We start from the raw sequence: 275,973 nt of genomic DNA on the forward strand, positions 1-275,973 counted from the left end.
ATTTGATATTTCGAAGAATTTTTTCTTCTGAATCCGTTTTTGCAATCAGTTCCTCTCTAGGAGTCACCAAAATTGAGTTATTCCGAATTTTGTGGGAAAATTTAAAAGGAGTATGGTCTGCCCTCTGGTGGCATAAATATGAGGCTTGTAAAATGAGTATGCCTGCCCCACAACTGAGACTTTCCAGTTGTGTAAAAACTGTGCTTTTAAGGTGTAGAAAAAATTTCCTGTTAAGAATCAATGACAAATTTGGAATCTATGACCTTGAAATCCTCTAAAGATATCATAATATCACCTTGGATAGTTTTTCGTCAAAAAAAGATTTTGATTCAGATCAACTCCAAAATTTGATATCAAGAAGAATTTTTCACGCTGAATTTCCATTTGTAATCGGTTCATCCAAAGAATTCCTCACAACTGAGTTAATTGGAGTTTTGTGGGAGGGATTTTTTCAAGGGAGTTTGGTCTTTTCTCTGATGGCCAAAATCAGTAGATTTTAAACAGGGCAAGCATATATTTACATGTCCCAAACTGCGATATTCCCTTGAATAAATTTCGAAAAAAAAAATTTTTTTATGAATTTTGCTTGAAAAATGTTGGCGGATCATTTTCAAAATATGACATCTTGAAGAATTTTCCATACTGAATACTAACCCGCAATCAGTTTTTTTAACATAGTCCAAAACTGAAATATTCCCAATTTCGCAAGAAAATTGTAATTAAATAATGTAAAAACACTATTCTGCTAAGAATATCTGAAAACCCCTCAAGTAACGCGGAAAACATGTTTCTGGCCTAATACAGAACTAGTAACAATCGAATTGTCAGTTTTTCCTAAAAAAATCAAAAATTTGAATCAGTGAGCAATTTGGCTATACCTAGGCCATCTACCCCCATTTTACTGAACTAATTATTCCCGCGGCCAAATACGTATAGATTCCTGTGATACTTTCCCCCTCACCAATAACGGGTTCGAGCTACTCTTCCTAGATGACACCAGTGAATTCTAGAAGAAAATGCAATTTGAAAAATTCCACTAAGAGAGTTTATGACCGGATCTGCTTCAAAATTTAATATAAAGAGGAGATCTCTCTGGAACTATAATGAAATGTTTGAATTGAATAGGAAAATTTTTCGAATAGCGAGAGAGAGAAACTAAATTTATTGATCATGTTAATCAAATGGCTATCGACCGCAGTCTTCCAGCCAATACGTTCAAAATGATAATTCATTTGATCTAGAACATTAAGATTGAGTTTCATTGGTAAAAATATTCTACAATCAAACCCCCTTGAAAATTTTAGTATAATGCGGCACCTTAGAAGGTTTTTCATGTTAAATTTCTCCGCATTCCTTTCTGACTGAATTATATTCTCATTCGGTACTTTGAATTTTTACACCGTGATTTTTGTTGATCAACCTTGAAATGCCGCCTGTTAATTTTGGCGTCCTAGGCGACCGCTTACCCCATAACAACGGCCCTGCATTCGACAATTAAAAATCGTATATTTGCCTTAAATCAAAAAGTTAACTTTCTCACCTTTTAACAAATTGAAGGTTTATGGTATAGAGAATAAAAAAACCAAACATAGGTAATAATGTTGTATTAAAAAGATTATAAAATTTCGGTACAAGGGTTTGCTCTTGTTACTACAGAAATATAAACCTTGAGGAATTTATGTTACGTTTAGGGTTGTTGTCACGAAAGTTACAATTCACATCTATAAAGCGAAAGGGTTCATCCTTTACATCAGAAGATTCGAAATCTCATCATTTTCCATGTAACTTCCCAATATTCGAAATATGATTTTCTTATAAATTAAGTGGCAGTGGAAACTTGGTTGATATTCCGAAGACACTTATAGACCCACGAGGGAGTCAGGTCAATCATATTTTACTCAAAATTGATGATGAACTGAGTTCAATGAGATTCATAAAGGTATCAAGCTTTCAACATTTTTTCATTGGAATAACGATATTAATGATATTCAAAATAAATGTTCGTAAATACACAAAATTGGTAGTCTTTACTCTTAGAAAATTAGACTGAATTGAAATTTTCATAGAACTGATCCATTTAAAAATACGTATTATCAACAATTAGTTTGCAGGACCTCTGCCGATACTATTTTGCAATCAAAAACTAAAAGAGTACAGCCTTCTAATTTCACATGTTGGAAGTTTTGATACCTTATTGATTACAGAAAATGATCCAGGTAAAAAAAAGGTAATATCGAACCTAACACATTATAAAAATGAGTAATGAACGTTTTCAAAATAAATGTTGAGAAATCTTTTCCATTACATCCTTTTTGTCTACTATAAATTGATATATTTGTGCAAAACATACGAATGTATGATGTTATTATGTGAACATTAATATAAGTTGATGGGTATGTCTTAAAGTGGAAAAATTCATAGTAAAACATTTTGAGAGATGACAAGTTTCCCTAATTATCACCTAAAAAATTTACACTAAAAAATCAGTCATTTGCATTATGTTCCTATGTCTAATAATGCATCATTTTTGAACGGCTCCTGTCCCATAATTCAGTCGAGTTATTATACTTGGCATATTTGGCTCTTAACCGGTTTGTTTTGATCTTCGTAAGACATTCAAAACATTTTGATTACACTGGTAAAAGTGTTATTTTTCTTCATTATAGCCTTCGAAATGTAAGCTTCAATAAAAGATCTATAAAAACTTCATATCAAACTTTGCTAGATGCACTATTTCTAGGTAGATAGACAATCAAATGGCTATTCTAGAGATGTGATAAGTTCTGTTTAAAGTCATAAAAACTTGATATTGACTGTTTTACTTTCTGCATCCGATTATTACTTATCACCTTATCAAGTTTATGTTTGTACAAAATTGGGTTACCCAAAATTGAATGCTTCATTGAAAGGAAACTCATTTGTAAGTAATAACTTAATAGGCATTTTGTTAAAAGGAAATTGCAATGCTAGTATAAAAGTAACATTATTGATGGTGTCAATTCCTAAGTTTTCAACTTATACTTTTAATTTATGGGTTTTCCTCAAGTAATGAATAAAACTGAATGACAAATTACCATTACTTGGTTCTTCACTTAAGAACCTCATTCAAATGACAAATGCCAGTTTTCCAATAAGAAATAATAGTAGGTAGTATTTTTTTCATACTGGAGGTTCTATCAGTGAATAACAAAATTATCAACTGATCAATAACTTAAAGAGGGGTCATTAACCTTCATATTTCAAACTTCATCTTATCCAGTTTCTCCATGCTTCTCATTGTATAGCCTTAGCAGATCCATGGCATCTTTAGCTTGTCTTTTTTCTGATAAAAACCTACCAGACGCCTCTTTCAGTTGTTCGAGAAATATTTTATCAGGGAAAGTAATATCAGTGATTGAATCTGGATCCATATCAGACAGCATTTCTAATTCTGCACCTCCAAGTAGAGAAACATTGCATAGGTTATGCTTCAATTTGCCAACTAGACCAACCAGCTCATTGCCTCCTTTAGCATTATCCAGTTGATCGACGCTTATATTAAACGGAATGGAAACAGGAGACCATTTTTCGTCCTTTGTCAAAATCATAAGACTTGTATGCGGCTCTAATGTAGCAAAATATTCTTCATCGTCAATCTCTGTACCGTCCGACTCCAATACAATAGTAATTTCACCCTCAACATTGAGCTTTTCATTTACTTTTGAGCAAAGATCTTCCAGTGACAAGGCAACAACACCCTTTCTTGGGTCTCTGGAGCTGTTCGTGATTTTGAATGGTTTACCGCCTTGATTGTTAGTATCCATAGTTTTCAAATACGAGAAATCGATTTGGGGTTAAATTGACACTTACTCGAACGAGTTGCTTTGATGAAAATGCTATAGTATTGTTGTTATTGTCTTTCTTATAAAACCATCCACCCACCAGCATTCACACCCTGTTTTGAGGTTAAGATTAAATATTTCGAAATGGGCGTAATTCCAGTGCTGCCAATCTAATGAAGCAAATCAGTACGTTTTCTAAAAGGAGAAATTTTGGTGTCTACTGCATTAGAAACTTCAAAAGAAACATTTTCAAACTTGATTTCTCTACTAATTCTTTTCAATAATAGTTACCAAGCATCATGCAAACTTTTCAAAGGAGAATATCAATTATTTTAAAGTAGAGTGAGTTTGGTCAGTTCAGTAGTTACCTATTTCATTGCTAAAGATCTGACTTGATTTCCACCCACATAGTTTTCTTATAGCGCTCACATCGAATTCCTCTCTTAATATGTATAGCGCTACCTACGGAAGAAGAGGGAAGTTTGGCCAATCTCCACTTCGTTTGGTTTTCGTTTGATATAATCCAAACAATGAATGAGCTTTGCCTTAAATGGGAACTATGAAGTATTAATCCTGACAAGAAAGATTATCTGTAGCTGTCAACTCAAGATTCATTTGCAGTAAGGGCAATTTGGGAGCTATTGTTATGTATTCATGATATTATGTAAGTTCATACAATTCAGATATAGGCAAGTGTTTTTGTTGCCCTATTGTTCGTTCGTCTTATTCATGATAATTGTCTATTGTTAATTATTGGGCGCAGACAATAAAGCACTGTAAAATACGTGTGAAATGATGAAAGCAAGATTCACAATGATAAATATCTAAATAGAATGAATTAATGCAAGATTGCAGAGTTGAATGGGGACAAATATTGGTGATATTTAGGCACAAAATCGATAATGAATGCATTCATATTAGTGTAGTGTTTCCTGAAGCTGGAATGATATTAAATTTTGCCAAAAATCATGTTAATAAAAACCTCATATATTATTGAGTGCATCAAGATATGTTATTTTCATCATAAAAATAGTTTCTGTGATACATTTTCATTGATAAATAAAAAACACATAAGTGACACTTATGGTTACTTTACGCTGAACCTGAAAATACTGATGTATTGATAAAATAATATTGGGATTGATAATTAGGGTAATTTTTAAAAGCGTTTCTCTCTATTTTCAAATATAAAATCAATATATTTCATGTTTTGAGAAGGAAAAATATTGCTGATTATTTACGGGTACATACTATTTTATAACTTTATCCACATATTTACTGTACAAATCTTGGTATAGTTCAATTCTCCTGCTCTCAACGGACATTCAAAAAAAATATTTACAGATCACTAGGAATAATGTGAAATATTACAGGAATTTAATTCAAATACATTAATATTGTTACTTGTTTAGAAATCCAATGAGAAATCATTGTCAACATTTCAATGAAAATCTAGACACCATCACTCAAGAAAAACTCGTATAATAAATTAAAAACATTTACAGATCCATCAATCACGCTCTGATCCATCCAGAATCAGCTCCAAACGGAAAAATGTCGTCATTTCCCGAAGTCTTAAGTTTGGCACATAACACATTCCTGAACCCACCCTCAGAATCATTCTATACGACATTCAATACAACCGTGACGAACCACAGAATCGAATCACCTCACCTGCGAACCCGACGGCCTCGGTTGAAACGAACTACGATCGCTCTCGTACGAAGCCCTCTTAACCTCAGAATCTAGGGGAAAATCAAAATCCGGGACGGCAAGACGCCGTCGCAACGCATTCCAATCGTCGATTTTAGGCGCCAACACGTGATCAGAGTTGGTTTTGTAGCTGGCTAAAGCTCCGTTCGGGTCTACGTAGCCTGTTTCGAAGAGTGGTGGCTCGTAGTAGGTCGAAGGTTGATTGGGTTCTTCTTCTTGGTTTTGGTCTTGGTAGTTTGCTTCGTTGGGTGGTTGGAAGCTAAGGTACCTACCAGACAAGTTGTTCTTACCGGGAGGCAAAAGACCTACTTCGTCTGGCAAGGGGGAGGTAGATTCAACGGACGTAGGGTAGTTTGGGATGGTTGCAGCGAAGTTTGACTCGAAATTGACGGATCTTCTGGTCGTGGCTTGTTCCAACTCCTTGTATTGGTTCCGTAAATCTTCCAAAGGAGGCAGCAGACCTACTCCGTCCGGTATAGGTGAAGTAGCCTCAACTGACAGTGGGTACACAGGGGTGGTAGCCTTGAAATTCGACACGAAATTAACCTTAGCAATTTCTTCTTCTCCCACCACTGACGAAGGTGCCGACAGCTCCAAGTTGTCCAACTTAAGGGATTCGTCTACGAACGGAGGATACACTGGAGTCGTAGCCTTAAACTTCGACTCAAAATTCACCACAACCGGGGATTCCCCTGTTCTGTTATTCACAACAGCATTGTCGCTCTGCGCTTGCAGAGCAGGCGGTGACAGCTCCAAGTTATTCAGCTTAAGGGTCTCGTCGACGAAGGTAGGATAGACGGGTGTTGTAGCCTTGAACTTAGATTCGAAATTCACTACAACCGGAGATCCCCCAGTTTTATCTTCTATGACGACGTTGTCGCTCTGTGACTGCAGGATGGGCGGTGACAGTTCCAGGTTGCTCAACTTTAGGGACTCATCGACGAACGTTGGATACACTGGAGTCGTAGCCTTGAACTTAGACTCGAAATTGACAGGTACTGAAGTGTCTTCTTCTTGCGCGTATTCTGTGCTCTGCAGGTTGTTAATGTCTTCTATCCTTACTCCGGGAGGCTGGTTTTTGGGCGGAACCAGAGCCAGATCGTTCAGTTTCAAGGCTTCGTCTACAACTTTCGGATAAACTGGAGTTGTCGCCTTGAAGTTCGATTGGTAGTTAACCTGCTGGTTGTTGCCGAGTCTATTCACAAGCTGTTGATCTTGACGTCTGGAAAATTGCGTTTTGGCATCTTGCACGCTGTACTCCGTGGACCAACTGCTCGGCACCCTGTTCTGCTCCTCGGAGTTGGCTGGGATGGCGTTGGAGTCTTCAGGGGGTCTCTGGAACACATTCTCAGTCTTGTCGAGGTCGATGGCAGTGTAGTCTGGTCTGGGAGTCCTCTGAAATGAGCTCAGACCACTCTCTCCTACGAAAGGCGTTTCCTTCTGGCCTATGAGGAGGTTGGTGTTGTATTGGCTCTCCGATCTGCTGCAGTTCACCATGAACCAGTGATCGCAGATCAGCATTCTCTGTTGGAAGAGTGTAGCGTTGGGGCAGGTGAAGCTGAACCTCCGGCCTAGGCCATCGCACATGTGGTACACCTGGAAACACAGCGATAAGTCCAATTTTCGGATAATATGGCATAGAGAAATAATTGATAGAAAAATTAGAGAGGACGATGAAAAGAAAACATTCCAGCATTTTTGGATGAATAGTGCTCGTTATCCATGCGTAGATCAAAATAATTCGTAAGATAGTAATATTACAAGAATAATCTACTGGGGAGGACTGAGAGGACTACAATTGGTAGTTTTTTCTGGTTGATATAATCAATAATTTTTTTCTTGAAAAAGCAGTAGTATTTCCGGACAAAGAAATGTTATTAAAATATATTATAATGGGTGTTTTTTTTAGAGCTATAGAACTTTAAATTGCAATAAAACAACGATGAATTATTCGATTGACACGAATTTTATTTAGCCGCAAGATAATCTTGTGGCATTACATTTTAAATATGATTTCTGGCATATGACCGACACGGCTGACTCGGATGTAGTCCAATCAATCTGGACGTCCAATTTACGATGACTTTTTCCAACATTTGTGGCCGTATATCGGCAATAACACGGAGAATGTTGTCTTCCAAATGATCTGGAGTTTGTGGCTTATCCGCATAGACCAATGACTTTACTTAGCTCACAGAAAGTAGTCTAGCGGTGTTAAATCACAAGATCTTTTAGGACAATTCACAGGTCCAAAACGTGAAATTAGGCGGTCACCAAACGTGTCTTTCAATAAATCGATTGTGGCACGAGCTGTGTGACATGTTGCGCCATCTTGTTGGAACCACAGCTCCTGGACATCATGGTTGTTCAATTCAGGAATGAAAAAGTTAGTAATCATGGCTCTATACCGATCACCATTGACTGTTACGTTCTGGCCATCATCGTTTTTGAAGAAGTACGGACCAATGATTCCACCAGCCCAAAAAGCGCACCAAACAGTCAGTTTTTCTGGATGTAACGGTGTTTCGACATACACTTGGGGATTAGCTTCACTCCAAACGCGGCAGTTTTGTTTGTTGACGTAGCCATTCAACCAGAAGTGCGCTTCATCGCTAAACAAAATAAAATGGACGCAGTGCGCGATACGTATTCCGCACAGAACCATTATTTTCGAAATAAAATTGCACTATTTGCAAGCGTTGTTCAGGCGTGAGCCTATTCATGATGAATTGCCAAACCAAACTGAGAATAAATCACTTGACAGCTGTTAAATCGGTCGCCATCTTGAACAGTAATGCCAACTTATATACCGCGAAAAAAACACCCGTTAGTTATCTATCAACGTTGCGTTGCAGCGGTGATCTGCAATAATTGTTCTAATACTTTCTAGGGTTACTTTGATCGACTTCTGTATAATTGAACTTCTCCGTTACAGTCAATCATAATACCTACCAATAAAATAAAATACTCGCTAAATTCCGAGATAGATGACGCGATGATACAGTCGAGAGGAACATTCTTTCGGGTTATAAAACAAAGTTGATCAATAGCCCGTATAAAAACTTCAAGGTTGGAGGTCAACATTTTAGTTGTTTAGCCGGTGGAATCTTCAAAATGAATGCATGAATAATAAAACCGTTGTTTCGATAATGGAGAATAAGAATTTCATATCATATTCATATGTAAAGTATCCAATAAAAATCGAGGACAATGAAACAAATATCCGAATTTATGGTTGAAATTCAGAGTCAACACCACATTTGGCAACATATCTCATTGCATGCAATCGGAATAATTTTGTTAATTGAACCTCCAGACATTCCATCGAAATTCTTTCAAAATATTCTGGCTATACGCTCTATTAGTGATGACGTCACACACCGCCATTTTTGGTTCTCCTGTCAGTGTTCGGAATCCAAACAAACGAATTGTCATTCAAATTAGTACGTTGTCGTTGAAGAAATTGGCTTATTTTGATAAATAAGATTATTTAAGGAACGATTTTACTATTAATTGATAGACAGAAGGCAAGAGATTAATGCCAGTAAGTTCGAACTTGAAGTTCAACTAATAAACACGGCTTTATACAAAATCTGGGGAATGATACAGGATTCAAACTTACTGGTATTAACCTCGTTCCTTCTGTCTATCAATTAATACTGAAATCGTTTCTCAAATACTCTTATTTGTGAAAATAAGCAAATTTCTTCAACGACACCGTACTAATTTGAATGACAATTTATTTGTTTGGATTCCGAACACTGACAGGAGAACCAAAAATGGCGGTGTGAGACGTCACACTAATAGAGCGTATTCTTGTGGTTTATACTTTTCTATGAATCTATAAATTAAATGAAATGGATCCTTACCTGACAACCTGTACCAACATCGGCATAGTAACCAGAAACTCTTCCTTCACATGAAAATGATGACCTTATCTGTAAAACATAAATAATATTGCATTCACAACTCTCAATAATGATATAATTATCTACATATAAAACAACCAAGATGAAATAATCAGACAAAATTCGAATTTGAATACAAGTCAATACGATTATTACATCATTCTTTTTTTTTTCGATCGACAATACCTGTGACTAAATGAGATAACCAGCCTGTATATTAAACGAACTTTGAGGAGATATAAATAACAACCATCAGGTAGTCAAGTTCACATATTATCCCTCATCTTGGTGATCATCAGCTAAATAATTAATTGAAATTTGTCGTTATTATCCACAGCATCCGATAATAATAAGCATCGGTTGAGGTGCTGTCGACCTTGAGTGTCATAATAGGACGATCGTACTGCTATTATCGACTGCGATTGTTCGACATGCCAATTAATAAATCACGTAGTAGTAAAAAGTTCAATCACTTCATTTCCAGTTCTACAAAGAACATCGCGCACTCTATGTTCTCGGTAGAGACATCTGTGATCTTCAAAGTACGACTTTGTGGACGGTAATTTTCGCACTTTCCCAACGTTCATTGAGTCGTCGGCAATTTAAAGATTAAGGTCAGCCTAGCAATGGATCTCGGCCATTACTACTCCTCTTATCTTGATGATCGACTTTTGCATGTCTTTTGTAAGTTGTTACGACTGACACTTGTTTTCAAACACTCAATTCGGCTCAAATCATATAACGGTTCGTTGAACAATAACAGTGATTAGTTTGCGAAATAGCAACTCTTCCAGAAGTCATAGAATTCAATCTGATCAATGAAATACCGATTTTTCTTTGCGGTAGGAACCTGAAAAGAACGTTATCTTCATCTTTGAGGAAAAAGCTTTGACTGTAATACGAATCAATTGAATATTCTCGCTCTATTCAAAGCCATCATTTAATTTGTTTAACCATTTAGATAAAAGCGATTGTAGATAAATGAAAAAGTTGATTAATACCGGCGTAATTCTATATTTGAACGTTTTTATTCACCTTGATTGGGAAGGTGTGCTTCCATGATGCATACAGAATGATCAACATCACGTTTCAGTAATTTTCCCATAAGTAGCTTAATGAATAGCGGAGAAATTGATCAATTATGATTTTTCTATGGTCAATAATGTAAGGAGAATGTCAGACATTTGTAACCCGCAAATGTCAATTTCCGTTAAACCAACCTAGAGATCATTTCACAGAACACAATAGCAAGTTACATTAAGTATTCGAAGATATCGATGGAACAGAAAAAAAAAGGTCAAATTTTGACTCATGAATATTTATCATTCTCATGCATTTCAAAGAGGATAATTATATAATCTGGGTTCCCACCCAATTGCGAGGAATGTTATAATGGATTTTAAGACGAGGAAATACAGAATGTAACTCCATATTAATCACGATTCTATGTCAGGAGAAGAGATTGGGATCTGAATAACAGAAACAGGCGTAACAGCGTCGAAAATCACGAAGTGGCAAAAATGTGAACTGAAATAAGACCACAGATTTTATCGGGGTACAGATGAAATCGGCCATAGATGGGATGTGAAAGATATGATGAGATCATTTTACGGACTCGCCAAATAACGAAGGTATTCGCCTCGTTGCATAACCAAAGATGGCATTTCAGTATCATCCCACATAGCAGCATTTCTCACCTTGAAATCATCACGTGCTGGTCTTGTTTCAACATTTTTGTCTCGGACGGGGGTTCTCTGTGGTGACAATGTCGTAAACGGATTTTCGATGGTTGTTAAAAAGTGTCAACGTCAATGGCTATGAAAAAGTGTCAAATATCCGTTTAGATTATAGAGTAATGTTTATATTCTGAGGTTTTGATGAAGATGTACCTATGCAAAGTCTGGCATTGGCTCTTATTTGATTTTGTATTTATATTATTTTCTGTTAGAAATCTTTGAAAGATTTTTCAAAAATAGAGACTAGATATTTTAATCTGAAATGATCATGAAATTTTATATTATTCTCAAATAAACTTTTACGTCGTATACTCACTTCCAAGAATAATACTTCACAAGATATTGTCAACAGAGTGAATCATAAAATTGCGTGGGGTTTTCTTGTAAAATTTTTTGAATTCTTCGAAAATGACTATCGTAAAATACCGATTTACAATTCATAAGTGAAAGTGTATTCTTGATGTTTTATCAATACAAACCCACACAAAACAGTATAAGACACATTGTTGCATGTGCATAATAACTTAGCTACCAATAAGATCTATAAAATGTTCTATGAGTATTTTTTTAGTATGATGACAGTTGGTGACATTTCAGCTATTTTAAAGTTGAATTTGGCTAGAAACCTGAAACACACTGGGTCATTTTCATCTGAATGAGACAACCTGTTCAAAACTGTGAAAAGAAGAAGAAAAAGAAGACACTGATCTCTGTTGAACATAGAGTTTTATTTATAGCGTGAATTCGGCCTTCACCCGTTGTAAAATAAAACCGTGTAACCTGAAACCATAAATTTCCATCAGGTCCAAGCCCCTTCTTCTCACGATGTCCAAGCCTAATACAATAAACAACGCAACAATTTGTTACATCTTCATCTGTACGGCATCCTAACGACTCAATTTCCATAAACCAGGCATGAAGAATCCGTAAAATTTCTAGTTCAGTGTTAAACGCATCCGTGACTTCAGGGTGGCACGAAGGTCTGCATAACAAAGGCATCGAAGGCAATCTTTTGACTTTTAAAGCACAATAGGTGGCTGTGGAGAACGCAGCAATAGAAGAATCGAACACACTTATGTCAGACAATAATTCCAATTCGCACTTTGCATGTTTCGCAACGAAGATAAAGAAATTTTCGACAGCCAATGTCACGGCAAGAAGATAGTAGGCGCCAATCATGGAACGCACCTCCAACGGACCATAGATGAGATAATTCATTAGTATCCGAATGAGAGAATCTATGGTTCACCACTGATTTCAAAGAAGGGGGGAAAATCACTGAAAAGGTTTCATAGAATTTAAAGGGTAGGTTCCGTTTAAGATAATGATTTTGTTAAAATTTCATTTCAAGTTTTGATTAAAAAAAACAGAAATGTTGTTTTTATTTTCATTTGAAATGAATTTCCATCGGGTAAAATTATTTTCCAATTAACACCCACCTTGAAAAAATAATCATTGATAGAATTATTTCATAAAGAAAATAAATGAAGTCATCAAATTTCGTTAGACTACTTCCGTTTCGTTATTTGAGAATAGGAGATTCGGAAATATAAATTCTATTGATACTTAATGATCGTTTGTAGAAATTATCGCGTACAAGAAACACGCGTGAGTAGGTACCTCACATTTATTATCTATGTTCGACGTCCTTTGAAATATTTGATTATACCTCATCATATCCCCAGTTATCATAATTGAAGCATTTGACACTTGCACACAGAAGATTTTCTATGCTCGAGAAAAAATCACAGTAATCACCTCAATCACCGCATAGTTAGTTCGTTCGTTAGGTAATATGAGTATAATTTGAATTATTACCTGACTTTCCATTCGAAATATCACAAATGAATTATGTGGTGAATTTTTGAGGGCAATCAGTTATGCTAATGTAATTCCCCATTTGACGAAATCGATATAATACACCGTTATTTGCGAAAAATCACAATTTAGAATTACGTTATCACGGGATTCCTTTCTATGCTCCAGCCTCATTTTTTGACATTCCTCAACTTTTGACGTAATATTCTGAGAGGATAATGATATGTGATTAGTCTAGAAAGAATCCAAGATGCTTTGTGAAATATGAAAAATTGGAAAATCAAGTCATCGTTAAATATGATGCATAATAAGGTTTTTTCTTGAATATTGGTAGTTCCTCGACCTTCACTCTTTGATCTTAATTTTAATTCTATGGTTGATCCAAAAACGAACTGTAATCGAACACAGAAATGTGATAGCCCAACAATTAAAGTCTTGCGAAACACGGTATAAGAATGATTCAAACGTTCTCGCAAAATTTCCTATCCGGTTCCTTTTCTTAATCATCGTCGATGGCCGAGTCCAATTCTTAGAACGGACCGGAATCTCCAAAACCGGCAGATCTCGAGAAAAACCCACGTTGCCAATCTGGAACCCGGTCCAATTCCGTGACTATACCGAATGTGACCCGCGGTTCACAGAAAAGCGAACGCTACGTGACGAAAATAGATCCTATATATATCGTAGATCGTTCTGTGAATCACATTCCTGGCGTTCATTAACTTCTGTGGCGGCGTGTTGAAATTATTTAAATCATGTGACGAGGATGATCTCATGGCATTTTGATCCGAACTCGCTAAACGACTAAGATGAGGATGCTAGGCCGATAGGCAAAAACTCCTAATTTGAATATAGGATGTTTTTTATGGATGTTATCAGATATAAAACGATAAGCAAATATTGGGAGCCGCGTGTTTGGGTTTTATTAAAATTTATGGCGTAATCTTGATGGATGACAAGGATGCCAGGTATTTGCAGTTTGCATACAGCGCCTTTTAGCAATACAGTTCTTCTTCTTCTTCCATTCTCAGTCTCGTTTGACATTGCATCGACAACTAGGGTTCTTCTCTTCGTATAAGAATATGAACCTAAAGCTACCTTTAGAAACCATATTTTCACCTTCCTATTATAAAAATTTGATTAGAAGAAGTTTCATGGATATTCTTTGAATATAAACCATAAACAAATATCCTCGTAACGTTTTTAACTAAGATTTATGGCGTATCCATAATCTTGATGGCTCACAAGGATGCCAGATTTGGAGTTTGCACAGCACCTTTTAGCTATACGGTGGTACGTTCCACTATCTATAAAAGTTCTTCTTCTTCCTTTGTGAGATTGTAGTCTTCTATATAAAAACATTTCAATCTTTTAGACAAACAAAAAATTTGGCCAATTAGCAGCAAAATTGGACATTCGTTTATGATCCTATACCTAAATATTACTCATACTGTGCTATTCATAGAAGTTCTTCTTCTTCTTTTTCCGTTCTTGTCCGCGTTTAGAAATTTATCGACAATTCATTTCCTCTCAGATTTATATGGCGAGGAAAACATGTGTGGATGTTCTTCCCATCTTTGTTTCAAATGCCACGACAGGTGTTTTTTAACCACGTCACCATTGCCTTCAATTGAGCTGTGTATCACCGTGAATAATTGACATTTACCATTTTGATCGTCACACTGTGTCGTCTTCATTTAGAATTTAGATCATCCAAGTGTGCTACCCGTGACACACTGCTGAAGCCAAGGTTTTTGCTAGGATTAACTCGTTTGTAAGACACCGAAATCGGAATATCTTATTCCGAATGTGTCATAGAAGATGATTAAGTTGGTTCTCCTGTCACCAGATAACCAGTAATCATAGAGTTATGATTATACAAAACTGGTGGAATACGCATAAGTTGTCCTGTCAAAAATTTTGCACAGTTGATTTGGGAAATATGAAAAGCATCTAATCTAATCGATTCCATAATAATATTTTTATTTTCAACCAAATTTTCGTACATTAGGTCTAATGTCAATGGCTTCTCTCCACCATAGAATCAAAACTAAACTTCATCAGGGTTCCCACCCTGCTAATCATAGAACCATTCAAATTTTTCTCTTGAGAAGGTTCACAGATGCGGGCAAAACCTGTTAGCCGTGATGCGAACCACAGAACCGTATCAAATAAGTGGGCGAGGATTAAAATGGCTACATAATTGGTACTTAGCAGCTATGCGGATCTAGAAATTAAATTAGCTCGATGTTCTCGACCTTTGCATCTCGAGGAAGAATCCATAAAAAATTCATATCTAATAATAATATGCTCGTGTATAAGATCAGAATTTAGTGATGACACTGTCGTTTTTGAGCCTGTTATTAATGTTGAAATTTCGGCATAATCACCTAGCATTTACATCTGATTTGTCGCCTAGATTATTCTAAACATATACGAGGGAGGACAGTAATTAGAATGACTGAATTGGACATAAAATACCTTATTTTAACGGATCGTTTACATCATTGTGTAATATTTAAATGCCGAACAATAAATTTCAATCCTAATGCAATCTTATTGCAATCGTTAAATTTTCTTTAATGTTTATAAAATAATTGAACTTGTTTCGAGAGTAATTGAAGAAATGGTATTTTGTAGTGAGAAGATGAGAATTATGGTTTTCGAATGATGTTAAGGATCATTGATAGATAGATCCTATCTCTGTGATTAAGTCAGATAGATTATCTATCTCTGTGATTAAGTTTATTTGTAACAGAGCGTTCTCAAATAAACATTATTATTATTATTGTATAATAGGTTATTTGAAAGATTTTTAAATCTTCTGAGATTACTCAGTCATTATTGAGCACAGAAAAAGTGGATGTTTCATTTTGAATAGGCCGCAACCTATAAGCGGCTGTCATTTTTGAAGCTTTCATATTTTGACATTTGACAAGTAAGAACTACGCCATTACTAATAATGGAATATACACGATTCAACAACGCATTGAAATTGTTGAAATTTACTAAAGAAATCGTGAAAAATTTGCAATCACAGTTAGCAAATCTAAAGCACTTTTGGGTCGTCATGAAGCACCTTATCGGCCGGCAATAGAGAATCAGGTGGACAAATTTGAGCTGTTGGAACAAGTTAGTGATATGAAGAATCGAAACCTTGTGTGTCGCTCAAGAGTTGCACATTTTCAAATTTCAAATTGGACTGAGAATATTGCTGCTGTAGTTCGTAGTGTTGACGAAAACCCTGATTTTTATTCCTCGTCTATCTTGTGATCTAGGTTAGTCCATTTTCAAGTTGGTCTTGAGATTAAGGCATTCCACAATACCAGGATCGTCTATTCAACTTGGAAATTGATAATATTTTATGGCCGGAATTTATGTGGACGACGTTTATTTTCAACAAAACGGCGATACATGCCACACAAGCAGGAAAATTGAATTTGGACTCATAAAACCACAATTTTTATCTTCAAATTAACGATCTCATGATAGTTATTGAAATTTTAAAGCTCAAATCCAGATTTTTAGCCTTCAGAGTGATAGGATCTTATTTTGGAATTGGGAGAATAAGTGAAATAAAGCTTCAAAATTTTCACAGCAAATGTCGTGTAGGTAGGTATATGAAAATATTGGTTGCTATACTGTGTAATCAAGAAAATGTTGCAAGGCTTAAAATTTTCCGAAATCTATACATAACGATAAATTTCAAGTAATGTATCGATAGGATAACAATAAGAATTTTTACCATAATCAACAGATTAGCAATTAGGAACTCGAAACAAATTACCATCACGTTTTTCAAACTGTTTATTATGAGGTTCTCAATAAAAACTGAGAAAGAAAGAAATGGTGAACTGTCCTGTTGAATTTTCCACTCAATTTTCATATCCTTTATTTCACAAAATGCAGATTATTAGAGGATTCGAATTGAACATAATTAATTTTTTATTAGACAAACAAGACTTCCTCGATGTCAGTTTAAAGCAACACAAAAAAGAGAGCCCACGAAGAGAACCCTGCAGAACCCCATCCATACATAAACTCCGTATTTCTACTTCTAGTTCCAGTCTATCATTTTCAAACGAGTCTTCTTGGATGTCAGTTTAAAACCACATAAAAGGAAGCCACAACGAGAACCCTGAGTAACCCCATCAGTACCCCCTGTTTAACACTTGAAAACCTCGAATCCTGACTACAAAACGAGACCATAAAAGAAGATGTTAACTAAACCTTGACTCCTTTACATAACTAACAACCAATCCCATCTCCTTTCCAGTCACTCAAAAAAAAAAAATCGACACTCACCTGTGCCTCGACCAAAACCAAGCACAGCACAAATCCAACGAAAATCAATCGTCCCGTCATGATGGGAACACCCCGTATACACCAGCAGGCAACACTACACTCGGAGAAGGTGCACTTGCACTACCTGTGAGATATCTGGCGTCGTTCGCGACGAGAAGAACAGAAGAAGCTGGGAAGCGGTGCCGTGGGTCACCAGGTCACGAGGTTCGCGCGACGGAGAAGGGATTCGCAGATCTGGCCCGAGCGTCTGCCGCGGACAATGACAGGATAGCTGATGATGGGGCTTTTCCTATACTCTATGGTGGAAAGGGGTTTTCGTCACCTCCTGGTGTTACGCAGAAGACGTCGAAACCGCTCGTTTGTGATTGTGATACCAGGACGTTTAACAGTTTCCTGTGGTGGTTGGAGACTTCAACGATCGCTTGGAACAGTAACCATTTCAGGAATAAGTGTATGTCTCTATCAGTTCTTTGGAGAATCATGGCCATTCTACTACCATACCTTTTAGAACAAAATTGTGTGGGAAAATCTCAGGATGACGAAGATTTCATGGTTATAAAGGGTGTTTTTTTAGAGCTATAGAACTTTAAATTGCAATAAAACAACGATGGATTATTCGATTGACATGAATTTTATTTATCCACAAGATAATCTTGTGGCATTACATTTTAAATATGATTTCTGGCATATGACCGCCACGGCTGGCTCGGATGTTGTCCAATCTGGACATCCAATTTTCGATTACTTTTTCCAACATTTGTGGCCGTATATCGGCAATAACACGGTGAATGTTGTCTTCCAAATGGTCAAGGGTTTGTGGCTTATCCGCATAGACCAATGACTTTACATAGCCCCACAGAAAGTAGTCTAGCGGTGTTAAATCACAAGATCTTGGAGGCCAATTCACAGGTCCAAAACGTGAAATTAGGCGGTCACCAAACGTGTCTTTCAATAAATCGATTATGACACGAGCTGTGTGACATGTTGCGCCGTCTTGTTGGAACCACAGCTCCTGGACATCATGGTTGTTCGATTCTGGAATGAAAAAGTTAGTAATCATGGCTCAATACCGATCACCATTGACTGTAACGTTCTGGCCATCATCGTTTTTGAAGGAGTACGGACCAATGATTCCACCAGCCCATAAAGCGCACCAAACAGTCAGTTTTTCTGGATATAACGGTGTTTCGACCAGAAGTGCGCTTCATCGCTAAAGGACGTAGTGTGCGATACATATTCCGCACAGAACCATTATTTTCGAAATGAAATTGCACTATTTGCAAGCGTTGTTCAGGCGTGAGTCTATTCATGATGAATTGCCAAACCAAACTGTGAATAAATCACTTAACAGCTGTTAAATCGGTCACCATCTTGAACAGTAATGCCAACTTAAAGTTATATAGCTCAAAAAAAAAACCCTATATTTATTACATAGGCGTACAACTTTGCTTCCGCCGTTTTTTTCCGAAAATCTAGGCTTTATTGTAAAAAATTGGTTCGACACTTATGATTCAAAATATTGTCCATCGCTGGCCACTACTTTCTACCATCTTTCTACCATGGCCGGGATATCCCCATGCTTTTCTGCGCTTGGGATTATCGTAATGAAGCCATTTTTCGTCTCAAATCACAATGCGATGCAGAAATCCCTTTCGTCTTTGCATGGCAAGCAGCTGTTCACAAACAAACGCCGTTCAACATATTTCGGCTTCAACTCGTATGGAACCCAATTTTCTTGTTTCTGAATCATTCCCATGACTTTCAGGCGTTTTGAACTGACTTGTTGCGTCACTCCTAATGATCCTGCCAATTATTGTTGCGTTTGACACGAGTCTTAATTAAGTAATGCCCCCAATTCTGCATCTTCGAAAACCATCTCTCTTCCACCGCCATGCTGGTTTTCGACGTCAAAATCACCGTTCTTGAAGCGTTGGAATCACTCTCGGCACGTTTCTTCACTAATAGTGGTCTCACCATAGGTATTTGAGAGTATTCGATGAGCCTCAGCCGAAGAATTCGTCATATTAAATCTGAAAATTAAAACTTTCCGCAAATGAAGAGAATATGGCTCGTAAGTTGACATGTTTAATGGATAATAACTTTATGATTCAGACACAAATCGACCAATATTTCGATGGCGTTATTTTTACGAATTCCTAAGCTTATTGTGTATTATCAACGATCTTTTTATTTCGACTATCACTTACCGTTACAGCCATGTATTGCGAAATGGCGGAAGCAAAGTTGTATATAATAGTTTTTATTATAACTTCAAAACTAATTGCAATGAAAAACAAATGATGACACCAATGGATTCTAGTGAAAAAAGTGCCTATAGAATGTGTTTGTTTCATGTTTATAGCACCATTAAATAATAAGTTATGAGACTTTTCTCTTCACGCTATTTTCTCTTAAAGCTTGAAAACAGTCGAATTGATAAGAAAGTAGTTTTTACCAAATTAATTCTCTCAAAAATCGAGACCTAAAATGTGCTAGATATTAAATTTTTTCTAGCTAAAATGGAACGCTCAAAAATGACATTCTCTTAAATGAAAGATCCAAATTTGATCCCGTTAAAGAACTGTACCATCGCTGTAGGTCTTCCTCTATCAAATCACAATAATTACTTCATTACGATGTCGCAATATCTGAGATAGAACCTTCAAGGCGACCAGACCAACCCAAAAAATTATCCACGATACATAATTTTACAATATCGGCCAGCAATTTTGCCATAGCTTGGATTATTATCCATCTATAGACCTTCGACGGTAGTCGGGGAGGATTCTAATGATGACCAATCATCGTTTCCTGTTTATCTTAGTAGTTATAGCTATGTTGAACACTCGCAATTTTTTTCCTCTGTTTGAATATTCATTTGACGTTTATTATGGACTTTTTCTGAGATGTATTGGAATATTCGCTGATGCCAGAGTTATGTATGGTAAGAACGTAATATTTTTCGATTCTGCATTTCGTGTATATTTCGATTAGTTAATTTCAACTGAAGGTCAAGGTTTCTCGCTTTATCTGGCGTTGAAGTCTCCAAAAAATTCAAAGTGAAAATTTTCGTTTATGAAACGTACTCCTAATTAAATTTCTATTTATCACATGAATATGTAAATTTTCTTTCACAAAACGGGAGATATCTTCATTCATCGATTCGATTGTGCATTTTCTACATAGGGACCTCATTTTCGTCCTTGAAACGAATATTGCAGTAACTTTAATGTTAGATCGTGCATCTTGATCTTCAGCACATTTGAATACTGAGCACATACCTTAGTCTCAACAATATAATTTCATTATCTATTAACAAGTTTACAGTCATAGCTGCAGGAGATATTTCAATAAAAATTAACTATTCAGATCTGTTCCAGACCACACCAGATAAAATCTAATAAATGCAAAGTAATGGCTTGGATGAGAACTTTCTTATTTGATCTATTTGAATTTCATGATTAATTTCTTGGCACGTTTGTTTTTATCCTAGAGTAATAAACAAATATAGAGAGAGTAGATATACGCAATTTTTAGTATTTTTACATGTTCACAACATGGTTAGATTACGTTGTCGGATTATGATATATTTTCAAATCAAAATTTTTTCTGGATGTAACGGTGTTTCGACATACACTTGAGGATTAGCTTCACTCCAAATGCGGCAGTTTTGTTTGTTGGCGTAGCCATTCAACCAGAAGTGCGCTTCATCGCTAAATAAAATAAAATGGACGTAGTGCGCGATACGTATTCCGCACAGAACCATTATTTTCGAATTAAAATTGCACTATTTGCAAGCGTTGTTCAGGCGCGAGTCTATTTATGATGAATTGCCAAACCAAACTGAGAATAAATCACTTAACAGCTGTTAAATCGGTCGCCATCTCGAACAGTAATGCCAACTTAAAGTTATATACCTCGAAAAAAAACACCCGTTACAAGGCCTCTGACCAACAGTTGCATTTGCACTGTGTTTGTGGTCTCGATCATACTGATGATATCTTAATGAAAAACCAAGCAACAACAAAACCTGTGAATTTCTACCTAATTAGTCTTTCGAATAATATTAAATGTCAACAGTCATTTACACTCATAATGATTGACAGTTCCCGAATTTGAATAGACAGAAGCTGGCTGTTCTCAGCATTAGCGCTGAGTGGTCAAGGGAGCTATTAAGTTTCTCCTCATCAGATTTGGTAATCGAAGATGAAGTGCAGATCCTTCTAAAATGACGAACATATACGTGGAAAAAATCTCCAACGAGTGTAAATACATGGAAGTCTTGTGTTTCATCTCCTATCATGGTCACTCTGACTGATATAGAAGTACGTATTAGGTTCGATGTTAATTGATTATGATTGTTTATTGGAATTATTCGATAATTATTACCACTGGAGGTGTTTATTGATGTTACGGACTGTTGTCTACTCAAACGGAATTGAGATAATCTTTATTTGTTTGTCAGTTTGCATCCGGTAAGGGGAACCTACGTCTTATGTAAATTTCGGAGATTTTTTCGCGCTATAATATTTTGAGATGAAAAGAAGTAATTGTTGCCAAAATTAGACTCGAACGATCGAATTAGGTTTTTGAGCGCTTTTGTACAAAGTTTCATGCTGATAGCTCAACCAGAACCATAAAAATTCAAGAAGGATATCGAAAAAAAATTATCTACACGAAGTTTTTGTTATCACAAAACCGATAAAGATTATATTGTGAGTGTTCATTTAAAGTAACAATTTCAAGCTCCGTGTAGAATTTCAAGCTGATCTCAGTATCAGAAATGCTTCATTTTTTTTTTTACGAAATCCTGATAAAATATACGTCTCCTGTGATTCAGTTTTTTTTGTTATAACTTCCTAACGACTCTACCGATTTTGTTAATTTTTTGAATTTGATTCAATGCAAATATCTGGAATGATTTTTTTCTAATATCTTCCTCATGAGTTCTCAAGATCGCCAGGAACGGACTGATCTTGGCACTTAATGGTCAGAAACTTTTTTTGGTTGAAATATAGACGAAATTTCTCGATTTATATATTTTATTATATAGGGTGTTTTATTTCGAGGTATAAAACTTTAAGTTGGCATTACTGTTCAAGATGGCGACCGATTTAACAGCTGCAAGTGATTTATTCTCAGTTTGGTTTGGCAATTCATCATGAATAGACTCACGCCTGAACAACGCTTGCAAATAGTGCAATTTTATTTCGAAAATAATGGTTCTGTGCGGAATACTTATCGCGCACTACGTCCATTAGCGATGAAGCGCACTTCTGGTTGAATGGATACGTCAACAAACAGAACTGCCGCATTTGGAGTGAAGCTAATCCTCAAGTGTATATCGAAACACCATTACATCCAGAAAAACTGACTGTTTGGTGCGCTTTATGGGCTGGTGGAATCATTGGTCCGTACTTCTTCAAAAACGATGATGGCCAGAACATTACAGTCAATGGTGATCGGTATAGAGCCATGATTACTAACTTTTTCATTCCTGAATTGAACAACCATGATGTCCAGGAGCTGTGGTTCCAACAAGACGGCGCAACATGTCACACAGCTCGTGCCACAATCGATTTATTGAAAGACACGTTTGGTGACCGCCTAATTTCACGTTTTGGACCTGTGAATTGGCCTCCAAGATCTTGTGATTTAACACCGCTAAACTACTTTCTGTGGGGCCATGTAAAGTCATTGGTCTATGCGGATAATCCACAAACCCTTGACCATTTGGAAGACAACATTCGCCGTGTTATTGCCGATATACGGCCACAAATGTTGGAAAAAGTCATGGAAAATTGGACGTCCAGATTGGACTACATCCGAGCCAGCCGTGGCGGTCATATGCCAGAAATCATATTTAAAATGTAATGCCACAAGATTATCTTGCGGATAAATAAAAGTCATGTCAATCGAATAATCCATCGTTGTTTTATTGCAATTTAAAGTTCTACAGCTCTAAAAAAACACCCTTTAGAACAACGTATCCGAAATATTTTGTATTTGACGTTCTATCTGCAACTTTTCTATGACCAAAAACCTTATCGTTCGCAGACTCCTCAACCAATTTGTGCTTTCAGTTTATTCCTCACTCAAACCTCGAATTCTTCGGTTCAAGTGAGCGGTTATCCTTCAGAAATCAATAATGTGGGTTGGCTCTGAAAATTTCGACTGTTCAATTCCTCGGATCCTCAAGATTAGCCGTGACGTTTGGGGTCACAGAGATTCCTTCTGACGGCCTGACGAATGTTTCTAATTACATCTAAATCGTAGTCACATTCTTGATTTATTATCTACGCTATTATAACACCTCTATTCTATTCGGAAGATTATATTTTTTTCTGGTTGTTGCGAAACCGATGGAAGGCTTGTTTTTATTCAAATACGGGCTGGGGGGTGACCCATGGGGGCGGTCAAGGTCCGAGACAGTTGTAAAGATGGATTTAAGACGAGATTCGTTGGTGTTAAAACACTAGGTACAGGAAGATAACAAAATGTTGGAGATCTTAACACAGCAAAAGCTTAGGGACGCCAAATTTACCTCATTATAACGGGTGTTTTTTTCGAGGTATATAACTTTAAGTTGGCATTACTGTTCAAGATGACGACCGATTTAACAGCTGTTAGGTGATTTATTCTCAGTTTGGTTTGGCAATTCATCATGAATAGATTCACGCCTGAACAACGCTTGCAAATAGTGCAATTTTATTTCGAAAATAATGGTTCTGTGCGGAATACGTATCGCGCACTACGTCCATTTTATTTTGTTTAGCGATAAAGCGCACTTCTGGTTGAATGGCTACGTCAACAAACAAAACTGCCGCATTTGGAGTGAAGCTAATCCCCAAATGTATGTCGAAACACCGTTACATCCAGAAAAACTGACTGTTTGGTGCGCTTTATGAGCTGGTGGAATCATTGGTCCGTACTTCTTCAAAAACGATGATGGCCAGAACGTTACAGTCAATGGTGATCGGTATAGAGCCATGATTACTAACTTTTTCATTCCTGAATTGAACAACCATGACGTCCAGGAGCTGTGGTTCCAACAAGACGGCGCAACATGTCACACAGCTCGTGCCACAATCGATTTTTGTATTGGTGACCGCCTAATTTCACGTTTTGGACCTGAGAATTGGCCTCCAAGATCTTGTTATTTAACACCGCTAGACTACTTTCTGTGGGGCTATGTAAAGTCATTGCTCTATGCGGATAAGCCACAAACCCTTGACCATTTGGAAGACAACATTCGCCGTGTAATTGCCGATATACGGCCACAAATGTTGGAAAAAGTCATCGAAAATTGGACGTCCAGATTGGACTACATCCGAGCCAGCCGTGGCGCTCATATGCCAGAAATCACATTTGAAATATAATGCCACAAGATTATCTTGCGGATAAATAAAATTTATGTCAATCGAATAATCCATCGTTGTTTTATTGCAATTTAAACTTCTATAGCTCTAAAAAAAACACCCTTTACATAAATAATTTCAGCTTTTATACTTATGCTAATGGGTTCCAATTTGAAGCACCTTCAACACCCTGTATCAGTTCCTTTCAGAATTATGTACCTATTTAAATCAGTCATGTAACTCCTTTTGTTTTATATAACAACTCGATCTGTCTCAACACCAAATCTATCGACCAATTCATTGTTATCTTAAACAGACAGTTATCATCGTCTTATTACGATCTCCGTATATTTTTTTTCGTGTCTTTCTCTGAGCAATTTGATCCATTTCGACATCATTATCACTATCAAATTCGTTATTATTAAGATGTAATTTGATAGAACAGACTTATACCTCGGGTAATCATGCAATGATTTCATCGAAATGGATTGTACCTCCTATTTCCTTGTTGGTAGAAAGGTCTAATTGACTCGAAAAAAACTTCGTTATCTCACGATTTTTTCTATGTTGCAAAAATAAATTTATTGGCTAACCGATCGTTGAGGTTTCCAAAGATAGGGACATCTATCCTAACTGATCGTTGAAGTCTCCGTATATAAAGTGTTTTATCTTCGATTTTAATCGATTATTCACTAATTTACTTGTTGTACATCAGTTGGTGGTTCATGATTTGTTTGAGTATGTTTGAGACACAGTGTTGCCAAGCAAAAGTAAAAAGAAGTCTAGGTATTGAAGATTTGAGTGAAATGTTTAGTTTGGAGACCATTCATTCTAACACCGCTCATCGATTGTTCGTAGACCTCCTAGTTTAAGAAAATTTAGAACTCGAAATTTGGAAAAAAACCGTAAAAATTGTATTTATACACAATAATAGTGTTAAGGATTTTTAGGATAGGTTGTAGCTCAAAGTTAAATAGTAGGTTATAGGTTTTTTTTTTTGAATTTGTTGTTGTAACGTGATTCACATCTGTAAGATATAATGGATCAAATAAAGTTAATCTATCTATCTATCTATCTAATCGTTATATCTCCTGAAATATTGGTCACAGCCCTATCAAATAAAAACGTTTTTTATAGATCTGACTGTGATCTATGACATGTTGAAGTTTCAAGTCCCTACCTTGTCTTATGAAGAATTGGCAGCCTCCAGAATATTATCCAAACATTTTTTGAAAATTCCAGTTTATCAAATCAAATTTTCCTGAAATTTCGTGTTTTCATCAAATCTATTGATAAAACAACAATGTTGATTTCTATGAACCAAACCACAGTTGAGGCAACATCCGGGCAGACATACACAGATTCCTTTTTAACGTAAATTCCGGAAAGATGAATTCACGGAATGATTTATTGCCAATGTCAGGAGTTAAGAACTCGACGTTCAATTGAGACAAATCTTTAATTAGTCAGCATTCACCGGCAATAATCGATTGGAATAATGATACCTTATTTTTTTTACTGACAATTCAATCGTTCTAGCGAGCCATGCTTTTCAATATTGATTAACACATGATGCTTTAATAGAAATTCACAATAATCCATCATCTTTACAGCTCATATTTATTTCGAGTTTCGAATTTGTATTGAAGGATGATTGTAATCTATGTGAAAATAGAAGAGAACACATTCGATGCCAGGTGATTATGAAATTTGCTTAATTATCTGAAAAGTCCAAAAATTCGTTACGTTTACAACTTGGCCAACTCGTAATTAAGGGTTTTCCAATAAGAAGTTTAATTCTGATATTAAAAAAACGAGCATATTTTAAAGTAAATCTATGAATGGCTGCCACGGCTACGGTTGCAGCACCATATTGCAAAATTTTCACCATTTCGTGGCGAATTTTAACAATTTAAATGTGTTATTGAAGCGTGTATCGTTCCATTTTAAGCAATGGAATATGCAGCATTAGTGTGACGTCACACACCGTCATTTTTGGTTCTCCTGTAAGTGTTCGGAATCCAAACAAATAAATTGTCATTCAAATTAGTACGGTGTCGTTGAAGGAATTGGATTATTTTCATAAATAAGAGTATTTGGGGAACGATTCCAATATTAATTGATAGACAGAAGGAACGAGGTTAATACCGGTAAGTTTGAATCAAGTATCATTCCCCAGATTTTGTAAAAAGCCGTGTTTATTAGTTGAACTTCAAGTTCGAACTTACTAGCATTAATCTCGTGCCTTCTATCTATCAATTAATACTAAAATCGTTCCTTAAATAATCTTATTTATTAAAACAAACCAATTTCTTCAAAGACAACGTACTAATTTGAATGACAATTTGTTTGTTTGGATTCCGAACACTGACAGGAGAACCAAAAATGGCGGTGTGTGACGTCATCACTAATAGAGCGTATTCAAAATGAATCCTCTTATTGGAAAACTCTTTGTATTTGCCTTGTTTCTGGTAGAAAAACGACACTAGTGTAAATAAAATGATTTTTACACAAAAATTATTTTTAGTCGTTGAATTCTGTTATACATCCTCTCTTCTGTTTCGTCTCTATGATAGGAAAAAAAATCACCTAAATTACATCGTGGAAACATCTTTTCAGGGTCGAATAAGTGATAAAAAGCATCTTCGTTGTTACCTCGAACAAATTTATAATGCAGAATGAATATTTATAAACCCTGTAGTTTGTTTATCGACTCCTCTGCTAGATTAATGAATAATTCGATTCAATTTCGTTGGAACAACGTAGAAAATCCACTAGAAACACGAAAATCTAAATTTTTGGTCGATTTGTACATTCCGCTAACCTTCATGACCTAATCTTCTATGGTCACGTGTGAAGAGGTGCGAGATCTGTGACGTATTCAGTCATAGAAACTCATCGATTTGTATGGTTGGTGTAACAGCTTCGTTTATTTCTGTTGTGGAATGCACCTTGGATATTTCGAATTGATGATGAGACATCGAATTAATATTTATTGTGACTTCATTCAGCACTATAACTATTACCTATGTATCGATTTAATTAATTGCGTCAGTATTTCAGATGAATATTTACTAGGACAAAACAAATGAAGAAGAAGAACTGATAACTCAGAATTGGGTATTGTTATTTATAATATGAGTACAGGAAGCATTGATATTCTTCCTCGAGCTCAAAAGTCAAAAACGAGCCAAGAAGTGGCTAGTTTATAAGTTTTCATTCATAAATTGTGTTGAAGTTGGCCTAATTTTGTTAATATATTCAAATTTTCTTCTCAGCAGAAGAAAACCCACGTTCTATGTTACTTGCATAAACCAAAGAAGAATAGATTAGTACAAGAATGGGCATATCTTGTCTATAATGCCAATTTTGTGATTAATTATCAAATGTCGAATTAGGGAACAATAGTTAATAGTTCTCTTGTGAAATATAGAAAGTCAACGGTGCTAATAAATCATCTGATGGATATCAATTATTAAGATCAATCCTACCCTGAAGTTAATTTGAAAACAGAAGAGAATTGAGCACCAACAGTTAATGTAGGATGGACAATTGTAAACACCTTCAGACAATTCATATTTTTCGCACATAGATCATTTCAACCTTCGCACTGAAAGTTGTGAATCTTTGAAGGAACAAACCTTGCGTCTAGTCTTTAGACCGGTACACCAAAAAAGCTTTTTTCGCGTGTTCACTATCTTTTGGAGATATGTTGTCACCAAAATATAAGTTTTTTTCGATATCCTTCTTGAATTTCTATGGTTATATTATATTTCGATGGTTGAGACCATTTCTGACGTAAAATTCAAAAATTCCAACTCCTCTCTGCTCCTAAATCTTGACGTTTCCAGAGATTAGATAGATTCCAAACTGTTCTACCACAGAATGGCGTGAAGAAACACCCAAACCTACCCTTCCCGATCTCTATGGTTCCATTCGAACCGGATTTCAACGATTGGGTGAAGGGTCTAAAAGTCGAGTCTTGCATCTCTCTTCCTCAAATGTACCAGTCAGAAAACAATGGAAAACAAGTGAATGTTTGGTCCGCCTTACATCGATATTGCCCCAGGACGTGCACAAGATTTTTCTATGACACCGCGAGGTGCGCTGTGATAAAATGTGGAGCGTCGATGGTTCCAAGGCCATCGAGTGTCAGGAAAGGGTCACAGAAAAACGGGTTCAATCCGAGAGGCGATGTCTAATCGTTTGTTCTTACGTGCAACGATTTGTCTTCTGAAGTAGATGTTAAATAATAGGTGAATACGAGCGTGTTTAAGTACATCCTTATGGCTATTTGCAAATCACTTTTTTTTCGAATGGATCGTGGGAGTATTGTTGATTTGAATGAAAGTAGGGCGCACTAAAAATGGGAGCTAAACTTGTTTACTCGTGGTGCATGAGGTTTGTGAATAGTATCGATATATACTGCTCTGCAAAATAACGAATAATATCACACTAGATCGGATCTGTAAACACGGAACTATTGGATAATTTTTTCCTCTTGGTCGTTCATATGTGACGTCATACGTGACATCACTGAAACCTCGTTCGAAAAATTGAATTTTGGCGCCCTCTATGAATTTTACCTCTTTGATTGCTATGTTTTTCGATAAATATTCAAATGGATATCCACTTTTTTTGTGCCCAATAAATATAATTGAAGTTTTCCTACATTTTTTTCAACCTACCATTAAAATCTCTGACGGTTTTGGATGTTCGAACTTGCGGAGATTCCTTATTCAAGTTTGATCATTCGTATAAAATGAAAGTATCCACATATAAATAAGAAAAGGGCAAATTTTTGTTGTTATTTTTAGTTGCAGTATAGGTATTAAATTCAATCTTAAAATAAATTAATTTCAAAGACAATGTAGGAGTAGATAATGTCAACTAGTAGCGACTACCACATTTTAAATGAGAATTTTCAGTTAGAATCTGAAGTGTAGCAGAAAGTAATTATGCCTACTTGACGCCTACTTTTCAACAGCCAAGGTAAACTTATCAAAACGATTTAGATTGTTTTCAACCTACCTAAAAATCTTAAAATTGAAACAGTGAATCACCTCAATTACATCTCATTTAAAATCTGATAAGGTATATTTTTAATAATTTCAGCTTCAGTTACAATCTACGAATTTTAAAGGCTGAAAATCAACGTATCAATTAAAATCGTAAAACGTTATACAACAAAATCCGAAAATTAAAAATTCGTGATATTTCAATGATTCTAATGGAATAATTAACTTTCGTTGAAGGAAAAAAAATAAAATTCTTCCTTCTTATGATAAATAACTTCCTACTTCATTCGGTATGATATTAATGGTAATTCAGGCTCTCAATCATTCCAGTTTCAAGTACAACACCTGATATTTAGATGAAGATAAAGATTTATCATGTAAGACAATAGTTATAACATCAACTTGAAGGTTCAAGAAACCGATTAAGATACCAGCTTTGCGTGTACGAATTCAGAAACATCTTCAATAATTAGTTTAACATTTCAATTTATTGCTACGTAACCTTTGTTGTTGATGAGACAATAATAGACTTCATCCCATTTTACGCGAAAGATTTCACGGTCCTTCGACTGAAAATGATAATAATTGCAAGATTTCAAGGAAATTTGTTCATGAACAGGAAAAACTATACACCGTTTAAAATTGTACCAAACCGCTGCAACTATAAATACACCATTAAATCATATTAGGTTGCCGTTGAGGTTGACGTGTACTATTTTACTCTTTGATTCTTATCATTCTATGATCACTAAACGTCAAGAAAGGATGACGTCGACTGAATGATTGAAATGTTTAGGTTGTGAGAACCGAACAATCTGTCAACCAAAAAGTAGATAGTATACGGGAAAATGGGCTGGATATATCCAAATATACTCTTCGGTACGGTTGTTCTATTAGGTTTGCTAAATTGCTGCAACGCTCTTTATTTCCATATAGGCGAAACGGAACGAAAATGTTTTATCGAAGATATACCAGATGAAACCAACGTAATAGGTATGGTGACGAAAATAGTAATCCAGACCAATCCTGACTTTTAAATTCATTTCAGTTAACTATAAAGTGGAACTTTATGACCCTAGAAGCGGAGGATATATGCCCTCTTCCCCAGGAATTGGTATGCATGTAGAAGTAAGAGATGCTGACGATAAGATCCTTTTATCTAGGGTGTACAGTTCGGAGGGTAAGATCTCCTTCACGTCCCATTCTCATGGTGAACACGTCATCTGTATGTACTCCAACAGCACAGCCTGGTTCAGTGGCTCCCAGTTAAGAGTACATCTCGATATCCAAGTTGGTGAACATGCTGTTAACTATGGTGAAGTTGTACAAAAAGAAAAACTATCTGAGCTACAGTTAAGGATCAGACAGCTCCTAGATCAGATTGAACAAATCACAAAAGAACAGAACTATCAGAGAGTAAGGGGTTATATCGACATCTATGTTGACTTATTCATAATTTAACCTTTTTTTCAGTATCGTGAAGAACGATTCAGACAAACTAGTGAAAGTACAAACTCTCGTGTATTATGGTGGTCTCTTATCCAAACTGCTGTCTTATTAGTGATGGGTGCCTGGCAAATGAGACATCTCAAGAGTTTCTTCGAAGCCAAGAAATTAGTTTGATTTGTTATTTATGATTATTTTTTTATTAGATCTTTACAATTTTAATCAGGATCTTATTCAATTCCATTATTCAAAACCCCTGTATCTACTTACTTAATTGATAAAAATTCATAGTAAAAATCACTGTAAGTTCTCATTATTCTTGAAATTTTCGTAATAATTTTTAAAAAATATTAATATTGGGACAGTATTAATTTCCAAAGTGGAGTCTGGTTGAGAGAAGTGTTACAATTTTCTTTAATTAATTGAATTCAATAATTTACTACTGTGTGATATACTAATGTAAAATTAAATCAATGAAATAAACATTTATCGTCATAATATATGAGCGTTTTATAAATCTTATAAGTAAAATCAAAATTTTGCCTATTATCTGAACTGGTTATTAACAAAAGCAATGGACAATAAAAGATCAATTTTCGAATTATAGGTTATATCTCCTATCAAAATTTCTATGGACACGTAGATGATTTGTATATTCTATGCTATTGTTCATAATTTATTAAAGTAAACCCCAATTTTTCTATTTGTTTATACAATTTTTAATTTAACAAAACCGCTTATTGTTAGTTGGAAACTTGATTAATCGATACCTAACATGGTAAGTCGATTTTCTATTGAAATAACACCCCAAAAATTGATAAATCTGCAAGGGGCGTTAATTACTCCCAAATAAGATCTAATAAGAAACTATTAACTCAATTTTAGGCGGACAAACAATTATCCGAAGAAGGAAATAACGTTCCTTTAACAGATAACAGTTTACTGGTCGATATATCCGATGCCCTTAGTGAAAAAGATAAAGTAAAATTCACAGTTCACACAAGAACAACAATGAAAGCTTTCCAAAAAAACGAGTTCTTAGTAGTGCGTCAACATGAAGAGTTCATTTGGCTCCATGATAGATATGAGGAACAACAAACATATGCAGGATATATTGTAAGAACCCTGCTATGGGAATATATACGGTGTAATCAATTTTTTCCTCTAGATACCACCTCCACCACCCCGTCCAAATTTTGACGCTTCCAGGGAAAAATTACAGCGTCTTGGTGAAGGTGAGGGTACAATGACAAAGGAAGAGTTTACCAAAATGAAACAAGAGCTAGAAGCGTTAGTCTGTTCTTTCATTTTTTATCCCTTGACTAATTTAAAGCTTTTCAGAGAGTATCTGGCAACATTTAAAAAGACTGTAGCCATGCATGAAGTATTTCTAACTCGTTTGGCTAGTCATTCTGTGTTCAGAGAAGATCGTCATCTACATGTTTTTCTTGAGTATGACCAAGACCTTTGTGCAAGACCTAAGGGAAAACTTCAGCAACTTGGAGGTTTAGTTAAATCAATTGGTACTACTACAGATCAATATTACCTCAATGCGACTGTAAGGGATGTAAATGACTTTTTTGAACAACAGATGAATTCATTGACAGAGTATTATAATCAGCTCAAAGAAGCTACAACTCGTACTGATAGAATGACTGAAAAACATAAGGGTGAGAAATATTCAATGTCTTCCATTCTTTATTTTGACGGCTTGATTTTTTTTTTTAGAATTAGCTGATAGTTTCATCAAAATTTCTGGAGGATTAATGCAATTAGCCAATGTTGATCCTGGTCCTCTAGATAAACAACTTGCAAAATCAGCTGATACTTTTGAAAAAGTCAGAGTAAGTGAACTAATCCATTTGATTATTTGCTCTAAAAATGATAATTCAGTAACTATAAAAGAATTTAATGATATAGGCAACCTGTTTAAAGATCTATGAGATTCAATGGTGAAGTTCAACACCGCTCATTTCCAACACACCCAAAAATTTTCTCAGTTTTTAGAATCTGAAAATTCACACTCACCTCGATCATATCTCATTTAAAATCTTTTGAGGTATAATCCTTTCAGCTTTTGTAATCCATGAATTTTAAAAACTAAAAACAAGAACATTAATTAAAATACGAAAAACATGAATTAGAAAAGAAAGTTAGGAAAATATGAAAAACATATACAACAAAATGAGGAAACTAAAAATTATAATGATTCTAATAATAATAATAACTTTTGGCGAAGGGTGAAAAAGTAAACCAAATATTACATTGTCGGAAGCGTAAATCATATATTGTAAAGAATTTTTTTTCCACTCCACAGAAATTAGAGAGCAGGGTAGCATGTGATCAGGATCTCAAACTTGCCGACACTCTTAGGTATTATATGAGAGACAGTCAAGCTGCAAGAGCCTTGCTTGTTAGGAGACTGAAATGTTTAGCAAACTACGAGAATGCTAACAGAACTTTGGAAAAAGCAAGGCATAAAAATAAAGATATACATGCTGTAAGTTAAGGAATTTTCTCTCTGTATATTCAACACACTTCTGTACTTTTTTTTAAATTTATTTTTTTTTTTAATTTTTTAAATATTTTTTTTAATGCTTACATAAGGCACCGGAAGTTCAAGAGGTTTGTAATAAAAACATAGCACTTTCAGCACTAATTATCTATATTAAATGTTTCTCTGTGTGCTGCTAAAGTATACATCTTATTGTTTTTGTGCTTTTTTAGGCTGAGACGGCCCAATCTGCTGCATGTGAACAGTTTGAAGCTATTTCTGCCCAAGCCAAAGAAGAATTGCTTGATTTTAAAACCAGAAGGCTCCATGCTTTCAGGAAAAGGTTTGTATTCGACAATCATTTCATTTTGCCTATTGCACTGAGTATCTTTAGTCCTTTGCTCTGCTTGAGAAGTTGACTAAGTAATATTTTTAGTGAGCCAACTAATGAGAAAATATTTGTTCATTATTTTTTTCAGCCTTATTGAATTAGCCGAGCTAGAAATAAAGCATGCTAGGACGCAGCAAGATCAGCTGAGGAAGTCTGTGGCCTACCTGAAGGAATTATCATAAATTTAAAAGATTATCATTTTACTATTTGTATTCAAATATTATTTTATACCATTATATATACATTCCGGATCATATTGAAACTCTTAATTGGCTATTATTTTCTTGTTTCGATTATACAAAATTGATATATATTATGTAAATATTATATGAGCCCTATATTATATTGTATGTTGTTTACATTTGATTAAAAGATATTTTCAAGTTATTTTTGTCTATTTTTCATGTTGTCTGGAAGTGACATGCTGGTATCTACCCTTTAATGGCTTGTTCTCGCGATTATAACGATAATTTGAGGTCTTTAACACCATTTGTAGAGTCAAAGGTCGTTTGAATAGTGTGTTATCAAAGGAGAGTCGATACTTTGTACTTCTATTGAAAGTGCGACATAATTTTTTCAATTCGGTATCTCTTTATCTAATATGAGAAAATGTAAATACGTGTTAAAAAATTATAAGATAGAACTTATTGGGAATGTTAAGCGTTTCGTTTTCGATAGTCCTAGAGCATATAACCATCGAAATTGTGTCAATGTTTGAACGTTTTCCTGAAATGAGATGTACATACATCCCATTGAATGAATAATACTTTATTCAATGCTAAAAAAAATCGATATTTCACGAAACCCCTAAAAATACCCAGACAAAGAATCCCCTTCACCAACATTTCCTGATAAAGAAATCTTCATTATCATTCTAATCTCAAATTGTAGATGGCATTGATGGCATACAAAATTCGAAACTCGTGAAAGATCGTTGGTAGAGAAATATTTCAAATTTTAATCAATTTTCAAAGCGAAAAATTCAAGTGGGCTAGAAAATGTCGCATCCAAATTGTCAATTTTGTCATTTCAACTATGGAAGATATTAAGAAAATATTGAAATCCGGCTCGAAGGACCAAAATCTTGCAATGATAAGTATTGTGCGTTTTCAGTTCTTCAATCCGTGCAAATACTCTTTGTTGCAAGTAAATTGGTATTTAACAGACATGCTTGGGTCATAGCACAATGACCAATTTCTTTAACCGATAACAACCAAATGGTATAAATTGTTTAATGAAATTGTAATTGTACCTTTTTATGCTCCAGTTCCTGCCTTTGCTGCTAATTAAAATGATTCATGGTCCTACTTTTGTCGTCTCACATGATTCAGATCCCACAATTTGTTAATTGAAGGAATTCTGAAGAAGAGAGAACAATTTTTATGTTGGGATAGTTTCTATATACATTTCATTTGAATCTGTTCTATTTTTTGTCGTGAAATTATAAAAAAATAAGCAATAATTAAATTTAGGTTTAATAAGAAGAGGATTTTCGAATCTTACGAAAAATTCAAAATTGCAACTGAAATTTTTGGTTTGCATTTGATTTTACAAAATTTCAGGCCAACAGTTTTCACAATTTTCTGGAAGGCTGACGCAGAAATTTTTCTTATGATCTAATTTAAATATAAGATTGAATTCTGTCAGTAGTCTTGCGAAACAACCTGTAAGTGACGGCTCCTGAAAGTCTAACAGTTGAAAGCACACATAGGTATACGTCCAACATTGCGGACATTAAATACAGATCGAATCAAAAAAAAAATTTATCGTTACGAAATACAATTAAAAGGGACCTTGAGAATGGATAATAAAGTGTAGTATTCTCAATGTCAGCATCGTTCGTTCAGATATCCGGAAATCTATTGTTTCGTTCTTTTATTCATTTTGAAAACAGAGATAGAATCGAGTGCAGTTTTTGATTGGTTTTGCGTATGGTGACCAATTTTGTAACATGCATTTCTAATTGGCTATTATGTTCGGTTATTAATTCGTTGTCCTTCAAATTACTCGAAATTTGCATGAAAGTTTGTAAAGGAATTACAGAAAAACGGAATAACTGAACTTCGAGATTCAAAAATTATTAGGAATATGGTAGGAATTTCATCATTTTATGTTGTTAAGTTGTCGTTGATTGGACAAATCCGCCCAATAGTTTTGGAGTTTAGGTGTCTATCAATGAATTATCTCATTTATTTCAGCATCCATTAGAGTCCGCAATTATGATCTTATGAAGCTTCGAAAAAACTTTGATTCATTCATTTCATGCAATCAGAAAATTTAAAAAACATATGTTTGGCTATTTAAATGTTTTTGGTACACGCTGTAACATTTTTATGAAAATTTTATTTGAGTTCTGTGCCCAAGTAACGAATGAATATTTCGCCTTTTTCTATGGATGTACGAGACGTCACTTTTAAATATAACCTAAAAAGTAGTGAACATAGATACCCATAGAAATATGTTCGAATCAGATGTCAGTTTGACATTGAAATAGAATTAAAGGCGAAAGGAAAAATGGAAAGGATCTGGTTCAGATTTTCCTATTTTTCAAATTTCCATTTCGTTTTTACTTTGTTAGATGATACTGATTCATCATAACGATGTGAATCCTTAATCTCTTTATTCTGAGCTTAAGGATGTTGAACTTTCAATAAAAAACTTCCTCATTTTGAACTCGATTCCGATCAAATTTCCAGTAAATTTTCAACGAGTGAAAATCACAAATTATATCTAACAAATTCGAAGGCCAAAAGGAAACCATTATCACTGCGAAAAAGCAGATTATTCCCACAACTCGCGGAAACTTATACACTTCCCCTGTTGCAGGAAAACATCGTTTTTCCTTATAAGCAATACATTTTTTTAATTTCAAACACCTGAACCGATAAAACAAATAACAATTCCAATCGACCGGTTATTGTGCAGGTCAGTACCTCCGATCCGGAGCAATTGTCACTTCCTGCTGATCGAGATCTAAACAGCTTGAGGCTTTTTCCGGACTCGCACAAAAACAAACGAAATCCGCGGGTATCTCGATCAAAATACTTCGGGATTTACCTTGAAGATCGCAGTCGATATGATATGTGCAAGTTTGTTTATACAAAGCCTACGATGTTAGTTTTGAGAATTCGCCGGCTTTCACATTCTTTCAAACAAGTTGTCGTACCATTGGAAATACCCGTGGCGGAGATTATGGAAAAAAAAAATTACCGACTTCGTTTTGACCCTACACACGTTCTCCATATACCGATCGAGTGAGTTTAAGTGGCCTGGGGTGGGGTGGTAGAAAAGTAATAATTTTTTTGACGTGTCAATTACGTGATTCACATTTTTACGCTTCGAAATTAGAAAGGATTTTGCGTAACAGGAAATTTGTTTCGAAGGTTGGGGTGACGAGGGTACGATTTCTTAGGAATTGTTGAAAAAAAAGCTGGGACAGAATCTTTTGTGATTCCGTCTTTTACCTATGAGTCGAATAAATTCAATTGATTGAGTTTATAAGAAAACGATAATCTTTTGAATTATGTTTCCACTAAACCATAGAGTAATAAACATAGATAGAGGGAGTATACGCAATTTTTACATGTCCCCAACATGATTAGATTACGTTGTCGGATTGTGATATACTTTCAAATCCACAATTTTACTATATCGTCATGAGGGCATATTATTTTGAATAAAATATAATGGGTGTTTTTTTTCGAGGTGTATAACTTTGAGTTGGCATTACTGTTCAAGATGGCGACCGATTTGACAGCTGGGTGATTTATTCTCAGTTTGGTTTGGCAATTCATTATGAATATACTCACGCCTAAACAACGCTTGCAAATAGTGCAACTTTATTTCGAAAATAATTGTTTGTGCGGAATACATTTTATTTTGTTTAGCGATGAAGCGCACTTCTGGTTGAATGGCTACGTCAACAAACAAATCTACCGCATTTGGAGTGAATCTAATCCTCAAGTGTATGTCGAAACACCGTTACATCCAGAAAAACTGACTGTTTGGTGCGCTCTATGGGCTGGTGGAATCATTGGTCCGTACTTCTTCAAAAACGATGATGGCCAGAACGTTACAGTCAATGATCGGTATGGAGCCATGACAACATTCGCCGTGTTATTGCCGATATTCGGCCACAAATGTTGGAAAGTCATCGAAAATTGGACGTCCAGATTGGACTACATCCGAGCCAGCCGTGGCGGTCATATGCCAGAAATCATATTTAAAATGTAATGCCACAAGATTATCTTGCGGATAAATAAAATTCATGTCAATCGAATAATCCATCGTTGTTTGATTGCAATTTAAAGTTCTATAGCTCTAAAAAACACCCTTTATTTGCCTTGTTTTTGGTAGAAAAACGCCTGCTGCTGCCATTGGTATAAATTAAATGTTTTTTATGCAAAAATTATCAAGAGTTTTTAATCGTTCTGTTATGCATCGTCGCTATTCAAAATGAAACCTCTTATTGACGGAAAACCCTGTTTCACGTGATTTCTATTTTCAAGACATGTCGCACTTCTCAGATTTATTAACTATCAGTTATTTTCTGAGGTAATTGTATGAATATGAATTTGACCAAACGCGCAAAATGATATGAATTGAAGTCATTTTTTTCAGTTATATTATTGCCAACTAATATTTTATTGAAAATGCCAAAAACGAAGCACTGCAGGATTGCCATATTTCAGTAATTTCTCTGAAAACTATGAAGAATTATCCCAAAGATCACTTCGAGGCCTTCTAGCTTGCTGCATCAAATTGAGACAAATCACAAATCTTGCGCAACGACCGACGACAGGGCTTAGGGCTTTCGGGTATTTTTACCCACGACAACGGTCAATATTTTTAGTCGTTTTCGACGCCCACGTGCCTCAGTCGACCCCAATAGTTCTTTTGGGGAATTTCCATCGACGTACAACCAAACCATAAATTAAAAAGACGCCTAACATTCAATTATTTGCCCGCACATCGTTTTCCCGAAGAATTCGTCGAATCTCATCTTTTTTTTTTCTGATGCAACATTCCATCGAGTTGCGTCTTTGAATCGTCTTATCGGTTTTTCATTGTTGGCTTTCTTCGCGTATCTACCTACCTACCAGACACGCTGGCCGACCTGAGGCATGGACTTGTCTGCGCTGTTATCGCTGATATGGTTGTTTAATCTCTTTGATCTATTCCGAAAACAAAAGAAACCCAATTAGAGAGTTATCGGAAAACTGGCGATATAATTGGATTTCGATAAACGTGTTTTGATTCGAATTATATTAAAAAACGATAGATATACGTGAAACCAAAACAATGGTTGTTGATGTCATCAATTTTGTATTTTGGCTCTCCTGAAAGGCCATTGTTGGACAGGTTCAGTATCTGGATGGGTGACCGCTACATAAATTATGGAATCAATTATTTGGTTTTCCTAATAACATATTTACTATGTCACTAAAAATCGCTTCTGGTACAAAAAAACTATGTAAAGGGTGTTGTTTTTGAAGCTATAGAATTTTAAATTGCAATAAAACAACGATGTATTATTCGATTGACATGAATTTTATTTATCCGCAAGATAATCTTGTGGCATTACATTTTGAATATGATTTCTGGCATATGACCGCCACGGCTGGCTCGGATGTAGTCCAATCTGGACGTCCAATTTTCGATGACTTTTTCCAACATTTGTGGCCGTATATCGACAATAACACGGCGAATGTTTGTGGCTTATCCGCATACACCAATGACTTTACATAGCCCCACAGAAAGTAGTCTAGCGGTGTTAAATCACAAGATCTTGGAGGCCAATACACAGGTCCAAAACGTGATATTAGGCGGTCACCAAACGTGTCTTTCAATAAATCGATTGTGGCACGAGCTGTGTGACATTTTGCGCCGTCTTGTTGGAACCACAGCTTCTGGACATCATGGTTGTTCAATTCAGGAATGAAAAAGTTAGTAATCATGGTTCTATACCGATCACCATTCACCATTGACTGTAACGTTCTGGCCATCATGGTTCTTGAAGTACGGACCAATGATTCCACCAGTCCATAAAGCGCACCAAACAGTTTTTCTGGATGTAACGGTGTTTCGACATACACTTGAGGATTAGCTTCACTCCAAATGCGGCAGTTTTGTTTGTTGACGTAGCCATTCAACCAGAAGTGCGCTTCATCGCTAAACAAAATGAAATGGACGTAGTGCGCGATACTTATTCCGCACAGAACCATTATTTTCGAAATGAAATTGCACTATTTGCAAGCGTTGTTCAGGCGTGAGTCTATTCATGATGAATTGCCAAACCAAACTGAGAATAAATCATTCGACAGCTGTTGAATGGGTCGCCATTTTGAACAGTAATGCCAACTTAAAGTTATATACCTCAAAAAAAAACACTCGTTATGTACACCAATTATATATTTTTTAATCAATTCGCATTTGTCGTAGATCAGATAATCAGTATAGCCCTAAGGAATCCTGGCTACGAACCAGGACACTAACAAATGTCAATATAGTTTCTGTACAAAAAGAAATAGGTAAATTCCAAAAAATTCTGAAAACTCCAGATTTTTCGGTAGACGTGGCAACATTGTATTGTTCGTGCGAATAACCTACTTTGTTCATGAATTGAACTGGTTCAAAGTTGTCTCGTAGATGTGCAAAAAATTTCGAATTTGGAAAACAAAATTTCAGGAAATCTCGATCTGCAGTTAATTCATAACAAAAATACCAAAATAAGATGGGAAACACGGAAATATTTGATCTGATATCTAAATTTTCACCAAGTTCGAGCTCGAAATCTTTAAAATTACGACTTTAATCATCTTAACACCTTCGAATAATCTCATTAGAACTGCCTCAGATACAAAAAAGAATGTGAGTTCTTCAACCTCAAGTAGAGCACAGAGTGAATTTCAAATAATTTCATAATCAAGAAGAACAAATGTCCAAGTGTCATAATCAAGTGTTGAACTACAATGAAAATTCAAGGTGAGAGAATGCATTATGCATTAATGGTTTTTTTAGATGTGTTTAATTTGGATGTGCTATAAAAATCATATGAAAATACTGATATTGATATGGCGTTTCCTTGCTTTATACCGGGTATGTTCTGAAATCGAGAGAATATAATTTTAAATTATTTTTTACATTTAGAATTACCTTTTTAAAGATTTAAAATGGGGATAATGAAATCTATGAGAGAGAAAAATATGGAACAATGGAAAAGACGAAAAAACTAGTTAGATAAAAAATCATTTTAGATAGAACATTAATAATATGCTTTGAATGGCCCAAAAAGTCTATATTATTCTTATGTATCAACTTTTTACTCTTCTGATAGTTTTGAGTTTAGGAATGAAATATTTGCTGTATTAGTGCTATTGTCATGAATGTAAAAATACCTTTGTGCGAAGATTGCAGCTTTTACAATAATTTCAATGTTAGTCACAATTATAAGAGTTAATTTGAATTCAATCCTTAGGCTTGTTATCTTTGTTTGAAATCAACCTGGATTTAATTAAACAACTTAATTCAGATTCAAGTGACGTAAATATAATCTGTAACATGGAAATCACAACATCAAGGATGCATTGAAATATTTTTACCAAACTTGGCAGGAATGCTCAACTAATAGCATCTGATTTGAATTTTTTCCATCTACATCAAACGATAATAATTCATCTGACGATTCTTCCAGTTATTGTATACAGATTTCAGATTTTTTAATGGCAGAATAGAATTTTCTTTAAACAAATGAAAAAAACAATCAATATTGATTACACTCATCATCTGAAATTAATAGTTGATGATATATTTCGAATAGATCCCACATTCTTTCAGAAACCATTTTAAAAAACGTTGATGGGCGATTTTTTAAATCTCATGACATCAGATTTCTTTTATCATTGAAGCGATGTTAAATATAGGTTTATCTCTTGTCGAAATATGGAAATATCTCATCATTTTTATTGAATTTCCGGAAACAATACACAGCAGTTCATTCCAATAATTATTAATTAAATATAAATCACAATATTCTTTAAACTCTCAGTTGCTGATAAGTGTCACACCCTGTATATTCAACCAGCAACAAGATGTAACACCTCTTAGAATAGGCTCATAAAGTACCTTCTAATACCTTCCTGAACTTTAAAAATTGAACCAAAAAAGAACAAATAAACAAAACCGATAAAAACAAACCGCAAAAATAACAAAAAGTTCACAGATTTCAGAATCAATGAAACAGTTCCATTGCATCCTCGACCACAGATGTCTGACCTAGACCATAAGAATTTGTGACCAGCTTATCGCAGATGGTTCCATTCCTCAGTTGAGCGCATCAAGCGGCAAGGTTTTTTTTTATTTATTTTACCCGCTAAGAGGCTGACGCAACAATATCTCTTGTTGGATCATTTCCACTTTGACGTCAAATTATTCAACAGTAATTCGTCAATTACCTGCAAGTGTTGGGGAAAATGCTCAATGGAGTTGAACTCTCAAGGTTAGCGATATACGGTTTTCTAGGAATGTAGATCGACAATGGCCTTCCAAATGTCCAGATTCGATGCCTATGGACCCGAATATGTATGAGAAGTAAACGTCAGGATAAGTAATTTTCATCATTGCACAAGTGCATCAAAATTACCGATAATTTTGCATGACAGCGTGTTGTCGTAAGTAATTGCACAAGTGCATCAAAATTACCGATAATTTTGCATGACAGCGTGTTGTCATAAAAACTGCATGAGTTCATTTTCATTTTTGGAGAAAGAGCCCGACACCGAAGGTGGAGGGCTCTTTCTCCAAAAATGAAAATGACCGAATGCAGTTTTTCAAAGAAAACACGCTGGAATGCGAAATTATCCGGTCATTTTGATGCACGAGTGTAATTCGGGGGAATATTTCCCGAATAAACTGTTACATTACTTGTCAAACTGATTTAGAATGGAATTGCCATAGATTCGAACTGTGTAAGATGCATAGAAACTATGCATCTATGAACAGAACAATTATCGCAGTGCAGTTTCGCTTCCTACAATGCAATTATCGCTGTAATTTTCGATAATTGTTCTCCATATACATAGAATTTTTGACAAGAGGGAAATATTCATAAAAACTGCATGAGTTAAAAAAAAACTGCAAGAGCCCTCCACCTTCGGTGTCGGGCTCTTTCTCCAAAAATGAAAATGACCGAATGCAGTTTTTCAAAGAAAACACGCTGGAATGCGAAATTATCCGGTCATTTTGATGCACGAGTGTAATTCGGGGGAATATTTCCCGAATAAACTGTTACATCACTTGTCAAACTGATGTAGAATGGAATTGCCATAGATTTGATCTGTGTAAGATGCATAGACACTATGCATCTATGAACAGAACAATTATCGCAGTGCAGTTTCGCTTCCTACAATGCAATTATCGCTGTAATTTTCGATAATTGTTCTCCAGATACATAGAATTTTTGACAGGAGGGAAATATTCAATGTTATGGGACTTTGACAATCGATGTCAAGTGGCAGGTTAATGTCAATTTGACAGATATTATGTCAGCTAGAGATTATAGAACCGGTTGCGATTATAATTGGCGACAAAGAATCATCTGCATTCGAAATAAGGTGAAAATTTTGAGTTTTATATGACGTTCTTCGAATGTCCTCTCAATATTCAGTCTTTTGGAATAACTCAAACGTCAAACAACAGGTGGTAAGAGATTTTGTTGTCACGTACAAAATATGAACTTTCGGAATCATTCAAAGAAAAATAATAACTCCACCTAAAGTTCTATAGAAAGGTGTATTATTCCACATCAATGGAACTAATAATTATTTACTTCGAATCTATTAGGATTAAAACCTTGAATGAGAAGCATTCTAATTCAAAATTTTGTTGCTAATCATCGAAATATCAAACAAAAACAACAATGCATTGCACCTCACACGTGCTGTATCCTTTATTGAGGTTATACTGTTTAATTTACGGACTCATACGGACGAAAACTCATTTCAATTAGAATAAATTTGATTTGAATTATCTAAGGACTTTGACATTTGGACCGACTCCACTGCGAGGAAATTCCACAAACTTGGCAACGTCCAACCACCATCAAACTAAAGAAAATACCCAGAAGTCTGCTTTAAACTTCGTACGAGTAAACACCATGAACAAATTAGAATAACGAAAAGGTCAAAATTTCGAAATACCCCACGGGTCACGGTCATACCTCATTTTCAGTTTCCAAACAGGGTTGCCGCGGTCCCAAAAATTTCCCTCGATCTCCCGAAAACTACCGGACGATAATAATCGCATTCTTGGCTAATTTTGACAACGTAATTCACGTCCTTTTGTCCGTTAAATCGATACCCACGTACGTACGTGGGTGATAGAGTACGGGTGCATCTGCCCTAAATCAGTTCATTGGTACTTCCGACAGCTCGACTTTATAGGGCAATAGATCAGCGGGCCCTAAGCCACTTCAAAAGGCCAGCTGATCTAATCATGCTCGAGATTTAAGCAATGAAGATAAATGTAGATGGGTGGCGTTTGAATTGAAGATTTGCCAGATTTAGTATGTTGGACCGATGACCAATTTTGTTCTCCCTTTGATTTTGATCTGTAAATTAGGGCAGTTGGTCAGGTTCGATCGGAACTGATTTGGAAAAGAGCTTTTCAATCTCGGCAGCTGTCGTCTTTTACATTTGACAAGTAAAAACTAAGTCATCACTGAAAAGGAACAACACTGCGCAAAAAAAATTAACGCACATTATGGAAATCTCAAATTTATTCTACAACTGAAGGTGTTCTCAATGATAATAATTTTCATCAGAATTATGCATGCATATGTTATCCACTTTCAACGTTTTTCTTCAATACAGATGTTTTTTCCCAGCAGGAATAAAAAAAAATGAGATTATCAGATTTTGAATGTATTGGCTCCATTCTGAAATCAGTTGTTCTCGATCAATTCTAGTGATCAATAGTTTTTCTTTCGTTTGATTTTCTACACTCGATCGTTATGCAACGCGAAACACGCAATTTGACCCAAGAGGAATGTGCCCAAGCGGTAGTTTTGCGAGAAGAAGGGTGGACATACACAAGAATTGCAGAAAGGTTTGAAGTTTCCCATACAAGGGTTACACTTGTATGGGAGGCTGATTTCCCAATCAGCCTCTTCCCTATGGATATGCTCTCTCGCAAAATATAAACGCGCCCTTCGATGGGCTGGGGTAAGAGCTGGGCCTCTTGCCGCGGCACGAGACCTTAAATCACCCCATGAGTTTGCTCAAGGTGATTTTGAAGGAGGCGAGCGGTTGCAAACCGTTGTCTCAACGAAGAAACTCTCAAGTAACGTTCTTGAATGGCAGTTTTTACCCGTGGTCTACCCTGTCCTGGTCTTCGGACATTCATACCTGTCTTCCTGAATCGCTGCAACATTCTGGACACACTTGTATGGGAAACTTCAAACCTTTCTGCAATTCTTGTGTATGTCCACCCTTCTTCTCGCAAAACTACCGCTTGGGCACATTCCTCTTGGGTCAAATTGCGTGTTTCGCGTTGCATAACGGTCGAGTGTAGAAAATCAAACGAAAGAAAAACTATTGATCACTAGAATTGATCGAGAACAACTGATTTCAGAATGGAGCCAATACATTCAAAATCTGATAATCTCATATTTTTTTTATTCCTGCTGGGAAAAGAAATCTGTATTGAAGAAAAACGTTGAAAGTGGATAACATATGCATGCATAATTCTGATAAAAATAATTATTATTAAGAACACCTTCAGTTGTAGAATAAATTTGAGATTTCCATAATTCGCGTTAATTCATTTGCGCAGTGTATTTCAAAAAAATATCATCTGTAATTAAAACTTGAAGTACACTTGGCTTTTAAACCTATTCTGCACTTGTTAAAAGTCGTTGAGTGTACCTTAAAACAGCCTCAATCCTCAAATCATCGCATTTTGCAGAATCACGCATATAATTGAAAAAAATAAATGTAATTGTAAAATCCGTGCAAAAAATGCACGTACCAACAACGCCCAGGTTATGTTGGTCAGTATCTTTGAGCGAAACGCAATTAGTTAATAATGACAGTGATCAATTTTTTTAATTTTGCCGCAAACGGCGAAGGTTGTAAAATTCACCTATTGTAAAGCATGATGCAACAACGATAGGAATTGAGGAAGATTGCCGGGATCCGGTTGAGTGAAGATTTATAAAAAAAAGAGCATGATTTGGGAAGTTTGAGGTTAGATAGGGAAAACCGCGGTTTCTATCCGAGAGGAAGGACCAACAGGCAGAGGCGGAGCTACTGCAATCGGGATTCGGGTTTCGTCAGAAAACAATGCGGAATGAATGAAAAATGCTGCAAATTTTACAAATTTCTCGACATGTTATATACATGCAAATAAGAATTTAAAAGAACGATATCAGCCAAATGGCCGCCACGTGAACATCGGGATCATTTTTATGCATTTCAAGGACTCAATCACCGAAGATACGACGTTTCTGGTGATCAAAATACCTTTTGTGAAATGCCTAATTTCCTATATCGACGATAAATCGACAAATTTGGGTTTTCTTCAATAATGCAAGCTAGCAATATCCTCAGCTTTTCTTTGAACGGTTTCGGTTCTTCATAACGGGTGTTTTTTTTTTCGAGGTATATAACTTTAAGTTGGCATTACTGTTCAAGATGGCGACCGATTTAACAGCTGTCAAGTGATTTATTCTCAGTTTGGTTTGGCAATTCATCATGAATAGACTCACGCCTGAACAACGCTTGCAAATAGTGCAATTTCATTTCGAAAATAATGGTTCTGTGCGGAATCCTAATCCTCAAGTGTATTTCGAAACACCGTAACATCCAGAAAAACAGACTGTTTGGTGCGCTTTATGGGCTGGTGGAATCATTGATCCGTACTTCTTCAAAAACGATGATGGCCAGAACGTTACAGTCAATGGTGATCGGTATAGAGCCATGATTACGAACCTTTTTCATTCCTGAATTGAACAACCATGATGTCCAGGAGCTGTGGTTCCAATAAGACGTCGCAACATGTCACACATCTCGTGCCACAATTGATTTATTGAAAGACACGTTTGGTGACCGCCTAATTTCACGTTTTGGACCTGTGAATTGGCCTCCAAGATCTTGTGATTTAACACCGCTAGACTACTTTCTGTGGGGCTATGTAAAGTCATTGGTCTATGCGGATAAGCCACAACCCTTGACCATTTGGAAGACAACATTCGCCGTGTTATTGCCGATATACGGCCACAAATGTTGGAAAAAGTCATCGAAAATTGGACGTCCAGATTGGATTACATCCGAGCCAGCCGTGGCGGTCATATGCCAGAAATCATATTTACAATGTAATGCCACAAGATTATCTTGCGGATAAATAAAATTCATGTCAATCGAATAATCCATCGTTGTTTTATTGCAATTTAAAGTTCTATAGCTCTAAAAAAACATCCTTTATAACTAACTTGTTCCAACAACGCATATTTCTTCACCAGTTTCACTATTGCCGGCCGAGAATTATTATTTTGATTTTGATGAAATCACGCATTCAGATTGTTCATCGCGTCAACAAAACCATACAAGTAGGCTGCGGTATTGAAAAAAACAAACTCAATATTTATGTGGCCCAATTGAATTTTATGTATGGCAGTAAAATAACAATTCTCAGTGCTTTTCATTCATTTTTCTATTCCATTGCGAATTCCATCCATTCCAAAAACCTAATAAGTAATTTCAAGACCACAGAACTGCATCCACCTCCTGTCAATAACCACCGAACATCCTTAAACCACAGAAAGCTTCTTCTTAATCATGCTCAAAGTGCATCTTCAACAATTAGCAATTCTAATGCATCCTTGCAGATAGCAAGGAAGGGTGCGTCTGACAGAGACAGAGCTAGGGTTCCGGATCTTGCCTTTCGAACTTGGTGTAATCACATGGCTTTCGTTGAATGAACGTTTTTATCACGCTGAAACATCTCGCCGCTACTACACACACAGTGGGAGACCGTCGAAAGCGTCGCCAGTTGGGTACGTTCATAATCACACAATCGCTCCACGACTAGAAGCCTGAAGAAGCCCAGCAACTTCAGTCAAAGCAACGCGTTCAGACCTCGTAAACGTGCACACATAAGCTCCGAACACACACACTACGTGCCTTACCGTGCTGTTCCTTTAGCCCTTCCCCTTTCATTCATTTCACCCAGGTAAGTTCGATTTTTTTTTAATTTTTTTGATCTTAATTTTTTCTAATTTTTATTTTAATTTTTTTTCAATTATTTTTATGTTTATTATTGGTTTTTTTTGCTTACGGTGTAGACCCTTTCTGAATAGTAAATTCCACCCTATTTCTTTCCCTCTTTAATATTTTCAATTGGTAATAATTTATATAAAATGATTTTTTTTCCACTTCGCATATTGTCCCCAATTAAAAATTCTTGATCGCTCCACTGGTTTCTAGATCCACATTATTTACATTCCTCATGACATTCTCGAGCTCAGTGTCAGTCCAAAATTGATTATTTAAGTTATGATTCAATGATTACAGAACTATGAGTTTCGTTGGAAAAAAAAAACTGTTAGATGTTTACTCGATTAGATTTATGTTTTTGAGTTGGAACACGTGTTGACTTCAACCCAATTTTTTTCGTGGATTCTCTCGAAATTTTCCATCGCCTAAATTTGAATCGCAATCAATAATTTCTTTTGATAGTGACTAGTTTTGTGGTCTGCAATCAATAACACTATCAGAAAGTGATTATTGTGAATTTTCATAGCCAGATTTGAGCAATTTTGCACCAGAATTCAAATTAGACGGAAAAAACTTGTAATAAATTCAAAATTTATAATTCTTATAAGAAAATCGCTCATCGTTCAAAAAATAAAATACAAAACAAGGAAAAAATCCAAAACTAATCAAGTCAAGAAGAAAAGCCTAGAAAACCGAAATCTTAAAAAACCGAATGACTCATCTCAAAATTTTCCACTGCATCGACTAAAACCGTACGTGTGCAACACGAGCGTGCCTAAGGGGCGTAAGGAATCGGTGCCAGTGGCGCGTTACCGGGGATACCGTAAGCAATACGCTCGGGCGTATGCCACTGTTGTCTGTAAATATATGACGATCTTCAGAGTTCATATTGCTCAACCATGTTGGTAAACAATAATCTTAGCAAGATCTTTCGACACACAGTTACAAATAAAAATAGAAATGCTTTCGTTGAAATTTCGAAAACAAACGAAATACAAAATAAAGTTGAATTGAATTATTTAGTCGTTGTTATTGCAGAATATTCCTGAAAAACAAAAATCGTTTATCCATTCCAATCAAAATTTAGAATTAGATTAGATTTTATAACCTCAAACCATTTTGAGAATAACTTAGCGATCACAAATATTCTATTTGAAATAATACTACACTTACGCATCAAAATTATATGTTAAGCAATCTGTTATTTACATTTTTCAATTTGCTCTCCAGATTTACAAAAATTCATCGATCTCAGCTATGAGAATTATTTCTAGGTGAATCAATGACAGATATCAACAGATTCTTAAACCGAATTATGCAATTTAAACAGTGTAAAAAATTAACCGAAAAATAAAAAGTTGAAATTGATTAAGTGCCATGTTGAATCACATTCATTTAAAATAATTTAATAAGCGTAACATACCAATTGCTTATTTCATTTGATACAAAGTTACATCAAGTAACAAAGTTGTAATGCAGCCTTTATTGATCTTGATGATATTACCCAATATCATTGTATAAATCGAAAAATTCTAAGAAGAACAAACAATCTTTCGATAACGATAACTTCCCCCAATTTGTAGATATCAAAATGTACAAGGTCCGTCCATAAGAAAAGCATATTTTGCCATTATTGATCTTATTTATATCATCCCAACAGAATATTTTGTTATAAAATAACCCTTTTAAAGGGATTACCAGAATTATTTTTGTTGCTTTGTTGTTACATTAGACCAGTTGACATTTTTTCAAATCAATGACGTCAGTTGGAAGTATAAATAATCAAGTCATATACGAAAGTGTTTATGTTTTGTCAAATTATTGCATATCATTCTTGGATCGTCTCTGTTGGATGTCGATAAATAGTACCATATTTTTCAATTGTGTATTATCCTCTATACCCACGTCATTTTTTTTGTTTACCGTGCCCCATTTTAGCAGTACATCTCAGCGATCTTTTTGACTAAGAATTTATCTTAAATTTTCCATATTCAAATGGAATTTCGAGTGCCAAAAACTACGATCTCAGAATTGATTCAGAGCTGCGGCTTAAAACTGAGCCGAAACCTATAAAAAGAGGTTTCATTGTAAAGATGATCTTGTCACATTTTTATTGAGGCTTTGTGCACTCGTAAATAATAAACAATAAATAAAGAATATTATCTCGCGTTATGAGGCGTTTTTGGAAACAAAGCAGCCGATAATCCTCCCTATTCATAGACCCCAAAACGTACAAGGCCCGTCCGAAAAATTACAACACCGAAAGGCCTAACCCTCGCATACGGGGGTCGTCCAAAAATGACCAAATCCTAACCTCTCTCCACTAGGTAGCAAAATGACCTGTTTCCTCAGTGCGAATCGAGTTTAAATCAATTGGCTGCAGATTTAGTCTGTTCCTCACGTCCAATCAGTCGAATTAACTCGAGAAATCGTACGAAGAAGTTCAACGAAACCGGCAAACGTGAAAATTGTGAATTGAGACGCTCTAAGGTGGATTATTCAAAATCGAGAGGGATTGCATCATTTTTAAACGCTGGAAACTGACCCTTACCGACCGTGGTTTAAAATACCGATTGTATTCGAGTCTCCGTTATTTTATTTGTTGCTCGTTTGGCGCAAAATCTACACGGCGAGTAGCTCTAAGCGAAACCGATGTCAGTGCTGTCGAACAGACGTGTCTTCTCTTGGTGAGTTCGTTAAATTTTTTAAATTGTTTCAAATCACGAAATTTAGTATTCATCTATGTTCAACCTTTCGGTTCTCTATGGTTTTGTCCATTAAACATAGAATTTTCGGGTATCTTGCCAACGCTTCACATTGTATGTAATTATTTCGAAACTTGCTATAAGTAGAACTGAAAAGTGAAAGAATTAATTTGGGGACAACAAGCGCTCAAAAGCTCCTAACCTGTCGGTGCTGTTCTCTTAATTTTTTATCAATATTATGCTTCAATTTTTATAATTCTGAAACTGTTTAGTATTTTTCTTCTTATTTTCTTCTTCAATTTTTTTACGGTTTGCATGATATGATCACCTTATCGTATGATACCATTCCCGGTTCAAAATTCCAAAATTAAAGACATTGTGATAAAACGACAGAGCTACGCCCCTTCAACTTAAAATGTTCACAATTCTGAGTTTGCATTGTGTGGAATCTATAAATAAATTTGAAAGAAATGCATACTTCCTCTGTCCAAAGCATTTCTTGGAAATTTTAAGAGCTATTCACATTAAATTCGTTACAAAATCGCTCCATAAAATTGAAATAGTAAAGTAGTAGAATTATTCTTAGTGGAATATTATTCATTATTATAGTTTTTTAGTCCTTAATAATAATAATTTAGGAATTATGGAAATAATTTTGAAATATTCGATTTGATTCGGAATAACTATACGAAATGTTCGAAATTAAAATTTATCATTGATTTCTACTATTAACTAATTGCTTTATGAAATTTTCATAGGTTTTGGTTTCGAGTATTCGATTGTTGGCCTATGCAATTAATTTATCGAATTCTCATGGGAATTAGATATCTTTTCTAATAGAAGCTTCGGATAACTGATTGGAACTTTTGATTTCACAGATAATAAAGCAAACAGTTACCCATTAATGAGGTGAACTAATATTCAATTCAAAATTTCATATCTTCTCAACAAATAGAAGTGAGTCAATTTTATTTATTTTCACTTGGGGCAGTCAACTTTTGCAAATATTCCATATAGGAGTATAAAACTATCACGTAATTCAAATTTCGTTATTTTTTCTCTTGTATAATTTTTAAAATGCGTGTCTATTCAATATATTTCCTCAAATTCTTTTTACCATTAAATCATTATATCCATTTTATTTCTAAACGAAATTTTATCAGTTGGCTCCAATATCACTGAACTATGAAACTTGAGAAGAATAATGGTAAACCGAACTTTTAAGCGTTTGCAGCGCATGCTCAGCTGCATCATGATTATTTCCAATTTAATAACTCTGTTGTTTGCATCATCCAAAAAGAGCTGTTTCAGTAGTATATCACTAGTGAGAGTTTAAAAAATCAATGTTTTTCCTTGATTCAATTCAGACTTACTACTTATATGTCATTTTGAAGGTTTTGAAAGTAGGATACTTTAGATTTACATCCTATAAGACTTTCATTCGGCTTATCTGCGTTTTAATTAATATTAATACTGCCATCTTTGCGTGACAATATCCGTGTTCTTAGGTTTGCAACCTTGGCTACCTATCATTACTGTCAGTTTTTATTCATTTAGAATCTTCGTCAAAAATTTCCTTTGTGTTTGATATTTTTTACAATTATACATGGTTGTAAATGACTGGGAAATGAAATGAATTAGTAAACACTCCAAAAATCAACACAGTCAATTCGAATGTATCATACAAATGACACTAATGACAGATTTTCAAGGTTGTCAATGCAATAAAAAACCATAGACGTTAGATCATCTATTGGACCAGTTCCAACTTGAAAAGATGTCTGCGATACCGATTGCATTTCCAGTGTCGGCTATTGTAGAAGCGCAGGTGCAATGTTAATGGCATTAAAATCGCTGGGCAAGATCACGGCAAACCCGTATTCAAACTAGACGCCATACGTCAAATTAAATTGAATCGAGCGCGTGTCCAACATCGGTTTTGAGCATTCTAATTCGTTGAAATCTGCGGTGGTATTTAAAAGACAGGAAACTTGATGAAAAAAAAAAATTGGTATACGAGATCCTGTCGTGGGGTTCAGCCTTTCTAACCGCTTCTTGTCACTTCCTAGTGGCCTACGTACGTATTTAATTAGCCCTCTGGTGAGTTCTGGCTCTATGAATATCATTGTTGTTAGTTTTGGCGATTTAAAAATAGGACAGGCGGTATTGTTTGAAAAGAGTGACTAATAAAAATATCCTAAATCTTACGAGCAGGAAGAAAAAAGATGGAAATTTATGGTGGAACCAAAAATGGACACAAATAATTCGAACTAGATAATAACAGCAATGAAAGTTTTGTAAAAACCGCAATCAAAATATTTGTTTGCTTAATTTGGAAATTGTAAAATTTTGAAATTTATCTTCAACGATATTATTATATCATCCATCTAATTTTTCTTGTATATGTTTTTCAATATATTATTTACGAACACTGAATTCAAAATGTACAGGTTTATTTTTAGTAAGGAATTCCCTATAGCTATTTGTAACATATTTATCTGTAGCCAATTTATTCAATGAATAATTTAATCGAAAAATAGGAATTTATTACAACTGGAATTCCACATGTATAGGTACTATGGAAAATTTCCTAAGATTATTTAACACTCAAACACAAAAGTAAGGTCAGATTGACACTTATCAATATGGTAAATGTACCGCTGAAGCGAGCATAGAAATTATAGTTTGCATAAAATCAAGACACCATCAATATTGCTAATTATTTTTTCATTGAACAGCATCTGTTTGATACACTTACACTTATTTATGAGAATTGTCTTCTGTTATTACGTGCGACTTCATCAGTCAACATAACAGTGAATTATTTTCAAGCGCTTGTTCCAGGTAAACAGCAGTAACATTATATTGCGCAAATATATCTGTAATTTTGAAATTTTGAGTAATTTTGCGAAATTTTGTGAGGATCGTAATATTGGAAGATCAAATTTTTTTTTTATATCTGGTAAACCTCTGAACCATAGAAGAGATATAGGTATGAATTTCATTATAATATGAGTAGAACCTCCCGTCATTCACATTATCAGAGAAAAACAAATCCCAATATTTCAATTGAACTACAGAAATCGATATACCAACATTTCCCCTACAAAAATGTGTATCAGGTCAAATAAAAGAGCGGATTGTCCCAGAAGTGACCTAAATGACACAAGGTAAAACCGATATATTTAGGAGTTCAACAAACCCAAGAAAAACAGATAATTAAAACGCTGAAAAGCAGGTCAGCAAATGAAAACAAAAATAGTGCAAGTGTCCCCCCAATTGAACGTAAAGGATGAAGATCGGTGGTCTAGTCGATATGCTTACCTTGGCAACCTTGAATACCAGCCTAAGTGTCAGTTTTCATTCAAAGATCCCTCAATTAGGACACTGCCATATTGCTTGAATATCTTAAATTTGCCAACGATCAGCAGGAAATGATATCAAATGATTTGAATTCCGTATGCGATGCCAAATTAAAGGTATACAAATACAGTTATGCCAACCTAGGGACAAAAACTATAATCCTCTTATCGACTTGTTACTCATGGCTTACGTATTTACAAAAAAATGTTTCTTTCAAGTTTGAATCTGAATTGAGGAAGTTACTGATTAAAGTAATTTTTGTATTTGATTAGAACCTCTAGGTAAACGGTTCGACACAGTTCTTGCTGTTCATACGTAATAGTTATCAAAGTTCCATAAATAATGTTAAAGGTTCTTTCTTGCCATCAAGCAAATGAATATGAAAATGTATTTCTGAAAACTTATAAAGGGTGTTTTTTTTAGAGCTATAGAACTTTGAATTGCAATAAAACAACGATGGATTATTCGATTGGCATGAATTTTATTTGTCCGCAAGATAATCTTGTGGCATTACATTTTAAATATGATTTCTGGATTATGACCGCCACGGCTGGCTCGGATGTAGTCCAATCTGGACGTCCAATTTTCGATGACTTTTTCCAACATTTGTGGCCGTAAATCGGCAATAACACGGCGAATGTTGTCTTCCAAATGGTCAAGGGTTTGTGGCTTATCCGCATAGACCAATGACTTTACATAGCCCCACAGAAAGTAGTCTAGCGGTGTTAAATCACAAGATCTTGGAGGCCAATTCACAGGTCCAAAACGTGAAATTAGGCGGTCACCAAACGTGTCTTTCAATAAATCGATTGTGGCACGAGCTGTGTGACATGTTGCGCCGTTTTGTTGGAACCACAGCTCCTGGACATCATGGTTGTTCAATTCAAAAATGAAAAAGTTAGTAATCATGGCTCTATACCGATCACCGTTGACTGTTACGTTCTGGCCATCATCGTTTTTGAAGAAGTACGGACCAATGATTCCACCAGCCCATAAAGCGCACCAAACAGTCAGTATTTCTGGATGTAACGGTGTTTCGACATACACTTGAGGATTAGCTTCACTTCAAATGCGGCAGTTTTGTTTGTTGACGTAGCCATTCAACCAGAAGTGCGCTTCATCGCTAAACAAAATAAAATGGACGTAGTGCGCGATACGTATTCCGCACAGAACCATTATTTTCGAAATGAAATAGCACTGTTTGCAAGCGTTGTTTAGGCGTGAGTCTATTCATGATGAATTGCCAAACCAAACTGAGAATAAATCACTTAACAGCTGTTGAATCGGTCGCCATCTTGAATAGTAATGCCAACTTGAAGTTATATACCTCGAAAAAAAACACCCGTTATCTTTACTTCTCTAAACTTGTGTAGTTCTGTCCAGAATAGTTTGAAAGTCGATTAGGGAAACCAAAACGTTCACACAGTTCTGTGACTAGTTCCCAACCGTTCTGCGAATAACGTTAACAGTTTTTTCTCCTTATCTAACTTCTTCACTCCTTTCCAGATCAAACACCAGGTGATGAGTCCTCCAACGAACATAAACCAGAGGTGTGACCTTCTGCCCAAAGATGACCCCGTCAAAATTGAAATCCTGCCAAAACGGCTCAAAGAAGACACCAAAGACATCTCCGACAGTTCTAGCGGGACTTCTTCGGACGTCGAGGCCGTCGTGGTGCCTCCAGACGGTGGCTGGGGCTGGGTAATCGTCTTCGCCTCTTTCATGAGCAACATGATAGTGGATGGGATCATCTTCTCCTTCGGCATGTTCCTTTCAGAGATAGCTGCCAGCTTCAACACAAGCAGGTCTCAGGTCACCCTGGTGGGGTCCCTCATGTCCGGGTTCTATCTAATTGTGGGCCCCTTCGCAAGTGCCTTAGCCAATAGGTATGGATTCAGGCTGGTGGCCATCATAGGCAGTGTTTTGGGATCTGTGGCTTTTGTGATATCGTATTTTGCGACTAGTGTTACGTTTTTGTGCATATCCTATGGAGTGTTGGGAGGTGAGTACAAACAATTTTGTTGCTTAATGTAGAATAGTTGCTATAGCCGTGAAGATGCCTTCTGTATTTGTGAACGAAACCTGTGATTGAATCTTGAAGACTATATTTGATAGGTTTAGGGGAGGTGAGGCTTTGGCGAGAAAAATATACTCTGTAACAAGAAATACCAAGAAAGGTTTGGCATTTATTGGCCATACTTCGCAGAAATGTTTAACTAGTTGAAGATTGTAATTGATTAAAATTTCCTTTTCTTTCGTTTAATTCCTTCTAAATTTTCATCAGTTACTAAATTCGACACGTTGGTGGAAAAACTTTCTTGGTGTTATGAATTGTCTCTCCTCTATTGGTAAAATTGATTTCCAAAATAAGAAGAGCATATAATTTTCTAAAATTCAGTTGCAATGCACATTCTCCTCAGTTGAAATCTCAAAGTTATACTGAATTCTGAGCAGAATTTCAAATCAACATCCATAACATTGCTGCTGCCATTTTTTAGTAAAACTTCGTCGATAAGTGTTGCCAATGTCTATAAGCAGTGAACAATCCCCAGAATTACCTGTTTTTATTTGACGATCGAAATATTGATGACTACATCTATGACACAATCGAAGACGCCCAGTTTGAATTTGTATCTTCCATAAGCAGCCATTGCAAAATTACCATAGAGCATCTTAATTGCACGTTGTTATGACAAATGTTAATAAAGATTATGTCGATAGTTCATATTTTTATGGATAACGAAGTCTAGCACTTATGAAGACTGAAAAATGAATAATTAAGCTGATATCCATTCACTTTTACCGTTCAAACATGCTATTCGCAATGATTTATTGAGGTATTACGAAGGGGTCTTGGGCAGGTGCTCAACAGACCACAGAAGATTCAATATCAATTTCCATTGGCAACTTTTTCTTCTTGATATTATCCCACTAATTGGATTGATATCACACCGTCGATTTCAATGTTTATTTTACATGTATTATAAGAAATCTTGCCATCTGGATTCAATTTGTACTATCTTTAATCAACGGATGTGATATTGCTTCCTCTGAGGTTAGTTATTATCTACATGAAAAAAAGTTACTAATTAGTACCTATACCGACCAAAAAATCGCCCTGTATTCCGAGAAACATCAGGGGGAAGGGTGTCAAAGCCATAAATATAGGATATGACCTGAAACGAGCCCAAATTCTTAGAAGGACCCCTCAATACAAGATATTTACACTCATGAAACAAACTCAACAAGAATTCCTTTGTTACTGTAACCTATTCATTCAAGTATTGTTCGTACAAATCGTATATTCACTATTCAATGTTGAACAAGAGGCATATTATTATCTTCTTCTATCAATTTTGATTTATTTGAAAAATTCTGAACGCAACTGCCGTGTGCAGTTGAAATTCTTCTGCGGTTTTAGTAGATTTTTTTCAATGATGGCATTGTTCAACTTGTTCCACATGGGATGAAGAAAATAACGAACCAAAATGTAATATTTTGCATTGTTTTGATTGATGTTGTGTGTATCTCAGAATTATTCATAAATTTGCATCTTCAAAACTCCGTAATGTCGTTTTCTCGACATTGACCCAAAAATGGGAATTTATCGAAATCTCCTTGATCGATATCTAGTGACAGTGAAATTTTTCTGTATTTATATTTATATATTTTATTCATTAACGGAAATTACACCGAAGGTTTCAACGAATCCCATGTTTACAATAAACTGACCTAGTACACCCAACAACAGGACCTATATTTCTTAGTTATCAATGGCGCAAATGTTGTTTTCATAAGAATTAAGAACGCACAATACCAAATAAACCATTCAGATCGATAGTCATACGGCCATTATCCTTGGGCGATGATTAGCGAACGACTCATTCAATCATAAAGTCATGAATAAATCACGTTGCGATCGCAAGACTTTTCATACGGCCCCTGTACATCAAAAACGGGAACGTCTATGCGGAAAAACTGATTTTGTGAAAATGTTTTGCAACCACTTTGTAAGAAGGTCAACTCCAAATGTGACCGAACGCCAATTAGCACATTTTCTTCCGCGCTTTCGCATTTTTCTAGACGGCAGTATTAGGTACGAGGGGCGTACGACAAGTACCAAAACCGAAATATCGCTTTTTCGGTTTGTTTTTTCCGGTTTATCCTGAAACTGCATAAAGAAAGGAGAACAATTACCGAACGAGTATCTTGACCGGCCACAACCTTTAAAAATCGAATATTTAACGCGCTCTACCGGTTGCAACCTTCAATCTATCCGCCACATTTAATTTGATGCAAATGTATTTGAATGTCTTGAGTCGAGAATATTTATGTTAATATTTCTAGGAAACTTTTAAATGGAAGAAGGTGGTATATTCCATAAATGATTCGAATTACCTCCAGTCCTTTTTCGAAAATCATATTGTTCGATATACATATACGAGGTTTTTCGGAAAAGTATTTTTTTAACATTTTCTTTTCTTTGTAGGAATTGGTTTTGGCTTCATATACGTCCCAGCTGTGATAACTGTAGGTTACTACTTTGAAAAATGGAGGGCGCTGGCTACTGGCATAGGCGTTTGTGGTTCAGGTATAGGAACCTTTTTGTTCGCACCGCTGAGCGCCTATTTCATTGACAAAATGGGCTGGAGGAATGCTCTTCTATGTCAAGGAGCCATTGTTGCCAGCTGCCTATTTTTTGGACTCTTATACAGGTAATTTCAACTTCAAATTGTAAATCGCGAATTTTTCAGTTATCATTTACTAGCCATAAATTGTTTATTCAACATCGGTTTTTTGATTGGAATCATTATTTCACTTCTAATTGAAATAATTTGTCAAGATGACCAAATTAATTATGCAACAAATTCAGTACACGAAAGGTTATCTGCTCGTTTTTTCGAAATTACTGTGTTATTTGTGTTTCTGTTGACGAGACAGTAAAATTCGAAATGAAGTCCTGCTTCAATTCTTGGAACAGAATGTGTATCAAGGAGAAGTGGATTTGTTTTTCTCAGTCGTCTCAATTTTTAAAAACCCTTATCTTGCTGTTATTCTTAGAATTAAATAGACTTATTATCAATTACGACGTCTGAAAATAACATGAAAGTAGAAAGATTGATACAAAATAAGAAGAAATGCATATTTGGTGAATTTTAAGTTGAAGATTCGCCATCCGTTTCTCCAAATTTTGTGTCCATCGTCAAAAAATATTACCGCAAGGTATACTTGCGAAGGTACATAGTTTCCCAGACAAGAATCGATAGATCATCAATAAGATCGCTCTATGCGATACATGTAGCGATATTTTTTTGATGCAACATCCAATTTTGATGATGTTTCGGTTGACCTTAACCTTAAAATTCAAATAACTCGACAGCTTCATGGCTAATTCTTGTAATTGAACAGGCATATGACGACCAAGAAAGCAGTGACAAATAGCGTCATCCTGCTCAAATCATTTGTCTTTGAAAATCGTTCCGCCCTCAGCAAATCGAAAGTTTCAAATATGCCAAAACCATAAACTATCAGAAATATTACAAGCCATTCAATCCAACTTAAAACTAACCCTGCTATTCTCGTATTTTCAGGCCCCTTAAACCTCTGAAACTCAAGGACATAAGCAAACTAGATGACACCGAAGAAGGCGAAGAAGAACTGAGCGCCGACATCGAGAAATTACCAACGTCCACCAGGATCAAGATGGAGGAGGTGCTGAAGGTCATGAAATCCAACGGGTGCGAAGGCAACATCCACTCAATCCCAAAACTTCTTGGGGTTATCAACCATTCCGACTATCCCACATTGGCCGACGTATACCACACCATTGGCGCCCCCCAGGTGCCCAAGAAACCCGTGGAGATGAAGAACATAAGCTTCGAAAAACGGTCCAGTGTACCACATCTCTATGACAACATGAAGATGCAGTTCGAGAGCAAGAAACCGCTGTTGAAGCCTATGGGTGAGAGGCATTTCAGAAGAAGGACGCGATCTGATGCTCAAAGGCCTAGCTACGAGATAAACAGACCTCTGTACCGAGACGACATCTTCTTCAGCGGCAGTTTGAAAAGGCTGCCAGAGTACACATCCAAAAGCTCCTTAGCCTACAACTTGGCAGTTACCAGGATGTCCACCAAGAATGACATTGACGAGGAGAAAAAACACATATGCAAGTTGTTCCCAGAGGCTGTCAAGAGGACTTTGGCCACCATGTTGGATTACACCCTTCTCAAGTCACCATCCTTCTTACTCTTAGCTTTCGGAGGATTCATGACCATGATGGGATTCTATGTTCCTTTCATGTATCTGGCCGATAGAGCTAAGGAGACGATGGCCCCAGAGATGACAGTGTGGTTGGTGTCTTCCATTGGTATCGCTAATACTATCGGCAGGGTGTTGTGTGGACTCTTGAGTTCCTTCCCGGGTGTAAACGCCTTGTTTGTGACCAACGTTGCCTTGACCATCGGCGGTATTGCCACGATGTTCAGTGGGTTGTCCATGAGCGAGGAGTATCAGTTTACCTACAGCGTTGTGTTTGGATTATCCATCGGTGAGTAGTCTTTATTTTGAATTGTAATAAAGTAATAAAGCTAAAGCAAACGAAGGAGTGTCGTAACATAACCTCTAACGAAATTTACGTTGAACCTAGCCCGAAGGTTTAATCATAGAGCAAGCAATCAGTTTTTAAACATAACCTAACCAGCAAATTTACGTCAAATTCAGCCTAAAGATTTGGTCAGAGAATATACAAAAAGTTTCGCTTTGTCAAATTAGTAGTGATATCTTCATCAAATTTTATTTGACCTTACAATGACTTCCCCAGCGATTGATAAATAAGATAGGTAAACGTTCTATTAGTCAATACGATTGTTGATGAGTCAAGGTCATAGGATAATGAAGTGTCTTGAAAGCGAAGTTATACGTTTTATAGCATAAACTTTTAGTTGTTTTAGTTTACATAATGAGGATGCGTCATTCTATATCTGCTAATTGAAGCAGTGCAGATGCTATCAAAGATATTATCACAACCTTTTATAGGTAAAAAACTCCTTCAAACCGTCATAGAATCGAGTAGTAATCAGTGCGATGGCCTTTCAATTTGTTTTGTCTCCAACCTTTCCCAACGAACCACTATCTTAGCGAATGCTTCGATAATATTCGACTAATCCAACCTAAAAAAACGGATTTTATTGGCGTCGGCCTTCATGTTAACCTTTAGAAACTCCCGCCTTATCAACGGTCAAAGTACTATCAAAAGAATGCGTAACAAATTGGTTATCCAAGTCCAAAAAGATGAAAATTTTAAAATCGTACTGACTATCTATGTTAATCTCAAACTGTCATAAAAGAACAGAATTTAATTGGAATGCCGATAATTTGAGTCGGCAATTAAAATTGTGAATCAAATATGCTAACCTAACCTAACAATTTAATTGAAGGGTTTTTCAAATTAATTTTTTTTTTCAGCTTGTTTCGCCTCACTAAGATCGATCATCGTAGTGGACCTTTTAGGACTCGAAAATCTCACGAATGCCTTTGGTCTTCTCCTCCTCTTCCAAGGTGTGGCTGCCTGTATAGGATCCCCATTAGCTGGAGCATTCATGGAATGGATGGGTAGCTACGACGATGCCTTCTACTTATCTGGGGCCCTTCTGGTGGCTTCAGCTGTTATGTGTTATCCCCTGAACTGGGTGAACAAAATGGAGAAAAAAAGAAAAGGACAACAAAATAAAAATGTAGTTCCAGCGTAGTCCAAACGTAAACAGGGTCAATAACAAAGTATTTATTGAAGGTTCTTGTTCCTCATTATGAAAGAACGAAAAAAAACAAGGATAAAATGACAAACTACGTATACGATATACTCCGTTGATTTTAAAGATGTTTATGCACGCTCTAAGCGTAAGGAGTTCAGTGCCGAAGCTGTAATCGCAAACGCAGTCAACGAAGGAACGTAAACTGAGTCACCTCTGAAGCCTTCCAAGACAATAATGCTACTCTATGAGCATGACATGCCATAGATTGCCAACACCACAGAGATGAGAGTTCTCTATGGTGTGTACGGTCTTTTTTGAGACCGATAATGCCTTATTGCCAAACCACCGTAAAGTCTGAATCGATGGTGCCTTCATAAGAAGATATATTTATCTTTCCTTGTGTAGTATTATATGATTGAGATTACATTTTGAAACTGTTCGAATTACCCTTTTGTTGTTTTAATTTATTGAAAATTTATCGCCATTTTTGTATGACAGTAGCGAAAATTGTGTTTTATCCGATTTAAATTTATGTAGTTGGTCGAAAGACGCACTCCGCTTTTTCAAGACTAAAAAATACCGAAAACTTGTTTCAAGGACGTTGAGAAAACCAATTAACTTCCAGAGTTTATGTAAATTTGCCAATGAAAAAATCGACTTTTTTACCCATGATATTTTAATATTTATGAGAGAAAAAAATGGAAGTTATTATTTCGCTTCAGAGATTTGAATAGAGAAAATAGTGGAGTGTAGTCGATCTTCCATATTATAAGACTGATTTTCGATGTTTTATTCTGTATTATATATTTTATAGAAGTTCGAGCAATTTCCTATAGATATTTACATTTATGGAAATGGTTCGAACAAAAACATACGCCTCATTAGCTTATGTAAATTATTTATAATTTATTTGTCTTGCGTGACAACATTCCACAAGTTGTTAATGCGATTCAATTTGATTAATTATATTCCTAATTCATGATAGAGAATTAGCTGACTACCAAAAGCAATAATTTCACTAGATAATTTTCTATTTTAACTAAATAAAATTGTAGTTAGAAATATGACTTTCATTACATAATCCCTTTTTCACCAATATAATAACAAAGAAAAATTCACTGATTTCCTAAATAATGTTTTCCCCCCGAAATATCTCAATAATTCAATGAATTATGCAAATCTCAAGACCAAGAATAGTAACGAAAGAAATGGTTCTCTATGGGCGACCATAAGCCTGGTCAAAGTCACATAGACCAATATGATATAGCAGAAATTCTATACCCTTGATCAAAATCATAGAACCAATAATCAGCACCCAAAGATTATTCTGTCAAAATTCAAACAAATCCATCATAAAAAACTGACACCTTCTATAAACCCTTCAAATCTGACAGCGTAAAATGGGTTAGTCAAGAAAATCGAAACCCTGTCCAGAGATCAAACCTCTACAGATGTCTACGACGCCCTTAGAGGTCAGTCAAAGCGTGTACTCAAGAAAGAGCCAGCCCTTGCACCTCAAAAATTCCAACCAAGACGACATAGTGTACACCCTTGTGGTAATACCACCAGATGGCGGCTGGGGTTGGGTTGTACTCGCTGCCTCTTTCCTCATCAACTTCATCATGGATGGCACCATATACTCCATTGGGATATTCCTGGAGGAGATCGCCAAATACATGGGGACCTATCCCACCAGGGTGGCTTATGCAAGTTCTATCCTGGTGGGGGTGAATTTACTTACAGGTAAATAGGGGAAAGAGAGATTTGAGGTTATTAATACTACTCCTATATTGTAGCTCCGATAATATGTGGTCTAACCAATAAATACGGATTCCGCATAGTGACCTTTATTGGTGGTATATTGGCAGCCATGGTCCTTTTGGTCTCTTCGTTCCTGGACGACCTGAATTCATTTCTCCTGGTATTTGGAGTGTTTGGAGGCCTAGCCTGTGCCCTCATCTACGTCCCTTCAGTCGTAATCGTTGGTTTTTACTTCGAAAGATGGAGAGCCTTGGCTTCCGCTGTAAGCGTTTGTGGATCCTCCTGCGGTATAATATTCTTCCCCTTGATCCTGAACAACCTCCTAGCTGGTTACCAATGGACCATCAAGTTCCGCATCTTAGCCATATCGTTCTTGTTCGTCTCAATCTTCAGCCTGACCTTCAGACCCTTACCACCAGTGTCAGTCCAACCCAACCCAGAACAAGAGGATTCCATGCTATCAGTTTACCTTGGAGGAGACCACGGACCTATCATATCTCAGATGATTAATCTACCGACAACTGCAGAGGTCCAAGAAGGGAACCCTCAAACATTTCAGAACATCAAAAAGGATTTCAGTTCATCGTCCACGCTGGTTGCTGCGTCTGGTTATCCTGGAGGGTCCAGCACTGTTGTCAGCAAGATGTCCACGGTTTTAGAAGACGAAATCAACCCTTCTCTTTGTGAAAGATGCCTGGAGTTTTGGAAAAGGCTGTGCTGTTGTCACTTTTGGGGAATACACGATGCTGTAAGCACAATCAGTAGGCCGATGTATAGAGACGACATATTTTTCACCGGTTCCATCTACACCCTTGCAGAATACCCCAAGAAGCCTTCGATTAAAATGACGGTATCTTCGGTCAAAGGAACTGTTTCCAAGGTAAGTTGAAATGAGGAGAAGGAAGAATTCCTGTTTAATTTAGGTTTACTACTGGCTACTTTTGTAACACTTTCTATTTTGCTATTAGTAAACACCTCCTACAAGATAATATTTTCAGTAAACCAAAGTTCAACTGGATCTTCTTTCTTTTTGATGGTTTAGCAATAGTTGACGAGGCGTTTGTTCGCAGAAATCTGCAGTCGACTATCACCTGTCAGTAACCAGAGTAGCCACCAAACGAGACTTGGACGAAGAAGCCAAGACCTTCGTATGCTGTCCAGAGGCCTTGAAAAGAATTCTGGCTACAATGTTGGACGTAACTCTGCTGAAATCGCCCTCTTTTCTATGCCTATCGATCAGTGGTTTTCTGGTATCGCTAGGGATGTATGTGCCCTTCATTTATATCGTGCAGAAGGCCATAGAAAATGGCATAGAGCAGAAGGTCGCCGGTATGATGGTGACAGGTCTTGGTATAGCCAACCTGTTTGGTCGAATACTAAGTGGCATTTTAGCTTCTATTCCTCAAGTTAATGCTTTGGTAGTCACTTACGTTGGGCTGTTCATTGCTGGCATCCCTTCAGTAGTATTTGCTTTTGCTGAGAGCAACTGGATGTTTTATTTGTACATAGCCCTTTATGGTTCATCGATAGGTAAGAAAAACCTTTGAGGGGTGATCAAAAAACCTATTATCTATTCTTTTCCAGCCACCGTGCCATCGATGAAGACTATGATCTTAGTAGATCTTCTCGGCTTGGACAAATTGACGAACGCTTTTGGGATAACCCTGATGTTTCAAGGTGTCTCCAGCTTCATAGGTCTGCCGTTGGCTGGCTACTTCATTGAATGCACCAATTCCTACAGCGCCAGTTTCATTTATTGCGGCTGTACCATAATTTTGAGCGGGGTGATGCTCATCCCCATTAGATTCATCAAAAGATGGGAGAAAGAAAAAGGCATGGTTTGAAATAAACGAATTCAAAAATGAGTTTTTTTTTCTAGTTATCTAAAAATAATCTCTCTTGAAGAATTATTCAATGTAGTATTTGGCTCTAACTTGATAGAAATTCATTATAAATAAAATAAAACAAAGTTATTTCCATAAATATGCAATTTATAAAGGGTGTAATTTTTAGAGCTATAGAACTTTAAATTGCAATAAAACAACGATGGATTATTCGATTGACATGAATGTCATTTATCCGCAAGATAATCTTGTGGCTCGGATGTAGTCCAATTGTCGATGACTTTTTCCAACATTTGTGGCCGTATATCGGCAATAACACGGCGAATGTTGTCTTCTAAATGGTCAAGGGCTTGTGGCTTATCCGCATAGACCAATGACTTTACATAGCCCCATAGAAAGTAGTCTAGCGGTGTTAAATCACAAGATCTTGGAGGCCAATTCACAGGTCCAAAACGTGAAATTAGGCGGTCACCAAACGTGTCTTTCAATAAATCGATTGTGGTACGAGATGTGTGACATATTGCGCCGTCTTGTTAGAACCACAGCTCCTGGACATCGTGGTTGTTCAATTCAGGAATGAAAAATTTAGTAATCATGGATCTATACCGATCACCATTGACTATAACGTTCTGGCCATCATCGTTTTTGAAGAAGTACGGACCAATGATTCCACCAGCCCATAAAGCGCACCAAACAGTCCTTTTTCTGGATGTAACGGTGTTTCGACATACACTTGAGGATTAGCTTCACTCCAAATGCGGCAGTTTCTGTTTGTTCAACCAGAAGTGCACTTCATCGCTAATGGACGTAGTGCGCGATACGTATTCCGCACAGAACCATTATTTTCGAAATAAAATTGCACTATTTGCAAGCGTTGTTCAGGCTTGAGTCTATTCATGATGAATTGCCAAACCAAACTGAGAATAAATCACTTGACAGCTGTTAAATCAGTCGCCATCTTGAACAGTAATGCCAACTTAAAGTTATATACCTCGAAAAAAACACCCTGTAGAAATTACTTTGCTTTATTTTATCTCTAAAAAGATTTTCACACATTTCTCCTTCGAAACATTATCCACAAATATGCTAAAATCTTTCAAGCTCAACAACAGTGGTCTAGTTGGTTTTTCACATGACGTGAGGAACATCTAAATGACAATACAACTTTCAGTTCATCTTGAAAATTAACCGAGATGGCGCTATCCTGTTTCTGGACGTTATTACCCAAACAATTTTTGCATCAATTCAGAAACAGTCGAGGTTGCAAATCGCGCCCTTCCACCCCCAAATCTACGCCCCTGGCGCCGTTGTAATCTACTGCGCCACCTCGGTATCGATCCGAACTTCCACTTTCAGCTAGCAGAGTCCCATCGATTTTGGTAGTGGCTGTGGTGTTTGTCTGGTGATCCCAATGGAAGGCAGGGATAACCAATATTCGGGGGCTCCACTGCCCCAACCAGGGGTCCGGCCCATGGTCGACCCAGAGGCCCTCGGAGAAGTCGATCCCTCCATGTAAGAAAGATGTCTTGCCAGCCGTTGTTTCAGAAAAAAAAAATTGATGCTTGATTATGGACCACCATAGTTTAATTTTTTATGAGAAAGATCCATCGTAGATAATTTCACTGCTTGTCGAAATTGAACGAAAATGATTTTGTCACAAATACTTTGAGTAAAACGGACAGCACATTCGAAAATGATTGAGATTCATCCAGATTGTAATTTCTTTGTGGAAATGCCAGTTCTTTAATTTTTTTTTTCATTTTGCTGTTTGGTATCATCTGGCAATTTATTTTAAAATTAATAGTTGAAATTTAGACTTTGCGCTACTTGCTGAATTCTTAAAAAACAGGAGAGTAAAAATTACTTTTTGACCAGTATCATTACCATATCATCTTCAAACTCTTCTTTAATTTGTAGAGCTCTTTCTTCGTAACAATATGTTTTAATTGTTCAATTTTTATATAATAATATGACAGTTTTAGCGGATTTTATATAATATTGTGAATTCTAAATCGATACCTAGTTTATCACCAGATGAATCATTATTTATTGCTCATGTGCTGGGCAACATGCTGGTGAGAAGTGATACAGCATAAAGATAGGTCTAAAATCACTAAAACCAACTTTGGATTTTCCTAAGCCTAGGTTACAAGTATTTTCTAAATCCCTATTTACATTTTCGTTTTGTCCGATTATTTTTCTGAATTTATAATAAGAATTTATCGAAAAAATTATCCATGTAGGAATATCCTATTCCTAAAAAAATTGAGAAATGTACTGCGTGAAGTTCAAAGTAGTATTTATGTAGTTTCTCCAGAAAATTTCACATAAACTATTATTTTAGAATTAAATAATAGATTTATGATTGCTCATGTCTAAAATTAAAGAATATTTATGGCATAAAAGCAGAATTTGGAACAACTTTTTCAAAAAACAAAAAGGCATACAAAACTAATAAATTCAATATTAGAAGGTTCGATTTTTCCTCTTTCAATATATGTAATATCACCAAATGAACGAAAGAACAACATTCTGCATTCAAAGTAGTCTATTTCGAATTGAATGTTTTTTTTATAGGAAGTTTTTAAATTTTCAACATACTTATACTGGGCCTTATCATAAACTCGATCAGATCAGAACTACTTTTTTCTGTTTAGGAACTACACATCTGAACCTTTGGATAACTCAATTTATCGATTAACTTTAACGAGTATATTTAATTTCTTCAATAAAGTATCTATTATAAGATGGTTCTTAATAATGTATTAAAGTTGTTTTTTTTTATGGAATTTTTCCAAAAAACCGGTGACCCATACGAAAAAAAAGCATGAATACCCTGTATATCAAACAAAGAATCTCCTTTCACAGGTACCCCCAACCAAAAGAAGCAACGCACAAGATCCGAGGCAGGTCAGACGTAGTAGAGGCCCTGATTGGTCCCGTGGACCAGGAACTGTTAACCATAAAGAGTTTCTACTTCTTCTTTTTCGCCGCCTTCGGTTCCCTGTTTCCCCTCATGGGAGTCTACTTCAAACAGATGGGGATGAACGCCACTCAATGTGGATTCCTCATAGGCATAAGACCCTTTGTGGAATTCCTTTCTGCTCCTTTCTGGGGCAGTCTGGCCGACAGATGGAAGAAAGGAAAGATCCTCCTGATGGCTTCATTGGGTGCCTGGGTGTTCTTCACCCTGCCCTTAGGGTCTATACAACCACCTGCTACCTCTTGCATGGAAATTAAGAATAGGACGGCTATATTGACCACACCTATAGACAGGTCTACTAGGATGAGGTTCAACGAGTTGGATGGGAATGAGGAACCGTAAGTTACCATAAGGAAGATAAAATAACTATAATAACACCATAGTAACTTTTTAATTGTAATAATACACCTTTCTTAGGTAAAACAATGTCTTGTATATACTCAGTGTTTTTAACAAAAATTTCTTCTATCCAAGAAAAAAGTCAAAAATTACTCTATGCAAAAGCAACAATAAGAGGCTGATGTCAGTCACCTTTTCCTGGAGAATGTACTCTCCAATATTAACCCTCCAAAAATGCTTTACTTAACTTTATTTTCTCTCTCACTTTAAAGTACCCATTTCATCGTTTCAGTTTAAGAAGAGTCATCAGATCTACCATGCCTATACTAAGCGCTGGACAATCACCAATAGGCGTCGAATATGCCCAAAACTACGAGCCCAAAGAACACCAGACCTGGGTCCAACCGATCATATCTTCGATAGTCTACAGAATGCAAGACATACAAAAAACCTTCTTCCTTCTTTTACTACTAGTAGCTATAGGAGAATTTTTCAGCGCTCCAGCTATCACCTTAGCCGACTCTGCCGTTTTGACTATACTGGGAGAAGATGCAGACAGGTGAGAGAGAAACCTTTTAATCTGATATCTAATTAAGCTAAAGCCGTGTAACTTACTTGTTGCAATAAAATCAGCAACCAATAAAAACGTCGAGCATTTTTTTCTCTTTTAGATACGGCCAACAAAGAATGTTCGGCTCTCTCGGCTGGGGCCTTGCCATGTTCTTCGTTGGGATAGCCCTGGATCATTCCACAGCCTTCCCAAACCACCCGTGCGGGCCTGACAAGAAGGAGAAGAACTACACCATCTGCTTTGCCATCTTCTCAGTCCTGATGGGCGCAGCGATGATCTGCGCATCCCAGATCACCTTCAGATACGTGGAGGAAAAAGAAGTGCAACAAGATCACCAGGGGTCACCGCCTCCAATGACCCACGAGGACCAGCTGCAAGCGCAGCTGGCAGAGCAGCTCCATCTGCCTTCCTTGGCAGACACCAGAGCTTCCGCAGTTCCTCCAATGGAAGACAAGGTAAGCAGATGATTTTCAACAGTTACTAGGATGTTGAATATCAACACGTCTTCAGTTGGCGAAGAAGGACATCACGTGGTGAAACTGTGTATATGATATCTGATTTGGGAAAAGCTCTTCCAGAATTCTGGAGAAGATATTTGACGTCTTATTTAACTCTAATAGGTTTCTAAGGTTCACTAGATCTACTCTGACTAAATATATCTTGTTTGTAATCCTTCCTTGGAAAAAAATCTATATGAAGCAATTTCTTTTAGCTATAAAATAAAATAACATTTCTTTATTCTCTCCCAGACCAAAGTCTTCGCTCAAACCACCAGAGAGATGCCTGAATGGGTCACCGTACTAGAACAGTTCAAGAATCCCAAATGCGCTTCCTTCCTGTTTGTTGCATGGTTCATGGGCTTCGGAATAGGCCTGATTTTCACATTCCTCTTCTGGCACCTTCAGGACTACGAAGGGACACCGACACTCTTCGGTGTGGCCTCAGTGATCAACCACATATCGGAAATATTCGCCTACTTCTTCAGTTTCAGACTCATCCGGCAGATGGGGCACGTCAAGGTTCTGTGCTTGGGCCTTATCGGTAACACCCTCAGGTTCTTGTACATCTCCTGGCTGACTAATCCCTGGTGGGTGTTGCCCTTCGAGTTCATGCAGGTAACATCGTTTTAATACAATGAAATAGCATGATCAAGATTAATAAATATTTCGTCAAAATTGTATATGTCCTTGGAGACCACAGAATTGTAAATATGAAGTCTCCAATGGATCAATTAGCACATGAATTAACGAGCGCTCAAATGCTCCTGACTTCACGTCAGGGCTTTTCTCATTTACTTCATTGTAAGTGTAAGTATATTTATGGATTATTTAGGGAATCACACATGCTGCAGTTTGGGCCGCTTGTTGTTCTTACATAGCCCACAACAGCCCTCCACATCTTCGGTCATCTGCTCAGGGTGTTCTACAGGGCATCCATCATGGCCTCGGAAGAGGATGCGGAGCTGTCATTGGTGGAATTTTTGTTAGTAACTTCGGATCGACAGCTACATTCAGGGGTTACGGAATCTGTTGCTTAGTCGTTTTTGGAGTATTCGTTTTCATCAACTTCTATCGGGTAGACCAGGTATGTACTAACTTTTGTCCATAACATTCATGGCTTTTGTTTTATTCACATTAATTTGAAATAAGTGGTTCATCTATAATATTTGTCATTTTATATAGTATTTTCATCAGCCAACAGTTGTACTTTTATACGTTTGTACTTATTTGTAGAATGAAAAATGAGGTACCCAACACAGTTCCTTGTGGTACTCCATAGAAAATGAACATTTTGTTGTTTTCCTCAGGGCTTTGTTTCTGATCTACCTCAAACAGAAGATCCAAGACAAGTAGCTGAAGAAACTTCCCATTTGGCACCACACGGTGTACCAAGTAACCCTATACCAAGAGCCTTATCCAGCACCAAACTCCACGAAATGGCCCAACAAGACGGTTATGGTGCTACCTATCAAATGGGGCAAGGGGGAACTTTAGATATTCCCGGGGCGAATCCCTTCACACAAAACAACGTAACCAACCAACAACAACATTATGCGTATCAGGTAAGAGATTATAATATCATGATAAAAAATTGTAAACATTTTTATTGTTGAATTTTAGCAACCAGCACAGCAACAGCCGTCATATCCTTCAGCTTATACAACACTGCAACAGCAACAACCCTCCAACAACATGAACAATTCCAGTTACGCTTGGTAATGAGGTTGTTTAAACACTTTTTAACGAAGACATACAAAATGATATTAACATGAAAAAGTAAAAAGAAAAAATAGGTATATCGGACTTAATATTGTACACAGCATATTCAATGTATATAATCGACTGGGAGAAGTAACTAAAATATCAAAAAAAGCGTTCTACCATATCCATAACTAATCAAAGAAATCAACAGTGGAACAATCGTAATATAAATATCATTTTACAAAAATATCGAATGGATTATATTTATAAGTGATTTATTTTTAGATATGCATAGTAACACTTTTCGCATGACTTGATTTTCATGAATATTAACGAACGATTCGCAATAAAAGACCAGCTTATATTCGAAAGCTGTTCGTATAAATGTATAACTCAAAATAAAAAGCTCAGATGTAACAACTGATTTAGTATTTTTTTGACTGTGATTTAATTCATTTAAGCATTGCTTCAAGTAAAATAGTCTGCTAGAACCGAACCAGGTTGTTATGAGGGTATTCGAAATAGTTAGTTTTTAATAAGAAATTTTAAGTGTTTTATTTTCTAATATAATCGTATATATATAAGAAAAATTTAGGAAAATCAAAGTGACATCCTTAGCCCATACATATCTTATAAAAGACAACTGTTGTATTTTATGTTAAATAACTGCACATTATTAAATAGTTTTGAACTTTTGTGATTGTTCAACAATCATTTCAAAGTTTAAAAACATTGTATATTTATATGTATAGAAGCACCATACTAAACTGTTATGTAAAATGAAATAAATATTTTTCTTCGAAGAGATCAGATAATTATTATACAATTTCCCCAAGTTTATTCTAAACAATTTAATTGGACAAAAATACCTGAAGGTATGGAAATTATTTGGAGAGGATTCAATTTGGCCAATAACGCATCTAATATTTTGATGGTAGTTTAATATCAAGCCAAATAACAGTATGTAAAAAATTTGATTAAAAGACTCAGTTTACAAATTTCAAGAAAAATAAATTAAACCTCCCCAAAATTGGCATGACCCGTACCTTTGGCATGTTGTTGCGCTTCCACTTGTCCCCTTAATAATATTCCACAAACCATGCATTTCAATGTAAAATTATCAACATCTGTGAATTGTCTACTTGATTTAGCATCTTTAGCCAATTGTTCAGCATGTTTCAAAGTTGTTTCATCTTCACTTTGGAACATAGTTTTGATGTCACCATCCTGAAAAAATAAATAATTTAAAATTACATAATGAGATAGATATTACTTTGAGGTTATAACTCAAAAATATTGTTAAATCATTAAATAAAATTTGAAGCCCTAAATTTGTTGCAAGTGATTTAGAGTATTTACAACCTAACATAGCAATAATAATTTAGTTTTATCATTAAGCTCTGTTCAGTAACAAACGAATATTACAGTCAAACAAAAAAACAGAAGCTTACCTTAAAATTCTCCATATAGAGTGGATCATAATGTATACCATCAAACATCAAATAGACCCTGACAGGGTATTTTTGATCTTCTCCAAATCTATTAATGATGCCATTCATTGTATCTACAACAGCAATTTCAATACCATAATGATTGGCCAAGACTGAAAGTTCTATAGCTCCTCCCCATGATGTAGGTTCTTTAATCCATGAACAATATTCGGGGACAGGCTTGCCCAAAATAGCCTCCGAGAAATTTTCGGTATCTTTTGATATTGTTTCAGCCACTAGTTCTCTGAACCATTTGACTGCTTCACCCGAATCGTCAATTTTTCTATTGAGTACAAAAAATAAGCTACTAAAAAGGCAAGAATTGTCGGCAGGCACTACATGCTTTATAAGTATTCCCTGGCAGTTTTCTTGTTCATTTATTGCCTGCAACAATTCGGACGATGACGCTCTCATCTTAAATTCCTCTTCTTGTTTACTCTGAGATTTCTCTTCAATTATGAGAGTCTCGCCAGAGGTAAGGCCACTGGCAGTTAATGTTTGGTTTTCATTGGTAATATCGAATAACTTGGGAGGGAAACCACTAAGAACTTGTAATGAGTGTGCAGTAATATTTGTCAGTGAAGCCAATTCACTCTTCAGTTCTTTAATTGTGCTACCAGGCAGTAAATTGTTAATGATATGATGACCACTTTTGGATTTTACCCTTAAGGCGAAACTTGACATTTTGATAGCATTACAACCTTTGTGAAGGGGAAGTTTGTAATTTTTTTTGACGGATCCATTTATAACCTAGCATTTTCCCAGGAAAACGATAGTTGCGAAAAAACTACGCGAATTTCTATGTTGCAAAAAAGTAGAAATAAAATTACATCCACAATTTGAACTTTGAATATTGTTATGTTTGGTGAATCAAAATTACTTCATATTTCTTGCTAAATAATAGAAAAAAATGAAAGAATTAATTATATTTCCTACAAATGATGGTAGACCAAAAGTCCTTATTTTCCTTTCAAATAACCCACTGACACACTTACAATAATAAAGTATAATACATAATTTCAAACTTTGACCTCTGAGTAATTGAACAAACATCAAAATTTCCCAAGTGATAATGAATACTCCAATAAATCATACGATTTTCCTCTGAAGTAATGGCTGTGAAAACAAGTATTAATCACAAAAACCGTTTGATTTTCCGACAATTGTTGGATAGTGTTAGCTGTACTTATACATATTTACTAGGAGATTTCGAAAAGAAAGAATGTATACTTATAGATCCCGTGCTGGAGCATGCAAAAAGAGATTTCAATTTAGTGAAGGAACTCGGTTTGAAGCTATCTTATGCACTCAACACTCATATGCATGCAGATCACATAACAGGAACTGGATACTTGAAAAAATTATCAGGTTGCAAATCGGTGATCTCCAAAGCTAGTGGGGCACAAGCCGATATTCATTTAGAAGACGAAGAATTATTTTCATTAGGAAATATATGTCTAAAAGTACTCTCTACACCTGGTCATACAAATGGATGTGTTTCTTATTACTGTGAAGAACAACAAATGGTTTTCACTGGTGATGCTCTACTAATAAGAGGCTGTGGTAGAACGGATTTCCAAGAAGGGAACCCCGCAACTCTTTATAAATCAGTTCACTCTAAACTATTCACTTTACCACACGAAACTGTGGTTTACCCTGCGCATGATTACAGGGGAGTTATGTCTTCCACCATTGCTGAAGAGATCAAATATAATTCTAGATTAACAAAAAATATGGAAGAATTTATTGATATTATGAACAATTTGAATTTAGGATATCCAAAACAGATTGATAAAGCTTTACCTGCAAACAAAGTATGTGGATTACATGATATTCCTGAGGATATTTCTCAAAATATTGTACAATAGAGAAGTGATAAAAATTATATAAGCATATTTTTCAAACAATTGTTGAAAGATCGTTTACTAAAACGTAATTCTAAGAACAAATAATATATAATTGTAATTATAACAATAAAATTTTATATTGTTTTCATTAAAATGAATTACCTTTAATATTGAAGGGAAAAAATATATACTATCCATGGATTTCATTGACATGGATATATTTTGAAAACTGTCCCTAAATTGGGTTTTACTTACTCTAGTATATTGTTAGTGCTCAAATTCATCAATAGGGAAGGTATACATACCTGTTTCTATCGATTTTCAAGTTTTACAAACTCAAAAAAAAATTATTATTGCAATATAACTTGTTATGAAAATAATATTGGAAAATTCAAACCAAACCATAGAAAACATTAACTTGATTCCGCTTATCATCAGAACTACCACATTTGAACTATAATTTTCCAGAAGTGTAATAAATGTTTGAGATCATTGACTTCTACAGGGTTGACTGCTTTGCTTACGGCAGAATAGAACTTTGGTTTTTGAGAATGGAAAAGAATTTTTCGTGTTGATCAACCCATTTTTTTTTAAATATTTTGTTAGCGAACTGAAAAATTTGGGATATCTAGAATATTATGCTAAAAACATACCTTACATAGTAAGGTTTATCATTGTAAAGCCTGCAATGATATTACTTTGATCATTTTGTGTGGGTTTTGTGCCTTGTTCTCAATTTTTAAAATCGTTTAGTGTCTTATTCCAGCCTAAGTATTCATTAAACACATAGTAAATATGTGGAAATGTCATAAGTGTGGAAAACCTGTCTATTTTGGTATGTTGAATGTTTCTTTGTCCTTATAATAATTTTAAAATTTTGCTGGGAATTTATAAATAGTATGGTTCAAGTTTAGCTCTAATTTTGTACCTTTAACTCTTTTTTAAAATAGTTGAAAAATATTTTTTCTCTTCAAATTGATATGAAAATTGACCTAATGAATACTTTGAAGCTGAGCGAAAGCAGTCCTTGGGCTACAATTGGCATCCAGAATGTCTAAGATGTGAAGAATGCGGAAAAAGATTAAACCCTGGTCAGCATGCAGAACATAAAGGCGTACCTTATTGCCATGTCCCTTGCTATGGTGCCCTTTTTGGGCCCCAACTTTTTGGACATGGAACAAGGGTGGAATCCCATAAAAGCTTTGGACCAATAAAAGATGTTTCTAAACTTGGCAATGGTCCATCAAATCCGCCCAGATCTGTCATGAACTCTAAATTAAAGGTAATATAGACCATTTTTTTTTCATAAGTATTTCATAAAATTTTTGTTCAGAGCTACAATCAGTTCCATGAAGGAAAAAGTGGAGAAATAAGAAGTAGAGAAGTAAATGGTCGATTGATACTTGAAGGACCCTTAAGAATATATTGGGGAGTACAGGGTGTTATTCATTTGAAGGAAAACGATGATCAACGAACAGTTGTTACTGTTAGAAAGAGAAATTCATGCAGGTAAATACCAAGATTCATTATTTTTCAGTACACTTAATATTTTTTGTAAAACAACCTTTTTTAATCTTGTTTAGATATTCATCATCCATAAATTCAGATTCTGAAAATGATGTTGAAAATATCTCAAGAGATACTAGCTACAACGATTTATCTACTGCATCAGACACGTCTACCGTGGACTCTTTCGATACTAGCAGATGTGACACAGGTATAGAAAGTGGTAGTGATTCAACAGACAGTAGCACTGTTGAAAACAGTCCTACAACCCCACCGCACAATTCATTCCACAAAAGTGTTACCTTACCTTCGAAACTAGACGTGAAACAGATGGAATGGGACGAACTGGATGACCTTCTGCAGGTTGAACGAAGGGTCAGTGAAACCGAGAAGCTGTATCAAACGATGCCTTTGCCTTTACCCTCTCAGTTGAGCGGAGAGAATGGTAGTAAAGAAAATCACAGGTGAGGACTGAAAAGATTGCTGGTTTAAAAAAATTTCCCAAAGGCAATTATCTCTTCAATAGGCTATTTGACACTGAAAAATTATTGACCTTTTGGTAAAATTAATAAATTATTTGAAAAATCTCACTCTGTAAATTTTATGAAACCAAAATGTTTCAGTCCAACTGATACCGAGTGTTCGAGCAAAAGCATCGCAGCTCCGAAAATCCAAACTCCCTCCGACAACCCCAAACATGTAACGAAAGACGACAGTTGGATTCTGAACAGCAACCACTTGAACCGTTCTAGATCAGGTCCGGACTGCATTGGTAGGGCCAGAGACTCTCAGTCTCCAGAATTTGACAGGTCTTCAGTGGCCAGTTTTGACATTTCAACCATGTCCGAATCCCCAGAAGAGGTTATCCGTAGACCCAAAGGATCAACAGCTATCAGACGTAGACCTGGAAAGCGTTTATCTAGAAGCAAGGTGAAACGAAGGTGCTCCATTAATGGGCATTTTTACGATAGAGAAACCAGCTTTTTCACCCCTCCACACGGTAGTCAGATGAGCGTTTGGATAACATCTCTGGTGAACACTCAAGAGGTTATTAATCTCATCCTAGAAAAGTATAAGGTCGAGAGCGATCCAAGCAATTTTGCTCTGTTTATGATCAGAGATAATGGAGGTGAGTTCTGAGTGCTGGGACTTGAAAAATGTCACTAAGTGAGTGCCTTTGGCATTATATCATTGGAATAATTTTTCTCGTAGAACAACGAAGACTGAAAGATGATGAATCTCCATTGTGCGCTAGGGTGATCAGTGGACCTCACGAAGATATAGCGAAATTATTTTTGATGGACGGTCATACAACCCCTGAAGTCAGTAACGAAGTGGCTCAGTTCTTGAACCTTTCTCTGGCAGAATGTAGAGCTATTTTGAATCAGTACTATTCTCAAGAAGAAAGAGAAGTTGCACAGTTAAAAGAGAAGTAAGTTTTGGAAATTTTTCATGAGGCTCTCATTTTACTGTCTAATTTTCAGGTATAAAGAGGAGAAAAGAAGAATCTTACTAAGGATGCAAGACTTTAAAACTAGCACAGGACTCTAAATTTTCTGTAGGTCTTGGTGGAAGGGCTCGCCTAATTACCTATGCTTGAAATCAAAATTTGGTTTTACCATATACCAACTTTATTTTAAAGTTATTTGAAATTTTCTAAATTATATTTTAGTTTAATTCAGTAACTGAACTCCTTTTTATTTGGAGCTCACTACTTTAATTTACTATAAGTGCTTTTAAATAGTCATTTAATGAATTTTTTCACTATACTTAGCTTCTATATCTAACTAAAGAAAAAATCTGTATTAATAATGTCCAGTTGAAATCTGATTTTAAAATTGATAAATTTTATTATTTTTAATCTTTGTTATTATATATTAATTTTGTTTATTATAGAATTTACAGAATCTCACCGTATTGTATAAACGGTATATTATTTGTTGGAGAATATTTAATCAATCTCTCATCCTGCAGTTTCCTTCTACTTAAATTAAATTTATGGAAATACATTAAACAATTGTTGAATGTTTATTACTCTTTTTTTTAAAAATCCTTGAACAATTAATTCAAACAACATGTTAGACCACCACGAATCAACGATCTTGTCGTAACTATCTCATCTACAAATTTGACTACTCCACTTACTTCAACAAAAGAGAAGGACATAATAAGAAATATTATTACCATTCGTATAATGGATTACTCAAATTACAACTAATTATGTTCTAACTAACATACACATTTACAAGTCTTTATAGTTTTTGATGACTGCTGGTTCTTCAGGAATATCGTCGTAAAATTCGAGGTAACCTGCAGCTTTGCCAAAAACTAAGGTACCAGCAAAGACACCGACACCTAATAGCAAATGAAGTGTATACCGTCTGTTCATTGCATCATAATTGGTCTTCCAATCACCCTTAGGTGTTGGCAGTTCATTCATTGATGGGATATCGAAATTTGCTTTTGAGGAATATTTTCTGGTAGCTAAAATTCGAGAAGAAATAGTTTGAACCATTTTTTTAACCTGCTGCAAATGTCACTCACCTTGCCTCACCAGCAAACGAGATAAAAGTCTGGAAGATTGCATTTTCAAAATTTCCAATCTAGATTATGACACAACCCAATTTATATGTGAAAGAAAAATACTTTTTCCCACGTTATGCAACTACCGATATTTAAAATGTCATAATACAATGTCGAATTAAAGTACAGAATTCAATAGCATCATAGAACTTTGAATTTGACGTACATGTATTGATTGATATTTGTTGGGTTCCATGAAAAATAGAATACGTTTTTATTTATGAAAATATATTTAAAACTTTAATATATAATAACAAATGGATAATCTATATTGCTAAACGAGATCGACATACTATACATTTGGTTTATATTTGATTCTTAAAAATCTAACGAATGTATTTTTTGAAATTTTGTGCATATATGCGAATATCGAAAGAAAGACCTCGACAAAACTGCGAATGCATTTCTATTATTGCGTAATAATGTCCCACACCACCCTCAACTATTCTAGCACTGCCTCCTGTTCCATCTCTCCAAGTATTTACCACTTTTATACAAGTTATAACCGTGTCTCCGTAATATTCAATCTGAAATACCCAAGTAAGGAAGAATGATGTAAAAAATAAATAGAATCAACTTACTTTTGAGTAGGCAGTCCAAAATATAATTCCACCTTTTTTCACTCTTTTATGGAAAAGCTCGTTCAAACTTTCTGTATTATTACACTGACCGTCTATTATATCGTAGGAAAAGCCAAAAACATTTTCAATGCCAAGGAGGCAAAGGACTATAGTTATAGTCGACGAAAATTTCATTTTCTGAAAAAAAAACTTCAGAGAAGGGAGAACTAAGCTCACTCTATGTAATTCTTGGAATGGCTTTTTAATATTACTACCTCACTTTTATGCTAAAACTCTATCTAAAAAAATTCGATTGCTTTCAATACCTTAGAAGTACTTTGAACTTTTATTTCACATAAATCATTTATTCTTATCCAAACTACTAATGAATTATGATGATATCATTCGGTTCTTTGTCTAATTGTTAAAAAACCTTCGTTTGATTATCAAATGAATATTGTTATAATCATTCATATTGTTGAAAATTTCAACTATCTCAAATTCGATTTATAATATCCTTTTCATTATAACATGAAACGTCAGCTATAGTTTTATTTCACTCTGAACTTCAGAAAGGGAAGATTAATTTACAAAGTGATTTTCTTCTATTGAACACAAGACAGGTGCAAAGGATTTTTTTTTATTTGGTTTATATGGTGGATGCGCTACATTATAACATTTGAAAAATATGTTTCGCAGAAAATCTGAATATCGATTTCTTATGCGATGGTTCGGTAAGAATTTTTCTTGCCTTATAGGTAGTTTTAGATTAATTATTTATAGAAGTGACAATTTTTTCATCTTACTATTGTAATAATTTGGTGAATACATCCATAATTTCAGAATTAAGATGTAATTTTACGAATATTAAACTAGAATAGGTATAAGGAACCTTCTTATACTTGCTTTGCAATTGATCGATATTGATATTTTCATACATTTTTCGCATTGAGAGAAATCACAAATTATTTTCGCAAACAATTGTGCTTCTCAGTTATCAATGATATCGAACTACCCCATTTCAAAAGAATGGACAATTTTCAACTCTCCTTGACAAGGCTGCGATAGTAATCGATGAAATAACTCAATGAGTCATGAACAACCTCATTTATGTCCATTACCATCATACGAAATTAAAGCAATTTCTCCTTTCACCTATCAGCGGTACCTGTATGAAAACAAGAGATGAGAGTAGATCCCGCTCAACGTTGCCAAGCATATAACAAATTCAGGAGATTTCCCCAAACCATACGATTATAATATGTGTGAGACTTTTAACATTCATGTGCTACAAGACAAGACAGTTCAATGGAATGCATTATGGATCTCAAGTATGGAAATTTAATGAATAAAATGTTAAATGCCCAGGAAAACAACGACAATTTTGCATATATTATGTAGAAGAAAACAAAAATCCCATTCACGTTTTGCACCTATCTTTTATATTCATATTTATTCAAAAGCTATTTGAAAATTATATTATAATGATTACTATTTCATTTCAATCCTTTTTTTATTATTGTCCAGGAGGCTTCATATCAGTTATTTAGTTAATAAAAGTCATTTTAGTACTTTTAGACATTGATTATGCTCCAGTTTTAGAGATTTAGATATTATTTTATTCAATACCTTATTCGTAAATAATTAAGTTATTTGTTACAAAATAGTTCCATGTAAATTTATTCATAATTTGGTACCTGCCCTTTTTTATTAAGAAGTATCGATTATTCTGATTGAAGATTGAACAACATCATTCATAATTTCGAGAATTTTTTTGGTTGAATATTCAGAGATGCGATAGGAATTAATTTGTCATTATGTTGATTTCCAGTAAATGAATATCAATAAATAAATCAGAATTATTCTTCCGATTCGACCAGTCGAACCGACAACGTCGCGCACGTCACGATGTTCCGTGGACACTTGCGCGTTACATCACCCGAGATATTTATCTACCTACTCGATAGTTTTTTGCATTTTTATATCACATCACATCAATCTACGGATCTCCGTCAATCCGATGTGGAAGAGTCGCGTAAAACGGTGGCTGATCTAGTCGAAATCGCGTTGTTTAAACGCCATATTCCAATAGAAATAATCATTCCAAAACATCTGTGATAACCTAACCTAAATGTGAATGTTGTTGTGAGTCTGTGTATGTGCGTTATTCGTTTCCGACAAGAAATAGGAAAGTGAGTGCGACAGGATTATGTTGTAGATGTGCAGGGTGGGTTGTTGACCGATTTCCGAGATGAAAAGCACCTCGGCCGACATCCCCGTGTGGAAGAAAGACCTGGTGGCCCGACTCCGTGCACAGAACAACAGAAGCGCCGGCAACCAGGCGGTAACGGTTCACGGCGGGCAGCTGTCTCCCCCCTATCGAGGCAGTCCCTCCGCCGGTCGAGCACCTAGCAGCAGACAACTTCGTCAAACCAGTGCTGGAATCCGGCCATGCAGCCACGAACGGGCCAGTAATGAGACCAGTGCCGTCGTTGACAAGTGCTCATCCCTGCTGAAGCGCCCCAAACCGTCGAAGATGGTGCAGGAACGCGTGTGGTCCGGCGACTACAATTCCTGGGAGTCCGAGGACGAGCAGAACAGGACGACTTCGGAGAGCGATTCCTCGGAGGAGCTGCACTACGGTCCCGGCATCGTCAACCGGCTGAAGAACAAATACCTGAGCCTGACGTTGAACGGAGATGACCGCAAGAAAAACGGTAGGAACCTGCGGAAAGCGGCGTCTTTGGAGGACATTTTGGACGGGGACGACGTCAAGACAGAGTCGGAGGAACCGCGACGTCAGTTTTACACCGACTCCGGACGTCCGACTAGTAGATACAGCCGGCCCAAGAGGGACATGAAGAGGGCCAGGTCGATGGAGGCTATATCCAGGTTCGAGAGCCTTATTTCCCCACCGCCACCGCCGTCCATGCAACCGGACAGTGGCAGGCCTAAGTCTATGCACGAATACCTCCTTATCGCAGACCTGGAGGAAGGAAGTGACAAATGCAGGAAACCGGGAGATAACGCGGAAAATGTAGAGAAGAACGTAGGAATGTTCGCGATCAGTTACGCTCCTCGTCTCAACCGTCCTAAGAGGATAGCGCCCGTTATGAACGAACGTGAAAAACCCCCTGCTGACGTGGTGAAGCAGGCCAAGATGATTTTCGAAAAACGGCCGGAGCAGAGGACCAAACCTCCGGCCAGTACGGGCGAGGTTGCGGCCAAAGTGGCCTCCTACAAGAGCATCATCGTCCAGTCGAAGCAGGCCAAGAAGCCTCCGGTGAAGACCAAGCCTCCTGCCAGTTTTCTAGCCAAGAACGGTGATGCCCCAAAGCTACCCACCGAAAACGGCGACGCTGTCAAGCCTCCGGCCACTTTTATCGCAAAAAAAGGCGACGCCGTGAAACCAATCGTCGCCAGCAAACCATCTGCAACTAAAAACGGTGAAATCGAGAAGCCTTCAGCTGTCTTTTCTACCAAGAGGGGCGACGCCTGCAAGCCTCCACCTGTCAAATCGAAAATCCTCGTCGAAAACGGCGACGCCACCAAACTTGAAGACATCAAGCCTCTACCGACCGAGAATGGCGACGCCCCGGATGGCGCCAAACAGGAGTCGCCCAAAGGGGCGACGCCCGAAAACGTCGACCCGCCGAAAATAGCCCCCAGGATCAGGGCGACGTCCAGGAAGGTTCAGACGCCTCCAACGTCGCCAACCGAGGAAATCAAGACCATCGAAGGCGACGCCTCCATGTTGGCGGCGCCCAAACCCGACGTTTCCCTGGTCAAGACCGTGGATCAGCTGGACCGTTTGTGCCACACCCCCGACCTCATCATGACCGTCGGTCCTGCCGCCGTATCGACGCCCAGCGATAACGACGCCGTCTCCAACGAGTGTTTAAGTGCGAAAAACAAAGACGAAGTGACCGTGCCCATTACGGAACCCCTAGAACTGATCATAAACAATCGGTCTTCGCCTCCCTTGGTCGAATCCCCCAGGATAAGTCAGATATCGCCGATACCGGCGGTGTCGAAGAGGAAAGTGGTGAGTCCACCCATCAGGGTGCAACAAAAGGACCCGGTGGTGTTGGAGAAGAATCTCATCAACGCCGCGAAGAGTTTGGACGCGACCAGGACTGATCCGTTCGCGGGTAAGAAGGTGAGACGGCCGCCTAGGGAGCCGGAGACGAATTCGATAGTTTTTAAATTCACGGATCGCAAGGACGTGCCGGATTATGTGCAGAACGACAGGAGTAGGACCGCCGTTAGGCTGGAGAGACCAAAGGTGAGTTTTTTTTGTGATTAGAAGGGTTTACAGGGTGTTGCGTTGAGAAGAAACAGAAAGTCAATAGCACTTTGAATTTGAGTGTCTCGAAGAGGTTCCTTTTGTACTCAAGAAAGAATTTTATCCTTGAATTATGATTTTACCTCTTGAATATCAAAATATTGATGATTCTTTTCTGAATATAATATGCAGAGAAAAGAGTATAACTGAAATAACAATAATCAAATTTCTAAATATTTCATCTTTCAAAATCAATAATGTTGTAGCAAAACTACTGTTGAACGGCCACTTGGTTTTCCAGATCCTTCCTCCATAGTTTTTTTTTTTTTTATCGAATGTTTATGTCTTAGGATAAGAGGTTAGGTTATTTGATTGTTTTTATATTAGTGGAAGTTTGTAGCACTCGACATTGAAGTACATAATGGCCTTCTTTCTCTTTTTCATTGATAATATACCTTTCTTCATTATTTCAAAGACCTTTGTAAATAAGGAAAAAAGCCATTATAAATACGCAAATTTTTGAAACCTGCTTGGCAATAATGAATATCATTAAGTGAATGTCTCTTCCAATTCAAGAACCAAAAGCAGTATAATTAAGTTAAGATGGCCAACACCTTTCATATTCAATCGGATTCAAGGCTATTAAAATTCAAAATCTTGTGCAATATTTATTTGACGATTTCCGACTAATCACTGTGCCTAAAATGAGTTTCAACTTCTAATTGAAAAAACTCATATTTCGTTTGAATCCCGATCAATTCCAATTTATCTCTTCAGTTCACTTATGACAAATTGCTGAATAGTGTTCATTTCAGTCGATAAAGTTTATCAATTATCCAAGTTACGATAGCCAACGTTACTTTGAATTGAGTATAATAAACGCAATCAAATTGGACTTTAATTTGTCTGGGCAACAGTAATGAATGGTACTTTGAACAATGTAAATAAACAAAGGCTAATAAGAATGTGAAAGGAAGCAAATATTACACTGGGCTTTATTATTTTCTTTATCTTGTAGAATATTTCTGCTTGAGAGAAACAAACATTGCAAAAAGTTTTACTCTATGGAATTCTCGATGAAATATTACTTCCTTTCAAAGCCTTCTTTTTCAAGACTTCGCGGTAAAAATATTGTATTCATAATTATTATATCAATAAATGTACGCAATTTTATAATAATGTATTTCCAAGTTCTTCTACTTTGATATTTGTTTTGATTTTTGCCCTCAAAATTCATGAATCGTGATCTGGAGCTATTTTATAATAATTTTATAATCTAGCAACCGATTTTGTACTGAACATGTAAATTTTCTAAAATTTCTGGGTTTTGTACATTCCAAAACGTAAACTACTCGTAATGTATGAAAATTTTAGATTAATTAAAAAAAATGTTTTTTCAAAAGGGTATTCTTGTAAGTAATTAGAACACAATTACAACACCTTGAAATTAAAAGTTATAAAATATGCTGATGAAAGTTCGATTGAAGTCGTCAAAAAATTGTAGTTCTTAGATTTCGTATGCGAAACAAAAAGTTTCCTACTTTTCATATTAAAGGGACTAGAATTTTTCTAAGACTTATCAAAATGCAATCTAATTGTAGATAACTCTAAATATAACAAATATTTCACAATGTGCCGATGGTGAAAGCACATAGTCGTCCAGCCCTATTCAAATATTTGATCTTGTGATCCAAGTTTCTACAAATTCCATAAAGAAAAGTCACCGTAAGATAAACTAATTACACAATAACGTGTTAAAATCTTCTTCAGTCAATTCGACTGACTAAATACGTGACAAAATATGGATAAATCGGTCATAGATATTGCACGTAAAACTGAAGTTGCCCATTTCATAGAAATGCGTTTATTCTGCAAGATATCGAACACAAAACAATCCTTGATGGTCACGGTATAATTATGTGCTGCAAGGAAGGTCTCAAGAATGCCAAATTGAAGCGAAGGTCGAAGGAGATTAATTAAAAATAAGATAAAAAAATTATCTTCTAACCATTTAATAAAATAATGAGTTATAATGGAATTCTAATGTACCTGAATGAAAATCGAGGTTACTTTTTCTTTCGTTTTATCTTCCGATAGGACTCTGAATCCCCTAGCCATATCAATTCCAATAGAAAATTCCTACTAGACGGAATATCCGATTTATTATTTACCCTTGAACACGTACGTCCTCCTTCGATCTGAATGTTATCTGACGAAAATCAATAGTTTCATCTAAACTGAGTCGTCGTCTTATTTATCAATGATTTCGTAAATCTACATTTACACAATGAGGATTAGGATGCGATTAAAAGTAGATATGGGAAAGGCTGGATATCCAACATTTTTTATTGATAAGCTTGATAAAATGTCAATTTAGACATTTGGAGAGATTGGGTTGAAGATGAGATGCATAGAAAACCATTGGGTTGAAGAGAATTGGGCTTTATACAGGGCGTTCCACTATTGAAGCGACGCTCTATTACGGTTAAGCGATGAAACTATCGAATTTTTTTGGGCACAGTATCATTAGGCTCCATTAGAATTACATTCTCAAATTGTTTGAAAGTACTTAGCTTCAAAATGAATGATTTTATTTGAATGAGATTCTGAAAATTCAATAAAAAACAGGTGTTCCATAAGAAAAACGGTCATTTAGACTTTTTCGGTACACCCTGTATATGTCCAAACAATTTGACAATGCTAATGATACTGTGTCGAAAAAAAAAAGAAAATTACATCGCTCAACCGTAAGAGTCGCGTCTATGGTGGAATACCCTGTATCCATGTGACGGTGGAAATTACTGATGTATATTACTGTATTTTCGATTATTTGGGATTTTTATTAATTTTGATTCGTGAAACATCTTATCCGTATCTATGTTTGTCATTTTGAAGGAATTTCATCTAAAATTTCCCAATAAAATTATTGACACATACTGACATTACTAATGTAAAACCACATAAACGTCAATCAGTTCAAAATGGATCTGTCAAACTTCTTGTCAACATTTGAACACAACATCTCGGAGTACAGAACCCATTCAAATTTTTTTTCTATGATACAATCAAGGGGTGTGCTAAATTGAAAACTGTCGTTTTTCAAATGCTCCGCACTTTGTATGCCATCAGGTTCTTGATCGATTCCTAAACACTTTCGCTGTTGCATTGTGAGCAATAACTTTCTTTCACATATTTCCCGACGGGTTAGGAAGTGACCTGCATAGCATAAGTAATGGTACGTCGACTCCTCATGCAAATTTCCGTGTGGTCGATGGTAATTATTCATGAGCTCGGTGCAACATGTAATACTTGAACATTATTAGATCACAACCAGATTAGATCGAGCGAGTCTGGAATCGATCGGATCGGAACGCACCCTCGTAGTTTTCTGTGACCGATCGGGTCACAGATGAATTCGATCAAATGCGTAATACGCTCTATTAGTGTGACGTCACACACCGCCATTTTTGGTTCTCCTGTCAGGGTTCGGAATCCAAACAAACAAATTGTCTTTCAAATTAGTACGTTGTCGTTGAAGGAATTGGCTTATTTTGATAAATAAGATTATTTAAGGAACGATTTCACTATTAATTGTTAGGTAGAAGGCACGAGATTAATGCCAGTAAGTTCGAACTTGAAGTTCAACTAATAAACACGGCTTTTTACAAAATCTGGGAAATGATACAGGATTTAAACTTACTGGTATTAACCTCGTTACTTCCGTCTATCAATTAATACCGAAATCGTTCCTCAAATACTCTTATTTATGAAAATAAACCAATTCCTTCAACGACACCGTACTAATTTGAATGACAATTTATTTGTTTGGATTCCGAACACTGACAGGAGAACCAAAAATGGCGGTGTGTGACGTCACATTAATAGAGCGTATAGGCCTTTGATTCATTACAACCATTGACAACCGCTTCTAAACAATGTAACCTGTCTAAAAATAAATCCTTTTATTTCACCATTGTCGCACTATACTTATCATAAACATCTTTGACATTTCTGTAATAATATCAACCATGGCCGCCGTGACTTATTGAAATCATAACATCATCTAGAAAATCACGTATAAGTTCTGGTACCTTCCCAAAAACGTTTCAATTTATCGTGCAAGACTAATGCCATCGGTCACACTTTCTGAACATTCCTCTCATATGACTAATTTTTACCGTAACTCCCAGGTCCCATCGCAACGCGAATTCTGCCATCCTCCTCTCTGGTCTCGGAGCACCACAGATGTGTGACCCAAATCGAACAATCAGCCAGCTTCTGTGCGTGATCCGCGGCTACGTTCCGAGATGATGCCTCTAGGCGTCTCAAGTTTCCGGGAAACTCAACATAATTATAATTGCGACCTGAATTGTTTTGTACCGCACAAACGTATTATTTCATAAAATGTTGGGAGATGTAAATGTTTTACTAGGTAGCCAGACCTTTCACGGTTGCTGGGACGTAATGATGATTATTACGTTTTTACCTCTAACCCGTTCTACGATTAGAGAAGTTGTTCGTCGGATGGGACGAGAGTGAACTGTTTGAACAGACTAATTAGCGGAAGAAGAATATTTATGTATAGGGTGTTGGCTTAGAATATTCTATGTTCTAAGGGTGTTGGTTAATCAGTACTACCATAGAGTAATAATAAAGATAGAGGGAGTATACGCAAATTTTACATGACCTCAACATGGTTAGATTACGTTGTCGGATTGTGATTTTCGAATCCACAATTTTACTATATCGTTATGAATGTATATTATATTCAATGAAATATATTTATTTGAGTGATTCCCGATTAAATAATCAAATTTGATTATTTGGAATCCGATATTTTTCCTTATTGTTGAATTTATAATAAGCAGAATATTTATTATTTTCTGTACCTACCAGCTGAAATCCAAGGTTTGGCAACTTTTGCTCTCCTAGTGTCATCGATTATTTCACGTCGTTTGGCGCGCTTGAAGTTTCTTTTCTGAATTTCTGATATGTTTAATTATTTATTTCAATATATTTTGAGTTGATTTGAAACGTTGATTTACTATGGGACATAAAAAGTGCGTTCTTTGTGGAGAAACTCGCAAATTGAGTGAAATATCGTATCACTGATATGTTTTCATTTCCGCGCGCTTCATGTCAAATTTGATAGTTCATGTTGGGGACAAAATTTGCTTACTGAAAATGACATATGCTTCCTCTATCTATGTTTATTACTCTGAGAAGATTCCTGATGTCAAAGGAAACACTTTTTTTTAACATTTTTTTCCGATTCGACTTGGTTGAAAATATAAGATGTAAAACCACATAAAACGTCAATTTGTTCAAAATGGACCTGTCAAACTTGAAATCCAGGCTGTTGTGAATCCCTAAAAAATATAATTTTTAGTTATATCTCGCAAATGGAATGGAATCGAAAATTCCACGAAAAAAAGTGACTGTTTCCAAGTCGAACGTATATATTTTTGCTGGGAACGAGTTCTGAATTCACGCTTCCTCTAAACTGAAGAGAGAAAACGTTGACTGACTAGAAATGCGATAAATGATCATCAGACACTAGCAGTGGAATACATTAATAATTACAGTTTCCTCTTATAAATTATACATTTGCCTTCCCGTTGAAAGAAATTATAACAAGACTTTATTTATGGATCCCGCTTAAGACCTGTTTGGATTTTATTAATTTGCTTTGTAATTTTCTTTGGAATCAATCTATTACCGTAAGTAACTATTGAGAAGATTTAATCGATATTTTATGTAGTTGAAATAACTTTCCTTTCGAGGTAGCAGTTTTTGAAAAGTCGAATAGGATTGAATTGTTGCCCTTGGAGACCATGACACTTTATAGGTATTCGCGAAATACAATTTATCGTGTGACATTGTTGTCGGTTAGTTCAGCAAATTGTGGGTTCTGATAATACGATTCGGCATGAACGTTTGAATGGTTTTTGATATAAACAAACCAAATTTCAATGAACTCCGTTCTGATCAGGCCAAAGAGTAATAAAAATATATGTTTATTACTCTGAGGTTCAGGCAAATTGGGCATTTTTTATCGATGTTTTGCTTGGATTTTCTACGGTTCTGAAGATGCAATTTTGCAACAAACTTGAAATTATTATTGTACATCTTTACGCTAAATTTGCAATCTATTGGATCTGTTATCGGTAGTAATACCCCAAGGACATTTATAATTATTCAAAAAAATGTATGAAAAACAGACAGGTTGTAACAAGCTTGAGAAAGTTGTTAAAAATTTTTTGATCATTTTTCAATGTTCAAGGGTGTCTAACTTTTTCTGAAGTTAACAATTCAACTAACATTTTTTTGAGGACATCCTTCGATGTTTAATCGCAGGAATTTATTGTCACTCTATGATGACTTCCACTGAGAAATAATCTCATTGACATGTTAACGTCTAGAGTCATCATACAATTAAAATAGCAATTCCATCTAGCGGTATCGCAAACGGAACTAATTATGATTGTGTTTATAACAGTGGCTGAAGAATTTGCTCCAAATGAAAACTCTTGCTCTGACGGCATCAAGAAGTTCATCTTCAAAGTACAGTAATAAAGTGTTCCTACGTAATAACCTCAATAATTAAATAAATTCCCCGAATATCTTCTATGCGTATAACGCATAGACATAGATGTCAAGATCTCATAAGATAAAATCATAGAATAGGTCTAATTTGTTGACATCCTCATATCAATGACAGACCCGTTTCGAAATATTCGTATGTGATAAATACGGATGTGCCTAATTGAGATTTAATAACGGTTCCACACTGGCCACTCGAAATCGTTGGATTTTTTCCATGTTATCACAGGGAAAATGGGTGAATCACTTTAAAGTATGAATAACGACGATATCCTGTACGAAAGTTCAATTACGATGGGGGAAAGCAGCCTACCGCTGTTGCCAAACGGAGCGAATATTCCTGAAACCGGTGATTTCTCAATTCCAGACGTTTATTGACAGAAAATGGACGTTTTGTTGCATCCTTTGCGGTACAATGGAACAATATCGCTTTGCAATAATTCCGATAAAACCGCGGATGTGCGTATCGAAAAATAAACCAAAGACTTTCACTTTTCGAAACAGTCCATCGTTGAGGCAATTTGACAGTGTTCCTCTGGTTCACGCTCCAACAAATCCATACTTCTTCGCCAAATAGACCGAATAAAGCATAATTGCTGACTATTCTTATTTTTCCCGATTAAAATCGATGACTTTCTATGATCTGTCAAGGGTTTATGCATCGAAAAGCGTACCTAATTTTTTCACGACCTTGCTCGCTTCATACCTGGGGTATATTTATTTTCCAGTTGCTAAATGACTTCGAGTTTTTATACTATTTAATTATATACTTGCGGAGTAACACACGCAATGTCTGATTAAATACACAGCTTCGGCATAGCAACGTATTCGTATAATCGGGAGCACAGAAAAATAATTGCGTACGACTTTAACAACATAAGACAGAGCGTGATGAGACCATAGAAAAAAATTCAATTATAACTGGTTAATTTGCTGAAGTAAAAACTCTTCAATTTATTCCGGTATCTTACGGTTTTGATTCTCTTTTAATTTATTGGTGAAATGGGTCTAGAGATCGAATGTTAATCGCATGAGAACGAGGCACAATTCTCCATACACCGATATGAATAAATAATCGAATAAATAATGGAATAAACTCATTTGTAATGACAGACAAAGAGTCGGCCTCGAAGGTTAATGACATAAACATTCCTGACCACGATAAACAATCGGATGCGACCCAATTAGTGAGCATAATCTGCGAATTGCCAAGTTTCGGTTTTTACCGTTTTTTTTCCGAAATGTTTACGTCTCAAAAACTCGGTCATCAGTAATTCAACATTGTTATTATACATGACTTATGAATTCCCCGTTTGAAACGTTTTATTTCTATGACCTGTATTCAGGGCTGTGCAAAAATTCTGTCGATGTTGCGCCTCGAGGATATTCTATGATATTAGGGGTATACATCAACCACAGATTTAATAATTGGGCTGGGTATATTTGTTTGTCGATATTGGGTCTATAATTTGAGGAATGTACACCAACCAAAGATATATTTCATGAAATTTTCTTTTGTAGGTTGGCGAAGGTGGCATTATACTTCTACCAGGAGCGTCCATTGATGAATCTTTCACGGATGAGGATGAAGAAATTAGGAAGTATCTTGAGGCTCCTCCTAGTCCGTGCGATGTTACTTTCATCAATGATAATGTTTTGATAGATGGAAAATCTAGCATCAATCAGAAGACGAAAAAGAATCGAGTAAGAATTATTATATGTTATTATTTTAACTTAATAATATTTTCATGATATGAGAACGTGTTGAAAAAATCGAACTTTAATTACATAGTTGTGGTCTTAATGAGAACAAAATTGTAAATAGTCTGATTATTTGGTACTTTCATTTAAAGATGCTGATATAATTAGACTGATGTTTAGAAAGTTGCGTCTATTTTGAAGGACTTGTAAACTTTAATTGGTTCGATGTTTTTTAAGTAAAAAATGGAAATATTTTCGATCGCATATGTATGTATTGTCTGTTCCTACTTATCTTCATTGATTTACGGTAAGAAAGCACCTACTAACGAATGAAAGTAACTCTCAGAGCACTCCGAATGAGATTTATAGAAACTGTATCAGTAACGAAAGTAGCAATTTTTAACAATATCGCGGAATTATCTGATTAATGCGAACTAGTTTATATAACTCTCACCTACTTTGAGTCATAGAACTACCACTTAACGGCTAACTGGGTTATTTGCAGGAATTCATAAATTCACTGCTTGTCGTTTCAGAACCTCAGGGGTTCCGGCTTCATTTCGTATACGACGCAAGTTTTTGCTTGCATTTTCCAATTAGATATCCAAAAAATATTTTCAAATACGTCAATGTTGCGAAAAAACGCCTCGTGTCAAATACGCACAGACATGCATCAACGATTCTATGATTCTACCCAATTCTATGTATCGAATGGCAATAATGCGTTACATTAATTATTCAATTGTCAACCGTGAGACTGAATCATTTCTATGATTGTTCAATCAAAGGTCAATTTCTCGCTGAATATTCCACTTTCCAATCAGAATTTTACGCATTTGAATGAATTCACAACTTTCCTTATTATTCAAATCGAATCTAATCTACAATTTTCCTCACCAGTTGTCTTGCGTAATTTTTCGATATAGTTATATATAATTAATAAATGTTTTTCAGTTATTTACGTTACGTTATGAGATAACAGGTGCTTTCCCAATATTTCCTCCCAATCTAGGAGGAAACGCCAATCAGTCGAATTTAGTTCGCTAACTACTGTTTAAAATTAACCGCGTCCTCTTGTTCTGTAGGAGAGTGAAACACATGTCCATTGTTTCAGATGAGGATATCGTTCGTAGAATCTGGACCGGATGTATTCGAGTACCCCTCGGAATCATCTCTTATGGTAGATGGGTCCCCTACAGCGATACCATCCGCTCCGCCAATGACAGGTCACACAGTTCCTAATCTTTCTGGTGAGTAAAATTTGGTTTCGACCAATTCACATTACAAAAAAAAAAACTTACGATGATATCTATGGTTTACGGATATCTGTCAATATGAGTTTATGGTTGAACACAGAATAACATGACTTTTTGGTTCTCTCATTTTTGGCCTTCGCGAATTAGTTCAATTTTAGTCAGGATGCGATCATTATTCTAATATTATCGTTTTTCCTATCGATATTGAAACGGCTTTTGCGTAGGTTGTGAGCTCTTCAACATATGTTGTTTGTACATCTTGATATCTGTTGCTTTTTCGATTATTCCACTTGTAACCAACTGCTGATTATGCGTTGGATTTTATCGACATCATCGTTAAACAAGTGTAAAAGCAAGAACATTACCTTCCACATAAAATGTTCTTAGCGACTTTGAAATGTGAAGGGGCAAATGAAAACCAATTTTATTACAGGTGCTGGTAGACTCTAAAATAATTGGATTTTTCTTGAGGTCCGCTAAATAATGAATTTATTTGTCGCCTAATTATAGATAAGGTCAATTTTAAAATTAGATAGGTCGTAGCTTAGCTTTGGTTCGAGTTTAGACAAGGTACAGAAAATTTTATCATCACTTTTTGGATGAAAAAAATGTTTGGTTCCTGATTGGCGAATTTGAGTTGAGATTTTGTTGATCTAATTAGATAAATATAACCTTCAAGATTGACATGATATAATTTCTCAAAAAAAAAAAAAAAAAAACTGAAAAGAATATGTGCTTTTAGTTGTATTCAAACAAAATATACAAAATAGTTTTTATACACTAATAATTAGAATTTGTTGAAATATAACTCCATTAATAAAAAACTACAGTAAAAATATCGATCAGTTTGTATGATTATCATACTCGTTTGGCACTGTTAGAAATTGGAATCAATCAAGGGTCTATTCTTGTCACCCATAACTTATCACAATTGAATGCTCCACCAATGGTAGCTGCCCACTTTGGTCATCTTATAGGCCTATCTTTATCCAAATAATTCCTTTCTGTAGGTCTCTTAAAGTTTCTTGGAGGAACAGGTGGTGCGTTCTGTAGTCCTATATTTTCGTAATCGAAGAATTTAATTAGGTCCTCCGGGGAGTTTGGTGAAAAGGTTGTCCAACTAGCTCTGTTGTTAGCTGATGTAACTGACGGTATTGTAGGTAGATTACTCAGCGTCATTCTTCTATTGGCAACTGAAGAATTTGTGTTGCCGTAAAGGTTAGTGTAGTTCCTCCCGATTTGCAGAGACTTCTGGTTGGCCCTCCTCCTTTCTGTGGTCGTTTCTATGTAATGCTTGACTGCCAAGTAGACAAATTTATACTGGGCCTCTGTTTGGACCATTCCAGACCTCTGGGACCTCACCATCTGAACAGTCTTCTGTATGTCTATCTCGCTGTTGAGTCCATGCGTCTTCAAGTAGTCCAAGATCATGTCTATCACGATGAAGGTGCCAGTTCGACCAATTCCAGCGGAGCAATGGACCAGCACAGGTCCTGGGCCATTGCCTTCCAGATATTCCAACTTGATATTTTCATACCGTTTGTTCACTTCCTGTAGAAAGTTCAAGACACTACCTGGATCGGAGGGGACTCCATGATCTGGCCAAGCTTGAAAATGGTAATGAAAGACTGTCCGTTTGTTCTCCCCAATGGTTATAGAGAATCTCCGTAAGGTATAGTGAAGATATATGACCTCTTCTATGCTTTCTACAATGATTTCCCCATAAGTTTCTGTTTTGTCTTGGTCTGGCCAATATTTTTCACATTTTTTCTTTCCTCTTTCTGTTTCCTTGGTGGTCATCACTATAACCCGACATTTTTCTTGCCAAACCATGTACCAAAAATCTCTCAAGGTATCCGGAAGACATCCTTGAGTAGCTATGTAGGTTTTCCCAGTGAATTCTAAATTTTCATATATTTTGTTACTACTTGTAATGCTAGTGGTGTCGTTGCTCCAATTTATGTAATTTGCATTTATATAGTCCGATTCAAAAAAGTTTTTAAGTTTCACTCTTGTATGGTCGAAAGGCAGTATGTTCTTATATTTGTTTTTGTGTTTATTTTCCAATTTTGAACCTTCTTCTCTGGAATACAGCAGTTTAGATTCTTGCTGTTGAAGAGACTCGAATTCTTCTCTGAAACCAACTTCTTTGGTGTTATTCTCCCTTTGGAGTTCCCTGACTCTAGAGCAAATACCTGAAGCATTTATTTTAGTCGCATTGAATGGGTGCTTCAGATGTACAACAAGACCTGTTGTCTCTACCATTGGGTTATTTCTGTAATAGTCTATAAGTTCAGTCAATGTGCTGAATTTCTCTCCTCCACCCACATCGTAATAGTTGTCTTCAGTTGATCTTATTTTGATATGTGTCACTTTATCATTTATTCTCACAGATAAAACGAAATCTCCAATTTTCGATTGGCTTTCCCTTACCAAAAAACTCCCACTCTTGCCTCTTTCTCCAAGAAGGGCTTCTGCATTTTTACCTGTCAGGTTGCCGTGAAACCATCTTTGGGTTGTGGGGTCTCTGCTTAGAAGGGGGTACTTAAGTTCTATCACATCCCCGTTTTTCTCCTTGAGTTGTCCGCGGTTTTCCATATAGTGCTCGACAAGCTCAGAAAGGGTGGCAAATTTCTCACCACCGTAAAGATCAAGAAAGTCCCCAGAATTCTGTATTCTTATGTGTGTTATTTGGTCGTGTCGTCTTACAGAAAGAGTGAAATCTCCGGGATTGTTTAAACTAGGCCTTGCTAAAAAGCTGCAGTCTACTCCTCTTTCCATAAGTAATTTCTCAGCTTCAGGGCCTGATAAGTGTGGCCAAAACCATCTTCTAGAGTGCATTTTTTACTAGAGAAAAATTTCGTTTTTTTTTCAATTATATAATAGTGTGAACGTAACAGTGTAAAACGGAAAATCAGTCTATAGTTATTAGGATATGTTTTTTATTCATGGTTTTTTGTTTTCCTAGTTCAAAAATATGTAAATACCCGTATTCAGTTCCTTTTCCCTGATTGTTTTGGTTTTTTGACAGAATGAAATGAAGTATGGTGTTCTTCTTCTTTCTTGACATTTGGTAAGCGATTGATATTAACCCCCAAGTTCAGGGCCGTAATAAGTCATAATTGTTTGAAATACTGAACAAGTTGCTTTTATTAGTTATTTATTTTATTCTTGTTAAGTAAGAGTAGGCAAGGCTAGTCAACTTCCAGTAACGATTTAGAGTTCAAGTTCAAGCAAAATGTTCTTTAGACTCGTGACATTGCATTGTGCAATTGGTAGATTAAGTTAGCCTTGGCCAGTGGATGAAAACTGAATACAATTGCGTCTATTAATGAATTGATGTTATTCTTGTTGAGCTTGCGTAGGTACTTTTGATAGATACATTTACTTGATTATCACTGATTGAATTGAAACAGGACAAAAGTAGTAGGATTATAATTTTTTTCAAAAACGCACTTTGTGAATATTATTGTTTTAATTTGGCATTTTCCTGATTTGCTTAGAAATTGTTTCTCTGTTGAATATGGTACATAGATATTCTTAAAAATAGCCATTACTTTTTAGATTATTGTGTTTGATAGTTTGTATATCAATTTTCCTGTTTCAACAGGTTCATACCTGGCTAATTACATTCCCAAAGCAACAGAAGAGTTCCAACCAGGCGTGACTAGAAGTACACCTCCCTCGACCACGCCCCCTACCAAACAAGAGCCAATGGAAGAAGAGCTCCTGCTTGAAGAAGTCGATCAACCTATAACATTCAGTGCTGGAACCAATTCAGACATGTTATTCTAGGTTGAAATTTCCATTTTCAACATTCCTATTGACATATTTTTTTAAGATCGAGAGAATAAGTTCAGGGATGCCTAATCTTCAGCTCTGTGAGCTCTGGACAAATGAGAGAATGTCAATTTCTTTTCGTCGTGTTGCTGCCACAAGTTCTCGATGGACAGACTGTAGAACTGCAACAGAAGAACGAAATACTGCCTGCTGCTTTCGACTATTTTTGCCGTATCTTGTGTTACAATGTCGAAGTAATCACAAGCTATCAATCACAACTTTATGAATTTTACAGTGATGTATAAGTAAAGGTTTTTTATTATTTTTATTTGTATTTATGTATTACTGTGGTATTAGGTTAATATCTTCTTGTATGTCACCGTCGTGATGTGCTGTGAATTCAATTTACGTTCACAATTGCCTTGTGAACTCAAAAGAACACCAAAATGTGCGATAGGTTGAACCTCTTTTGTTCCGGAATTTTGTATATATTGTGAGGAAAGATTGATTTGAAACTGTTTATTTGAATGTGAGCAAATTTTAATTCCGTTTACATCACAAAACGATGAAGCGTTTTTGTTGAGATAATCAACGCTTGTAATGATAGACTTATATTTAAGATTGAAGATTTTAGCTGTGATTATTGATTTTTGCGGACCAATTTATTCATTTTAATCCATATCGCTTTGACATATTCACAAATGAAGCATTTATTAATCGATACCGATTTTTTTCTACATGTGTATATTGTATTGTCGTTTACATTTCTTTTGGATTAAAATTTTTTGCTGCAAATGAAAAAATTCTTTGATTCCAATTACTTGACCTGATTCCTTAGTCATTTTTTTTTTTTTTGAAACATTGAGGTTGATAATAGTAAAGGAGTACAATAAGAAATAAAAATTTTTATTATAAATATAGGTAACATCTTTTGTATAAATTATTAGGCTTATACATATTATAAAAAGTATATAAGAAGTCTTTGAAGAATCAATAAAAAATTTCCTTCATTATAGGTAAAGAATCACAACCATTCAATTGAATTTCCATTAGGTTGTCAACTTCCAATATTTTCTTCATAATAACTTGAAGAATCTGGAAAAAATTCAGCCATTAACTAAAAATGAATATTACAATATTTGGATATTTCTATAATAAGTTACTGGTATTAGTTAAAATGTAGAATTTCTAGATTTGTGCGCTATTATATCACCCTAATTTCTGAGACAAGAGTGGTTTTAAATGATTGGATTCCACTCACCGATGAAGAATTTTTTTTACAGCTTTTCTTATAATAATCATCCAAAGTTTCATAAGAAGCAATATTCTACTCACATTCTGCACTTTATTCTTGAATTCTACATTCCCAGATAAAATACTCTTCCTCAGATCTAACATTTCATTTGGGGTAAGTCCTGCCCATTTAGAAATAATATCGCTGTGTACTTTACACACCATATCATCACTGTCATCCTCTATTCTCATTTCTGCTTTATATTCATCCCCTTGCACAGTAACTTTTTTTTCAATGGCTTTGAATTTAGCTTTGATTCTGAAGGAACCAGCACAATTATTTCTGATTTTTGTTTTCAACTCAACCACTTTGCTAACAGTCAGTTTTGCATCTTCTTTCTTTTGTAAACCTTCCAAGTCCAAATCTGCAAACAAATCTTCGTTGACAAAGTCCCCAAATTGACTGGCTTGTTCTGCTACTACTACTTTCTTCAACGGTTCTGACCTCAATGGAGACAATTTTCTAAAAGATATGTTTATTTAGTATATTTAACTGAAAAATGTTATAGCAAACCTTTTGTTTGATGAGGTTCCAGGTTTGGGTTCCTGTTTGATTTCGAGAGTTTTTTTTTCAATCAACTCCTCAATTTGATCGGGATCAAAATCATCCTCGAACAAATCAGGTGTTTTGTTAATAATATTCCGATTATTTCGGACATGTTCTTTTTCCATTTCCATAAGTAGCTCCATTTCTTCATCAGTAGGCTCTTCACATTTATTTATACTTTGAAAGGTTCTGTTCGCATCATTTTTTCCAACCATTCCATTATTTTCTGCCATCATTAACAGTTCCATGTCTTCATCAGTAGGGAAATCATCTTGAATTGCTGTACTAGCCGTACTAAAATTGTTAGTGTTCTGACTTTTTGGTGCATTTTTTGTAATTGTTGGATTCATCACTGTGGAAGTTATAGGATGATTTATTTTCTTATCCTGTTTTGGATTACTCTTACTCAAAACATCTATAAAACAAGAATTATTTTTAAAAGTTCTTATTCCATAAAAGAATTGGAAAAGAATGGAAACTCACTTTCTGATTCTTGCTCAACAGTTAACAATTTCATATCTATGATATTAGGATTATTATTCAGTGGCAAATTTAGAGCACTAGCCAAAACATTTTCTGCTGCATTTGGAATCAGCAATTCTTCAACCTCACCACCAAGTATTCTAATATTCTGTTCTTGTAACATCAGACGGCCTCTTCTTATTGTAAGAGGTCCACTTAATCGAATTTTAACACCAGGAGTTAAATTGATGTTTAATATTTGTATTGGTTTATATTCCATTGCTTCGACATATTGAACTCCATCAGTTAATGTAAGCTGTAGCACTCTTTTGCCAGATCCTGTAAATAAATTGAATCGGAAACATGCAAAGGTATTTTAATGTAACCTTCACAAAAATCTGTTTACCTATAGTTTCCCTTACTTCATTTCCTGAAGGTCTAGTTAAGACATTCTCTTTTCTAATTTGCTGCAATTGCCAATATTTTGGTTTTGAAATATCTACTATTTTCATCAATTGCAAGGAAAAATTTCCATTCAATACCATATACTGTTTATCTGACAAACCTGGAGGTAAAACTTTTGTTTCTATGTCTCGCAAGTCTAAATTGAGCCATTGGTCATGTATAGCATTTTTGAGCTGATCAAGTGTATAATTAGAATTCAATACCTCACTTTTACACCAATCAATACATTCTCTCAACCAATCTAATGAGATAGGTATATTATTGGAGTCAAAGATAGTTTTTAGAGATTGGAGTTCGTTTTGCATCCTGATATTTGCATTTGATTTTTCTAAATATTCATTTTAATGTTACTATATAACAATAAACTTAAACATAGTACAGACAAAATGATGAAATACTATATATTGAGATTCGTACAGAAGGTGTTTATGGATTTTTTGAAAACAAATAAATATTTTTATAGGTTAGATATTTGACAGTAAATAAATATTTTAAATTTTAGAACTACTGTCATTCTAACTACTATCTTTTCTTTTTCAAAATAATTATTTGATCTTGATTAACCAGAACCATCTAAAGACATTGCTTTGGATTCAATTCTAATTTTTCATTTAATTCATTCATTCATAGCTGATGAATTTGACAATTTTTGCATTAACAAATTCAGTCAAAACTTGAGTTGACATTGTGGTTAAAGAAAAAAAAAGAAATCAATATTATAACTTTGTTTATGATTAAAAACATGAATTTTCTATGAGCGAAGAAAATAGGTTAAATTCAAAAAGACGTAAACATTATATTTTAGAATGAAAAGTTAGTTATTTTTGAGACAAATTAATTAATTTCTTGAATAAAAATGATGCAATTATTCAGAAAAGAGTCGATTAAATCGAAAAGTAATAATAAAGTTTCTTACAATGAAAGTGCCCCAGAAAAACGGAATAAAAGAAGAAAAAAACGCAAGTCAATATTGTTCAAACCAGGAAAACGTGCCAAACTAATGAAGCCTAGTGATGCCAGTGATACTTCGGAAATATCAGTTTCTTTACATGAAGAAAAAACAATTCAATCTGATGGAAAAAGTGATTTTGACAATGATCTTTCTAATGGCATAAGCGACTGCGAAGAATACTGTAACTCAAGTATAAACACAGCTATTTCAAATTCTAGTAGTTTATTGAGCGAATTCTTCAAAGATACATCAGATGAAATTAATGATGAAGATAATAATTTTATTGTCAGTGATAAAGCTGTTGAATCGTTCAAAAAAAAAAATAGTTTGTCGTTGGAAGAAAAAAGTGATGGTTCAAATGATAGTATAGAGTCAACACTAAATGAATTGATAGAAAATTCACAAATTGATGAAGAATCAGATTCGGATACAGCTGATTCAGGATGTGAAATACACGAATGTGATAAAGATTACATTGTAATTTTGAAATATTCTCAAACTCTAAAAATATTTGGATTCTGTGATTTGAAAGTTTTACATGGGAAAATAAATATCTTAGGATATGCTTTGAATAATTCTATGGAAAAACATAGTATTTATTCACCTAAAGGAACTGCACTTCTCACTTTAAAGAATACTTCTAATTATTGTGATGAATCACGTAAAATGAAAACCCTTGTTACTAAGTTGTCAAAACATCCAATACTCAAAGATTTAGAGGTGAGAAGAGATAGTAGTGTATTGATGTTTATGAAAAAACATGACTTCACACTGGACTTCATAGAAAAGCATATTTCCCAGTGGATTGTGCCTACAAAAACTTCTTTCCCTTGTGTTGAAATAAATCCAAAAGGTAATTGGAATACCATTAATATACCAGAGGAATGGAGTAAAGTAGTTCAAAATGCTACTGGACAGTCTAAAATTTTAATTTGTGGTGGAAAAGGTGTTGGAAAAAGCACATTTTTAAGATATGCAGTGAATTGTTTATTACAGAAATATAAATTTGTAAGGGTAGTTGATTTAGACCCTGGACAGTCAGAGTTCAGTGCACCAAGTACTTTATCTGTATTTAATATCGAGGAACCATTGTTGGGTATCAATTATACGCATCTGAAGACAGCTGACAGGTAGGTTTTCTATACAAGTTTAAAATATGCTTATGAAATATTAAATTTTACAGGTCCGTTTTGAGTGATATAAATATTGCACCAGATCCTGATAAATTTATCGAGTGTATACAAGAATTGAAAAGAAAAGGTTTATACATAGACAATATCCCTACTATAATCAACACAATGGGTTTTATAGATGATATTGCCTTTCACCTGATCTCTAATACTGTAGCTATCTTGCAACCAAACCAAATCGTCTATATTGAAAGTACCAATAAAAAGAAAAATTTCAAAGTAGAAATGGCCAAAAAAACATTGAATGAATATGTGAAATTATTTGACTCCAATTTAAAACTCAATTTTCCGTTTGAAATTGTAAATATTCCTTCAGCTACAGACGAAAATGTCGGTTGGACTCTGCAACCTCGTCAGATGAGAGAAATGTGCATATTGTCTTATTTTGGAAAAAATATGACTGAAAACTGCAATACTTTACAGGATTATAGGCTTCCTATGTTCGAGTAAGTGTTGAAATAATTATTTCCATTATTGGTGTAGCTGTTTTCTTTTGTATAGATCATTTTGATCTAATAACATTTTTATTGTCATAAGTATTTCATTGTGAAAACTACTTTTCTTCATTACTTTTTTACTATGGTATTGTATTTGAAGTTAAAATTCAATGTTGTTTCAAACGTCCCAAGTTTCCAATAACTTTTCCATAAAGAAAATGAATCTGTTGAAACTCTTAAAATAACAAGGGTATTTCATTGTGAAAAATATCGAATATTGTAATAAAACAATAAACATAAAGGAACAAAATGCAAATGGTTAACGTGTTTAGTTAAAATTGACGTCATTGCAAGTTTGCTCAATCCAGTTCATTTCTAATATATTTTTTGTCAAATTAGTGTCTATCGTTCTTAAAAGTCTGATCCATAAATAGGACATATTTTTCATACATTTTCTTTATGATTAAATCTTAAAATTAAATTAAAATATGATTCTTGAATCTTTTCAGGGTCGACTTGATAGATGTGTCGATTACAGATAGAAATAATTCTAATGTTCCTGTGGAAGCAGCAAATGCTAATATCGTGGGTTTATGTTGTCTTGCTAACGAAGAAAATTCCATTTTTGAATGTTTTGGATGGGGTAAGTAATTAGAATCTAAAATGAATTAATCGAAGTTTTATTGAATGTTCAACTTTTTAGGAATTGTGAGGTGCCACAATCCTTCTGCTAGAAAGATCCTTTTGATTACTCCAGTGAATAAGGACGTTTTAGAGAAAGTAACTCATCTCGTAGTGGGTTGTTTGACCCTCCCACCATCAGTTTATATGAACCAGGAAGGAGTTGTGGGTCACATCCCTTACGTTTTCGTGTCGGACTTGACTGGATTCGCTCAAATGTCCAAACGTACAAGGATACCCTTCAATTCGCACAAGAAATGAAAAAAAATTTGATTTTGATGTTGAATTTTGTTATTTGAGATGGATTTCGCTGATATATAAGTTTTAAATGTAAATTTTTATGGATTTTATTAAAACCAACTCTTAACTCACCCGTTCATTTTATTGAAAAGAATGCATACAAGTTGAATTGATTTTTGGCTTACAAAAGTTTCAAAAACTCAAGTTTTAAATGAATTAGGTACAATTGAGAACAATTTACAAAACAACATTTTCTTAAGTAACATAACAACATCTAATAATACTTACAAATTTACAACTCAAACGTCTACTGAATATATTAATGTAAATAAAATACTTTTTCTTTTAAAATAAAATTCTTCTCTAACTGGAATTTAAGGAATATTTAAGAGCTAACTCTATTTACAGAAATTCGCTTAATACTTTGGAAAAAAGCAATTGTTATTATTCATGCATGTATATACATTTGGGTAAAGTAAAAACAATTTGAATTTTATACTCAAATTTAAAATCTTCAAACTACGGTTTGTGTATGAAAATATATCAAGAAAACTTAAGACTGATTCAAATATAAGGAAGTAAAAAATACAACAAATTGAGATTAGCACCTATCACATACGACTCTTTTCTTCGGTAAAAAGTAAATTTTGTCCTAAATAATCTCAAAACCAAAGAGAAAATTTTCAAATATAAGGAATGAAAAAAAATGGAATACTGTACACAAACGTATAAGACAACTTTAAAAGACGTTAGGCACAATTATTAGTCGGTGTTCATATTAAGTATTGACTGCGTATCTAAAGCATCTGAATTAATAAGTAGCACATTGTTAATGGTCATCTCTTTCGCGTTATGGCTAAATGGATAGAAACTGTTGACTGTACTCAGCAATTTTAGGTATTCCTCTCTATTTTTCAGGTGCATTCCGTTCTCTCTTCCTTCCGTTTTCTCCTTCAACTCCCATACTTCCGAGACGATCATCCTTGTCCACAGATCGATCTGGGGTTTTCCCCCACATCGTATTTCCAAGTCGGGCAGCCAACGGAAATAGCACTGGCTCCATATACCCAGACTAGAAATTCCAGTCTGTGGTGTAAGTTTTTCTGTGAATGTGTCTAGGTAGAGGGGGTTACAGAAGAACGCTATATCTCTTTCTCCAAACTGCTTGTGCCAATCCCACACACTCCGCAATATCAACTTGTCCTGGCCCTGTGGAAAATTTTAATATTTAAAGGGTGTTTTGTTTAGAGCTATAGAACTTTAAATTGCAATAAAACAACGATGGATAATTCGATTGACATGAATTTTATTTATCCTCAAGATAATCTTGTGGCATTACATTTTAAATATGATTTCTGGCATATGACCGCCACGGCTGGCTCGGATGTAGTCCAATCTGGACGTCCAATTTTCGATGACTTTTTCCAACATTTGTGACCGTATATCGGCAATAACACGGCGAATGTTGTCTTCCAAATGGTCAAGGGTTTGTGGCTTATCCGCATAGACCAATGACTTTACATAGCCCCACAGAAAGTAGTCTAGCGGTGTTAAATCACAAGATCTTGGAGGCCAATTCACAGGTTCAATACGTGAAATAAGGCGGTCACTAAACGTGTCTTTCAATAAATCGATTGTGGCACGAGCTGTGTGACATGTTGCGCCGTCTTGTTGGAACCACAGCTCCTGGACATCATGATTGTTCAATTCAGGAATGAAAAAGTTAGTAATCATCGCTCTATACCGATCACCATTGACTGTAACGTTCTGGCCATCATGGTTTTTGAAGAATTACGGACCAATGATTCCACCAGCCCATAAAGCGCACCAAACAGTCAGTTTTTCTGGATGTAACGGTGTTTCGACATACACTTGAGGATTAGCTTCACTCCAAATGCGACAGTTTTGTTTGTTGACGTAGCCATTCAACCAGAAGTGCGCTTCATCGCTAATGGACGTAGTGCGCGATACGTATTCCGCACAGAACCATTATTTTCGAAATAAAATTGCACTATTTGCAAGCGTTGTTCAGGCGTGAGTCTATTCATGATGAATGCCAAACCAAACTGAGAATAAATCACTTGACAGCTGTTAAATCGGTCGACATCTTGAATAGAAATGCCAACTTAAAGTTACATAACTCGAAAAAAAACACCCGTTAAATGAAATTGTGTTTTACCAATGATTGGATCAAACTGATAATCAGAAATCCTTTGCAAAATTATAAGAGGAATGTTTTCGGAAAATTTCATAAGAATAGTATCATTGGGAATTTCTTTGTTAAATTTGGATATCATGATTTGGTGCATATGAATCAAAAGAGAAAATTGAACCTTCTCCATTTATCATTTTTATAGACTTTTTAAGTTTCTTCAAGAAAATTTTATCAAAAAGTGACAAATGACATTTTGTTGGAAGTGTCAGATCTCTGTGTTTTAATGACATTTCATTTCGCTTCACTTGAGTATTTGTATTCTGTGATTGTTAAGTAAAAATCAACTCACTTGCTCTGCCACTACTCTATCATGCTCGCAGTTGAATAAGAAGGTGTCAAATATGGATATCCCAACCGAATCCCACAAAGTGGTCAGATAGGTCTCGCTAATCTTGAAGGCGACGGGAAACTGCTGCAATAATTGCCAGACACAGTCCAGGAAAAGTAGGAAGAGAGGGCAGAATTCCACCTCCTTGTCTAGAATGTGGCCCATGCGAAAAGCAAACTGATGACCCATAGCTACCCATTCTTTTTGAATCAACGACTGAAAGCCGTACTTTGATCGATATAACGGATCCAGAATGATCTGGATCAGGCTCGATATCACGCAATTCATATCGGTGCCGTTTCCTGGAAAATAAAAAGGAAAAAAAATCGCATCCTCTGAATCACAACCTTCCTAATTACCTTCTTGCAGAACAACAGTTGAATTATGAACACTTAATTGCTCTGCCGCCTCGACAGCTTTCCCTAAACAAGTAGAAACATAGGCCAACCATCGTGAATTGTCGAGAAGTCCATAAAACTTGTAATCTTGCTGTTTGAATTGTCTGGTGCTGTCAGGTACACACAAATCTCGTAGTTTCACGTAGCTGTTGTGAACATCTTTGGGAGATGGGCAGTCTTTGCCGAGATCAATTAGATACGGGGGTTTTTTATCGGGGTGACTTTTTCTTATATGTTCCAGTAAAGCATTTTCCTGAGTGCGGTCCGTTATGGTTGGAAGTAAATCCGCCATCCTGACTAAAGCTGCCCCTAATGGAGTGCCCCATACCTTCATTATAGAAAAATGAAAATGTTAGGTTAAAATTCAGACAGTTCATAAATTGTCAGAAATATTGAGGTTATGAATCTTACCCAAACGGGTCCACATCTATTTCTAAAATGTTCAACAGCCTGGGTTAAGGTTGAGTCTGTCAAAGACTGGGGTACAATCAAGGACTCTACCAACATATGAGAAGTTCTAAAATTTTGATTAACATCCGATATTCTCCAGTTTTTACATTTTGTTCTATTGTATTCTAATCTCCAATCTTCTTTTGTTCGAAACAGTCTTGCTTCCCTAGATAAGCATTTCATACTTGGAAGATCACTGGAAAATATTGCATTCCTTATAACTGAATAAACTTTGATAGATCTAGCTTACCCATATTCATAAGCAAATAATAAACTGTGCCTTTTAGGGTAGCAATGATGAAGTAGAACATTGGCTACATTTTTACCCCCATCTTTAGCTGCATACTTAAAGTTGAATTCAAATGTTCTCATATTCTGCAATTAATAATTATTATTAACAGGAAGTCTAAAAGTGGGTCTGCGACACTTACTTTACAAACAATTAATAACTCTTTTACTTTTCCCGATACATTCTGTCCAGGTAATAATTTTTTTTTTGTTTTATCTCCAACCTGATAAATAGTGTCAATGGAAGACAAACAGATATCGTTCAGTCCTAGCAAATTGTTATGCTGAATATACCCTCTCCAGTCAGATTCTTCCTCAGCACAAGCAAAAGAAAGTTTGAATGTGGTTATTGTTAAGACCCCTGATGTAGATTTCTTCTTATCACTCAAAGGTCTATACATGAGTATATTTTCAACTTCGCATACAACAGTTTCCCCTAAAAATATTAAACTTATTCGCGATACATCAATTACCACTTCAGTCAACCTACCAACAAGGAGTTTCGTTTTTTGGGTTTCATTGAGGGATATGGACTAGAAAAAATTAAGAATAATGGATCATTGAAGCTAAGAACTATTAGTTAAATTATTACCTCAAGTCCACTTTCATCAATATAACTTTTGAAGCCAGAGTCTTTAGCCTCTCCCATTATCATACCTTAAATATCAATATACCGGAAGAAATTAGTTTACATGTCTTATATTGAAATGAATCAGCCCATCTTATTGGATTCCTCTAGATAATAATCCCGAATATAAATAGGGATTAGTAATTCAACAATTAATTGCAGAAAAAGGCATAGGTTAGAAAAATGAAATCATATCTATGACTTATGGAAATTCTCTGTTTCTCTTTAAGGTTAGTAACAGTTTTTTTATACACCTCAGCAGCATTAAATGACTATAATATCTTAATTCCTACAAGTTATCACAAGGGGGTGTAACTCAGTGGTAGAGTGTCTGCTTCGCATGCTGAAAGTCCTGGGTTCAAATCCCAGCTCCTCCATGATTTTTTTTGATATTCATAAGATCCTAATTTTAATTTTATGATTTTTCATCTGTCATTCGCCGAAAGACATGTAAAGTGGCCCATACACTCTCAGTTTAACTATTCAGCTGGTGCAAAGATAAGATAGAAAAATAATGCAATTATCAAAACTGAAGTTAAGGCTCTATTCTCTAAAATTTGTACAGTAGAATCTTGTGCGTTGTGTGCGCCGAAGTTGTGAATTGAACTATACGGCAACTTGTGGACTGTGGTAACCCTCAATGAAGGACTTACTGAGTAGTTCATTAGAGAAAAATTTCAACTTTTGTTCAGGCAAACGTACGCAATAAAAACCACCGAGAACTTAACAGTTTGGCAATAACAGTTTGTGATAAAAACTGCACAGGAAAACTGAGCGTGTATGGATCCCATTAGCATCGAATCACATTTTCTTCTAGAACTCACTGGTGTCATCTAGGAAGAGTAGCTCGAACCCGTTATTGGTGAGGGGGAAAGTATCACAGGAATCTATACGTATTTGGCCGCGGGAATAATTACTTCAGTATAATGGTAGATGGCCTAGGTATAGCCAAATTGCTCACTGATTCAAATTTTTAATTTTTTTTAGGAAAAACTGACATAATTCGATTGTTATTAGTTCTGTAATAGGCCAGAAACATGTTTTCTGCGTTATTTGAGGGGTTTTCAGATTGTAGATGCCGAAGTAGGTATCGATTCTTAGCAGAGAAGTGTTTCTACATAATAATTACATCATAATTTTCTTGTGAAATTGGGAATATTTCAGTTTTGAACTATGTTAAAAAAACTGATTGCGAGTTAGTATTCAGCATGGAAAATTCTTCAAGATCTCAGATTTTGAAGATGATCCGACAACATATATGAACCGTAATTCATCAAAAAAAAATTGTTGAAATTTATTCAAAGGAATGTCTCAATTTTGGGACATGTAAATCTATGCTTGCCCAGTTTACAATCCACAAATTTTTGCCATCAGCGAGAAGACCTAACCCCCTTGAAAAAATCCCTTCCACAAAACTTCAATTAACTCAGTTTTGGGGAATTCTATGGATGAACTGATTACAAATGGAAATTCAGCGTGAAAAATTCTTCTTGATATCAAATTTTGAAGTTGATCTGAATCAAAATCTTTTTTTGGCGAAAAACTATCCAAGGTTATATTATGATAGTTTTAGAGGGTTTCAAGGTCGTAGATTCCAAATTTGTCATTGATTCTTAACAGGAAATTTTTTCTACACCTCAAAAGCACAGTTTTTACAGAACTGGAAAGTCTCAGTTGTGGGGCAGGCACACTCATATTACAAGCCTCATATTTATGTCACCAGAGGGCAGACCATACTCCCTTTAAATTTTCCCACAAAATTCGGAATAACTCAATTTTGGTGACTCCTAGAGAGGAACTGATTGCAAAAACGGATTCAGCAGAAAAAATTCTTCGAAATATCAAATTTTAGAGTCGATCTGAACCAAAAACTTTTTTTGGCGAAAAAATATCCAAGGTTATAGTCTTGGTTTTTCCGAAAAAATCGACCGATCGAATTCAACCATTTTATGATAGTTTAGAGGGTTTTGGGGTCGTAGAATCCGAATTAGGCATCCATTCTTACCAGAAAAATTTTTCTACACCATAAAAGCACAGTTTTCATACAACTGTTGGGGGGCATCTTAATTCCCATTCACAAGTTTCAGATTTATGCCACCAGAGGGCAGACCAAACCCACTTTAAATTCTCTTACAAAACTCGAAATAACACAATTTTGGGGTATTCTAGGGAGGAATTGATTGCGAATAGGCATTCAGCATACAAAATTCTTCATAATATCAAATTTTGAAGTCGATCTGAATAAAAAATTTATTTTTGCGAAAAAAATATTCGAAAAGTTGGCTGGAAGACTGCGGTCGATAGCCATTTGGATTTGATTAACATGGTCAATAAATTTAGTTTCTCTATCTCGCTATTCGAAAAATTTTCCTATTCAATTTAAACATTTCATTATAGTTCCAGAGAGATCTCCTTTTTATATTAAATTTTGAAGCAGATCCGGTCATAAACTCTCTTAGTGGAATTTTTCAAATTGCATTTTCTTCTAGAACTCACTGGTGTCATCTAGGAAAAGTAGCTCGAACCCGTTATTGGTGAGGGGGAAAGTATCACAGGAATCTATACGTATTTGGCCGCGGGAATAATTAGTTCAGTAAAATAGGGGTAGATGGCCTAGGTATAGCCAAATTGCTCACTGATTCAAATTTTTAATTTTTTTAGGAAAAATTGACATAATTCGATTGTTACTAGTTCTGTATTAGGCCAGAAACATGTTTTCTGCGTTATTTGAGGGGTTTTCAGATTGTAGATGCCGAAGTAGGTATCGATTCTTAGCAGAGAAGTGTTTCTACATAATTACATCATAATTTTCTTGTGAAATTGGGAATATTATTGTGGTAAAAATTATTCTATTTAGTACCACTGTACTCATCGATGACGATGATGGGTAGAAATGAAACTCAACAGTTTAATAAAAAAATATATTCCCATAAATAAATGGAAACGAGCAAATATATTATACATAAATAAATAACAAATTTTATAAAACAACAACAAATAGAGAGTTCATCCGAATCACTAGAGAAGATATTAAACTATCAGAAACATTGTACCAAGGAACAATAGTATGGATCTTATCACGACAACCGAGGTTGAGGAACCTGAAAAATAAAAATTTCATGTAAAAAAAGGAAAAATCCAGATGTTAATTAATAAAATTTCACTAATATTGACTTATAACTCACTTATACAAAAACTTCCTTCTTGTAAATAAGGCGATTTACATTTGCAGACCCCAAGTAAACATTCTAGTCTGCTAGGACCTGTTCCTGGTTGGTGGCAATCTCTGTGTTCCCCACACTGTTCATTCAACACTGAAAAAAAGGCAATCTGTCATTGAAAATAGACCCAGACGTTTTCTATGTTTATTGACCCCATTTCAGTCTTAATAGTTATCAAATCAAAATTAATCCGAACTTCTGTTCGTCCTAGATGAATAATTCAAACACGATTAGTCATCCCGAATAAAAATAAATACATCGGACCATATCCCTATGCCTTTTCCGGGCATCGCAATCAATTTCGAAACGTTGAACTTTCCTAAGTCAATTTTGCAATATTTTGGCGATAATATTCTGTGACGCTATCAATCATCGACGACCGCACAGATATAAATTATTAATCACCTGATATCCTGTTGATCGTTTTCACGTAGTTCAAGGTGAAAAATTGTCGCAGGCAGTCCTACGATTAATTTAAATTCTCTCGGTGCGTTTTTTTGAGGCGCCTCGGGAGTCCGAAGATGAACAGATATATTCGTACGGTTCCAATTATGCCCGGACAACGCACAATGCGACCAACGACGGCCACAGACCCTTCGTACAGGGACGTCCATTCAGATGCAAATTCGTCGATGATGTTATGCCGTTCTCTAGACGATATCATTTCAGATAATGCGTGCGAACGCTTTAAATCCCATCCGAAGGAGTTTCTCGGAGGATTTATGACAGGGGTAGCTAATTTACGAAGGTTTAAATTCATATTTTTTCGTCTGAAAGAGCAACGTCATAACTGTCGGAGAGCGATACGGACACGCCTTAATTTCGTGCTTTTTTCTATGGTCTTCCATTAAAAATCGCGGAAGCCGGTTTCACACTTTTCGGATTTCTGGGATATACGAGGGGTTGCAAAAAATGAGAAAAGTCAGGAGCTTTTGCAAGCTTGTTTGAATTCGTATTCTTGTAATTTCGCATGTAGATTCTTGTTAGATTATTCTTAATTCAGTCTCTTTCACATAATCTGAACTCAAAACTTTCTGGTCTGTAATATGCCATTTACCACATTTTTGCAATTATTTTCTGAGAAAAAAACATATTGAAAATCTCAAATTTCTAGCAGACTCTATACGCTCTATTAGTGATGACGTCACACACCGCCATTTTAGTTCTTCATCTTCTGTCAGTGTTCGGAATCCAAACAAACAAATTGTCATTCAAATTAGTACGTTGTCGTTGAATAAATTGGCTTATTTTGATAAATAAGATTATTTAAAGAACGATTTCACTATTAATTGATAGACAGAAGGCACGAGATCAATGCCAGTAAGTTCGAACTTGAATTTCAACTATTAAACACGGCTTTTTACAAAATCTGGGAAATGATACAGGATTCAAACTTACTGGTATTAAACTAGTTCCTTCTGTCTATCAATTAATACCGAAATCGTTCCTCAAATACTCTTATTTATGAAAATAAGCCAATTCCTTCAACGACACCGTACTAATTTGAATGACAATTGGTTTGTTTGGATTCCGAACACTGACAGGAGAACCAAAAATGGCGGTGTGTGACGTTACACTAATAGAGCGTATTGGAAAGTTATCTTGTGCTTTATACTTACGTATATCGTGAACGCATTGATTGATGGAGGCTTTAAAATGGAAGACTTCGCTGCATTTGCATGAGCCATTCGAGCACTCAGATCCCTGACCCAACTGAGTCTTGCACTGTAGATCAGCATCGCAAGTAAAATTGAGACCATTCGCTTTCAGTAAACACTCTGAGCCGTTTGAAACATAGTTTTCTCTGCACTGGCATTTCGTTTTCACGCAGGTGGCATGGGAGGTCATAGAACATTCTCCGATCAACTGACAAGTCTCACCCAGACCTGGAAATTAAAAACAAAGGTCACTAGATAGAACCCTGAGTAATCCCGACTATAAGAGAATCTGGAAATGCAATTCTGTTGGATGTTTCGATGCAATATTTCGATATTAATTATGTTTTGTGTTTTGCAAGCTGCTCATTTATGTAGAATAACAGATACACGTGTATATGTTTGATGCGGTAGGCCGGTCATTAGAGTAGTTAAGAGCGGCTTAACGAGGTTTATAATTAGAAGGAATAGCCTGCTTCATAAGTGATATAATGAGCGGTTCTAGGAATATGAATTATGAGATCGCGGCTCTGTGGACAAAAAGAAGAATTATCACTTTATCCAGAGTTGAATAGCGCCATCTAGTTATTTCCATAACTGCAATTTACTGCCTCCTCTATGTTATTACAATTCATCATAGGCTTTATATATGGCGTTGCTAGGATTAGAGGTGGTTCTGGCAGTTTTTTGGTAGAAACAACAAACTAAATATATACCACGCCACTGCTCTTCACGAATATGCGTGTTTTTCAAATTTCAAGAAGAGATGATTTAAAGAGTTTTAAAGAGATGCTGCAATTATTCATATTTGATATAAAATTAATGCGCATCGTTCGCTAAAGTCTAATTCATGAGGATGTCAATAAATACGACAATATTCATCATCTAAAACCAAAAACCGAACAGACCACGCCGCCACTGTCGAAATATAGAACAAAACTAAGCGGTCGTGTCGAATGACATGCACAGAGTTTTCCCACATCGCATAGAGATGAAAATCAAACCACAAAAGCCCCTTGTTTCGAAAAAGGGCCAACAATACGAATCGTAAAATATGGAAAGCAGTCATCGACGACAGTTAAAGATTGTGTTTAGGTGTTTACGACCGGAACGCTTACTGACATTTCTGTAATCGAAACTGTTATGACTATTTTTTACCCGTCCATATGTGGGCCAGGGAGATGAATGGCTCTGTGGTTGGAAATCGAGACGGAGGAATGTCAGGGGATGACAGTGGAGGTTTCCCTTTCTGTGCCGTCGACACAGAACAATCGATTACGTGATTGCATATCAATTAGTAGAAACTCAATATGGATAGAGAGAGCGTTCTCTTATCTATCAGACGGTCTGAGATCTGATTGCAAGTCATTCGGTACGACAGGTACTTGTAGGAATAGGGGTGGTCTAAGGTACAAGGTACGATCAGAAAGAGTATGGATTTCTTGTAACGGGTGTTTTTTTCCGAGGTATATAACTTTAAGTTGGCATTACTGTTCAAGATGGCGACCGATTTAACAGCTATCAAGTGATTTATTCTCAGTTTGGTTTGGCAATTCATCATGAATAGACTCACGCCTGAACAACGCTTGCAAATAGTGCAATTTTATTTCGAAAATAATGGTTCTGTGCGGAATACGTATCGCGCACTACGTCCATTTTATTTTGTTTAGCGATGAAGCGCACTTCTGGTTGAATGGCTACGTCAACAAACAAAACTGCCGCATTTGGAGTGAAGCTAATCCTCAAGTGTATGTCGAAACACCGTTACATCCAGAAAAACTGACTGTTTGGTGCGCTTTATGGGCTGGTGGAATCATTGGTCCGTTCTTCTTCAAAAACGATGATGGCCAGAACGTTACAGTCAATGGTGATCGGTATAGAGCCATGATTACTAACTTCTCATTCCTGAATTGAACAACCATGATGTCCAGAAGCTGTGATTCCAACAAGACGGCGCAACATGTCACACAGCTCGTGCCACAATCGATTTATTGAAAGACACGTTTGGTGACCGCCTAATTTCACGTTTTGGACCTGTGAATTGGCCTCCAAGATCTTGTGATTTAACACCGCTAGACTACTTTCTGTGCCACAAACCCTTGACCATTTGAAAAATAACATTCGCCGTGTTATTGCCGATATACGGCCATAAATGTTGGAAAAAGTAATCGATAATTGGACGTCCAGATTGGACTACATCCAAGCCAGTCGTGGCGGTCATATGCCAGAAATCATATTTAAAATGTAATGCCACAAGATTATCTTGCGGATAAATAAAATTCATGTCAATCGAATAATCCATAGTTGTTTTATTGCAATTTAAAGTTCTATAGCTCTAAAAAAAACACCCTTCATTATGGAGCCACGCTCAGTGGGCGGAGTTGATCAAATTAAATTTGAAATCGAAATTTGGGAAAAGACAGGAGCAAGAGCTCATGAATGAATGAACGTTCTAATAATTTTTTTACGTTTTTCGATATTCTGCATAATTTTTCCATGTTTTTAACGACGCTGTAAAGATAAAATTTTGCACGAAGCTTGACAATTTTTATATCTACACGCAAAATCTGAACTCCGTCGGTTTTGTGGTCATGGAAACAATTTTTCCATATTCTTCTTGAATTTTGCATGGTTGTGGTTATACGCGACCAATATGAAATTTTGCAACAAGTTTAAAATTGTTATTTTACATCTGAATACAAATTTCCATTTCAATCAAATTCGCACTTTTGAAATTAACGAAGTAATAAAAATATTCCCAAGTTGCCCTCACCAACATTTTTGTAGCAAGAGCCGTTGTACTCGTGCATGTGATCTTGGCATACGCATTTCTTCTGATAACATCCCGAGGATGGTATTTCGTGGTAACACTGTCCGCTTTCCTCGCAATCATCTCCTAAGCGGGTGGCAGCTGAAAAAAAAATTGGCAGATATTAATTTCCATCTTCTGTCTTTGGCCGATCGATCAATGTGACGTTTCTGTCAGTTTGGGGGTTATGAAGGTCGATCTGGCGGATTTCTATGGGCGGAGCAGAGATTTGTCAAGTTGTTGTATCTGTTCCAGATGAGGGTATACGAGGGAAGGTCAAAAATTAATATACAGGGTATAGTTCACGTTATATGATAAACTTTGACAGATTATAGTTGTGGTCATTCTGAATCTTTTTTTTTCATGAATATAAGTTCGATTCGTTTTCCTTTAGAAAAATAACAAGAATATTTTCGACTGAAAAGATAATACTTTTTTCAAATTCATGTAACTTTTAAACGGAAACAAATGGGTCCTATATAGACTTATAGAAAATTTTTTTCAGAATCAATACATTTATCTTCAGCTAAAGTCTGTATAGTTTGACGGAAAAATGTTTATATTTATGATGAACTTTATTAATTATTATTATTATTTTCAGGTGAAAATTCGGGGAAAAGTACAGGCGTGAAAAAAAGTTGGACAAAAATAGAATGTTGTAATAATTAGGTGTTGAAAGTTGAAAACTGGGAAAAAAAATGTTTTTTGAAGAATTATCTATATACGAAATTGAAAACAATGTTTAAAAATGACTACAACATATACTAAAAGACTACAGAAGGTAGAAAAAAGCTGATTATGTGGAATTCTACATTGATATTTTTTTTATAAAAAATTCTTAGCACCTAATGAATTTTTGGTAATGTGAGTAGAGATACCTACAGGCCAAACATTTCATCTTGTTTTCCGAGACCACGTAGCCTTCTTCGCAAACGCAACGTTTTTGATCGTCACAAAAGGCGAAATCCATGTTGCAGTCTCCTGTCGTTTGACAGGTCTCTCCCAGTTTGTTGACAAGTGTGCGAATCGCGTCTAGCTTGCAATTGAAGGTATTGTTGCATTTGCAGAAACCGACTTGTTTGTCACAGATTCCATCGTAAGGCGCACATTCTGTGTTCGTCTTGCATGGTATGAGACCTGGTAGAATTCGAATATTCAATTAATTGAGAAAAAATAATTACGAAATTGTTAAACAGGGAAAACACTGACGTCATGTCAGGAGATTTATTACTCTAAAAAGTCAGTGTTTAAGAAAAAATTCAACACCCTGTATCTCGGGATTTGCGAACAAAAATTATAAAGCAAACTATCATGCAGAATCATAACCTGAAGTTTGGTGAACTTATTCACTAACATCCTGTATACCTAGATACAATTATGTGGTCTCCAAGGTTGCAAATGCCACATGAATGAACGAAAGCTAAACAGATTCTAATTTTATGTCAGTACTTTTCTCGTTTTTTTTTCTATATTCTGTTTGTATTTTCTATGGTTCAGGTTACTCTGTTCTCACGAAATTACGCATGAAGATTGAAATTGAATGATTATGCCATACAGGGTTTCCCTAAATTGGAGGTAAAAAGGAAAATGAGAGATTTCTCGAGCAATTTTGAGAAAAAAGGCCTGTAAACATTGGCCCGCAAACGCTTTGTTTTTGAGATACAGGGTGTTTCTTGTAGTCCAACTTTTTTGTGATGTTTAAATCAGTTTATCGAATCTTTATTAATCTTCGTATACATCCTGTATATGGAGAGATTGAAATACCTTATAATGAAAAATTAAAAAGCCTATTTAGAGGGATTGCTCCTCTAGTATATTATCGGCGCCGTCTATATTCTCGTCATCTGATGTCATTTAGGTTGTTTACAGTGATCCATTTTATAAATTCAGCTTAGGTTTGTTTTGTAATTGTAACAATTGATAAAAATATGTGTAATCACCACATTATTTTCCTGATATTGCCCCGGCCGAGTGGTTTTTTCCAAAACTCATTTTATAAGCACTTCCTGAAAAAGCGTTGATATAATTATTTCATCCTACTAGCGAAATGGGTCTTTTTCGTGATAATAATAGATTTGAATGAATATAACTTCTGTTCATTGATCAATACTCATTACTCCTTTGATAGCAGCGTAGAGGGTAGTTATATTAGGATAGGCGTGAAATTATGAAAATAAATGGAATTTGAGTTTTTATACAAGTGAGAAACCAGCAGTTGATCCTCAGTGAGTATGTTATTATCCTACCCAAGAACAAAAAGGACAAAGACAAATTTGGAAAATAAATATTACCTTCCACCCCAAAAAACATAAACAATTTCCAAACAAAACACACGAATAAAGAACTGCAAAATAAAAAACAATTAAAAAACTTACAAACCTCCCAAAAACTCCGCACAGTTCAGACCAAACTAAATAAAAAACACGAAGGAAAAACCTTCAAACTTAAAAGAAACAAGATCACCCACCAACCTCCAAAAAAACTGGTACATTTCCTGCCAAAACGAAAAAACAACACTAAGAAAGAACCGAAAACTAAAACTTAAAGTAACAGCAATAAACAACACCTACCAACCCCGGGGGGTTTCTCAACAGCTCCCACTTCGAGGAAGCTCACAAGGGCGCCAATAATGCATATCTGGCTCCCGATTTCGAAAAACATCGTTCACACGATCCAACTGCGCTCTTCGCTTTGACGACAGGCGAAGCGTTGCCGATCGTAGACCGCAAAAAATGTGATATGCCCCCATGAAAAACCGGGCGATAAGCGGGCCCGATAAGCAGATAAGATGCGGACGAAGATGATGCCGCGCGACATGATAATTTCGCGAAAACTAGTTTTCCGATCGTCCTGACTATCGACGATGCTATCGAATATCTTCTGTGTTTTCCCGCGGTGACTATACTGCACCAATAAGTTTTGCGTTTTCCCGCTGAATCACGAGGTTTTCGATGAGAACATTTCCGGAATCGCCTCGAATTGCTACCGATCAGATGACGTGATTCGAACCATTGATTATCTGATCTGTGGTTGCATCTATGCTCCAAAAATAGTTGACATTTGATGTTGATAATTCCTTTGACAGAAGTTTCTATGGATTATGGGGTAGAAACATAGAGTAATAAACATAGATAGAGGGAGTATAAGCAATTTTTACATGTCCCCAACATGGTTAGATTACGTTGTCGGATTGTGATATATTTTCAAATCCATGATTTTACTATATTGTTATGAATGTATATTATATTGATTTGAGTGATTCTCAATTGAATATGCAAATTTGAATATTTGGAATCCGATATTTTTCCTAATTGTCGAATTTATAATAAGCAGAACATTTATAATTTTCTGTATCTACCAGCTGAAATCCAAGGTTTGCCAACTTTTGCTCTCCTAGTGTCATCGGTTGTTTCACGTCGTTTGACGCGCTTGAAGTTCGTTTTCTGAATTTCTGATCTATTTAGGTAGTTATTTCAATATATATCGAGTTAATACGAAACGTTGATTCACTACGGGACATAAGAAGTGCGTTCTTTGTGGAGAAACTCGCGAATTGAGTGAAATCGTGTCACTTATATGTTTTCATTTCCGCGCGCTTCATGTCAAATTTACTAGTTCATGTTGGGGACAAAATTTGCTTACTGAAAATGACATATGCTCCCTTTATCTTTGTTTATTACTCTGATTAAATCTTCATGGACATTTTAAACCCACGATTTCATCATTTCATCTCTCACTTTTTCCAAAAATACGAGAATATAATCGTTTTAACAGTTATACTCAGACTAGTATGCTGAGCTTCACATGTGAGCCCTAATTTTTAGCGAATGTTCCCCGAACAGAGCTAATTTCTGAATTTTGAGCCGAAAATGGTTTCAAACTCATAGATGACGAATTCATGGTCAAATTCATGAATGTCTGTCCGCCCATAAAGACGATAATTCTTGAATGAAACAACCTAGAATCTTGATATTTCAAGATCTCGAATGTAATGTTGAATTTCGTTAACGAACATAATCGCGCTAGGGGTTCCGTGAAAACTACGTATTCGATCGAGATAAAATTCTACATTTAGATATGAAAAAAGAATTCCAAGCTCAATGCGAAATTTTATGTATTAATAATGATCGAATAACTTTTTCTCCAACCCTTGTAGATCCGAAAGCATAGAAACGCAACAGAATCCGCCGGAGAAAAGAGGAAGCTGAATCTTTTCAACGACACAGTGCTGTTTTAAAATTAGTTATAGACGTTTTAAGCACTCGACGTAGAGTGCTTGACATTGGAAAAACAAAACTCGACGTTTACAGATTATGATGACAAAACAAGCGCGGAAGTGATCAGTATGCCCTTTTTATTTACAGAACATTTTGGAACTGCATAACCATAAAATAAATACTTCAGATGTAAGAACATCGAGAACCATAGAAAAACGATGGATTGTAATAACAAAATAAGCTCGTGGGTGGGTAACCATCGAATAAATAATAAGAATAATAAATTAAGTAGGTTTATTGAAAAAAAAACCTGTGATATACATGATTCTAATAGTTAGAAGAGTGAATACCTAATATAAAGATATAAAATCGCGTTAGTAAAATTTGTCTACGAAAACGATCGAAGATAAATACTTCAATGTTATGAATCCGAAGTAGGTATATTAAATAATAAGAATTAATAGTATATCACTAGTTTCTGGTTGGCAAAAAGCGCTTTCAAAATCAACTAACAGAACACTTGTTATTTACAGATTATAATTGATGCAACTGGAAAGTCATTCACCTGTCAATGTAATTTACATTCGTAGACGTTAACCACAGAACAAAATATCAAAATCTATGAACATCGATGAACATAGAAATAAATAATAAAAACTTCACTCGCTTTCGGGAAAGGAAAATCCAAAAAAAGTATTATATCGTTATGTACATGGTGCCAAAAGAAGCGGATTGAAGCACACACAGATTTTGGGGTGCGATTTAAGAAGAAAAGCCTCTTCGAGAAAAAGTTACCGATCAGACGTAGAATTATGATGAAATCGGGCCCAATTATCATTGTCCTGTGCGAGGTGGATGTAATGAAAGGGAACTAGACAAAAAGGACGATTTTAAGCGTCCAAGTCTGCACTTGCGTGCGAAAATGTCCGGAGCATTGGCGTGCAGCGGAAGAAAATAAGAATTAGAAGGTCACAGAGGAAAGCAGACATCGAATAAAAAAAAATAATCTCAATGGATTTCATATGAATTTTTGTTCAATTTCTTCGTTAATTTATTTAAAAATGGTATAGAGAAGCTTTTCTACGATTGAAACTCGTCATTTTTTTCCGAAAAGGTATTCAAACGATAGAATTAAGAGAATTAAAAAAAATGCAGCGCAGCTGATCAGATTTAGAAAAAAAAAATTTGTGGCTCGAGATTTTGTGGCTTTTAAGACGAATACTAATTTCTAACAAATAACAATAGGACTGACCGTTTTTGGTACCTACAATGAGAAAAAATTACTGTATTCTGAAAATGTGCTCATATTTTTGTGAATTGACAACCCCACTGAAAATGAAGAGTTCAATAAGATGTTCTCGATATTTCATGACGAAATCTTAAATGAAAAACAAACATAGATTAGATATTAGCAAATATATGAATCTACGATTTTATTTGAAGAGGAAGAATGAAGAATATTCAGCAAAAAGTCGAAGGTTTTTTCAAATGAATAGAATTATCTCGTAAAAAATTTTGACTTGAAATTTTTCCCTCTAAACTTGAAATTTTGTAGACGTTGATGTGACAGAAATAAGGAAGTATGAAGTCAAGGAAGAAAATTCCGAAAATTATTTCAAGTGTTCACAAAGTTCTGTTGAATCAATGAATAAATCAGGAAGTATATATATTAAATTGTGCGGTGCAACCTAAAACGATTGTAATTTTATCATTATATTATTGATAAATATCGATTATAATTTACTTTTCCTATTTCGAAGTTATTAGTATTTTTTTTATATAAGCGGCAACACTGCAGAGTGAAAATATTTTAGATTTATAGTGGATTTTCAATAAAATTGTACCCTCTATTTCCTGTAAAAGTCCAGGGTACTATCGACTGTCGCCCACCCTGTATACCATTTGTAAATCACTGCATTAAAACTTTTTATTCCTTTTTTGCGTAATGTCTTTATTATTTTTAATGAATTTACTGAGGTGTAACTTGGTTTTAAAATAGGTTCTCAAATCGTTTTTATTTTCAAGAAATATACGATTAGAAATCGTTATTTATACTATAAAATATTGGAATTTAGAAATATCACGTATTTAACACCTAAAAAACAAAATGCTTCGCTGAAATCACACCTGATTGATCACAAACACCCGCAGTTGACAATTTGACGAATATCTTGTTGAATTTCCTTCGGCTTCCACAAACGTCTTTAATTAATGCCCACCCTCCACAGCTCATTATGAAATTGTAAACATTCTTAAGCCCGGATTATATTCCCACTTCCCAAATCCAAACCATCCCCCAAATGTAATTTCGCTTGACAAATCTTCCGACCTTTTTGCAGCTCCTTTTTGACACCTTATAAATGGGGTGTCTGGACGGGTAGTTTTGGGCCCCCCTGCGTCCGGCGCCATTGGGCAGCCCCCTTCTCGACTAATCCATTAGAGTTTTGCCGGAATTAAAGCCAATAAAGATCAAGCCTCGCGGGTTCCTAAATAGGTCGAAGCTGTGTTCTCACAAAGTGCAGAAAGATCGATATTTTGACGTTATGTGGAAGATTCCACATATGTGAAGGACTGATTGGGGTTCGGATAACGAACTCGCGTGTTTTCTGGAGTGTACATAGGCCTAATAATGTTTGTTTGGCCGCCCTGGAGTGTGATAGTGTTACTGGCAAAAAACACCCGAGAATATAAGTTTTTCTTTAATTATGTTTGAGCAGTCACGCAATCGTTCAAAACGAAAGTATTGGTCACTTGAATTTGCCTGCTGATGGAACTAACGGGTGTTTTTTTCGAGGTATATAACTTTAAGTTGGCATTACTGTTCAAGATGGCGACCGATTTAACAGCTGTCAAGTGATTTATTCTCAGTTTGGTTTGGCAATTCATCATGAATAGACTCACGCCTGAACAACGCTTGCAAATAGTGCAATTTTATTTTGTTTAGCGATGAAGCGCACTTCTGGTTGAATGGCTACATCAACAAACAAAACTGTCGTATTTGGAGAGAAGCTAATCCTCAAGTGTACGTCGAAACACCGTTACATCCAGAAAAACTGACTGTTTGGTGCGCTTTATGGACTGGTGGTATCATTGGTCCGTACTTCTTCAAAAACGATGATGGCCAAAACGTTACAGTCAATAGTGATCGGTATAGATCCATGATTACTAGCGTTTTCATTCCTGAACTGAACCACCATGATGTCCAGGAGCTGTGGTTCCAACAAGACGGCGGAACATGTCAGACAGCTCTTACCACAATCGATTTATTGAAAGACACGTTTGGTGACCGCCTAATTTCACGTTTTGGACCTGTGAATTGGCCTCCAAGATCTTGTGATTTAACACCTCTAGACTACTTTCTGTGGGGCTATGTAAAGTCATCGGTCTATGCAGATAAGCCACAAACCCTTGACCATTTGGAAGACAACATTCCACGTGTTATTGCCGATATACGGCCACAAATGTTGGAAAAAGTCATCGAAAATTGGACGTCCAGATTGGACTACATCCGAGCCAGCCATGGCGGTCATATGTCGAGATCATATTTAAAATGTAATGCCACAAGATTAGATAAATAAAATTCATGTCAATCGAATAATCCATCGTTGTTTTAATGCAATTTAAAGTTCTATAGCTCTAAAAAAACACCCTTTACTTTTTTGGTACACCCTTTATATTTCCAGTCAATTTGAGAATGTAGCTCTAATATGAAGCCTACTGTGTCGAAAAAATTCTCGAAAATTTCAGTGCTTAACCGTAATAAAGCGTACACCGGTACACCCTGTATAACCTTGAAACACAAAGTATGAAAATTTAACCCAAATTAAGTGACGTGAAAATCGATTCGTTTACCTGAAACACCCCGTATGTAAAGTATAATGAACCCTCTGCGATCCATTAGGCTTCTGGGAAAATTGTTGCCTTGCCCTCAATTCAAAGCACGAATGTTGTCAATCATCGTTAACCTTCAAATTGAGCAATTTATTTTTTTATCACATGTGGAATCCCTAAAAAACCAAAATTTCCAATGATTCATTTAAATTCCGATCATCTAAACTCATATGTGTTATCTCTAAAACCAATAATCAATCCAATTGAGAAGTTCCTTCCATGGACAGGACGCAGTGAGAATCACAGCTTATTCGACAAATTGGGAGATACAATTGGAGACGGTTAAAGCCCAAACTAATTTACTTTTCCAGTCCACTTGGACTCGGTGACGTCTTGCAATTGACACTTCCGTTTTCTATGCAAATCGAGATCACGGAATCTCTTCCAGTTAAAGTGGAAAGTTCAATCCAATTTGACACTGATTTATTACAACAACAAATGATGTTGGTAATTACGATATTCAGATACTTTTTACACAGGACGGCAATGCACTACTACAATTGGTCTACAAAAGTTGTTAAGCAGTCGAAACAGAAAAAATTACAATTTTGATATAAAATTCTGGAAATTTAAGAAAATTAAGTCCTACAAACGTTTTATTTTCAAGAAACAGAGTGTTTCTTGTAGTCCTAACTTTTTGTGATTATTATAAAGGATGTTTTTTTTAGAGCTATGGAACTTTAAATTGCAATAACACAACGAAGGATTATTCGATTGACATGAATTTTATTTATCCGCAAGATAATCTTGTGGCATTAGATTTTAAATATGATTTCTGGCATATGACCGCCACGGCTGGCTCGAATGTAGTCCAATCTGGACGTCCAATTTTCGATGACTTTTTCCAACATTTGTGGCCGTATATCGGCAATAACACGGCGAATGTTGTTTTCCAAATGGTCAAGGGTTTGTGGCTTATTCGCATAGACCAATGACTTTACATAGCCCCACAAAAAGTAGTCTAGCGGTGTTAAATCACAAGATCTTGGAGGCCAATTCACAGGTCCAAAACGTGAAATTAGGCGGTCACCAAACGTGTCTTTCAATAAATCGATTGTGGCACGAGCTGTGTGACATGTTGCGCCGTGTTGTTGGAACCACAGCTCCTGGACATCATGGTTGTTCAATTCAGGAATGAAAAAGTTAGTAATCATGGCTCTATACCGATCACCATTGACTGTAACGTCTGGCCATCATCGTTTTTGAAGAAGTACGGACCAATGATTCCACCAGCCCATAAAGCGCACCAAACAGTCAGTTTTTCTGGATGTAACGGTGTTTCGACATACACTTGAGGATTAGCTTCACTCCAAATGCGGCAGTTTTGTTTGTTGACGTAGCCATTCAACCAGAAGTGCGCTTCATCGCTAAACAAAATAAAATGGACGTAGTGCGCGATACGTATTCCGCACAGAACCATTATTTTCGAAATAAAATTGCACTATTTGCAAGCGTTGTTCAGGCGTGAGTCTATTCATGATGAGTTGCCAAACCAAACCAAACTGAGAATGAATCACTTGACAGCTGTTAAATCGGTCGCCATCTTGAACAGTAATGCCAACTTAAAGTTATATACCTCGAAAAAAAAACACCCGTAACTTATCAGTTCATCAAATTGTTATTACTCTTTGTTACAGATTGGGTAAACAAGTACCAAAACTTATAATTCATTTATTCATCACAGCTTACTAACTGGATCTTTATACTTAATAATTTGGATTTTCCTGAGGATTCGTTTGAATTTTTTTCTCGAAATCTACAGGGCACCAAAAAGTGTAGTACTGCTCCAAAATTCCTCTTTACATTTATCTAAACTACCAGTGTTCCACCAAAACAAAGTACTGGAGGAAAGAAAAAATATCACAAATACGACAAACTACAAAAAACCAAAAAGTCTGTTACTAGACCAGAGTTTTCTACATATTTCTAAACTAAAAGTGGTCCACCAAAAAAACTTACCACTTCGTGGCTTGTTTTTGAATTTCGACTCGTGGAAAAATATCAATGCCTACTGCACTTGAATTATAAATAACTATTCCACCAAATAGGTCATAAACTTAAAAAAAAAACAACGCCCGGTAGACGTGAAATATGAAGAAGTGTTCCGAATACATTCTATAGTTACCCATATTTCTTATCACCTTAACAAATTTCAACTATAAATTATGTATGCAAACGAACGAAAAAAAAAACTATACGTTTAAGTCCCTTTTATCTAGTTTCTTTCGAACGATATTTACGAGATCTTTCTATCGATAGAAAAAAGATTTTTAGTGCTTTTCGGGCTTTGTATAATGTATTATCAGATAAGGTGACATGGAAAGTTATTACCAGTCGCTTGCACGGGAGGTGTTCGGTTAAAGTCCTGCTCTACCATATCTTTATCAGCTAATAAAGTTACATTATTTCCGTTTTAGGATCAACAAAGGGGTATATGAGGATATGGGATTAAGCATTATATGATTTATCGAATCTAGTATGTCGTGGGCGAAATTAAACAAATGAGTTATGGGATTTTAATGGGCCGATGAATGAAGAGAATCAATTTCAGATAGTTGGGAATTGTTCGGGAGATATCGGCCGAACTGTCAATCGAATTCGTGTTTAAAATATAGTGCCGACTTTTATTGGAGAATAAATCATCAATTACAGAGGCAGTCGATGTAGATGTTAAGAAAGGAAGAGGTTCTCCATTTGTGGTTTATAGGAATATCAATAATGAAACTTTGTAATACAGGGTGTCCCAAATTCGATGCTCACTGAAAGCTTCTCGAGAACTATAAGACTATAAGAAAAAATCTTCAAGGATCCTCGATCTCTTTTTTCGAAATAATGAGATATCAGAAAGCAGATCAGAAATATCTTTAGTCGTTCTCGAGTTACATAGTGTTTCTGAAAAATGACTGTTTCAAAAATATATTAGTTTCTGTTCTGTTTTTCATTTATTTCGAGATTTAATTCATTTTCATGACCGTTGTATAATTGTAATGAAGTCATATTTAATTAGAAATTAATTATCGTTTGAGAGAAATAGAGGAGTGTTGGAGTTTTCAAATGGAACACCCTACCTATATATGACTTACTATCATATAAGGGACACGAAAGGTATTAAACCTCGAAATGAATTAAAAATAATTATGTATATATAAGGTGTCCCATCAAAAAAGTCTAAAAATTCCATATCTTTGAAACGGATGACATTTTTGAAAAACCGATAACAGGATGCTTCTAGACGAATCTGCGGGTGAATAACTGCGTTGAGGAATATTAGGGTGTCCTATTTAAGAAACACCAACTCTCCTCCATATCCTCCTCATAGTGGCAACTAATTTCTATGATCTATTATAAGTATCATATAAACCATAAATATTACTGAAAAAAATGTTTTAGAATTTTTTGAATATTTCAAAAAGAAACCAAGATATAGAGTAATATTTAGAACAGCCATTTTTCAGAAACGCCCTGTAACTCAAGAACGAATCGAGATATCTATGATCCGATTTCTGATATCTTACTATTTCGAAAAAAGAGATTGGGTCGTTGAAGATTTTTTCCATAAGTCTTATAGTTCTTATGTCCTAATGTGTAATGCACAAGATCGACTAGGAATCGTAAAACTGAAGCACTATGAGCTATCGCAACCATATTCTCAGTTGTTCTTAAGCGACGCACACGGTTTCGATGCGTCACATCTCTAACTTGTCCAAAAGGCTCAAATTTTTCCACCAGTTAAAATAAATATGTTCAAAAATGCAATAAGCAGAATCCGCCAGTGGTTTCGAACAAGATCGCCGATGTTCTTTCAGTAAAAGTAAAAAATTCGATTCAATTTGATGGTGGCTAAAAACAGCAATCGGAAAATTATGTTGAATGTTGAAATCTGAGACAAACGAATTCCATTCTAATTAGTATTTCGATGTCTTATTTAAGGTCGCAGATTGTTAATGTTTCGTTATACAAAAGAGGTCTTGAACTTCGAACCAGAAAAGCTGGAACAAGTCAAGTCCAGATGTAACGACACTTGTGAATATCGTTGAAGTTCAGGTTGTGCTAAAAATATCCCCACAAATATATCTCAACTGTTCTATTGTTGAGTCTCGTTATAAAATATGCTTTTATATTTCTGTTCCTGACTTCTATTCCAGATTTAAGCATCTATAACAATGATTATGGATCAATAGAAAAACTGGGAACGAAGATATTCATAGAAATTCGAAAAAGCGTTAAAGTTCTATGAATTTTTTCAATAATTCTTTTATTCTTGTATTTATGCAATTCTCATGATAATTTTTTAACCTTCGTTACAAATGATTCAAGATCCTAGGATAGCTGGGCTAGACATTAGGTAATTACAAAATGAATCGTATTGTATTTGTATTTTTTTGAAGATATGTACAAATACTACTTCACTACTAAATACAAATTTAATTAGCCAATAAATAGGAGCAAATGAAGATCAAAAGTACCCTGACAATCTGAAGATTCTAGTTCCTTTTTCGAAGGTATTATTGAACGAACAAAATAAATGTGAAGAAGAGCGCAAAAGAGTAGTTTTAGGCATTTCATGAATCATCTAATACCCATGCCTACTACGACTTTGTTTTAGTCTTAGTCATAGAATCTTCAAAGACAATGAGTGAGGTGATCGATAAGTTTTTGTTGAATATTGATGTGATCAAGTAGGAGAGTTTCCAAGTAATCAACCGCTAATTACCCCAATGCCGTATACATGTAATATCTATAGATTAAATTAATTTGGAGAACAATCGTAATAATCACATGAGTTCGAGATCTTTCACATGTACGACGATATATGAATATTTATTCTGAAAGGAATTATATGTGGAATTCATGTCTTATTCTATAATTTTTTTGAATCAATATAAGATGCAACAAATAGACAAGAGCCGCAGAATATTGATCATATTATATTTAGTTTTCTACTTTTATGTTTAATTTTTCTATATGTTCCTGAAAAAAATGTAATTATTACAACTAAAAAAGTGGAAGACCCCATATAATAGTAACCTCAGATCAACCAATATTAAAATCAAATGTTTTTTACTTATTCTGCAAGTCTACGAGCTATTACGTTAGACTGAGTTTGTTTAAAGAATTACATAAAAATTATGTAATTTTAATGAGTACCTATGATATAAAAATTGGGCATTCTCATTTAAAAAGAACAATGTGGTATACCACTTTCAGACCAGCCTGCAGAGTCAAAAATAATACCTACCTACTGTTGATTCCGTCAAAATTTGAACCATTCTCCTAGCCCAAAATTTCCAAGAGTTATTGACCGATCGATCACTATTGACTCATACTGTATAATCTGTCAGTACTCTTTCGTTTTCATCTCAAAAATTCGCTTCACCTGATTATGCAACGGATCCTCAACCTCTCCAGGCCATATTATCGAAACCACCATTATCCAGCCATAATTTGGAGGTACCAAACCATTTCCGATGCTAATTTCTGGCATTAAAAAAACCACCATACCTTAACCAAACAAGAATGATTGAGATATCATCTCGTACGACCGCATAGAATTAGAGGTGTCATCCCTCCAGGCTCTGTGGTTCCTTCGGCGAGTCGCGCTGTAATCAGAGAGAAGCAATCACACATCTCTTAACAGTCTTCTATGTCGGTTATGCTGGTGCGGGCGCACATTCGTGTTAGTGGTCGATACAATTGATCGTACACGCACATATTATACGTGAAATTTGAATATTGGCGAAGTGAGTTTTTTTTTAGAATTTTAATTGTTGCTGGCAAGGTTGATGCTTTTGGTGAGCATAGAGTATTTTCGTATTTTTCATAATTTTAGCGTGTCGATGATCGAATTTAAGGGGTTTTTGAGTGATTTTTTCGGGTAGTGGTGTGGGAACACAGACAAATATTTCACTGAGGGTTATTACTCGAAATAATGTCATAGAATGGCTGGAAAATCGCTTCCGATTTTATTGGGTGTTTTATAATTGAATGTTTTTAATATTTGAGGAGATTTATCTATGTATTATTTTAAGACGAAATTTCCCATTTTCAATTTATTTTCGATATACAGGGTGCTCAAATTAATTTTTAGAAGGAGGTTGCAAAATTCCCAAAAAACAATGGAATATGATAAGCTACTGTTTTTTGAAAGGAAGAATTGTTTTTTCATGGTTTTTCATTCTGCAAAATGAATTATTTTCAAATAATTGTCATCCACTAAGAAACGATTAGCTTATCATATACTTACTTACAAAACAAATTATACTTTGTTATAGTACGGGAATTTTCTTCTTTTTATCTTGATAAAAACTGAAAATCCAGAAAACTAATATCAAAACTGATTAGAGTTTTAAAATTAGGTAATTTTTCGAAATAAATTTCAAAATCATGAGTAAAGCAAAAACTTATTGATTTAAAATCATGTATACATAATTTTTTTTAAATATGTACATAATATTAAAAAACCCCTCATATTTTAAATAATTTAGCTGCAATGATTTTTTGAAATTCTAATTTTCCTTTGAAATTTCCACAGTTTAACATTAGAATAGTGGATATGAAAAACCCTAGGGTTTTTTATTGTAAAATAAAAAACCCTAGGGTTTTTCATATTTTTTTATTTGACAATAGACTCAACTAACTACTAAAAAAATATATACCAAATAAAATTCCGATTTTTATATTCATAATTCATTACTCTAAAGTCATCGATAGTATGTAGGAGTTGAAAATCCATAGTTATTTCAATTTCATTCTTTCATATCCTTCAGAAATGAATATCATAATTTATTTCGTATTTTGGAGTTTATTAAGATTTTCAGATCAGACTTTTACCCTTAACGCAACATAGAAAACATTTTCAACTGCAAACGGATCGATATTGTTTTCCAAAATTTTCCTAAATAATAAACTGTGACAGTTGTAGTGCTAATTTTTTTTCAATAAATGATGTCGAATGATAGATAAATGAGAACGTACAATTAATAGAGATAACTAGTACCTATATTGTTTGATACAATCTATCTGTAATTTTCATTTTTATATTGAAGAGTTATGTCATCAAATTCATAACCACTCCAGAAAAGATAATATTTAGGTACATCATGAAGATTGAAAAAGATAAGATTTTAATCATGAATTTTTTATAAACGAATTATTTTCCTGAATTTAAAAATTATTGTTTTGATAATGAAAAGATAAGAATTTAAACAAAAAATTTTCAAATTCCAACGGATTTGAAACTTTTGGAATAGTCCTGGAAAGATTCCAAAAATCGACTAAAACAAACTACCTATACTTTTCTCGGAAACAATGGAACATCCAAATTAATACAATTTTTTTATTATTACGTATTGATTATTCTAGTTAGAGGTCAATGAATTTTAAAAATGAAAGAAATTCATTGAAAAACTTATAAGTAATTAAAGAACTACAAAAAAATAATGTTCGAATACGAATTCACACTAATTCCACCTACTGAAGAATATACAATTGCTTTTCAGAAATTAAGATCTGTGATAATTTCACGACAGTAAACAAATACTCATCAAAATTTATGGGTGACCCCCGTATTAATAATTCAATTGAGTGCTTTTCTATTTTCTCATATCATCATTACTACTCGAGCGATTGGACAAAATTATAAAACAATGAACCATTAACTAAGTCTAACTGTGCATACTTAATGTATCTACCATCTATCTTTTAAATTTGAATGGATAAAGTGGAATGTTCGAATTCATTGAATTTCTATAGACGAATTATGCATTCATCCGAGAACGCGCGGATATTCTATGGAAATACGAGAAAATGAAAATAAACTTACGGAAGGCATTCCCGGAAGCTATCTATATGGTCCTAGCTGTCAGTGAACTTTAACTCGATCCAGAGTTTTATTGCAGCAATTAGCACTACACTGGATGAAAATACGGAAATGTACATTATAGCACAACCCCGATCTAAATTGGAGATGTTTGTTATTTCAACATATCAGTAATTGATACTTGTTTATATTTTGAATTGCCAATTACTACTATCTAAAACAAACTGAAAAACCTGTCACAACACAATTTTTTCATCCCAGTTTGCAGTCGATTTACTGCAAACGTCAAATTTTCATCGGGAAGTTCGATGAACTTTAGTAGCACAGAAATGATATCCATATCGTTCTGTGAATATCGAGATCACAGATCGTTGCATCGATCTAATCTGTCTTTCAATTAGCATATAGATAGGATCAAAGAGGAAACCATCGAAACCACAAATTCTATTCAATCGTCAACAGTTAGTTCTAACTAGAGGAACAAGTAATTAAAAGGCAGAATAGGTAACTTTTTAATCACGGCTATTCACGGAATGTTTTGATGTTACGAAACAACAAATGCTAATTCGAAGTGCAGTTGAAAAGTGGAATGTGGAACGCACCGGCGTCGATAAAAAAGAATTCCCAGATGCATTTTCCAATTTCATCTTAAACTTTAAATGGAGAAATCGATTGCGAGGCAATCTTTGCCAGTCTCTCATACCCAAGGCTATTGATTACGATTTTTTTGTTGCTGTTGTTTTATTTATCGATGACAGTTATCGGAACAACTGATTTTTCTAAGAGATGCTAATTGGGGATTGGATTAATTAATTTATCTGGTTCAAACCTCATTAAAAGAACATAGAATCTCTTGTATTGCTTCCAACTTCTACAGATAACCGATTTATGAAAGAAGCATTGTCCAGATTCGTGATCAATTGTCCATTTCCAGAATTATATTTCAAATCAACCGGAAAATATTAGATTTAGAAAGAATTTTAGTAGGGTTCAGTGTCGTAACGTCGGGCAAAAGAAAAGCTTCTTTCAGAATCAAAATAGATTTTTTTCGCAACCGTCGAAAATAACCAATCTATCAACGTCATTTCATATTTTTGATGTTGTATAGGGTGTTTTTTTTTCGAGGTATATAACTTGGAGTTGGCATTACTGTTCAAGATGGCAACCGATTTTACAGCTGTCAAGTGATTTATTCTCAATTTGCTTTGGTTATTCATCATGAATAGACTCACGACTGAACAACGCTTGCAAATAGTGCAATTTTATTTCGAAAATAATGGTTCTGTGCGGAATACGTATCGCGCACTACGTCCATTTTATTTTATTTAGCGATGAAGCGCACTTCTGGTTGAATGGTTACGTCAACAAACAAAACTGTCGCATTTGGAGTGAAGTTAATCCTCAAGTGTATGTCAAAACACCGTTACATCCAGAAAAACTGACTGTTTGGTGCGCTTTATGGGCTGGTGGAATCATTGGTCCGTACTTCTTCAAATACGATGATGGCCAGAACGTTACAGTCAATGGTGATCGGTATAGAGCCATGATTACTAACTTTTTCATTCCTGAATTGAACAACCATGATGTCCAGGAGCTGTGGTTCCAACAAGACGGCGCAACATGTCACACAGCTCGAGCCACAATCGATTTATTGAAAGACACGTTTGGTGACCGCCTAATTTCACGTTTTGGACCTTTGAATTGAGCTCCAAGATCTTGTGATTTAACACCGCTAGAATACTATCTGTGGGTCTATGTAAAGTCATTAATCTATGCGGATAAGCCACAAACCCTTGACCATTTGGAAGACAACATTCCCCGTGTTATTGCCGATATACGGCCACAAATGTTGGAAAAAGTAATTGAAAATTGGACGTCCAGATTGGACTACATCTGAGCCAGTCGTGGCGGTCATATGCCAGAAATCATATTTAAAATGTAATACGACAAGATTATCTTGCGGATAAATAAAATTCATGTCAATCGAATAATCCATCGTTGTTTTATTGCAATTTGAAGTTCTATAGCTCTAAAAAAAACACCCTTTAGTTACTTCAACAGACGTCCGGACAAAAAATGACGTCAAAGGAAAAGTAAAGTAAATATTAATTCAACTTTTGAACTTTATTAACGATAATTATCGATGGTAAAATTACAATCATTTCAAATTTTGCCGCGCTCCTAATTTTCAAGACTCAGTACTAAAGTTAAGCTTTGAATAACTTTGCCAATTATTCCGCTGAATTTTCAATTTTTTTTCGCTTTGACAGCCACATAATCGATTACCACAGAAATTAGGTTTTTTGTGTTTCTAAATCTTATCAACTGCGCTGCATTTACTGAATAGTTGCTTAGTTAGATCGTTCGAATGATATTTCCGAAAATATGATGAGTTTATTTGTAAAAAATGTATAAATAATAATAATAATTCACTTCAAAAAGTGAACAGTGATTAATTTCCGATAGCTTGAACGTAAACAAGTACTAAAACCGAAAAACGATTTCGCTCGACCTATAAAAATCAACAAATTTACAACGTACCATCTTACGTAGTTCAAAAATCCCGTTAATTTTTCATATCAGACAACATTCTCCTTCAACTTTCGGAATTATACACAATTTAGATATTTATTAAGTCGAAACCGTTAACTTCGTTCTCATGCACCCCGTTGAGATCGAAACGCAATAATTGAGACCATAGAAATTATAAAATATTATGTCAAAAGTGACCCGGGTGATAAACAAATCATTTTAGGTCCATTCACGTCCTCTCAAAGTCTAAATTTATCGTTGCATGCCCCATTTGTAACAAATTTATTAGAGTTTCACGCTTCGGGAGCAACACCTTTGCCGAAACCTTTATGGTAGCCGTAAGTCCCGGCATGCCAGTGGGGAGGGATCTAAAGCACCCTTCCCCCTATTCAAAACACACTTTACCTTGACATTTTTATGAACTCTCTTAATTTAGATGGGGGACGGTACTTAAGGAAAACCACAGAAATTGAACGCGGACTAATCCCTGTTATGTTCTTCCTTTGTGTTCGGAAAGTGACAACGATTTACAGCAATAAATATGATGTACAGGGTGAGACGATGGCCCTTTAGGAATTAATATGCTCGTAAAAATGAACACGCTGTGTTGATAAAGAATCGTTGATTTTATTTCAAGTTGTCCACCTTTAAACGTTACTTCAATAAAGTAGGAAAGATTTATATGTTGAAAAAAAACAACAACCGCAGTATTCTGAGATCTAAAGCTACTTCCAGGTTATTGTGATTTCGGCCGGCTGAACAAAAAGTCCTCGTTTCAATAAACGAGCGCTCAAAAATGTCCTATTACTTACTGTCCAATCTATCATGAGGGCTGGGATGATATCATAGAACACGATCTGTTAAAACTCAGATATCACAGAATACGATCTGTCGGAATTGAAATGGGGTGTGACCAGCCTCCTACTATATAATTGCTACTTCCTCGAATAAATTACAATGTAAGGCGCTCTCACTTATTAGTAAAAACATGTTACGATTTCAATTGGAGCTGATAAACATGTGTTGGAATGATGGATAGTCACCATAAACTTTTTTCTCTGAATGGAAATTAGTACATCGGGTTATAAAAGCGGTTAGTTCGAACGCTACGTTTGTCATAAAAAAACTTTATGAGCTATCGGGCGATTCTATGGAACTTGGTTGATTTTCTATGGTAATAATATATTTGTAGGGGCGCCATCTAATTCTTTATATTCCACTAAAATTGATTCGGATTGGATCGTAAATAAGCTATTACTTTTCTTTTCAGACAGTTTAGCCTAATTATGTTTCCCCACATTTTCATAGAACACTAAAATTTGTTATAGTGTACCTATACATGAAAGACATTTTTAATGAAAAGTATATAAACTAAACGATTTTGAAAAGAAACAACAAAGAGATGCACAGCAGGCTACAGCTGGAAAAATATTGGGTGTTTTTTTTTGAGGTATATAACTTAAAGTTGGAATTACTGTTCAAGATGGCGACCGATTTAACAGCTGTCAAGTAATTTATTCTCAGTTTGGCTTGGCAATTCATCATGAATATACTCGCGCCTGAACAACGCTTGCAAATAGTGCAATTTCATTTCGAAAATAATGGTTCTGTGCGGAATACGTATCGCGCACTGCGTCCATTTTATTTTGTTTAGCGATGAAGCGCACTTCTGTTTGAATGACTACGTCAACAAACAAAACTGCCGCATTTGGAGTGAAGCTAATCTTCAAGTGTATTTCGATACACCGTTGCATCCAGAAAAACTGACTGTTTGGTGCGCTTTATGGGCTGGTGGAATCATTGGTCCGTACTTCTTCAAAAACGATGATGGTCAGAACGTTACAGTCAATGGTGATCGGTATACAGCCACGATTACTAACTTTTTCATTCCTGAATTGAACAACCATGATGTCCAGGAGCTGTGGTTCCAACAAGACGGCGCAACATATCACACAGCTTGTGCCACAATCGATTTATTGAAAGACACGTTTGGTGACCGCCTAATTTCACGTTTTGGACCTGTGAATTGGCCTCCAAGATCTTATGATTTAACACCGCTAGACTACTTTCTGTGGGGCTATGTAAAGTCATTTCTATGCGGATAAGCCACAAACCCTTGACCATTTGGAAGACAACATTCACCGTGTTATTGCCGATATACGGCCACAAATGTTGGAAAAAGTCATCGAAAATTGGACGTCCAGATTGGACTACATCCGAGCCAGCCGTGGCGGTCATATGCCAGAAATCATATTTAAAATGTAATGCCACAAGATTATCTTGCGGATAAATAAAATTCATGTCAATCGAATAATCAATCGTTGTTTTATTCCAATTTAAAGTTCTATAGCTCTAAAAAAAACACCCTTTACATTCATAAAAATGATCGTATAAATAGAAATAATAATCCGACAAGTTTTGAGCTCGTTATTTCTTCAAACCTTCGGGAAATTTATTGAATTCTTTGCGGTTCGTGATTCAAATTAAATAAATGATGATAGATGGAGGATTCTACTCGAAAACAGTTAATTTTCTTTATTACACTATATTTATTCCGGATTATATAGGGTGGCTCAAATGAAACAGTCCAGTCGAATATTTCTGGAAAAAACTTACTGAAACACCTGGCAGGTCTTTTTTATATCGACCAATCTATTTATCAAATTACCTTCTTTATTTCGATCCAGTCAAATCCTTTTCGAATACCCTCCGTATATTCATTCATAGAATAAGCTCTAATGGGAACATAGAGCTGGGGCTGTTGAAAATTACCCTTGATTGTTTGATGACACGAGTAGCTAAATCAACTGAATACCCATTTGAAATCCAATCTTCAGACAAAATATTTGCATATCCTGTGTCAAGGAACCCGCAGCATACTTGATGAGATTCACCCGACGATCTGATCAAGAAGCGGATGACAATTGTTTATTTACACGTTGCAAGATTCACAAACCGGCTATAAATATAGTTATTTGGACGGTGGTGTGAATGTCAAGGAACGCGTCCTGTCTTCAGCGAGGGGAAGAAACAATAACTGATTGCATCCGAAGTGGACACGAGTCAAATTTTAATCGACCCGAACGGAAATAAAAATGGAAATTAAAATTGTTTTCGACGTGGCACTGTCATACAAATCGATCGTATTTTTGGGAATGACCATAGAGGTATTCATAGAATTATTTTTTATGTGTCATTGTTAGAGCACAGATTTGCGACTGGAATTATTCATGTGAGCTGTCAGAAACTCGCGAATTTCATTAATATCGTTAAAATGAGGCAATTCGATTTGTGACAGTAACCAGTTAGTCTCGTATTATTATCGGATTTGTACGTACCGTGAAACCAATAAGATCCATTACAAGTACTATCGGATTAAGTGTAAAGCGACTATAAATTTCCTAGAAAACAATCCAATATTTGCAGCAAGTTTTTATGCGGTTAACCATTGCGTACTTCATGTCAATGGATAATATTTGCGGAATCACGATTCAAGATCTGCAAAAACTCGTTAGCTTCTGGCTTGATGAAATCTCCTAATGGACAGTTTTTCTCTTTTATACCAATTGAATATCTGGACGCCAGATAATACGTATAGAGAATGTTGAGAGCAAATTGTTTAGCGTCATAAACTTTATGGTTCGTCATAGAATGTGGAAGCGATGAATGAATAATTCAATGATTATGGTTTCTCTCACTTTGAAAATTGCTTTGGCCGTATCTCAGCTCGTCAAAAATAGATATCAGATTGTTCTACAGGATTTAATATAATAATGGCATATATTGAAAATTTCAATCGTGCATTTATTGAATTCATAGGTTTTCTCGTTTCCACAAGATAATTGTTCAAAATAAGTGATAAATCCTTGTGTTAAAAGTATCACGTTATTTTAAAGGGTGTCTTTTTAGAGCTTTAGAACTTTAAATTGCAATAAAACAACGATGGATTATTCGATTAACATGAATTTTATTTATCCGCAAGATAATCTTGTGGCATTACATTTTAAATATGATTTCTGGCATATGACCGCCACGGCTGGCTCGGATGTAGTCCAATCTGGACGTCCAAATTTCGATGACTTTTTCCAACATTTGTGGCCGTATATCGGCAATAACATGGCGAATGTTGTCTTCCAAATGGTCAAGGGTTTGTGGCTTATCCGCATAGACCAATGACTGTACATAGCCCCACAGAAAGTAGTCTAGCGGTGTTAAATCACAAGATCTTGGAGGCCAATTCACAGGTCCAAAACGTGAAATTAGGCGGTCACCAAACGTGTCTTTCAATAAATCGATTGTGGCACGAGCTGTGTGACATGTTGCGCCGTCTTGTTGGAACCACAGCTCCTGGACATCATGGTTGTTCCATTCAGGAATGAAAAAGTTAGTAATCATGGCTCTATACCGATCACCATTGACTGTAACGTTCTGGCCATCATCGTTTTTGAAGAAGTACGGACCAATGATTCCAACAGCCCATAAAGCGCACCAAACAGTCAGTTTTTCTGGATGTAACCGTGTTTCGACATGCACTTGAGGATTATCTTCACTCCAAATGCGGCAGTTTTGTTTGTCGACGTAGCCATTCAACCAGAAGTGAGCTTCATCGCTAAACAAAAGAAAATGGACGTAGTGCGCGATACGTATTCCGCACAGAACCATTATTTTCGAGTATTTGCAAGCGTTGTTCAGGCGTGAGTCTATTCATGATGAAATGCCAAACCAAACTGAAAATAAATCACTTGACAGCTGTTAAATCGGTAGCCATCTTGAGCAGTAATGCCAACTTAAAGTTATATACCTCGAAAAAAACACCCGTTATGTTTTAACGGATTGTAATTTTGCAAATCAGTTGACTAATTATAACTCAATATACAGGGTGTGAGTGAATAAGTGTGACAAACTTCAGATTGTGATTCTGCATAAAACAATAATTACAGTTTGCTATAGATTCTGACTTCAGTTCTTTTCTATTTTTTTTTTGTCATCAGTTATAAATGCCTCTAGTTCATCTTTCTCATACATAATCCTGATGCACGTTTGGTGTAAGCAGATAGGTCGACGTAAGGATTAAAATCTCCAAATTCCTTAAAAGGTGATACAGCTGTCTGGCCCAATATTTTTTACAGGAAATCCTACTAATACCGCAGCTTAAATGGGCTTCCAAAACTTTCCCTCATTCTTCCAAATAATAGGTACGGTATGTTTAAGAAAACAAATGTCAAGTAACGCATTAAACGGACAATTCATCTAATAGAGTTAAATGTTTATTTATATTCAACTACAACGCTACAGCGTGCGCCTAAAAAGAAAGGAACGTAGGATAAATGACTTTTCTCGAGGCGTTGAGCAGACAGTGTGAGTGTACGCTTTGTTTTGACTGATTGTAGCAAGTGTTTCTGGATTTCTCCTCTTAATTGGAATTTTTCGGATTGTGTAAATGCCCAACCAACATTCTCAACGATCCTTGCTATACGGTATCTGTTGAGTTGATTGGACTCATCATCATTTACTTTTTTTTTGCTAAATATTTATAGAGAATAATACGGACCGTTAATTTATTCTGTGCTCAAATTTAAATAACCATAGAAGATTCTAAAATGGTAACAACACAAGTTTTACGAAGGAATGCATCGTTTAACCTTTGAATTTTATTTGAAATAATGAATTGTAATAGCTAGTTGCACCATTTGCCTAAACATTGATTAATTTTCTGATTTCTCAAGAGAAATCAGAATGTAATCAATGTTTAAATTTTAATCAATGTTCACGCGAATGGTGCAGCTGGCCAAAAACCTCCTAAACCTATTAGAATTTGATTTCTTGATTTGAAATGTAAATATCCAATTTCTTTACTACAAATACGTCTATTAGAAAATCAGGAGATGAAGCTAAAGTTGATTTTTTTCAGACTTCAGACACCTACTCAAGACCAGATGCTCAATCTAAGTTCATACCTTGTAATGGTTATTGTCGTTCTTGACCACACCATAGGATCACCTTTGAACGGTCCTTGTGCTTCCAACGAAGAATGTGGCACTTTTGATACACATTGCGTAAATGGTACATGTTTATGTAGGGACAACTTTATTACAGTTTACGACAGTTGCGTTCACGGTAAGATAATTAAAGCTTTCTTGTTTAATATTAGGGAATTTCTATATTCCCAATATTTCTAATCTTTGAAAGATTATCGAAAAAATGAACTTCACAATTACTTGACAAATCACAATATTGGGAATATCGATGTTACTGTCATCGAAGTTTTGTGATCTAATAAATATTTATGTTCCATTCTTCTCTGTGTCAGATTCTTCGAAATCTATGATATTTCAATTCCTTTCCGGACCACAGACATTTCACTCATTTGAATTCGAAATCAAGTAGTACAGCCAGTTAGCAATATTCCCAAGAATCTGACGTATGAATTCATCTCTGTTGATTCTGAGTAATCGCTTCTTGAATCGACGCGACAACTCAATAGAATCCATTCAACGTAATAAGAAAGAAATCTTCTTTTTGCAGTTGCCTCGGAATCTATAGAGTGTACTAGGAAAGAACAATGCCATTCCTTATTAGGCAATAAGAGCACTTGCAAGAATAGGAGATGCGTCTGCAGGCCGTTCCATCACTTACACAAAAAGCAATGCGTGAAAAACAAGGGTATTGCGAGCTAATCTAGTCGGTAGGATGGTGAAAACTGATCTTCATTTTATTTCTAGATTTACACGATATCTGCGAACATGATCACCAGTGTTATTGTGGACAAGATTGCGTGGAGAGAATTGGATGTATGAACCACAAGTGTACCTGTAAGGAAGGATACAAAACGTACAGTACCAGGAGATGTATAGGTAAATAATTCAATAGTTTATTAATTACTGGTTATCCAGTAGACATACTTCCAGAAATTTCTTTTTTATTTCTGTGCAGAGCAACTGATCATCAGAAATATAATGATCAAAAAAACATAATGCTCAATTACATATGAAATCTAAAATTTATATTGAACGCTTAGACATGCAGCTTTTGAATATCGAATTTCTGAATTTCATATTAAATTTTCTTTCCAATGCAGCACAACTTTTGTGGATCAAGAATGATATCTTTCAAGTAGACGTCAACTTGACATAACCTTAAAAAAAATTACCTATACGAACGTCTAGTGTCAAATAAACCAGTTCGGCTATGTTAATGAATTGCATTTCTTGTTTCAGGAATAGTCAGAACTTGCAAAAAAACGCCATTCCTTCTTGACAGTTAAATTATTTTTAAATTTTATTTTTTATTTGTTGATTTTAACGATGTTCTAAAAGTTATTCTGCTATTCCTGATGCAGTAAAACGTAACTAATTAAAAATCTTAAAATGTGATTCAAATTTCGAAGTTAGATCCATTATAAATTGACAAGACTATAACATAAGCCTACAAAAAAATTAATTCTACACCCAATTGGTAAAATTGGCATGAAATTGAAAGATTAATGAAATTTTTTCCACAGTGGATCCATTGTTTCCTGTTGAAACACCACCAATAGCCGTGATGCAATCTCCAGTGGCAGTTCAGTCCAGTGCAGCTTTAAAAAATGTTTCTATTTTATTGTATATACTTCTATTTTTATATTTGTAAATAAATATTTTGTACATAAAAATATCTTTATTAATTCTAAAAAATTAATATTTACATAATAATCAATATCCAAATTTTTCATTGAGTTTAGTTTTTCCGTCTCCTGTTTGATCTTTAGGGGGTACCCACATGTTGTAGTCTTCTTTTTTGGCGTCTTCCTCATAACCTTTTCGCTTTTCTATTTCTGCCTTTTCCACCCTTTGCTGAATTCTTCTTTGATTTTTCTTCCTTTTTGTTGCATCATCTGTTGTATTTTCCATGTTAGTCGTAGGTTTAACCTTACCAGAATCGTTATTTACAACCTAAAAAAGAAATTTTTATTATTGTTTGTAACCACGAAATTTACAAATGAAAACCTAAAAAAAATGTTCATTTGAAAACGAAATTTTCAGATGCTCACCTCAGACTTTTCAGTAACTTCCAATTCAATTTCTTTTAAGTCTTCTAGTATTGTTTCCTCTGCTTTTTTGACAATTGAAAATAGTTTCTCCAAATTCTGTTTTTTGCTTTTTGGTTCACATGAACAAGAAATTCGCTCAGATAATTTTTCAACTCTATCATATATCCCATTACAAAGGTTTCTTATTTCATCTGCAATATCAAAAATCTATAGTAATCTGATCTGAGATCACACAGAACAAAATTTGAACCATAGGCAATACCATTCTTGATAAATTTACCCACCTTTAAATGGAAGTTTCCTCAACTCCTCACTAGTCTTCAGTTTGACTTCCTCGACTAATTTGGGTTTAATTAGACCAAATTCCGATTTTTCTTCTGAATCTTCCTCAACGACAGCTATACTTTCAATGTTCTCTGGTTCACAAACGTCATCCACGTTCTTATCTGTGTTCGAATCCTCTCTGTCAATTTCTTCTTCTTCATCCTCTTCCATTCTATCGACAGTCGTTGTTTTCTGCTGAACCACAACCGGTACCTTCTTCCTTTTTCCAAACACAGGAAGTACCTTGCTCTTATTGCTCTGACCTGCAGCATCAGTGGAGTATTTAGCTACCAGAGGCGGCATACTAGCCGGTTTCGCTATGTTCACCAACTTGATAACCTTGGCGTGTTCCTGTTTGAGCTTGGCCAGCTCAACCTTGAGCTTGCTGATGGCGGTCTTGTCTGGTTTGGAGTCCTTCAGGTCCTTCATGAAGGCATCCAAAGAGTCTTCTTCAGATGGGGCGCTGTTCGATTTCTTGGCTTTCTCTTGAGCTTCCAACAGCTGTTTTTCCATCTTATTGACGGAGTCTGCGAGCTCGCGCTCTTTCTCCATCTGAAAACGACGAAAGAGGGCGTTGAAAGCGGGTCTATAATTTTATTTTCAGATTTCACTGAAATCGGATGAGAATCGTAGAACACATACACACACAGACGCAACAAAAATTGTTCAGAAATGCATTTTGCTAGAGGGAATTTTGAAATCCAAATGCATATGCTTTGTTTTCGAGATACTGGGTATTTCTTCTAGATCTACTTTTTTGTGGTGAGTATACCAGTTTATCGAATCTATATTGATCTTTGCTAAAGATTGGGTGAATAAGTACCAAAACCAATACATTACTAGAGAATTGGTTGAATTGTTTTTATCGAGAGCGGTAGCAAATACTATAAAACTACAAGAAACCAAAGTTTCTTTTTACATTTTTCTGAAGCAACCAGTGGTCCATCAAAAAAAAAAAGGAGGAAAGAAACGGCCACTGTTCCAGAAAAATTATCACCCTGTAGATTAGCATATCACATGATGAAAACTTTGATTTGGAATATCTATGCCAAATTAAAGCTAAATATCCTATGAAGGGAAGGTGCTATGAGAAGGAAACTTGAAAAAAAATCAAACTTTCACACCTCAATCATTACAAAAATAAAGGAGTACAAGAAACATTCTGTACTTTAAAAACAAAGAGTTTGTTTATAGGACTTCTTCTTTCCTCAAAATGATCCGAGGAATCTGTCATTTACGTTTGCTCCTCCAATTTAGGAACACACGAACAAAAACTTAAAAGCCCTAATATTCAATTAATTTCGAATTTTTTTTTTATTTAATTTCTTTCAACAGTTTTCTTGAATTTTATTGGGTCAAAAAGATGTGAACGACGAATATTACCAAACGGTGAAAAAGCATTGAAGCGCTCATTCATTTATGCGTCAATTAAATATAGCGGAAATCGTAAATGTCATTACTATAAAATCAAATCAACCATAGAATCCCCTCAAACGGTTACGTCATCGTAGTTCATCCCAACACCGACCTTCGAACCACAGAACTTCAAATCCCAGCGATCCGAACTACGCCCCGCTTCGAACTAAAACCCTCCCACTCAAACTGCGCAGGTCCGTACCGTATCGATTCAAAATACACCCTGCTCTCTCTCGTCCCGTCCTCTCCCAAAACAAAGCTTTAATTGACGTCCGTCGTTCCGTCATGCCAAACAGCTAACAACCATGAATCGCCTACTCTTGAAACTACTAGCAATATCGGCTGTAGCCTCAGCCGGCAAAGAATCCCTCTACAAAAAACAATTTCCTCCTTGTAAGTCGTGCAAGGTGTTCGTCGACAGCTTCAACAAGAACCAGAAGGCCAAGACGCCTGAGAAGCTCTGTCTGGATGTGGTGGAAGGTAGGGACCAGTGTCTCTCCTTCGCTGAGCAACACTCAGAGGCTTTGAACCGGTGGTGGTCGGAGGAGAAGCAGAAAGAACAACCTTCCGACGTGTTCCGCCACTTCTGCATCGAAGAGGTTAAGTTGTGCTGCCCGGAGAACCATTACGGACCGGACTGCGTGCAATGTGAAGGTTACCCCGACGACGTGTGTCACAACAACGGCAAGTGCAAAGGGGCTGGCACCAGGAAGGGAAATGGTGGTTGTCATTGCGACGAAGGTTATGGGGGTGACAGGTGTGACAGTTGCTTATCAGGATACTTCGTGGCGTATCAGGACGACAAAAAACTGCTGTGCACCGGGTGAGTGTAACCTAACCTGGTAACCTAACTTAGTAAGAATTGGGAATTCTCCTTAGAATGGAAATTGAGTATATTTTGTGGAATATCGTTAAGAGGGATTACCACCACGCGGTTTTTCGCGTAGCAGTCAAAATTTGGTACCCATTCATTTCCTCTCTGGCGCTCCTGCAATGACCAAACTTTGTACATTCACATTATCTTCTTTCTTTTTTCGAAACAATTAAGTAGGAGGCAGCCCTGTACGACGATTCTCACGAAATTATAATTCTACCTCTTTTGTAATGATTTTTCGTAGGTTTTTTTTGACGAATATCTTAAAAATATAACGGTGCTTCGTGCAAAGAACAAATCATAAGGCGTATTTTGCGAAAAACGAAAAGTTACTATTTCTTTTCTTCATTCGCAAATTAAAAATATTTATTTTCTTCCATGTAAATTATTGTTTAAGAAAAACCCCATAAAAATCGGTGATTTGGAAGAAGAGATATCTTTAATTTTGTTTTGAACTGAGCAACACGTGGTGGTTTTCCCTCTTAAAACGTCACATTTCATACATATCAGTAACAGTTAACATAAGTGAAAGTTAATGAAGGTCCTCTATACGCTCTATTAGTGATGACGTCACACACCGCCATTTTTGGTTCTCCTGTCAGTGTACAGAATCCAAACAAACAAATTGTCATTCAAATTAGTACGTTGTCATTGAAGAAATTGGCTTATTTTAATAAATAAGATTATTTGAGGAACGATTTTACTATTAATTGATGGACAGAAAGCACGAGATTAATGCCAGTAAGTTCGAAGTTGAAGTTCAACTAATAAATACGGCTTTATACAAAATCTGGGGAATGGTACAGAATTCAACCTTACTGGTATTAACCTCGTTCCTTCTGTCTATCAATTAATACTGAAATCGTTCCTCAAATACTCTTATTTATGAAAATAAGCCAATTCCTTCAACGACACCGTACTAATTTGAATGACAATTTATTTGTTTGGATTCCGAACACTGACAGGAGAACCAAAAATGGCGGTGTGTGACGTGACACTAATAGAGCGTATATCGGAACTTTATGAGGAAGGACACTTCAAACATTCTTCTAACCTCAAATTTGGTTTATATAAAACGTTTAATTCGCAAAGAAGAGAACTGACGGAAAACCAGACTTTACTTTCGTTTATGAAACTGGTCCTTAATGGCACCTTTAAACTATGCGGCTAGTCTCACCATTGCGGCCGACCGCAACCGCAGTGTCTAGCCGCATAGAAAAAAAAACCATCTCCAACTATTCAACCAAATTTTTTCCCACCAGCTGCCACCCAGCATGCAAAGGTCCCTGCAACGGTCCAGGCCCCGAAGGGTGCGAAGTCTGCAAAACCGGCTGGCTCACCGACAAGGACAAGGGCTGCCTGGACGTCAACGAGTGCGCCGCTCCCAAACCGCCCTGCCGCATCGACCAGTTCTGCGTCAACAACGAGGGCTCCTTCAAGTGTCTAGCATGCGACCCGTCCTGTCACTCTTGCACCGGCGACGGTCCGGACATGTGCAACCGGTGCGCCAAGGGTTTCGTGCTCAACGACGGCATGTGCGTCGACGCGGAACGCGAGAGTAGACTGCGTCACGTGTACGTCACGCGGTATCTGACGTATCTCGGGCTGTGCGTGGCCACGTGCATCATCTTCAACAAGAACACCGTGCTGGCCGCTATCATTGGCATCGTGGTGGCCGTCTACATATCGACGTCGGAATACGTGCTGAACACCAATCCGACGCCGAAGACGGACGGACTGGCGCAGAGGATAATGAACAAGATCACGAGCTGAGCCTAGTGACGTTTTGGTGATCGGCGAGGACAACAGATGGCGCGGACGGTCGCGTGACTTTGTACAGGCAGTGACGTGAAAGGCGGTCCCGTTTTTCTATTGGTAGGAAGTCCAGCATGCTCCGCCTATTGTCAAATTGTTTGAGGTTAGGGTAACGTTTATGTTAGGTCCAGTTCTATAATCCATGCGAAAAGGCTCCTTTTGGTAGAGACCTATTCATTAGAATGTCACCTTAGAAGGGAGTTTCAAAGTGGCTTCCTTTTATGCGTAACTGACAAGTTTTCTAGGGTTGGCTATTATGAGAACTAGTGATTTATTGCTTGCATCTGGTAATATTTCATAGAAATTGAAATTTTGATGGACTTTAATTTCGATAATGGAACTGGCCTTTAACAAGAGAATACAAAGAATTAGTTTTGAAAGCTACAAAAGATCAATTGAAAAATTCATGAAATGGAAGTTCAATATGATGTATAATATTTGGCACTATAAAAAAAATAGACTTTTATATTGACATCCTCATCATTAGACTTCTTAGATTAATTAAAACTTTTAAGTTTTAATTAATCGAGTTTTCGAAGCTTTTAAGAGCATTGTACATTTAACGACATACTTTTTTTGTCAGTTAGATTATCGTTCTAAGAAGCAAACTAAAGTTTGCTGTACATTTTGACAAAAAACGTACTTGAACCACAATTCAAACATTTTGACATATTTAGGACCCCTTGTCGCCACTGTGTCTATTTAGTAATTGCACGTAATGTGATCTTCGTTTTTTATTTCGGTTTTTTATAGAATAACAGAATTAAACGTATTAGTGTCAGCTAATAAGAGGACGAATACACCTATTTTCTATGAGTGTGAGTTTAGTATTATAATAATATATGAAAAACTATATACTAACCTTTTTTTATATAATTGTATTTAGAATTATTATATATTATTATTATCAATTATTAGTCTTGAAATTTGAGTGTTCAACATTCCTTAGTGAAGAAATGTTGTCCATTGGATTCGGATTTCGCGACTAACACAGTGGTCACTCAAACTTTTCAGGAGCTCAGTGACATCATCAGAAATTTGATAGCAATGTATAAAACCCTGGTATTAGAACCAATTTTGTTTAGCTTCTTCTGTGTTGAATTAAAATTTTTCAAAAAAGCAATACCTACTAACTAAACCTAACCAAAATAGATATTTTATTTATTTAAATTTATCATGTTTATTTATCATGAAATTTTTATCAAAAACCAGACAAATCCTTTTTGGTTCTATTAGACAAAAATGTCGGAATATTGTTTTAATTACCATCACAATAAAATTCTCCATTATATTATGTTGGCAGTTGTTGAGAGAAAATTGGTTAATCTATAAAAACTTGAAAACTACATATCTGTTAAAATATCTAAAAGCAATAGTTTTCCAGTGAAATTGTTGTTAAAATTGTAATGAAAAGAAATAAATTAATATCAAAAAGAAATTTTCCTTGGGATAATATACTCTTATAGTCTGTAATCTGTACTCACCAAACTCTCATAGGTTTCTGCCTTCTTAGGATTCTTTGCATTCATTCTTTTTTCTCTTCTCTTTTCTATCTCTCCAGTCCTATCCAGGAATGTGTCATCATCACTGTCATAATAATCATTCTCTGCCCAATCCTTTGCCTTCCTTTTTCTCGATTCTGCAATTTAAAATATTTATCCACCTAACCTCACTTAGATGTTGTGTTCAAACTTACCGTGAACAGCCTGTCTCAACAGCCCATATCTATCCAATATTCTGCAAGCTTCCAAGGCACATTGTACCACAGCTTCTTTCTTTTTACCCTTGTGTATTATTTCAGCGTAGATTGGTCTCCCCTTTTCATCATCAATGGGTAATTCCACTTTACACAGAAACTGTCCCATACCTTGCTCCGAACATTCGTATTCCAAATTCAAACCTTCTCTTTCGAAGAAGCCTCTTAGTGTTTTTTTGGGATCGTCTAGGTATAAGTCCTCATTATTAGACTGCGCAAAAGGGTTTTCCGAAATATCTGTTTCCTCATCCGCATCCTCTCCTGAAAGTTAATTGTTGGTTCATAACCTAACTTAAACTTAACTTGTATTAGGCAGTCTAGATGTGTTGGATGGCAAAACCACAGTTTGTAAGTTAACTAATTTTATTTATGGTTTAGTGCTGTTGGAATTTTATTTCAACTAATACAAACGTACATGATGTACTATCTCTGGATTGCCTACTACCTGCCGCTATATTGAATTTTATTTTTGACAGTTCTCTGGATTACCTAATGCAATAACCTCAAAATATTACCTAATCCCCAATCAATGCCTCTTTCTTCTTCTTTTTTCTTTTTCTCTTCATTCTCTTGTTCAATACGCTGAAGTTCTTCTATTCTTTCTCGTTCCCTTTTCTCTAATTCTTCTTTTCGTTTCTGTTTGAGTTCTGTAACAGATAATTCTGACTCTTGTTCTGTATCTTCCTCAGGTCCATTGAGAAGGTAACTTCTAGTGCTACAACCTAGTTTGAGTATATGACCTACCTGAAATTATATTTTAGAGATAATCTCATAAATATTATTTCCAGATTAAAAAACAAAATTTTATAGAAATCCAAAAGGAGGATACTACTATTATTATTTCCAATGATGAAACTTCGGAATCGTTTGAGAAAAAAATGTTTAACTCCCCTTGGATGTTTTGGATGAATAAAAACAAATACAGCCTGTTGTCCAGATTTCTTCTTGGAAACAATTGGAGCTATTCTCGTGAATTTAGATTTAAAAATCGGATACTATACTCATTTGAACTTCCTGTCTCAAGAACATGATCAATGGATTTTGAAGGCAAAAACTAAAGAATTAAATTGTGAAAAATTCGTATCTACTAAAATCTAAATCTACTAAAATTCGACTACTTGAACAAACTAAACTAAATTTAAAACATATAATGGCGCAATTAATATTTTTTTGAATTTTATAAAGTCTCTTTTCAATCATTTGAATATTCTATGAGATAGGAGGAAATGATGAACCAAAGTGTAAAATTAGCAGTGTTTTATCCAAAATGAGCCACAATGAACAATGTCAACAAGTTTCCACAACAATAGTAAACAAAGAATGTTGTCACCATAGCTTCGAACAAATCTATTGATTAAACATTTCACTGGGCAACCGTATTTGACAGACAAAACGAATTTTAAACATTAATCTGTAAACTCTCAAGACAGAACCATGCAATCTACAGAAAAAGAACTGAAGCAACTGAAAAACCAGGAGTTGAAAGAACCGAAAAACAGTTCAAATAAGGGGAAAAACAAAAAAAGTGCAAAACCCAATGATGAATCTGACGGTGAAGCAGATTCATCGGCTTCTTTTCAGAGAATAAGGGCGCTTTTTAGGAAAACCGAGGAGATGAAGGAAATGGCGAAAGAGAAGAATAAAGATGTCGAGAATCAGTTTGAAAGTCTTCGTGAGAGATTGAATAGCAGCACCAACTTTTTGAATCAAATGAAATCATCTATAGAGAACTTACGATTTTCTTATCAGAGAAAAATCATGGAGCAACAGGAGGAAGATTATGAAGATTATCTCAATAATAAGGAGAAGTACAAAAATAAAGATGAAATGAACAGTTACTTAGAGGAATTAAAAGGAAAGATTGAAACACTTCAGATGACACCAAAAGAACCAATTCAAGAAGATGAGGGGCCCCAAGATTATCAAAGTGCTCTCAAAGATGTCGTGAATAATTTGAAAATCATAGATGAGGGTCTTTATTCTTCTACCAAGAGTTTTGGGAACGAAAAGAAGTAGTAGAAAAAACTACTGTTGAAATTTATAACTTAGTTTGTACACACGTGAAAATCTAAATTTTGTAGTTAATTTTTCACTTTTATATTTGTTCTTCAATGAAAAATACCTTAGGTGAAGAAAATCTATCAGAGAAGATTTATAAATAAAAAAATTAAATGAAGCGCTTACCTGAATTCTAACATACACCCTAGGTCTCAATTTATTCTTATTCAAAAAAGTGCCATGTGTACTACCAAGGTCATAGATGTAAAATCCAACTGCGTGTGTTTCATCTGGTTCAGAACGGTATTGAAGTACAGCATGATACCTTTAATATGTTTGTCATTAGAAGAAAACTATAATAATGATGAAAAATTTACCTTGATATTGTTGGATGCTGCATAGGAATATCACAGTTCGCCAATCTACCAAACACCCAGTATGATTTGTTATTTAAATTTATTGTATCGATAATACTTCCATCTTTTAAAATTTCAAAATTATAACTTTGGGCTGTAGATTTTGGTAGACCTGACCAAATTGGTTCTTTGTACTGTATACTCAAAGTATCAATTTTTGGCGTAGTTTCCGCTAAGAATATAAAATTTCAAATCAATAAAGAATAACTTTATAGCTAAGCATCTTACGTTTTGAAATAACCTCATCTTGAGTGATTTCTGTAATATTTACTGAATCATCAGATGTTTCAAGTGCATCACTATCCGCTGTATGTATGGTTTTCAATTTTTTAGGTAATCGGCCAATTTTTCCGACTAATAGTGGTTTTTTGAATGTGGAAATTACTGTTTTATCGTTGGTTTCATTATCTTTTTTTGATTCATCGTCATTGGTAGTTTTAATAGCTTGATTCAATTTATTTTCCTGTGATTCAGTTCCTATTTCATCGATATCCATAATATACAAATATTTACTAACGAAATTCGAACGAAACAAAAATTTTTAAACATCAACATAACCTAAATAGATGGAGATAGGCAACAACAGCGCCTAATCAGATTATACTCTATGATCTGAAAAAATCGCAATTCCCGATTCAAGGGTAGGCAGCGCCCTCTTCAGCATGCTTTTTCGGCTAAAGGTAAGATATTGTAAACAAAAATATTTTGAGTGTTATTTGTGAAGAAAGAAATATGATGGACAAAGAAAATAGTGTATTCCTCAGTTTAACTGAATATTTCCGGTATTTGGAAGCAACTCCAAATAATAGGAATGTGATAGAAGGTGAATTCATTCTAATTTAAGAATAATCGTCCATTATCTAAAAAACAAACATTTTAGGAGAAGCGGTCTTGAATGCCGGTCATGTAATTATGTGTGGGAATATAGGTAAAAGTATTAGTATTATGCTTAGAATTGTTCGCCTTAACATCTTGAAAATAATATCAAAAAAAAAATCTTTATATTTCAGCAAAGCAAGCCTCTGACTTGGGGAATTGTAAATATATTATAAAAGAGAATAATAATTATGAACTGAAAAAAAAACATAAATACTTTGCACAGGTGCAGGTGGGAATTGCAATCCTAAATTTAGACATTTGCCACTTTATTATTTATTTTTCAAGCAATAATTCATTCATTGAAATTAAGGTGCCCTTTGATGAAGAATACACATATAATATGTTAACTTCTTTGAAAAAAAAATATATTGAGAAAATGTTACACCATATTTGTAATGAATAATTGAAAAATTAATATATTTTTTGAAATAAAATTCCAGTTATTCTATTTCCACTTATTATTTAAATAACAACTAACCCATACACCGAAAGGTAACAAATGGGATACAGATTATATATATATATATAAATAACAATTGTTTCGCTACACAGAAGCTTTAGATTTAACATCTATATTGCTACTCGAAATAAAGGCAAAATACAAAAATATTCAGAAATTATCTTCAGAAAAAATGGGGCTGGACAGGTTTACAATCGCACAACATATAATCATTATTTCTTCTATTTTAGGAACCAGGTTTCACGGTAAAACATTACTCAATAGGTGGAAGATAGATCGTAGGTTTCAATACTGCCATTAACACAGTGAGCATGTCATAAAAAATTTCTTTTATACTTTGGGAACTGATGTTTCCAAAGAGTAAAGACAATACAACATAGCTCGTGTCATTCTTTAGTTTTGTAAATGTATTTTTTCCCTAATATTGAGGGATGAAACAAAATTTTCTCTTTTTCTTCTTAATACTAAAATTTCAATAGTTTTCAGCATTTCGAAAGAATTCAACCCTGTCAAGCTGTTAAGCTTTTGATTTGTAGTAATATTGTCACAAATTATCCTTATTGATAAAAGCACATAGAGCTTCAGCAGCCAAAAATTCATCAGGCCTGTGAATCATTTCCTGAAATTTCAATATCATCATTTGATTCAACTAGAATATCTCAATAAGTACTTTACCTGAGCATGAAGTTCATTTTCATCTTGATTTTGGATCATTACTTCACAGTCAGATTTCAACTGAAAATTTTGTAAATATTAGATTTATTTTCATTTAAAAGGATCATTATATAATTACAATTGGTTGTTGTACAGGATCATATCTAGTTGAATTCCGTCTTTCTTTCTTCTTTATGTTCTCATGAGTACCTGTAGGAAGGTTTATTGTTGGGACTGCATTTCTTTTCAAATTTCGGCGTCTCAAGTTAGTTTTTCTCGGTCTCAAACACAAATCTGCGTGTCTCAGCTCCTTACCTGAATATTGAAAAATATTACTACACATGGAGCTCGATTGATACTGATATTTTTACAACTTACTTTGTATATGAAAATCAGACTCTTCAAAATGCTTTGAACAAACTTTCATGGAAGGTGTTATTTTCTTTCCGCACTTCAAATTTTTCTCCCAAATTTTTCGTACATCAACTTTCTCGACAATACCACTTTTGCTAATTATTTCCAGTTTACAACTGTTATTCTTGGGAAAGCTATGGAATGAAACGGGTTCTCTGTTTGCTCTACTGTTGCATCCATAAACACAACAAAACACTTTTGATTTCGTTATTTTAGGGCAGTAATTACTATCCATAATGTTGAAATAAATATTAGATAAATGATGAAACTCTAGAACACAACTCTTATAACTCCTCGAACACTAAAATATAAAAATTTAACTTGCAGAAATGCACGCCGTCAAAGCTTTCACTCCTACTGTACCTTAAGCCGATATTACAGTTTCTTCCGATAGGTGGCTTGGAGATGAACTTGAATCGCTAAAAACCAAATTATTTTTTTTTTATAAAAATAGCAACTGACATTCAATTTTTGAGAAATTCAGGAGCTATAAATGAGTAAAAAGTTGAATAGTTCCCACCTAAGAGTAATAAACATACGTTCATTACTCTATGGTTCCTACTAATATCCATTCAACTTTTCAACTTGATTTTTAGGATCTAACTATTTTAACTGAAAAGGAAAATGAATAAAATTCAAAAGAATTCTGAGAACATTTCTAGTATTCTTTCTAACATATCTAGTAATTCACACAGGATGGATAGGTATATAAAAAGATAATTTTTTACTGTCAAAGTTTTTAATATTGCCATAATTTCAAAACTTTGTCTTTTCCTCCCGAAACCACCTTGGATCCATCCGTCGACCAGTCAACAGCATATACCTGATCCCCATGGCCAGGTAAATCAATTTCAAGCTTATTAGTCTTTAAATTCCATAACTTCAATGTAGAATCAGCGCTTCCACTAACCATAAATCTTGAATCTGCAGAAAAGGCTACCATATATACAGCCTGTACATGTCCACGTAAAGTTGCTATATATTTTCCAGTTTTAGCTTGCCAAAGTCTTATTGATTTGTCAAAGGAAGCGGAGGCAAGTATCCTTCCATCTGGTGAAAATTTAACATCATTTACCAATTGTTGATGTCCTGTTAGTCTAGCAATAGGCTTTTTGTCTTTTGTAGGATCCCAAAGGAACATTGTGAAATCATCTGAACCAGAAACTAATCTCTCACCACAAGCTTCTGTAATTTCTTTGTACCTAAAACATAATGAGTTTGAATAAATTCAGGCATTCAAACAAAATTCATATTACCTGTTCAGGGCAAAATTTTGGGATTTCCTTTTATTCTCATCTGAAGAGCCTTTGTTTACATCTTTTACAGGATCAAAAGCTCCCATTTTTAAAATATAATCTGTGTTTAAAGCCAATGTGTTCACCCAATGTGCGTGGCCTTCTAAAGTCCTACAGAGAATACCATCTTTTGCTCTCCATACTTTAATCTTTCTATCTTGAGAAGCTGAATAAATAAGGCCTAAACCTCCCCATTTTACAACAGTCACACTTTTCAAATGTCCACTTATGGTTAACAATGTCATACATAAAACAGTATCCCAAACTCTAACATCACCATCTTTAGAACAACTTGCTAACAACCTAGAATTGAACAATTGTATGAAGGAAAAATTCAAAATAAATCATACAGAACCAATATAACGATTACTTCAAACGAAATACTAACCTACATTCTGGATTTTGATGATAAGGCTCCCAGCTCAAGGAATTAATCCATTGTTTATGACCAATCATTGTTTTACCCAATTGTGTACCAGTTGCCGGATCCCAGATAATAATTCTACCATCTTTACAAGCTGAAGCTAATTTTTTGCTATCTGGTGACCATGATACAGACAAAACCCAATTTTTGTGACCCTTACAAGTGTGTAACGGAGTTTGTGTAAAAACATCCCAAAATCTCACTGTGGTATCACCTGAACCACTTGCTAAATTATGTCCATCTGGGCTGAAACTAACTGACAACACAGGTTCAGCATGACCAGGCATAGAACTTGTACATCGTGTGACTGGTCTTACCCGAAATACGGCTTGCTTTTCATAAACAATATCCACAACTTCTTCAGTACTTATATTGTTGACATCGATCGTTTGTTTAAGGGAATTAGTTATTTCTTTATCATTCACATAGAAACGGAATGAGAGTGGTTCATCTTGTTTCAATAAATAATTACAGAGAGATGTCAAATTTTGCAAGGTACAGTCCACTGGCAAATCCATAGGCTTATCCAAAGTTTCTCCTGTTTCTGATTTGAACAGACATAATAGTTTCTTTTCGTTGTTCTCCATTTTATATAATAGAGGAATAACACTAACGTAATCACAAATGTATCTTCCTTCTGAAAAACTTCATGTGATAAATATATAAATAATAAAATAACTTCAATTTGCAAAACTTTTTTCACCACATGAACCAGGGTCAGTTTGAGGTTATGACAGTCGATGTCGTCGATGATTATATCACAGAAGTATATAAAGTTATAAAGTATTTATTTAAATATTGTTTTTCAATGCTACATATAAGTAATCTATCAATTCATAGGGGATTAACTCTAAATTACAAGAAATTTCTATAAAAAAAACATTGAGCCATTCAAATTAGATAAGAAATAGTTTTTCCCTTTTAAGTAGTTCATTTGTTCTTAGAGCTGAATTTGGCAATGAAATTTTGATGATGACGGATAGGAAAATAGGTTAGTTTATAAATTTGGGTCAAACAACTGAAAATTCTTTGAATTATTGAAAAAACTCTTCACATTTCACCTCATTAAATTCAGAAATGGACTCTAATTAGTTCAACTGAACTGCAGGAGCATACATTACTCTGGGTGAACATTATTAAAATGCGAATGTTGGATAGGACATAAATTAAAACTGAATAATCTCAAACTATGGATTCGGAACCGGCTGGTACTTCAAAACTCTCCTGGAATGAATTAAAAGGAGTAGTTGGCGATGTTAGACGACAACTTTCGAATTTGTCCTCCTCCTTGCTTCCTAGCTCAATTTCATTTAGAACGCTCAAAGATGGCAAGACAAGAATTTACTTTCTAAGTATTCCACAAAACTGTTGGGAGACTACTTTAATGTATACTGATGTTCCGAACACTAGTCAACCAAATAGTATGAAATTGCCATGGCAATTCGTTATAGAATCCAATTTCCCCAATCAGGGGCACATCAGGAAACATTCAAGAGAAGAACAACTGTTATGTGAGCGTAAGAGAATGGCTTCTTGGGGAATTAACACATATGAGCTCCATTCAGAGTCTGGTAAAATAATTTTTCCAGCACATAGCAGTTTGTATCAATGTTCAGACAATGGTTATACGGTGAGTGCAAATTAACAGAATATAGTTGTTTATTTTGAAGTGGTGTTTTTAGAATGGACCCTTCTTTCCAACTAAACTGAGATTAGCATGTACTGGAGCCAAACTGTATTCTCAAGTATGCCCCTCAAACCCAGATCTGGTAGCTTTTATCTGTAATCATGACATATGGGTAACACATACAGTATCAGGATCTTGTGTAAGACTGACCTACGCCCATAAGGGAGGAAGGAATCTAGCAGATGATCCATTATGTGCTGGAGTGCCTTCCTATGTTATGCAGGAAGAATTCAATCGTTATCAAGGTTATTGGTGGCAACCTCATTGTACAGGTAATTGTGTAATGAATTTGATCTAACATACACAATTTAAACTTGTTTCATTTCCAGGAGGAATATATAGAATCTTATATGAAGAAGTAGATGATGGCAATGTTAAAATTTTCTGTTTTCCTTCGTCTTCAACTGATACAGGAGAAGTGGAGGAATTTCGTTTTCCGAGGGCAGGTTGTGCAAATTCTAACTCATGTCTCAAAATGGTAGAATTTAAGTTGAACGCTGTTGATGAAATAGTGGAGATCTGTTCGTTAGAATTACAGTTCTCTTTAAATATGTTGTTTCCTTGGATGGAATACATTGTTAGAGTAGGATGGACCCCAAATTCTCAATAGTAGGTAGTTTTCATGTTTTATATCATAGTAGTATTAGAGTATTATAGTAGAAAGGTTTGGTTTTGTTTTTCATCACATATCTCAAATTTTAACTTTTTTATAGCATATGGGCACAATTACTTAATCGCAGACAACAAAGGCTGGATTTGGTACTACTATCCATTAGCAATTTTACAGAAGAACTGCCAAAATATGATCAAGGAGAAGGAGCCAGTCCAAGCAGTCCCATAGTTCAAGTTATTTATTCTCAAGAGTCTGCAATATGGGTGAATCTGCATGATCTTCTTTATATATTCCCAATTACCAACCCTAATGAGATCAAATTCATTTGGGCATCAGAAGATACTGGTTTTCGGCATTTGTATTTAATCACCGCCGAAATAATGCCTTACAGGTTAGTTCCATCTTTATTATCATAGAATTAAATAGAGAATTAGAGGTTATAATATTTTGACAGATGATGTTGTCTTTGTCTATCTGTCAATCTCAATCAATAAAGCACATAAGGATACCTTTGCTATTTTGATTTGATCGTGGGGGAAGATGATTCTTATGAATTTCAAGATTTTGGCATCGAAGAAGAGATGGAAAAATAGTCTATGTATTTTATTGATTTGAGGTTTAAATTGATTTAAAAATCAATAATATGTTACTACAAATTTTATCTAACAGCAATGGAACTACCGAAGCCAGAGAATCGATGCATTTCCTCTGTCTTCAACCTAGGATATTATCCAAGGTTACTCTGACTTCAGGAGATTGGGAGATTGCTGCCCAGGATATTTGGGTGGACGTGGAGAAGGAATTAGTGTATTTCATGGGATTCAGAGAGACGCCCCTTGAAAAGCATTTGTATGTCGTATCGATCAGAAGACCTGGAGAAATAAGACTATTAACTAGAGCAGGGTACTCCCATATGATCGATTTCAATGACGTGAGTTCATTTCCTCTTAAAGTATACATTCTATATTGGAGATACTCAGTGGAATAGAAAATAATGAGAAAAGTGATAGATTTGTATATAGTACAAATACTTTTCCTTTGAGAAAATGATTACTAAATGAAAATTTATTTCACTAAAGAATACTGAACTGATATATCGTTGTATTCTTTAGAATATTTTTCCATCTGTCTGGGCCCATAACCTGATGTAAAATTTGAGAATTAAACACATTCGAAGGTGATCAGTATCAATTCAAGATTATATAATTTGCTTTTCACCGATAGGAACTCACAATGATGGTAACATTGTACAGCAACATCAAGAAGCCCCCAGCTTGCCAAGTATTTGGCCTATCTCATTCCGATTGGACTGTAGAAGGCATCACGTTGACGCCTTTGGGTTACCTCATGGAATCCAGGCCCGTACCCAACACGTATCACGGACCTGAAATCTACACCCATCAGATATTGTCCGGGCATGTGCTCTACTCCATGGTGTTCAAACCACACAATTTCGATCCAACCAAAAAATATCCCACCGTCGTCAATGTCTATGGGGGACCTGAAGTACAAGTGGTATCTAATACTTTTAAGGTGAGAAGGTTATTTGATGATATAGGATTTTCCAATAAGAGGTTCCATTTTGGTATTGAAAAAAACCAGTATATTTTGAGAGAAATCTATGGATATCAATTTGTGTAGGGTATGAGACAGCTGCGGATGCACATGCTGGCTTCAAGGGGGTACGTAGTGGTTGCCATAGATTCTCGTGGTTCTCATCATCGTGGACTTCAGTTTGAGGGACACATCAAAGGACGTATGGGCACCTTGGAATTGATGGATCAGGTGGAGGTTTTGAATTGGCTGTCAAACACTTTGGGCTACATCGATCTGTCCAGGGTGGGCATTCACGGATGGTCCTATGGTGAGATTGATTAATGTGTTAGTGTTAGAAAAGTTTCTCTTTAATTTAGTGGCAAATCCGTTTATTCTGCCATAAGTTTTTTCTTATTATTATTATTATTATTCACACATATTCGTTTTTCAAGGTACAGTGTGTTAGAGAATTTGGTACAAGTCTCTGTTCAAATACTGTGATCCTCAGTGCAAAGATTCATCACAATCGGAAGAGTACTTGCGGAGATTCAGGCCATTTTGTGTCAAAATCGAGAAATTTTTTTCTATGGTTGTGATGCAACCACAGAAATGAGATTTGGAACAATTATCCGTTCAAAGACTGTGATATTTAGTGCAAAGTTTCATTGCAATCAAATGAGTACTCGCAGAGATTCAGATCATTTTGTGTCAAAATCGAGTAATTCTTTTCTATGGTTGTGATGCAACCACAGAAATGAGATTTGGAACAATTATCCGTTCAAGGACTGTGATATTTAGTGCAAAGTTTCATTGCAATCAAATGAGTACTCGCAGAGATTCAGATAATTTTGTGTCAAAATCAAGTAATTCTTTTCTATGGTTGTGATGCAACCACAGAAATGACAATTGGCACAACTCTCCGTTCAAAGACTGTGATCCTCAGTGCTAAGTTTCATCAAAATCGGAAGAGTACTCGCGGAGATTCAGGTCATTTTGTGTCACAATTGAGTAATTTTTTTCTATGGTTGTGATGCAACCAGAGAAATGAAACAGTGTGTAGAAGGCTGTGATAAAATTCATACATAACAGTCATTCAGTGGCTCCCTCTATGCATGAGTATACTTTAAAACCACATTTTGAATGTTTGACTTTCTAAATGTATTCAAGTTCGTTATAGACCTCATCCTATCGACTTTCAGGTGGATATCTGAGCTTGATGGGTTTGGTTCAATATCCTGACCTCTTCAAAGTTGCAATTGCCGGTGCACCTGTCACAAACTGGAAACTCTACGATACGGGGTACACAGAGAGGTATATGGATCTACCGGAGCATAACCTGCAGGGTTACACAGAGGGCTCTGTTCTTAACTACGTCAACAAATTTCCCGATGAGTAGGTCGAATAAACTCTCATACGATTTCGATAAAATCCTAGTTTTTTTTCAGGGAGAATCGGCTGCTTATCATACACGGACTGATAGACGAAAACGTTCATTTTTACCACACAAGTCAACTGGTCAACGGCTTGATAAAAGCAGGGAAACCATATCAGCTGCGAGTATACCCAAACGAAAGACATTCATTACGTAACCTAGACGCTGGTAAACATTACGAAACCACAATGTTATCTTTCTTTCAGAACAACCTCTAAATTAGTATTCCATAGTATACGAGGGGGACTCTCAATACAAACGTCTCGGATATTTTATCAAAACTAATGATTTACGATGCACAATGAAAAAATCACTTTCTGATTTGCAAAAGTTAAGCAGTAATTTTCAGAGATCTGTTGATGCAACGATGTATAATTTTTTTTTATTGTATTTGTTAGTAACAAAGTTGCAGGAGAGCCTTCTGCTGGATTTATTGAGCGATTCTTCGGCTCAGTAGTTTTTAGTTGATTGTAAGCAGCACATATATTTTGTATTAATTTTTTTTATTCGATAATTTTAACAATTTATTGATGGTTTTTACGTTTTTTGAACGATTCTGATGGAGACTGTGATATATTTGCAATGATTGGATCTTTGGACATGTTTGTTTAGAATGACGATCTCTTCCGAGTGTCCCCTTTTAACAAGGTATTCTTTTTATCGTACATGTGTTCCAATAAGTATTAACACCGTCAAAGGTTGTTTTGGATTTTTAATTTCAATAAAAAGATTTATTTGTTAGCTCATTTTTAAAAACAAATTAATTCTAACCTTGTGTAATTATACTAAACTTTGTTATTATTCGTCAAAAAAGTAATTGGATTTCATTAGGATGCAATTTAATTTTATTCTCATGAAGATAAGGATATATTTATTTATTCTTGAGGAAAATCCAATTTTGTTCTTTCATTTGACTTTTTGATGTGGATGGGCATGTGTTATTGAAATTAACGAAAACCAGAAATATTCTCAAAACCAAGGAATTTATTGACCTATATTTTGATTGTCTTAATTTTAAACAATCTCGACTATTCATTACTTATAATTGATTTATAAGAAACAATTTCAGAATTGATGATGTTAGGACGAGTCTGAATTTAAGAAATGCATAATTTGTGTAAGTAAGAAATAATAAATTGAAACCTTACTTTCCTGAAGTTTGATTAGATTCTTAAAATTGAAATGAACTCCTAAAAATTAAAGGTATATGATAAATGGGACTGTAAGCAGTGCCGTCGCCTAGGGCGCCAAAATTCAGATGCGGCATTTCAAGTTTGATCAATAAAAATCACATGTGTAAAAATTCGAACTACCCGATGAAAATGTAATTTTCAAAATGGGTTTGGTGCAGAATATTTTCAACGATGAACCTTAATCCCTAAGTTCTAGCGAAAATAAATTATCCGTTTGAATATGTGAATTCATTCAGACCTTATACAGGTGTGACGGCATATCAATCAGTTTTTCTTTAAAATTAAATTTAAAATTTGTCAGTAAGCCATCTATACACGTTTCACTGAACTAATCATTGGCATAACCAACCATGGAAAGAATCCTGTAACGCATACGTTACTACTAAACCCTAAATCAAGCTACTCCTCCTAGATGTCGCCATATAAACAAATCCAAGAATAAAATATGGTAGATGCGCTAAATATAAGCGCACTCGCCTAAAAGACCTATGGTATATTTGGTGATATTTTACGAAAAGAATGTCTGATCAGATCAGCTCATAGATAAATACAAAAGTAGCACCCTTTATCTATGGGTCAGCTTCAAAATCTTATATTAAGACGAATCTTTCGAGTCTGATTTCTGAACACTTATCCGCCATAAGATGTTTCCTAAAAGTACCTGCAGTTAATTTATTTTTTACACAGCCAAAAAATAGGATATTTCGAATTTTGTAAAGAAATTGTACTTTTAATGTGTATACATGTCAAAGGGCTGAAAGCATATCAAAGAAAATTTATAATTTTAAATGATTCACATCGTTGATAACATGGTATGAGGTACAATATAGATGTTTACAGCAAGCTCATGCAAACCAAAGAATTTGATTTGTCGGCAGCAACCTATCAGTGGAAAAAACTAATGAATTTCTCGAAAAATATTGAATTAATTCTGGTTTCGAAAGGTTATTGAATGTTGCCAAAAATATTGCCTGTTATTTGGGAGTAATTCTATCCTTGAATCAAATAAGAAAACATTTAGAAGAAAGCCAAGGCAGTTTGATTATGAAGAAAAATTTTGGATACAGCATTATCTTCTGTTGAAGTAAGATTCATTAAATCAACCAGATAGATAAAACTTATTATAAAGATGCTTTAAATAATTTCATCTGCCCGATTATGGAATATGAATTTTTTGTATTCTGCAAAGTTGACTGTTGAGGCGGTAGTTTGACTAATGATGGCTCTGTCTGTAAGGTTTATATTAAATTCGTTACCTTTTTCATGAGTAGGCGGAACATAAAAAAAATTGTTTTGTAACCAATATTTTTATTACATAATACTTCTCACTCTCAATCTTTTGTTAACATCAAAATATTGATAATTTCAAGAAGCTTCTGGTATCCAACAAACTTCAACATCACTGATTTGAAAATCCGGTTCTAGTCTTCCTGTTCAAGAATCTATATAAGTAGTTAATTCTTTTTTCTAATTGGTACCATTTAGTGGGTCTTGCAAGAGGATATGTTGTTTTGGATAGCATTCTTCTTTTTCTGATCATTACTTGGAATTCATTACCCCCAACCCCTCTGAGCCACTGTGGCATGTTGTACAATATTCTAGTTGGGTGTAATTTTTCATTGCCTAAAATATCTATATAGTCATTTTGTCCGAACAAGGCTCTTTTTTCGCTCCAAGCATTCTTAGGTTTGTATTCTGGAATTGGAAGAGGTTTCGCATCTTTGGATCTAGGAAGTAATCCCCCTTGTAATATTCGTTCTTCATAACCATATCTTCGTATTAGAGGACCTCTCTTAACTTTATCAGCGTGGTAACGGAAACGAACTGCAACTATTTGTGGGGTCCATGTATTTATATTGTTCAAACAACTTTTGATGCAAGTCCAAGCCATTATATTTTTATCAAAAATCAATAACGTTTATCTCAAATATTGTTAAATTCTTAGAACATTAATAATCTATCTATATTCTAAGATTAAATTATTCCATTGACAGCAACTATATTTTAAGGTTAAATTGTAGTTTTTGAACTAAAAGGTTCCAATGTGAATTTTCCGCAACAATATATATTTTACTTTATTTTATTTCCAATTTTATTATCTCTGAATAATTTTTGAAGGATTATTGTTTAAGAAAAATATTTGATCTTATTACTGAAATCTTAAACATCCTGAAGTTCGGAGTAGGACTATAATTTTCAGTGGTATGAAGTCATTATCATATGTGAGTGCCTTGAAGTGGGTAAGTCCCCTTCTTTGAAAACAAACAAGAATTCATCAAAGATTAAGATTAAACTTTTTCCGGTACTTTTTAATCATATTTAAGTAGTTAGTAAAAACTTGAATAAATAGTTTCCAAATGTGTACTCTTGAAGAAAAGTGAGTTTTTTTCTGTTCTTTATCAGAATATTCATATGTTTGAACTTGTTTTACGATTAACTTCAACATTGTTCGAACTGCTATAAAGCCAGTTGGTACAATTTTGTTCAATCGACTAGTCCCTTAATAGTTTTCTAAAATGATTCTTACTCTTCTCAGCGATATGGAAACAGAAGGGGAGTTGATCCCCAGAAATTACCAGGAGGCAATCTACCAAGAGTGCCTCAAAGACAATACCATAATTTTTCTACCCACTGGTGCTGGAAAGACCTTCATTGCTATAATGGTATTAAAAAATATGGGTGGTGATTTGCTTGGGTACGTAGTTTCCTCCCAAAATTCACATTGACTTGTTTAAACTAGTTAATTTCTAGTAATCAGCACAAGGTATCCATAATTTTGGTCAATACGGTTGCTTTAGTGGACCAGCATGTGAGATATATCAAAAAACACACTCCTTTCCAATGCGGGGGGTATTCGGGTGAAATGAATGTAGATTTCTGGTCTTTTGAAATGTGGACAAAAGAATTTCAGTCAAATCAAGTTCTGGTGATGACAAGCGAAATATTAGCAGGTAAAGTGATGCGGGATGTTTTTATATATATATTATAAAAAAAAAAAAAGATTATTACAAAAATTTTTCTTATTAATTCAGGAATAGTCAGAGGAAATATGGTTGATATGGCAAATGTGAATCTCCTCATTTTTGACGAATGTCATCATGCAGTTAATGACCATTCAATGAGAATTCTGATGAAGTACTTCAGTGGATTAACAAACCCACCTAGAGTTTTAGGGTTGACGGCTACATTATTGAATAGAAATTGCAAGACTCATAAGGTTATGGAAGAGGTGAGGGAGTTGGAGAAAACTTTCAACAGTAAAATAGCTACAGTTGAGGGTCTGGATTTAGTAGTTGGGTAAGACTTCATTTAATAATATTATACATGTTTCTATAATTTAGTTAGTAACCTTTAGTTTCCGATGAGCTTTGTTGTAGAAACATGTTTCAAGTATAGGGTGGGCAAATTTCGATGTTTTAGCACGACAACTTTTAAACCAGAGGCGATAGACAAAATCTGATACCCCATTCTCGGTCTCTTTTTCTGAGAAACTAACAAGGGTAGTTCATTTTTGGCCACCTTCTTTTGTTTTCGAGTTATAAGCGAAAATTGGAAAAATAGCAAATCGAAAAACTTTTATATCTCTGCTAATACTGATGCTAGAGCTCTGAAATTAAAACATTATACAGGTACTTTTTTACGTAGAATCCAGTGGCGTGCTTGTATTTTCAAAAGGGTTTTTAATTACGAAGCTATGACCCAAAGTTATATTTTTTCAAATGGGAACACTAGATTTCTGTGACATTTTTTGGAAGCTTAATTTTTCCTGATTTCAAAAATATATAATATCGTATGATTCGTATCAATATAAATAATAGAAAATGGTTAAAAACCTTTTTTTACCTAAGAGTCTCTATATTTCTACGGTTTCAACTGTTGATGAGCACAGAAAAATTGAGCTTTCTATAACAAGAGCAGTGTCATTCCGTCATTCTGATTATTTCTATGCTTTTCACTAATTTCTACAAAATTCAAATCTAGATATGTTTTATAAATTTTTTATCTAAAAATTGATTTGGAAATAACGAAAAAAACCATAAAATCGAATGTTTCAATCGAAAGATTTGTATAGAGATGGATGTATCAGAAGATTATTTACATAGGTCTCCAGAATGAATACGCACAAGTACCAATCCATTTTAAATAGCATATGAAACAACGCATATATGATTGAACTCAACAATTTAATTACGAAGGGAACAAACAAGAAATAATATTTTATCTAATAATAACAAAAGTTGCACGATGCACAGTCGATATTTCGCACAGAATTCAATAGATGGAATATTTGAAACTGTGTTCAAGCTACCTAGGAAATTCTCTCCGAGTTCATTTTCGAAACTATTTTTATAAAATAAATCTAGATTCGAATTTTGTAGAAATTAGTGAGAAGCATTGAAATAATCAGATTGACGGAATAACACAGTGCTCTTGTTATAGGAAGCTCAATTTTTCTGTGCTCATCAACAGTTGAAACCATAGAAATATTGAGACTCTTGGGTAAAAAAAGGTTTTTGACCATTTTCTATTATTCATATTGATACGAATCATACGATGTTATATATTTTTGAAATCAGGAAAAATTAAGCTTTCAAAAAATGGCACAGAAATCTAGTGTTCCCATTTAAAAAAACATAACTTTGGGTCATAGCTCCGTAATTAAAAACCCTTTTGAAAATACGAGCACGCCACTGGATTCTACGTAAAAAAGTGCCTGTATAATGTTTTAATTTCAGAGCTCTATCATCAGTATTAGCGGAGATATAAATGTTTTTCGATATCGCCATTTTTCCAATTTTCGCTTATAACTCGAAAACAAAAGAAGGTGGCCAAAAATTAATAGTACCCTTGTTAGTTTCTCAGGAAAAGAGACCGAGAAGGGGGTATCAGATTTTGTCTATCACCTCAGGTTTAAAAGTTGTAGTGTTAAAACATCGAAATTTGCCCACCCTGTACAGTATCAAGTTCACAGAAAACTCGAATTAGTCCATTTGAAATAATTTTTTTTTTAGATATGCTACTAATCCGAAAGAATTTAGGCCTATATTCACTCCTCCTACCGCTTCAGAAGTTGAATTATCTTGTTTGGACTTGCTTGATTATCAAATGTCTGTAATGGAAGTGTTGAATTTCATTACTAAAAAAAAAGTGCAAAATACAGATTTGAATAATCTAGAACCCTCTGATGGCGGTAGAAAGGTGTTGGTGAATTTAATGAAAGATGTTAAAATACATTTAGATATGTTTGGAATTTATGGTGGAATAATTGGTATGTATGTTGGAAATATAACGTTGCAGAGGTACTTGTTCAATTGCAGCGATGCGAATTATCGTTATGCCATCAAGTGAGTGTTCATTAATATATCAATTTTAAATTCAATTTTATTTCTTTATTCAATACTTCAAATCATATAAATCAACAAAAAACACAACATAGAAAGAATTATCCTCCAAAATAGAAAAAATCTATTTCAAATCTCAAACCAATTGATTTGATTACAATTTGAATTGACCATATTCACCATCGCCATATTGTTGTGCGACAATACCAACTACCCAGTGTTCCCAACGGAGAAATATTGAGTTTACTAGAAAAATACCGCTAATATCAAAAATACTATCAGCCATAGAGATTATTCTTCCACTGACTATTTCCAAAAAAGGAGCGAAGCCTTTATTCATACACTCGGCCACAGTTAATTTGTATATAAAATCACCTTTCACTTATGTTTTTATTTCCAAAAGCTGGAATTTTTGCGAAATATTGTCCCAAACAAGCCTATCTGGCGTGGCAGCCAGAAAAGGTACTCCGGGATTTACACATAAACCACTATTATAAACTTTATATTGTGGAATTTTTCTAGTAAATTCAATATTTCTCCGTTGGGAACACTGGGTAGTTGGTATTGTCGCACAACAATATGGCGACGGTGAATATGGTCAATTGTCTTCCTTATTTGTGACGAGATGGACTTTATCTGCGGCCATTGAAATATACAAAAATCAAGAAACTTCTCATTTTATGACTCAAGTGTTATTGTTCAATACTCACCAAAAGACGATTGTCTGCTGCAATTCTTCACTTATTTGCTAAAGTATTATTCGTATGAACCGAAGATAAGGTCATCAAACATTTTGGGAAATGTTATGATAATTTAGAAAACAATTTTATTTCCTTCTTACCCCAATCAAAAAAAAAAAATTTGCATGAAAATGTGAAAGGGGTTGTCTATTTGCACCTACGTCGAATTGTTTTAAATTGTTCATGGAGATTTCGATTTCAGGGCCATAATGTCGTGCTTAGGGGAGTGCATTAATCGCCTCAAATTTGCAATGAAAGACTGCGCGGATGAGAAAGAACGAATTTTCACGTTTTCAAGCGATAAAGTATTGAAATTGTTCGAGATCCTCAGGAAGTTCAAGGAAAGCTCAGAGGAAGAGCTTTGCGGTTTGATTTTCGTAGAGAGGAGATCAACTGCTAAAGTACTCCACCACGTCTTGAAAGCTCTGAGCGAGAACGATCCGAATTTCAATTATATTAAATCGGATTTCATTGTTGGTGCGAACAATGTTGCTTCTCTAAGTTTAGAGAATTTATATGTTGCAAAAAAGAATAAGGAAGTGATCAATCGGTTTACCAATAAAGAAACCAACCTACTCTGCACATCTCAAGTGTTGGAGGAGGGTATCGATATACCTAAATGCTCGATGGTGTGCAAGTTTGACGTTCCCAAGGATTATAGATCTTATATCCAGTCCAAAGGACGGGCGAGGCATAAGAAGAGTCACTATTACATTTTGGTCCCTAGAAATGAGTTACAGAAATTTGGTGAAAAATATAGAGAATACCAAGTGATAGAGCAAACTTTGAATGAAGTGAGTATAATTTTATGCATCTTGAAATTTCATCTCTGATAATCAGACAAATTCGTTTTTGACATGCGGTTTGACAATAAGGTTGTCATCATCAGAGACTACAGGTTGCTAACTGAAAAACATGGAAAAAGCTTCTAATTTTTCCCTTGGTTTTGTGCTGTTCGAACATTATAAAAATGGATAATGAACATGGTCAAACCCATACAGTAATAAACATAGATAGAGGGAGTGTAAGCAATTTTTACTTGTCCCCAACATGCTTAGAAGACGTTTGCGGATTGTGATATATTTTTTAAATTCATGCTAAAATGAATGAAATATTTTTATTTGAGTGATTCCCGATTAAATATGAATATTTGAAATTCGAAGTTTTTCCTAATTGTCGAATTTATAGTAAAAAGTTAGTCTGTATCTACCTGCTGAAATACAAAATTTGGCACCTAAGCGTTATTATTTCGATCCTTCTGTCATTGGTTATTTCATGTGGTTTGAAAGTTTCCTGATACTTTTAGGCTACTATGAGGCATAAAAAGTATGTTCTTTGTGGAGAAACCCGCCAATTGAGTGAAATATCATCTCACTGATATGTTTTTATTTCCGCGCGCTTCATGTCAAATTTGGTATTTCATGTTGGGAACAAAATTCCCCCACTGAAAATTACGTCTCCTCCCTCCATCTATGATTATTACTCTGAATATTTCTGTGATAGTGATATCCACAGCCATCTACAATTCACATAATAGGCATTTTTGTTTAGTTCAAGCTCGAATTATTGTCCACAATTGAAAGCAAAACCCAAATATAGGGGAGATACGAGTATCGCAATACAAACAATAATACCAAACATTCATTATTTCAAATAATATGCCAACTGCCGCCATATTGAATTTTATTATTTATGACAGCTATCTGGATTGGCCAAAGTAAATAGTGTGTTATTAATAGTTAAGTTGTTATTTAAATTTAAAAACTTGATGACTGATATAGGATGCCCAGTTAAAACATGATGACTACAGTATATACTTATATGCAATTTAAACATATATAGATTCGAATTTTTCTGTTACAATGCATGTTGAATGATTCGAATTTGCAGTATCTGATTGGGAAAAATGACGAGAGAGAGAAACCATCACAAGAGGAAATCGATGAAATGTACAGCAACGATCTGCTCAAACCTTTTTATGTCGATGGTCCTGGATCAGCATGTATCGATCCGGTTTCTTCCATTTCACTCCTTAGCCGTTACTGTCAAACACTCCAGTGCAATCGTTACACTCAATATGCTCCTGAATGGTATTACAAGATTGAACAGAAAGGTGTTGTTGTCACAGTGTGTTTGCCTACCGTATGCCCTTTACGAGATGAGGTCAAGGTAAGTTTCATCTATTTTTTCCTTAGTTTCATGCTGAAGGCTTTTTGGGCTGCAAGGTTTAGCTGAATTAAAGAATTCTGGGCTCTGCAGCTGTGTTATAGTCCCTTCTTTGGGTATGGTCCGTATATCGCCGAGAATTTCAGAGCGGTTACCAGTGGTTTTCAATGTTTCAGGTAACCTGCTTTGTATTTACGGACCGCTTGACACTTGTCAATGGTCAACTAAATTTTTCATTGACAGAATTTTGGAGGTTATAAATGGTTGATCTCTTCTAATTTATAAATAACTAATAGTTTTCAAGGGCTCTGAAGGGTGTTTGTCTGAAATTTAAATTACAACTGCCAACCGGAGTGGGCGTGGTTACCGAACCTAACCAAAATAAAAGTACAGTTGCTCTGGTGACAGATAACTCAGCGAAGTTTGAGGAAATAGTCACCAGATTTAGAGGAATTTGACATATACGGACCACCAACTTACTAACCATAGTAACCAAGATGATATACGGACCATACCCTAGATGGAGGGGGTTCATCTCCTTTATTTCGGACTGATTTAGTTCAGGTGGTATTGATTGCTGGTAGACGGGTGCTATGAACAATTGGTGTCTTTTATCTCCTGATGACGGACAAAATCTTTATCTTATAGACATAAATTCTACCAAACACAGCTTCAACCCGATATTAAGTATAGAGCTTTGAATTATCAAAGTATTCAAATAACATTAAGAAGAGAAAAGAGACACCAATCGTTTATAGCGCATCTAGACCAGTTTGGAAAAATTCAGCTGGAATTTTCACTCGTCCTTCTTTCTCCGAGTACAGATGATATGTCTTAACCTTCTGTTTTATCTATTTTCACAGGGCGTGGCTATGAGAAATAAAAGAATGGCGAAAAGGGCAGCGGCCTATGAAGCTTGCATCAAGTTGTACTTCTTAGGTGAACTGAACGAGTTTTTGTTACCCAAGCCGAGGGTTTTGCTAGAGACAGATGTTTCTCACTTGTTTGAACATCATCCTAAGCATAAGGAGATTGATGCCGGATTGAAAAAGATGCGTCTACACGATTTAGAGGTTAGGAAAAGATTTGATGATCTTATGTTTGATAAAATTTTACACATTTTGTTTGCACTTGTTCCAAAATAATCTAACTTCAAGTTAGTGTTTTTCTCATTTTCTATTTATTCCTCCGATGTCACAGGTTACTCATTTAAAGTTTTGTTTTGCAGTATCCGGAAGCTATTTCTGGAAAAATAGAAGATGGTCAGAACGTCTACCTACACATAATGAACTTTGAACCTCTCTTTACCATAATGGAAGACGAAACGAAATTTTACAATACAAATCTCACTTATGGTTTTATCACTCCAAATTTACTGCCAGATACCTGCTCCTCTCCCATTTTTGTCAAAAGCGGTACCATCGTTGTTTCTATATTGAACAACGTGAAGACCATTACCTTATCCAAGGCACAAGTAGCTGCCGTTAAGCAGTTTCACTTCGTAATATTCAATGATGTTCTAAATGTACTCAACAATTGTTTTATGCTGGATCATTCTGACGAGGCAGAATCTTTGTTCTTGGTTCCTGCGAGAAAAGACACATTGGACATCGATTATGAGGTTTTAGAGAAAAATACGGAAATGGTGTGCCAGGAATGCATAGATGACACAGATAAGTCCAACCTGGTGGTGGATTCGGATAACTTTCTACATAAGATCGTTTATCCTCCTTACAGGATAGATTTTCCGGTAAATGTTATTGATTTTTATTCGGGATTCTCTTGATGTATTTATTTATGGCATTTTTTAAATTTTTCGAATTTTATCGATTCTTATTTTCAGAATTACCTGGTACTTGCCGTTTGTGAAAATATGAACCCACACTCAGCTTTTCCCAATGAAACCTACAAAGACTTTTTCGAATATTATGACAAGAAATACAGTACTAAAATTATAGTCGAGTCGCAACCCTTGCTTTCGGTCAGAAGTTTGTCCAAAAGTATGAATTTATACAGGCCGGTCGGTTTGGAGAAGAAAAGGAAATGGGATGAAAACTTTTCGAGGGATAACAAGGAGTATTTGATACCGGAAATGTGTGGAAAACGAGAATTTCCTGCTGAACTTTGGATACAAGGTTGGCTTTCAATATATAACCTCATTTTTACTTGACACCACTTAACCTAACCTAACCAATTTGACAATTTTGACCTATTAACATACTTTTTCCCCTCCTTGACGACTTGGTCTAACCTATCTTTTAGGTTAGGAATGATTTTTGATGACATATATCAAAATACTAATTTGCCATCATTGAAAACCATTCTAGAATGCTCATATTCATGAAAAATGATTTAAAAAGTGAAAAATACTAGGAGACGGTTTTGTAAACATTTATCGAGACAACTACTCTACCCCATAATTTTTTTCTCTTTTAGGTAGATTCATTCCTTGCGTTCTCTACCGACTGATATTCATGTTGCGGGTCGAATCTCTATGGCAAAAAATCGGAAGAGAATGCGGATTCAAAATGAAAGAACAGGATATGAAGCCTTTAAAGTTGAACCTCAACCTTATCAAATACAAACCGTTCTTGGATGAGAATTCCAAGGAAAAAATAGTCGTTAAGAGGTACGAAGAATCCGAAAGGGTGGAGGCTTTGCCCACTCCTTTGATGGGTACCTCGGAAGACAGTATCACATTGGATGTTCTTGACGAGTCTAGATATCCCTGGAAGGATTTGGACGAACCGAAAGACATCGAACGTATGCTGGATGTGACGACTCTTGATGTTTTCGCATATTGCAAATTCATCAGTAGTACAATAACGCACGAACAGAGGAAAGTGGTCTTCAGTCCCAAAAAATTTCCCGCCTTAACTTATGTCAAAGAATATGAATATAAGAATATCGAAATGCTCTTTGTAAGTTATTTGTGTTTTTTTTTTGTTATTTTTTTTTGTTTTTTATTTTTTTTTTTATAATTGTTGTGACTTGGAATTTCGGGCTTTAGTCGTAGTCTAATTGGTTTCGGCACAATCTAAATTTTATTTTCATTCATTTTGGGGTAATCACGTTTTGAAAAGACCCTTCAATTTATGGAAGATCGTAATATTTCAAAAATGACATGTTTTAATCATTTAACCTGAACAGTCTTGGGTTCATTTATTCCATACAATAAAAAAATTTAATAAACACCGAGTGTTCCATGGAAAAAGCATCTGTTTGATCATTCACACTTTTTTGATACACCCTGTGTATTTCCAAACAGTTTGAGATCGGTTGTTGTTCATCCCCACAATTTCTGGTTAGATTAGTTCAAGTGCTATGAACGATTGGTATCTCTTCTTGTTCATGGTTGCCAACAATAACAGGCCAATTGAAAAGTCCCCGGTCTACCATAGTAAAACACATTTTTTTGGCAAAATTTGATTTTATTTTTCAACATAGTTGCCTTCGAAGGCGATACAGGGATTATAGCGATCTTCCAACATTTCGATACCATTTTTGCAGTACGATTTGTCTTTCGCTTCAAAATTGGCCTCAGTTCCGGCGATTATTCTTCATTGGCGCTAAATTTCTTTCCAGCGAGCATTCTTTTGAGGTCTGAAAACAGGAAAAAGACGCTGGGGGCCAGATCTGGCGAATACGGTGGATGCAGAAGCAATTCGAAGCCCAATTCATGCAATTTTGGCATTGTTTTCATTGATTTGTGACACGGCGCATTGTCTTGATGAAACTGCACCTTTTTTTTCTTCAAATGGGGCCGTTTTTTAACGATTTCATCCTTTAAAGGATCCAATAACGCTATATAATAATCGCTGTTGATGATCTGACCTTTTGTAGGTAATCAATGAATATTATACCTTGCGCATCCCAGAATACTGATGCCATAACCTTGCCAGCTGACTGTTGTGTTTTTTATCGCTTTGGATTCGGTTCATCGTGTGCAGTCCAATCAGATGACTGTCGATTGGACTCCGGAGTGGAATGATGGAGCCATATTTCATCCATTGTCACATATCGACACAAAAATTCAGGTTTATTGCACTTAAACAGCTTCAAACACTGCTCTGAATCATTAACACGTTGTTGCTTTTGATCGATTGTGAGCTCGCGCGGCACCCATTTTGCACACAGCTTTCTCATGTACAAATATTCGTGAATGATATGATGCACACGTTCAGATGATATCTTCACAATGTCTGCTATCTCCATCAAATTCACTTTACGGTCATTTAAAATTATTTTACTTTTTTGATTTTTTCGTCTGTGACAGCCGTTTTTGTACATTCACTGCGTTCGCCGTCTTCGGTACTCATTTCACCACGTTTAAACTTAGCATACCAATCAATGATGGTTGATTTTTCTAATGCAGATCCCGGAAACTCTTCATCAATTCATTTTTCAAATAACAAAAGTAGCTACACTCACAACACAATATCTCACGAACTAATGGTCGGACTACTGTCAAATTTTGACACGTATCGTTTGAAGGTTGGTCTAAAAATCATATGGATTCAATACTAGCACCGCCATCTGTGCATCAGACCGGGGACTTCTCAATTGGACTAATAAATTGCACTCGAACTACTCGCTTTAACGGAGAAAGTATAAATACTTTTTTTCTAACTAATTCATTTTTGTTCAAATTCAGATTGTATTTTTTATTTATTTTTTTTTTGTTTTTCTTTCAGTTACCGAATTCAGGTATTGTAGAGCTGGCTGATATGTACGAAGCCATGACAACTCCCAAAGCTAACGATATCGTTAACTTGGAGCGTTTGGAAACTCTTGGTGATTCGTTTTTGAAATTCATAACCTCTCAGTATATAAGCGTCCGATTCCCCCACTTTGACGAGGGCAGGGCTACTCTGTTGAAGGGCAGAATAATCAGCAATAAGAATCTGTACTATTTGGCAGAGAAACACAATATGGGGGGCATCATGAGAAACAAGGATCTTCGTTTGAAAAACGGCTGGATACCCCCTGGTTTCTGCATTCCGGAAAAGATCAGATTGGATATTTGTGATAAGGTGAGTACCTGCAAAAATTCGACTTCGCAAATTCGTATGGCACAATTTTACGCAGAATGAAAATACACTGCGCAAAAAAATTAACGCACATTCTGACAATCTCAATTTTAATGAAAGTTAACTCTACATTGACTTTATAACTTACTTTTTATGTTCTCTCGGGAAGGTTTTGAACGAAACAAGACACATTAAATGGAAGAAAAATTCAGGATTTCACCGAATCTTATGTGAAAGAAGAGAAATGAACAATTTTCAAAATACTAGAATGCTGATAAGTGATTTAATACTTGGTATTTCCACCCCTTGCGTTAATTACAGCTCGGCAACGACGGTTCATACTCAAAATGAGTGATCTTAAAATGTTCTGATGTAATCCTTCCCAGATTTCTCTGAGTTGGATTCCTAAGTCATTAAGAGTAGCTGAATGATTTTCTGAACTTCTCAGCCTTCTATTGAGCTTGTCCCAAACCTGCTCAATCGGATTGAGATCTGGATTTCTTGCTGGCCATTCCATTCGAGAGACTTCAACCTCTTCATGGTACTCCTGAACGATGCGCGCACGATGGGGTCTGGCATTATCGTCCATAAAAATGAAATTTTCACCAATGTATGGGGCAAATGGCACTACATGCTCTTCAAGAATATTCCTTATATACCTATCAGCATTCATAGCTCCATTATCAACGACCACTAGGTCTGTGCGAGCAGTCAAAGATATTCCACCCCATACCATAATCGATCCTCCCCCGAAACCAGTAGTATTCAGGAAGTTGCACTGAGCATATCTTTCATGTGGACGTCTGTTTACAAGGGAACGTCGATCACAATGGTAGAGGCAGAATCTAGACTCATCTGTGAAGAGAACTCTTTCCCAATCAGCCTCTTCCCAATGGATATGCTCTCTCGCAAAATCCAAACGCGCCCTTCGATGGGCTGGGGTAAGAGCTGGGCCTCTTGCCGCGACACGAGGCCTTAAATCATATTCTCTGAGGTGATTTCTTATCGTCTGAGTGCTAATTTGCACCCCATGAGTTTGCTCAATCTGAACACCTTCAGTTGTAGAATAAATTTGAGATTCCCGTAATGTGCGTAAATTTTTTTGCGGAGTGCACTTCCTATTTAATGATATTCTGATAGATTTTTTTTACAAAGGCTCTGCTTATCAATTCTATAAAAAAAGGTCTGAAAACTTGGATAACTCATACCTATTATCACGTGATGTGAAATGAACTGGATTGGGCACCACTTACGATGACGTCAATTTGAAGTAAACAGGTGCATTATCTGCATTTTTATTCCTTTACTTTCAGTGTTTTGGTGCGAATTTCGACACTTTCTACATTTAAATATTCTGGTTATTTTAAGAGTTCCAAGAGATTTATTTTCCTATTGAGAGATCATTTTTTTTCCCCCATTTGCAGGAGATCAGTTCAGTTCAACTTTCTTGACACGAAAATAATGCTCATACATATTTTGACAATGTATATCCCCAACTTCCACTCTTCTAAAGATTGTTGATCAGCTTATAAAGGGTTCTCCATGAAAAAGCCCCACTTTTGATTTTTAATACACTGCCCTGAGGAACTCCACATCAACAGTAAACATTAAGTATTTCCTCTCAAACCAGCAGCAAATGAACTTTCTTTATGCCCAAGACTCGCATACTGGTGGCAGTTCATCAAAATTAAAGTAATGAATACTATTGAATAATGAGATGAAACTTGAATGTAAAAATCCAAAGATCCAGTCGATTACTTTGTCATTTGTATGTTTAAAGGTTGTTTCATGGAAAATACTGAACTCCTTCAATTTCACAACGGAGGAAATGATATCGGGTGACCTTCGTATGGAAGAATTCACGGTGGAAGTGAATGAGTATAACGAGGATGTCACAGAGGATTCTTTCAATGACACGGATCACTATTTGAGGAAGCAATTTATAAAGGATAAGTGTGTAGCAGATGCTGTTGAAGCTATATTGGGGACTTATCTTCTCAATACTGGAATTGATGGTAATCCATATAATTTTTTTTTTAAATTAATAATTCAGTATAATGTTTACGTGATACGATTATTTTATTAAAGAAAAAAAATTGAATTGTTGTGGAAACAGGATCTTTTGCACAGTTTCTAAACTCACCAAACAACGGATTTGGGACATTCGATATAAAGGGTGTTTTTTTAGAGCTATAGAACTTTAAATTGCAATAAAACAACGATGGATTATTCGATTGACATGAATTTTATTTATCCGCAAGATAATCTTGTGGAATTACATTTTAAATATGATTTCTGGCATACGACCGCCACGGCTGGCTCGGATGTAGTCCAATCTGGACGTCCAATTTTCGATGACTTTTTGCAACATTTGTGGCCGTATATCGGCAATAACAGGGCGAATGTTGTCTTCCAAATGGTCAAGGGTTTGTGGCTTATCCGCATAGACCAATGACTTTACATAGCCCCACAGAAAGTAGTCTAGCGGTGTTAAATCACAAGATCTTGGAGGCCAATTCACAGGTCCAAAACTTGAAATTAGGCCACCAAATGTGTCTTTCAATAAATCGATTGTGACACGAGCTGTGTGACATGTTGCGCCGTCTTGTTGGAATCACAGCTCCTGGACATCATGGTTGTTCAATTCAGGGATGAAAAAGTTAGTAATCATGGCTCTATACCGATCACCATTGACTGTAACGTTCTGGCCATCATCGTTTTTGAAGAAGTACGGACCAATGATTCCACCAGCCCATAAAGCGCACTAAACAGTCAGTTTTTCTAGATGTAACGGTGTTTCGACATACACTTAAGGATTAGCTTCACTCCAAATGCGGCAGTTTTGTTTGTTGACGTAGCCATTCAACCAGAAGTGCGCTTCATCGCTAAACAAAATAAAATGGACGTAGTGCGCGATACGTATTCTGCACAGAACCATTATTTTCGAAATAAAATTGCACTATTTGCAAGCGTTGTTCAGACGTGAGTCTATTCATGATGAATTGCCAAACCAAACTGAGAATAAATCACTTGACAGCTGTCAAATCGGTCGCCATCTTGAATAGTAATGCCAACTTAAAGTTATATACGTCTAAAAAAAACACCCGTTACTTTCTGTTTGTATTATCATGAATCTTGACGTTTTGCCACACCTGTTATTACAATTATTTCTTTTAATTTCTTTATATTTCAGGTTGTCTGAAGGTGGTGCAATGGATGGGTATAATTCCACCATCAGAGAAAATCCACGAATTGCTGTTACCCCCAGTACCATCAGCAAAATTGAGACCAGAAGTCACATTGGATGAAATCAAACACCACCTGCCTCTTTACCAAGATATCGAGACAATCCTGGGTTACACGTTCAAAGACAAATCGTTCCTTCTTCAAGCCTTCACGCATGCTTCCTACACCCCCAACAGGGTGACCCTAAGCTACGAGAAACTGGAGTTTTTGGGCGACGCCGTATTGGACTTTTTGATCACCTGTTTCATCTTTGAAAATTTCGACGATCTGACCCCCGGAGACCTCACAGATCTGCGATCGGCCCTGGTCAACAACAATACATTCGCGAGTTTCATCGTCAGGCTGGGCCTGCACAAATACCTGCTCCTGTTGAATTCGAAACTGCAGTATCATATAGATAAATTCGTGGACTTCTTTAGTGTTAAGAAAAATTTCGTGATAGACGATGAAGTTCTTATCCTATTGGAAGAGGAGGATTTGAAGCTTGCTGAATATGTCGACGTGCCAAAGGTAGGAGATTAATCTATTAGATTTTTAATTTTTTCGGTAAAACATTAACTAGTTTATTATGAACAAATTTGAAGGTAAATTCATGTGGAGTTTTAACGTTTTATTCTACTTCCAAGTGACGTCACTGACGCCCACTTGCGTTAAATTGACGTCCTTTTTGAATTTTACAATTTTTATTGCAATTTTTTCGAGAGGTATTAAAGCTAATTGAGAATATCCATTGATTGATTCAAAAGTTTTATCGAATAGCCTATTTGTTCAATTTACTCTTGTAAAGTTTGGATAGTCTGTTTCAGACAATTTTTGGAAATCGTGTATGAAATTTTTTTTCGAAGAAATCACTATTTATTTCAATATTTCAGGTTCTTGGAGATTTGTTTGAGGCATTAGCAGCAGCAATATATATGGACAGCGGATATTGCCTCCAAACGGTTTGGAAAGTGTTCTATCGTATTATGTGGAAAGAGATCAATTTATTCAGTTCTAACATTCCAAAGAATGCTGTCAGGATGTTGCATGAGAAAGATGGGACTTATCCAGAATTTGAGTAAGTTTATTGGCTTAGTTGATATTTTTCAAACATAAAGTTTCACTTAGTTTCAAACCAATTCGAAAAAGGTGATTTGTGAATTTGATTTTCATGTCGAATCCATTGGAAGATTTTGCAGAGGAAAAATTAGAAAGGCAATTACGTGAAGTTGAATTTTTTAAGGAAATTTTGACATTAATCAAGCATGAAATTCAACAGAACTCTTCCCCCTGAAATTTCAAATTGCAGGTTGACCAACATAATTTTTATGTTTGACATGACATAAGTCAAATTATTGATGACATTTTTATATAGCGTGTTTTTTTTCGAGGTATATAACTTTAAGTTGGCATTGCTGTTCAAGATGGCGACCGATTTAACAACTGTCAAGTGATTTATTCTCAGTTTGGTTTGGCAATTCATCATGAATAGACTCACGCCTGAACAACGCTTGCAAATAGTGCAATTTTATTTCGAAAATGATGGTTCTGTGCGGAATACGTATCGCGCACGTCCATTAGAGATGAAGCGCACTTCTGGTTGAATGGCTACGTCAACAAACAAAACTGCCGCATTTGGAGTGAAGCTAATCCTTAAGTGTATGTCGAAACACCGTTACATCCAGAAAAACTGACTGTTTGGAGCGCTTTATGGGCTGGTGGAATCATTGGTCCATACTTCTTCAAAAACGATGATGGCCAGAACGTTACAGTCAATGGTGATCGGTATAGAGCCATGATTACTAACTTTTTCATTCCTGAATTGAACAACCATGATGTCCAGGAGCTGTGGTTCCAACAAGACGGCGCAACATGTCACACAGCTCGTGCCACAATCGATTTATTGAAGGACACGTTTGGTGACCGCCTAATTTCACGTTTTGGACCTGTGAATTGGCCTCCAAGATCTTGTGATTTAACACCGTTAGACTACTTTATATGGGGCTATGTAAAGTCATTGGTCTATAAGGATAAGCCACAAACCCTTGACCATTTGGAAATCAACATTCGCCGTGTTATTGCCGATATACGGCCACAAGTGTTGGAAAAATTAATCGAAAATTGGACGTCCAGATTGGACTACATCCGAGCCAGCCGTGGCGGTCATATGCCAGAAATCATTTAAAATGTAATGCCACAAGATTATCTTGCGGATAAGTAAAATTCATGTCAATCGAATAATCCATCGTTGTTTTATTGCAATTTAAAGTTCTATAGCTCTAAAAAAAACACCCTTTAGAACAATTCATTCGGATACAACTTTAACTTGCTTTTATGTAATTTTTGTATCCTCATTCACAGCAAAGCTAAGGAGACAGGAGATGGATCGGTAATGGTGAGACTGAATTTCCTTGCAGAAGGAAGGCCCAAATACGTTTATGGTTTTGGATCCAACAAAACATTGGCAAAGAAAGCGGCGGCTAAAATTGCTTTGAGGAATTTGCAATAAATTGCAGAATCCTCAAGGTACCTCTATTCATATAAATCTGTTGAAATTCAAACACCTCAGCATTTTCAAACAAAGAGATATCTTGCTTTGAGGATTCTGCAATTCATTGCAGAATCCTCAAAGCAAGATATCTCTTCGTTTTTTTCGTTTTTTATTATTTTTATTATCAAAAATATCTCGACTCGATTGCGACATAAATTGAATTTCAAACGAAGAGATATCTTGCTTTGAGGATTCTGCAATTCATTGCAAAATTCTCAAAGCAAGATATCTCTTCGTTTGAAATTCAATTTATGTCGCAATCGAGTCGAGATATTTTTGATAATAATAATAATAAAAAACGAAGAGATATCTTGCTTTGAGGATTCTGCAATTCATTGCAGAATTCTCAAAGCAAGATATCTCCTCGTTTGGATATTCAATTTATGTCGCAATCGAGTCGAGATATTTTTGATAATAATAATAAGGCAGCCTTGTGTCTAATAAATAAATACACGACTTAACATTGTGAAACGTTGAAAAGAAATGGTGGCAATATATAATAATAACTATCATATGTCTGATTTATATGTCTAAGAGATAATGGTGTATCCACCTCTTAAATTTTCCTCTTGATGTACTGTGATCAATTACAATAATTTTCTATTTATAGGAATCCAAGTTGGATATATAATTTATTATTATATTTCGTGGATAAGAGGATATTTTTTTTATGGATACACCAAACCAAAGCATTTTTTTTTATTTTGTGGGATCAACAATAGATTTAAGGCAATACTAGGTTTGATTACTTTTGATCAACCACCATATGCCCCTGATATGGCCTTGGGCAACTTTTTTCTCCTTCTAAAATTAGTATATTTTATGTATTACCAAAAATCGCTTTTGATTGTTTTTGTCATATAGGAGAAGAACTGATTATATTCTTTAAGATGGGTAAGAAAATTTCACGATGAACAAAATGGTTCTATACAAATATTACATATTTTCAAGCCCGGAAGTTTCTGTATATTTGCATTGAATTGAATAACACTCTCAATCGGTTTATATATTTTTTTTAATTAGAGAATTAGGGATAAAACAACATTTATATGTTTATATGATTTTGAATATGTATATTGTTATATGTTCATAGATTGTATGAATAAAGTATAAATGATCTGGTTTTTCTTGAGTTTTTCTTTAAAAGATTATAGATCAGTAGGAGCAAAAATATGTACAACATGAAAATAATTTTACCAACTGCACTACAAAATCAAGCTGGGCGAGAAAACACCCACAGGTGTAAAAATATTTGACAAGTAAGATTTTGAAAAAAATCTTACTTAGGCTTGAATATTTTGAGGAACTAATACAAATTTCATTTTGGTTTTTCTTAAATCTATTGATCTGTTTACAATCAATTAATCAAAAATTATCTTCAAATTCCATCAATATTTAATTGAGAAAAACAGCACCAGTGTGAAAGTTTTCTACAAAAGTTCAGCCATATCTATACAATGTCGCTCTGAATAATATTCAGTAAATTTATTAATAAATGGTGAAGGAGAAATTCAAGTTTTTTTACAACGAAAAAACGCTTGGCGCCATCTATACAAAAATGTCCAGACTAATCAGTGTGAAAATTCAACAATAGGTGGCTCTATTAAAAATAAAGGGCTCTACAAAGGTATGGTGACATCTATATATAGATGTTTTCACTATTGTATCTTTCAGAAATTCACTAACAGGTGGCGTAATAAATGTTATAGGTTTTTGTAATATACATCTGTTGATTATATTCAGTTTGAAAATTCAGCAATAGGTATCGCCACTAGTATTGAAGTTATCTACATATATTCAAAAAAATAATATTCATTCCCACCAATAAAAAGAATGGTAAGTTAAATTGGCTGACTAAATATCAGATAATATTCACGTTAAGAATGAAACGAAATATGACTCATAAAAATTTTATAGGTATGTACATGTTGAATAATTACGAATACAAATAAGCATTAAATCTAAATCGAATCACCAAATTTTTTTACAGGGTATTATGCCAAAATTGTAGATTGGATAATTTAAATTTACAAACTTTTTGCGGTTCAACCATGCTCACAATAATACTTCTTGCATTATTCAGCTTAATGTAATTCATTTATGTCTCTAAGTAGACCTATGACCCAATATAATCCAGAGTAACCATTTATGAATGTGATTCAGTTATGCCCTCTACAAGACCCAGAAATAGAGGAAGAATACCAATAATACAACTCCACCAGCGGCAAGCTTGACATAAAAAGATTTGGTGTTAAGATATGTTGCATCTTTCTTGTATTTTTGACTTAGAATGGATAGATTCTGTGTCTTGGTATCTAATTCTGAAAGTATGGTTCCTCTTTGAAGAACATCATCTATATTCTGGACCATAATTCGTTGAACATCTTGCAATTGATTATTTATAGCATTCAAGTTCCGTCTCGATCTTGAATCAGTGAAAATTTTCTTCGCTTTTTGAATGTAATTGTCAAATTCTATGAAGGAATATGGTCGTGCAACCTCTGATACTCTCTTTCCATATTGTGAATGAAACTCTTGTGCAATATCCTCCAAATAAGAGTAAGCCAATCGCTTTGAATAGTTTTTCTCACATAGAACCAAATAACAAACTTTAAACTCTATTAGATAGCTGAAATAACAAAAAATTAGATAATAATAAATCTACGACTTTCATTTCTTACTGGAATAAGTAAGGCCCTGTTTCTATTGTGCATCGTGGTGGTGATTGAGGTCCCAATTTCCTAAAGAGCATTTTGGCTTGGTTTTGGTAATCTAAAATGTTTCTACCGCTCTACAAGCAGAATTAAGTCAAATTAAATAGCCCAGATTCAATACTCCATCAACCAACCTGTTCATCTTCCTGCATTGTAGCTGCCAGGGGTAAACCGTCAGCTATCCTAGCAATCATTGTCATCAAAACCATTTTGACTGGTATATAAATAAATTTCAAAACACAAAATAAAATATTCCAACCCTGTAAACCTCAACTTTTGCAATCAAGTTGAACAAGAGGAAAACAATTCTAGACGTAGGTTATACATTTACACGTCATGTTTATGTTATTGAGAATTGTCAAATATGACGTTCAGCTGATCATCATTTCTTTGGGCCGAATGGGTTTCAACAATTTTTCTGTGAACCAGCAACTGTTAGAGATGCAGTGGAAATATTCAAATTCTTCTCAGTTCAGCTAGGAGTATGCCAGTTGTTATCTATTTCAAAAAACGTATTACATTTTGAAGGAGGCGCTCTGCTCTACACATCGAACGCGCATTCTGTAACATTGGTTGCCTGCGTGCAGTAGGTGCTGGCGGAAAAATAATGCATCCACCATTATATTTATCAATAATTCAAAAGAATTGCGCACTTTCCTGCTAGTTTAAATAGTTGATTTTTCAATTTGTAAGGGTTAAAAAAAATTATTCTTTGAAGTTATCAGATTAAAATGGAGACAAAAAAAACTATTTTTATTTTGTTAAGATTTGTGTAACTATGTCAAATTGTCGATTTTTGAAATGTGGAAGTGAATAGCCTATAAGCACGCACAATAGTTATGGTTTCTTACTTTGATACTACTCTAGAAAAGTATTGTTCCTAACTTGTTCTATTACTCCTTTTCCTTACTTAACTTGTCAACGATTGAAAAAAATAAAAATTCATAATAATAGTAACAATGAGGGTTAGAAACTCCAGGAACACTTTGCCATTCGTACCCTCTACCGCAACATGTCTTCATTAGGAAAGTTGAAGCAAATTGGGTCATATTAATACAATACGTAAATTCGTGACTGGGTGTATCGCCAATAAAATCGCATCTGCTTTGATTCCTCTGATATGAATGCATAGGCATTGTCAGCCCTAACTGGATTAGATATGGAGGGTTCACCCCCTTATTAGAATGTCGGCTGGGTGATTTGGTAACACGGTTACAGAGAGACCCGCACAGTAGGGGGTTCTAAGATAGGACTAACTAACCAAAATATCACATCAAAGCTGCTACATGTCTAAGACCTCCCTCTGAAGGACTTTGAGAGGAGATAACCATGTTAATATGTTCATCCATTAGCTTCGAATAACACACATAACCTACTGGATTATGACATTAAGGGGGTTGGATCAGTATGCACCCCTCTAGGTACTTTGCAATTGTGGTTAGAATTCAACAAAATACTATAATATTAAGTCATTCTGCCCAAATATCTCTGATTTGTTGGCAACGCAATAAATTTCGAAAAAAAAGTCTAAATGACATTGCGCAAAAAAATTAACGCACATTATGGAAATCTCAAATTTATTCTACAATTGAAGGTGTTCTCACTGATTATTATTTTTATCAGAATTATGCATGCATATGTTATCCACTTTCAACGTTTTTCTTCAATACAGATGTTTTTTCCCAGCAGGAATAAAAAAAGATGAGATTATCAGATTTTGAATGTATTGGCTCCATTCTGAAATCAGTTGTTCTCGATCAATTCTAGTGATCAATAGTTTTTATTTCGTTTGATTTTCTACACTCGAGCGATATGCAACGCGAAACACGCAATTTGACCCAAGAGGAATGTGCCCAAGCGGTAGTTTTGCGAGAAGAAGGGTGGACATACACAAGAATTGCAGAAAGGTTTGGAGTTTCCCATACAAGTGTGTCCAGAATGTTGCAGCGATTCAGGGAGACAGGTATGAATGCCCGAAGACCAGGACAGGGTAGACCACGGGTAAAAACTGCTATTCAAGAACGTAAGGTATTTGAGAGTTTCTTCGTTGAGACAATGGTTTGCAACCGCTCGCCTCCTTCAAAATCAGCTTGAGCAAACTCATAGGGTGCAAATTAGCACTCAGACAATAAGAAATCGCCTCAGAGAATATGATTCAAGGCCTCATGTCGCGGCAAGAGGCCCAGCTCTTACCCCAGCCCATCGAAGGTCGCGTTTGGATTTTGCGAGAGAGCATATCCATTGGGAAGAGGCTGATTGGGAAAGAGTTCTCTTCAAAGATGAATCTAGATTCTGCCTCTACCATTGTGATCGACGTTCCCTTATATACAGACGTCCACATGAAAGATATACTCAGTGCAATTTCCTGAATACTACTGGTTTCGGGGGAGGATCGATAATTATATGGGGTGGAATATCTTTGACTGCTCGCACAGATCTAGTGGTCGTTGATAATGGAGCTATGAATGCTGATAGGTATATAAGGAACATTCTTGAAGAGCATGTAGTGCCATTTGCCCCATACATTGGTGAAAATTTCATTTTTATGGACGATAATGCCAGACCCCATCGTGCGCGCATCGTTCAGGACTCAGGAGTACCTTGAAGAGGTTGAAGTCTCTCGAATGGAATGGCCAGCAAGAAGTACAGATCTCAATCCGATTGAGCAGGTTTGGGAGAACCTCAATAGAAGGCTGAGAAGTTCAGAATATCATCCAGCTACTCTTAATGACTTAGGAATCCAACTCAGAGAATTCTGGGAAGGATTAGATCAGAACATTTTAAGATCACTCATTTTGAGTATGAACCGTCGTTGCTGGGCTGTAATTAACGCAAGGGGTGGAAATACCAAATATTAAATCACTTATCAGCATTCCAGTATTTTCTAGTTAGATTTTAGGTCTCAATAATTAAGCATCTGTTTCCATGTCTTTGCTAATTTGGATTCTTTGTCTTTACAAAAATTCATTGAATATTTAAAAACAAAAAATTAACTTTTTTTCAATTCAGCTCAAAAACTTTTCATCAAATTGAGCTGAAATGTGTGGAAGTCGATAAAATGATTTTTCCAAAAATTTATCAATACCTACTTCCATTGCACGTGGAAATAACATCCTAGAAGTATCATACTATATTTTAAATTTCCCAATATCACAGCGGAAAACTTAATCTCCATTCCAGTGTTTCACCACCAACGAAGTGGAGGTAAATTACTGGGAGGAAAAGACATGAAATTTCCATAAGGAAAATATTTTTCCGAGGAGGTATCAACTTAATTTGAATTTTTCACGGTTCACTGATAGATGATTACTTTTTAACAAGGGTTCTTTGATTTTTAATAACCTATCGCGCTGCCAAAATGACTCCTGCTTTTTTACTGCTGACAGCACCTGATTGCTTCACATTTTTTTCGCGTTTTGATCGAAATTTATTCGGTGAGAGCGATGCTGAATTAGAATTGCTGTCTTTGAAGTGATTTTCGTTCATTTTTCGCAATGATGAACCTTTAGAATAATCGATGGAAGAAAAAGATTTTGACATCTTTGTAGATTTCGAGTCTACCTTTTCAAAAGTGTAATATTCAAATGCGGAATGAGAACAATCAACATTGACATGAAACCACAAATCTTCTAGGTACACTTCTCACACGAATCATACGAAAAAAAATTGAGAAACGTAGGTATAGGTATTTATAGTGGAAAATTTTTTATATCCATTCGGTAATAAATAATATTCTTAAGTAATTAATAAATTAAACAATGTTGTTGACTTTCAATCCTGATGGAGAGCTGCTGAGTAATCCTTCTAGTTTTTCCGTGGTCCTCTTCAGATAGTTGCCGGCTGAAGGAAGATATTTGTTCATCAAAGATTTGTACTTGATGTTATTGGCTTCTTCTCTTTCTTCAGGTGTCACTCTGGATTCGTCCAAGTGAATCAGTCGGGGAAAGAGAGATATTACAAAAATCCTGGAAAAAAAACATAAATAAATTACTGACTAAAGCTTCACTTCTTTCTGTATTCTTTGTGTACAGGGTGGGCAAATTTCGATGTTTTAGCACTACAACTTTTAAACCAGAAGAGAAAGACAAAATCTGATACCCCATTCTCGATCTCTTTTTCTGAGAAACTAACGAGGGTAGTATTCACTTTTGGCCACCTTCTTTTGTTTTCGAGTTATAAGCGGAAATTGGAAAAATGGCGATATCGAAAAACATTTATATCTCCGCTAATACTGATGATAAAGCTCTGAAATTAAAACATTATACAGGTACTTTTTTATGTTGAATCCAGTGGCGTGCTCGTCTTTTCAAAAAGGTCTTTAATTACGAAACTATGACCCAAAGTTATGTTTTTTTCAAATGGGAACACTAGATTTCTGTGCCATTTTTTGAAAGCTTAATTTTTTCTGATTTCAAAAATTAATAACATCGTATGGTTTGTATTAAAATAAATAACAGAAAATGGTCAAAAACCTTTTTTTATCTAAGAGTCCCAATATTTCTATGGTTTCAACTGTTATATATATCTTTCTATAACAAGAGCAGTGTCCTTTCGTTAATCTGATTATTTCTATGCTTTTCACTAATTTCTACAAAATTTTCTATCATTCATATTAATACAAACCATACGATGTTATATATTTTTGAAATCAGGAAAAATTAAGCGTTCAAAAAATGGCACAGAAATCTAGTGTTCCTATTTAAAAAAACATAACTTTGGGTCATAGCTTCGTAATTGAAGACCCTTTTGAAAAGACGAACACGCTACTGGATTCTACGTAAAAAAGTGCCTGTATAATGTTTTAATTTCGGAGCTCTATCATCAGTATTAGCGGAGATATAAAAGTTTTTCGATATCGCCATTTTTCCAATTTTCGCTTATAACTCGAAAACAAAAGAAGATGGTCAAAAATGCTTTTACCCTTGTTAGTTTCTCAGAAAAAAAATCCAGAATAGGGTATCAGATTTTTGTCTATCTCCTCTGGTTTAAAAGTTGTAGTGCTAAAACATCGAAAATTTGCCCACCTTGTACACTCTGGGAGTTAAGAGTTGCAAATAATTGGCTCAACTTAGGTATTCCAATGATAACTTATATGTGCAAGAATATAAATTGTATTTACCTGTATTGCTGACTGTCGTATATTTTATCTCCCCTTAGAAGAGATGGTACAGCTTTATTGCCCATCAGAGACAAATATTTCAGATTGGGAAAAGAATTCTGGATAGTTTTACAAAACGGCAACAGTTCTTTGAGCTAAAACATTAAATGCGTATCAAAAAGCTTTGAAATAAAAAAAATCAACACTTACATCGCAATTGTTCATCCAAAGTAAGTCCAATTGGGGCATATATGGCAGTTCTACATCGGCATAGAGACGGTTGTGATCACATATGAGAGATCTCAGTTTGGTCATTTTGCTCAGGAAGGAAAAGTCTCTGTTATACGAAAATCGACTTGGAGAGAAACTGAAATACCATATCGCTTTGCTATACTCACTTTATATTGTTGTGGCTTATATCTAGAATTTTCGTGTTATCGGCAACTTTTTCCAGTATCATTTTAGGAAAGGTTTGGAGATCTTCGTAAGCCAGAGAAATCCTTTGAAGAGCTGCATCTTCATTCAGTGCTTTATCCAGAGCCTCTTCTATAGGATCTCCTGTAAACAGAGTTTTTCATTACTTTCGCATCATCCTGTATAATTTTTTTCAAAAATCTGGAAATTTGAAAATATTTGCTTACCCCACATATAATCCTTCAGAGCTGTCATATCTAAGTGCTCTTCAGAAAAGGCGACATTGAGAACAGCAGGAATATTCTTTAGATCATATACAACATAAACATTTCCAGAATCAGGACTGTAAGAGAAAATTTCTTGATGTTCAATTTCACGAAGTAGAAGATTTCTATCTTCTTGAAATGAAAAAATGTTTGTGATTTTATTCCAATCATAAAATTATTTATTTCATTCCACAATTATGTACCTATGTCATATGAATAAACTTCTCTTTGTTCATCAAAAATAAAAGAACACGTTTTGCAATTATATCACAGCTATTCAATATTATAAAATTTGAAACTCACTTCACTGAGGTTCACTCACAACTATTAAAAAATTGAAATGGACATTAGTATTTAAAAATCATCTTCAAAGATAATAACATCTACCATGTGTAGGATGCGATTAAAACATTTGTAATCAAAATAAACTGAATGCACCTACTTTCATTATCTTGAACAAACGATTAAGTTCCGTGGGAACCAAATTGATGAAATTTTTAAGAACTTACGCCTCATAGAAATACGAAAGTTCTGGTTCCATTTTCATTCAACAACTATATCATAGGTATTCATTTGGCAGTTAACATATGGGCCTATTCCTCTCAACGGATGTATGATATCTCACTATCAGTAGGTGACCCTAGACTGGAGAAAAGATCGTGTTGAAACTTATCACGGATGTTTATTTTAGGTGGATCCTTTATCAGAAAACACTTGTGTCGAATATGACACCTACTTCACACTATATAATATCAATGAAAAAAAATTAAGTTGTATAAATTGTGATGTCCATTCAAAGTTCGTCAAATCGTTGATATTATATTAGAAAAATTCAAATATTATTCATGTTTACAGTTAAGACTCCTATAAATAGCACTGCTTACAACAATCCGGTATGGTCTAGTGGCTAGGATACCTGGCTTTCACCCAGGAGGCTCGGGTTCGATTCCCGGTACCGGAAGAATTTTTTTAACCTCATTTTTTGGAGGGATTTTGAGCTTTGGAAAATATAGATTGAGTAAGCTAAATGGAAGTAAAAAAAACACTTTCTATTTAAACTTTTTATTCAATCATTACTTAAAATGTCATTATGTACAACAATTTCCATACATATTTAAATAAATAAAATTCTTATTCACATATATGATAATATTTATTACGAAGAATTATCGATCAATCAGTTTTTCTTCTTCTTCTTGAACTGTAGGCCACTATCGTTTTCCGAAATAGAGAAACAGATGGACTTGATTTTCCTCTTCTGTGATTGTGTTTTCAGGTTCTTCTTTGGCTCATTAGTACTGGAAAGAGATTTTATTTAAAATTTTTGAAAGCAATCACAAATAAGATTAGTGGAATCGTCAATATTGACTTATAATTATTTATTTTATTATCTATTAATTCTTTTTTAAGACAATCAATAAAATATACATTCATTCAGCGAAAAAATTACATGGAATTGATCATTTAAATGGTCCGTACAAATAAATGGGTCGATGAAATTATATTTATCGTCAGCTATACTATTTCATTCAGGAGATGTTAACATCATAAATCGTAATTGATATTGACATCCCACAAAATATTTGAAAATGAATGAGAGTACAGCGTCCAATTTTTTTGAAATCACTGAAGAGCTTGATTCTGCGTGTGTAAGAATCATTTTTCTCTACAGTGAACTTTAATCAGCTATATGAAAAATGAACTTATAGTCAATTTGGTTTATAAAGGGTGTTTTTTTAGAGCTATAGAACTTTAAATTGGAATAAAACAACGATGGATTATTCGATTGACATGAATTTTATTTATCCGCAAGATAATCTTGTGGCATTACAGTTTAAATATGATTTCTGGAATATGACCGCCACGGCTGGCTCGGATGTAGTCCAATCTGGGCGTCCAATTTTCAATGACTTTTTCCAACATTTGTGGTCGTATATCGACAATAACACGGTGAATGTTGTCTTCCAAATGGTCAAGGGTTTGTGGCTTATCCGCATAGACCAATGACTTTACATAGCCCCACAGAAATAAGTCTAGCGGTGTTAAATCACAAGATCTTGGACGCCAATTCACAGGTCCAAAACGTGAAATTAGGCGGTCACCAAACGTGTCTTTCAATAAATCGATTGTGGCACGAGCTGTGTGACATGTTGCGCCGTCTTGTTGGAACCACAGCTCCTGGACATCATGGTTGTTCAATTCAGGAATGAAAAAGTTAGTAATCATGGCTCTATACCGATCACCATTGACTGTAACGTTCTGGCCATCATCGTTTTTGAAGAAGTACGGACCAATGATTCCACCAGTCCATAAAGCGCACCAAACAGTCAGTTCTTCTGGATGTAACGGTGTTTCGACATACACTTGAGGATTGGCTTCACTCCAAATGCGGCAGTTTTGTTTGTTGACGTAGCCATTCAACCAGAAGTGGGCTTCATCGCTAATGGACGTAGTGCGCGATACGTATTCCGCACAGAATCATTATTTTCGAAATAAAATTGCACTATTTGCAAGCGTTGTTCAGTTGTGAGTCTATTCATGATGAATTGCCAAACCAAACTGAGAATAAATCACTTGACAGCTGTTAAATCGGTCGCCATCTTGAACAGTAATAATTAAAGTTATATACCTCGAAAAATAAACACCCGTTACAAATATCCAAGAAAGTTTGGTCATAATGGCTATTTGAAATTTTAGAAAAGTTACTTTTAGCTTTATTTTCTGAAACGCTTGAATTTGAAGCGGTGTTGCAATGAAGACATTTGATGAATCATGAGATCTACAACATATAAAAATGTGAGAAAAGTCACCGAAAGGTGGACCTTTATATTGCAAATGAAATTTTGAAGGGCAAAACATAATTTCTGGTCAGAAAATTTCATCGATTACATAAGCACGCGTTTTTCAATTGAAAATTATTCCTACCAAGATAGACTATTTAAGTTAGCATATAAAGCACCAACAAAATATCTTCATTAACTTCTATCTACTAAACTCGCCTTCGCATATCTTTCCTCAACCTAACCTCACATAACCTATATTCCCCTCAGAATCTTTCAGCGATAACTCTCCGATTTCACCAATTTTTCTTCACACTCTTATCCTTCCATTAAATCCAATGATCCGAAAATCAGCCTGCCATTGTTACGTCTCACTTTCCCAAATAAGGCCCGGCCTACACCCGTTACCGCCGACCTTAATAACACCGTCTTACCGGTCCATTGACAACGTTGCCGCGACGGAGACCGACCGGTAGCTCCTGGAATGTCTTCGGTTGGCGCATTTTTAACCCGTACCCTCTTCTGCTGCCCCCCCCGCCGCAATCAGGGGTGAGCGTAATTAATGAATGCGCGTGATTAATCGAATGCGAGCCGGCAGAGGCCGATAAAAAGGGTAGAACGGGCCTCGTCGTTATTAGATTTATTATTATTATTTTTTTTTTACATTTTTCGAAACGATCTCGAAACAATGAATTATAAATTGCTGTGGAAGTTGCCGTGTACATCTGGCTTTAGGGCAAGCGTGGCCGCGGGGCGGATTCTTTGGTGGATATGCGAATTGCAGGACACGGCTGGTGCATACAGCCGATGTTTTTTTTTTTTCAAAACACGGGATATAGTTAATTTTTTACAACCTCAATATTACCGAAACAATCTAATAATAATAAATTTTTTCCTAAAACACTCTCAGCTAAACATTGACGGTTCATGACAGGCCAATTGAAAAGTCCCCGGTCTACCATAGTAAAACACATTTTTTCGGCAAAATTCGATTTTAGTATTCAACATAGTTGCCTTCGAGGGCGATACAGCGATTATAACGATCTTCCAACTTTTCGATACCATTTTTGTAGTATGATTTGTCTCTCGCTTCAAAATAGGCCTCAGTTTCGGCGATTACTTCTTCATTGGCGCTAAATTTCTTTCCAGCGAGCATTCTTTTGAGGTCTGAAAACAGGAAAAAGACACCGCAGGCCAGATCTGGCGAATACGGTGGATGCAGAAGCAATTCGAAGCCCAATTCATGCAATTTTGGCATTGTTTTCATTGATTTGTGACACGCATTGTTCTGATGAAACATCACCTTTTTTCCTTCAAATGGGGCCGTTTTTCAACGATTCCTTCCTTTAATCGATCCAATCACGCTATATAATAATCGCTGTTGATGGTCTGGTCCTTTTGGAGGTAATCAATGAATATGATACCTTGCGCATCCCAGGATACTGATGCCATAACCTTGGCAATTGACTGTTGTGTTTTTCCTCGCTTTGGATTCGGTTCATCGTGTGCAGTCCAATCAGCTGACTGTCGATTGGACTTCTGAATAAAATGATGGAGCCATATTTCATCCATTGTCACATATCGACTCAAAAATTTAGGTTTATTGCACTTAAACAGCTTCAAACACGACTCAGAATCATTAACACGTTGTTGCTTTTGACCGATTGTGAGCTCGCGCGGTACCCATTTTGCACACTGCTTTCTCATGTACAAATATTCGTGAATGATATGATGTACACGTTCAGATGATATCATCAAGATGTCTGCTAACTCGATCAACTTCACTTTACGGTCATTCCAAATTATTTCGTGAACTTTTTTGATTTTTTCTTCGGTGACAACCTTTTTTGGGCGTCCTCTGCGTTCGCCTTCTTCGGTGCTCATTTCACCACGTTTAAACTTAGCATACCAAACAATGATGGTTGATTTTCCTGGTGCAGACCCCGGAAAATCTTCATCAAGCTAAAATTTAGCTTCAACTGTATTTCTTCCCTTCAAAAAGCAATATTTCATCAGCACACGAAATTCTTTTTTCCATCTTTTTTCAAATAACAAAAGTAGCTACACTCACAACGCAATATCTCACAAACTAATGGTCGGACTGCGGTCAAATTTTGACACGTATCATTTGAAGGTTGGTACTAACTAAAAATCATATCGCTCATTTAAAACTACAACGTGGCACAACGAAAAACTGGAATTTTGAGAAAATGACTTTGAAACTTTTATATTCTTATAACTTTTAAAGTAAGATAGCAACAAAAAAGATTTTTATTCCCATTTCAAATTTCACTAATGAACTATCAATGTCAGCGAAAATTTCATTGATTTATGCATATATTTTTTATGAAACTATAGTTTAAACAAAAAAGTCCCTTCATGTCACGTTCTTCCTATGAAAATAATGAACATACTGACTGACATAGGGGTATATCACGTTGTAGGTAATAAAATAAAGATATTTCAGAATGTGGTACAGAATAATAACACTGTGTTGAAATTATAATAAGAGTATTTATTGAAAAAAAAAACATTATTTTTGAAGTGGAACTTACAAGTTTTATAATCAGTCTTAAGCAAACAGATATAACAAAAATAAGTAAATAGCGTTTTTTGTACCTGAATTGAAACCTTAATTATCAGTCTAGACAATCTTACTTCTAATAATTATAATTTGAACTGGTATTATGAATTAAAGAAATATAGATAATATCGTATACAACAAAATTTGTAACAAAACAAAGGTTTCAATCGAAATGTACTGCTAAAGTATCACAAGTTGCTTGACTTAGGGTAACGTTAACTATTTTTATAACACTTACTTAATTATAAAACATGTTTATAAAGGCAGCTTCGGTACATAGTTTATACTTATAATTAGGTAGGTACTTCTTTTACAACAACCATAATAACTTAGGTATATTTACTATTTAAGAATTTATAACAGATCTAGGAAAAAGAAATATCACAATCAACCTTTTTTGAGGAACAGAACTAGGCACTAATATTAATCTCACTTCTCTTTATCACAGTATCAGTGTCAAAATTAACTTTAGAAGTAGGTAGGTAATCTTATTTTGAAAATATGCATGATGTTGTCTTGCATCAATTCCTATTTTATTAAGTACTTAGCATAAAGATTAGATATCTAAATCTCAAATTTTCAAACCCCCAAAAATAATAACAAAATTAAAATTTCTATAAACGAATTAAAGTGCTTCGAAAAATGTCCTATAATACGACGGTATCATTTTCTTGTTAACCAAATCTAAAAGGTCTCTTTTTTTGCTGTCAGTCAATCCCGGCTTATTAGTATAAGCCCTTTTAACCTCTACGTCTATATCCTTCTTCCTTCTTATCACAACCGCTTTCTGAAATTCTGTTTCTTCATACGATGTTTTGAAATAAATAGCTCGTGGTTCAGACTTTTGAACCATGATAACTTTAAGACCTGCCAATTTAACAGACTTGTTGTTCTCATCTTTGTTGATAGCCAAACTCATTTGACTACAGACATCCTTCCAATCATAAATATCTGAATAACATATTTCTGTAACGTGAATAGGAGAGCTTTTCTTTCTAGAAGCTTTTATTGCACCTATAAAGGCATCTGGAGTGTACATGGGTCCACTTCTCAATTGTCTTTTCACCTGCCTTTCAATTTGTGAATGTGCAGAATCACCTTCATTCTGTGTGTGCCCTTTAATGAGAAACTTATGTGTGATAGATTTTAAGTTTGGAAATTTTTGTACCGCAAATAAGTACATAGCGACCATGAATTTATTTTTTTGCTGGCCAGGGCAATTATCTGAATAAAAAATGATGTCTAAATCCTTACCAGCTCCGCAAACCTTTTGTAGATAGTTAAAGACACAAGTTCCTATTTCATTCACTCCTCTATTCGCATTGGATTCGTCCCAAACAAAGCTTTCAACCAGGTTTTGCTGTATGTCATAGATTGTTAGGTTCAGAACATTTAATTTAGATTTATAATAAAATACGGATATTTCTCCTTTCGGGCATTGAAATACGGCCTGCAGATCATAAACAGCAACCACTGTATCAGTTTTCTTCTTGTCATTTTCCTTTTCGATTCGGGAAAGTTGTTTCTCTCGAATGTGTGTATCATAGGATTCCTTCATAAGTATTTTTTCTTCATCGGAGCTATTTTTGTAAGCTTCGCAAGTATCACAAAGGTCCTTTTTGGGCGTAAAGAACGATATATTAAAGTCCTGATTGAAAATGCGATAGAAAATGGCATAACTCGTGTAAGGAGCATTATTAGATTTACATAGTTCAACGTAATCTCTATGCAGATCAGCTACCGATTTGCTACCATCAATGTACTGTTTGGTCGTATTAGCTCGGGTGTAATGCGATTCTATTTTAGGTATAGCGTTAATAAAGGATAATACGCCAGCCTTCAAATCCTCATTAATTTTTGGTTGCTTTCCATGGGATCCACGCTTATCCTTCATTGTAGCAATATTTGTGTTGTTATTTTTTTTCTTCAGGGCTGTCTCTATAGGACGGTTGTTGATGGCCAATGTATTTTTAAAAAATAACTTACACACTCTAATTTTTTTACCTGATGACATAAAAAAGTATGCATTGACATGTTCACGCTTGGATGGAATCTGGTTACCCTCAGAGTCTATTTTCACACATCGAACTTTGGGAACGATAACTTCGGTAGAGTTGGCAAGAAACGTCCATTGTTTTTCAATACTACCCAAATTCCAGTAATCTTCATTTAATTGTTTTCGCTGTTCTATGGTAAAGTTGATTTGACATTTAAATGAACAGTTATCTTTGCAAGGCTCCTTCATTTGACGTTCTGGCACAACTTTCTCAGTCCTGATGGAAGTGTAGGATTTACCGGTGTTTCTTAGTTCTTTCGCGATATTTTTCTTCCACTTTTCTTCTCGTCTTTGTTTCTTCTTCCCCTTCTTTGTCGGAGTAATTTCATTTGTTTTAATTTCAATATTCTTGGCCACGGCGTCTTCACGAGCGTCATCCTGTGGTGTGTTTTTATTTTCTTCCTGATCGCATATTAAATCCGCAATAATAGGATCCTCAGATGTACCTATGAGTTGGTCTATATAACTGGAAACACAATTTTCTATGCCTGCACTATCTATTAAGTCTTGTGATAATTCGTTTAGAGGTACTGTAGTCAGAGTTGTCAAGGTGTAAGCTTCTTCATCATCTGAACTTTCTTCTATTACTTTGTTGACAGTGAAATTCGGGTCTCTAACGGAATCGTCGCTATATTCGATGAAAGATTCCTCACCTGAGCTTCTAGGTGAGCTGGAGCTGCTAGAAGAATTACTACGCCGACGCTTTGCTAGAGTTTCCTCATCTTGATGATAATTTTCGTTCGCCATTTCTAATATTCTTCTTGATCGTGACCCCATCTTGAAAGAAAAAAAAAGCTTTATTAGTAAAATATTATTATAAACAATGTGACAAGATGATGAATTTCTTCATTCAATAACAACATTTCAAAGATGTACCGCGACATCCTGTTATAAACGCTGTGTGAATTTAAATAAGTATAAAAGTTAATTACATACAACGTGACATGCTAACACTAACCAATTTTATTTTCGTCATTTTCAAAGTAACAACGTGTTATTAAAGTGATGAACAAGTACGATCAATTATTCTATTAATGCTAAAATGCGACATAAAAAGTGTAACACATTATAGAATAAAATAAATAAGTAATAAAATAACTTACCTTTACTACAAAAAGGTGTCATGCAGGTCGTGACACGTTGTTGTCTTAAATCTCGAGCAACTGCTCATGTGCACTGCACTGTCGCACTGAGGTGGCGCGGTGTGGAAATAAGCTTAGCTGCCGAACGAGACAGCGCTACAACGTGACATGCCCTCTCTTTTCCTCACACTTTTGTCAGTATTGGCTTAAATTATACCACGTTTTTGCACTAAATAGATTCGAGTACGGTGAATAAAATGGTGGTAATAACTCAAAACCGAGTTATGCCATTGTGACACGTTGTAGTTTTAAACGAGCGATATGGATTTAATACTAGCACCGCCATCTGTGCATCAGACCGGGGACTTTTCAATTGGCCTAATAGTGATAGCCAATAAGAATGAAGAACTAAATACAAATTTCAGAAACATACATCAGCAATATGGTATTGTAATAAAGGGTTTTTCAAATAGCCCACCATGTTTTGACATTTGACAAGTAATATCTACGCCTTTTTTTAGCAATGGCGTAGTCAGATGTCAAAGATGACATTTCAAGAGATGACAGCTGCCCAGATAGTGGGCTGTTCAGGATGAAACCTCTTATTGAAAACTCCTTTATTAGATGCATCAACATGAAGTACCTATCTATGTGAATATCAATAAACTTATTTTTTAAAATTTGCGGCGTTTTCGATCTTGACATCGGCCGGAGATCTCCGTACGCGCCTCGGTGGTGGTGCGCAAATGATGGCCGCCGCCCGGCAAATTGGCGTGCACGCAATTAGACCGCGATAGGTGCTCCCTCTCTCTCTCTCTCCCCGGGATGTTGATTAATGCGGGGTCATTATCGCGTTAAACCGAATCGGGTCGGTTGATGCCTTCGTCCGCCACATGGCGCGCACACAAAGAGCTACCTTAAACACATAAATAACCTCCCGTTTTTTTTTTTATTTTTTAGGCGGCGTATCGCGTATGAACTTTTGTCGAGCCCATTTTTCATGGACAATTTGCGCGTTTCCACGCGACCGTACAAGAGGATTGCGGCGGGTATCGATCTACGGTTTTTTGGACAGATGATGGATCTATGGCCAATTGAAAAGTACCCGGTCTGATGTACAGATGGCGGTGATAGTAGTAAATCCATATGATTTTTAGTTAGTACCAACATTCAAACGATACGTGTCAAAATTTGACAGCAGTCCTACCATTAGTTTGTCAGATATTGCGTTGCGAGTGTAGCTACTTTTGTTATTTGAAAAGAGAAGAAAAAAAGTTTTCGTGTGCTGATAAAACATGACTTTTTGAAGGGAAAAAATACAGTTGAAGCTAAATAATGGCTTGATGAAGAGTTTCCCGGGTCTGCACCTGGAAAATCAACCATCTTTGTTTGGTATGCTAAGTTTAAACGTGGTGAAATGAGCACCGAAGACGGCGAACGCTGTGGACGCCCAAAAGAGCTGTCACCGAGGAAAAAATCAAAAAAGTTCCCAAAATAATTTTGAATGACCGTAAAGTGAAGTTGATCGAGATATCAGACATTGTGAAGATATTATCTGAACGTGTACATCATATCATTCACGAATATTTGTACATATGAAAGCTGTATGCAAAATGGGTGCCGCGCGAGCTCACAATCGATCAAAAGCAACAACGTGATAATGATTCTGAGCAGTTTTTGAAGCTGTTTAAGAGCAATGAATTAAACATGGCTCCATCATTTCACTCCGGAGTCCAATCGACAGTCAGCTGAGTGGACTGCACACGATGAACCGAACCCAAAGCGAGGAAAAACACAACAGTCAGCTGGCAAGGTTATGGCATCAGTATTCTGGGATGCGCAAGGAATAATATTCATTGATTACCTCCAAAAGGGCCAGACCATCAACAGCGATTATTATTTAGCGTTATTGGATCCTTTAAAGGATGAAATCGTTAAAAAACGGCCACATTTGAAGAAAAAGAAATGCTGTTCCATCGAGACAATGCGCCGTGTCACAAATCAATGAAAACAATGGCAGAATTGCATGAATTGGACTACGAATTGCTTCTGCATCCACCGCATTCGCCAGATCTGACCCCCAGCAACTTTTTCCTGTTCACAGACCTCAAAAGAATGCTCGCTGGAAAGAAATTTAGCGCCAATGAAGAAGTAATCGCCGAAACTGAGGCCTATTTTGAAGCGAAAGACAAATCGTACTACAAAAAAGGTAACGAAAAATTGGAAGATCGCTATAATCGCTGTATCGCCTTCGAAGGCAACTATGTTGAATAATTGATTTTTGCAAAAAAAAAATGTGTTTTACTATGGTAGACAGGGGACTTTTCAATTGGCCTGTTATATACCGACTATTCACAACTACCAATTTAACGTTGAAAAATTTGCTGATCTCCAAATCGAATTGAATTATTTGTAATATTAATATTATTAACTGTAGGAATTGTCAATGTAGGAATGATCAAATTCCCTGAATTCGTAGTAAAGATTTTTCCAATGAGAGGTTTCATTATGAATAACCCACTATCTGTGCAGATGTCACTGCCAAAATGAGGATATACTTACTCTTCGTGCGTCGCCAGCTTCTTGTTGAGCCTCTTCGGCTCGACGTTGGACACCTGCCTCCTGACGACCTTGGCTACGGAACTAGGAGTGTCCTTGATGGCGAAACTGGTGACGTAGTGACCCAAGTTGACCTTTTGGAAATTGAAAATCGTCCTCAGTTTGGCTGGATAGGTGTTGTAGAATCTGGACCACGAGGAGTAGGCTGAATAGAAAGAAAAAACGATTGTTAATGACTCGAGGAAGCGAAGATTTTATCAATACATCACAAAAATGACGGTACCGCAAAATACAAAGTGACAGTTCTATATAACCTATAAACTTGTCACTTTAATTCTCGAGATGCCTTCAATACAATATTTTTTCGGGTATTATAAGGGATGAATTGATGTTGGCAGAATTATAAGTCGTGTTAATTATGGCTAAGACTCATTACAACAAAATTCTTTAAACTTTGCTCAGATACTCAATATTTCTAGATCAATACAGGAAACCTACTGTCTAACTATAAAACTCTTATGAGTACATCTTTGTGAGAGCTTTTGACATTTTTTTTCCGAGTACTAACAACCACAGGTTTTGTTTTCCATTATATTCTTTACTTTCGTAGTATTTACTTTATTTTCAAAAGAGTTTTGGCGAAAAAAAACATAGGAACCCAGTTACACAGAGGAAATTATTTGTCATTCATTGTCGCAGATAAATTTCTCGCATAAAGTGGAATAAAATTGTCGTAACCCATCCCACGGTTGGAGAGCGACCAATAATCAAGTCGCAGCGGTAGAGCAGACCCTGCAGGCTGCAACTATGACCATCCCCGCTCAGCCATTGAAAGAGAACACTCGATTATTCGAAATAGTATCACGCTAATGATTGTTGCACCGTTTCATGAGTATTCTCTGGAATAACGTCTTTTCGAATGTATTTACCATACTTGTATGTGCCAGAAGGAATTGATATCATATTTTGAATTGAGGTTATGTTAAAATATCGGGCCCAATGATCGTATACGTCGAAAAACCTAGTAGTATAAAAGCTCAATTTCCCCACCGAAGAAAAATGGTCTCTGGACCACTTTTCCCACCATTTTTCGACATTTCTCATCACGTGACCATTCATCAGCAGCGCCCTCTATGAAATTAATTAATAGACGTCGACGTACCGGAGGACCGATGGTAATTAATGTGTTTACGGGCGCGTTGAAAAGCTCAAACCGGACACGGAAAACCACTCGAGATTGTCAGATGAAAGACGTAAATGGTCCGGACGTCATTTACGGTCAGGCGATTTTCTTGCGCGTCGGGACGGCATTGTGGCGTCTAAACTCAGTTTTGTATGGGGTCGATGTTCCCTTTTCAAAGTTATAATCGATGGTTATTCGAACTATGAGGAGGCGGGAAATAAAAAAAAGGTTGGAAATTTCGCGACAAAGGTTTGCTATTTTTGCTTCGACCGACCTGAAGCGATTCATTTTTGGGGGAGTTTTATGAGATTTTGCGCGTCTAAGAACAGGGAGTTCGAAAATAGACCATTTTGAGTAATCTTCCATAGATAGCTCAATAATTAAAAAAATTGCAAGTAAGAATTCAAAAAGAAGCAATAATTCTACTGAACGCTGTGAGCCTAAAAAAAGGGGAAGAAGAAGAAGAAGAAATAGTGAAAACTACCACAATATGGCTCTTGGGTGAACAATTAACAGTACTGTGGCTGAAGTTATATTAGAATACAAAATTAAAGCAAATATAAAGTAAAAGACAATGGAGAGAATACAAATACAACAAACTCTTAAGAAGAAACTGCACAAGAACTTACTACGATGAATGAAACTTGTAATGAAGAAAAATGGAAAAAAGGTTTTAAAGATTATTTGTTTGCCCTAGGTGAGAAACATGTTAAGATTATATAGGGTGTTTTTTTTCGAGGTATATAACTTTAAGTTGGCATTACTGTTCAAGATGGTGATCGATTTAACAGGTGTCAAATGATTTATTCTCAGTTTGGTTTGGCAATTAATCATGAATAGACTCAAGCCGGAACAGCGCTTGAAAATAGTGCAATTTCATTTCGAAAATTATGGTTCTGTGCGGAATACCTATCGCGCACTACGTCCATTTTATTTTGTTTAGCGATGAAGCGCACTTCTGGTTGAATGGTTACGTCAACAAACAGAACTGTCGCATTTGGTGAAGCTAATCCTCAAGTGTATGTCGAAACACAGTTACATCCAGAAAAACTGACTGTTTGGTGCGCTCTATGGGCTGGTGGAATCATTGGTCCGTACTTCTTCAAAATCGATGATGGCAGAACGTTACAGTCAATGATGATCGGTATAGAGCCATGATTACTAACATTTTCATTCCTGAATTGAACAACCATGATGTCCAGGAGCTGTGATTCCAACAAGACGGCGCAACATGTCACACAGCTCGTGCCACAATCGATTCATTGAAAGACACGTTTGGTGACCACAAACCCTTGACCATTTGGAAGACAACATTCGCCGTGTTATTGCCGATATACGGCCATAAATGTTGGAAAAAGTCATCGAAAATTGGACGTCCAGATTGGACTACATCGAGCCAGCCGTGGCGGTCATATGCCAGAAATCATATTTAAAATGTAATGCCACAAGATTATCTTGCGGATAAATAAAATTCATGTCAATCGAATAATCCATCGTTGTTTTAATGCAATTTAAAGTTCTATAGCTCTAAAAAAAAACCCTCTATAAGTTCTATTGAAAATATTTCGTTATCCAATATAAGTCAAATTGTTGGGTAAAGAAATTATATTTTCTGATAATATTATTTCATTTATGTCTAATAAATGCATAAAAACCATAAAAATGAATATTTACTCACCAAAACAAGCCAATTTGTGCAATTCTTTATTATTTGAAATCGCCTCTTCAAATCTCTTTTGAAGTGCCAAGGCTGCATTCTCCGGTACTGGTTCTTCCATCAGATTGCACAGATCTCCAGAGAATTCCTTGGGATCCCTTTCTTTCAAGCTAGAAATGACCAAGAATTAAAATAAATCAATAACAACCTTTTATATTTCGTTAACTTACAAGACTTTATGTTTCTGGAGATGCGTCACGTACTCCTGTTCTTCGTGCGTCAAGAATAAGAGGGCTGTACCTGCTTTGTTCACCCTTCCAGTTCTGCCGACTCTATGAATATAATCTTCGTCTGATTGAGGTCCAGTATACTGTATAACGAAGTCCGCTTCTGGTACATCTATACCTCTTGCGGCAACATCCTGAAAAATATGCAGTTTGTATAATAGTTAAATACATGTTGAGTGCTTTCTTTATAGAGTTACACCCAAGAATTTTCTTCGCGGCAAGGTAGTCAGTAGCGCGAACAGATTAAAATGGGACTTCAAATAGTCCGAAATTTTAAACGAATGTGATTGAGAACTGCAGGTGGTTGGGTCTGTAACAGCGTGAACCTCAGGTCGGTCTTTGTTGAAGAAGAACGTTTTGCTACCATAATCAACTGCGTCTATAGACTCTCGTTTTATCTGGACAAAAGACCGGAGGAATGAGATAGGTTCAGTTCCCAGGGTTACTGATGACGAGTCTCGAGACAAAAAGTAAGATTCATTTCTATATTGGAGAATAGGATAATTGTTGATCGAAATAGGAATTTGACTCACTGGTCCAATAAGAATGAGATTGATTCTAAATAAGTGCGTTAAAAATATCTATATGTATAACAGACCAAATGAAAAGTCCTCGATCTACCATAGTAAAACACATTATTTTGACAAAATTCAATTTTATTATTCAACTTAGTTGCCTTCGAGTACTATACAGCGATTATAGCGATCTTCCAACTTTTCGATACCATTTTTGTCGTACGATTTCTCTTTCGCTTCAAAATAGGCCTCAGTTCCGGCGATTACTTCTTCATTGGCGCTAATTTCTTTCCAGCGAGCATTCTTTTGAGGTCTGAGAAAAGGAAAAAGTCGCTGAGGGCCAGATCTGGCGAATACAGTGGATGCAGAAGCAATTCGAAGCCCAATTCATGCAATTTTGCCATTGTTTTCATTGATTTGTGACACGGCGCATTGTCTTGATGAGACAGCACCTCTTTTTCTTCAAATGGGGCCGTTTTTTAACGATTTCATCCTTTGAACGATCTTATAACGCTATATAATAATTGCTGTTGATAGTCTGGAACTTTTGGAGGTAATCAATGAATATTATACCATGCGCATCCCAGAATACTGATGCTATAACCTTGCCAGCTGATTGTTGTGTTATTCCTCGCTTTGATAAGGTTGAGGTGAAAATGAGCTTCATTCGAAAACAAAAAATTGGTTAACGTTTGTAAACGCTTTATTGCCTGGTGTACGAATTCTAACCTGAGATGGCATCTTGAGGTTTCAATTTTTACATCAATTGAATTGTATAGGGATGCAGCTATGGATATTTCTGGAAAATGTGGTGTAGCGATAATCTATGCACAATCAAAGCGCTTGCAAGCTTCGAATGTCGAGATCGTGAATATTTTTAAACTAAAAAAATTCACAATCGCGGCATCAGCGCTTCTATACACACATCTACCGACAAAGACGATCTTCAAATTCATTATCGATCTGTTAGGATCGATTTCAAGGCACAACAAAATGTGTAATTTCTCATTAGCTCCAATCCACTTAAATATATTCCAATCAGGGAACAACTGAAATTTCACAACACGATACCGGAGTTGTCCGATATCCTTTTAATTGTTGTAAACATGTGTTCTATTGAGGACCGAGACGAGACTCGTGCCCCTCGCTGAGACGAGAGATCGAATCGGAAAAGCATTAAATATATATCGACAATGGCGGGAATAAATGCTTCGTTTATTTGTGAGGCGAATAACGGCTGATTTGATCGTAATCAAATAACAGAAGTACCCATCTTCTTCGAACTCTCTCTTTTAAAAAGGATATCAATTGAATTTATTAAGTTTATCTTATTATCCCAAATCTAATTTGAATGCACTGCCATACTAACATTAACATTTATCAACGAATTAACATAATCTTTAATTTCAGTTGAAATCTCAAAATTTAATTGATTTCTGACGCATGCTATTTTTGAAATCCAAAACCCCAGAATTTCATACAAAAATTATATTATATGACTTAAACCTTCTTTCGAATGTAGACCAATCTTTGTAGACCTAGTATAATCCAACTTCCTTTGATCGTAAGCCAATATATTATCTGTCAAACTGAAATTAACCTGTATTGTGAAAATTGAGAGCAGATTTTATCATGGAGGTCAGGTTTTGAATACAGGTTAGGTCATGGGTATTATGTTCCGTCTGTACTAACATTAACAATAAATATAAATAAACTTATCTAGGTCTATGCAAAAAGTGGACCCATAAAAGAGAAAACTAATACTTTTTCAACTTGACATCGATTGTCAAAGTCTCATAACCTATGAAAAAATACCTATCCTGACTCCCACTATCATAATATTATGGCTGCGTTCATCGAACACAACATGTTATTGTATTATTCCTAATAAAAAACCCTTTATAAGTACATTATCTTTAAGATTCAATTGAAATTGCAATTGTAATTAATTAAACATAACAAAATAAAGCCTTCCCCATTAAAAAAATACTTAGGTATTCAATTAGACCAAAAAACCAGCCAAGTCAGAGTCAACGCCAAAATATAAGGAAAAAGAATTTCACAGAACTAATCAAACTAACTGCTAAAGAACATTCACCCTAACATATTCCCATCATCCAAAAAACGAAACTATTAAAATATAAGCATGTATCTCATAAATAAACAAAACAAGACTTACTGTACACAACAAAATCCCCCGGTTAGCTTTCTTAAAACCTAAAAATTGCTCCTTCCTCTTAGCCTGTTCCATGGAACCGTGCAGCTTGAAGAAATGAGCATCCATAACTTCTTCATCTTCGTCGTCTGAGTCTATTCCTTCGTTCAACAACAAGACATTCCCACTTTTCAATTTACCCCTATTCACCGGCATTACCCTCAAGTACTTGGAGAACAGTTCGTAATGGAAGTCCACCATCTGACTCGTAGCCATAAACACTAAAATTTTACAATTTTGTTTGGACTTAGCCACGAATATCGAACACAGAGTGAACAAACGATGTTTAACGTAGGTTATCATGTATTGTTGTTTCACCGTGCTTGGTATGACCATGTGTTCAGGATTGAGCTTCGAAGAATCATCCAGAGCGTCAACATAGGTGTGTTCTTTCATCATGAACTCCGCAAGTTCTGCGATGCCTTTTGTTAGGGTTGCCGATAAGAGAATTGTCTGTCGTTTTTTGCTTTTAGGGTTTCTTAAACAGTAACCGGAGTCTGTTTCAGATTCTTCGGTTTCTTCTGCAGATTCACCCTTTAACATTGCCATTGGGTCATATTCCTCATCCTTTTTCGATTTGTCTAGTATTTCCACAATTCTAGAAGTGAATTTCAAATTAAAAAAGGTACAAGAAAATGAATAAATCGTAATAATGAGTTCTATTTTAAAGTATCGAAAAAGTAACTTACTTGATTATGTCCTTCTTGAAACCCATATCGAGAAGCCTATCAGCTTCATCGAGGACCAGACATCTCACATTGTTCGTTTTGAATGAAGCAGTGTGTAAAATATGATCGAGAAGACGACCGGGTGTAGCTATTAGAATGTGTACACCTTTTCTCAACCTATTTTTTTCAGTGTTCCTATTCTCTCCACCGCAAAGATGACCGATAACTATCCATTGGAAAGTCTTAAAGTAAAATAATATATCGTTAAAAATGTTCAAATATTACATTTCAAATCTATACTTACACAAATTTTCAAAATGATTTCATGTGTCTGAACAGCTAATTCTCTAGTTGGCACAACAATGAGTGCTTGGAGCCCTTGATTTCTATCTAGTCTCGGGGTAATGCTTTGTAAAGCATCGATAATAGGTATGGCATAAACTAAGGTTTTTCCAGAACCAGTCTGGGAACGAACTAACACATCACCACCGTTCAAAACAACTGGAATAGCCTTCTCTTGCACTTTCGTCAATGTACTAAAACCGTGTTTCTCTAAATTTGACACTACATATTTATGAATCTGTAAATCGCTAAACTTTCCCCCCTTGCTGAAAACCTTTTCGACTACAGATACTCCTCGTATATTGACAATGTTGTTGGTTTTGTTCTTTTCCGAAAAAAGTTTGTGGTCTGATTTCTCATGTTTAGCACCAATGTTGGGATTGGAACCCTCCCTTGCAGCAGCTGCATTTGCTAATTTATCCTTTTTCGCTTTACGTTTAACTAGTTTTCCATCCCCATTTTCTGGAGTTTTGCTGAAGGATTGTTCCCTTTGATAATCTTTACGTTTCACGAATTGTGCACTCTGGTTACGTTCTGGTTTGTTTATGGGTTCTTCACTCGACTTGTCTTTACGTTCCACAATGTGTTTACTAGGTTTCTCTTGTGATTTATCGAAAATTTTCTCACTTTGATTTTCCTTAGGTTTAGTCTGATTTTTTTGTGATTCCGATTGGGTATTGGTAGTTTTAATTTCTTTTGGTTCAAACAAAGCTTTCAACGATTTAGTAGGTCCTGCAACTTTAGTTTCCACTTTCTTTTTTCTTCTTATAACCCTACCTTTTATGCTGTTTGGATTTGAAGTAAACTGAAGATCGAATGATGCCATTCTGGAGTTATACAATTATTTCTTTCTTATGATACAGATGTTCACACTCATCACTGAGTAAGGACTCACACGATTTATAGGATTCTTCTGATTTAACAACTATAAAATACACTTTTAATGAACAGATTTACAAATAGTTACTTGTAATAAAAAAACTTTTCAACATTTCAATATAGAGGTTATCTATTTTGAAAAAATGGGGTTATGTTCTTGTCAAATCTCACGTGTAAGAAAATCAACAGTAGTCATAGAACACAATATACTCTTAAGGCGTCTTTCCACTTTTGATTTGATTTAATGGCTCTCACCACTTAATGATTTTATTTCTGAAAACTCTTATTTTGATAATATGTGATTAATAATTAGTTTTATGAAACAGCAAACTATTAGAGGAATTAATGTACATACGTTTTGGCTGAAGAAGAAGAAGAAGAGACGCTTTGTCATTATGATTCTTTTCACGTGAAAGAATATTTTTATATAAAATTTGAAAGAATTATTTTCGAGATTCCCCCATTTCATGAGTGTACACATAACTATTTGAATAATATTGGATATTTTTGAACTGCAAAATTATTACAAATAACATTCCACAGTGACATAATTTGGAAATAAATCAATAATTCCGATGAAAATTTTTGATAATCATGTGATTAACACTGCTGTAGTAACTAAATATTTTCATGTTGGTCACTTTAATAAAAATGAATGTATTGGTGGATATGACTTCGATATATAGTTAGTTATGTTGAAATGTTGGTATGAATACTGAAGAAGAATATCAATCACATGATTCTTCCTCAATGCTGTAACATTTTATTATCATTGTAGCCATTTTATTCATATGTAAATTGTGGCTTTTCCATCGGACTCGACGAAATGTAAATAACGGGATCCTTGAAGAGAAATAACTTAAAAGTTTGAAAGAAAACATATTATCGTCCCATTTCCTATTTAAAATATTCAGATTTCCCATTCAAACGAACAACTTTATCGAACATCTATGCCATAAAATCCTCAATAGAGGAGGGTCATGATGGACCGAAATGTTTAAAGGGTGAATCCATTTTCTTGAAAGCTTCCAGCCCCTGGCAAAACTGCCGATATAACAGTGAGTGATTCATATCAATATAGTATCTCTATTTTATCGAATAAAGTCCGGTCATTTGTGGATTTATCTTCGAGAAATCTACGTAATATTTCAGGACATTTTTTTCATAGATTTCATAATAATACTTTTTTGTGTTCTCTCCTAAAGCTCAGAGGTTGTGAAATGGTTTCATATTTGATTAGGAAACTAGAAATTTGAAAAGCATTGATGTGAAATTGGGATCTTTTGGTCACTTGTTCATTTATGCGCCATTAGTGACCACAAAATTATATATAAGCACATGAGATGTGATTTATTATGATGTCCTTGTTGTCGGTAGGTTTATCTAGATGAGGGTTTCTGCTGATAAGATCCTACTGAAATTCATCATGAACGCTTAATTGATTATTTCAAACGTTCAAACTAAATTTCAACCAAGTCGATTTTTTTGTCTGTGAAATATTAGATTTTTTCGATATTCTATTCGAATTTTCTATGATTCTAATTCCAACAAAAATTTTGCACAAAGCTTGAAATTTTATTCTTTGTTCGAATCATAAATCTCAACTCCATCGGGAATTTCTTTTCCCTTGAACTTTCTATGGTTCTGTGGTTCTGATGAATTAAAATTCTGTACGAAGTTAGTTAGTAGTAGAACTTTCCAATAAACTGAAGGAACCAACCTTTTGGCCTGCAGGGGTCATGATACGTGAGCAATTTTGGAGTAATGAAGGTAATTATAATAAATATCTATAGACCAAATACCCCGCCTTATGCAGACTTCGATATATTTCTTTCAAAATTCAATATCATCTTGTCAACTCTTTTTAGAGAAAATGCCGATTTTATCATTAGTGGTGATTTCAATGTGAATTTTCTAGATGTAACGAACAGCAAAACCCAAAAATTCACAACTTTACTCGAGAATTATTCTATTTGAATTATCTATGATTCTAATTCCAACACAAAATTTTGCACAAAGATTGAAATTTTATTCTTTGTTCGCACCATAAATCCCAACTCCATCGGGAACTTATTTTCTCTAATTCTGTGGTTATTCCGTTCATTCTTCCACATCTTGTAGAACAAAATCGTGCGAGAATATATCAGAAACGCACAGTTTTCATGGTTATATTTTATTATTCTATGTTGGCACTCCGAACTTTCCGCTACGGCTTTATCTGTCAATTTATCAAATTGCCTTAAAGAAATCAGTTCTGCCAACCAACATTTTTCAATGCAAAAATCACTAAATTATATTTATGGAAATATTTCATTAATTTCAATGAAAATGCAATGAATTAGAGAAAATAATGTATAATACTCGTACAGAAGGCTCATTCTACCACTCGTTCATTCCAAAACTCGCCACTTCGTGGCTCGTTTTTGAATTTTGAACTCGTGGAAGAATATCGATGCCTTCTGCACTTGTATTATAATAGTTATTTATAATACAAGTGCAGAAGGCATTGATATTCTTCCACGAGTTCAAAATTCAAAAACGAGCCACGAAGTGGCGAGTTTTGGAATGAACGAGTGGTAGAATGAGCCTTCTGTACGAGTATTATACATTATTTTCTCTAATTCATTGCATTTTCATTGAAATTAATGAAATATTTCCATAAATATAATTTAGTGATTTTTGCATTGAAAAATGTTGGTTGGCAGAACTAATTTCTTTTAAGGCAATTTGATGAATTGACAGATAAAGCCGTAGCGGAAAGTTCGGAGTGCCAACATAGAATAATAAAATATAACCATGAAAACTGTGCGTTTCTGATATATTCTCGCACGATTTTGTTCTACAAGATGTGGAAGAATGAACGGAATAACCACAGAATTAGAGAAATAACTATTCCAATACTCGACATTAACTTTCTATGGTTCTGATGATGTGATTGAAATTCTGTACGAAGCTTGAACTAGTTAGTAGTAGAACTTCTCAATAAACTGAAGGACCCAACCTTTTGGTCTGCAGGGATCATGATACGTGAGCTTAACTTCTCTAATTTTTTTCGTAAACAAGGAAACTAACAGTAGTTCACACAGTAAACATAAGCAATATTTGAGAACAATAAATCTCATTCACCAAAATGTTCAATCGATGGGAAATGCAATCAATCGTATGGAAATGCTCTGTCATATTCATAATGCTAATATAATAACAATTACAGACCACTGGAAGGACTCAGATCAATTCTTAACATATCAAATGAAAGGTTTCAAACTTGACTCCAGTTTCTGTAGAGAACTGAATCAACATGGAGGAAGTGCCATTTATTGTGACATTCATATTAAGACTAAACCAAGAATTGATCTAACTCGTCTGTCAGTACCGAGAGTTTTTGAGTGCGCAGCTTGTGAATGCAACTTTGGAGTCATGAAGGTAATTATTATAAATATCTATAGACCAAATACCCCGCCTTATGCAGACTTCGATCTATTCCTTTCAAAATTGGATACCATCTTGTCAACTCTTTGAAGAGAAAATGTCAATTTTATCATTAGTGGTGATTTCAATGTGAATATTCTAGATGTAACAGCAAAACCCAACAATTCACAACTTTACTCGAGAATTTTAAAGTAAACGTTGAATTGATCATTTCACACGTTCAAACTAAATTTCAACCAAGTTGATTTTTTTGTCTCTGAAATATTAAGTTCTTTCGATACTCTATTCGAATTTTCTATGATTCTAATTCCAACACAAAATTTTGCACAAAGCTTGAAGTTTTATTCTATATTCGCACCATAAATCTCAACTCCATCGAAAATTTCTTTTCCAATATTCGTCATGACATTTCTATGGTTCTGATGATGTGATTGAAATTCTGTACGAAGCTTGAACTAGTTAGTTGGTAGTAGAACTTCTCAATAAACTGAAGGACCCAACCTTTTAGCCTGCATAGGTCTTGATACGTGAGTTTAACTTCTCTATTTTTTTCGTAAACAAGTAATTTAGACAGTAAACATAAGCAATATTTGAGAACAATAAATCTCATTCACCAAAATGTTCAATCGATGGGAAATGCAATCAATAGGATGGAAATGCTCAGTCATATTCATAATGCTTATATAATAATAATTACAGAACACTGGAAGGACTCAGATCAATTATTAGCATATCAAATGAAAGGTTTCAAACTTGACTCCAGTTTCTGTAGAGAACTGAATCAACATGGAGGAAGTGCCATTTATTGTGACATTCATATTAAGACTAAACCAAGAATTGATCTTACTCGCCTGTCAGTACCGAGAGTTTTTGAGTGCGCAGCTTGTGAATGCAACTTTGGAGTAATGAAGGTAATTATTATAAATATCTATAGACCAAATATGCCGCCTTATGAAGACTTCGATCTATTTCTTTTAAAATTCGATACCATCTTGTCAACTCTTTGTAGAGATAATGTCAATTTTATCAACAGAGGTGATTTCAATGTGAATTTTCTAGATGTAACGAACAGCAAAACCCAACAATAACAACTTTACTCGAGAATTTTAAAGTTAACGTTTTGAAATCACATATCTCAGATCACTTTGCTCAAAAGTTCACTTCTCTTGTAAGATTCAACAAACTTTGAAACCTGTGACAATCAAAGTGAGGTCTTTGGATGAAAAAAAATTGAAAATTTTCGAAATAAATTAACAAATGTCAATTTGGACGATGTTATTGATATAGTTCTCCAACGGATATGAACTCTAGATGGAATGCTTTCACTTCAAAGTATGAAGAAATTTTCATATTACTATTATTATAACCACTCCCAGAAAGCCAACGTTATGGTCAAACAAATATTGAAAATGTTACTTTCGATATCCTTTTTGGATTTTCTCTGGTTTTGGTGACGTTTTGACGTTATCATCATGAAATTATGCATAGAGTTTGAAATTTTTTTCACATCTGAATGCAATATTCGATTTCATAGAGTAATAAACATGGATAGAGGGAGTAGGTATACGCAATTTTTACATGTCCCCATCATGATTGTCAGATTGTGACATATTTTCAAATCCACAATTTTACTATATCATTATGAATGTATATTATATTGAATGAAATATATTCATTTGAGTGATTCCCGATTAAACATGCAAATTTGAATATTTGGAATCAGATATTTTTCCTGATTGTCAAATTTATAATAAACGGAATACTTATTATTCTCTGTATCTACCTGCTGAAATCCAAGGTGTGGCAACTTTTGTGCTCTTGATGTCATCGGATGTTTCACGTCGTTTGACGCGCTTGAAATTTGTTTTCTGAATTTCTGATAAATTGAGGTATTTTTTTCAATATATTTTGAGTTGATATGGAACGTTGATTCACTATGGGACATAAGAAGTACGTTCTTTGTGGAGAAACTCGCGAGGTGAGTGAAATATCGTATCACTGATATGTTTTCATTTCTTCGTGCTTCATGTCAAATTTGATAGTTCATGTTGTGGACAAAATTTGCTCACTAAAAATGACACATGCTCCCTCTATATTTGTTTATTATTCTGATATTTCAACATAAGGATAAAGAGAAGCTTCATGGAAATTTTATGTTGATCGAGTCATTGCAGATAAATAAAAATTTCAAGCAGATTATCGAAAAAAATGCCAATATTACGTAATAACAAATCCAATTATAGGTAGAAATTAATTTTAGACATGTGAAATACTCAATCGAATGATCATATTATCGTACTTTCGCTCGAATTTTTTCCAATTATTTTATTTTATCTGAATAAATTCCAAAATAATAATCTTGTGAACAAAATTTCACGTATAACTGAAAATGCTATTATTTAAAGGATAAGAGATATAGGTATCAATCGTAATTTTTCTCGGATAATTTGGCAAAACCTCGTTTACCCACACGCATTAGGATCAGTGTTTAGCATCGGGCCAAAACCCGTAATTTGTGTATTTTCAACGGACTTTTCGAGGCCAGACCGATGGATGTGGAGGTGTAATATTTCGAAATTTTCACGGCTGTCCCGTGTCATTATAAAGTGATCACGTCTAGAACCGAAATGCTATTATGTGGTCTATTTAAGCGGTCAATTTATCAGCCTTACGGACGTAATAAGAAAGGCCATAACAGTAAAGATTATCTACGGCAAAGTTTCGTGAATTTAGTGCCTTTATGTGGCGCAAATAATCCGCAAGAGTGGATGCACGCGTCACATAATACGTCGTGTATTCTGCTGCTAATATTCGATCACTTCGTTTATGAACACTCTCTGAAACTACCATCGTCAGAAAAGAAATGGCTTTTCTTATTTTTTTTTAAATAAATATAAAAATGAGGAGAAAACTGAAGTGAAATCAGCGCTTGTTCATTCTTGAACCAATTGCGCCCTTGAAGTCCACATATACATATAAAGAGTGTTTTTTTAAGAGCTATAGAACTTTAAATTGCAATAAAACAACGATGGATTATTCGATTGACATGAATTTTATTTATCCGCAAGATAATCTTGTGGTATTTCATTTTAAATATGATTTCTGGCATATGACCGCCACGGCTGGCTCGGATGTAGTCCAATCTGGACGTCCAATTTTCGATGACTTTTTCCAACATTTGTGGCCGTATATCGGCAATCACACGGCGAATGTTGTCTTCCAAATTGTCAAGGGTTTGTGGCTCATCCGCATAGATCAATGACTTTACATAGCCCCACAGAAAGTAGTCTAGCGGTGTTAAATCATAAGATTTTGGAGGCCAATTCACAGGTCCAAAACGTGAAATTAGGCGGTCACCAAACTTGTCTTTCAATCAATCGATTGTGACACGAGCTGTGTGACATGTTGCGCCGTCTTGTTGGAACCACAGCTCCTGGACATCATGGTTGTTCAATTCAGGAATGAAAAAGTTAGTAATCATGGCTCTATACCGATCACCATTGACTGTAACGTTCTGGCCGTCATCGTTTTTGAAGAAGTACGGACCAATGATTCCACCAGCCCATAAAGCGCACCAAACAGTCAGTTTTTCTGGATGTAACGGTGTTTCGACATACACTTGAGGATTAGCTTCACTCCAAATGCGACAGTTTTGTTTGTTGACGTAGCTATTCGACCAGAAGTGCGCTTCATCGCTAAACAAAATAAAATGGACGTAGTGCGCGATACGTATTCCGCTCAGAACCATTATATTCGAAATAAAATTGCACTATTTGCAAGCGTTGTTCACGTGAGTCTATTCATGAAGAATTACCAAACCAAACTGAGAATAAATCACTTGACAGCTGCTAAATCGGTCGTCACCTTGAACAGTAATGCCAAATTAAAGTTATATACCTCGAAAAAAAAAACATCCGTTACAATTCAATGGTCTCAAGGGCGTAATTAGCCTCAATCACTCTTGAAAATGACTATGTTGACGAATTTTTGAGCAAACATGGACTGCACTTTTGAATAGGTAAGCACCAGCTTTTAAAAGACAAAAAACAAATCAACGAAGTAAATAATATCAATCTCTGAGTTCTGATAACTGAAAAATTAGGATGATATAAAATATTTTTGCAATTGCATATTTTATGTGCTTGAATTGAAAGTAGAAGTAGTACTTAAAGAAAAATTTCAAGGCATATCAGATGATTTCATGTTTCCATAGAGTAATAAACATAGATTAGAGAGAGTATACGCAATTTTTACATGTCCCCAACATGGTTAGATTACGTTGTCGGATTGTGATATATTTTCAAATCCACAATTTTACTCTATCGTTATGAATGTGTATTATATTGAATGAAATATATTTATTTAAGTGATTCCTGATCGAATATGCAAATTTGGAATCCGATATTTTTTCTAATTGTCGAATTTATAATAAGCAGAATATTTATTATTTTCCTTATCTACATGCTGAAATCCAAGGTTTGGCAACTTTTGCTCTCCTAGTGTCATCAGTTTGTCACGTCGCTTGGCGCGCTTGAAGTTTGTTTTCTGAATTTCTGATATATTTAGGTATTTATTTCAATATATTTTAAGTTGATATAAAACGTTGATTCACAATGGGACATAAGAAGTGCGTGCATTGTGGAGAAACCATAATTTTTGTTTTGAGTTATAATTAGTTTCCGAATGTTATTTTTTTTTAAGTTTGAGTTTATAGGTATTTGTACCTCTACTCTTATTGAAACAATAATATTAATAATAATAAACTCGCGAATTGGGTAAAATATCGTATCGCTGATATGATTTGATTTCCGCACGCTTCATGTCAAATTTGATAGTTCATGTTGGGAACTAAATTTGCTTACTGAAAATGACATATATGCTCCCTCTATCTATGTTTATTACTCTGAGTATATTTCCTACACTAACCAAAAGAGGTTCAGAAGCAAGCCGACTCATTCTCTTCGAAAAGCTTGCTCATAAACGTCGCGGTCTGGAAATATCAGTGAATCAATGGATGAGTGCCGGCCCAAAACATCGGTATCGTGTTCTGAATTTGTGGAGCCAGAATGGATTCGGAATTAGCACCGCATTAGCGATCCATTAGGACTGCCCTTTTGCCCCTGTACCCCTTCAAATGCTTGGAGTTGACTGGGGGAGGAATGATTGATACAAGCATGTTGCGGATACGTTAGCTCTTTGTTGTTCCTCTATTTCTCCACGATGGATTTCAGGATTTTTTTATATTGTTGAGTTCAAAATTATTTTTTTCGCATTTGTAGTTTATTTTGGTGTTTCGATAAAATTGATGTCATTTTTATCGAAAACTGTACGTCCTAACGGCTTTAAAAAAGGGTATCTTTTTCGTGAAGAAAAGTCAGAAAATCCTGAATATAGTTCTAAATAGCTCCTGTCCTCATTGGCGTAGAGGTTAGGGGCGACTGAAGACACAATACTCCTAAAAAATACGCCACTGAGGCATCCGATATCTTCCTAATTGTCGAATTTATAGTATGCAGAATATTTATTATTTTCTGTAACTAGGTACCTGCTGAAATCCAAGATTTGGCAACTTTTGCTCTCCTAGTGTCATCGGATGTGTCACGTCGTTCGGCGCGCTTAAAGTTTGTTTTCTGAATTTCTGACATAATTAGGTATTTAGGTATTTCAATCTATTTTGAGTTAATATGAAACGTTGATTGACTATGGGACATAAGAAGTTCGTTCTTTGTGGAGAAACTCGCGAATTGAGTGAAATATCGTATCGCTTCAAGTCAAATTTGATATTTCATGTTGGGGACAAAATTTGCTTCCTGAAAATGACATATGCTCCCTCTATCTATGTTTATTACTCTGAGGTAGGAACTCAACAAAACCTGAAAATACTGGAAATCCTATGTGTACAGGGTGGGCAAATTTCGATGTTTTAGCATTACAACTTTTGAACCACAGGAGATAGACAAAATCTGATACCCCATTCTCGTTCTCTTTTTCTGAGAAACTAACAAGGGTGGTTTTCATTTTTGGCCACCTTCTTTTGTTTTCGAGTTATAAGCGAAAATTGGAAAAATGGCGATATCAAAAAACATTTATATCTCCGCTAATACTGATGATAGGGCTCTGATATTAAAACATTATACAGACACTTTTTTACGTAGAATTCAGTGGCGTGCTCGTCTTTTCAAAAGGGTTTTTAATTACGAAGCTATGACCAAAAGTTATGTTTTTTTAAATGGGAACACTAGATTTCTGTGCCATTTTTTTATTAATTTCTCAGAAAAAGAGACCAAGAATATGGTATCAGATTTTGTCTATCTCCTCTGGTTTAAAAGTTGTAGTGCTAAAACATCGAAATTTGCCCACCCTGTACAATATACTCCAAAATTCGAATGCTGGATTCAAGATAGACAAAACGTTACTGGACAGAACTTCGCTTTTTGTATTAAACTATCACTTAACATAAAGTTATGACCTATAGGTACCTACTTTAGAATCACCCTGTTTAATACTGGATTGTTTACACAATAAAAGTGACGTCAGATACACCATGTTGGTTGAAATTACGTTTTAACAGCCTTTTAATTTTATATTTTTGATTGCTATTTTTTTAGGCATATTTACCGGAGCGTGTTGAATATATTTATTGATTATTCGTCCAATAATTATCGCCGAATATTTGAGAGAATGTGAAATATCTGTAAAATAACCTGTTTTTTGTCTAATAAGTGGCCCAAAAGAAATATCAAAATAAACATCTTCAAAAAAAAAAAAGAAAGTCAAGTTCTTTCAATTCGAATCGAAGCCAACGTTTTCAGGTTCATTACCCTACAACTCTACGACCTCAACAGGGCAAAACCAAAAGAAGGCACTTCAACGTTTCGAATCAGCCTTTCATCGGCATGTCCCGGCATGTTTCAACAGCAAAAATCCTCATAAATATGCATACGTATATTAAATATTAAAGTGACTCTCTTAACTGGCAGGAATTGAAGAGACTTCAAACAGCGCTAAGTGAGGAAGGGGCGTCTCTGGTCCCGACTTCCTAAATTGACTACAGATAAAATTTGCACTTTATTCGAATTACCGACACCTCGCTTCATAAATCCCGCTTACCAGCCTTCAAAGGGATGAATACAAAGAGTGGAGAAATGAGATGAAAACCTGAGGTGGAGTTCCATCAGGCTGTCGAGGGTTTGCTCTTTGCTGGAGATCATGTGATCTCTATTCTTGTTCCTGGTTGGGCTAGAATGTGAGCTGGAGCTATAGAGGATAGTCGAAGTAGTTTGGACGTTGAAGTGAAGGGTGTTTTTTTAGAGCTATAGAACTTAAAATTGCAATAAAACAACGATGGACTATTTGATTGACATGAATTTTATTTATCCGCAAGATAATCTTGTGGCATTACATTTAAAATATGTTTTCTGGCATATGACCGCCACGGCTGGCTCGGATGTAGTCCAATCTGGACGTCCAATTTTTGATGACTTTTTCCAACATTTGTGGCCGTATATCGGCAATAACACGGCGAATGTTGTCTTCCAAATGGTCAAGGGTTTGTGGCTTATCCGCATAGACCAATGACTTTACATAGCCCCACAGAAAGTAGTCTAGCGGTGTTAAATCACAAGATCTTGGGGCCAATTCACAGGTTCAAAACGTGAAATTAGGCGGTCACCAAACGTGTCTTTCAATAAATCGATTGTGGCACGAGCTCTGTGACATATTGCTCCGTCTTGTTGGTACCACAGCTCCTGGACATCATGGTTGTTCAATTCAGGAATGAAAAGTTAGTAATCATGGTTCTATACCGATCACCATTGACTGTAACGTTCTGGCCATCATGGTTTTTGAAGAAGTACGGACCAATGATTCCACCAGCCCATAAAGCGCACCAAACAGTCAGTTTTTCTGGATGTAACGGTGTTTCGACATACACTTGAGGATTAGCTGCACTCCAAATGCGGCAGTTTTGTTTGTTGACGTAGCCATTCAACCAGAAGTGCGCTTCATCGCTAAACAAAATTCGCTTATGAAAGTCGGGACAACGACAATCTCATTTTGGGCCCATTCGACGAATCTACGCCTTACTTGATGATCGTTTGGCTTGAATTCTTGCACGAGTTGGATTTTGTATGCACGCAAACCAAGATCCTTCCGCAAAATCTTCCATAAAGTGGATGGACACAGATCCAATTCCTGTGCTCGATGGCGGATAGACTCATTCGGGTCTTCCTCAATGCTACGCACTACAGCAGCAATAGCTTCTTCTGTACGCACCGTACGGCATCTCTGGGGATACGAGTTATCAATAAGAGTAAACGTGGTGCGAAAATATTCCATGGTTAATCGAATTAACTGCTCTGATGGACGATTTTGTCGACGATATTAACTTTACAAGTTAAGGATGATACAAAAGTGTTGTTTTATTGTAATTTAAAGATCTATAGCTCTAAAAAAATACCCTTTACTTCAATGAAATTTGGTAAGATTATTTAGTTTAGGCAATAGATATCCATATACAAAATCTGCTCTTCCAGAGTATATAATTTTTCCAGATATATAATTTATTCCCCATCATCAGCAGATATAGGCTTCAGTCCCGCAGTGTAGCAATATCTATATTCATATATCCTGCCTTCAACACCGTTGTAGTCTAAGTGTTAACCCGCACCATTAATATCTTTTTCGTGATCACCATTTTAACACTTATTCAATAGGTGCTTATTCCCTCCATACGTCCAACAAAAGAACGGCGATGACTGTCTAAAACTCCTGAATACACAACGATTAAGCTCGAAAGTCTGTTTTGAAGCACAATTAATTATTTTTCATGGTACTTGCGTTTTTTAAATAGTGAGACATTTCCTCAGAGCCAACTCCGACCTAAGGGCCCCTTTAAAACTATGATACTACCCATATTGTCTAAAAGACTTCATTATTCTCAACTTTGCAGTTCATTGTGGCGCATGAGTTGCAACTTTTCACCCCAAACGCCAACTGTTTTGATTCATGGAGCTGTTACAGGGTGGTTTTCCCGCCACTACCCTGTCGTTCGTTGAAAAAACGACCTAGATGAGACCGTTTTACAATTCGAACAGTAGACACTCAAATTTTAGGGTTATTTTTAGCTTCAACTGTGAGAATTTTATGTGAAAATCTTTAACAGTTACAGTAAATATGTGGAGTATAGGATTTTTGAGGAAGCTGAACAGATCCACAACCTGCAAAACTCTTCATTCGTCTGTTTTGAACTAAAAAAAACTGATTTATTCCCGCATGATTTTGTTCTATAAGCTATGACAGAAAGAAAAGATTTGGCACAGAATTAGAGAGAATAAAGTACCTAATTAACAAAAAAAGAATCATCAACTGCAAACCCAACTCCACAATTCTGTGAAAAGAAAAACTTATCTCTGACAAAATTATCTGGTAGAATAATTCGTGTTAATCACTCATAGGGCAAATTTTCTTAATTAATTCTGAATTTCTCCCCCAAAAAAAATTCTAGTTAGCCTGTAATCCTGTCGAGAGACAAGCCCCTGTTTTCTGATGCAACATAATCAAGTCAAACGACGTACAAAGAGAGTGCACTGAACAATTTCGTTACAAAGCGTTCCAGGTTTCAGAAATAAGGTTTTTTAAATTTCGTTAGTTCCACAGCAAAAGACAAAATGTACAGATGTTATTTGTCTAATTAGACCCTCGTTGCTGATGTTGCAAAATGAATAACTTCCTGTGCTACGTGGAAGGGATTCTGTGTTCTTTGCGTTGATTCGATGGGAAGAAATCTTTTGATGTACTGTGTTGTTTTTGAGTTTTCATTTTCTCGACTCGACGAATAACGCATCCACTTTTTAGGTTACCTTAAAAGTATTACCTTTCTTTTGTACGAGGGTTTGTCTAATCATGATTTGGTGCAATTCAATTCCTAGTTAACGCAATCATTACTGAGATGAAGTTCAATTTTTCGACAATTTCCAAAATTGAAGGTGATTTCCTTGTTATTCATTGTCAGGTATTATTCTGGTCTATTTTTGCTGATTTCGTGTGATTCAGCATCCATCACTTCCAAGCTGCTACTCATACTCTTCACCTGATTCTGCATGTTATGTGATGACTGAAACTGACCTGTTATCTATACACTAGTATAAGTTGTTTTTTTTTCGAGGTATATAACTTCAAGTTGGCATTACTGTTCAAGATGGCGACCGATTTAATAGCTGTCAAGTGATTTAGTCTCAGTTTGGTTTGGCAATTCATCATGAATAGACTCACGCCTGAAAAACGCTTGCAAATAGTGCAATTTTATTTCGAAAATAATGGTTCTGTGCGGAATACGTATCGCGCACTACGTCCATTAGCGATGAAGCGCACTTCTGGTTGAATGGCTACGTCAACAAACAAAACTGCCGCATTTGGAGTGAAGCTTATCCTCAAGTATATGTCGAAACACCGTTACATCCAGAAAAACTGACTGTTTGGTACGCTTTATGGGCTGGTGGAATCATTGGTCCGTACTTTTTCAATAACGATGATGGCCAGAACGTTACAGTCAATGGTGATCGGTATAGAGCCATGATTACTAATTTTTTCATTCCTGAATTGAACAACCATGATGTCCAGGAGCTGTGGTTCCAACAAGACGGCGCAACATGTCACACAGCTCGTGCCACAATCGATTTATTGAAACACACGTTTGGTGACTGCCTAATTTCACGTTTTGGACCTGTGAATTGGCCTCCAAGATCTTGTGATTCAACACCGCTAGACTACTTTATGTGGGGCTATGTAAAGTCATTGGTCTATGCGGATAAGCCACAAATCCTTGACCATTTGGAAGACAACATTCGTCGTGTTATTGCCCATATACGGCCACGAATGTTGGAAAAAGTCATCGAAAATTGGACGTCCAGATTGGACTACATCCGAGCCAGCCGTGGCGGTCATATGCCAGAAATCATATTTAAAATGTAATGCCACAAGATTATCTTGCGGATAAATAAAATTCATGTCAATCGAATAATCCATCGTTGTTTTATTGCAATTTAAAGTTTTATAGTTCTAAAAAAAAACACCCTTCATTAATAGCTCTAATTACTGCCTAGAATTAATCAAATAATAAACAATTTCAGTACACAAGATACTAGGACAACCTAGGAGTGTCATAATAAGTAACTCTGTAGTAGAATTGTAGCCACGTTCTGGGTGCAGTAGAGTCACCGAGCAGGTTTAAGTCTGGATCGGAATTTTCTGTGTAGACTTCGTATCTATTTCTTTAACTTCCAGCAAAATTCAGAGGGGTAGGTCGACCTTTTCCAGAATCTTATACTATTACCCCTATTACTATACGCCCCGTGTAAACAGGAATATGTTCGCAGCTTCCGGTTTTCCCAAACCCTATAAATAACGAATTTCGGATCTATCCCGAGCTGATCTATTTTTCCAGAAGTGAGTCGCAAGTTTTCCCCCTAAAAGCGAACACTGTTGGCAGGGAGGGGGGAGGGGGAGTAGGTAGAATCAATCTCTCCAGACTCGGCAGACAATGGCGGTCGACGCTCCGGCAGATTTATCGGCGTCAACCGTCGGTCGCAGACAAAAAGCGATACCTTATAAATATCGTCTGAAAGAGTTGATCGTAAAACGAAATCGACCCTTTGTAAATAGGAATCGAGTCGGTAACGATTTGGGGCCGGTCCCCGAACATAAATCGGGATCTAGTCAAACCATTTTCCCGTATTTTCGGCGGATTTATATGCGCGCATCGGGCATAAATCAGCGTATTTGAATAATGGACGACGAGAAATTGGATTTCCTCCAAATGGAAAATACGTTACGAAGTTTTCGGCATTGTGGGGCGCTGCCGAGGGTAGAGGGGATTGTCAGTCGAGGGGGGGGATGCTTTCTTCTCCTGTTTGATCCGCGGATCCGTGAAATGCGCGGAGATCGAAGCGGTACGGATAGTGGTCGAAAAAATACCGCGATAGTGTGTTAAGTATTCAGAATTGTAAACATATTTCACCAATTGATGACAATTGTTGTCTGAAATAACATATAAAGGGTGTTTTTTTAGAGCTATAGAACTTTAAATTGCAATAAAACAACGATGGATTATTCGATTGACATGAATTTTATTTATCCGCAACATAATCTTGTGGCATTACATTTTAAATATTATTTATGGCATATGACTGCCACGGCTGGCTCGGATGTAGTCCAATCTGGACGTCCAATTTTCGATGAATTTTTCCAACATTTGTGGCCGTATATCGGCAATAACACGGCGAATGTTGTCCTCCAAATGGTCGAGGGTTTGTGGCTTATCCGCATAGACCAATGACTTTACATAGCCCCACAGAAAGTAGTCTAGCGGTGTTAAATCACAAGATCTTGGAGGCCAATTCACAAGTCCAAAACGTGAAATTAGGCGGTCACCAAACGTGTCTTTCATTGAATCGATTGTGGCACGAGCTGTGTGACATGTTGCGCTGTCTTGTTGGAACTACAGCTCCTGGACATCATGGTTGTTCAATTCAGGAATGAAAAAGTTAGTAATCATGGCTCTATACCGATCACCATTGACTGTAACGTTCTGGCCATCATCGTTTTTGGAGAAGTATGATTCCACCAGCCCATAAAGCGCACCAAACAGTCAGTTTTTCTGGATGCAACGGTGTTTCGACATACACTTGAGGATTAGCTTCACTCCAAATGCGGCAATTTCGTTTGTTGACGTAGCCATTCAACCAGAAGTGCGCTTCATCGCTAAACAAAATAAAATGGACGTAGTGCGCGATACATATTCCGCACAGAACCATTATTTTCGAAATGAAATTGAAATTGAATTGAATTGAAATGCACTTTCCAAACCAAACTGAGAATAAATCACTTGACAGCTGTTAAATCGGTCGCTATCTTGAACAGTAATGCCAACTTAAAGTTATATACCTCGAAAAAAAAAACACCCTTTAGTTTTCTCACATTTCTATGAAATATATTGGTAGATTCTGGTAGTTTCAGAAATATCTTTCCAAACTTGGCCAGAATAGCCAAGGATTTTCTATCAACGCTAGCATCTTCAGCTTCAGTTGAAACACAATTTTCCAGAGCTGCTCTTACAGTTACAAATACCCGCAACAGGTTAGGCGACAAATCTATAAGACGCCTCATGTGTCTTAAGATCCTGGATGAAAACTTTGAAATCAAACGGAGCCTGGAGGTTTCTCAATATTAAGAAACTTCATTTTTCATTATTTCCTATTTTGTTATGATTTAAAGTGATTTAATTTATGTTTCTATTTCAAAAAATTTGATATTTTGATCCTTTAAAACAATAAGTTTAATAAATAAAAGTGTTTTTTGCAAGGTTCCTTCTCATTTTATTTGTTGTGTTTATAGATACATGTATATGTGGTCTCCAAGGCGCATGAATAGACGAGCGTCGAAAGCCTCTTACTTTACGTTAGTACTTTTCTCATTTTGTATTCGAAATAAATCAGTCTGAACATAATATTCTGTGGTTCACATAGTTTTCATATCAGAAAATTATAATTATTTTTTTTTTAATTTGAATAACTCACTCATTTTTCTGTACAAAATGATAGACCGCTGTAATGTCATCAAATGCCCCTCTTGATCCTCAAAAAGGATCCCCTGATGGTAGCCAGAATAACGCGGAACTTTTTCTCGTAGCAAATGTTCGAATTAGATTACATCTTAACTTTGTTGATTGAGTGGTCCACGTCGAATTTATTTAAAAAGCCCTAACTAGTATTTTAAAAGTTGCCGAATGTCGCTTTAACAAATTACACTTCCGTTTCTTTCCATTTATTTTCAAGGGGGCATTCAAGCAGATACATTAGGGGAGCCCACGTTGAACTCGCCAAAGTTTCGGCCTTTTTAAGACCTTATTCGATCGAATGTATTAGCTCTTAAAAATCCCTCCAAACGAGATTACAGCGGTGATAATGAGTCTCTTTGGACTCGGAGGCGGATTGGAATTACGAATAATGATGGACCCCAGGATTGGCTAATGGACAGTGCGAAGGAATCGTTTTGTTAAAAAACAAATCGGGAATTTTTCAGTTAGACTACTTGAAATGCTCCAGCGGAGATTATTCTTATTTCAGTTATCATTTTTATCAAGTAACCGGTTAGATGGTGTTTTATTGTTATTTTTATTATTTATAAAAGAAAATAGTAGGGGTTTCCACCCATAAAATTAAATACATAAATAAAAAGGGATTCATGAACTACTAGAATAATGAAGAAACTTAATCACAGTTCCTTAATAAAGTTAGAGGCAATTCTGGTCTTGAATGAACTGGTCGAGTCAGTTTTTGAAAGCATTCACCGAATTTGCAAGAGATTCAATAAATAAATAGAAAATATAGTGGAGTATCTGGAGAGGTATTGATACATTTTTAGCTCTACTCCAACAATAGGTCAAATTCAAAAATAAATATTTATTGGATTCGGTAAGGTATAATATTTCTCACAGTATAAGCAATACATCGTTTGAAATTCAGTAAGCTATGAAACTCAGGCGACTTTCCATAGCAGTTGTAGAAAAAAATAATTATTCTGTAGTGAATACGTTTCGTGCATAGGGATTCACGGCTTGGCTTGATTTTCAAGCAACTTGGCTTGATTTCAAGTCAAGCTCATGTCAAGTCAAGTATTTATTTATAAAGTACTTGAATCATATCAAGCTACTTGATTTTCAGCAATTGTATTGTGTAGTGTCACATCAATAAAAAAATTATGAAATGAGAAGGAACCTTGCAAAAAACACTTTTATTTATCAAACTTATTGTATAAAAGAACCGAAAATATCAACTTTTTTGAAATAGAAACATAAATTGAATCACTATAAATTATAATAGAATGAAAAATAATAAGAAAATAAAGTTTCTTAATATTGAGAAACCTCCAGGCTTTGTTTGATTTCATAATTTTTCATTCAGGAACTAACCTATTGCGGGTTTTTGTAACTGTAAGAGCAGCTCTGGAAAATTTTCTTACAACAGAAGCTGAAGATGCTGGTGTTGATAAAAAATCCTTGGCCATTTTGGCTAAGTTTGGAAAGATATTTCTGAGGTGAGAAAACTACTAATAAAGTCACATTGGCGAATACTTCAGTCTCTCGACGCTTGAGGAATCCACTTATTTAGTCTAAGCGCGCACGAGATTGCAGAAATATATGCCGTGCGACGCGTACATATCAAGCTTAAGTAATATCAAGTAGCTTGATATCAAGTCAAGCAATAAATATCTAAAATCAAGTCAAGTCAAGCTCAAGTATGTAATTTTCAAGATCTTGATTTCCAAGTCAAGTAGTTGGTTAAAATGTCAAGCTACTCGGCTTGATGAATCCCTACTCATCTCAACCAGAAAATATGGTGCTATCATTGCAATATTTCAAGGTTCTTTTTACTGTCACTCGGTATAAAACTACCCAAGTCCCAATCCAAACATCCCAAAATCGAAATGGAATTAGCGAAAACTCCATAGACAATAGTCAGACGTGGAAGGAGACGAATCGAATTAGCCAAGTTGGCTCCGTAATCGAATCAACGATATCTGGTAATGAATACGTTAACAGAGATAGAGAGGAGACACCCTATAATAACGTATTCCCTGAAAATCGCTTTGATTAGTTCAATAGGAAGTTAGCTGATTGCGATTGAAGCAGCGGCGTCGGCTCTAGGTGATAATCCAATTAAAATCTCTGGGGGTAGATTTCAATTTGGCTCACGGCCTGGCTCGTATCAACCCGCCCGACTTCAATCTGGGCGCGGGCAAAGGACATAAATATGGCGCTTTGAAAATTAATGACGCCCTCTTTTGGGCAATTAAAGTGGTGCGACCATGCCTAGTCTGGGATTGCTGCCATTTGCATGTTCGAATCGTCGCGTTATCAAGGGAGATGTACAGGGTTGTTTTTCGGTAAAAGGAAGGCAGCTGCCAGAGGCGTCTTCCACGGAATTGGAACTGCAAAAAAGAGAGTTCCTGGAAAAATTTACTAAAAGGTAATTATGAATTTCCTTCATGATCAGTACTGGGCTGGGTCAGTATCTGGATGGGTGACCGCTCAGTATCATATGTTTGTAGGTCGCGTTATCGCGTTATCGTTATTCTTGAAAATGAATTCAAATAAATGATATTTTTAGAGTTGAGATTCCTACTCAGCTACCAGAGATACGTCGGCTTGCAGATCGTCATTTTTCCCCCCTAGTATGCACACTGTGGCGATTGTCAGGTTGAGATCTCCAGGCGAGATCATGAGTTTGCTAAACACACATAATTGAAAGAAGATAAAAATTGCATCTTTTTCGTTGAACCAAAACATTTTTTCTTTTTCTTTTCAAAGCTTAGTTTAGGCCAAATTCTCTGATATTAGAAATACCATGCAAAGGGTGTTTTTTTTAGAGCTATAGAACTTTAAATTGCAATAAAACAACGATGGATTATTCGATTGACATGAATTTTATTCATCCGCAAGATAATCTTGTGGCATTACATTTTAAATATGATTTCTGGCATATGACCGCCACGGCTGGCTCGGATGTAGTCCAATCTGGACGTCCAATTTTCGATGACTTTTTCCAACATTTGTGGCCGTATATCGGCAATAAACTGGCGAATGTTGTCTTCAAAATGGTCAAGGGTTTGTGGCTTATCCGCATAGACCAATGACTTTACATAGCCCCACAGAAAGTAGTCTAGCGGTGTTAAATCACAAGATCTTGGAGGCCAATTCACAGGACCAAAACGTGAAATTAGGCGGTCACCAAACGTGTCTATCAATAAATCGATTGTGGCACGAGCTGTGTGACATGTTGAGCCATCTTGTTGGAACCACAGCTCCTGGACATCATGGTGGTTCAATTCAGGAATGAAAAAGTTAGAAATCATGGCTCTATACCGATCAACATTGACTGTAACGTTCTGGCCATCATCGTTTTTGAAGAAGTGCGGACCAATAATTCCACTAGCCCATAAAGCGCACCATACAGTCAGTTTTTCTGGATGTAACGGTGGTTCGACATACACTTGAGGATTAGCTTCACTCCAAATGTGGCAGTTTTGTTTGTTGGCTTAGCCATTCAACCAGAAGTGCACTTGATTTGTAGGTTGATCTTCTTTCTTGACATTTTCCCAAAGTGACGAATTGAATGCTCCAATGGTTTTTCTGGCTTCAGCTATTCCTTCTTGAATCTTATATTCATTATTTCTTTCTTTATTGAAGATGACCCTCGGGTACTTTGCTTTGTTGACGTTTTTATCGATCCGCTTTCTATAAGTGGGATTGTTGCAGTCATTTTAAGCTACATTTTTAGGATTGGGCACTTGAAGATCCGAAGATATGAACTGTATGTGTAGTTGTTCAATTTAATCGTAGGGTGCTTAGCGTATATTCATTACAAATTTTCATCATCATGTCAAATCGACTGTTCTTGATCGCGCATTTTTAGTTTAGTCGTGAAAATCAGATTAACATGCATTATACCTATTGATGCTTTTTTCTATTTTCTTAGCTTAACGATTCTAAAGGTTGAGCAGTATCCAACAGCATGCAAAATGGAAAATAAATTATGAATTCGTTAAATAGACGAAAATATTTCTTTATTGCCCACCCCGCCGAGCCGCCACTGGCAACTTACGCGTAGCTGGCGAACCATTATCCCAATTATGCAGAAACACAAGAGTGTTCGAGCTCAATTTAACAACAATGCGAACGGAATTAAAATAAATTCAACACCGCCAACATCAATTGCAATTCCAATTACCGGTATTGAGGCTAATAAATCAAACAGTCCAAATGATCGGAAAATCGCATCATCAAATTGGAAATTGCCTATGTTACAACAATTAATTCATTTTCGGTTCCACCTAGCCGAATTGGTTGCTGCATTTGGTTTATTCGACTGTGAGGATTCGATAATAATTTGAAAAAATATATGAAGACCAAGCAGTTTGAATATTTAACAGAATTTGAAAATTTTGGGCTTTCTGGTCATGGTACAGTCGGTTTTCACCTGACGTTTTGCTTACTACTACGGTAAGCAACTTTAAATTACAATAAAACAACGATGGATTATTCGATTGACATGAATTTTATTTATCCGCAAGATGATCTTGTGGCATTACATTTTTAATATGATTTCTGGCATATGACCGCCACAGCTGGCTCGGATGTAGTCCAATCTGGACGTCCAATTTTCGATGACTTTTTCCAACATTTGTGGCCGTATATCGGCAATGACACGGCGAATGTTATCTTCCAAATGGTCAAGGTTTTGTGGCTTATCCACATAGACCAATGACTTTACATAGCCCCACAGAGAGTAGTCCAGCGGTGTTAAATCACAAGATCTTGGAGGCCAATTCACAGGTCCAAAACGTGAAATTAGGCGTTCACCAAACAAGTCTTTCAATGAATCGATTGTGGCACAAGCTGTGTGACATGTTGCGCCGTCTTGTTGGAACCACAGTTCCTGGATATCATGGTTGTTCAATTCAGGAATGAAAAAGTTAGTAATCATGGCTCTATACCGATCACCATTGACTGTAACGTTCTGGCCATCATCGTTTTTGAAGAAGTACGGACCAATGATTCCACCAGCCCATAAAGCGCACCAAACAGTCAGTTTTTCTGGATGTAACGGCGTTTCGACATACACTTGAGTATTAGCTTCACTCCAAATGCGGCAGTTTTGTTTGTTGACGTAGCCATTCAACCAGAAGTGCGCTTCATCGCTAATGAACGTAGTGCGCGATACGTATTCCGCACAGAACCATTATTTTCTGAATAAAATTGCTCTATTTGCAAGCGTTGTTTAGACGTGAGTCTATTCAGGATGAATTGCCAAACCAAGCTGAGAATAAATCACTTGACAGCTGTAAAATCGGTCGCCATCTTGAACAGTAATGCCAACTTAAAGTTATATACCTTGAAAAGAAACACCCTATATGTTCTAATAATTTTTTGCAATTATTCAACTTATTAGTTTTATGGAAAGTTTGAAACTTTTACGAAGTCTTACAGTAATCATCGAACGTTATTAGAGTCATTATTGTGGATAAGAGTTCTTCGTCCCTTTTTATACAACATAAATAATCGTCGAAAGAGATTTCCGGAAAAAAAAATGAACCCAAATACGCAACCTTGTGGAATATCCTTCATCATTGACAATCACGGTCAAAAAACGATCTGCGCTCGATTCTTCCTCTGACTCAACAGGAAACACCTCGTAAACACACCAATAAAAATATAAACATCCATAAAAACCAACAATCATAAAAAAAGAACATCTCAATAGCCAAATCCATCTTCCAAAGCCCACCAGGAGTAATAACAGGGGATTTACGCAACTATTTAGCCTTTCTCGTCGATTGTCGCGGCCAATGACTAGTTATGACAACGTTATAAAAGAGAAAGTCCCCAACTCTTCTCCCTTCTCGTCCCTCGTTTTGCGATAGCACTGTAATCGAGTTGGCGACGCGTATGCGTGGGTATACGTTCTTTTTACGGGACAGCTGTAGGGACCTGGATTGCAGCGGAGCTGGTGGAGTGTGTAAACGACGGTGACGGCCAATGGAGCACAAGGGGAAATCTACAGCCGCGCCTTGCTCGTCGAAGGTTCCACGCCCGTTTCTATTCTGTCTCTGGTCCAGCAGCTAGCGCCTCTGATGCTGCATCCAGCATCAGAGATGTTCGTTTATGGGGTTTGCCGTGTTTGTTTTGGACCGCTGATATCGATTAGATGGTTCCGATTTGGCTTATGATGCTAGGGTCTTTTTTTTTGTTCGGAGAAGTTTGTTGAAGTGAGTATATTTCGAAAAAGACAAAAATTTATCGAAGGAAAAAATTGCATTTGAAGGTAACGGTCGAAAGAAAAAATTGAGAAAGTTAAAGGCGTTTTATTTATCCCTCAGAGAAATAAACATTGATAGAGGGAGCATATGTCATTTTCAGTAAGCAAATTTTGTCCCCAACATGAACTATAAAATTCGACATGAAGCTCGCGAAAATGAAAACATATCAGTGATACGATATTTCACTCAATTCGCGAGTTTCTCCACAAAGATCGCTGCACTTCTTATGTCCCATAGTGAATCAACGTTTCATATTATAACTCAAAATATATTGAAATAAATACCTCAATAAATCAGAAATTCAGAAGACAAATTTCAAGCGTGCCAAACGACGTGAAACAACCGATGACACAAGGAGAGCAAAAATTACCAAACCTTGGATTTCAGCAGGTAGATACAGAAAATAATAAATATTCTGCTTATTATAAATTCGACAATTAGAAAAAATATCAGATTCCAAATATTCAAATTTGCATATTTAATCGGGGATCCCTCAAATAAATAAAGGGTGTTTTTTTTAGAGTTATATAGAACTTTAAATTGCAATAAAACAACGATGGATTATTCGATTGACATGAATTTTATTTATCCGCAAGATAATCATGTGGCATTACATTTTAAATATGATTTCGAGCATATGACTACCACGGCTGGCTCGGATATAGTCCAATCTGGACGTCCAATTTTCGATGATTTTTTCCAACATTTGTGGCCGTATATCGGCAATAACACGGCGAATGTTGTCTTCCAAATGGTCAAGGGTTTGTGGCTTATCCGCATAGACCAATGATTTTACATAGCCCCACAGAAAGTAGTCTAGCGGTGTTAAATCACAAGATCTTGGAGGTCAATTCACAGGTCCAAAACGTGAAATTAGGGGATCACCAAACGTGTCTTTCAATAAATCGATTCTGGCACGAGCTGTGTGACATGTTGCGCCGTCTTGTTCGAACCACAGTTCCTAGACATCATGGTTGTTCAATTCAGGAATGAAAAAGGTAGTAATCATGGCTCTATATCGATCACCATTGACTGTAACGTTCTGGCCATTATCGTTTTTGAAGAAGTACGGACCAATGATTCCACCAGCCCATAAAGCGCACCAAACTGTCAGTTTTTCTGGATGTAACGGTGTTTCGACATACACTTGAGGATTAGCTTCACTCCAAATGCAGCAGTTTTGTTTGTTGACGTAGCCATTCAACCAGAAGTGCGCTTTATCGCTAAACAAAATAAAATGGACGTAGTGCGCGAAACGTATTCCGCACTGAACCATTATTCTCGAAATAAATTGCACTATTTGCAAACGTTGTTCAGGCGTGAGTCTATTCATGATGAATTGCCAAACCAAACTGAGAATAAATCACTTGACAGCTGTTAAATCGGTCTCCATCTTGAATAGTAATGCCAACTTAAAGTTATATACCTCGAAAAAAACACCCGTTACATAATACATTATAGTTTTCCTTCCACAAATCTAGTTCTTTCTGCATCATTTTAGCATTTCTGTGAATCAAATTTCATATGCAATGAAAAATTCATGGTAATTTGTTCTTTATTTCAACCAACTACGCATATCAGACAATTATGCCAATTTATAAAGAGAACTCCGACAATCTCTTGATGTGTACTTCCTAGGAAGAATATAAGAACTTTTAAATTAAAGTTCTCTATCTAAGATCTAGATCGGATATACTTCTTGGACATTTCATTCGGCTTCAAAATGGAAACGCTTCTATCTATTAACGAGATCTCATTCCTTCGAAATTTCCTCCATCAGAACATCTCCATTCCGAAAAAAACTCATTTGTGATTCATCGCATTATTTCCAGCGATAATGGTATTCCACAATATGTAAAAAAAAGTTGATTATTTCCATGGAATATCAGAGCGATTACCACAGACCATTTGAGCCTGCTTCCTGGGACATTAAAAAGCTCAGCTATTTCCACAGTAATTAGCCCATTGAGCACGCGTAATAAAAATTAATTATTATATGGCATGTTGGCGATAGTATTCATAAATGAGTACTTTTAGGAACAATGTTAGTCGTCCATGCCGAGTAAAAATTACACGGATCGCAGGTTGCCTTGATGTCGGTGATGCAACTAAACTCGAATATTATTATGGACTATGTACTGTTATTTTTGCGATACGATTATATGTATTTTCTCCGCCGTTCACGTAGAGGACGCTGTTTTGCGATTTTTCGCATCCAATTTGCCTAATTCGATTAGCGATTGTGCTCTGCGGTGTTCGAGCTTGGTACTCAACCTTTTGGTTGATTATTGAAGATAATAATTAGGTAGCCCTTTAATGAATTCTGCGTCTTCCCATAATTAGCACAGGCTAAAGGGTGTTTTTTTTTAGAGCTATAGAACTTTATTGCAATAAAACAACGATGGATTATTCGATTGACATGAATTTTATTTATCCGCAAGATAATCTTGTGGCATTACATTTTAAATATGATTTCTGGCATATGACCGCCACGGTTGGCTCGGATGTAGTCCAATCTGGACGTCCAATTTTCGATGAATTTTTTCAACATTTGTGGCCGTATATCGGCAATAACACGGCGAATGTTGTCTTCCAAATGGTCAAGGGTTTGTGGCTTATTCGCATAGACCAATGACTTTACATAGCCCCACAGAAAGTATTCTAGCGGTGTTAAATCACAAGATCTTGGAGGCCAATTCACAGGTCCAAAACGTGAAATTAGGCGGTCACCAAACGTGTCTTTCAATAAATCGATTGTGGCACGAGCTGTGTGACATGTTGCGCCGTCTTGTTGAAACCACAGCTCCTGGACATCATGGTTGTTCAATTCAGGAATGGAAAAGTTAGTAATCATGGCTTTATACCGATCACCATTGACTGTAACGTTCTGGCCATCATCGTTTTTGAAGAAGTACGGACCAATGATTCCACCAGCCCATAACCTCCTCAGACCCCAGGTATCATATATGATACCTCAGGTTTATATTTTATTCTCGGCCTCCAGCTCCATTTAGCCGCACGTACTCGATGGTATCATATATGATACACTGCTAAATACGCGCCTAATTTTTTGATGCGATGTTGGTTGCATACGGCGGCAAGAAAAGTCAGTCGATTGTTTATGTTTACAAGTGCACGTGCTACGATCATGCCTCTACCACGAAATAAAAGTAAGTAATTGTTTTTGTGGTGTTTTTTTGATTTATATTTGTTGAACAAGTACTACAGAACATATGGAATATAATAGGTTCTGTTTTAAATATTACAAATATTTCGCAATGGGTAATTCCGTTAACGTATCATAGGTGATACCTTGGGTCTTACTGACTACAAATTTAATTTCAATGTAAAAATCAAATTCTATAGATTTTCACGAGAAATCAAATATTGTTTACTTTTCATTTGAAATATTATTTTTTTAGGGCCTTTGACCGCGTTGGAGCTTGAAGAGATAGCTCTCAACTTGGACTTCGATCAGTCGGACCTCGATGATCTCTCTTCGGACGATATTTGATTTTAACTAAAAAACCTTCTGAACAATGTGAAGGAAATTCGGAACAAAGTGAATGTGATGAAGAAGAGACACCGCCTCTGAAACAAAGGAAGGTACAACCTGTTCCGGATAGAAGAGTCAGGACCGTTGGTAACATCCACCTACCAGTATTTACGAAGCAAGAACAAAAAACAAGATCAAAATGTAGATTTCCTAAATGTGGCAAATTAACGTTTGCCAAATGTAACTCCTGCAATATTTATCTGTGTTGTACCGTTGATAGAAATTGTTTCTCGCTTTTTCACCAGCAAATTTTTTTTATAGATCTGTTGTTTTTGTATGCCTCTAGACCCAACGTATCATATATGATACCTTATTTTTTTTCAGAAAAAACAGAAATAAATTTTTTTTTCAACCATATGGTGTTATTTGGACCCAGTCTTCACTAAAAAAGTAGGTTTGCTGAATGAATATATCTTCCCCGGACCTTGGGTCTGAGGAGGATAAAGCGCACCAAACAGTCAGTTTTTCTGGATGTAAAGGTGTTTCGACATACACTTGAGGATTAGCTTCACTCCAAATGCGGCAGTTTTGTTTGTTGACGTAGCCATTCAACCAGAAGTGCTCTTCATCGCTATTTTTTGACAAAAAATTTTTCAGGTGTGATCGAAATTTGGCTGATTAGAGATCGTCAACTGGCACTGCTCACCGATTCTTCGCAGAAATCACGGTTTCGTGGAAATTTGAACACGAAATTTGGGGAAAAATTGAATTTCCCCCCAAAAATCGTCATATCTCCTGAATTCTTCGTCACAGACCCCTAAAATAAAAACGTTTTTCAAACATCAACTGCCGATTTGAAATATACTATTATATCAACAGAAAAAACATAGTGTAAATCGGGAATTTATAATAGAATAAACTGATTGGAAGCTCATTTTCTGGTGTTTCGCTGGGCTCCAGCTCAGCATCAAAAGATGGTGACATCTTGTTCGCAGTCCCAAAACTTTGAAAAGTGAAACTCGACTTTCCACGTTCCGAACAGACCGAAAGTAGCCGGGAAAGCAGGAGAAAACGTCGACAGTTAAGTGGATCCCTTCCACCTCCCACCAGGAGGTGGAGGAGGAGGCATCGCGCCTCCAGGACCTCCTGAATACATAAAGTGTGTATCTCGGAAACGCTTTTAGAATTAAACGTAAATATTTATGGGACGTTGCAAATCGGGAGCTTTTATATTACTTATACAGTAAAACTGCGCTATAAAAGCGATCTAAAGCCCCCTCACCGGAAGAGCTGCCGTAGGTATGCTTTACACTTCTCGGCTCTGTGTAATAGAAGATAATGTTTATAAATATGCATGTGTAAATGTACGTCCTTAAGTGCCAACCCACACCTACTTCTTTCTGAATAATTTTTGTCTCCTTCATCTCCATGAGGAACGAGACGGGGGGAAGGGGTTTGTCAATTTTTCATCTCCAATTAGAGCTCGCGATGGATGCTGCGAGGATGTTTCTGGATGAGAGAGATGGTGGGGGAAGTTTAATATTTTGGATGATAAGCTTTCAGCACTTCTGTTCGATTTCTACCTGTTTTAATTTGAAATTTAATTTCATAAGTGTCAATTATGTGAGAGGTTATACATGAATTGGAATAGTTATTAATGTATCAAGGGCATTAGTATAGATTTAAGTAGGTATAGATAGATGTACCATAAAACTGTAAATGACCAAACTAGGGATTCATCAATTTCATTTTAACCAACTACTTGACTTAAAAATCAAGCTCGTTAAAAATTATATACTTGAGCTTGGCATGTCTTGAATTTAGATATTTATTACTTGAGTTGATATCAAGCTACTTGATATTACTTGAGCTTGATATGCAAGCGTCGCACGGCATATATTTCTGCAATCTCGTGTGCGCTTAGACTAAACAAGGGGATTCCTCCAGTGCCGAGAGACTGAAGCAAACGCCAGTGTGACTTTATTAGTAGTTTTCTCACATTTCTATGAAATCTATTGGTGGATTTTGGCAGTTTCAGAAATATCTTTCCAAACTTGGCCAAAATGTCCGGATTTTTTTATCAACGCCAGCATCTTCAGCTCGTGTTGAAAGACAATTTTCCAGAGCTGCTTTTACAGTTACAAAAACCCGCAATAGGTTAGGCGACAAATCTATAAGATGCCTCATGTATCTTAGATCCTGGATAGAAAATTATGAAATCAAACTTTGCCTGGAGGTTTCTCAATGTTAAGAAACTTTATTTTTTTATTATTTTTGATTTTGTTATGATTAATAGTGATTCAATTTATGTTTCTATTTCAAAAAAGTTGATATTTTCGGTTCTTTTAAACAATAAGTTCAATAAAGTGTTTTTTTCAAGGTTCCTTCTCATTCCATAATTTTTTTATTGATGTGACACTACACAATAAAAATTCTAAAAATCAAGTAGCTTGATATGATTCAAACTTGATAAATAAATACTTGACCTGAGATTGAAAAACTACTAATTGACTCAAGCTCAAGCCAAGTAGCTCAAAAATCAAGCCAAACCGTGAATCCCTGGACCAAAAATATGTTTTTTCTTTGATAAATTCATTTGAAATTCTATAATTACAGGCATATTGTTGAAAGCATAGAGCATTCGGAGAATGAGCGCTAAAAAAAAATTAAAAAATCCAGCCAAACACAACTAAACGCCTATTCCCAATATGAACCTGTAACATGGGCTTTTACGAGTGTATACAAGTTGCAACGCTCCAACGAAAATAAAAAATTGAATTACCATAATGGACGTGAAGATGTTATCAGCATCCAGTGTAAATCTACACCTCTAAGAACACTCGAGTATCGTTTATCGGGAACATAAGCGACGATCGAGATACAGTCTGCAAAGAGCCTTCTTTCAACCCCTAATAATCCACATCATGAAATGGGGACAGGCCACAACGATGTGTGCTCTTAAATATTCAGTGATTTTATCAAATTTAAATTAGCATTTAATGGGGACACTCTTTGTCAGCCGATATGTCTAATTCTCGAACCATATGGCTTCCCCTGTGTGTTATCCCGGATTATGACCCGGTATGGTGTCAGTATGTTTATGAGCATGATATTTTATTCTGTTTGGTATCAAATTTTCTGATTTTGTTTCATTATAAAGGGTTTTCCAATAAGAGGTTTTTTTTTAATAGTCAATATCTGGACAGCTGTCATTTTTGAAACTACGACCTTCCTAAAAATGGCATGATACACGCTTCAACATCGTGAAATTGTTAAAATTCGATACCAAAATTCGCCAGTCACAATTGGCTAAACTTAAGCACTTTTGGGTTGTTGTGAAACACCTTTTAGGGCGGCAAAAGTGAAACTGGTTGAATCATTTGAGCTGTTGGGACAAGTTGGTGATGTGAAGAATAGAGACCATATTGCCGTTGTAGCAAAAAAGATTGTTTATGGACAAAATTAGAAGATTTTGATATGGACTACGTTTATTTTCAAAATGAGACGGCGCTATGTGCCACACAAGCAACAAAACAATCGCAGGAAAGGATTTTTTAACCTGTTTCAAGAATCATTGGAATTAGTAGTTCAAATTGAATTCAAAGCGTTGCTGAAATCGATGATTCATATCTATACCCAAATTCTTCAAGAAATTCTCATCCATCCCTGAATTTCCAGTGTTGTATACAGAAGTACACATGAAAGATATGCTCAGTGCAATTTCCTGAATACTACTGGTTTCGGGGGAGGATCGATTATGGTATGGGGTGGAATATCTTTGACTGCTCGCACAGACCTAGTGGTCGTTGATAATGGAGCTATGAATGCTGATAGGTATATAAGGAACATTCTTGAAGAGCATGTAGTGCCATTTGCCCCATACATTAGGGAAAATTTCATTTTTATGGACGATAATGCCAGACCCCATCGTGCGCGCATCGTTCAGGAGTACCTTGAAGAGGTTGAAGTCTCTCGAATGGAATGGCCAGCAAGAAGTCCAGATCTCAATCCGATTGAGCAGGTTTGGGACAACCTCAATAGTAGGCTGAGAAGTTCAGAAAATCATCCAGCTACTCTTAATGACTTAGGAATTCAACTCAGAGAAATCTGGGAAGGATTAGATCAGAACATTTTAAGATCACTCATTTTGAGTATGAACCGTCGTTGTCGAGCTGTAATTAACGCAAAGGGTGGAAATACCAAGTATCAAATATATTATCAGCATTCCAGTATTTTAAAAATTGTTTATTTTTCTTCTTTCACATAAGATTCGGTGAAATCCTGAATTTTTCTTCCATTTAATGTGTCTTGTTTCGTTCAAAACCTTCCCGAGAGTACATAAAAAATAAGTCATAAAGTCAATGTAGAGTTAACTTTCATTAAAATTGAGATTTTCAGAATGTGCGTTTATTTTTTTGCGCAGTGTATATCACAATCCGACAACGTAATCTGACCATGTTGGGGAAATGTAAAAATTGTGAATACTTCTTCTATTTATGTTTATTACTCTATGGCTTTAGGTGAATATGTTGGTGACGTTTCAAACCATCGAAAACATTGTGGGTGATTGTCAAAAAAATTTTTTTTATTTAAATTACAGTTAGTATTCGATCAATTAAAATTGAGTGATTTTTTTCGGGAAATAGTTCATCATATACCCCTAGTGTTTGCCAGATTATCGAATATTTTGCGAGCATTCGGGATATAACTAGTGAATATCTCTATCCATCGGCAGTATTCGCAATGAAATCGTCCAAAAACACCGTTTTGTGGTCTACATATTTGGATAATTTAATCGTGCACCGTGATCGCCACTTCCTGTAATTAGTGTACGTTAAACATGTCATTATTAGCCGGTATTATTAAATATTAAATGGAAATCATGACAAATACGTTACGAGACACAATTGTCCCCTAACCATGCGTGACCTGAAACAACTGTCGTACATCGGTTTGCACAAAAGAGCTGGATTGTTATCCAAGTGTCCAAATTATTTCTGGCAGTAATGAATCCCGCTCAAGACCAACCATTCCGCCTAACGATTGAACATTATTAACCACAATTTGCTTGTTAGTTCTGACTTGATGGAAACGCTGGCCTGGTAACGTCTCTAGCTATGCTCGCCGAGAATTTGACGAGAAAATTGATACCATGATATTCACGTTGTTTGAGGACTGTATGGTTTGCTTTTGTTTAGGTACCACTGGTTTACGGCCTCGGTTCCATAAACAGTATACCAACACTTGTTAGTGGCAAATTTTTCACAAAAATTATATGTTACTTCATGATATAGAAACTGAAGGGTGTTTTTTTCAGAGCTATAGAACTATTGCAATAAAGCAAAGATGGATTATTCGATTGACATGAATTTTATTCATCCGCAAGATAATCTTGTGACATTACATTTCAAATATGATTTCTGGCATATGACCGCCACGGCTGGCTCAGATGTAGTCCAATCTGGACGTCCAATTTTCGATGACTTTTTCCAACATATGTGGCCGTATATCAGCAATAACACGGCGAATGTTGTCTTCCAAATGGTCAAGGGTTTGTGGCTTATCCGCATAGACCAATGAATTTACATAGCCCCACAGAAAGTAGTCTAGCGGTGTTAAATCACAAGATCTTGGAGGCCAATTCACAGATCCAAAACGTGAAATTAGGCGGTCACCAAACGTGTCTTTCAATAAATCGATTGTGGCACGAGTTGTGTGACATGTTGCGCCGTTTTGTTGGAACCACAGCTCCTGGACATCATGGTTGTTCAATTCAGGAATGAAAAAGTTAGAAATCATGGCTCTATACCGATCACCATTGACTGTAACGTTCTGGCCATCATCGTTTTTGAAGAAGTACAGACCAATGATTCCACCAGCCCATAAAGCGCACCAAACAGTCAGTTTTTCTGGATGTAACGGTGTTTCGATATACACTTGAGGATTAGCTTCACTCCAAATGCGGCAATTTTGTTTGTTGACGTAGCCATTCAACCAGAAGTGCGCTTCATCGCTAAACAAAATAAAATGGACGTAGTGCGCGATACGTATTCCGCACAGAACCATTATTTTCCAAATAAAATTGCACTATTTGCAAGCGTTGATGTCTGTAAAAAACTAATCAACCCTAGGAGCCCTAGGGAACAGATCTGGAGAAACAACTAGGTGGTCAAACAGTTGGAAGTGCAATTTGTTCATGGTTTACATCGTTTGGTTTTCTGTTGTTGCATTGTTCTCATCCCTTTTTCAAATAACAACAAATTTAGCGTCAATATTTCGATTCAGATTGATTGAGTGACTTGATGATTGAATAGGTTTGGTTCAAATCCAACAGCTATCTGGAATTGATCCTAATAATATTAGTTTTTTATTCCTAGGTGTGTGTACGATCGTGAGAGTTCAGCAGGCGGTATGGTGATTGACACCGTCCTGCTGATACCACTGAAACTTGTTGAGAACGATGTATTTCACCTCAGGCACAAACATCCGCCTATGGTTCACCCGTGAAATATACTGGTAGCTGGAAGAATGATCAAATTAAATTGTTGGTAACAAGATATTATCAGTAAATGGCATTGTTATTGAAAACTTATAATTGTTTTTAATGGGAAAAAACTCCCTTTCCGAATATTTAGCACCTGCGATTTGAGGATTAGAAAGGGGAATAGTACTCCGTTTTTGTTTAGAATGATATCTGCTGATAAGGCTTACCAATTCTAAAAAGGGGTGATGTTATCTCTCGTACCAACATGCTTCATGTTTCAGATTTCAATAGCAGACCTTTGGTAGAGTTGGTGCATTTAGTCGTTTAGATATTTGTTTTCAATATTTACTAAACATTTTATAGTGGAAGAGCATCTGAAAAAAAAATACTCATTGGCAAAAAGAATCTACTTCATAGGTACAGGTTTATTGAATATTTAAAATCTACCGTTTTTGAGCCTTTTTGTGTTTTCATAAATATGGGAGAAAAACTTAATAACTTCTAAATAAATAGATTTATTCTAATGGGAGTTTGAAACGTTTTCAAACGTTAATATCGGGCTAATTCCAATGACACATCCTATATTAAATTTTCCCATTTGGTTGGGAATTCTTCGAATATAATAAAATTTGTTACCTAATAAAAAAATAAACTCTTCATACTTCCAAAAAAATGAAAACGGAATCAAAGCACAAATTTTGTCAGGAAAACTTCTGCTTGATACAACAGTTAAATAAACCTCCAATTCATCATCTTTCAAATGGACCGATGCGTGCATCAAACTCTCCCTTCTACCCGATGATGCAAAGTATCAAATTTTCACACCATTTTTTTCAGGGATATTCGTGTGGCCAAAAGAAGCATTATCCACTTTGGCGGGGATTGAACGTCAGGGAGATTTTACGATTGCGTCGAATAAGCCGCTTATGGTTTTATAAGGGATGCAGGAACAGCTTCCCTATCTCCAAGGAACGATCTTGATACGCCACTTCGATACAACTGCTCAGTAAAATGGATGATTGTTGTAAGTGTCGAATTCCTCACAGCTGTATACGATGCAGGGAAGCATGCTTAGTTGCAGTGCAACGTTCGAATTTGATTATACTGCACCAAGATGCGCAATCGTAGGTAATGCATGAATTGGGCCAATGATGCCAATGAGGGCTTTTAGATAGAAGTAGGGATTCCTCAAGCCAAGTAGCTTGACATTTCAACCAACTACTTGAAAATCAAGCTCGTGAAAAATTACATACTTGAGCTTGACTTGAGCACACACGAGATTGCAGAAATATATGCCGTGCAACACGTGCATATCGAGCTCAAGTAATATGAAGTAGCTTGATATCAAATCAAGCAATAAATATCTAAAATCAAGTCAAGTTCAAGTATGTTATTTTTGATAAGCACTCTTACACTGCTAGATTCTTCAACAGACTTTTTTGGACTTGTAGTTGTGATCTAGTCGGTTTTTCACATGACGTTTCTTTTACTCTCAACATCTTCAGAGATTTCTAAGTCGTAGGTAGGTACATTGTAACTTTACGAACGAGAACCCTCTGAAGATGCTCACCGCAATAGCAAGCGAAACTTCAGGTGAAAACCCGACTAGATCACGGTAACAAAGCTCGGAATTTTCCAATTCTGGTGAACAATCACAGATATTCCAGTAATCCTTATCCCTTCTGCCACCCCTATTTCTCCGCTTCTGAGAATGAAGAAGTCCTTACACAGCCCACTACTCGGCCAACAATGCCGCAGCGCAAACTGAAACTTTCATAGATTAGCAACGCGTAGTTCCCACTCAGTTATGGTACTTTTGTGTGTTTTAATGTATTCACCATGTTCTTCCCATTCTATTTCGAGTCGCTAAATGCATTATGAGCCATGGATAATTGATTCTCAGCGATGGAAATAAATTTGATTTATTGCTAGGGGTAGATAAGGGTCAAAACAACTAAGGGTATGATTTCGGAGCAGCATTATCGATTTTTGCAGAAGTTTCGGCAATCAGAGAGCAAAAGATAAAGTTCATTTCTGGATATCATGTCTGATTTCATCTACAGATCAATAATAATTGTTAAAGTACTTGAAAGCGATATAAATTTGACGCCACTTTTATCTACAGGGTGTTCCTAAATTGGAGGTATGAATGAAAATGATAGATGATGGGCTGGCAAAAGCTTTTGTAATATAGGGTGCTAAAGTTGCATTTTTCAAGTTTTTTCTCATAAAAACATAAATGAATAAATATCATGTTTCCTTCACAAGATATTTAACATAAATTTGGCATAGATATTTCAATTTGAAGTTTTCATCATGTGATATGCTAATTTCGAATCCAATGAAATGAAATGATATTTCTTCTGGAACAGTGCCGGCTTCTTTCCTCCAGGACTTTCATATTTGTGGACCACTAGGGATTCACACTTTCGCTTGATTTTCAAGCTACTTGACTTAAGCTTGACCTGATTTGATGAAAGAACCGAAAATATCAACTTTTTTGAAATGGAAACATAAATTTAATCACTATAAATCATAACAAAATGAAAAATAATAAGAAATAAAGTTTCTGTATACTGAGAAATCTCCAACCTTTGTTTGATCTCATAATTTTTCATCCAAGATCATATGAGGCATATTATAGATTTGTCGCCTAACCTATTGCGGGTTTTTGTGACTGTAAGAGCAGCTCTAGAAAATTGTCTTTCAACAGGAGCTGAAGATGCTGGCGTTGATAAAAAATCCTTAGCCAATAAATAAAAGTGTTTTTTGCAAGGTTCCTTCTCATTTCATCGTTTTTTTATTGATGTGACACTACAAAATAAAACTGCTAAAAATCAAGTAGCTTGATATGATTCAAGTACTTGATAAATAAATACTTGAATTGACTTGAGATTGAAAAACCACTACTTGACTTGATTTCAGGTCAAGCTCAAGGCAAGTAGCTTGGAAATCAAGCCAAGCCGTGAATTCCTATGATGCAATAACCCACGATCTGTTTTGGGTATATGGAAATTCTGAGGAAGGGTAATTTCTTGTTTTGGCGATGTGAGTTAGCCACCAAGATCTTCTGATTTATCGCCTTTAGATTTTTTTTGTGGGGTTATGCTAAGGCTTGTATTTATCCCGAAATTATCCTCAGATCATTCTCGATCTGCAAACTAACATTATGAATGATTTAATTTCACACTAGATGAATACCTTTCGGTAGTTTTCAGTGGCTTACCTCTTCAAGAGGTACGCCACCCTTATTTCCTCGGATAAAGCCCGATATCCTCCAGAAGGAAGGCTGAAGGGCGCGTCTGTAAGAGCGCAGCTGTGTGAATTTTATTAATTATTGTCTCCAACCCCCAAATTGACTAATATAGAGTGGGTGTTGTTCTTTTTTATGAATAGACGGGGGTCCCTTTCTGCAACCGCGGCCTACCGAGATAGGTGCCCACTGAGCGAGATCCATTAATAAGTGTCACCTCTTCCAGTTAATTACCTCTTATCGTTTATTCTCTCACTTCGACCGGGCCTCAGAGACTGAAACGTTTCCTAATTAACTCGAAAGGCTCATATATGAAATCCGACAACGGCCTTAATTAAATCATTAGGGCGGGGATGAAACGAAATATTACGAGTTATTGCCGGCATTTTTCATTTTCAAAAAAATAATTTATGTTGTAATGAGTACAGGTCGAAACGTCTTTATTGCCTTAGCCGTTGATGACCGATAATAATCCTTAAGTTGCAGGCAACGATTTCTTGATTATTTGCCGTAGTTTCGTCTCGTTATCTCTTTGGCGGTGCTCGGTTTTTGGTGAAGGTGTTGAGAGTTTTCGCGGAGTTGGTATTTGGTATTTACGGAAAGAAGTATCGATATTTCTTTACCAATTGATTTGGGATTCACGGCTCGGCTTGATTTTGAAGCTACTTGGCTTGAGCTTGACTTGATTTCAAGTCAAGTAGTAGTTTTTCAATCTCAAGTCAAGTCAAGAATTTATTTGTCTAGTAAAGGGTGTTTTTTTTAGAGCTATAGAACTTAAAATTGCAATAAAACAACGATGGATTATTAGATTGACATGAATTTTATTTAACCGCAAGATAATCTTGTGGCATTACATTTTAAATATGATTTCTGGCATATGACCGCCACGGCTGGCTCGGATGTAGACCAATCTGGACGTCCAATTTTCGATGACTTTTTCCAACATTTGTGGCCGTATATCGGCAATAACACGGCGAATGTTGTCTTCCAAATGGTCAAGGGTTCGTGGCTTATTTGCATAGACCAATGACTTTACATAGCCCCACAAAAAGTAGTCTAGCGGTGTTAAATCACAAGATCTTGGAGGCCAATTCACAGGTCCAAAACGTGAAGTTAGGCGGTCACCAAACGTGTCTTTCAATAAATCGATTGTGGCACGAGCTGTGTGACATGTTGCGCCGTCTTGTTGGAACCACAGCTTCTGGACATCATGGTTGTTCAATTCAGTAATGAAAAAGTTAGTAATCATGGCTCTATACCGATCACCATTGACTGTAACGTTCTGGCCATCATCGTTTTTGAAAAAGTACGGACCAATGATTCCACCAGCTCATAAAGCGCACCAAAAAGTCAGTTTTTCTGGATGTAACGGTGTTTCGACATACACTCGAGGATTAGCTTCACTCCAAATGCGGCAGTTTTGTTTGTTGACGTAGCCATTCAACCAGAAGTGCGCTTCATCGATAAACAAAATGAAATGGACGTAGTGCGCGATACGTATTCCACACAGAACCATTATTTTCGAAATAAAATTGCAAGCGTTGTTCAGGCGTGAGTCTATTCATGATGAATTGCCAAACCAAACTGAGAATAAATCACTTGTTAGCTGTTAAATCGGACGCCATCTTGAACAGTAATGCCAACTTAAAGTTATATACCTCGAAAAAAAACACCCGTTAGAACAGAGCTTGATTCCAAAAAAAAGTTTTCATTCGAGGGGTCTGTGACGAATATTTTAGGAGATATAACGATTTTTGAAAAGGGATTCACTTTTTACTGTTTTTTCCCAAATTTCAAAGTCGAATTTTCCTGAAACTGTGAGATCTACGAAGAATCGGTGAGCGGTGTTAGCATTGACGATGCCTAATTACCCGAATTTGAAAGTTACCTGAAAATTTTCATATCGAAAAATTTTTGATAATTCTCCATTCTCCCTTAAAAATTCATGAAAATTAAAAGTCTCTCCATGGAAAGAACAATCAATATATCATAAAGCCTTTTATTAGCGGAATTGAGTGCTTTTGGCTTGTCTTCACTGTTTTTGTGAAATGTTTGCGAAATAAATAACGGTGATAATGAGATCGGATATCCATTTTACAACGTATATTCCAGAAGTTTCTCAACAGTATTAATGATTAACAAATACTAACCAACAATGGTGGACCCAGTGCATGGCTTATTAACGAAATTATGGTACCACAATTAGGACCATCAGGTCACAATTCAATTACGTAGTGTGAAATCAACAAAAGTTATATGCTGCTCTTGATCCACCGTAACATATCCGTTAGGAAGACAATCATCCCTCGTATAAAGACACAATTAACGGGGAAAAAAGAGAAAAATTTTAACAACAGTTGGAATGGCCGCTTTGTGGAGATCAATTATCGCGGTTTTATGAAACCGGTGTTCATATAATGTCAACGTGGTTCGTGGGGGCCAAGTACGGGCGTTGCCAACTGAATTACAGACTGACACTTCACTCAATGAGTCCCTACTTTACCAGCATAAATACAAATTTCTTGAAATATCGACTTCAATCGTCAACAAAGTCATCTTCTAGAGAACTCTAAACGCTGCTCTAATTTTTCATTACATTTTCAGGAAATTTCATCTCTGCCTTCAATAGAGCCAAATTTTTTGCCATGGGGCACTTATTTGAGGTCTGCAAAAAGCCAATAATATCTGGAGACCAGATCTGGTGTGGTCAAGCAGATATATTGATATCCACGATGTCTTAGGCCTTAAGAAATAAGTCAAGTCATAATACAAGTCATACGTCATAATAATGAGGTAATTGAGGATGGGGTAAAATAATCTTCTCCTCATAATATACCAGGCGTATTAAAAAGGTGATAGATTTAGAGATCTAAGAGGCCAAGGCAACCAATCGACTTTATTGTCTGCAAAATAGGAAACGTTATTGTGTGCCAGTATATTATGCAGTCTTTCAATGACCATTTGAGTTGTTCTGAGCTTCCTCGAGTTAGAGTAAATGTCTCTAGTCGTCTAGGCATTAGCCCTTGGGACCACATTAGAAACGAAAGTTCAGAGACTGCATACAAAGGTGGAAGATTTGCTACCATTCTTGGGTACGACACATTGCTCGACAAGGTGACACTCGTTCGATAAGACATATTATGCTTTGCAGACCGAAAATGCATAAAATAAACGTCGGCCGATCCCAGAAAATGGATGGACAACATTTGAGAGGTGGTAGGCCAAAATTGGAATAGAGCAACTAGAGATAGAAAAGAGTGGAAGAGAATAGGGAAGGCCTATATCCAGGAATGAATTTCAAAAGGCTGATAAAGAAGATATAATGCAAACATGTGGTGATACCACATAATCTATGGATCTAACACACGGAGGTTATAAAGCCTTTGATATACATCAAAGGTGACCTGCTTCAAAAAGCAATAGCTCCCATAACATCGGTGTGGTGCTGATGCAAGTGAGTTTCTGGTCTTCTCTCCTTTGCATGGCCATGGCTAGCCTGAAAGAATCTGGATTAATCACTTAAGACTATGGTATTTCATTAAAGGAAGAGAATACGATGAGGTGAAAGACAAGAACAGCAAAAAAATTTTCTATAAAAAGGCATGTGGGACACACTGTTGGAATTATGGTATTGCTTATGGAAGCAGGTCGCTTTTGGTCTTAATCATCTTCAAATGCAACACTTAGTCACACAGTATATTCCATCAGAAACCAATTTCCTGCAGAAATTCTTCCTTTCCTCTGAGATGCTATTTTGTAAGCTCTGTGAAAAACGTACTTCACAGAATCGAGTCAACGATTCTCGGGGTTTGCTCCCGTACCTCTGAATTTTTCGTATACGGCTAAACGCGTAACGATGGTCCGTTTTCAACATAAAAACCACAAATTAGGGACAACTAATTGTCCTTTCCGGCGGAAGAGCGGACATCCTCACACCTCCGCAGGCGACAGTTATATCGTATTTTGTTAAACTCTGACACCATTTCGAATTCTTTTATTCTCCGGCTTTTTTTCAGAGAGTCACCGCTTCCTGATGGCGGGGTCAACGTGGCCATTTCGCGCACTCTGTGAACCCTGAACCGTGTGGTTCGTCTGTGTTCGAATTTTTCGATTTTGGCACGTTTTGTTCAATATCTTCCAATCTTTTATTATAGCAATCGTAATTTATTCAACATCAAATTTTACATTGTAAGGTACGTCAAATCATCCATGACAAGAAGATTTTGGAATCTTGTGATTTAACACCGCTACACTACTTTCTGTGGGGCTATGTAAAGTCATTGGTCTATGCGGATAAGCCACAAACCCTTGACCATTTGGAAGACAACATTCGCCGTGTTATTGCCGTTATACGGTCACAATCGAATAATCCATCGTTGTCGTTGTTTTATTGCAATTTAAAGTTCTATAGCTCTAAAAAAAACACCCTTTACAAATAATGGAATCGAAAAAATCGAATAGGTTGCTGTCACGTTTTCGTTTTGTTCCGTTCTTGGTAGAAAATTATCACAAAATGCTATTTTTTCAAGGTTTCAGTAATTTCAAATAAAAAATAACAATTTTTTTTTCAATTTTTGGAAGAGTATAATGTTCAAAGGAAACGCCTGAAAACTTTTCTTTAATTTTCTACAATTCACACCCTTAAAATTTACGCACGCATTTGGTAACACTCTCCAGACAGATTTTTAAGGTTTTGATATTTAATATCGCTAAAGATTCAGGCATACCAATACCGAAACACAAATAACCACTCTTCGTCACAATCGAACATCGAATCCAAAGCCTCCCTCGCGGAACACAGATAGCAATAACTTTTACAGTTCGGATACAGCAATTCGGCCAGCAATTATAATGTAAAAGCGGGCCATTCGTTCTTGCGGGGATTTTATGGACTGGAGATAACCCCCCCCGATTAAAAGGGGACATATTTGCATTGATTACACTGCGATGCAGCATCCTTTGGCCGCTGTTTGCATGCTATTAGCTCTTTTACTGTACGACACATTTCCGGCATAAAACTGATCCTTTGGTCGAGGCTGAACGATAGGGGGCGAAACTGTTACTGTCCTGTTTATTTTTCGGAGAGAGGGGGAGCATCGATTTGGGAAAACATCGACATTCGAGAGCGTTCAGATCGATGGATTGATTCTAACGGGTGTTTTTTAGATGCATGAGGAGTTTCGATGGTTGTTGTCTATGGTTTGACAGTTGAGAATGTCAAACTTTGTTGACATTTCTGTGCAGTAAAGTTTAACAATTCATTATGCCATAAAAACGCTTCCGAATTGTAGAAATTTACTTGGAAAACAATAAATCTGTTCGCGAATTCCATAGAGCATTTTAATCGGTCTAGAGAGCAAGCAATTCGTGGAGTTATTGATCGTTTTCGCAGTAATTTTACTGCTCTTTCTTCAAAACCATCGACAAGACAAAGGAATGTGTGTACCGAAGAGAATATTGCTGCTGTAGTACGAAGTGTTGAAGAAGACGTCATAATGTCGATGCTTTGCTGTTATCAACTTGTTGGCCTTTGTCTTCCGACTACATGGCAAATTTTACATAAGGATCTTGGCTATGAATACATATCCAATTTATTGAACTTATTTTATGAAAGAACCGAAAATATTAAGTTCTTGAAATAGAAACATAAATTAAATCACTATAAATCATAACAAAATGAAAATAATGAAAAATAAAGTTTTTTAATATTGAGAAACATCTAGACTTTGTTTGATTTCATAATTTTTCATCTAGGATCTAAGACACATGAGGCATCCTATAGATTTGTCGCCTTATCTATTGCGGGTTTTTGTAACTGTAAGAGCAGCTCTGGAAAATTGTCTTTCAACAGGAACTGAAAATGCTGGCGTTGATAACAAATCCTTGGCCATTTTGGATAAGTGTGGAAAGATATCAAAATCTACCAATCGATTTCATAGAAATGTGAGGAAACTACTAATAAAATCACACTGGCGAATGCTTCAGTCTCTCAGCGCTCAAGGAATCCCCTTATTTAGTCGAAGCGCGCACGAAATTGCAGAAATATATGCCGTGCGACGCGTGCATATCAAACTCAAGTAATATCAAGTAGCTTGATATCAAGTCAAGCAATAAATATCTAAAATCAAGTCAAGTCAAGCTCGAGTAAGTAATTTCTCACGAGCTTGATTTTCAAGTCAAGTAGTTGCTTAAAAGCTACTTGGCTTGATGAATCCCTATATATGACCATTAACTAATCGATGTCGCCAAATTGCTCAATGAGAACTAAATGCATCAAATTTTGAATATCCATATTTATTTTTCAATTTGGGTAATTATTTTTTTTAATAGGTTGAAATGGAAGCATTAATTTTCAAAATTTATAGAATTTAAACCTTTACTAAAGGTGTATGGTGAATGTCGACGAGTATTCAGAAATCAGCAGAATCAACCTATACATCAAACCCTTTTTTCTCTCATATCTGGCAACCCTTCGGCACAAGATGATATTTTGAGCTCGCCTAGGGTGTGATATTGGTCCCGCACCCGACGCAAAAATCTTACCAGGCTCCGAGTTCGGCAGACGACTCTTCCCAATACATATTAATAGCCCATCATTACCATGAGACCCAACAAACATCCCCTGCAATGAATAATAAAGAGCGGCAATTAATGCAACATGAATCGGGGGTTTCATCCCCTAAATTGCGAATCTGCGAGCTGTATTGACAACATTAGCCCTCGAAACGACAACGAAATCATCGCACATCCCCAATGCGTGGGGTGAAAATCGTAGCTTTATGAGGTTATCACCTCTGCAGATACAGAAAATTGGATATGAACACGGATTCGACAATTGGGGTGGAGAGGCCTGGTTGAAAGGGGGGGTGCTATCGATATTTAGGGAACGGAGGGGTAGGATTGTACTATGTATGGTACAAAAGAAGATTTTTTCAAATTTTGTAAAAGAATGTGTTTTGGGTGTCATATCTTGATTAACTGCTAACACTACTATATAAAGAAATTAGTATCTTGCGCAACAAGTAGGGAAAGTCCAACTTTTCTCACGAGTGTGGAAGTTTCTGACATAGGGATTCATCAAGACGAGTAGCTTGACATTTTAACCAACTACTTGACTTGAAAATCAAGCTCGTGTAAAGTTACATACTTGAGTTTGACTTGATTTTAGATATTCATTGCTTGACTTGATATCAAGCTAATTGATTTTACTTGAGCTTGATATACACGCGTCGCACGTCATATATTTCTGCAATTCCGCGCGCGTTTAGACTAAATAAGGAGATTCCTCGAGCGCCAAGAGACTGAAGCATTCGCCAGTGTGACTTCTTTAGTAGTTTACTCACATTTCTATGGAATCTATTGGTAGAGTTTGGTAGTTTCAGAAATATATTTCCAAACTTAGCCAAAATGGCCAAGGATTTTTTATCAACGCCAGCATCTTCAGCTCCTGTTGAAAGACAAGTTTCCAGAGCTGCTCTTACAGTTACAAAAACCTACCAAAGGTTAAACGACAAATCTATAGGATACCTCATGTGTCTTAGATCCTAGATGGAAAATTATGAAATCAAACAAAGCCTAGAAATTTCTCAATATAAAAAACTTCATTTTTTATTATTTTTCATTTTGTTATGATTCATAGTGATTTAATTTATGTTTCTATTACAAAAAAGTTGATATTTTTGGTTTTTTATACAATAAGTTTAATAAAAAAAAGTGTTTTCTGCAAGGTTCCTTCTCATTTCATCATTTTTTTATTGGTTAGACACTACACAATAAAACTGCTAAGAATCAAGTAGCTTGATATGTTTCAAGTACTTGATATATAAATACTCGACTTGAGATTGAAAAACTCCTACTTGACTTGAGCTCAACTTGAAATCAAGTACCTGATTCAATTCAAAATGGCCTTCGTTGGTAGTATCTCTTCATTTCTTGCGTTTCTTTAGAAAAATAGAAAAAAGCCCAATTTCATTGGACTTCCAAGCGAGGTGTGGGCAAAGTGCCGTGAGAAATAATATATTTCCCACAATGTGAGCAATACATAGTTCTGAAATTCAGTAAGCTATGAAGAATACGCAACTTTTCAAAGCAGTTGTAGGAAAAATTATTTTCCAAAAATAACAACGATGATGTAAGGGATCACAGCGGAAAAATTTGAAGAAGATCGGTGTCCAGGAGTGGATCAACAATGACTGAAGAAGAATAAGATTACTTAACAAGAATTTGAAACATTCACGATACCTATGCCGGGACACATCAATCAAAATTCCCATTAGATCAAAACAACGATGAGTTCCCTCAAATTCGAAGATGATGAACAACTGCCTCTACAACCTAGAAAAAAAAGCTTTCAAGCTTAAAAACGGAAATGGATCGAGCAGAAATTCGAGCCAGTGTCATGTGTTTCAGAGGTCAATTTATAATTTGGAATGGATTCCCAAAAACACATAGTGATTAATGATTGCTTAAATTCACACGCACCAATTCATCCATTGTCCAAAAACTGACAGATGTTGCCCGCGAGAGAAAAGAAAAGGTAGCCGCATCCACCCTAATGTTCTTTTTCACAATCGCTATTAGCGCTCCACTTCAAATTCAATTCATTACCGGGGGATGTAATTCGGCCCAATTCGGCGATTTGTTCCAAATTGACCACTTCCTGGGCCTCTTCGATGCTTCCAAGACCCTAATTGACGGTAGTTATCCACATGTGGTAAATTTAACCGTGTTTGACGTGCGGAAATTTGACGAGGTGAGATGACGTCTGATGTCAGGTGCTCGGAGTTCGATTCGGATCTCTGGGATGCTAGAAGAAGCCTTATATTTTATGTGTTAGAATAGACAAAACCGCAAAGTTGATTCATCCTGAATTATAGTAGCATCACCCCTGAAAACAAAAACACATTCAGTTAGAAAATAAAGGATTGACTTGATCAGTACTTGATAAAAATCTATTTTAATCGAAATCGAATGATAGTTATTTTATTTCCACTTTTTTCGTGCTTATAAAGGGTGTTTTTTTTCGAGGTATATAACTTTAAGTTGGCATTACTGTTCAAGATGGCGACCGATTTAACAGCTGTCAAGTGATTTATTCTCAGTTCGGTTTGGCAATTCCTCATGAATAGACTGACGCCTGAACAACGCTTGCAAATAGTGCAATTTCATTTCGAAAATAATGATTTTGTACGGAATACGTATCGCGCATTACGTCCATTTTATTTTGTTTAGCGATGAAGCGCACTTCTGGTTGAATGGCTACGTCAACAAACAAAGCTGCCGCATTTGGAGTGAAGCTAATCCTCAAGTGTATGTCGAAACACCGTTACATCCAGAAAAACTGACTGTTTGGTGCGCTTTATGGGCTGGTGGAATCATTGGTCCGTATTTCTTCAAAAACGATGATGGCCAGAACGTTACAGTCAATGGTGATCGGTATAGAGCCATGATTACTAACTTTTTCATTCCTGAATTGAACAACCTTGATGTCCAGGAGCTGTGGTTCCAACAAGACGGCGCAACATGTCACACAGCTCGTGCCACAATCGATTTATTGAAAGACACGTTTGGTGACCGCCTAATTTCACGTTTTGGACCTGTGAATTGGCCTCCAAGATCTTGTGATTTAACACCGCTAGACTACTTTCTGTGGGGCTATGCAAAGTTATTGGTCTATGCGGATGAGTCACAAACCCTTGACCATTTGGAAGACAACATTCGCCGTGTTATTGCCGACATACTTCTACAAATGTTGGAAAAAGTCATCGAAAATTGGACGTCCAGATTGGACTACATCCGAGCCAGCTGTGGCGGTCATATGCCAGAAATCATATTTAAAATGTAATGCCACAAGATTATCTTGCGGATTAATAAAATTCATGTCAATCGAATAATTCATCGTTGTTTTATTGCAATTTAAAGTTCTATAGCTCTAAAAAAACACCCTTTACTATTCCTACTTCACATCAGGGTGGGCCACGCTGGAACCCAGAAATTCCAAAGAGAACGGAAGGAACGAAAGAAGTAATAATTGAGAGGTTTTTTTTTGAAATATCGAATTCGTTAGTACTTTTCAATATGAACGGAAACATGTTTCATCAAGACAATGCGCCGTGTCACAAATCCATGAAAGCAATGGCAAAATGGCACGAATTGGGCTTCGAATTGCTCCTACATCCACCTTATTCGTCAGATCTGGCCCCCAGCGACTTTTTCCTGTTCTTAGACTTCAAAAGAATGCTCGCTGGAAAGAAATTTAGCGCCACTGAAGAAGTCATCGTCGAAACTGAGGCCTATTTTGAAGCGAAAGACAAATCTTACTACAAAAATGGTATCGAAAAGTTGGAAGATCGCTATAATCGTTGTATCGCCCTCGAAGGCAACTATGTTGAATAATAAAATCGAATTTTGCCAGAAAAAATGTGTTTTACTATGGTAGACCTGGGAGTTTTCACTTGGCCTGTTGGGACTATCTTGTCTTTTGAAATATTAGTATTTGTTATGTCAATTTTAACTTCCTGCAACAGGCAGAATTTTTTTTGGAATGATTAAAACTATTCGACTGGAATTTGGTATGAACATCGAATAATGCAATACCAAATGGAAACTTCTAGCTCTACAACACGACCTAAACATGGCTTGAATTAAGAAAAAAAATAAAAATTTTTGCAGCGTTAATGATGACACAGAATTTCATAATTAAAGTTATCAGATCAGGACCCCCTTGATAAATGGACCCATTAGCGAAAATCTACACCTTTATTGAGCCATTTAGAACCATTGAACGAATGCACGCCAAACCAGTTTTCCAAAGCAGAAAAATCCAACTTCCTACTTTGTATATCTTCGAGCATCTACAGAAAAACCGGTAAATATCTGTAAACTGCGATTGAGATTATGGATTCGAATAGTCCTCACGGACGCAATTAAGAACGATCATTCCGCATTTCAACTTATTAATCCAAATGATAACCTTAATGAGAGTCAGCAATATATGGTCGATCACTTATTCAGTTTATATACTTAATGCTGACTGCAGTAACTATTTACCACTACATTTCTTATAATTATTCCGATCAACATAGTTGTAATGGGTTGGGATATTCAACTCTGATGGAACTTGTTATTGGTTTAAATGTGATCGGCTTTTTTTTTGCTGCCGGACAAATCTCGGCTATATTGCGATGTCTCATCGGACCACCGTAGAAAGTTTCTTTATTTTTATCTTCAGGATTTTTATTTCTAGACAAGAATTCTAGTGGCAAGAGTTTAACATAATTACTTAATTTTTGTCTGATATCAGACATCAGACAAAATTTTAACCTGATGAAGCCACAGTGATGGCGAAACAATATTAGCAACAGTAAAATATTAGTGTACCAATAAAATTGGATACCTATTATCAATTTGTGGAGTATATTGTGTAACCGTGCAGTTTAAAACTTATTTCAAATTCATCTTTAGTCAATATTTTCTATAGTCAAATGGTCTATTGTTGTCATAAGACAACTTGTTTCTTAGCACGAGTCCAAAACTAAGTTACCTTTTGTGGTAAACCGCGCTAAAATTGTTTTACAAAGTTCCTTTGAAATGGTTGTAACTGAAATTATAATGGACCATTTAAATGAGAAGGGTTTGACTTGATTTATTACTGGAAAACTGGACATTTCATAAATTTTTTCTTCTTGCTTCAGGGGTAAATGCAGGTATTCGGCCTAAGCGGCATGCAAAATCCACCTTCTAGGTGGTTTCAAATTTTTGTTTTGGATCTCAGTTAATTCTGAGATCTAAAGGGTGTTTTTCTCGAGGTATATAACTTTGAGATAGCATTACTGTTCAAGATGGCTACTGATTTAACAGCTGTCAAGAGATTTATTCTCAGTTTAGTTTGGCAATTCATCATAAATAGACTCACGCCTGAACAACGCTTGCAAATGGTGCAATTTCATCTCGAAAATAATGGTTCTGTGCGGAATATGTATCGCGCACTACGTCCATTTCATTTTGTTTAGCGATGAAGCGCACTTCTGGTTGAATGGCTACGTCAACAAACAAAACTGCCGCATTTGGAGTGAAGCTAATCCTCAAGTGTATGTCGAAACACCGTTACATCCAGAAAAACTGACTGTTTGGTGCGCTTTATGGGCTAGTGGAATCATTGGTCCGTACTTCTTCAAAAACGATGATGGCCAGAACGTCAATAGTGATCGGTATAGAGCCATGATTACTAACTTTTTCATTCCTGAATTGAACAACCATGATGTCCAGGAGCTGTGGTTCCAACAAGACGGCGCAACATGTCACACAGCTCGTGCCACAATCGATTTATTGGAACACACGTTTGGTGTCCGCCTAATTTCACGTTTTGGACCTGTGAATTAGCCTCCAAGATCTTGTGATTTAATACCGCCAGACTACTTTCTGTGAGGCTATGTAAAGTCATTGGTCTATGCGGATAAGCCACAAACCCTTGACCATTTGGAAGACAACATTCGCCGTGTTATTGCCGATATACGGCTACAAATGTTGGAAAAAGTCATCGAAAATTGGACGTCCAGATTGGACTACATCCGAGCCAGCCGTGGCGGTCATATGCCAGAAATCATCTTTAAAATGTAATGCCACAAGATTATCTTGCGGATAAATAAAATTCATGTCAATCGAATAATCCACCGTTTTGTTATTGCAATTTAAAGTTCTATAGCTCTAGAAAAACACCCCTTATTAGGGAAGATTGAAATATAGGTGAATGGTCGAAAATGGCATAATAATTTTTCAATTTCATAATTATTGGGAAGTTTTATCACTAAATCTTGCAACTCCTACCCTTACATCCTCGAAATAAAAAATGAAATTTCATAAAGAAGGCCGCACTATATTGAAAATTATATGGATAAGAAGATGAAAGTTCATCTAACAATATTCAATACATTTTCTTGTGAATAAAGTAACAATTATGAAAACATGCAAGGAATCTGTTGTAAACTCTTAAGGATCCTATAACAGTTAGGTTGATGAGGCATATGTTGAAGGAATAATTAACGTTCATTCATCTAGTTCCTGAAAAATTGATCACGTAATTCACGTAATTGAACGGTTATAGAACACTTTGATAATGGTTCAATTCCAACCAGAGATGGTTTCACACCGTCTAACCAACAATGGCTTCCAAGCTAACGGAAATCCATTAATTGTTAGACTTTTCCTTGGCTATTAAGGATCTTTTCTTTCAGTAATGAAGCCGAGGCATTCTACACCGGACTTAATCCCACAATAAAACGAATAAAAAAATCGGTGTGTAGGGCCTTTCAATTGCCAAATAGTATGGTCGGTATTTTTTAAGGTTCTCTCTGTGTTCACAAGTGGAGGCCGCTAATGGTTGAAGAACCAGGGGGTCAAACATCATTTATCAATTTTGCCACTGAAAAACCATTAAATGTTCGGTGTATTCCAATCGAGAGATTGTTGCCCCTTTTAATTTATCACTGCTAGTTTTATCAGGTTTGGATCGAGTCGAATTAGGTCTTTCCCAAAACGAAATTCAACGTCTTTTATTAAAAACTTCATATTTTTCATATTAATTTATACGACAGGTGCAAGTCTGAATTAAGTTACTAATTGAGGAAAAAGCTACAGTTTTACTATTTTTTTTTCATTGACCTTCAGCTTTCATTGAGAACTCTGTGTTCTTCACTTTCCATCAAAATATTCCTTGCTCATCTGTGAAGCTGTCATTTTTTGACATTTGACAAGTAAAAACTGCGCAATTGCTAAAAATGGAACGATACACACTTCAACAACGCATTGAAAACAAAAATAGTGAGAATTTTGCAGACACAACTAAAGCACTTTTGGGTTGTCGTGTTCTGTATCAAACTGCTGAAATCCAAGGTTTGGCAACTTTTGCTCTCCTAGTGTCATCGGTTGCTTCACGTCGTTTGGCGCGCTTGAAGTTAGTTCTCTACATTTCTGATATATTTAGGTAATTATTTCAATATATTTTGAGTTCATATGAAACGTTGAATCACTATGGGACATAAGAAGTGCGTTCTTTGTGGAGAATCTCACGAATCGAGTGGAATATTTATCACTGATATGTTTTAATTTCCGCGAGTTTCATGTCAAATTTGATAGTTCACGATGGAGACAAAATTTGTTTACTGAAAATGACATATGCTCCTTCTATCTATGCTTATTACTATGAGCAGCAGCAATGTTTTCGGTCGAGAGTGCATTTCAATAATATATAGGCTTAATTTATGAAGTCACTATTTTTTGAGTTATGGAGAAATAAAATTTCAGAAAACTCTTACTCAATTTTCCCAATAGATGGAGCTAAAGTCTCTCTACATCCTATCTATCGAAAATTTACGTATTCAATAAAATATACGTCTTAAAATTCATTTTCGAGGTATATTTCAAGTAAAATGGAGCAAATAAACAATTATAATTCAAGTCAGTGCTCTCCTCCAATTTTATCATGGTTATGTCAGAATTGAACAAAACCAAATCAACTCGATGTCAATCGAGTCTCAATTTGAACGAAACTAGTATCCTTACCTGAACCAATCTATCTATCCTGCACATATCGGATAACGTATCAGACTATGCGAATGATATGATATGGGAATTTACTAGCAAATTAGATCCCATAACATACCGCTGTTGAATTTCATTATCGTACAGACATTGCAATCAATTTTTTCATATGGAAGTCAACGGTGTGAGTCGGAAGAATAGACTGCTTGACATATTTCGTGTAATTCTATATTTATGTGTATGCAACCAATACCTGATATCGATTTACTTCTATTAAGTTCGATAATTGTATAACACATATATATTATCGGTTTCATTGATGGAATTTTTGACATTACGTTTCCAAGCTTTTTAATTCATCTAAGTAATTCTTCTACAATGAAAAAATACCTGAAACATACATTCCATCGACCATAATCATACATGACTAAGATCCACTGACTTGATTTCAAGTCAAGCTCAAGTCAAGTAGTACTTTTTCAATCTGAAGTCATATCAGGTTACTTGATTTCAAGCAGTTTTATGGTGTAGTGTCACATAAATAAAAAAGATTGAAATGAGAAGGAGCCTTGCACAAAACACTTCTATTCATTAAACTTTGTAAAAAAGAACCAAAATATCAACTTTTTTTGTAATAAAAACATAAATTAAATCACTATAAATCATAACAATATAAAAAATAAAGTTTCTTAATATTGACAAACCTCCAGGCTTTGTTTGATTTTATAATTTCTCATCCAGGATCTAAGACACATAAGGCATCTCATAGATTTGTGGTCTAACCTATTGCGGGTTTTTGTAACTGTAAAAGCAGCTCTGGAAAATTATCTTTCATTAGGAGCTGAAGATGCTGGCGTTGATGACAAATCTTTGGCCAAGTTTGGAAATATATTTCTCTAATTCTGTGGTTATTCCGTTCATTCTTCCACATCTTGTAGAACAAAATCGTGCGAGAATATATCAGAAACGCACAGTTTTCATGGTTATATTTTATTATTCTATGTTGGCACTCCGAACTTTCCGCTACGGCTTTATCTGTCAATTCATCAAATTGCCTTAAAGAAATCATTTCTGCCAACCAACATTTTTCAATGCAAAAATCACTAAATTATATTTATGGAAATATTTCATTAATTTCAATGAAAATGCAATGAATTAGAGAAAATAATGTATAATACTCGTACAGAAGGCTCATTCTACCACTCGTTCATTCCAAAACTCGCCACTTCGTGGCTCGTTTTTGAATTTTGAACTCGTGGAAGAATATCAATGCCTTCTGCACTTGTATTATGAATAACTATTCTGAAACTACCAAAATATACCAATAGATTTCCTAGAAATGTGAGAAAACTACTAATAGTCACACTGGCGAATGCTTCAGTCTCTCGACGCTCGGGGAATCCCCTTATTTAGTCTAAGCGCTCACGAGATTGCAGAAATATATACCGTGAGACGCTTGCATATCAAGCTCAAGTAATGTCAAGTAGCTTGATATCAAATCAAGCAATAAATATCTTAAATCAAGTCAAGCCAAGCTGAAGTATGTAATTTTTCACGAGCTTGAAGTTGGTTAAAATGTCGAGCTATTTGGCTTGATGAATCCCTACATATTAGGAAAGATAGCTAGGCTAGAACAGTAGGAAACGACCTCCGAAATAAAAATTCCAACGGTTGTAGATCTGGTCAACATCAACGTCCATATCTTCTCCTCTCCTTAATGCGTTGTTCAGTCCAAAAACAAAGAAAGCCAGCACCTCAGCACAAATTAACGATAAGCTCTCTTCCCCCCAGACACAATTATCCAAAATGAAAAATTCCCTCTGGCCGGCAGGTTCAATGCATCCCAATCCAGAGTTTGCCAACATCGTATACGCGTATGTCCACTTGATAAATGACCATCACTTTATTAACCATAACTGCCGCTTCAACCGTTACCATTCTTGCACTACGCCAGCGTGTAAGGTAGCCTTTATTTTGATCAGTACACAACAGGTTGAATTAACGGCCTCCTTTGATTTTGCCGCGTCATTATTTGCCCTTGCGCCTTCGTCACTTTTGAATAGTCCCTGATGATGACCCGTCCCGGCAGGTTCTTACAAATTATCCGCTAGAAACTACTGAATTGGATTTTCGGTATTAATCACGCGGAGAGACGGAGAAAGAGAGAGAGGGAGGGAGAATGAAGACGCGGAGATGATACAGTTGATAAAGTTTGAAAGAATTCTGTGATTAATTAGTGGAGTATTACTATAATCTAATGGAAGCCACAGGACTAAATGATTGCTCTTTTGTTGCTAGTTAATGGAGTGTTTTGTCATTAATTAAAACCGCCTCGGATTTAGGAACTAATCAACCACTTCTTCTAGTCTCTAGTCTTTACAAACGCTCATGGAAGAATTGGAGAAGGTTGTCCTTTGATTAAATGCAAGGTGTGTTTTGTCAGATATCATCGTTACGTTATATTAGAGGCTATTGTAAAGTTCACCCACCTGTTTCATAGGTATCTAACACTTCACTCAATAAATCCTGGGCCAGATCAGTAAACACATATTTTTCTCAGAAATTCGACTTTATTCTTCAACATGGTCACCTTTAGGAGTGAAACATGTGCTTCAACGCTTCTAACTTTTCCATATTTGTTTTTGCCTGCTTTAGAGCCCAATTTATTTCCCTGAATCATTCTTTTCAAGTCTGCAAAGAGTCAGTTATCTCTGAGGACCAGATCTGGAGCAAAATCTGGATGATCCAGAAGTTAGAACTGCAATTCGTTCAATTTGATCATGGTTTTCAACGTTGAGTGACAAGGAGTATTGTCTAGGAGGAAGAAAAGTATTTCTTTTTCATTTGAGGACGTGAACAATATACCATGCACGTCCCAAAATACAGATGCCATAATTTAGCCAGATGATGTTTGACTTTTAGTCCCTTTGGACGGCTTTCATTGTGTTTTCCAATCAGCTAACATTATCCTCGACTCAAAAGTGTACCAATGAATTCATGTTTCATACACTGTCACATATCGATGAAAAAAACCAAATTATTTCGCTTAAACAGCTCCAAACAGCGTTCGGATTGTTTTGTTGCTTTTTATCAGCGGTCGCCAATCATGGCTCCCATTTCGAGAAGAGCTTACTCATGGAGAAATGTTCAGGCAAAATTGTAAATATACTGCCTTCTGATAACTTCAGCTGCAATGCTATTTCATGCAACTTCAATTTATAGGATAGCGGATCTTTTTGATGTTCAAATTTGTCTACAATACGACGAACTATTTCAAATTGTATCTTTTTAGAAAAGCCTGTGCAATTTTCCAAAAGCTTCCAAAACCAAGTTTGTGTTCTTTTTTTTTGTCAACATACTGCTCAAATGTTCTATGATTCTGTCATCCACAAGGAATGTAGCAGCTAACTAGAAATTATCCGTTGTTACTGAAATATTGAGTTCATCTTCTCCAATTTTCTCGTGTTCTGATCGAGCGAACAGCTTAAAATTCCGCACCTGAGTTGAACATCGTATTTTTCATTGAAATACTAATTCAAACTCAGAAAAACAATAATGATCGACACTTCCTGCTCCACGAACACTACACGAAGTCGGAAAGACACTAATTAAACCCAGTTGAAAAAAAACTCCTTCCGCAACATGTTACACATCTCCAATAAAGCACAAGAAAAACATTCCTCATCCTAATTAGAGAATTGCAACGATAATTCTACGATAAATTTCTCCGTCTGTTCACCTATCGATCATCCTTTACTCAAAGCCGATCTGCACCGAGACAACGCGCCTCTCCCGCAAAAAACGCCAATGGCCTCAGTAAAAATCACCGGCCAGCTTCAATTACCAGCGCTCGGCAAAAACAAATCGCTTTATTCAGCATCTGAACAAGATCGCGCTGAACCTTCCAGAATTCTCGGCTAATGATGTCAATATCGATGGTCTCGATGGATGTCTTTTTGTCGAAAAGGCCCATTACCGGTCCAATGGATCATTTTCTCATACACGACTCGATCAGGTAATATCTGTTTGATTTGTGCGTTTCTTTTTTTTTTTGCTGGGATCAGGATTGCCTGGATGCCTGCCTTGTGTCGATGCCTGTTTGGTATGCGTTTTTCTCGTTGTTACTTTGGTAATTGCCGGCGATGCTGATGCACATTATTTATGACTTCTTGGTCTCTTCGAGTGGGTTGAAAAAATTTTGGGGAATTGGAAATGATGTTGGTAACGATGTGTTTCCATAAACGCTTGGTAATTTCTTGTATTGGTTTTTGGGTTTCTGGTCCTTTTGCGTTCAATTGAACGGCAGATCTTTTTGGGATCCGTTTACGTGCAATCGAAGAGAGAATTCATTACCGAAATTTCAACTCAATGTTTTTTTATATTGATAAACGTGGGAATTAACCTTCAGACTTATTATTCGATTCATTTAGAGATAAGACGAGACTATGAGCTAATGTCTCAAAATTGTAATGGTTACATTTCAAATTTCAAATAAATCAGAAATTGTATCGAATTTTTGCGATGCAACATGAATAAATATAAAGGGTGTTTTTTAGAGCTATAGAACTTCAAATAGCAATAAAACAACGATATATTATTCGATTGACATGAATTTCATTTATCCGCAAGATAATCTTGTGTCATTACATTTGAAATATGATTTCTGGCATATGATCGCCACGGCTGGCTCGGATGTAGTCCAATCTGGACGTCCAATTTTCGATTACTTTTTCCAACATTTGTGGCCGTATATCGGCAATAACACGGCGAATGTTGTCTTCCAAATGGTCAAGGGTTTGTGGCTTATCGGTATATATCAATGACTTTACATAGCTTCACAGAAAGTAGTCTAGCGGTGTTAAATCACAAGATCTTGGAGGCCAATTCACAGGCCCAAAACGTGAAATTAGGCGGTCACCAAACGTGTCTTTCAATAAATCGATTGTGGCACGAGCTGTGTGACATGTTGCGCCGTCTTGTTGGAACCACATCTCCTGGACATCATGGTTGTTCAATTCAGGAATGAAAAAGTTAGTAATCATGGCTCTATACCGATCACCATTGACTGTAAAGTTCTGGCCATCATCGTTTTTGAAGAAGTACGGACCAATGATTCCACCAGCCCATAAAGCGCACCAAACAGTCAGTTTTTCTGGATGTAACGGTGTTTCGACATACACTTGAGGATTAGCTTCACTCCAAATGCGGCAGTTTTGTTTGTTGACGTAGCCATTCAACGAGAAGTGTGCTTCATCGCTAAACACAATAAAATGGACGTAGTGGGCGATACGTATTCCGCACAAAACCATTATTTTCGAAATAACATTGCACTTTTTGCAAGCGTTGTTCAGGCGTGAATCTATACATGATGAATTGCCAAACCAAACAGAGAATAAATCACTTGACACCTGTTAAATCGGTTGCCATCTTGAATAGTAATGCCAACTCAAAGTTATATACCTCGAAAAAAAACACCCTTTATAATTTTATCCATTACCATTACTGGGGTTCAACTGATAGCAACTCTTGTTGAATTTTTATCAGTCACTTTCAACCCAGCACAGAGCTTAGAAAAAATTATCCTGATAATATGTTTAGTCTGAGAAATTAAACTCCAATATTTTGATCTCACGATAATCAAGTCAACATTCTAGGCATTTACGGAAAAAGCCGTTTCAAGTGTAATATTTAATAAACAATATCAGTATTATTAATACCGAAATCGGCCAAAGCATAGATCATTGCTATACGGTTTCATCTTTTCTTGCATCCTAGTAGAGCGCTATCCAGCCTCTGAAGCACAATCATTAAATCGTATTTTCATCCGTGAAAAAAACCTAAATCGCAACTGTGAAGTTGTAGTGTTGAACATAATCAAATCGAAATCATTTTCCATCAATCTCTGCAACATTATTCAAGCATTTTCTTCACAATGCTGTAGATTATCATCCATCATTAGTCCAGTACAACAACCTAGAACAATTTGCCCCTAGGCAATAAAGCCATTACTGCGTGATTGAAAATTTGTAATGGAATCTTATGAGAAGACTAGAAGCTGTCTGCTGAAAAAGGTAATTCGACTGTGGACTCAACTGCTTCTTCACGTGAGGATATCATTCGTTATGTAATGATGGTTGGAATTAGATGTTCGACCACAAGATGACTTCTGTGTGGAATCAGCTATAACTATTTGAATTCGATCTAATTTATTTTATATATACTTTTATCAATCCTCTTCCGTAATAGTTACTAAGTAGGTTGATATTATAACCAACTACTTGACTTGAAAATCAAGCTCATGAAATTTACATATTTAAGCTTGACTTGACTTGATTTTAGATATTTATTGCTTGATATTACTTGAGCTTGATATGCACGCATCGCACGGCATATATTTCTGCAATCTTGTGTGCACGCAGACTAAATAAGGGGATTCCTCGAGCGGCGAGACACTGAAGCATTCACCAGTGTGACTTTATTAATAGTTTTCTCACATCTCTATTGAATCTTTTGGTAGATTTTGGACCCTGATCGTGATACTTCTCGAAGAGGTGTTCAAGATAGGGCACCGAGATTTTGTGATTTAACAGTTCTAGGCTTTTTTATTTGGTGAGACGTAAAAGATAAGGCCTATACCAATTCCTCTAAATCGATTCAAGATAGAATTCTAGCCGTTATCGAAGCCATACAGCCGCAAATATATGCGAATTGTTCATTAAAAAATTTCTTTAAAAGGATATGTTGCTGTAACCGTAGCTATGGCAGTTATTTGACTAATATCTTTTCCATTATTAATGACATACCTTCCTTTTTACAATGAAATAAGCATCCATTGATTTATCCTAAAATATACTCGTTTTTTTTTCAAAACGTATTCTTTCACTGGAAAACCTTCAATATAAGCATGAATTTTGTATTTTTGATGTTGAATAGATCATTGTGAAATATCTAAACGGCACATGACTTAAAACTCCGGGTCAGTATAAATTACTATTGTGTTAATTTAGCGTCTAAAATGATGATTTGCTAGAACCTCTGTAAACGAGCTTCTTAAACCATCAATTTCGGGTTATTTCTTGACATAATGTAGGTATACTGAATACGTTTTCAATTCGTGTGACTCTTCAGCGCTTTCCCATAATATAATCCAGTAGAAGCGATAAACACAGCTGAAATTCGAGTACTATTTAACGAGCCAGTTAACAAGCGACAAACAATGTGCAGGAAACATTTCAACAGCAACCACAGGCAAGTCTTGACTAGAGAAAAGGGCTTCTGACCACATCCACTGAACACTCGTGTTTAATACGTCTGTTTGACCTGTACAGACCACTTACATCGAGGTATTATTCGGAATTTCCGCTTTTGTCAGAAAGAACCTCTGAGGATGTGGAATTTGTCGAGAATTTCCGTTGGAAATTGGAGCTGGAAAGCCATGAATAGACAATTCAATTGATTGTGCGATTAATTAATTAATTAGAGATAACGATCTTAGGCGAAAATAAAATATTTCTGAATTGAATTGGAATGGAATGTGATTAGATTGAAAAACAAATACATATACACAGGTTTCGTGTCAATGCCGGATACCAACTTATTTTTGTACAAAATTTTGTGTAATTAGTTGTCATTTTCCTTGGAAAGCTCAAAATGGTAGGCAGAAATTATCGTAAGTAATTGCACAAGTGCATCAAAATTACCGATAATTTTGCATGACAGCGTGTTGCCATAAAAACTGCATGAGTTCATTTTCATTTTTGGAGAAAGACAACAAACAAAACTGCCGCATTTGGAGTGAACCTAATCCTCAAGTGTATGTCGAAACACCGTTACATCCAGAAAAACTGACTGTTTGGTGCGCTTTATGGGCTGGTGGAACCATTGGTCCGTACTTCATCAAAAACGATGATGGCCAGAACGTTACAGTCAATGGTGATCGGTATAGAGCCATGAATACTAACTTTTACATTCCTGAATTCAACAATCATACGGCCACAAATGTTGGAAAAAGTCATCGAAAATTGGACGTCCAGATTGGACCACATCCGAGCCAGCCGTGGCGGTGATATGCCAGAAATCATATTTAAAATATAATGCCACAAGATTATCTTGCGGATAAATAAAATTCATGTCAATCGAATAATCCATCGTTGTTTTATTGCAATTTAAAGTTCTATAGCTAAAAAAAAAACACCCTTTATTTGCTGCAGCAGCATTATTCTCAGTTGTTCTTGAGCGACGTACACGGTTTATATTCTTCACAACATTAATTAGTCTCAACACCTCATGTGTTCTTCCACCAGTTCACTATTACCAACCGAGAATGTTTTGCAAACTGTGACTACAACATTTTCACCATTCTCGTAGTGAATTTCAACAATTTCAATGCGTTATTGAAGCATGTATCGTTCCATTTTTGGCAATGTCAAAATATGACAGCTTCAAAAGTGACAGCTATTCAAAATGGAACCTTTTATTGGAAAATCAAATGAAGAGGCTTCCTTAATTCTTCAAAAATTCCTAGAGTCAATCGAAAGAATTCCAGATACCTTCCCATACAAAAGTCCTGATGATGTGAAAACCGAAGCTGAGACATGTAATTGACCTTTGATACTTACGAACTGTAACGCGTTAAATTCGATTAAGATCATGTGACGGAATTTTGACGTACAGGACCTCCCGTGTCGAAATATACGGGTTATCCAATATATAGGTAAATTATCCGCAAGAGATACTTCTAAGTTGCTCGGCTGAAGTTTCACAGCTACCATTTTACCATGTAAACTGGTTATCGTTAATTCACATCGAAAATTCAGAGGGATCAGTTACAACTGATCAGATTAATCGAATTCGACTTCCACGTTTATTGGAATAGAATTTTCGTTCGGAGATGGAGATTTTTTCTGATCTATACTCCTATACCTCTATGCTATTCATCTGGTGTCCAAACACCCTATAGATTCAACAAATGATAGTTGGTAATTGATCAGACTTAAGCCTTCTTTGCGACAAGACCAATCTAGTATTCTACAGTAATTTCAGATTTCGAAAAAAAGAATATTAAACGAAATTAGAAGAAACACAACAATTTGGATAACAGAATAATCGCTATGGGAAAATTGGGAACGATGGAATTCACTGCGATTGCAGATGCGGGAATAGTTGGAGTATCCACGCGTAAAATTGATCCGGGATAATCATTTTAAATGCCCGAGATTGCTCAATTTCCGAAGCGACAATCGAATACTTCATCGAATATGACATCATATTTATAATACTGGTTTTTCTCGAAATGCCGGCGCGGAATTATTTACTTAGCGTGGCTCTATCTTCGACATGTCACTTTTTACAGCATTCTAACGACTCGGATCCGGTTCTGTGCAAGGGATATCGGCCGCGGAGGAGGTCGACGATGATAATTGACTACTTTGGAATCGACGAAGAAAAAAGATTACCCCTTGCGAGATCTTCACAGTGGAAATAATATTACGAAGGCCCATGAACGGAACCATGAGGGATGCCTGATTAGATTAGATTTAAGGGCACCGCGTCCTCTTGGTCAATTGTGCTCCCTATAAGAGCTCTTTTCGCTATTACGTGATTAACAGCTTGCTCTCCAGTTCCAGAATTCTAAAGATCTCTACTTCCTCACTTCTAAAAGTTTCTTGTCCAGAGCATATTTTGCGTAGGCTAGTGATCCTCGCCCTAGAATCTGCACTCGTTCTTTCTGCTCAACCCATTCTCATAAGATGCCTTCTGAAGCGACAATATCATCCGTACCTCCATAGTCGATTACGATAGTTTAAAACTCAATCGATCTAGTGCAAAGTGCAAAACTATTAAACACTCAAAGTGACAGGTTTCGCGCTTAACCCAGAATTAGAGTCTCCTGAATATCCAGCTAATTATTCTTGTAGAGGTGGAATTTAAATTTTTTTCAATAAAGGCAGAGGAAAAGGATGTCAATCCTAAAAATACTCTCTACACGATGCAGCTTTTTGGATTACTTACAGACTTTGTTGCTAAGACAGTTGGTCTTGTATGTGGAGTAGGGATTCAGGGCTTGGCTTAATTTTCAAGCTACTTGGTTTGAGGTTGACTTGATTTCAAGTCAAGTCAAGTATTTATTTATCGAGTACTTGAATCATATGAAGCTACATTATTTTTAGCAGTTTTATTGTTAAGTGTCACATCCATAAAAATGATGAAATGAGAAAGAAAGAAACGAAAATATCAATTATTTTGAAATAGAAACATAAATTACATCACTATAAATCATAACAAAATGAAAAATAATAAAGAAATAAAGTTCCTATATATTGAGAACCTCAAGGCTTTGTTTGATTTCATAATTTTCCATCCAGGATCTAAGACACATGAGGCATCTTATAGATTCGTCGCTTAACATATTGCGGGTTCTTGTAACTGTAAGAGCAGTTTTGTATATTGTCTTTCAACAGGAGCTGAAGATGCTGGCGTTGATGAGAAATCCTTGTCCATTTTGGCCAAGTTTGGATAGATATTTCTCAAACTACCAAAATCTACCAATAGATTTCATAGAAATGTGAGAAAACTACTAACAAAGTCACACTGGCAAATGCTTCAGTCTCTCGGCGCTCAAGGAATCCCCTTATTTAGTCTAAGCGCGCACGAGACTGCAGAAATATATGCCGTGCGACCTGTGCATATCAACCTCAAGTAAAATCAAGTAACTTGATATCAAGTCAAGCAATAAATATCTAAAGTCAAGTCAAGCTCAAGTATGTAATTTTTCACGAGCTTAATTTTCAAGTCAAGTAGTTGCTTAAAATCTCAAGCGCATAAGGGGGGGGGGTCAATTACTTATCGACGCCTTCAAAATAATACATACAATTTCACAAAAAAATTAAGGACCAAACATAATAAAATCTTCATACATTTATCAACAGAATAATTTGGAGACATTGAATATTGGTTAACTTAAAATTAGTAGGAAATATTATTTATGTTATGCCTTATTTATTAGTGGAATTCACTGAAACTGAAGCAGAAATATTAATTTTATAAACATCATTTATGACTTTTTAGTAATTAAGTAAAAGACAATTCATTAAAAAAAAACGCAACATGACCGTCAAGATAATAATAATAATACATTTATTCGCGATAATTAATTAAAACTAAATCTACATTCTGACAATACCCAGGATAATCAAAAAATCAGATAATAATTCAACATTATTTTTGTTTTATGACTTTTGTTTTTATTTCATATTTCTGGGAAGATGATTTTAGTGCCAATTGAAATATTTCCTTGAATATGTGAGCCAGAATGATAATAAACTCAGTATTGAGACGTTTGATCTTTTATGGTTAAGGAGAACTACATGTCATTTTCAGTATCTTTTTATCTAGCTAAAAACGATATTCTGAAAAAAAGTTTCTCCGTCTTTCAACACTCGAAATAACAAACTGAAGGGTGTGTATGACTTTATCTCTGATAATCACAAACCTTTTTTTTCTTTGGTATAAGCGATGACAAGACTTGTTCGGGTTTCGCCATATAAGAAAACAGTCGGCTTTTGACAGAGGGGACCCCCTTGGAGTGATTTGGGCATCAGGTGTCCGATATTCAATGTCCAGCTCAAATTGTCACATCATATTCCCATTGTAAGGCGACTCTTGTCGTTTGGATTTTTTACTCATGTGTGAAACCGATCTTACACTCGGGTCTGGACCTTTCTTGTTCCATCACGTTTATACCGGGATGAGGTAATCGTTACGTGCGTCAATTATATCCGATTCTTCGGTCCATTTCGAGTCTCGGTCGGAATCGATCAGCTTCAATTTTGTTTCTGCTCAATAAGTTCGTTAGACGGCCAGATGGTCGAATTAGGCCAGGGTGAGAGGCTCCTTTGGTTGTGTGGAGATGACACGTGGTTTAGATTTGAACTTATTTTACGTTAAAAATTAGAAAAGCAATTTTTTTCCGATATTAGTTATGCTTTTACCGATATAATAGTGGTATTTACATTGTTGTCAGATTTTTAATTTTTCCGGAATAATAATGAACTTAGTTATTCAAATGGATCATCTTGTAGTATACAATCTCCTATACCAAAATGGCATATTTTTGGAGTTACAGCTACATTTATATTCACCGTAGTCATTTTGAAGCCTGAACCAAACAATTGTTCGGCGCCCCTGCTGAAAAAGCATCTATAACAACACGGCTTGACTTGATTTCAAGTCAAGCTCAAGTCAAGAAGTAGTTTTTCAATCTAAAGTCAAGTATTTATTTATCAAGTACTTGAATCATATCAAAGCTACTTGATTTTCAGCAGTTTTATTGTGTAGTGGTACATCAATTAAAACTGCTGAAATAAGAAGGAACCTTGCAAAAAACAATTTATTTATTAAACTTATTGTATAAAAGAACCGAAAATATCAACATTCTTGAAATAGATTCATGAATTGAATCACTATAAGTTAGAACCAAATAAAAAATAAAGTTTCTCAATATTGAGAAACCTTCAGGATTTGTTTGATCTCATAATTTTCCATCCAGGATCTGAGACACATGAGGCATTTTATAGATTTGTCGCCTAACCTATTGCGGATCTCGGCAATAACTTTTGCACAAGAGCCAAATTCCTTTCCCTGGAGCATTTTATGACGTCTACAAAAAGGCAATAATCCTTGTGGGCTAGATCTGCAAAATGAGCTAGTTGAACAAGCACTTGGAAGCACAATTCGTTCAATTTGAACAAGTTGTTTTTCCTCAATGAGTTTATTTTGATTTCCTCAGAAAAATATCCTCACAAAACTTTTGCATAAGCCTTTGTGTTGTTTCTGTAGGATCTGATGAGAGAGTAAAAGTTTTAATTACAATAAGTAATTTAGGAATTATGAATATCAATGTGAGTAAAGATTACAAATAAAGAGTCAATGAATAAATGATAAACAAGAAGTGCTCAGTTGACTTCTGGCAGCTACCGGCTCTTATAAAATTCAACCTTGAAGCGTTTCACTCCATACGTCAATTACACCCGTCAATTTACAGGCTCTTGCCCAGAACGGGTGAGGATTTCAAAATGACTTATACATCTACCAGTTATGGTGATTAATAATTGGTAATCTACTTTGCTTTAACGGTTTTAATGGACTGTTTACGACATAAATGGGACCGGGGATTTTTCTTGTATCGCATCGACGTATATCTTGTATCGAGAAGGTGTTTGTATAATTGAATAAGCGACTCGATCATTTAATTAGTCATATTATAAAGTTGTCCAGGACAAAAATTCCATTTGGGGCTCGAAAAGAGATCGAGGTTCAATAAACTGAGACTTTCTGATCGCTCAACTCCTGAAAGCACATAAATTCGTTGGAATGATCATGAACTAACCATATCATTCATATAAATAAAATAGGTTCAGGGTGAGTTTTAAATATAGAGTGCCTCATTTATCTCAGAAAGGGATCGCATTTATAGATTTTGGTGTGCAAAGATCTTGTGATAAGGCCGGTATTATGGTGGTAATTTCATTGTGGTCAGATCTTTCGTTTTAGCGGAATACCTAATAATGAATTTCAAATGAATCACCCTGTATACAACTTACTTTACTTTAGAAATATCTTCCTAAACTTGGCCAAAATGGCCAAGGAATTTTCATCAACGCCAGCATCTTCAGCTCCTGTTGAAAGACAATTTTCCAGAGCTGCTATTACAATTACAAAAACCCGCAATAGGTTAGGCGACAAATCTATAAGATGTCTCATGTCACAGGTCCAAAACGTGAAATTAGGCGGTCACCAAACGTGTCTTACAATAAATCGATTGTGGCACGAGCTGTGTGACATGTTGCGCCGTCTTGTTAGAACCACAGCTCCTGGACATCATGGTTGTTCAATTCAGGAATGAAAAAGTTAGTAATCATGGCTCTACACCGATCACCATTGACTGTAACATTCTGGCCATCATCGTTTTTGAAGAAGTACGGACCAATGATTCCACCAGCCCATGAAGCGCACCAAACAGTCAGTTTTTCTGAATTTAACGGTGTTTCGACATACACTTGAGGATAAGCTTCACTCCAAATGCGGCAGTTATGTTTGTTGACGTAGTCATTCAACCAGAAGTGCGCTTCATCGCTAAACAAAATAAAATGGACGTAGTGCGCGATACGTATTCCGCACAGAACCATTATTTTCGAAATAAAATTTCACTATTTGCAAGCGTTGTTCAGGCGTGAATCTGTTCATGATGAATTGCCAAACCAAACTGAGAATTAATCACTTGACAGCTGTTAAATCGGTCGCCATCTTGAACAGTAATGCCAACTTAAAGTTATATACCTCGAAAAAAAAACACCCGTTAGATTTATAGGAACTTTCTTCCAAAAACTCACCTAAAAATTTTCAGCATCCCATTTTGAAACACCCTGTATAACACAAACCCAATTTGAAATCGTTGAACGTTTTAATTCTTCCAGTGGTCCCATTCGCATCGCCCTCCCCAAAGCCAGGCGTTGAGTCATAATTACTTCACACAATGCGAATTAGTAAGAATAACAAGAGCCCTGGGGCCCTGAAGCAGCGGCAACAACGCGTCCAGCGGGCTGTGGAATACCGCCACCTGCCGCCCCTGGTTCAATTAGAAATAGCCACCGGGCACACCGACCCTATCGCTTTTACTTCTATGACCACTTGACATCCTGGACATTATTAAAAATCAATTAGGAATGCTTCATAAGGCAGCCACACTCGCTGACTCTGGGCGGGAAAAATAAACGAATTATCGTAGGAATTTTGTTCGATGGTTGTGTCACCAAGGACGTCTTCGAAGGGACGCCCTGTATAGAACAAGCACTATCGGAAAAAGAGGAAATGTTCGTTTATTTGATTTGAAACTTTCTGCTTTTGAGTTTTAGCCTTCGAACATTGTAGATCGGGTAGAAAATGCTATAGAAATCAAACAAATTCAATGGTTTTTCTATAAGTGGCATTATGAAGAAAATTATGATCACTTTGTATGGGTTTCTGACTGGACTAACTTGCCCAAAAATATGCATCTTATGCTGACTTAAAATTTGCACAGTATGTGTTTTATTCTCTCCATTTATAATTGAAGGATTCTGAGATCGAAATGGTCGAATTGAATGTTGTAAACAGGGAAGGCTCTAGAATTTTAAAATTACCAAATTCGAGATCCATTGATGAGTAAGATACGCTTAATATTTCCAGAAAGATTGATAAATTTTCGTAATTAATTGCACAAGTGCATCAAAATTACCGATAATTTTGCATGACAGCGTGTTGTCATAAAAACTGCATGAGTTCATTCTCATTTTTGAAGAAAAAGCCCCATACCGAAGGTGGAGGGCTCTTTCTCTAAAAATGAAAATGACCGAATGCAGTTTTTCAAAGAAAACACGCTGGAATGCGAAATTATCCGGTCATTTTGATGCACGAGTGTAATTCGGGGGAATATTTCCCGAATAAACTGTTACATTACTTGTCAAACTGATTTAGAATGGAATTGCCATAGATTCGAACTGTAAGATACATAGAAACTATGCATCTATGAACAGAACAATTATCGCAGTGCTGTTTCGCTTCCTACAATGCAATTATCGCTGTACTTTTCGATAATTGTTCTCCAGATACATAGAATTTTTGACAGGAGGGAAATATTCGCTGTAATTTTCGATAATTGTTCTACATATACATAGAATTTTTGACAGGAGGGAAATATTCGCTGTAATTTTCGATAATTGCATTCCATTTACATAGACTTTTTGACAGGAGGTAAATATTCCTGAAAATGAGTCTGATATAGTTTTTCATAAAGAGATTTAATCTACAGTCAAACATAAATGATTAAAAATTTCCGGAAACAATTTCATAACAGTTTTTCGGGTTACTGAACTCCAAAAAGTGTAGCAGGTTAAATACACTAATATTTAAATTTCATCATCTGCCCCTTTAACATGCAAATGATGGCCACAAGTTCAACATTAGAAATTAGGTTATTGTCTAGGCTTGAACGGAAACTTTATAGTTAGATAAAGCAGCAAAAAGTTCTTGGAGGTAACGTGGCATAACCTAATTAACACAACACCTTGAAATTGTTAATTATAACGACATTTTATGTAAATGCGTGGGATTTTCATCGCTAAATTTACATGGACTTCCGCTTTCGATACCAGCTATGATGTTTACGAGTCAACGTTTAAATCTATCTAAGAGCGTCAAATACTTAATTGGAAAATCGATTAACTCCTTGAGTAATTATCATACAATCAGTCAGGTGTGAAATAAAAATGTTAATTTTATATCTTTCGAAATGTAGAAAAATTTTAAAAATATGTTATTTGATATTTTTTCAGTTCTTTTTTAGATATTTGTTAGCAATTTACTTACAAGTGTGACAGTTGGCTGATTGGGGATCGAATATTCTCTTGATATTTTGTAGCAAACCTGGGATTTTTCGAAATTTTGAACACTAAAATGGAAAAAAAAAACTATAGATCGCAGACCTGTGGAATGAATTTTTTTTTGTAGATTAATAAGAACTCTGAGCAATTTTGAAATTTCAAGTATGTAACTTGCTCCAGCCACTGGAATATGCTAAAAAGTTTTCCGAAAATTTTATTTCATAGGCTATAAATTTCAAAACTGATAGCATTTTTTTTATCTAAGACTTTGAATTAGCAAATACTATAAGGATATAATTGTTTCCTTCGGAAACATTTGAGTTTTTGTATGAAATTTTTTTTTCAAGTTATGGAAAATTCACGAAAAATTTTATATTTTTATCATTGGAGATCTTATAATGGAAAGTCGTTCACCGTTTTCACGTAGCCCACACGTAGATTCAGAAATTGTAAACGCGAAAGTTAAAGTTATAAAGGGTGTTTTTTTTCGAGGTATATAACTTTAAGTTGGCATTACTGTTCAAGATGGCGACAAATTTAACAGCTGCTAAGTGATTTATTCTCAGTTTGGTTTGGCAATTCATCATAAATAGACTCATGCCTGAACAACGCTCGCAAATAGTGCAAAAAGAGATTGCCATTGTTCCCGATTTTCATAAGCGAATTTTGTTTAGCGATGAAGCGCACTTCTGGTTGAATGGCTATGTCAACAAACAAAACTGCCGCATTTGGAGTGGAGCTAATCCTCAAGAGTATGTCGAAACATCGTTACATCTAGAAAAAC

At 35.8% G+C, this 275,973-nt stretch overlaps 27 protein-coding genes, 1 long non-coding RNA gene and 2 other non-coding genes across 36 annotated transcripts; 16 read left to right on the plus strand and 14 right to left on the minus strand.

Moving 5' to 3' along the window:
- Window positions 1-1,589: 1,589 nt before the first annotated feature.
- On the minus strand, window positions 1,590-3,980 carry LOC123676625 (DNA fragmentation factor subunit alpha-like). Its single transcript, XM_045612700.1, has one exon. It carries the CDS (start codon window positions 3,801-3,803, stop codon window positions 3,252-3,254), a length of 552 nt encoding a protein of 183 aa, XP_045468656.1. The 5' UTR covers window positions 3,804-3,980; the 3' UTR covers window positions 1,590-3,251.
- Window positions 3,981-5,106: 1,126 nt separating this feature from the next.
- Window positions 5,107-17,558, minus strand: LOC123676624. Its single transcript, XM_045612698.1, has 3 exons — window positions 17,302-17,558; window positions 9,404-9,472; window positions 5,107-7,130 (listed from the first exon to the last, which is right to left on the minus strand). Exons 1-3 carry the CDS (start codon window positions 17,359-17,361, stop codon window positions 5,487-5,489), a joined length of 1,773 nt encoding a protein of 590 aa, XP_045468654.1. The 5' UTR covers window positions 17,362-17,558; the 3' UTR covers window positions 5,107-5,486.
- Window positions 17,559-30,450: 12,892 nt separating this feature from the next.
- Window positions 30,451-31,345, plus strand: LOC123676627 (transmembrane emp24 domain-containing protein eca). Its single transcript, XM_045612702.1, has 3 exons — window positions 30,451-30,670; window positions 30,726-31,093; window positions 31,151-31,345. Exons 1-3 carry the CDS (start codon window positions 30,526-30,528, stop codon window positions 31,298-31,300), a joined length of 663 nt encoding a protein of 220 aa, XP_045468658.1. The 5' UTR covers window positions 30,451-30,525; the 3' UTR covers window positions 31,301-31,345.
- Window positions 31,346-31,740: 395 nt separating this feature from the next.
- LOC123676626 (sorting nexin-6) lies at window positions 31,741-34,395 on the plus strand. Its single transcript, XM_045612701.1, has 8 exons — window positions 31,741-31,901; window positions 32,009-32,239; window positions 32,292-32,413; window positions 32,465-32,793; window positions 32,852-32,967; window positions 33,441-33,623; window positions 33,851-33,960; window positions 34,097-34,395. Exons 1-8 carry the CDS (start codon window positions 31,899-31,901, stop codon window positions 34,188-34,190), a joined length of 1,188 nt encoding a protein of 395 aa, XP_045468657.1. The 5' UTR covers window positions 31,741-31,898; the 3' UTR covers window positions 34,191-34,395.
- A 13,605-nt stretch (window positions 34,396-48,000) lies between these two features.
- Window positions 48,001-65,726, plus strand: LOC123677037. Its single transcript, XM_045613447.1, has 10 exons — window positions 48,001-48,234; window positions 55,853-56,348; window positions 58,836-59,061; window positions 59,938-60,896; window positions 61,814-62,096; window positions 62,285-62,297; window positions 63,510-63,843; window positions 63,897-64,741; window positions 64,932-65,391; window positions 65,446-65,726. Exons 2-10 carry the CDS (start codon window positions 55,868-55,870, stop codon window positions 65,703-65,705), a joined length of 3,861 nt encoding a protein of 1,286 aa, XP_045469403.1. The 5' UTR covers window positions 48,001-48,234; window positions 55,853-55,867; the 3' UTR covers window positions 65,706-65,726.
- A 1,263-nt stretch (window positions 65,727-66,989) lies between these two features.
- On the plus strand, window positions 66,990-72,177 carry LOC123676628 (major facilitator superfamily domain-containing protein 6-A). The gene is made up of 8 exons (XM_045612703.1): window positions 66,990-67,217; window positions 68,574-69,026; window positions 69,320-69,586; window positions 69,699-70,053; window positions 70,348-70,713; window positions 70,931-71,182; window positions 71,406-71,660; window positions 71,719-72,177. The coding sequence occupies exons 1-8, from the start codon at window positions 67,117-67,119 to the stop codon at window positions 71,815-71,817; spliced, it is 2,148 nt and encodes a 715-aa protein (XP_045468659.1). The 5' UTR covers window positions 66,990-67,116; the 3' UTR covers window positions 71,818-72,177.
- Window positions 72,178-72,720: 543 nt separating this feature from the next.
- Window positions 72,721-74,234, minus strand: LOC123676630 (ubiquitin thioesterase OTU1). The gene is made up of 2 exons (XM_045612705.1): window positions 73,251-74,234; window positions 72,721-73,026 (listed from the first exon to the last, which is right to left on the minus strand). Exons 1-2 carry the CDS (start codon window positions 73,971-73,973, stop codon window positions 72,814-72,816), a joined length of 936 nt encoding a protein of 311 aa, XP_045468661.1. The 5' UTR covers window positions 73,974-74,234; the 3' UTR covers window positions 72,721-72,813.
- A 33-nt stretch (window positions 74,235-74,267) lies between these two features.
- Window positions 74,268-75,280, plus strand: LOC123676631 (persulfide dioxygenase ETHE1, mitochondrial). The gene has a single exon (XM_045612706.1). It carries the CDS (start codon window positions 74,402-74,404, stop codon window positions 75,155-75,157), a length of 756 nt encoding a protein of 251 aa, XP_045468662.1. The 5' UTR covers window positions 74,268-74,401; the 3' UTR covers window positions 75,158-75,280.
- A 331-nt stretch (window positions 75,281-75,611) lies between these two features.
- LOC123676629 (ras association domain-containing protein 4) lies at window positions 75,612-78,671 on the plus strand. Its single transcript, XM_045612704.1, has 7 exons — window positions 75,612-75,971; window positions 76,147-76,418; window positions 76,470-76,645; window positions 76,720-77,106; window positions 77,266-77,771; window positions 77,855-78,074; window positions 78,127-78,671. Exons 1-7 carry the CDS (start codon window positions 75,932-75,934, stop codon window positions 78,191-78,193), a joined length of 1,668 nt encoding a protein of 555 aa, XP_045468660.1. The 5' UTR covers window positions 75,612-75,931; the 3' UTR covers window positions 78,194-78,671.
- LOC123676633 lies at window positions 78,658-79,359 on the minus strand. Its single transcript, XM_045612707.1, has 2 exons — window positions 79,187-79,359; window positions 78,658-79,126 (listed from the first exon to the last, which is right to left on the minus strand). Exons 1-2 carry the CDS (start codon window positions 79,227-79,229, stop codon window positions 78,885-78,887), a joined length of 285 nt encoding a protein of 94 aa, XP_045468663.1. The 5' UTR covers window positions 79,230-79,359; the 3' UTR covers window positions 78,658-78,884.
- A 2,368-nt stretch (window positions 79,360-81,727) lies between these two features.
- On the plus strand, window positions 81,728-98,213 carry LOC123676634 (titin). The gene is made up of 4 exons (XM_045612708.1): window positions 81,728-84,070; window positions 92,195-92,377; window positions 93,489-93,624; window positions 97,241-98,213. Exons 1-4 carry the CDS (start codon window positions 82,037-82,039, stop codon window positions 97,423-97,425), a joined length of 2,538 nt encoding a protein of 845 aa, XP_045468664.1. The 5' UTR covers window positions 81,728-82,036; the 3' UTR covers window positions 97,426-98,213.
- LOC123676635 (tyrosine-protein phosphatase corkscrew-like) lies at window positions 94,351-96,637 on the minus strand. Its single transcript, XM_045612709.1, has one exon. It carries the CDS (start codon window positions 96,469-96,471, stop codon window positions 94,597-94,599), a length of 1,875 nt encoding a protein of 624 aa, XP_045468665.1. The 5' UTR covers window positions 96,472-96,637; the 3' UTR covers window positions 94,351-94,596.
- Window positions 98,214-98,302: 89 nt separating the features above from the next.
- LOC123676636 (recQ-mediated genome instability protein 1-like) lies at window positions 98,303-100,628 on the minus strand. Of its 2 annotated transcripts, none has more exons than XM_045612711.1 (5): window positions 100,119-100,628; window positions 99,734-100,051; window positions 99,218-99,665; window positions 98,746-99,166; window positions 98,303-98,505 (listed from the first exon to the last, which is right to left on the minus strand). In XM_045612711.1, the coding sequence occupies exons 1-5, from the start codon at window positions 100,480-100,482 to the stop codon at window positions 98,401-98,403; spliced, it is 1,656 nt and encodes a 551-aa protein (XP_045468667.1). In that variant the 5' UTR covers window positions 100,483-100,628; the 3' UTR covers window positions 98,303-98,400. The 2 variants fall into 2 exon arrangements, with proteins under 2 accessions (XP_045468667.1, XP_045468668.1); XM_045612712.1 differs by having other exon boundaries at window positions 100,135-100,276.
- A 292-nt stretch (window positions 100,629-100,920) lies between these two features.
- On the plus strand, window positions 100,921-103,797 carry LOC123676637 (polynucleotide 5'-hydroxyl-kinase NOL9). Its single transcript, XM_045612713.1, has 4 exons — window positions 100,921-102,259; window positions 102,313-102,765; window positions 103,266-103,399; window positions 103,460-103,797. Exons 1-4 carry the CDS (start codon window positions 101,034-101,036, stop codon window positions 103,696-103,698), a joined length of 2,052 nt encoding a protein of 683 aa, XP_045468669.1. The 5' UTR covers window positions 100,921-101,033; the 3' UTR covers window positions 103,699-103,797.
- Window positions 103,798-103,800: 3 nt separating this feature from the next.
- Window positions 103,801-108,195, minus strand: LOC123676638 (myotubularin-related protein 10-A). Its single transcript, XM_045612714.1, has 8 exons — window positions 107,949-108,195; window positions 107,847-107,889; window positions 107,500-107,792; window positions 107,319-107,443; window positions 107,030-107,264; window positions 106,580-106,946; window positions 106,182-106,522; window positions 103,801-104,886 (listed from the first exon to the last, which is right to left on the minus strand). Exons 1-8 carry the CDS (start codon window positions 108,009-108,011, stop codon window positions 104,440-104,442), a joined length of 1,914 nt encoding a protein of 637 aa, XP_045468670.1. The 5' UTR covers window positions 108,012-108,195; the 3' UTR covers window positions 103,801-104,439.
- A 94-nt stretch (window positions 108,196-108,289) lies between these two features.
- Window positions 108,290-108,361, plus strand: Trnaa-cgc. The gene has a single exon. It is a non-coding gene; the product is annotated as a tRNA-Ala (tRNA).
- Window positions 108,362-110,891: 2,530 nt separating this feature from the next.
- LOC123676641 (prion-like-(Q/N-rich) domain-bearing protein 25) lies at window positions 110,892-129,062 on the minus strand. 2 transcript variants are annotated; one of them, XM_045612719.1, is made up of 6 exons: window positions 129,017-129,062; window positions 116,552-116,806; window positions 115,634-115,771; window positions 112,825-113,091; window positions 111,170-111,298; window positions 110,892-111,085 (listed from the first exon to the last, which is right to left on the minus strand). In XM_045612719.1, the coding sequence occupies exons 1-6, from the start codon at window positions 129,045-129,047 to the stop codon at window positions 111,015-111,017; spliced, it is 891 nt and encodes a 296-aa protein (XP_045468675.1). In that variant the 5' UTR covers window positions 129,048-129,062; the 3' UTR covers window positions 110,892-111,014. The 2 variants fall into 2 exon arrangements, with proteins under 2 accessions (XP_045468675.1, XP_045468673.1); XM_045612717.1 differs by lacking the exon at window positions 129,017-129,062 and adding an exon at window positions 118,240-118,404.
- A 308-nt stretch (window positions 129,063-129,370) lies between these two features.
- LOC123676643 (tenascin-like) lies at window positions 129,371-141,781 on the plus strand. Of its 3 annotated transcripts, none has more exons than XM_045612720.1 (5): window positions 129,371-129,518; window positions 140,040-140,245; window positions 140,654-140,791; window positions 140,851-140,982; window positions 141,630-141,781. In XM_045612720.1, exons 2-5 carry the CDS (start codon window positions 140,065-140,067, stop codon window positions 141,755-141,757), a joined length of 579 nt encoding a protein of 192 aa, XP_045468676.1. In that variant the 5' UTR covers window positions 129,371-129,518; window positions 140,040-140,064; the 3' UTR covers window positions 141,758-141,781. The 3 variants fall into 3 exon arrangements, with proteins under 3 accessions (XP_045468676.1, XP_045468678.1, XP_045468677.1); XM_045612722.1 differs by having other exon boundaries at window positions 129,390-129,569; XM_045612721.1 differs by lacking the exon at window positions 129,371-129,518 and adding an exon at window positions 139,627-139,731.
- Window positions 141,770-151,357, minus strand: LOC123676639 (kanadaptin). Its single transcript, XM_045612715.1, has 9 exons — window positions 150,985-151,357; window positions 150,718-150,928; window positions 150,527-150,665; window positions 148,858-149,086; window positions 148,283-148,603; window positions 148,071-148,225; window positions 142,442-143,033; window positions 142,158-142,348; window positions 141,770-142,059 (listed from the first exon to the last, which is right to left on the minus strand). The coding sequence occupies exons 1-9, from the start codon at window positions 151,250-151,252 to the stop codon at window positions 141,820-141,822; spliced, it is 2,346 nt and encodes a 781-aa protein (XP_045468671.1). The 5' UTR covers window positions 151,253-151,357; the 3' UTR covers window positions 141,770-141,819.
- On the plus strand, window positions 144,081-147,718 carry LOC123676640 (cysteine-rich with EGF-like domain protein 2). Its single transcript, XM_045612716.1, has 2 exons — window positions 144,081-144,720; window positions 146,034-147,718. Exons 1-2 carry the CDS (start codon window positions 144,203-144,205, stop codon window positions 146,542-146,544), a joined length of 1,029 nt encoding a protein of 342 aa, XP_045468672.1. The 5' UTR covers window positions 144,081-144,202; the 3' UTR covers window positions 146,545-147,718.
- Window positions 151,358-151,379: 22 nt separating the features above from the next.
- On the plus strand, window positions 151,380-152,083 carry LOC123676644. Its single transcript, XM_045612723.1, has 3 exons — window positions 151,380-151,579; window positions 151,637-151,684; window positions 151,767-152,083. Exons 1-3 carry the CDS (start codon window positions 151,489-151,491, stop codon window positions 152,036-152,038), a joined length of 411 nt encoding a protein of 136 aa, XP_045468679.1. The 5' UTR covers window positions 151,380-151,488; the 3' UTR covers window positions 152,039-152,083.
- A 1,763-nt stretch (window positions 152,084-153,846) lies between these two features.
- On the minus strand, window positions 153,847-155,624 carry LOC123674788 (notchless protein homolog 1). Its single transcript, XM_045609871.1, has 3 exons — window positions 154,847-155,624; window positions 154,420-154,761; window positions 153,847-154,365 (listed from the first exon to the last, which is right to left on the minus strand). The coding sequence occupies exons 1-3, from the start codon at window positions 155,467-155,469 to the stop codon at window positions 153,903-153,905; spliced, it is 1,428 nt and encodes a 475-aa protein (XP_045465827.1). The 5' UTR covers window positions 155,470-155,624; the 3' UTR covers window positions 153,847-153,902.
- Window positions 155,625-155,845: 221 nt separating this feature from the next.
- On the plus strand, window positions 155,846-161,307 carry LOC123674787 (dipeptidyl peptidase 9). Its single transcript, XM_045609870.1, has 9 exons — window positions 155,846-156,512; window positions 156,565-156,841; window positions 156,899-157,178; window positions 157,283-157,573; window positions 157,852-158,113; window positions 158,407-158,715; window positions 158,824-159,046; window positions 159,918-160,110; window positions 160,164-161,307. The coding sequence occupies exons 1-9, from the start codon at window positions 156,072-156,074 to the stop codon at window positions 160,366-160,368; spliced, it is 2,481 nt and encodes an 826-aa protein (XP_045465826.1). The 5' UTR covers window positions 155,846-156,071; the 3' UTR covers window positions 160,369-161,307.
- A 1,332-nt stretch (window positions 161,308-162,639) lies between these two features.
- On the minus strand, window positions 162,640-163,321 carry LOC123674479 (39S ribosomal protein L51, mitochondrial). Its single transcript, XM_045609362.1, has one exon. The coding sequence runs from the start codon at window positions 163,232-163,234 to the stop codon at window positions 162,743-162,745; it is 492 nt and encodes a 163-aa protein (XP_045465318.1). The 5' UTR covers window positions 163,235-163,321; the 3' UTR covers window positions 162,640-162,742.
- Window positions 163,322-163,581: 260 nt separating this feature from the next.
- Window positions 163,582-181,521, plus strand: LOC123674478 (endoribonuclease Dicer). Its single transcript, XM_045609360.1, has 16 exons — window positions 163,582-163,720; window positions 163,880-164,038; window positions 164,095-164,294; window positions 164,376-164,640; window positions 166,356-166,688; window positions 167,628-168,219; window positions 169,316-169,594; window positions 170,455-170,664; window positions 170,820-171,341; window positions 171,435-171,726; window positions 172,028-172,512; window positions 174,286-174,624; window positions 176,402-176,636; window positions 177,815-178,377; window positions 178,740-178,924; window positions 180,208-181,521. The coding sequence occupies exons 1-16, from the start codon at window positions 163,701-163,703 to the stop codon at window positions 180,353-180,355; spliced, it is 4,827 nt and encodes a 1,608-aa protein (XP_045465316.1). The 5' UTR covers window positions 163,582-163,700; the 3' UTR covers window positions 180,356-181,521.
- Window positions 181,522-182,293: 772 nt separating this feature from the next.
- Window positions 182,294-183,470, minus strand: LOC123676403 (vesicle-trafficking protein SEC22b-B). The gene is made up of 3 exons (XM_045612283.1): window positions 183,246-183,470; window positions 183,079-183,188; window positions 182,294-183,026 (listed from the first exon to the last, which is right to left on the minus strand). Exons 1-3 carry the CDS (start codon window positions 183,318-183,320, stop codon window positions 182,570-182,572), a joined length of 642 nt encoding a protein of 213 aa, XP_045468239.1. The 5' UTR covers window positions 183,321-183,470; the 3' UTR covers window positions 182,294-182,569.
- Window positions 183,471-186,786: 3,316 nt separating this feature from the next.
- Window positions 186,787-189,596, minus strand: LOC123674798 (leucine-rich melanocyte differentiation-associated protein-like). 3 transcript variants are annotated; one of them, XM_045609883.1, is made up of 6 exons: window positions 189,399-189,596; window positions 188,851-188,966; window positions 188,608-188,767; window positions 188,420-188,546; window positions 188,231-188,364; window positions 186,787-187,076 (listed from the first exon to the last, which is right to left on the minus strand). In XM_045609883.1, the coding sequence occupies exons 1-6, from the start codon at window positions 189,434-189,436 to the stop codon at window positions 186,863-186,865; spliced, it is 789 nt and encodes a 262-aa protein (XP_045465839.1). In that variant the 5' UTR covers window positions 189,437-189,596; the 3' UTR covers window positions 186,787-186,862. The 3 variants fall into 3 exon arrangements, with proteins under 3 accessions (XP_045465839.1, XP_045465840.1, XP_045465842.1); XM_045609884.1 differs by having other exon boundaries at window positions 189,332-189,591; XM_045609886.1 differs by lacking the exon at window positions 189,399-189,596 and adding an exon at window positions 189,093-189,238.
- A 182-nt stretch (window positions 189,597-189,778) lies between these two features.
- Trnae-uuc lies at window positions 189,779-189,850 on the plus strand. The gene has a single exon. It is a non-coding gene; the product is annotated as a tRNA-Glu (tRNA).
- Window positions 189,851-189,935: 85 nt separating this feature from the next.
- On the minus strand, window positions 189,936-207,866 carry LOC123674974 (probable ATP-dependent RNA helicase CG8611). Its single transcript, XM_045610170.1, has 7 exons — window positions 206,780-207,866; window positions 206,497-206,717; window positions 205,772-206,405; window positions 203,021-203,211; window positions 202,812-202,960; window positions 199,954-200,155; window positions 189,936-190,187 (listed from the first exon to the last, which is right to left on the minus strand). The coding sequence occupies exons 1-7, from the start codon at window positions 207,641-207,643 to the stop codon at window positions 190,067-190,069; spliced, it is 2,382 nt and encodes a 793-aa protein (XP_045466126.1). The 5' UTR covers window positions 207,644-207,866; the 3' UTR covers window positions 189,936-190,066.
- A 26,077-nt stretch (window positions 207,867-233,943) lies between these two features.
- On the plus strand, window positions 233,944-234,615 carry LOC123675092. Its single transcript, XR_006746753.1, has 2 exons — window positions 233,944-234,170; window positions 234,423-234,615. It is a non-coding gene; the product is annotated as an uncharacterized LOC123675092 (long non-coding RNA).
- Window positions 234,616-275,973: the final 41,358 nt, after the last annotated feature.

Source organism: Harmonia axyridis, chromosome 3 (genome assembly GCF_914767665.1).
Source record: "Harmonia axyridis chromosome 3, icHarAxyr1.1, whole genome shotgun sequence".
NCBI lineage: Eukaryota > Metazoa > Arthropoda > Insecta > Coleoptera > Coccinellidae > Harmonia > Harmonia axyridis.

What these genes read in the sequence shown, in the direction of transcription:
- LOC123676625 (XM_045612700.1), bottom strand. Translation starts at nt 3,803, where the DNA reads ATGGATACTAACAATCAAGGCGGTAAACCATTCAAAATCACGAACAGC.
- LOC123676624 (XM_045612698.1), bottom strand. Translation starts at nt 17,361, where the DNA reads ATGACGGGACGATTGATTTTCGTTGGATTTGTGCTGTGCTTGGTTTTG. An exon ending in TGGTTTTGGTCGAGGCACAG is followed by an intron (nt 9,473 to 17,301) that starts GTGAGTGTCGAT and finishes TATGTTTTACAG; the next exon opens with ATAAGGTCATCATTTTCATG. An exon ending in ATGTTGGTACAGGTTGTCAG is followed by an intron (nt 7,131 to 9,403) that starts GTAAGGATCCAT and finishes CTGTGTTTCCAG; the next exon opens with GTGTACCACATGTGCGATGG.
- LOC123676627 (XM_045612702.1), top strand. Translation starts at nt 30,526, where the DNA reads ATGGGCTGGATATATCCAAATATACTCTTCGGTACGGTTGTTCTATTA. An exon ending in AGATGAAACCAACGTAATAG is followed by an intron (nt 30,671 to 30,725) that starts GTATGGTGACGA and finishes AATTCATTTCAG; the next exon opens with TTAACTATAAAGTGGAACTT. An exon ending in AAGAACAGAACTATCAGAGA is followed by an intron (nt 31,094 to 31,150) that starts GTAAGGGGTTAT and finishes CCTTTTTTTCAG; the next exon opens with TATCGTGAAGAACGATTCAG.
- LOC123676626 (XM_045612701.1), top strand. An exon ending in ATACTTTTGAAAAAGTCAGA is followed by an intron (nt 32,968 to 33,440) that starts GTAAGTGAACTA and finishes TCCACTCCACAG; the next exon opens with AAATTAGAGAGCAGGGTAGC. An exon ending in CTCCATGCTTTCAGGAAAAG is followed by an intron (nt 33,961 to 34,096) that starts GTTTGTATTCGA and finishes TATTTTTTTCAG; the next exon opens with CCTTATTGAATTAGCCGAGC.
- LOC123677037 (XM_045613447.1), top strand. Translation starts at nt 55,868, where the DNA reads ATGAGTCCTCCAACGAACATAAACCAGAGGTGTGACCTTCTGCCCAAA. An exon ending in ATCCTATGGAGTGTTGGGAG is followed by an intron (nt 56,349 to 58,835) that starts GTGAGTACAAAC and finishes TTTTCTTTGTAG; the next exon opens with GAATTGGTTTTGGCTTCATA. An exon ending in CCTTTATGGTTCATCGATAG is followed by an intron (nt 65,392 to 65,445) that starts GTAAGAAAAACC and finishes ATTCTTTTCCAG; the next exon opens with CCACCGTGCCATCGATGAAG.
- LOC123676628 (XM_045612703.1), top strand. Translation starts at nt 67,117, where the DNA reads ATGGAAGGCAGGGATAACCAATATTCGGGGGCTCCACTGCCCCAACCA. An exon ending in TTGGATGGGAATGAGGAACC is followed by an intron (nt 69,027 to 69,319) that starts GTAAGTTACCAT and finishes TCATCGTTTCAG; the next exon opens with TTTAAGAAGAGTCATCAGAT. An exon ending in ACTTCTATCGGGTAGACCAG is followed by an intron (nt 71,183 to 71,405) that starts GTATGTACTAAC and finishes TGTTTTCCTCAG; the next exon opens with GGCTTTGTTTCTGATCTACC.
- LOC123676630 (XM_045612705.1), bottom strand. Translation starts at nt 73,973, where the DNA reads ATGTCAAGTTTCGCCTTAAGGGTAAAATCCAAAAGTGGTCATCATATC. An exon ending in TCTATATGGAGAATTTTAAG is followed by an intron (nt 73,027 to 73,250) that starts GTAAGCTTCTGT and finishes TTATTTTTTCAG; the next exon opens with GATGGTGACATCAAAACTAT.
- LOC123676631 (XM_045612706.1), top strand. Translation starts at nt 74,402, where the DNA reads ATGGCTGTGAAAACAAGTATTAATCACAAAAACCGTTTGATTTTCCGA.
- LOC123676629 (XM_045612704.1), top strand. Translation starts at nt 75,932, where the DNA reads ATGTGGAAATGTCATAAGTGTGGAAAACCTGTCTATTTTG. An exon ending in GGTAGTAAAGAAAATCACAG is followed by an intron (nt 77,107 to 77,265) that starts GTGAGGACTGAA and finishes AAAATGTTTCAG; the next exon opens with TCCAACTGATACCGAGTGTT. An exon ending in TATGATCAGAGATAATGGAG is followed by an intron (nt 77,772 to 77,854) that starts GTGAGTTCTGAG and finishes TTTTTCTCGTAG; the next exon opens with AACAACGAAGACTGAAAGAT.
- LOC123676633 (XM_045612707.1), bottom strand. Translation starts at nt 79,229, where the DNA reads ATGCAATCTTCCAGACTTTTATCTCGTTTGCTGGTGAGGCAAG. An exon ending in TCGTTTGCTGGTGAGGCAAG is followed by an intron (nt 79,127 to 79,186) that starts GTGAGTGACATT and finishes CTCGAATTTTAG; the next exon opens with CTACCAGAAAATATTCCTCA.
- LOC123676634 (XM_045612708.1), top strand. Translation starts at nt 82,037, where the DNA reads ATGAAAAGCACCTCGGCCGACATCCCCGTGTGGAAGAAAGACCTGGTG. An exon ending in TTAGGCTGGAGAGACCAAAG is followed by an intron (nt 84,071 to 92,194) that starts GTGAGTTTTTTT and finishes TTTCTTTTGTAG; the next exon opens with GTTGGCGAAGGTGGCATTAT. An exon ending in CACAGTTCCTAATCTTTCTG is followed by an intron (nt 93,625 to 97,240) that starts GTGAGTAAAATT and finishes CTGTTTCAACAG; the next exon opens with GTTCATACCTGGCTAATTAC.
- LOC123676635 (XM_045612709.1), bottom strand. Translation starts at nt 96,471, where the DNA reads ATGCACTCTAGAAGATGGTTTTGGCCACACTTATCAGGCCCTGAAGCT.
- LOC123676636 (XM_045612711.1), bottom strand. Translation starts at nt 100,482, where the DNA reads ATGCAAAACGAACTCCAATCTCTAAAAACTATCTTTGACTCCAATAAT. An exon ending in TGTTGAGCAAGAATCAGAAA is followed by an intron (nt 99,666 to 99,733) that starts GTGAGTTTCCAT and finishes CTTGTTTTATAG; the next exon opens with ATGTTTTGAGTAAGAGTAAT. An exon ending in TCAAGAATAAAGTGCAGAAT is followed by an intron (nt 98,506 to 98,745) that starts GTGAGTAGAATA and finishes AATTTTTTCCAG; the next exon opens with ATTCTTCAAGTTATTATGAA.
- LOC123676637 (XM_045612713.1), top strand. Translation starts at nt 101,034, where the DNA reads ATGATGCAATTATTCAGAAAAGAGTCGATTAAATCGAAAAGTAATAAT. An exon ending in TATAGGCTTCCTATGTTCGA is followed by an intron (nt 102,766 to 103,265) that starts GTAAGTGTTGAA and finishes GAATCTTTTCAG; the next exon opens with GGTCGACTTGATAGATGTGT. An exon ending in TTTTGAATGTTTTGGATGGG is followed by an intron (nt 103,400 to 103,459) that starts GTAAGTAATTAG and finishes TCAACTTTTTAG; the next exon opens with GAATTGTGAGGTGCCACAAT.
- LOC123676638 (XM_045612714.1), bottom strand. Translation starts at nt 108,011, where the DNA reads ATGATAATGGGAGAGGCTAAAGACTCTGGCTTCAAAAGTTATATTGAT. An exon ending in TTGATGAAAGTGGACTTGAG is followed by an intron (nt 107,890 to 107,948) that starts GTAATAATTTAA and finishes AATTTTTTCTAG; the next exon opens with TCCATATCCCTCAATGAAAC. An exon ending in AACTGTTGTTCTGCAAGAAG is followed by an intron (nt 106,523 to 106,579) that starts GTAATTAGGAAG and finishes TTTATTTTCCAG; the next exon opens with GAAACGGCACCGATATGAAT.
- LOC123676641 (XM_045612717.1), bottom strand. Translation starts at nt 118,330, where the DNA reads ATGTTTTTCGAAATCGGGAGCCAGATATGCATTATTGGCGCCCTTGTG. An exon ending in TCAATGCGTTCACGATATAC is followed by an intron (nt 111,299 to 112,824) that starts GTAAGTATAAAG and finishes CCTTTTTTTCAG; the next exon opens with TGTTGAATGAACAGTGTGGG. An exon ending in AGAAGGAAGTTTTTGTATAA is followed by an intron (nt 111,086 to 111,169) that starts GTGAGTTATAAG and finishes TTTATTTTTCAG; the next exon opens with GTTCCTCAACCTCGGTTGTC.
- LOC123676643 (XM_045612720.1), top strand. Translation starts at nt 140,065, where the DNA reads ATGCTCAATCTAAGTTCATACCTTGTAATGGTTATTGTCGTTCTTGAC. An exon ending in GCAATGCGTGAAAAACAAGG is followed by an intron (nt 140,792 to 140,850) that starts GTATTGCGAGCT and finishes TTTTATTTCTAG; the next exon opens with ATTTACACGATATCTGCGAA. An exon ending in CAGTACCAGGAGATGTATAG is followed by an intron (nt 140,983 to 141,629) that starts GTAAATAATTCA and finishes TTTTTTCCACAG; the next exon opens with TGGATCCATTGTTTCCTGTT.
- LOC123676640 (XM_045612716.1), top strand. Translation starts at nt 144,203, where the DNA reads ATGAATCGCCTACTCTTGAAACTACTAGCAATATCGGCTGTAGCCTCA. An exon ending in AAAAAACTGCTGTGCACCGG is followed by an intron (nt 144,721 to 146,033) that starts GTGAGTGTAACC and finishes TTTTCCCACCAG; the next exon opens with CTGCCACCCAGCATGCAAAG.
- LOC123676639 (XM_045612715.1), bottom strand. Translation starts at nt 151,252, where the DNA reads ATGGATATCGATGAAATAGGAACTGAATCACAGGAAAATAAATTGAAT. An exon ending in AGGCATTGATTGGGGATTAG is followed by an intron (nt 148,604 to 148,857) that starts GTAATATTTTGA and finishes ATTAACTTTCAG; the next exon opens with GAGAGGATGCGGATGAGGAA. An exon ending in GAGGAAACTTCCATTTAAAG is followed by an intron (nt 142,349 to 142,441) that starts GTGGGTAAATTT and finishes TTGATATTGCAG; the next exon opens with ATGAAATAAGAAACCTTTGT.
- LOC123676644 (XM_045612723.1), top strand. Translation starts at nt 151,489, where the DNA reads ATGATGGACAAAGAAAATAGTGTATTCCTCAGTTTAACTGAATATTTC. An exon ending in TAATAGGAATGTGATAGAAG is followed by an intron (nt 151,580 to 151,636) that starts GTGAATTCATTC and finishes CAAACATTTTAG; the next exon opens with GAGAAGCGGTCTTGAATGCC. An exon ending in AATTATGTGTGGGAATATAG is followed by an intron (nt 151,685 to 151,766) that starts GTAAAAGTATTA and finishes TTTATATTTCAG; the next exon opens with CAAAGCAAGCCTCTGACTTG.
- LOC123674788 (XM_045609871.1), bottom strand. Translation starts at nt 155,469, where the DNA reads ATGGAGAACAACGAAAAGAAACTATTATGTCTGTTCAAATCAGAAACA. An exon ending in CATCAAAATCCAGAATGTAG is followed by an intron (nt 154,762 to 154,846) that starts GTTAGTATTTCG and finishes GTTCAATTCTAG; the next exon opens with GTTGTTAGCAAGTTGTTCTA. An exon ending in CAAAATTTTGCCCTGAACAG is followed by an intron (nt 154,366 to 154,419) that starts GTAATATGAATT and finishes ATTATGTTTTAG; the next exon opens with GTACAAAGAAATTACAGAAG.
- LOC123674787 (XM_045609870.1), top strand. Translation starts at nt 156,072, where the DNA reads ATGGATTCGGAACCGGCTGGTACTTCAAAACTCTCCTGGAATGAATTA. An exon ending in GTTCAGACAATGGTTATACG is followed by an intron (nt 156,513 to 156,564) that starts GTGAGTGCAAAT and finishes TGGTGTTTTTAG; the next exon opens with AATGGACCCTTCTTTCCAAC. An exon ending in GTCAACAAATTTCCCGATGA is followed by an intron (nt 160,111 to 160,163) that starts GTAGGTCGAATA and finishes GTTTTTTTTCAG; the next exon opens with GGAGAATCGGCTGCTTATCA.
- LOC123674479 (XM_045609362.1), bottom strand. Translation starts at nt 163,234, where the DNA reads ATGGCTTGGACTTGCATCAAAAGTTGTTTGAACAATATAAATACATGG.
- LOC123674478 (XM_045609360.1), top strand. Translation starts at nt 163,701, where the DNA reads ATGTGTACTCTTGAAGAAAA. An exon ending in ATGGGTGGTGATTTGCTTGG is followed by an intron (nt 164,039 to 164,094) that starts GTACGTAGTTTC and finishes GTTAATTTCTAG; the next exon opens with TAATCAGCACAAGGTATCCA. An exon ending in TCTCAATACTGGAATTGATG is followed by an intron (nt 176,637 to 177,814) that starts GTAATCCATATA and finishes TTTATATTTCAG; the next exon opens with GTTGTCTGAAGGTGGTGCAA.
- LOC123676403 (XM_045612283.1), bottom strand. Translation starts at nt 183,320, where the DNA reads ATGGTTTTGATGACAATGATTGCTAGGATAGCTGACGGTTTACCCCTG. An exon ending in CAATGCAGGAAGATGAACAG is followed by an intron (nt 183,189 to 183,245) that starts GTTGGTTGATGG and finishes TTCTGCTTGTAG; the next exon opens with AGCGGTAGAAACATTTTAGA. An exon ending in ACAGGGCCTTACTTATTCCA is followed by an intron (nt 183,027 to 183,078) that starts GTAAGAAATGAA and finishes TTGTTATTTCAG; the next exon opens with CTATCTAATAGAGTTTAAAG.
- LOC123674798 (XM_045609883.1), bottom strand. Translation starts at nt 189,436, where the DNA reads ATGAAAATGGAACCAGAACTTTCGTATTTCTATGAGGC. An exon ending in ATAAGCCACAACAATATAAA is followed by an intron (nt 188,547 to 188,607) that starts GTGAGTATAGCA and finishes TTCGTATAACAG; the next exon opens with AGACTTTTCCTTCCTGAGCA. An exon ending in TTTGGATGAACAATTGCGAT is followed by an intron (nt 188,365 to 188,419) that starts GTAAGTGTTGAT and finishes TTAATGTTTTAG; the next exon opens with CTCAAAGAACTGTTGCCGTT.
- LOC123674974 (XM_045610170.1), bottom strand. Translation starts at nt 207,643, where the DNA reads ATGGCATCATTCGATCTTCAGTTTACTTCAAATCCAAACAGCATAAAA. An exon ending in GGGGGATTTTGTTGTGTACA is followed by an intron (nt 203,212 to 205,771) that starts GTAAGTCTTGTT and finishes CATATTTTTCAG; the next exon opens with GATGTTGCCGCAAGAGGTAT. An exon ending in GCACAAATTGGCTTGTTTTG is followed by an intron (nt 200,156 to 202,811) that starts GTGAGTAAATAT and finishes CTTTCTATTCAG; the next exon opens with CCTACTCCTCGTGGTCCAGA.